General features: G+C 43.1%; 2 protein-coding genes and 1 long non-coding RNA gene across 4 annotated transcripts; 2 read left to right on the top strand and 1 right to left on the bottom strand.

The window, feature by feature from the left end:
- The first annotated feature begins 81,366 nt into the window (after positions 1-81,366).
- CLNK (cytokine dependent hematopoietic cell linker) lies at positions 81,367-241,480 on the top strand. The gene is made up of 19 exons (XM_078068388.1): positions 81,367-81,543; positions 94,827-94,879; positions 161,741-161,812; positions 171,070-171,098; positions 180,215-180,252; positions 184,538-184,682; positions 185,894-186,000; positions 191,647-191,692; positions 203,096-203,121; positions 203,335-203,354; positions 204,359-204,469; positions 209,927-209,954; positions 212,995-213,013; positions 214,843-214,924; positions 216,688-216,728; positions 223,637-223,770; positions 227,025-227,102; positions 231,279-231,434; positions 237,735-241,480. The coding sequence occupies exons 2-19, from the start codon at positions 94,869-94,871 to the stop codon at positions 237,879-237,881; spliced, it is 1,290 nt and encodes a 429-aa protein (XP_077924514.1). The 5' UTR covers positions 81,367-81,543; positions 94,827-94,868; the 3' UTR covers positions 237,882-241,480.
- Positions 223,472-246,923, bottom strand: LOC144381323 (uncharacterized). Its single transcript, XR_013446278.1, has 4 exons — positions 246,892-246,923; positions 246,353-246,425; positions 238,186-238,281; positions 223,472-223,587 (listed from the first exon to the last, which is right to left on the bottom strand). It is a non-coding gene; the product is annotated as an uncharacterized LOC144381323 (long non-coding RNA).
- A 17,106-nt stretch (positions 246,924-264,029) lies between these two features.
- On the top strand, positions 264,030-280,962 carry ZNF518B (zinc finger protein 518B). 2 transcript variants are annotated; one of them, XM_036110541.2, is made up of 2 exons: positions 264,030-264,164; positions 274,333-280,962. In XM_036110541.2, the coding sequence occupies exon 2, from the start codon at positions 274,536-274,538 to the stop codon at positions 277,776-277,778; it is 3,243 nt and encodes a 1,080-aa protein (XP_035966434.2). In that variant the 5' UTR covers positions 264,030-264,164; positions 274,333-274,535; the 3' UTR covers positions 277,779-280,962. The 2 variants fall into 2 exon arrangements, 1 of the variants encoding a protein (XP_035966434.2); XR_013446277.1 differs by lacking the exon at positions 274,333-280,962 and adding an exon at positions 264,723-264,869 and having other exon boundaries at positions 264,052-264,164.
- Positions 280,963-288,358: the final 7,396 nt, after the last annotated feature.

Below are 288,358 nucleotides of genomic sequence, written 5' to 3'. Positions count from 1 at the left end.
GTAGTACTGTTCTGTATCCTCCCCACCAGTCAGTACTGAGTAGTATTGTTTAGCCGTACTGTTCTGTATCCTCCCCATCAGGCAGTACGGAGTAGTATTCTTCAGTAGGACTGTTTGGTATCCCCCCCACCAGGTAGTACTGAGTAAGACTGTTCAGTAGTACTGTTCTATATCCCCCCACCAGGTAATACTAAGTAATATTATTCAGTAGTACTGTTCCGTATCCCCCTACCAGGCAGTACTGGGTAAGACTATTCAGTAGGACTGTTCTATATCCCCCCACCAGGTAATACTAAGTAATACTATTCAGTAGTACTGTTCTGTATCCCCACCAGGCAGTACTGGGTAAGACTATTCAGTAGGACTGTTCTATATGCCCCCACCAGGTAATACTAAGTAATACTGTTCAGTAGGACTGTTCTATATCCCCCCACAGGCAGTACTGAGTAGTATTCTTCAGTAGGACTCTTTGGTATCCCCCCAACCTGGTAGTACTGAGTAAGACTGTTCAGTAGTACTGTTCTATATCTACCCACCAGGTAATACTAAGTAATACTATTCAGTAGTACTGTTCTTTAACCCCCACCAGGCAGTACTGGGTAAGCCTGTTCAGTAGGACTGTTCTGTATTCCCCCACCAGGTAGTACTAAGTAATACTCTTCAGTAGGACTGTTTTGTATACCCCCCACCAGGCAGTACTGGGTAAGACTGTTCAGTAGGACTGTTCTGTATTCCCCCACCAGGTAGTACTAAGTAATACTCTTCAGTAGGACTGTTTTGTATACCCCCCACCAGGTAGTACTGAGTAAGACTCTTCAGTAGTACTGTTCTGTATCCCCCCACCAGGCTTAGTGTATGTCTCAAAAATAGTACTGGCTTAAAAAACCTGAACTCATCTCCCTACCCTACCTTTTTCAGGGGAAAGTGGTATAACTACACAATGAAAGTTGATTCTTACTTTTCACCTACCAAGTAGATTATACTTCCAGTTCGTCAACAGTGTGGGTTGAATGCCATCACAGGTGGGAGACTTACTTAGTGTAGTTATTAAGTGCCAACTGGAAAAAAAATGACAGAAAACTTTATCGATTTTATAGCTTGGAATTTACAATTTTCTATTTGAAGGAACACAATTGACATCAAGAAGTGAAACGAAATAACAATGATATGGTCTGATTAAACTGGGTGAGCAAAGTAGCCGAATTTTTTCTGCACTAGGAGCTTTCCTACTTTTTGTTGTGAGGGACTCAAAAGTGAGAAGCTTGATAAGGAGCAGAGCTCTACTGCTTGCTTTCTTCTTTGACTTCTGATCATACCTGGGCCCCAACCTGTGATGCATGGCAAGGACAGAGTGTATTTTAGAGAGAATGAGCAGGAGATTCAGAAGTCATAGTCTAAATGGCCTTTTTTTTTTAAGCTCAGAAATTTAACAAACATACCTAAAACTTCTGCAACAGTGAAATTCCCCAGAGAAGCCTCATAGTCATTTTTTGAAACCTAGGATTTTATAAAACATACTGTCAAAAAAAGTTCTGTAGACTCAGCAACATCTGTTTTATTTTCCCTATTCTCCATGTTATTTTGGGCATCAAGGGTGAAACACGTGTAACACACACACACATTGTGTGTCATACATGAGCTCCAGGATCTGATCATTAGCCAGCAGCTCTCTACATCATTTCCTCATATAAATCATGCAGTAGCCTGCAGCAAGCCCCTTGAGCAGGACCTGCCCGGTAGAAAATGGTTAAGAGAAGGGAGGTCCCTCCTCCTTACTCCCTCCCCCTCCCACTTCCTCCCTGGAAAGGGAGTAAAAGTACACATTCATGTTTAAGTTTTCCATTCTAAAGAATGCCGGGTTCTAACTTACCTTCTAATCTCCTATGAATTGAGAAACCAGATCTCCGAGTTTATTTGACTTATATGGAAGAAAAGAATAAATGGAGCTAATGAAAACAAAGGAAGAAAATGTCTAGAAATTTATTTTAAGATTTAAACCCAGAACAAGACAGGGGGTCAGTAGAGTAGTGGTGAGGTCACACTGAACAGATTTCATCTGATATAAATCAAACATTTATTCCACGAACCTTATTGCTTTTTCTACTGCATTCTGGTCAATGTACCAGGCTCAGTGGATTCAAAATAAATTAAAATGGAGGCACCCTCTCTGCAGTCCAAGAGCTAACAGTCAGTGTGAAGACAAAGACACCTAGTTTTGTAACCGTCTACTTTCCCACCACTGTAATAGAGCAGAAGTCCAGTCACAGAAGGGAGAGAGACAAAAGCCCAGGGTCCTGTCTCTCTCGGTTCTATTAGGGGACAGTGGGTGGCAGTTACCAGTTCAGCTGTTTTGCTGAACAGCACCTGGGGAGGGGTACTGTGATACAGAGTGGATCATGACCTGCAAGCTACAGAGAGTAATGAACAGGTTCTAGACTAGGAAGGGACTTGATGGCATGACCAGATATGTGTTCTGGAAGGGTGATATTCAGAAAGCTGACCCTCATGTTTTTATAAGATCTTCGGTATATAGATGGTCGAATTGCAATCTTCCTTAATTTGATGAGACAGTAACTTCTCATTATCTAAAAGTACCATAAGTGTAAGGGTGCCTGGGTGGCATGTCGGTTAAGCATCTGGGTCTTGGTTTTGGCTCAGGTAGTGATCTCAGGGTCCTGTGATCGAGTTCTGCATTGGGCTCTATGCTCAGCACAGAGTCTGCTTGGGATTCTCTCTCTCCCCTCCCCCACCCCCGCTTGCTCATTCTCACTTTCTCTCTTTCAAAGAAATAAATATATTTTTTTTAAAAGTACCACTAGTGTAGTGAAAAGTGTCACTCTGCAAGTTACCACAGTCCAGTGTCAGTAGGACTGCTTGGGGAAAGGGATCTTTTCTTGTCATGAGGACAGAAGGTGTCAGTGGGTGGTAGGAAACAAAATTGTGTGGGTAACTAAAATAAACAAGAAAACCCTGTTGCTTTTAGTTTTGTAGCAGAAAAGATTTCAAACCTATTTTTTTCCCAGTTTTCTGTGGCTTAAATAAAATTTTCTGAAAATAATTTCTTTGTCATGATTTATTGCTTTGCATGACTCCATTTGTCTGTTCATTCATTCGTTGGAAGGAAAAGTATCCCTTATTGTCTACTAAGTACCATACACAGTGCGAAGGCATTTTCACACACTTTAATTCATTTAATTTTCCCCAAATCCCTGTGGAGTAGATGTTGCCTTCTTCATGGTCTAGATAACGAGAGTGTGACTCAGAGTTGGCATTCTTTGCCAAAGCTCACAGGACTGGTCAGGCGCAGTTTCCAATCTCCATTCCTTCCAGGGCTACCATGTTGGTTCAAGTGGGTTGTGAATGGTATCCTGTGGATTATGCAGTGTGACAGCCCAATTATACCCCTATGTAAACCCCAAAGGCTGGTGAGAGGTGCTGCCCAGGATCCTGCCATGCCAAGGGCTATCTTTACACCAGTTCTCACTGTATTAATGTATGGTGCTGAAGGATTGGAGAAAGGACTCCATATACCAGAAAGTCAACAAACCCTGAGTAGTAATTCATCCATTGTGGAGATTTGTTATGTTCTCATAAAAATCCGTGTAGAAAAACAAGGCATAATAATTATTTCAAGGCTTTAGTTAATAAGATCCAATTATTTGGGTTTTCATTCCATAGTTCCAGCTCATTTACTTTACCCAAATCCCAAGCTCCCCAGAACAGCTAAGAACACAAGAAAAGGCCAGTAATGACCCCAGAGGCTCCAGAATGCCTTTCAGAAAGTCCATGCTCTCAAGCGAAGCAAATTATCCTTAGGACTGACTTACATCTTCTCTCCACTCTGTCCCTCATGTTCTCCTGAGAAACTACATGGTCTTCATTTGGAAAGGATTCTAACATGGCTGATTGTGGTTTGGTCAGCCCATAGCACAGGAAGTGACTGTGGAGATGAAGAGCAATGAGAAGGCAGAAAGAAACCAAAAGTGCTCATGACTATCTTTCCTGTGAGGGCAGGCATCCATCCAGACTTCGCAGGGCCCCTGAAGGATTCAGTCTAGAGGAGGATTCGACAAACCAAGCCCACAGGCCATATCCAAACGGCAGCCCGTTTTAGTAAGTAATGGTATAGAAACTGGATCCAAACAAACTCATTCTCCACGGCTGCTTGCATGCTGCAATGACAACATTGAGTAGTTGTGAAAGAGACCTGATGGCCCGTAAAGACTCAACTATTTATTTTATGGCTTTTTACAGCAGAGTAAGGCCCATTTTAGATTAATCAATGGTACAAGGATTTCTCCTGGCCATCAGGTTTCGTTCATTTCTGTGGGTCACCTCTAGGCAATAACTCTTTGGAGCAGCTGGAGAGTTAACGTCGTAACCATGGTACTCGCAAGGTATTCCGAGCATCATCCAGTGAGCAAATTCCCAGAAATATGGTTAAGTCCTTAAAACTGTATTGATATTTAAAATAGTAACCCTTTCTTACAAGAACATTTGCTTAAGTGACATTAGTGGGTCTTTCTGCCTGGAATATTCCCCCAGATATCTGTATGGCATGTACTTTTCATTTCATTCGGGGCTCTGTTCACATACCACCACCTCAAGGACCCCCGCCCTGACCTCTGACCTAAGTGACCACACTCTTTGTTGCCCATTGTCTATACTTTATTTTCCTTCAAAGAACTGAGTGCTCACTGGGGTGCCTGGGTGGCTCAGTCAGTTAAGCGTCTGCCTTCGGCTCAGGTCATGATCCCAGGGTCCTGGGATCGAGCCCCACATCGGGCTCCCTGCTCCACGGGAAGCCGGCTTCTCCCTCTGCCTCTCACCCCACTCATGCTCTCTCTCTCTCACTCTATCACTCTCTCAAATAAATAAAATATTTTTAAAAAGAAAGAAGGAAAGAACTGAGTGCTCCCCTGATTTGTAATATTGTAGAAGCATCTGTGACTTATTGGTTCTCTCTCACCAGCATTCAGCACCCATGGGGACAGGGCCTTGTTCACATTGTCACCACTTTAGCCACAGCCCCTGTGAAGGTCCCCTGCTTGCTCAGTGAACACCGGCTGAACGAACACACCAGTGGAGTCAGGCAACAGCACCAAGCAGATGAGACGTTTACCTTCCTCTTATTAATGTCAGAGGCTTAGAAAAGAAAAAAAACTCCCCTATTAAAACATGAACTATTTCTCTTTTTTTTAATTAATTAATTTATTTTTTAGAGAGAGAGAAAGAGCTGGAGGGAGAAGGAGAGAGAGTCTCAAGCAAACTCCACATTGAGCAAGTGCAGAGCTCAACACGGGGCTCAGTCCCACAACTGCAACATCATGACCTCAGCCGAAAACCAAGAATCAGCCTCTCAACTGACTGAGCCACCCAGGTGCCCCAAAACATGAACTATTTCTTTAACTCTATACTATACTAAGAAGTCTAATGAAATCATGGAAGAAATATTTCTTCTCTGGTGAGATGATGAGATAGAGTAACAAACGCACGGACTGGCATCAGTCTGGGTTCAAATTCCAGGTCTGCTTTTTTTTTTTTTTTGCATTTTTTTTTATTTTATTATGTTATGTTAATCACCATACATTACATCATCAGTTTTTGCCAGGTCAACTTTTTAATAATTGACCTTTTTATATATAAAATACTTCAATACATACATATGTATATATACATATTTGTATATATATTTATATTTTTTAATTTTTTATAAATATATATTTATATAGACACATAATACATATGTGTATATATTTGATTTTTATATGTAAAATATATATGCATATATGTAATATATACATGAATATATGTATAAGATATATACATATACAAAGTATATGTATATGCGTACATACATATATACATATATATGTAATGTGGTTATGATTAGTTACCACGAAGAGTTATTATGAATGAAAAGGATTTGACCTTTTTATACATAAAATACATAAATATATAAACATGCATATATGCATGTGAATATATTTGATATTCATATTTCATATGTGAAATGTGCAAATATTACGAGCATAAATGTGGTTGGAATTAGCTCCCACAAAGGGCTATTCCGAACCAGGAGGATGTAGCCTGAGGACTCAGTGGGAGCTTGGATCCTGCGGTGCGGGCTGGTTGGGTGGGCAGTGGAATGGGTCCAGCAGGACGGCAGCCTGCTCAAGACAAGGCACCACTGCTCAGACCTGCCTCCATGGCTCTTTAGTAAGCCCTCAGTTCCTCACTTTTCATTTTGAAAGTAAAAATAAGAAGCGAAAGTCATCTCCCAGGTGAACGCACTCCTTGGGTCACTGTCTCCTTGGCTGGGAGGGAAATTCAGCGTCTTTGGAAGAAGGCAGCAATGTGTTTACTGTTTTCTACGGTCTCGTTGGTCGTCAGAGCCTGACTTGAGGCAGCCCTAGGACCAGCCTCCTCATGAGAATAAAGCACACTTTATGCCTTCTGTGGCCAGCAGCCGGACATCTAAAAGGGGCTGCTGGCCACCCCCTGCCTGTGACCAGTGCTTGCAGTCAGAGGGGACAGGCCTCCAAATCAAGGGTGGGGACACGTTCCCCATTCTCGACCCACTGCCAAATAGTACAACCACTGTAGATGTTTTTGGAATAAATAAATAAATAATATATTTCAGCATAAAAGGCAAATTTTATGCTCTCATCAAAATAACTGCCAAGTTTTTTTAAAAAAATGCCACAGTTAAAAGGTGTTCTGTGAAAAGGGTGCTCTGGGAGAAGGAGCAAGAAGCGAAGGAATGTTCTCAGCCAGACACTACCTCACTGTGGTAAGAAAAACAGAATAAAATAAAATGAAATGAGAGATTTGCCTTTTGCTTTTTGAGAAGGAGTAGCCAGCTCAGCAAACAAAGACCCCTCTGAAATTTGAAGGACTTCTAATTACGACAAATAAGCTTGGCCTCAGGCTAATTGCCATCCCTAAGATTTACAACCTCCAGCTGCTTGGAGAATTTTAGTTCTTCAGTAGGATCCTTCCGGTGAATGGAGTCACTTCTTGTTTGTCTGCAACACTGAGGAAATGGGGGATTTTTAGTCTATTAATTCAGGTCTCAGTAATAACGAATAAAACCAGACATCGTTTCAAATCCCGGGTCTGTTACATCATGGCTGTGTGACCTTGGACAAGATCTTAACCTCTCTGAGCTCAATGTTACCATTTAAGATGTGCAAAATGTTGCCTAAATTTAAAGGCTGGTTGGGAAAGGTAAGATCCCATTTTCAAGGTGCCTAGAACAGTGTGCCTTGGAGTAATTCCATCTTATTCCTTGACCTCTGCATACCACACTTTAAGACAGTTGCAGGAAAATGGCTCAGGACCATAACCTGAAAACCTAAGACAAAGTGATGGAAAAAGAGATGCTTAGCATAGGGAAGAGAAGACTTAAGGGGACATGAGAGCCATCTTCAAACATGGGCTATGAGGTAGGAGAGGGATTGAACCTATATAGGTGACATGAAGGAAGAGAAAAAAAAAACAAGGATTAACAATTACAGGGGACATACTTCAGTTTAGAATTGAGCTAATAGGGGATATTAATTAAAAGTGGGGTATGAAGTCAGACAGATCTCAGTTCTTTTATGAGTTATATGACTTTGGGAACATACCTTGACTTCTTAGGGGTCAGGTTTGTTTCTGAAAAATGGAGCCAATCATAATCCTCATGACAAATTTAGGACCTAGATATTAAATGTTTAGTGACATAAAGCACTCTGTGCCTGGCTTATAAAAACATAATAAAATACAATGTAATGTAAAAATATTATAATAATAGAGCCATTATAGTTTCCTGACATACAAAGAGAGTGGTCAGAGAAGAAATAGTAATGATTCCTAGTTTTTGATGTGAGGCTAACACAGAGGTACCCATTTTCCAGGAGGGGATTTGAGCAAAGATCATTGCCCTAGAAGACTTGCAAGATTCATTCCAACCTCAGAAAGCTAGGATTCCAATGTTGACCTCAGGAAACTAGGATTCCAATGTTGCTGTTATCCAAAAAATGTTTTTTGTTGTTGTTGCTTTTCACTTTGTTGGTGCAGTTTTTTTTAATTTTATTTATTTTTTAAAAGATTTTATTTTTACTTACTTGAGAAAGAGAGAGAGAGCATAAGAGAGAGAGCGTGCACACGAGCAGGGGGGAGGAGCAGAGGCAGAGGGAGAAGTGGACTCCCCACTCAGTGGGGAGCCCAATGTGGGACTCGGTTCCAGGACCCTGGGATCATGACCTGGGATGAAGGCAAACGCTTAACCAACCAACTGAGCCACCCAGGCATCCCATGCAATTTTTTTTAAATAATAGCTGTATTGAGATATAAGTCACATATCATAAGATCCACCCTGTTAAAGTATACAGTTCAGTGGAGCTTAGTATCCCACAAAGTTGTGCAGCCATCACCATGATTGGGTCTGAGAACAGTTTCATCACCCCCTAAAAGCTCCCATACCCATTTGGGTCACTCCCCATCTCCCCCAACCCTTCTCCCTAAACAAACACCAATCTACTTTCTATCTCTCTGGTTTTGCCTCTTCTGGAGGCCTCTTCATATATGTAAGAAATCATTGGTCTTTTGGGACTAGATTCTTTCACTTAGCATGTTTTCCAGGTTCATCCATGTTGTAGCATGTATCAGTACGTTATTCCTTTTTATGACCAAATAATATTCCATTGTATGGATATACCACTTTTGTTTAGCCATTCATCTATTAATGGACACTTGAGTTTTTCCCACTTTTTGGTTATTTGAATAATGCTGCTATAAACATTTGTAAACAACTTCTTATATGGAAATACATTTTCATTTCTCTTGGGTATATACCTAGAATTGGAATTTCTAGTAAAGCTGTTTGGTATTTTCTCCATATCCTGGACAATCATATTTTTGTTGTCTTTTTTATTTTAGCCATCTTAGTGGGTATGAAGAGGTGGCTCATTGTAATTTTTTTAAATGATTTTTATTTATTTATTTATGTATTTATGTATTTATTTAAGAGAGAGAGAGTGCATGAGAGTGGGAGGAGGGACAAAGGAAAAGGGAGAGGGACAAGCAGACTCCAAGCTGAGTGCAGAGCCCAATACGGGGCTCAATCTCAGGACTCTGAGATCATGAACTGAGCTGAAACCATGAGTCTGATGCTCAACCAGCTGAGTCACCAAGGCACTCCTCATTGTGATTTTGATTTATATTTCCCTAATAATTAATGAGCATTATTTTATGTGTTTATTGGCAATTTGTATTTCTTCTTTGGAGAAATATTCTATATTTCTTTGGAGAAATGTTTATTCAAATCCTTTGCTCATTTTTTGGTTGGGTTATTTGTCTTTTTATTGTTGAATTATAAGATTTTTTGTGTATTCTGGATACAAATCCCTTATTAGACATATGATCTGCAAATATTTTCTCCCATTTTTTCATTTGGCTGCTCACATTCTTACTGATGTCTTTTGAACAGCCAACATTGTTAATTGTGATGAAGTGTATCTTTTCTATGTTTTTCTTTTGTTGCTTATGCATTTGATATCTAAGAAACAATTGCCTAACCCAAGGTTACAAAGATTTAACCTTATGTTTTCTTCCAAGAGTTTTATAGTCTCAGCTGTTCCATTTAGGTCTATAATCCATTTTGAATTAATTTCTATATATATTGTGTAGTGTAGGGAGTCCAACTTTATTTTTTTGCATGTGTATATTCAGTTGTCCTAGAACACTAATTGAAAAGATTATTCTTTATTGAATTACTCTGTAAAAAATCAATTGAGGGTTTATTTTTGTCCTCTTGATTCTATTCCATTGTTCTCTATGTTCATTCTTGTACCAGTGCCCCGCTATCTTGATTATTATAGATTTGTAGTGAGTTTTGAAATCAAGACACGTGAGTTCTCCAACTTTGTTGCTTTTTTTAAGGATTGTTTTGGCTAATCTGGGTCTCTTGCATTCCCATATAGATTTCATTATGACCTTATCAAGTTCTTCAAAAGAAATCTGCTGGGATGGGAGAGGGGGGAAAGATGGCAGAGGAGTAGGGGACCCTATTTCAACTGGTCCCCGGAATTGAGCTGGATATCTACCAGACCACTCTGAGCACCCACGAAACCAGCCTGAGATGTAAGAAGATCTGGATCTCTACAAACAGAATATCGCAGGCGGTTGGTTTTGAGGTACGAAGCGGGGAGCCGTGGTCCTGCGGGCAGATATCGGAGGATAAATGGCAGCGGGAGGGTGCCTGGCCGTGGGGATCCTACACCGCCGGTGAGTGACAGCCTCGTGCTCTGGGGACGGGGCACAGACTCGCAAATCCGTAGTGGAGGGGAAAGGACTTTAGGGCAGCCCCCGGGGTGGAGGACCAGACCGACGGGGTCGCGTGCACGCGAACCGCAGCCCCCCGGACAGAAACCCGGAGCGACGGTCGCGCGCACACGAACTGCAGCCTCTGAGACGGAAACCCGGTGCGCCGGGGTTCCACCGGTGAACTGCAACCCCCGGGGTGGAAACCCCGAGCAGCGGAGTCATGCACACATGAACTGCAGTCCACGGGACAGGACCCCAAGCGGCGGAGTCGCGCGCACGCTAACTGGGGGCAGCTGGCGGTTTTAGAAGCACAAAGGGCAGAGACGTGCCCCGACCTGGAGGCAGGACTGGGAGCGCTGCGGAGGGGCGCACAACCCAGGACGCTGCAGTTTATAGCAGCACAGACAGAAACGGAGATGGTGTGGCCTGGAGAGCTCACTGAAGAACAGACTGCGGTCTCTCTGCTCTGAGGCAGAGGGTTGGAAACGGTCTCTTCTGCTCTGACTCCCAGAAGAGACGCGGAAAACTGCCAGGGAAAGGCGCCAGAGAACAAAAGCCCCCAAAACTGATTCCCACTGAGCCCATCCCCCGCCACAGGGGCGCAGGGCAACTCCGCCCAAACAGGGTTGCCTGAGTAACAGCGCGGCAGGCCCCTCCCACAGAAGACAGGCTGGGAAAACAAGAGGCCAGCAACCCTAAGGTCCCAAGAAAACAGGTACATCTTGCTTGGGTTCTGGTCAATAATTTGGACTCAACACATTCCCTCAAACACCCATCAACAGAATGACTAGGAGGAGCCCCCAAAACAGAAAAGACTCAGAGATTACGACTTATGCCGCAGATTTACAAATGGATGCAGATATAACCAAGATGTCAGAGATGGAATTCAGGCTAGCAATTGTGAAGACAATGGCTAGAATGGAGAAATCAATTAATGGCAACATAGAGTCTCTAAGGGCAGAAATAAAAGGGGAATTGGCAGAACTTAAAAATGCTATCAATGAGATCCAATCCAATCTAGATAATCTAACAGCTAGGGTAACTGAGACAGAAGAGAGAATAAGCGATCTGGAAGACAGTATAATAGATAAAAAGGGAAAAGAGGAGGCCAGGGAAAAACAACTCAGAATCCATGAAAATAGAATCAGAGAAATAAGTGACACCATGAGGCGTTCCAATGTCAGAATCATTGGAATCCCGGAGGGAGTGGAGAGAGAGAGAAGGCTAGAAGACGTATTTGAGCAAATCGTAGCTGAGAACTTCCCTAATCTGGGGAATGAAACAAACATTCGAGTCCTAGAGGCAGAGAGGACCCCTCCTAAGATCAAGGAAAACAGGCCAACACCCCGGCATGTAATAGTAAAACTTGCAAATCTTAGAACCAAGGAAACCATCTTAAGGGCAGTTAGGGGGAAGAGATTCCTTACATACAGAGGGAGGAACATCAGAATAACGTCAGACCCATCCACAGAGACCTGGCAAGCCAGAAAGGCCTGGCAAGACATATTCACGGTACTAAATGAGAAGAACATGCAGCCAAGAATACTTTATCTGGCAAGGCTTTCATTTAGAATGGATGGAGAGATGCAGAGCTTCCACGACCGGCAGAAACTGAAAGAATATGTGACCACTAAGCCGGCCCTGCAAGAAATATTAAGGGGGTTCTATAAAAGGAGAAAGACCCCAAGAGTCATATACAACAGAAAGTTACAGGGACAATCTATAAAAACAACATCTTCACAGGCAACATGATGACAATTAATTCATATCTTTCAATAATCACTCTCAACGTGAATGGCCTAAACGCTCCCATAAAATGACACATGGTTGCAGATTGAATAAAAAGACAGGACCCATCCATATGCTGTCTACAAGAGACTCATTTTGAACCTAAAGATACATCCAGACTGAAAGTGAAGGGATGGAGATCTATCTTCCATGCCAGCGCACCTCAAAAGAAAGCTGGGGTAGCAATTCTTATATCAGACAAATTAGATTTTAAACTAAAGTCTGTAATAAGAGACACGGAAGGACACTATATCATTCTCAAAGGGTCTATTCAACAAGAAGATCTAACAATTGTAAATATCTATGCCCTCAACATGGGAGCAGCCATCTACATAAGCCAACTGTTAACCAAAATAAAGAGTCATATTGATAACAATACGTTAATTGTAGGAGACCTCAATACTCCACTCTCAGCAATGGACAGATCATCTAAGCAGAAAATCAACAAGGAAACAAGAGCTTTGAATGATACATTGGACCAGATGGACCTCATAGATATTTACAGACCATTCCACCCTAAAACAACAGAATATTCATTCTTCTCAAGTGCACATGGAACTTTCTCCAGAATAGACCATATACTGGGTCACAAATCAGGTCTCAACCAATACCAAAAGATTGAGATTATTCCCTGCATATTCTCAGACCACAATGCTTTAAAACTGGAACTCAATCACAAGAAAAAATTTGGCAGAAATTCAAACACTTGGAAGCTAAAGACCACTCTGCTCAAGAATGTTTGGGTCAACCAAGAAATCAAAGAAGAACTTAAACAATTCATGGAAATCAATGAGAACGAAAACACATCGGTCCAAAACCTATGGGATACTGCAAAGGCGGTCCTAAGGGGGAAATACATAGCCATCCAAGCCTCACTCAAAAAAATAGAAAAATCCCGAATTCACCAACTAACTCTACACCTTAAAGAACTAGAGAAAAAGCAACAAATGATGCCTAAGCCACGCATTAGAAGAGAAATAATTAAAATTAGAGCAGAAATCAATGAATTAGAAACCAGAAACACAGTAGATCAGATCAATGAAACTAGAAGTTGGTTCTTTGAAAGAATTAATAAGATTGATAAACCACTGGCCAGATTTATCCAAAAGAAGAGAGAAAGGACCCAAATTAATAAAATTATGAATGAAAGGGGAGAGATCACGACCAACACCAAGGAAATAGAAACAATTATTAGAAATTATTATCAACAACTATATGCCAATAAACTGAGAAATCTGGATGAAATGGAGGCCTTCTTGGAAACCTATAAGCTGCCAAGACTGAAACAGGAAGAAATTGACAACCTGAATAGGCCAATAACCAGTAACAAGATTGAAGCAGTGATCAAAAACCTCTCAAAAAACAAAAGTCCAGGGCCTGATGGATTCCCTGGGGAATTCTACCAAACATTCAAAGAAGAAATAATACCTATTCTACTGAAGCTGTTTCAAAAAATAGAAACAGAAGGAAAACTTCCAAACTCATTCTATGAGGCCAGCATTACCTTAATCCCCAAACCAGGCAAAGACCCCATCAAAAAGGAGAATTTCAGACCGATATCCCTGATGAATATGGATTCCAAAATCCTCAACAAAATCCTAGCTAATAGGATCCAACAATACATTAAAAGGATCATCCCCCATGACCAAGTGGGATTTATCCCCGGGATGCAAGGGTGGTTCAACATTCGCAAATCAGTCAATGTGATGAACACATTAATGAGAAGAGAGAGAAGAACCATATGGTCCTCTCAATCGATGCAGAGAAAGCATTTGACAGAATACAGCATCCTTTCCTGATTAAAACTCTTCAGAGTATAGGGATAGAGGGAACATTCCTCAAGCTCATAAAATCCATCTATGAAAAACCCACAGCGAATATCATCCTCAATGAGGAAAAGCTGAGAGCCTTTCCCTTAAGATCAGGAACACATCAAGGATGCCCACTCTCACCACTATTGTTCAACATAGTACTAGAAGTCCTAGCCTCAGCAATCAGACAACAAAAAGAAATAAGAGGTATTCAAATTGGCAAAGAAGAAGTCAAATTCTCTTTTTTCACAGACGACATGATACTTTATATGGAAAACCCAAAAGACTCCACCCCCAAATTACTAGAACTCATCCAGCAATTCAGTAACGTGGCAGGATACAAAATCAATGCAGAGAAATCAGTTGCTTTCTTATACACTAACAATGCAACTGTTGAAAGAGAAATTAAAGAAACGATTCCATTTACAATAGCACCAAAAACCATAAGATACCTCGGAATAAACCTAACCAAAGAGGTAAAGGATCTATACTCTAGAACTACAAAACACTCATGAAAGAAATTGAAGAAGACACAAAAAGATGGAAAAATATCCCATGCTCATGGGTCGGAAGAATAAACATTGTTAAAATGTCTTTGCTACCCAGAGCAATCTATACCTTCAATGCCATCCCTATCAAAATTCCAATGACATTTTTCAAAGTGATGGAACAAACAATCCTAAAATTTGTATGGAATCAGAAAAGACCCTGAATCACCAAGGAGATGTTGAAAAAGATAAACAAAGCGGGGGGCATCACGTTGCCCGATTTCAAGCTATATTACAAAGCAGTGATCACCAAGACAGCATGGTACTGGCACAAAAACAGACATACAGACCAATGGAACAGAATAGAGAACCCAGATATGGACCCTCAACTCTATGGTCAAATAATCTTTGACAAAGCAGGAAAAAACATGCAATGGAAAAAAGACAGTCTCTTCAATAAATGGTGCTGGGAAAATTGGACAGCCACATGCAGAAGAATGAAACTCAACCATTCTCTAACACCATTCACAAAGATAAACTCAAAGTGGATGAAAGACCTCAGTGTGAGACAGGAATCCATCAAAATCCTAGAGGAGAACATAGGCAGTAACCTCTTTGACATCGGCCACAGCAACTTCTTTCAAGATACATCTCCAAAAGCTAGTGAAACAAAAGCAAAAATGAACTTTTGGGACTTCATCAAGATAAAAGCCTTCTGCACAGCAAAGGAAACAGTCAACAAAACAAAGAGGCAACCCACAGAATGGGAGAAGATATTTGCAAATGACACTACAGATAAAGGGCTGGTATCCAAAATCTATAAAGAACTTCTCAAACTCAACACCCAAAAAACAAATAATCAAGTCAAAAAGTGGGCAGAAGACATGAACAGACACTTCTCTGAAGAAGACATACAAATGGCTAACAGACACATGAAAAAATGTTCATCATCATTAGCCATCAGGGAAATCCAAATCAAAACCACACTGAGATACCACCTTACACCAGTTAGAATGGCAAAAATGGACAGGGAAAGAAACAACAAATGTTGGAGAGGTTGTGGAGGAAGGGGAACCCTCTTACACTGTTGGTGGGAATGCAAGTTGGTACAGCCACTTTGGAAAACAGTGTGGAGGTTCCTCAAAAATTTAAAAATAGAGCTACCCTATGACCCAGCAATTGCACTACTGGGTATTTACCCCAAAGACACAGATGTAGTGAAAAGAAGGGCCATATGCACCCCAATGTTCATAGCAGCAGTGTCCGCAATAGCCAAACTGTGGAAAGAGCCTAGATGCCCTTCAACAGATGAATGGATAAAGAAGATGTGATCCATATATACAATGGAATATTACTCAGCCATCAGAAAAGACGAATACCCAACTTTTACATCAACATGGATGGGACTGGAGGAGATTATGCTAAGTGAAATAAGTCAAGCAGAGAAAGTCAATTATCATTATGGTTTCACTTATTTGTGGAACATAAGGAATAACATGGAGGACATTAAGAGAAGGAAGGGAAAAATGGGCAGGAGGAATTGGAGGGAGAGATGAACCATGAGAGACTATGGACCTGAGAAACAAACAGGGTTTTAGGCGGGGGGGGGGGGGGGGGGGGATTGGTTAGACCAGTGATGGGTATTAAGGAAGGCACGTACTGCATGGAGCGCTGGGTGTTATACGAAAACAATGGATCGTGGATCACTACATCAAAAACTAATGATGTATTGTATGGTGACTAACATAACAATAAAATTTTAAAAAAAAGAATTCTAATATTGTAAAAAAAAAAAGAAATCTGCTGGGATTTTGATAGGGTTATATGGAATCTGTAGATTAATCTGGGGAGCATTGCTATCTTGACAACATTAAGTCTTCTGGTATACGAACATAGAATATCTTCTCATTTATTTAGATCTTTCATTTCTTTCAACAATGTCATATAATTTTTAATTTTATTTCTTTTGTGAAATTTATTCTTAAATATTTTAATTTGTTTTTAAGATTTTATTTACTTATGAGAAAGAGAGAGAGTGAAAGAGCATGAGTGGGGGGAGAGGCTGAGGGAGGGAGAGAAGCAGAAGCTCTGCTGAGCAGGGAGCCCAAAGTAGGGCTCAATCCCAGGACCCCAGGATCATGATCTGAGCCGAAGGTGGACACCTAGCCAACTGAGCCACCCAGGTACACAAAAATTTCGATTTTTTGATGTTAGTATAAGTAGAATCGTTTTCTTGATTTCATTTTCAAAGTATTCACTTCCAGTGTATGGAAATACAATTGATTTTTGTATATTGGTCTTATATCAGTTTAAGCCTTTGGTGGGCACACCAGCCATACATGTACCATAGTAAATAGAAAACCGGAATTGTAATCTGGTGAACTCACAAGTAAAAGATGCTGACTTTTTCTTTTGTCTCCTAAAAACATTGGTTAGAATTATGTTTTAACCCTGTATTTATCAGAAAATTATTTTAATTGTGTTTTGTCTCTGAAAGACTTCATCAGAGGAGATAGAAATCTGAATGATGGGTAGGAACAGACAGGTGAACACAGCAGCACAGCTGAGGACCCAGAAGCAAGAAGGTGCTTAGCTCTGCATGGCTCTGCCAGCTACCTACGATTTTATGCTATCTTTACATTCTTGTAATAAGGGAGAATTGAGTACAGAAACACTTTTCTTCATTAACAATGTGCCAGAAAAAGAAGGGGAAAAATCTTAAGTCTTATTCAACATGTTGTCCTCAGGACAATGTTTTTAGATTATAGTGAAACCCAAAGAAATCAACGATTTTTGTTCAATCTGTGCTTCTTGTTTTACACAGTTTCAGTGTATTTTTCCCGGACTACTTCTGCTTTTGCTCCCCAGGGACCTTATTCCATTTTCAATTTTAACACCATTCTCATTTTCAAAATCACTCGTGCAGCACACAGAAATAGAAATGTAGGCTACCTGAATCAACCTGAAAAAGTAACTATCCAGTACTTCCCCATCCCTAAGTGACCCCTGAGACACTGCAACACTGCACACATCTCCCTTTCAGCCCTGCCCACATGGGTTACAGCTAGCAGTTCATACACCTGCCCCCACAAACCCTTTTAGAAAAAGAAGACTGCCCTTTGCATCACTGCATCCCTAAGCATCCATCACAATGTCTGGCCCATAGCAGATGCTTAGAAAATGTTTTCCAAGTGAGTGTGCAAGGGAACTTTCTTTTGAGAGTCTCAAAAGAAAGAGGCTTTACCTTTTCTGAGTCCCCAGACAGCTTTACAATCATAACTGCTTTGGCATAATTTTTCCAAGCATTTCTTCTGACATTTCTTCTGGGAAATAATTTTACCAAAAGTCAACAGAGTTATTGAGCACCTGCTGTGTGGAAGACTCTGCCATATGTCATGGGGCATACAAACAACGGAGCTTTTGAACTAACTGGGGACACAATTTGTTTAGGTGATAAAAATAAATGCCAGGGTTGACCAAGTACTTACTATGTGCCAGGCATGGCGCTTGATGAATGTTACTCATTTAATCCCTGCAGCAAACTCATGAAGTAGACACTGGCTTTGTCCTCTACCACAGGTGAGGGTGTTACACAGGTGAGCTGACTAGGTTGCACAAGGTCACCCAACTCATCAATGGCTGAGCCAGGATTTGATCCCGGGCAATCTGACTCCAGCACATATTCACTTAACTTAATGCACTACTACACACACAAGGCCCCAGATGACCACCAACAGGTAAATATTCTTTATTCCTCTAGTGATTTAGGGAAGCAGATGACTACTACCGGCTGGGATGTTTATTGAAGGACTCGAGAGATGGTAGATTTGAGTTGGCTATATAAAGCTGAGCCAAATTTAAAGACAAAGGCAGGAAACCCTAAGCAATGGGGAAGTATGGGCAACACTATGGAGGCAGGTGGGGGTTCCAGGTATTCGCAGATGATGGTTAATAGTGTCCACTGCACTATTCTGGGCAATGAAGATCAGATAAGATGCAGTTCATGCTCCTGGACATTATAGAATAAATGAATTCAAAATAAATAAGACTTATCCAGTGATGAAATGTGCTATTAAAAATAAAAGAGTTTAAGGGTATACAAAGGGACAATAGAGGTGTTGCTGTTTTATATAGTACATGAAGGAAACAGCCTCTCTGAGAAGGTGACATTTCACCAGACACCCAAAGAAAGAAGAGGGATTCACATGGAAAGCTAGGGATGAGGCATTTCCAGGAAAGAGGAACAGGAAATTCAAAGGCCAAATGCAGAGTGTTCTTATTGAATTTGAAGAAATTCAGGAGGCCAGTATGGCTGGAGTGGAGTGGGTGAAGAGGTGGGAGGTGAGACCCAACAGGTAGATGGGGCCAGGTTCTGTAGAGTTTTGTAGACATCACAAAGGCTTTGGCTTTTCTTCTGCTCTAGACTTCCAATGGCTTCCCTTCTGACTCAGAGAGGGAACAAATGTGTCTTTTGTTTGATAAAGACCACTCTAGTTGACTGTTCCTGGATCAAAGAGTAAATGAGCAGGTACCCAGGAATGTTGGAGGAGAAATCTTCTTAACATAAATGCTTATGTAGAGAAACAGTGAGAATTAATCAAGCTGGAGAAAGTAGATTAAGGGTGGTCTTGGTTGCCATGATGACAAATTTGGGCTTTAACCCTGTGGCAATCAAAGGGTTGGAGGAGGACTCTATACCAAATACATGATGCAATGCTCATATTCCCCATCTCAAATATCTTCCTGTTCTATGTATAACGTGAGCACTGATGGTTTTCAGATTTTTTTAAGTATATCCAATTAGGTGATCCTGGGACAGTTGAGATGTATTCCAGATGATTTTATTTTAATGATAGCAGATGTCTTCTGAGAATTTCCTATATGTGAGACATTTCCAGGTATTTCTCTGATGCATGCTTTCCTGGTATTATCTCATTGAATCTTTATAAGAATGCAAGTAATCCAGAGCATCTTGATTTCACAGATGTGGAACCTGAGACCAGGAGACGGTGGATAAGTTAGCAATGGTCATGCAGTTAAGAAGGTGAAGTCTGGGAGGATTTTCATTAATATTTTATAGTCCTTTTTTAATATCACGGTATACTAGTATAAATATTTACAGCCAAGTTACTTAACCCAGGGTTTATGAGCAATTCCCAGCAATTCCTAAGAAATTGTTCATAATGGATGAACTAATATATTCTCTATCACATATAAACTGAAAACCTGTGTTTAGAGTTAGGAGAAAAAGTGGATGCATTGACACACCAGAGGAGACATAGAAAAATGTAGGACTTGCATCCCTCCATCCAGTCTTAGTGATATTGGACCAAAATAATAATAATAATAATTGGTCATAAACTCAAAGTTTTTAAGATAAGATTAAACGTTTTAAATATATAGTTTCCTTTGTAAGATCCTTATAAATATCCAAATAATTACTCAGAAAGAAATTCAGTGAGGATTTAGTCCTTATTCTTCACTTCCCAGGAGCTAAAGATGACTTATCTAAGGTCTCACACCTGGTGAGCCTTCAGCTATGCTAACCTCAGGTACTCCTCTCCCATCCTGGGATTTTTTTAATTGCCCAACTGTGAGTTCCAGATCTGATTACTAGTGTAGCTACCATAAGAAGAAAGGTCAGATTTTGCATGTTAACTCTCCATCAAAAACCCACATTTCACTCCTGAAGAAAACATGACTTCCTTCTACCTCGGGGTGTTGTGTTCAACCTTGTGGGCTGGTGATTTTTCCTATTAAATGCGGCTACCCCAAATTTCTCCATGGAAGTCAGACATAAGAATCATGAGTTTCTCACATTAATGACACCGCATATAAACCAGGAACACGATGTCAGAGAACTTCCTCTTGACAACCTCTTTTGTCCATTAGTTTGATTCCATTTAGCAGAAGAGACATCAAGACAAGGGGGCAGCCAGTCCTTCTAGTCCTCCTGTGACTACAGGTGATTCCTGCAGATGCATCTGCTTTTGATTCTCCTGTTTGTATAGTGGATCGACTCCTACAGACTGAACACTCGATACCTGTCTCATCAGATACAATTGGCCAAAACACTGCTTTCCTATACTCCTTCAAAAGGATATTAAATCAGTTGTAGGGTGCCTGGGTGGCTCAGTCGTTAAGCGTCTGCCTTCGGCTCAGGTCATGATCCCAGGGTCCTGGGATCGAGTCCGACATCGGGCTCCCTGCTCAGCGGGAAGCCTGCTTCTCCCTCTCCCACTCCCGCTGCTTGTGTTCCTGCTCTCGCTGTCTCTGTCTCTGTCAAATAAATAAATAAAATCTTTAAAAAAAAAAAATCAGTTGTAGATGACTTTGAAAAATTAGGTACTGATTAAAAAAAAATGGTTTCCCTTCTACCTTTTCAGGCAAGGAGTAGAGAAGGAAATAGGCTAACTCAATATCAATAAGAGAAATGGCCCGTTAGGATTTCCCAAAGAACTGAATGGGAAGGTCATGAAGAATGAAAGCAATAAGAGAACACTGGCTTTGCATCCCTGCGTGACCTCCTCCGAACTCTATTATCTACCCATCATCTACCATCCATGTCTGTCTATAAACTGCTTATGTAGGTGGCTATCCATCCATTTTTAAACTTTCTTCATTTTATAGGCATACATGGTACTTGTGGCATAGTCTGTTCTTCTATTATATTAACAGGGACATCATAGTCAATAAAGACCCACTCTTAGCCTGCAGTGTTTGTGGAGAGAGACTAATGAGTGATTATAATGACAAGTGCATGGGATCAACACTGAGAAAAGGGTTAGCACAGGTTCTGTGGGGACTCAGAGGGGTGATGCCTAGGGAGACTCAGTAGATGGACAGGCATTAAACAGTCAAGGAAGGGAGAAGAAACAGTAGGCAGAGAACAGAATGCACCAAGATGTGGAGATAAAAGACAGAAGTCAAAACCTGGTCAATCAGGAAAGGCGGGTGCAGGACCAAGTTAAATCTCTGTTTCCACTTTGAAGTTGTTTTTCAACAAACGTCATGAATGTAATTGGAACCCTGCCCAGAACACCTGCAATCCAAATGTAAATACTGTGGTGTGCTTTAATTCATCTTCCCAGAAAGAGGTGAGCGCTGATGTCATGTAAAACGTTCCGACTGCCAACACAGACTTGAGTGTATTGTCAGTTTATATTATAAACATGACTGCTGGGGTGTCATTTGACACTATCTGGAAAACAAGTTACTGTTAAGCGAGGGTCTGGGGGGAAGAAAAAAAGGAAAGATAAAAGGGAAAAAGTCATTGCAGCACTAGATGTGCGCATTCTTGATCACCACTCGGACAGTTTGCTTTTCCATTGAATATGTTGCTGTCCCAGGTGAAAACAACAGAGAATTTCAGTTATTATCCAAGTAGGATTAAGAATCTGGTTTCTACATTGACGCGCAGATCTAACACACTCTCCTCTTTGGATTTGGTCTTTTAAACACAGCCTATTACAAGTTGCTTTAATTGGCATTTTGTTAGAAAGTTAATGCAAACTTACCAAAAATAGCTTGTGGGAGAGGCAGATAAGAACACAAAAGAAAAATACATTCTAATTGCATAACTTCTTTGCTTTCGTTCAAGCTTCTTTTCAAAGGCAGTTTTAAAAATAGTGGCTCAATAACTTAGCCTTCGGCACTCTGGTATCCCCATGCCTCCATTATTCCTGGAGGGATCTCACTCACTCCTGCTTCTATATTGTTGGTGAGAAGGCTTTCTTATTCATCCAACCAATATTGTTGATGATGCATTGCAGATCTCTCGTTGCTACGCACAATCTCAGTTTGTTTGACTCCTTTCTGTTTACCCCTTTTCCAAGAAACTACATTTTCATATCTGTCCTTTGAGAACTGCTTATAAATCCTGTGTCAGGGAGATTTCACTGCAGCAGATTTTTATTCCTTTTGCAAATGCAGAGTCACATTGCCTATCTTGTGCCAGGTAACATAGGTAAAATGTACACATAGTCCTCACCTCCAAAAAGTTCATTGTCTGATGGGCAAGACAGATGAGCAGAAAATTAGAGTAAAATTTAGTATGCAATGTGTTAAAGAGCTATACAGAGACAAAGAGAAAGACAAAGGAACATAGTAGCCCCGGGAGGAGGGCAAAGGGAAATTTCAATTCCCTCTACCCAAGACAGTAGGTCTTATATGCCATGAAGTGATATTAATCCCCTGGGTTACTGGACTTGTCCAAAGCCTCTCTGGTACTCTTCATTTGCATATTCTTTTTGCATAATAATTATATAATTACTTTCTTCCTGAAGCCACAAAGGAGCCATTGAATATTCAAATTAAAATCGACCAATTTGGCTACTGGCTCTTTCTCCCTGACTGGATTTCTTTTCCTGTTCTGACTTGCACTCTTCCTTTTACATGTACCTTGCTCTGCACAAACCCACACACCTGCTCACCTGTCTCTGTCTGGAGCAAGTGTGCTAGTAAGACTGGCAAGTATGACTCAGATTGCACAGTGGCCATCCTAGGCCGTGATCGCCATCACGGCCAACCTAGAGACCATCACATCTGTGGAGCACTTAGCAAAGATGTTCAGTGTGTATTATGCACATTTCACCAACACTCCTAAGGAAACCTCTTAATGACTCCATGAAGCTGGGATTATTCCCTTTGTTTTGCACATTTCAAGGAAGTAGGTGCTCAGGTCATTCAGCTGGGCGGTACCTGAGCCCTTCTTATGAGAACTGAGGCATAGGCTGAGAATGTGGGACGGACTCTCAGTTAATCAAAACTAGAGCAGAATCTGGCTCACAAGATTGGTGAGACTAGGAGTGGTTCTGGAACTGCTTAAATCCCTCCGTCCTTGGTCAATTCTAAGAGTCCTGGCTGGGGGATGGGGGGCAGGAAGCAGGCAGAACTGGTGAGACAACTCTGAGTTCCCACCCTGCAGCTAAGAGGACTGTTCCCCCATCTTTGCTAACCAGGCTCTACACTAATCTTATTTGACGCGTCAGGGCTGCTTAACCTCTAATGGAGGACCAGCTTTGTTCAAGACTCTGTAGAGACAAAGGGCCTGGCAGGGATTAAAAGCCAGGCTTCTGAAGTAGTGCAGCCTATGTCCTTTTGCTCAGCCAAGGCTGCAGGCAATACATTAGCCGAAAGTTCTGAGTGTCAGGTCAGCTTTGCTCTGGTCACATCTGACCTGCTGCCTCAGTTCTGGAAATAGAGTGTCCTTGTCATTCCCAAGGCCAACTGCTCACATGATGGCCCAGTACTGGTCCCAGGCCTTAGCCTCTTTTTCTCTCCCTGAACATCAAGATTGATAACTGGATTGCTACCCCAACCCCTGGGCCTAAGTCTCCATTAATTACCCATTACTTTCATTATCCCCAATATTTCAGAGACTAAATCCCAAACTTTCTCTTCCATGTCTTCTTCTCTGTTCTCAGACAGAAGCTTCTGCTAAAACCAAACATAAAGCCTGAGCCCAGCTCCTTGATGTAAGACCTAGCTGATGCTACTACCTTACCACCTACTAAATTCTAAGCACTTCCTGGCCTCATGTTCTTATTATTCTTTCTCTCAAGCTTTATTTTATTATCTTACACACTTTGACCCTGATGCTAAGTATAAGAGAAGATCAGGACCTGACACCCCACAACCTGCATAATAAAGTCTCAACCTCTTAATACACAGAGGGTGTCCATGATGACATGAACCCCAGCAACCTCTCCAATCTCCTTTCTTACCATCATCCACTACACCTGTGATGACCCAGGACCACCAAACTGTGTGGACTTCCCCGAGCACACCATTCTGTTCAACCCACCCCCATTTACATTTCTTGAGATGTTCTCTTTTCTACTTAGCAAACTCCTCTTCAAATCTAGAGCTTACATCACCTCTTTGATGAAGGAGAAATATACCTGTCCCTTGAGAGAAAGAGAGAGAATATGTGTGTTTTTCTACTATCTACTGATAGTTAATACAATCTCTGCTCTTTTTGTGAATTTCTATCATTCCATTCACTTGTCCCCAGAGTTCCATCCAATGGGTACATTGGTAGAAACCTGAATCGAAATCCATTTGATTACTGAGCTAACTTATTCCAGGGCTATAAAATAACAGCTCCAGGGGCCCTCATGGTTGTCCTTAATAGATCATGGTGCTCTTTCCTACTGAGCCTGCCCCGGGTCTCAGAACCCTTTGTAAAGTACTGCTCTAATCAATATGAAATGGAAGATGAACCTGTGTTCACCAAAAGATTCCATGAGAACAAACATCCTGGGAGAAGATATTTGAAATGTACGTAACAAATGATCAGCACCCAGAACTCATAGAATGCTGACAAATAAAGCAAGAAAAGGCACATTTGCTACCTTCACTCAAGGAAGGAAGATTCCTGGTTGGGGGAGGCAGGGTGGGAGAGACTTGAGTTCCCTAAGCTTAGCATTTATGAACATAAGAAAAGAGCACCACAGGAACATGCAACTGTTTGATGTCAACAGCAGGTGTGGATCAGGCTGTGGCTCCACCTTGGCTCTGTTCACCTGCTTTGTCCCAGAGCCAGCAGACTCCAGGCTCCTGCCAGCAATTTCGTGTACTTATGAGTAGCTAGCAAGGACTTCAGCTTGATTTGGTTCTCCTTGGCCACTACACCCGTCAAATAGACCAAGATCTTTACAGATCAAGATCCTTACAGGAGACCCAGAAAGGGATGACCTTTCTGAACAAGCACAGACACAAAACATTTTGACAGTGAAGAAAATCCGATGGTTCTGTCTATTATGGCAGCTGGGATTTGACCATAATATAGAAGACACATGGTGAATACAGTTGCAAGTCATCTAGCCATATTTCTTGCTAAATTGTTGTGCTTTCAATGGTGAGTCCATTAAACTTTTCTTTTATTAAGCTTCCTTCAACTATAAAAAGGACAAAATTGTCAACAGACTAGTCTCCTTAAAAGGGGACCTGAAAAAAGAGGGAAAGATTGGGCTGAGGGACGTCAGAATTCCCTCACCTGATGCTATAATGCTGTTGTTTTTGCTATAGTGTTCTGAGAGGTGATGAATGTTGGCTCAAAGACCGAATGGTGGAACTGTGAGATTATCAGTAGATTGATAACATTGCATGCAGCAAAAGGGTCGGGCTTTGGTGTCAGATGGATTCAGGCTCTGCAAGTCCCGGGACTGGGGGTAAGTCTCTTAATTTCTGTGATCTTTAGCTAACTCAGTTACAAAACCAGGTGAAGGATGTCTCTTCATAAGGCTGTTGCAGAGGGGAAAAATGAGATCCCACTGTAGTGTAGGCCCTTGGTAGGTGCTTCTTGTATCTGTCGCCTTTCCTTATTAGCACTCCTAAAAGAAAGTGAAAGAGTGCTAGTGCTGATCTAATGGGCCAGTAGTAAAAAACCATAGACTAACTTTAAAAATGCACTTTAAGGAAGTAAGCATTGGTAATGGTGCTTCCAGAACCAACTATTTAGGAGAATGGCATTAACGTATGGTGGGCATGCAGGAATGTCAGCTCTGTGGGGCCAGGGACCTCGCTATTCACTCTCTGTGGATCTCTAGCACTTAGCTCCACAGCAACACAATGCTAAAATTCTCTGAAAACTTATAAAAGCACCTCTGAACAAAATATAATGGGCATTGGGTAAATAGGTCCTATGAATCATGACCCCAGCAAGAGAACTTGGAAGACATGGTACCTGGTACATAGCAAGTACTCATAAGCAAATGAATGGTTTGATACACTCATTTCCTTGACACCTAACCTGGAAAGAAATGGGGAGTACTCTTATCCCCATTTTATAGATAAGAAAACTGAGACCCAGAGAGGTTCCCCAGCCTATCCAGTATCACATAACTAATACATAATGAAGCAGAAATTTGACTGTCTTCAAAGCCATTTTTCTTAAGGCTAACCCCAGCCAGGACTGACGGGGTCTGACTCTGAGTGGACAGTGAAGGGGAGAAGGGGGGCTGCTGTCAGGAGTGTCTGGGGTGGCAGGGTCCCAAAGGGTATGGTTGTGGCACAGGGTGGATGGGTGAACACAGGGGCTGTGTTAGCTTCAGGGCTCCTGCTGTGGGAGAGATTAGAGCAGACACTGGCAGAGACCCCGAGAGAGAGGCAGCTGGGGACTCAGAAAGCTGTGGCTAACCCAGAGGGCTGAGGGAGCCAGAGAAGACAATGCCGTAGCTCTTCATCGGTTTTCCTCCTCTTGGGTTGTGCTCTCTGAAATCTCTTACACAAGGAATTTCCTAAAATGAAACATCGCAGCATTTACTGTCCTATTCACTCCCGCCAAGAAGGAATGGCATAAATAACACGCATCGTCCTTTTTAGGATCATGTTGGCAAAAATATATTAGCAGATATAATTGTCTGACACTTCGACGAAGTGATGTTTCAAAAATAGGAACCCATGAAGAGGGAGAGAGAGAAAGAGAAAACACCTGACTCACTTTGCTTCCTGTGGCTATTTATTTTAAAGACAAGGCTTTTTTTTGTTGTTCCTGGCCTCAAGTTCCTGGCATAGTTATGTACCTACTTAGAGCGCACAAGATAGCATCTTGAGAACCTCTTCTATCTGTCCTCAAAAACTTCAGTTTCTTTCATTATCATGAAATTTCAGAGTTGAGGATAGTCATCCAGAACCTGAATCCTCTCCTTGTGCTTTTACCCAAATTCAACCAAAACTACTCAGTGACAACGGGAACCCCCCTCCTCCACAATAAGCCTTTCCCAAGTACAATCTGATCATTTCACCTCTGCTTATACATCTGCAGGGGCTTCGCCTGTTATCCGGATGAAGAGCAAAAAGCCTTAGAGAGCTGGCTAAGGTCCATCTCATTACAGGGGCCCTGCACTTACTGCACCTCTGCCCAGCCCCCGTGCCCATTTACACCCACTCCGTCAGTGTGCTCTGGATACAGCTCGCACGGCCTCACAGCACTGACGGTTACATTTTCAAGAACGCTATGTGCTGGTTGTTAAACAGAGCTTTTATTTTTAAATGAAATAAATTATATTAAAACAAAGGCAATAAATATTCAAAATATGTAATTTCCTGATTATTTTACTACATTGCCCTACTCCCTATGCTTTTTGTTCTCCAAGTTTATTAAGCTAAAAATTGACATATAATCTTGTGTATGTTCAAAGTCCACACATGCCGATTTGATGCACCTATACATTGCAAAATTATTGCCACCATAGTGTTCCCTAATATCTCGATCATATCACATAATTACCAGTTCTTTCTTTCTTGTGGTAAGAAACCTTAAGATCCACTCTTTTAGCAACTTTCAATGTGCCTGTGTATGTATATACACACACACTTATATATATAGAGAGAAACTTTATGTGTATATATATATATATATATATATATACACACACAATATTATGAAAAACTTTATATATGTATATATATATTCACAGTATTAACTATAATCACCATGCTATACATGATATGTACTGAACTTATTCATCTTATAACTGAAATATTGTACGTTTTTTTAAATTTTTTTATTGTTATGTTAATCCCCATACATTACATCATTAGTTTTAGATGTAGTGTTCCGTGATTCATTGTTTGTGCATAACACCCAGTGCTCCATACAGAACGTGCCCTCTTTAATGCCCATCACCAGGCTAACCCATCCTCCCACCCCGTCCCCTCTAGAACCCTCAGTTTCTTTTTCAGAATCCATCATCTCTCATGGTTCGTCTACCCCTCCGATTTCCCCCCCTTCATTCTTCCCCTCCTGCTATCTTCTTCTTTTTTTCTTTTCTTAACATATATTGCATTATTTGTTTCAGAGGTACAGATCTGAGATTCAACAGTCTTGCACAATTCACAGCACTTACCAGAACACATACCCTCCCCTGTGTCTATCACCCAGTCACTGCATCCCTCCCACCCCACCCCCCAATCCAGCAACCCTCAGTTTGTTTCTTGAGATTAAGAATTCCTCATATCAGTGAGGTCATATGATACATGTCTTTCTCTGTTTGACTTATTTCGCTCAGCGTAATACCCTCCAGTTCCATCCACGTTGTTGCAAATGGCAAGATCTCATTCATTTTGATGGCTGCATAATATTCCATTGTATATATATACCACTTCTTCTTTATCCATTCATCTGTCGATGGACGTCTTGGCGCTTTCCACAGTTTGGCTATTGTGGACATTGCTGCTATAAACATCGGGGTGCATGTACCCTTTCAGATCCCTACTTTTGTATCTTTGGGGTAAATACCCAGTAGTGCAATTGCTGGATCGTAGGGTAGCTCTATTTTCAACTTTTTGAAGAACCTCCATACTGTTTTCCAGAGTGGCTGCACCAGCTTGCATTCCCACCAACAGTGTAGGAGGGTTCCCCTTTCTCCGCATCCCCGCCATGATCTGTCATTTCCTGACTTGTTAATTTTAGCCATTCTGACTGGTGTGAGGTGGTAAGTCATTGAGGTTTTGATTTGGATTTCCCTGATGCCGAGCTACGCTGAGCACTTTTTCATGTGTCTGTTGGCCATTTGGATGTCTTCTTTGGAAAAATGTCTGTTCATGTCTTCTGCCCATTTCTTAATTGGATCATTTGTTCTTTGGGTGTTGAGTTTGATAAGTTCTTTATAGATTTTGGATACTAGCCCTTTATCTGATAAGTCATTTGCAAATATCTTCTCCCATTCTGTCAGTTGTCTTTTGGTTTTGTTGACTGTTTCCTTTGTTTTGCAAAAGCTTTTTATCTTGCTGAAGTCCCAATAGTTCATTTTTGCCCTTGCTTCCCTTGCCTTTGGCGATGTGTCTAGGAAGAAGTTGCTGCAGCTGAGGTCGAAGAGGTTACTGCCTGTGTTCTCCTTTAGGATGTTGATGGACTCCTGTCTCACATTCAGGTCTTTCATCCACTTTGAGTCGATTTTTGTGTGTGGTGTAAGGAAGTGGTCCAGTTTCATACTTCTCCATGTGGCTGTCCAATTTTCCCAACACCATTTGTTGAAGAGACTGTCTTTTTTCCATTGGACATTCTTTCCTGCTTTGTCACAGATTAGTTGACCATAGAGTTGAGGGTCCACTTATGGGCTCTCTATTCTGTTCCATTGATCTATGTGTCTGTTTTTGTGCCAGTACCATACTGTCTTGATGATGACAGCTTTGTAATAGAGCTGGAAGTCTGGAATTCTGATGCCGCCAGCTTTGCTTTTCTTTTTCAACATTCCTCTGGCTATTCGGGGTCTTTTCTGGTTCCATACAAATTTTAGGATTATTTGTTCCATTTCTTTGAAAAAAGTGGATGGTATTTTGATGGGGATTGCATTGAATGTGTAGATTGCTCTAGGTAGCATTGACATCTTCACAATATTTGTTCTTCCAATCCATAAGCATGGAACTTTTTCCATTTCTTTGTGTCTTCCTCAATTTCTTTCATGAGTATTTTATAGTTTTCTGAGTACAGATCCTTTGTCTCTTTGGTTAGATTTATTCCTAGGTATCTTATGGTTTTAGGTGCAATTGTAAATGGGATCGACTCCTTAATTTCTCTTTCTTCTGTCTTGTTGTTGATGTATAGGAATGCCACTGACTTCTGTGCATTGATTTTATATCCTGCCACTTTACTGAATTCCTGTATGAGTTCTAGCAGTTTTGGGGTGGAGTCTTTGGGGTTTTCCACATAAAGTATCATATCATCTGCAAAGAGTGAGAGTTTGACTTCTTCTTTGCCGATTTGGATGCCTTTGATTTCTTTTTGTTGTCTGATTGCTGTGGCTAGGACTTCTAGTACTATGTTGAATAGCAGCGGTGATAGTGGACATCCCTGCCACGTTCCTGACCTTAGGGGGAAAGCTCTCAGTTTTTCCCCATTGAGAATGATATTCGCTGTAGGTTTTTCATAGATGGCTTTTATGATATTGAGGTATGTACCCTCTGTGCCTATACTCTGAAGAGTTTTGATCAAGAAAGGATGCTGTACTTTGTCAAATGCTTTTTCTGCATCTATTGAGAGGATCATATGATTCTTGTTCTTTCTTTTGTTAATGTATTGTATCACATTGATTGATTTGCGGATGTTGAACCAACCTTGCAGCCCAGGGATAAATCCCACTTGGTCATGGTGAATAATCCTTTTAATGTACTGTTGGATCCTATTGGCTAGTATTTTGGTGAGAATTTTTGCATCCATGTTCATCAAGGATATTGGTCTGTAATTCTCCTTTTTGATGGGGTCTTTGTCTGGTTTTGGGATCAAGGTAATGGTGGCCTCATAAAATGAGTTTGGAAGTTTTCCTTCCATTTCTATTTTTTGGAACAGTTTCAGAACACTAGGTATTAATTCTTCTTGAAATGTTTGGTAGAATTCCCCTGGGAAGCCATCTGGCCCTGGGTTTTTGTTTGTTGGGAGATTTCTGATGACTGCTTCAATTTCCTTAGTGGTTATAGGTCTGTTCAGGTTTTCTATTTCTTCCTGGTTCAGTTTTGGTAGTTGATACATCTCTAGGAATGCATCCATTTCTTCCAGGTTATCTAATTTGCTGGCATAGAGTTGCTCATAATATGTTCTTATAATTGTTTGTATTTCTTTGGTGTTGGTTGTGATCTCTCCTCTTTCATTCATGATTTTGTTGATTTGGGTCATTTCTCTTTTCTTTTTGATAAGTCTGGCCAGGGGTTTATCAATCTTGTTAATTCTTTCAAAGAACCAGCTCCTAGTTTCGTTGATCTGTTCTACTGTTCTTTTAGTTTCTATTTCATTGATTTCTGCTCTGATCTTTATTATTTCTCTTCTTCTGCTGGGTTTAGGCTTTCTTTGCTGTTCTTTCTCCAGCTCCTTTAGGTGTAGGGTTAGGTTGTGTACTTGAGACCTTTCATGTTTCTTGAGAAAGGCTTGTATTGCTATATACTTTCCTCTTAGGACTGCCTTTGCTGCATCCCAAAGATTTTGAATAGTTGTGTTTTCATTTTCATTGGTTTCCATGAATTTTTTTCAATTCTTCTTTAATTTCCTGGTTGACCAATTCATTCTTTAGTAGGATGCTCTTTAGCCTCCATGTATTTGAGTTCTTTCTGACTTTCCTCTTGTGATTGGGTTCTAGTTTCAAAGCATTGTGGTCTGAAAATAGGCAGGAAATGATCCCAATCTTTTGGTACCGGTTGAGACCTGATTTATGACCTAGGATGTGATCGATTCTGGAGAATGTTCCATGGGCACTAGAGAAGAATGTGTATTCCGTTGCTTTGGGATGGAATGTTCTGAATAGATCTGTGAAGTCCATTTGGTCCAGTGTGTCATTTAAAGTCTTTATTTCCTTGTTGATCTTTTGCTTAGATGATCTGTCCATTTCAGTGAGGGGGTGTTCAAGTCCCCCACTATTATTGTATTGTTGTCGATGTGTTTCTTTGCTTTTGTTATTAATTGCCTTATATAATTGGCTGCTCCCATGTTAGGGGCATAGATATTTACAATTGTTAGATCTTCTTGTTGGATAGACCCTTTAAGTAGGATATACTGACCTTCCTCATCTCTTATTACAGTCTTTGGTTTAAAATCTAATTTGTCTGATATAAGGATTGCCACCCCAGTTTTCTTTTGGTGTCCATTAGCATGGTAAATGGTTTTCCACCCCCTCACTTTCAATCTGGGGGTGTCTTTGGGTCTAAAATGAGTCTCTTGCAGACAGCATATCGATGGGTCTTGTTTTTTATCCAATCTAATAGCCTGTGTCTTTTGATTGGGGCATTTAGCCCATTTACACTCAGGGTAACTATTGAAAGATATGAATTTAGTGTGATTGTATTGCCTGTAAGGTGACTGTTACTGTATATTGTCTGTGTTCCTTTCTGGTCTATGTTGCTTTTAGGCTCTCTCTTTTCTTAGAGGACCCTTTTCAATATTTCTTGTAGGGCTGGTTTCATGTTTGCAAATTCCTTTAGTTTTTGTTTGTCCTGGAAGCTTTTTGTCTCTCCTTCTATTTTCAATGACAGCCTAGCTGGATATAGTATTCTTGGCTGCATATTTTTCTCATTTAGTGCTCTGAATATATCCTGCCAGTCCTTTCTGGCCTGCCAGGTCTCTGTGGATAGGTCTGTTGCCAATCTAATGTTTCTACCATTGTAGGTTACAGATCTCTTCTCCCGAGCTGCTTTCAGGATTTTCTCTTTGTCTCTGAGACTCATAAGTTTTACTATTAGATGTCAGGGTGTTGACCTATTTTTATTGATTTTGAGAGGGGTTCTCTGTGCTTCCTGGATTTTGATGTCTGTTTCCTTTCCCAAATTAGGGAAGTTCTCTGCTATAATTTGCTCCATTATACCTTCTGCCCCCTCTCTCTTTCTTCTTATTCTGGGATCCCAATTATTCTAATGTTGTTTCGTCTTATGGTATCGCTTATCTCTCGAATTCTGCCCTCATGATCCAGTAGTTGTTTATCTCTCTTTATCTCAGCTTCTTTATTTTCCATCATTTGGTCTATATCACTGATTCTCTCTTCTGCCTCATTTATCCTAGCAGTTAGCTCCCCCATATTTGATTGCACCTCATTAATAGCCTTTTTGATTTCTACTTGGTTAGATTTTAGTTCTTTTACTTCTCCAGAAAGGGTTTCTCTAATAACTTCCATGCTTTTTTCAAGCCCAGCTAGTATCTTTAAAGTGATGATTCTGAACTCTAGATCTGACATCGTACTAATGTCTGTATTGAGTAGGTCCCTGGCAGTCGGTACTACCTCTTGTTCTTTTTGTTGAGACGATTTTTTCCATCTTGTCATTGTGTCCAGAGGAGAATAGATTAATGAGAGAACAAAATGCTAACAGGGTAACAACGTCCCCAGAAAATATACTCTAAACAAATCAGAAAAGACCTGAAGCAGTGGGAAAAGAAAGGGAAAGAGAGAAAAAAGAAAAAGAAAAAAAAAGAAAAAGAAAAAGATAAAGATAAAGATGGAAATTATAAAACATTTTATAAAAGGAATTGATAAGAAGTTGTTTGAAAAAAGAAAGAAGAGGATTTAAAAAAAAAGAAAAAAAATGGGAGAGAATGTGATCAGGCAGGGGAGTAGAAAAAAACCATACACTAGAGATTTAGGGTATATTTTGATCTGTTAGAAGAAACTATCTCAAAATTTTAAAGAGAGAACAACTTATATATATATGCCAAAAATACAGGTAACTACTATGAAGGGATAGGATATGACTCTAAAAATGAAAAATAAAAATGTTTTTTAAAAAAGGGATTGATAAGATGTTGGTTGAAAAAGGGAAAAAGAAAAATTAAAAAAAAAAAAAGGACAGTTAAAAAAAAATTAACTTTGAAGGACTACAGAATCATGGTAAAAAAGCCATGGATTCTATGTGCAGTATTCCCCTAGCACTGGAGTTCTGCCGTTCTCATTAATCGGTAAACCTGGTCTTGGCTGGCTGTTCTCGCTGATCTTCTGGGGGAGGGGCCTGTTGCCGTGGTTCCCAAATGTCTCTGCCGGAGGCGGAATTGCCCCGCCCTTGCCGGTCCGGGCTAAGTAATCTGCTCGGGTTTGCTCTCCGGAGCTTTTGTTCCCTGCAAGCTCTCCGTACAGCTTTGGAGGCGGAGAGTGAAAATGGCGGCCTCCCAATCTCCGCCCCGGAGGAGCCGAGAACTCGGGGTCCCGCTCCTCAGTGAGCCCCCAGAGAAAAGCAGTCAGTCACTCCCGTCTCCCCGGTCTCCGTCCACACTCCGCGCTCACCCGGCCTGTGACCGCGCCTTTCTATCTGGCACCCGACCCCGGGTGGAGTCTCCAAACCCAGCAGATCCCCGCGGTGCCCTCCCGCACCTCTCCTCCCGGGGGAAGAAGGTGAGTCTCCCCGGATCTGCCGCTTGTTGGGTCCCTGCTGGAGGAGCAGTGGCCCGACTGTGCCGCGGATCACGGTTTATGGCAACCCCGAGCTGAGAGCCCGCGCCTGGGCTCCGTCTCTGCAGCCGGCTTCCCCCCCCCCCATACCTGGGAGCTCTGCTGCACTCGGGCACCCCCGGTCTTTCTGTGACCCCGAGGGTCCCGAGACCACACTGTCCCACGAGGGTTCCACCCCCCGCTTAGCCACCGGAGTGACGTCCCTCAGCGGAGCCGACTTCTAAAAGTTCCGATTCTGTGCTCCGTGGTTCTATCACTTGCCAGAAGCGGCCGACGGAGGCCCCTCCCCCGCCATCTATCCTCCCGAATAACGCCTCGGATTCACTTCTCCGCACGTCCTACCTTCCAGAAAGTGGTCGCTTTTCTGTTCAGAGAGTTGTTGCTATTCTTTTCTTCGATCTCCTGTTGAGTTTGTAGGTGTTCAGAATGGTTTGATCCCTATCCAGCTGAATTCCTGAGACCAGACGAAATCCAGGTCTCCTGCTCCTCTGCCATCTTGCTCTGCCCCCTGAAATATTGTACCCTTTGACCAACATCTCCCCATTTCCTCCACCCGACCCCCAGCCCCTGGTAACTACCATTCAAGGCTCTGTTTCTATGAGTTCAGTCTTTTTAGATTCCACTTTATATATAAGTGATATCAACAGTATCTATGCTCATAAGGTCATTTCTGTGTGATAGAAGTGTTGTATAATGGTGGTTACTATACTTGTCTATACTCTGCTCTACTCTACTCTACTATACTATATAATTAATATACTATACACTCCACATTCAGACCTGCCACATTGATAGCCTGGAGCCAGACATAGAGAGAACATATACACCACGGAAATTGGCAAATGCTACACATCAGGGCCCGTCCCCTTTCCCACTCCCCCATAGAGCCAGTTGTTAAACCTTTAGTAGCACACCATTGCTTCAGAATCATCTCTATCCTCACTTCCTGTGGCTGCCTTCCCTGATCCCTAGTCTAGGTCAGATCCTCATGTGCCATGACTTTATAGGTTTGAATTCCTTCCTTGCAAACTCTTTTTTTTATTTTATTGTTATGTTAGTCACCATACAATACATCATTAGTTTTTGATGTAGTGATCCACAATCCATTGTTTTCATATAACACCCAGTGCTCCATGCAGTACGTGCCCTCTTTAATAGCCATCACCAGGCTAACCCATCCCCCCATCCCCCTCCTCTCTAACACCCTCAGTTTGTTTCTCAGAGTCCATAATCTCTCATGGTTCATCTCTTCCTCCAATATTCCCCCCTTCGTTTTTCCCTTCCTTCTCCTAATATCCTCCATGCTATTCCTTACGTTCCACAAATAAGTGAAGCCATATGATAACTGACTTTCTCTGCTTCACTTATTTCACTTAGCATAATCTCCCCCAGTCCCATCCATGTTGATGTAAAAGTTGGGTATTCATCCTTCCTTTTTTTTTCTTTTTTTTTTAATTATGTTATGTTAATCACCATACATTACATCATTAGTTTTTGATGTAGTGTTCCATGATTCATTGTTTGCATATAACACCCAGTGCTCCATTCAGTATGTGCCCTCTTTAATGCCCATCACCAGGCTAACCCATCGCCCCACCTCCTCCCCGCTAGAACCTTCAGTTTGTTTCTCAAGGTCCATAGTGTCTCATGGTTCATCTCCCCCTCCGATTCCCCCCCCTTCATTTTTCCCTTCCTGCTATCTTCTTCTTTTTTATTTTTAACGTTTAATGTATTATTTGTTTCAGAGGTACAGGTCTGTGATTCAACAGTCTTACACAATTCACAGCGCTTACCATAGCACACACCCTCCCCAATGTCCATCACCCAGCCACTCCATCCCTCCCACCCCCCACCACTCCAGCAACCCTCAGTTTGTTTCCTGAGATTAAGAATTCCTCATATCAGTGAGATCATATGATACATGTCTTTCTCTGATTGACTTATTTCGCTCAGCATAGGGTATTCACCCTTTCTGATGGCTGAGTAATATTCCATTGTATATATGGACCACATTTCCTTTATCCATTCATCTGTTGAAGGGCATCTAGGCTCTTTCCACAGTTTAGCTATTGCGGACGTTACTGCTATGAACATTGGGGTGCATATGGCCCTTCTTTTCACTACATCTGTGTCTTTGGGGTAAATACCCAGTAGTGCAATTGCTGGGTCATAGGGTAGCTCTATTTTTAATTTTTTGAGGCACCTCCACACTGTTTGCCAAAGTGGCTGTACCAACTTGCATTCCTACCAACAGTGTAAGAGGGTTCCCCTTTCCCCACAACCTCTCCAACATTTGTTGTTTCTTGCCTTGTCAATTTTTGCCATTCTAACTGCTGTAAGGTGGTATCTCAGTGTGGTTTTGATTTGAATTTCTCTGATGGCTAGTGATGATGAACATTTTTTCATGTGTCTATTAGCCATTTGTATGTCTCCTTTGAAGAAGTGTTTGTTCATGTCTTCTGCCCATTTTTTGACTTGCTTATTTGTTTTTTGGGTGTTGAGTTTGAGAAGTTCTTTATAGATCTTGGATACCAGCCCTTTATCTGTATTGTCATTTGCAAATATCTTCTCCAATTCTGTGGGTTGGCTCTTTGTTTTGTTGACTATTTCCTTTGCTGTGCAGAAGGCTTTTATCTTGATGAAGTCCCAAAAGTTCATTTTTGCTTTTGTTTCACTAGCTTTTGGAGATGTATCTTGAAAGAAGTTGCTGTGGCCGATGTCAAAGAGGTTACTGCCTATGTTCTCCTCTAGGATTTTGGTGGATTCCTGTCTCACATTGAGGTCTTTTATCCATTTTGAGTTTATCTTTGTGTATGGTGTTAGAGAATGGTTGAGTTTCATTCTTCTGTATATAGTTGTCTGATTTTCTCAGCACCATTTATTGAAGAGACTGTCTTTTTTCCATTGCATATTTCTCCCTCTTCATCAAAGATTATTTGACCATAGAGCTGAGGGTCCATATCTGGGCTCTTTATTCTGTTCCATTGATCTATATGTCTGTTTTTGTGCCAGTACCATGCTGTCTTGGTGATCACAGCTTTGTAATATAGCTTGAAATCGGGCAACGTGATGCCCCCAGCTTTGTTTTTCTTTTTCAACATTTCCTTGGCGATTCAGGGTCTTTTCCAATTATTAGAAATTATTATCAACAACTATATGCCAATAAATTGGGCAACCTGGATGAAATGGATGACTTCCTGGAAACCTATAAACTCCCAAGACTGAAACAGGAAGAAATTGACAACCTGAGTAGGCCAATAACCAGTAACAAAATTGAGGCAGTGATCAAAAATGTCCCAAAAAACAAAAGTCCAGGGCCTGATGGATTCCCTAGGGAATTCTACCAAACATGCAAAGAAGAAATAATACCTGTTCTCTTGAAGCTGTTTCAAGAAATAGAAACAGAAGGAAAGCTTCCAGAATGATTCTATGGGGCCAGCATCACCTTAATCCCCAAACCAGGCAAAGACCCCATCAAAAAGGAGAATTTCAGATGGATATCCCTGATGAATATGGATTCCAAAATCCTCAACAAAATTCTAGCTAATTGGATCCAATGATATTTTAAAAGGATCATCCACCATGACCTAGTGGGATTTATCCCCAGGATACAAGGGTGGTTCAACACTTGCAAATCAGTCAATGTGATAGAACACATTAATAAGAAGAGAGAGAAGAACCATATGGTCCTCTCAATCGATGCAGAGAAAGCATTTGACAAAATACAGCATCCTTTCCTGATTAAAACTCTTCACAGTATAGGGATAGAGGGAACATTCCTCAAGTTCATAAAATCCATCTATGAAAAACCCACAGCGAATATCATCCTCAATGGGGAAAAGCTGAGAGCCTTTCCCTTAAGATCAGGAACACGACAAGGATGCCCACTCTCGCCACTATTGTTCAGCATAGTACTAGAAGTCCTAGCAACAGCAATCAGACAACAAAAAGAAATAAAAGGTATTCAAATTGCAAAGAAGAAGTCAAACTCTCTCTTTTCACAGACGACATGATACTTTATGTGGAAAACCCAAAAGACTCCACCCCCAAATTACTAGAACCCATACAGCAATTCAGTAATGTGGCAGGATAAAAAATCAATGCAGAGAAATCAGTTGCTTTCTTATACACTAACAATGCAACTGTAGAAAGAGAAATTAGAGAAACAATTCCATTTACAATAGCCCAAGAATCATGAGATACCTCGGAATAAACCTAACCAAAGAGGTAAAGGATCTATACTCTAGAAACCACTGAACACTCATGAAAGAAATTGAAGAAGACACAAAAAGATGGAAAAACATTCCATGCTCATGGATTGGAAGAATAAACATTGTTAAAATGTCTATTCTACCCAGAGCAATCTATACCTTCAATGCCATCCCGATCAAAATTCCAATGACATTTTTCAAAGTGCTGGAACAAACAATCCTAAAATTTGTATGGAATCTTACCAAGTCTTCTCATTTTGTAATTACACATTAACAGTGAAAGGAACTATTAAATATGTAGAATCTATACTCTATAGGAGCAGAACTCCTGCTGGGTTTTGCACACTATTACAATGCCCCTGGCAAAAAAATGATGCCAAACTCTTAAGAAATTCTTAATAAATAACTGGAGGGTAATAACAAACATAAGATATTACAAATACTTAACTTGATTTGAAATCTTCATGCCCTTTTAAGGGAGAATAACAATTATCTTAACACTGAATGAGAATTCTTAGGAAGAAATTTTCTTCTTTTGGAGTAATACTGATAAGCTATTTGAAGTTAAAAGGAATGCCTCCTGAGGACTGGGTGTTAGCAGCAGCTAAGACACAAAGGATGTGGCTAAACCCCCTGCGTGAGAGAAGAGGAATGGGTAGCCTGATAGCATGAGACTGGAGGACTAAGGGCTGCGAACTCACCAGTGAGAAATCCCCTGTGGTTGGGTGGCCAGAGAAAGTTTAAGAAAAAGGATGTCTGGTATTTCATTGGAAGTTTTTGTTGACATGAGGTAACTCTTGGCTCTTGTCTTCCTCCCTAACCATGCACAAGATGCTGTGTGTGGGCACACAAGTGTAAATTAAAGGAAGGGCTACATTTCATGCTTGAACTGCTACTACAGTATGTGTTGGATGGCAAAATAATTCATAAACTGAAACGACTGAACATGTACAAGAGTTGAGAATTTGAGGTAGTCATAGTCAAGGAAGACCAGGAATTTAGGAAAACCTTTAGATTTGTAATTCATGAGGCATGTAAGATTTTAAGTTGTTTGTTGCCATTAAGATTGTTCCTCAGATCTTCAGGTGCTGGAAGACCGGTGGTGGTCCTATTTTTAAACCTAGAGCCCAGAAAATTACCTCTGTCTGAAAGTCCCCTTTGAGGAAAGGGAAAGCTTGGAGTCAGCCAGACCCATATTCAAATGCAAGATTAAAAATGTATGACCCCAGTTCAAGGTCATTATAATCATCCAACAAGAGCTACTGGAGGCTGAATTAAATGGGAGCAGGAAGAGAGGAGTGGCAGATTTTAAGATACATTTTGGACCTCGCGTCATCAGTAAGACTTGTTAATAGATTAATACTGAAAATGAAGAAAACAGAGTAGTTGTAAAATCACTCAGATTTCTGAGTATAGTTTCTGAGGGGATGGTGGTATCATTTAGTGAAATGGGGAAAACTGCGGGAGCACCATGGCATGGAAGGGAAATGTGTACAATGTCAGTTCAGTGGTGTACTGATGGCCCTTGTTAGAGCAAGGATGGCCAGAGTTGTTGGATGCAAACCTTTCACTTAGCAGGTGGATGCCCAGAAATACTCATGGTGAGGTGGCATGATTAGGATCACACAGCCACTGCCAATACACTCACTAGCTGTATCTGTTGACTTCTGCTCTTCAACTCACGTTGTGCTGATCGGCATCCTGTGGGTTAACTTGGATAAAGTTAGAGGTTTGAGTCATATGAATAAATGTTTATATTTCAAATCCATTTCTTTTTGAGAAGCAAATGGCAGTAAAAGTATCGGCTTGAGAATGCATATAAAAACTGTTCTGGGAAATTTCCAATATGCATCTTTTATGACTCATTTATTTAATCTTTCCTACTTGCCAGAATTATACATTAAACATTGAATGAAATGTGGTCAAGTAAATATTATAAAGGAAAAGGGGTAGAGGGGACAGGTAATTGTATATAAATTACCTTTTTCAAAACATGTAATATTGTTCTTGTAGTTCAAGTTTTAATGAACATCAAGCGTAAACCATGGCACCCGGAAAATGCAATTCAGACATGACTTCAAAGAGCTTGCAGTATCGAGAAGCCACAGAGACACCTATATTCAAAGTTACAAAGTGCCAAATGAGACATAAATAGACAAGTTCAGAAGACGGAGAAATCATTCTCACTTAGCAATGATCCAAAGATTTGAGTATGTGATAATAATGATGGTTATGTACTGTAAGGAAACCAACAGAAATCATTATATAATATGCATATGGATTGAGGCATATGGCAAAAAAAAAAAAAAAAAATGGCTCCACAGAATAATGAATCACTGTATGAAGTGGTTAAACTAGGATATGTTTGGGACATGGTAAATAGAGAATAATATCACAAATATAAACTGAAATTATGGGAAAGGATGCATCACAGACCAGGATGGAACCTGGACATCTTGCTGATTTAAGCATTAGGTCAGGTTATTTCCCAACATCAAGGTCATTATTACAAATGGAATGTAACTATACAAAACATGTGGTATGCACGCATTCTTCTAAACACAGTTTTGCAAATACTGACTTGGAGGAGACAAGAGAGGTTTTGTGTGGGAGATGTGTCAGGGTTTCCTGACGTCATCACTATTGACATTTAGGGCAGGACAGCTGCTGTGCAGGACTGTTCTGTGCATTGTAGGATGTGTAGCAGCATCCCTGTCCCCTACTCAGCTAAAGTCCAGAAGCCCTTCCTCAGTCATGGCAATCAAACAACTCTTCAGACATCATCAAATATCCACTGAGAGGCAAGAACTGTTGAGCTGAACCAGCAAGACATGAAGGATTTGAAAGGCTCCTATAAGATCCTAACCACATGATCTGGGGCGCATTTCCTGAGCTTTCTTACTTTAGTGGCCTCATTTCTGAAAAAAGCGTAATATGAGGTGTGTCACAGGGCTCCTGGGAGAAGCCGGTAAGGTGGTGCACATGACATTGAGAAGTGTGTCTGGCACAGGGAAGGACTTAATCAATGCTATGCTAGATGCTCAGTGTCTTTCCCACCTTGCCTATGTGTTTGTGCAGAATCTCAGGTACAGAAAATCGAGTGGAACCCGCTCTTCAGATCATGGGACAACATCAACATTTGTTTAAAGGGCCAAAGCTTCTTTCTTTCTTTCCCTTCATCACTCATTCCTTCTCATGTTTCTTTTCTCATATGGAGGAAACTCATTAGAATGGAGGTCTCTATTATCAAAAATTTTTGTGTGTATGTATGTTTTTAATTTAAATAAATTCCATCTAGCAAGAAACTTCCCTTCCTTCCTTCCTTCCTCCCTCCCCTCTTTTCTTTTTTCTTTCTTTCTTTTCTTTCTTTTTTCTTTCTTTCTTTTCTTTCTTTCTTTCTTTCTTTTTTCTTTCTTTCTTTCTTTCTCTTTCTTTCTTCTTTCATTTCTTTTCTTTTCTTTCTTTCTTACCTAAGACTAAGTTTTAATATTGATCCAAGATACCTCTACTTCAGTGTCTCCTGACTTCAAGCATACATTAAAATCTCAAGGATGTCTTGTTAAAACAGTTTGCTAGGTCCCACCCCAGATTTTCTGATTCATTAGATCTGGGATGGGGATCTGTTTCTAACAAATTCCCAGGTGATGCTTATGCACACAATTGGAGAGCCACTACTCCAGTCCATGTCTTCTGGTTGCTGCCTTAGTACTGTATTCATTCACTCTTCTAATGGTGGATGACCTGGCTGTCTCCACTTCTCTGACCCCACAAACAATGCTGAGGTCAGCATCATCCTTGTGCCTGTCCCCTCACACACTGGGTGTGACTTTCCCTAGTTCTGTACTAGGAATGGCATGGCTGGCCCATGAGATGCATGCATGCTTACTTCATTAAGTACTGCCTGATCACACTTTGGAATGGCTGAGCCTGGCTATGCTCCCACTAACTGTGCCTTAATAGCTTTATCCCCATTTAACTGAAGAGGAACTATGAATCAGGAAGTTAACTAAACTGACTCCTTCTGCTCTGACCATTAACACAGCTAATGAGTGAGGAGTCTTGGTGCAAACCCCAGTGACTCTACCCTGATGGTTGCTTTTAAGATGATCTTTCAGTGGTTTTGAGTTCCACCACAGAATTTTCCACAACTCTCAAACTGACCTTTATCATTCACCTCACCCTAAAGTGTGCATATTTACCCTCCCCGGACCTCACAATCTTATGCTGGAAAACAAGCATTATTTTGTTCCGAATTTTACCAGTTAAAAGAGTAAAGGCGCCTGGTCTTTGTGAGTTTCCCCAAAGTTGGATTGGATTGACCAGGCTGGTCAAATTCTAATTTTTGTATGGCATGAGTCAATACCTGTGACATATCCCCCATCTCTGCTCACGTGAGTCTTAGACTTTTGCCTTGATCTACACAGACAAGGTGCTGTGTCTAAGGAAAGAACTCCAGACTTAATGTGATATTCCGTAGATACCTATGGCATGTTGGCCTGTCACTTGCATTGTGATGTTAAAAAAATTACCCTTTACTCATATATGACTGTTAGAGTTGATAAAGCATCTTTATGGCCATGGTCCCATTTGACTTTTATCACCTCTGCTAGGCAATGCCAGGTAATGTCATATTCAAGTGGAGGATAGACGTCCCAGTCAATGATTCTAGGTCATGTGGTTTATAAGAGATGGGGCTAAAATTCTGAAATGGGCATGTCCTTCCCCTCCACCATACTCTGAAACATCTCTGGACTTCAACTTCCTTCTGCATAAAATGAGTTGGTTCAAGAAGTTGTTGGTTTTTAATCTTTAATAATTTTATAATTGAAATCTTAATTACACCATAGGTAGGCTGAATTGTCTCCCCCAAATTTATTTATTTATTTATTTATTTATTTATTTATTTATTTATTTATTTTTGTTATGTTCAGTTAGCCACTGTATAGTACATAATTAGTCCTTGACGTAGTGTTCAACGATTCATTAGTTAAGTATAACACCCAGTGATCATCACCACATATGCCCTCCTCAATACCCATCACCTGTTAACCCTACCCCCACTCCCCTCCCCTCTGAAACCCCCAGATTATTTCTCGGGGTCCATGGTCTCTCATGGTTCATCTCCCTCTCTGATGTTCCCCCCTTTCGATTTCCCTCCCTTCCCCTATGGTCCTCCGTGCTATTGCTTATGTTTCACATATGAGTGAAACCATATGATAATTTTCTTTCTCTGCTTTACTTATCTCACTTAGCATAATCCCCTCCAGTTCCATCCATGTCAATGCAAATGGTGGGTATTTATTGTTTCTGATGGCTGAATAATATCCCATTGTGTATATGTACCACATCTTTATCCATTCATCTCTTGAAGGGCATCTCGGCTCCTTCCACAGTTTGGTTATTGTGGACATTGTTGTTATGAACATTGGGGTGCAGGTGCCCCTTCAGATCACTACATTTGTATCTTTGGGGTAAATACCCAGTAGTGCAATTGCTGGGTTGTAGGGTAGCTCTATTATTAACATATTGAGGAACCTCCATACTATTTTCCAGAGTGGCTGTACCAACTTGCATTCCCAGCAACAGTGTAAGAGGGTTACCCTTTTTCCACATCCTCGCCAACATTTGTTGTTTCTTGTGTTTGTTTGTCTCCCAAATTTATAATCATAATCCCCATTATCTCAGGATGTGACCCTATTGGGAAATGTGATCTTTGCAGATGTAACTAGTTTGAATAAGGTCATATTGGAGCAGGGTGGGCCCCTACTCCGATATGACTGGTGTCCTTATAAAAGGAGGAAATTTGAACACAGGAATACACAGGATGATATAGCAGAAACCAGGAAATGGCACAGATAACCAGCAAACCACCATAAGCTGGAAAACAGGCCTACTCCTATAGCCCTCAGAAGGAATCAGCACTGCCAACACCTTGATTTCCAACTTCTGGTCTCCAGAAGCATATGAGAATAAATTTCTGTTGTTCTAAGCTCCCCAGTTTATGGTACTTTGTCCCGGCAGCCTTCGGAAACTAAGGCACACCCTAATATATTCAGTGGATCCCAGTTGACAGGTCTCTTCCTTTTCAAATCTGGTTCCTACATGTTACATAGAATGTCCCTTTAGCTGGGGAAGGGAGTAGTGAGGCAAATGAGGGTGGAGCTTTCTCTTTCTGCATCTGGGACCCATTTGTGGGGCTAGTCACTCCTCATCGCTGAGGACAAGTACAGATGTCTTGGCAGGTGGTGTCAAGCCAGGGACCGGAGAGAGGAGGGCACCCTCTTCTTCCCGTTCCCGAGACTGTCTTGCTCACCCATCTTCACCTTGAATTCACACTGCACCAAATGGAGGTTAGGACCCAGGCAAATGTGCCCTAAATTGATGTAAACCTGTGAGTCCCAGGTCTGGTATAAAGCCACAGAAAGTGGAGATTGTGTGCCTTGCTTAAGGCATTACAAATAAACAATCTTTTCAAAAAACATCTCACCCCACGGGTCACAGTTAATCACCCTTGGCTTAAGCAAAAGACATCTTTAGCAAAAGGACTCATTTGCCATCCCCAGTGTGTTACAGGAATCTAGAGGAGAATTATGCCCCTTGTCTAGGTTCTCTGGCTCTTCCATGTCACAAGGGAAATAGGCTGTAAGCTCAATGGATACAGGGTCAGGGACACACCCTCTTGCGCTCTGTCACCCCTCGGCTGACCCTTAGATATCACCCACAGGCCTCTCCCCTCTTCACCTCATTCTCCACAGCTGTACTGTCTCCACCCTCTTCCCCAGGATCCAGCAACACTTGCCTCCAAAATAATACACATAGTTTGCCTGCCCGTACCCTCTTGGGTCTTAGAATTTTTCAGTCTCAGACAATTACATTTGAGTGGCCTTTCTCTTATCCCCCATAACCAAGCTCCCCACCCCTCCACCCCAAGGGAAGCATGGGTTCTGGGCATGAGGTCTGCCGAGTCACCAGGAAAAGGAAGGCTCTCTTCCCACACAAGGGCTGAGGGTTTGGAAAAGAAATCATGGAGTCACGTGAGCCCTGGGTTGCATCTGCTCCTGTCTTGGAAGGTCTCCAAGCAAACCCATCTCTTCATCATTGGAGCCCTTTCTTTCCCAAAGCCTTATCTGATTAATTCTTTTATTTACCCAATATTAAGCACCTACCGTGTGCTGGGCAATACTCTAAGGACTTAGCACACAACAGTGAACAAAACAGATAAAGTTCCTTGTTCTAGTGAGGTTGATGTTTCAATGGGTGGGGGTGGGGAGCAGGAAGTAAACTGCAAATATAATAATAATCAAGTGAGGCATATATTCCAGGAGGTGATTTGAGTCATAAGAACAAGAAAAGAAGAGAAAGAAGTGGAATGGAGAGTGTGTGTTATAGAATTAAACAGGGTGGCAGGATGGATCTCTCCAAGAAGGCGACATTTGCACAAAGACTTGCAGGATGAGGTGAGGGAGTTATCCACATAGATATCTGGCAGAAGAGCATTCCAGGAGACAGAATAGTATTCCAGAAGACAGACCAAAGATGGGACCATGTTTGGCATGTTTAGGGAGCAGCAAGAAGCCTAGTGTGGCCGGAGCAAAGTGAGGGCAAGAGAGAGGCATCTATGTAACCGACACGAGGAATTCATATACATACTATATAAACTTTTAGACACTGCCTTTCCTAATAAGTAATTTTACTGAAAGCATCCCTCAACCCCTTGTATCCCTATTCTGAAATATCTCACAAAGTGAAATACACTGAAGTTTCTGGGCAAACTCATGTCCCCTCCACACACAAAAATAACCAAAGCCACATTGCTTTCCCTGCTCCCTCCCTCTCTCCCTGGCCCCTGAGGTATTCTCAGACCCTTCAGAGAGCACTAGAATTTCAGTAAACATAGATTAATGTGATATAACTGGAAGAGGCATGAGAAGTCCTGTGATTTGGTAATTTCCTAACCAGCTTTTTCAGCAACATTTATCTACTATGTACCAGTAAGTCATATATTGAATAGCAGACACAGTTATTATTAGCAACATTATTATTACTGTACAAGAGTCCAAAAGCTGGGAATACTAAAATGAAACAAGAAATAGCCCCTGCCTCAAATAAAAAAAAAAAAAGTGGATAGAAATGGAGAAAAAGATTTCCCATCATACGATAAGAGTGCTATACATATTCCAGACAGTTTTCTGAACATTTTCCATGTGTTATTCCTCTTGCATCCATCAAGTCATAAAGAGAAAGAGATACTGAGAGGTTAACAAGCTTCCCTCAGTTAAAACAATAAGTGTGTGGAAAAAGTGGAATTCCTTCTCTGTCTGATTCCTGAGGCTCCTAATGTACTCTGCTGGCATACAATTAGAACCAGAACAACACATACACTTAAGTGCTACAGAAAAAAGAGAGGAGCAGCCATTCATTCTCCATCTGTGGAGTAACAGGAAAGCCACCAAAAACTACAGTACAGTGATGTGTCAGGTTTACAAGTGGGGAAAGGGCATTCCTGTGAAGGAAACACATGCAGAGAACATGAAAAACATAAGGAGCCTAGCTGAGCTAGCAGGAGATGGGGTGGGAAAGGGAGTTTGAGGCCATGTTTTGAAAGCCTTGTGATCCTTGTTTAGGAGCTTGCGTTTTATAGTGGGTGTAATCAAATTCCATCCTGCTGAATGCACAATTTTACTCAACCCTATACAAAATTGGTGAATTACTCTCCTTTTCCATGTCATATCTACCTTATTTCCTGGGTTGTCAGAAGGCTAATAATTTGGCACCCACCTCTGAAAACATATTTCCTTTATGTAGTCAATGAGCAGTTATAAAATTAATGAAATATATGTTCATATTGTTATGCCAAGCAACCTGGCAAACCTTCGGGATAGAATAGGCACTTGTCAATATTGGATGGTTGATTGGTTTGTTGACTGATTGGTTGATTGGATTGGTAGTATACTTTGTTGATAGAATGTATAAATGAATTTCTATAAGATCCCTAAATTCAGAGCCTGTGTCCTGTTTATTCCTCCATTCCCCTCATGCTTATTACCATACCTAATATATAGTTGGTCTCACTAATTACTGTTTGAATGAAAGATAAGATGAACAAATGAATGAATATATTTATAAATGACTGTATGATCATATAAATGAGTGGACAAATTGAGTGCATGAACAAAGTGAATGAGTGAACAAATGTGTCAATGTTCCACCCAATCTGTCTTTCCCTACAGGGAGTAGAGACTTTTAACTGCACACAACACATTCTCTCTGTACTGTTTTCAACCTCTCTCCTCCAAAACACAACCCAGAAGTAGCCCATATTGCTGGGGAGAGGACCCAAAAACACAGAGACACTAGCACTGTCACTGTGGTTTTGTTAGTATTTAATTAAACTTTTAAAATGTGAGATGATTGTAGAGTCTCATGTAGTTATAAAACATAAAACAAAAAGCTCTAGAGTGCCCATTACTCAGTGGTAATATCTTGTAAAACTGTAGTAGAGTATCACAATCAGGATACGAACATTGAAAGAGACAAGATACAGAACATCTCCATCACTGCCAAGATCCCTCATGATGCCATTTTATAGCTACACTCCCTCCCCTGACCTTCCCTTCCCGGTATCCACACATTTCCTTCCCATCTTCCCAGTCCCTGATAAACATTTATCTCTTTTCCATTTCTAAAATTTTCTCATTTCAAGAATCTTAGATAAATGAAATCATACAATAAGTACCTTTTGGAATTGACTTCTTCCACTCAACATAATTCTCTGGAGATTCATCCAAGTTGTTGTGTGTATCAATAATTCATTCCTTTTTATCTCTGAGTAGTATTTGATCATATGGATGTACCTCAGATTATTTAATCATTCACCCATTGAAGGACATACGTGTTCTTTCCAGGTTTTTTTTTTTAGTACTATCAGTGATAAGCTGTATTTGTGTACACATTTTTGTGTGAACATAAATTTTCATTTCTCTGGGATAAATGACAGGGTGGGGGTGGAGAGGCATCTGTTAGACATTAGTGCTTTAAGAATCTGCAAAACTGTTCTCCAGAGTCCCTGTATCTTTGTACCTGAGTGACCTAGTGAGGATATGGAGATACGGGATCACTCACACATTGCTGCTGGAAATGTAAAGTGGTATAGGAACTCTGTACACCCACTTGGTTGTATGTCAGCCATTCTAATAGGTTACATATTGATATCTCATTGAGGTTTTAATTTGCATTTTTCTAATAGCTAATGATGTGGAACATCTTTTCATGTGCTTATTTGCCATCTGTGTATCCTCTTCTGTGAAATGTCTGCTCATGTCTTTAGCCCATTTTCTAATTGAATTTCTTCCTATTGAGTTTTGAGAGCCCTTTAAATAGTCTAGATATTAGTTCTTTGTCAGATATGTGGTTTGCAAATGTTTCCTTCTAGTCTATAGTTTGTCTTTTATCCTCTTAACAGCCCGTTACAGAGCAAAAGGTTTTCATTTTTATGAAGTCTGACTCATCCATTTTTTTCCCTTATGAATTATGCTTTTGGTGTCAAGTCTAAGAACTCTTTGCCTAGCCCTTGATTGGAAGATTTTGCCCATTTTTTTTTCTAAAAGTTTTATAGTTTTACATTTTATATTTAAGGCAATGATCCATCTTGAGTTAATATTTATATAAAGTGTGAGACTTAGATCGAGGTTCATTTTTTTCATTGCCTCTGGTTGTCCAATTACACCAGTCCCTTTTGTTGAATACACTATCTTTCTGCCATTGATTCACTTTTGCACTCTTGTCAAAAATGAGTTGGACACATCTGTGTGTCTGGATTCTCTGTTCTATTCCATTGCTCTGTGTGTCTATCTTTCTCCCAATACCACACCATCTTGATTACTGTAGCCATATAAGTCTTACAATTGGGTAAACTAATTCTTATATCTTTTTTTTCTTCAAAATTGTTTTGGCTATTCTGGTTCCTTTGCCTTTCCATATAAATTTTGGGACAATCTTATCTATAGCTATGAAACAAATCTTGTTGTGATTGCGATAGTAATTGTATTCAGCAAGTTCCCAGCATAAAACACACCAAAAAAATTAATTATATTCCATATACTAGCAATAATAAGTGGACACTGAAATTACAGTACCATTTATAATCATTACAAAGAATAAAAGGACACTTAGGCGTAAATCTAAGAAAACATGTACAGGATGTGCTAAAAGTCACAAAATGCTAATGAAAAAAATCAAAGGTGATCTAAATAAATGTAGAGATGTACTTTGTTCATGGATTGGAAGATTCAATATAGTGAAGACATCCATCTCTTCGATTTCCTTACTACTTACAGGTCAATTCAAATGATCTATTTCATACTGGGTGAATAGTAGTATTTTTTTTATTTTTTGAAGAATTAGTCTGTTTTATCTAGGTTGTCAAATCTATGTGTGTAGAGTTGTTCATATATCCCCTTATTATCCTTTTGATGTCATCGGGGTCTATAGTAATATCTCCTCTCCTTCCTGATAGTGGTAATTTCTGTCTTCTCTTTTTTTTCTTTGTCAATATATTTTTTTTTAAAGATTTTATTTATTTATTTGAGAGAGAGAGAGAGAGAGCAGGGGGAAGAAGCAGAGAGAAAGGCAGAAGCAGGCTCCATGCTGAGCAGAGAGCCCGACATGGGGCTCGATCCCAGGACCCTGGAATCATGACTTGAGCCAAATGCAAATGCTTAACCGATTGAGCCACCCAGGTGCCCCTCCTTGTCAATATTTCTAAAAGTTTGTAAATTTTATTGATCTTTTAAAAGCAACAGTTCTTTATTTCATTGATTTTTCTCTAAAGTTTTTCTGTTTTCAATTTCATTGATTTCTGTTATTATCTTTATTATTTCCTTCCTTCTGCTTCCTTTGGGTTTATTTTGTTCTTTTGTTTTTTCTTAGTTTCCTAAGGTGGGAACTAGATCATTGATTTGACATTTTATTTTCTCATATATGTAACTAGGACTACAAATTTCCATTGAGCATTGTTTTAGCTATATCCCACAAAATTTGTATATCACACTGTCATTTTCATTCAATTCAATGTTTTTTGTTCATTTCACTTAAGATATCTTCTCTGACTCATGAATTATTTGGAAGTGTGTTGTTGAATTTTCAAGTGTTGGGAGATTTTCCTGTCATCTTTATTAGTGATTTTCAGTTGGTTCCACATGGGTCAGAGAACATGTAACATAGGATTTGAAGTCATGAATTTGTTGAGGTTTGTTTTATCGCCCAAGATGTAGACTATCTTGATATATGTTTCATGGTCCTTAAAAAAAGGTGTATTGTGATACTGTTGGGTGCAGTGTTTTATAAATGTTGATTAGGTCCTCTTAATTGATAGCATGTCAAGTTCTTCTGTGTCCTTGATGATCTTCTGTCTGGTTGTTCTATTAATTGTTGAGAGAGAGGTGCTGATGTTTCCAACTGTAACTGTGGATTTGCCTATTTCTCCCTTCAGTCTTATCCATTTCCAGTTTCCATATTTTGCAGCTGTTTTTGATCCATATACATTTAGGATTGCTACATCTTCTTGGTGGATTGGTCCTTTTACCATATATGTTCCTTTTGTGATAATTTTTTCTCTGAAGTTTTCTTCGTCTGATATTAATATAGTCACTCCTACTTTCTTTTGATTAATATTTGCAAATTAATTAAAATTAAAATTAATATTTTTTTTATCCTTTTACTTTCAACCTACCTGTGTTATTATATTGGAAGTGAGTTTCTTGCAGACACAGTTGAACCATACTCATGATTTTTTATCCAGTCTGCTGATATATGTCCAGATTAAATGTGAATATGACCATTTACATTTAATGTAATTACTTACGTTAGGGCTTGAAACTGACATTTAGATTTTGGTTTATGTTTGTTCCTGCTATTTGCATTTCTGTCTTCTTTTTCCTACCTGCTGTGGACACTTTTTTTTTTATAATTACATTTTGATTTATCTATAGAGTATACGAGTATATCATTTTGAATGGCTTGCTCTAAGTATTAACATTATATATATAAAACTTAACATGGTCTACCGGTGGTGTCATTTTAGCAGTTCAAGTAAAGTGTAGAAACCCTACCACCCTCTACATCCCTCAACCCCTTCTCATTTATAATCAGCTTAAATATTTCCTCTACATACATCTAGAACCACACAGTGTTATAGTTTTCACTTCAACCATGAAACAACTTGGAAACTCAAAAGGAAGAGGAAAGTCTATTTGTCCATATTTCAGCATACTGTGTTTTTTTGTTCTTCCTGGTGTCCCAAGGTTCTTTTCTTTAACATTTCCTCTCTGTTTAGAGAACTTCTTTGAGCCATTTGTTAGGGTAGGTATGCTAGTGTCAAATTCTGTTTCTCTTCACCTATGTATGTCTTGATTTCCCCTGCATTCCTAAAACATATTTTTACTGTATATAGTATTCTGGCTTTATAGTTCTTTTTAATTTTTTTCAGCACTTGAAAAAATGTTGTGCCATTTTCTTCTGATCTGATAATTTCTGATGAGAAATCCACTCCCATTTGAATTGTTATTCCCCCAGGAAGTAAAGTACTAAATAATTTCTTGCTACTTCCAAGGTATTTTGTCTTTAGTTTTCAGAAATTTGACTATGATATATCTTGGTATGGATTTCTTTGGGCTTACCTTGTTTGGGTTCACTCAGCTTCTCAAACATGTAGGTTTATAAGTCTTTTACAAAATCAGGAATTCATCAGTAATTATCCCTTTGGGTATTTTTTTCAATTCCACCTTCTTTCTCCCCTCTTTGTGGGAACTTTCATGACACCAGTGTTAAATCTTTTGTTATAGACCCACACACCTCTAAGGCTCCCTTTGTTCATTTGTTTGTTTCAGCCCATTTTCTTTGTGTTCTTCAGATTGGATCATTTCTATTGTTTTCCTTCCAGTTCATTGATTCTTCTGTCCTCCCCTTTCCATCCTGCTACTGAGCCCACCCATTCAGGTTCTTGCTAGAGCAATTGTATTTTCACTTCTAAAATTTCCATTTGGTTCTTCTTTATGTCTTCTATTTCTTTGCTGAGAATTTTTATTTCTTTGCTAAGATTCTTATTTTTTCATTTGTCTCAAGCTGTTCTTCATGGTTCACTGAAGAATTTTTGTAATAGCTCTTTAAAATCTTTGTCAGAAAATTCTGGCATCTCTATCATCTCTGCTGGTATCTATTAATTGCCTTTCTTTCATCAACCAGAACTTGCTCATTCTTAGTATGATGAGCTATTTTAAATTGAAACTTTACAACTTGGGTTTTATGTTATAGGACTCTGATCTTATTTAAGCCTTACATTTTAACCGGCATGCTCTGACCCCACTCTGACAACGGAAGGGGTGGTACTGCCTCATTAGTTCCAGAGGCAGTTTGAGTTTGGAAGTCTAGGTTCTCCATGTGGCCTCCATAGTATCCAATGGGGTGTGCTCTTTGTTACTGGTAGGTGGAGGTGGGAGTTCTCCTCCTGACTCCCCCTTGTTTGGGAGGTGAGGGGTAGGAGTGCTCATTATAACTCTCACTAGGCCTCTTTTGACACATCCAATGTGTGGAAGGGTGGTGAACACCTCACAGCTACCCAGTGAGGAAACCCACATGGTCTCCACAGACACTGCAATGGGGAAGGGGCTCATTACTGCCTGGCAGGAATGAAAGTTCCAGCTCTCTCCTCAGCCTCCTCTGACACCACTCCAGCAGGAGGTTTGGGGCCTCTTGTGACAACCTGGGAGGAGAGAAGTCTAGCTCCCCACTCAGCCTTTGCTGGCTTGGGTGGACCACAGTTTTTTGTGGTGTTTGGGTATAATAAAGTGGTTGTTTTCTAGATGTTTTCTGTCTTGCTTGCCTGCCCCTTTCCTGTTCCTCTGGGTAGAGGTTAGACTTTTTTGAAGCTGTTTTTATCTGTGCCTTTTGGCATTTCTGAGTTGCTGGTTTCTTCAGCTCCAAGTCTGGGACATGTGAAGCAAAAAGAAAAGTCAGACTCACCACCTTGTTTCTTTTGGTGGTCTAGAAGTCTCCAGCCTGTCTACTAGCTCCCCACATTTCAGAGTTTCCATGTGCTTTTGTTAACATAACATCTAGGGTGTTTAGTTGTACTTAGTGGAAAAAACAGGTCAAAGTCCATCTCTTCCATCTTTCCAGAAGGATGAGTCTCAAGGCGTTTTTCAAGGTTTCTATGGAAATATTAAATTGCTCACACATTTGGCCTCAACTGAGACATTTATGTATTTCTTAAGAACCCATTTACTTGACTTTACCAGAATTCCAACTCTCAGAGCAAACAAAAAGCCAGCGGGAAGGGAGAGGACAAAGTCATAGAAGTTTTCCTGAGTCAGGAGACTGTTAGTGTTGCCACTTATAAAAAAGAAAACTCCTGAGAATTAATTCAGATAGAAACTGCTTATTTTTGATTTAATGTCGCTGAAACCTCGATTTGATGGCATTCACTCAGAAATCCCAATTTTAAAAATAATCTTGCATGCTCAACTTTTGGTTAGATATCATTAAAAAACTTCCCTACCTTTTCAAACAGTAGAGACTCAGGAAAGGAATTCACTTCTTGATGACTCAGATCCTAATTCTAAGCTTCTGGGGCAGCTTTGCTTTCTCTCTGCCAGGCAATTGCAAGCTCCCAATGCTCTTTTCACAGATGCCATTCCCACATCCCTAACCCCGGCTTATAACGTTCTGGGGGATTGGAAATGAGAATACCATGCTTGGCAGAGTTTGGGGTAGATCAAGAGCCAAATGCTTGAGTTGAGGACACAGGGTCTCTCCTACCATGAGACAGGCAGGGGATTTGACTCATGGTGGGTTTGATAATTTTAGTGTCACTAAATAATTTAAACAATTCAATATTCTTAGTTATACTAAGGATGGCTGAGATTGCCAAACAAGCAGAAGTTAAAGCAAAAAAAAAAAAAAAGGAAGAGAGAAAGAGAGATAGAAGAAAGAGAAATTAAGTGTTATTTTTACAATGGTGGGTTTACTGTTATCCTGTTGGCAGTAAGTTTGTGCACTGTTGGTATGAACCAGATAATACACCAGATCCATTACAGATGCTATTATTTTGAATACAGCCTAATTTGCAAAGTCATGGCAAAGTATATTATCCACATTTTTAAAATGAGAGAACCAGGTTTGAGAATCTAATTGAATTGCCTGAGGTCACACCCATTGCAAACAAAGTAGCTGGATTAAAACCAGTTCTGCTCTTATCTCTTCCAAGACAAAGGGGTGGGTGCCACAAAATCTAGTTAAGCACACAGGCAATAAATCCCATGCTCCGTGTAACATAGCTATCTAAAAGAGGGCGTCTCAAACTCTAATGGGCATAACAATTCCAACACAGCGGGTCTAAGACAGGCGGTTGTGGTATATATTTCTGACAAGCTCTCAGATTTTCCTGATGCTCCTTGTGCACTGGCTACATTTAAATAGCAAGGATCTAAAAGATCCACTTTGATAATATGTAAAGAGCAGGAATATGGGTTCGATCTTTAATTGAAGGTATTTCAGGCAATTCATTGTTTTGGTTGGGTTTTTTTTTTTTTTTCCTTTAAAAAATGCAACATAGTCATAAAAATTACATGGCTGTGTCATTACTGATACGGAAACTGAATAGGAATGTTGATTTAAGACAAGGAAAAAATCTTAGGGCATATAAATGAATTAAAAGAAAAATGTCTGAACATAAAAAAGAAAACTAATCCCTTACCTATTACCAGTAGTATTCAATATTCTTTAGCTGCATTGACCATAATTACTAAATCAAAAATCAGAATACATGATTTGATGATTCAACAAAAGATTAAAAAGTAAAATTCAGTAATTAGGGTGACTTCTCCATTGAGATCTGAAATATTTCACTGTTAAAGACATCAAATAAACATGAAAATAACCCCCCCCCCCCACACACACACACACACATACAAAGCCCACTATGAATGTGTTATCTAAAATACTTTAGATTAAAAGAGATCTAAGGGCCTAAGGATGTTTATATACCAGCTACTGTCCTGATTTTTGAATCTGCAATTTGTGTAAATCAAAATAATAACCCTCTGCATACTGATCTAAAAGAAAATATTTAGCCCTTTGAACAACATATATCTAAGTACGTTCCAGATGATTCTATTTTTCATGGCCCTGCCTCTAGTTTCTCTTAAGTAACACAGCACATTCTAGTCAGCTTAAGTCCCAAGTACAATCTTGTTTTGTTATTTAAAAAGTGTATTTCCAATTTAAAAGATGAAATTTCAGTGTTGATTTAGAGTCTCAGCTCCTCCCCCACCCCCAGTGGAGAGGCTGCACTCGAGAAAGGGCCTCTACATGGCATTTTCTCTTTCCCCTCCCTAGCACTTTCTCCTACCACTCCCCTCAGAGGCTATCCGTGTTGGTTTGAAGCACATGGAAAAAGAAGAAAAAGAGAGGTTGACAGGAAAGTTCTTGTTTGCTCAATAATGCTGTGAGCTGGTAGTCTGGGTTTGGCAGTTCTAACAAGGACCATGAGGTATCCAAAAGAAGGTCAACCTCTGAGACACCACTCACACTTGTGCCTGTTTTTAGCCATCTCTCCCTGCAGTTCTTCGATATGGATGATGTCCCCATCTTCCTCTGGCTTTTCTTCTATCTTCTGTCTTTTTACAGAAGTCATTCACCCTTCTGGGTGCCATCTTGGTCAGGAGCTAAGATGGCTCCACACCAGCTCTCTCTTGCTCATGACACTCATGTTGTCTAGGAATATACTCACTGACACATCTTTCTCACAGAGAGATTCTTGAAGTATAGGATATCCGGCACAGCCAACAACCCCCAGTTCATCCATTTGCAGCTAATCAGCTATGCTCTTACACTTCCGATTTGTCAAAGAAGACTCAGATTCCAGAACACTCTGACCACCCTCCCTCCCACTGCAGGGGACTTACACAAAACTCTCTGAGTGGTCCGCCAAAGACGACCCGCCACCAGGTGTGAGATGAGGAGCACCTACCTCCTCCCTTTCTTCTTTGTGAGGTGTAAGGGTCTAACAGCTCAGCAAAGTATTTTCCAAAAATACATATTCAAAAAATTTTTCTCACTCTCCACTCTACTACCCTTTTGATACCCTTATGTGGCGTGACATCCAACTAGCTTTTGATCATCTACCTTGAACTTTCTTCATATGATCTAGTACCTTCTTTGAAATGCAATATCCATTGTCTCCTGGTGCCTCAGCCAACATTCTGTTAAATATGCTAATGGACCTCTGGAATCCCCAAGAGTGTTTCTGAAACTTCTTCCAACTTCAAATCTTTTCATGGGACAGATCACAGAACTGGTTTGGAGCACTTTTTTGTAAACACTTCAGTAAGTGGCTGGCATTGGAAAGGACATTAGAAATAATCCTTCCTTTAGTATAGTAAAGATGATCTGGGGCTCAGAATGTGTATTGATGAAGTAGTCACCCAGGTTCTGAGCAGGAGAGCTGGAATGAGGCAGCTGCCCAACTGGTAGACTTCTCCACCATGCAAGGGCCAGAAAAGAGACAGAGGTCTCAATGTTTGAAATTTTATAAAACTGAAGGAGAATAAAAGTATCTTATCTTTTTTTAAATGGAATTAAACCAATCTTTCAAAACAAAAAGAGTTTGTGAAGAAAATATAAGCAGTATGTGTTTCCAAGACTCTCTGTTCCAGGATTTTCTGAGACACCTTGTTTTATGGATTAATATATACTTTTATATTTCAAAATTATTTGGCAGCTATTCTTTGGAGAGACTGTTTTGTGACTCAGCAGTATTAGACTAGAAGGTCTTCTATGATATGAAGGATCAGAGTCAGAGAGCACTTTTTTTTTTTTTTTTTTTTTTTTTGCTAAGAAACCAGTGGTTCTTGTGTTCATGTTGGAAACCAGGTCCTGCACTGCATTAAAGAAGCTCGGTACTCTCGCTGCCCCTAAAGCCCACAACATCAGTGTAACAAAGCAGTTAAGAGCAAGGATACTTTAGGGTTTCAGACATAGGTTTGACCATCAGCTCACACCTTTAGAGAAAGGAGAACATGTTGCCCACAAGTTCAGAATCTATTACATTGGTCTATAGAGTTTCCTCTTTACTAAGAGGCTAGGACCTTCACACCTTGAGCTGGAAACCACTCATGAGGCCAAGTCAGGCCTGTGGGCTCTAAACATCACTCATCCTATATTAATAGTCAAAGACCTCAAGCCCAGAAGGAAACATCCTTACAGAATCTGGTCTCACATTCAAGCAAATCAACTTTCCTACCCAACTACTCTATGATGATGCTCTCTCGTCAACTTATTCATTTGGCTTTTATCCATCAGGGAATATGTGAAGGGGACCATATAAAAAATTAATAAGACAGGTTGGGAGCTTGAGGAGGTGACAGTATAAAGGGAAGCAGCATGCCCCTCTATCATAGTACTTACCCTATGTGTCTGAGAGGAACCGAGTGGTTCGAGAGAAAAAGCACCCTGACTTTGGGGTTGAATATATCACAGCTCTGTTTCCAAGATACAGTGACTTCACTTCCTCAGTCAAGCTCCTTTATTTCCAAAACAGTAGTGTCTTCGGACATAAAATGGGGATAGGGCCGTGCCTGCCTCAAGGAGGTATTGGAAGGATGAACTACTGAGTTAATACCTTCAAATCAACTAGGACAGGGCCTGGCACAAATCAGTGCCCAGCACGCATTAGCTCTTGTCATTGGGAGGACTACACCAAGGAACACATGCCAAATAAACACACAGAAAAGCCTGGTGTCCCTTCACTTCTCTATGAGTGTTTCTGTAGCCCACAGTTTTCCCTCTGCATTGTCATTCTGATCAGCTTCACTTTCACCCTCTTCCCAGGAAGCTGGATGGCCACTCCAGCATGAGCCAGTCTTTCATACCTGTCCATCCTGATCACTCATCGCCCTCAGCCTGAGAAGCACAGAAAACCACCCACTCCCAATACCTCACACCTCTGCTCAGAAATCCAAGGGGCAGCTACTGCCCAGAACCTCAATCTCTGCACTTTCTTGACTTACAATTCCCAGGGAGAGGGAGACCTGGGGTAGCTCTCTTGCGCTTATTACATTTCAGAAATGATCCAGTCTAGATACTAAACCAAATGGTTATATCAGATATCAGTAATGCTTCGTAACAAACAAACTCCAACCCAAGGACTTAATAAACATTTATTGAGCTTGTGAGTTGTAGGGTTGGCCTTGGCTGGGCAGTTCTGGTCAAGTCCACACTGCACTGCTATGAGCTGGGGTCATGCCTGCATCTGTGACATCAGCAGGAATGTATGATGATGACTGACTGATCTAGAATGCCCTCACATGTCTACAGTGTCAGCTGGGGTGGCAGGGCTACTGGGCCTTGTGTCCCCCATCTTCCACAATTTAGGCTGGTGTTATTCACTTGGTGGTCATTATGGCCTGAATTTCTATGTTCCCCCAGAAATTCATATGTTGAAGCCCTAACCCCCAATATGATGTTATTAGGAGGTGGGACTCCATGATGGAACTAGTGTCCTTCTAAGAGGAGGAAGAGACCAGGCCCCCTCCCTCTACCCTGTGAGGACATCTGTCATCTGCAAGCCAGGACGAGGGCCCTCACTAAGAACCAAATCAGCCAACACCTTGATCTCAGACTTCCAGCCTCCAAAATGGTGAGAAATAAATGCCTGTTGTTTAAACCCCTGTCCTTGGTATTTTGTTATAGCAGCCTGAGCTGACTAAGCCAATGGGCTACCTGACAGGGTTCCATGAGACCTAAGGAATGTATGCAAGGTTTCTTGAGGCCTGAGTTTGAAACGAAAACATGCCTCTTCCACTTCATTCTACTGGCAGAATGAGTCTTGAGACAGCTTAGACTTGAGGGGCAAGGAAGTAGATTTCACCACTTGAGGGGAAGAGCAGGGAAATAATGTTGTAAGGGCCCAGCTGAAAAAAAAATGATGAGAATTATGGCCTCTTTTGCTATCAATCTACCAATGTCATCAAACTCAGAAATAAGAGTTTCAGAGTCAGAAAAATTCAGGTTTGAAATTAGTTGTGAGGTCTTGGGAAAATGATTTAATCTCCTGAAGATTCCCATTTCTTCACCTATAAAGTAGCAATAGTAATCACACCACCCTCACATGGCAGTTCTAATGATTAAACAAGAAAATTCCTATGAGTATGGTGTCTGGACATATTTAGCTATTAGGTCCTATAGTGGTACTCAATAAACATCGGCTTCATAGGTATTTTATGTAAAGTACCTTCCACTGAACAACATTTTTTGAGTCTCCCAAGGACTATATTTTACAAATGGGAATACAAAGTGAATATAAGTCTCATTCTCAAAACTCCTGATTCCTGTCTGGTACCATGCCACTATCCACGATTAAAGGAATCTTATTAATATGAAACTTATTTACTAAAGCTACTAAGTGACTATCCTTGCTTAGGTAGAGTATTTTAATGCCATTTCTTATGTTCATCCAAACTGATTTGTTAAGCCAGGATTTTCAGTAGACCTCTTCATTGCATAAAAAACTCTGGAAAGACATCTTTATAACATGATCATAGAAGTGGCGTCCATGGCATTTTAGCAGTCCCGAGTAGAATCTTGGTCTCTCCTCCTTTAACCTGTGACACTCTGACTTCTTTCTGTGACACCCTAAAGTCTAGGATCTCTTGATCTCTCTCAAAAAAACTTAAAATTTCCTCCAATATCCTGCAAAGACAATATTCTGTCTTATCCAGTCTAAGCCTTCCTGTATATGGCCACCAGAATGATCACCTTAAAATGAATATCTGCCAAGTCACGCCCACCCTTCCTTGAGCTCTCATAAGCAGAGCCCTTCATGATCGGGCCTCTGCCCACCTCCTCTGCTCAACAACACCCCCTCTGCCCTTCCAGGTGCTTATTGTATGTTGGTACTCTATATACATTATCTACACACACTGGTTACAAGCATGGCTGCATCTGAATTCTGACTCTTCTGATTAGCATGTAACCTTGAACAAGTTACTTATGTTTAGGTTCCTTATCTTAGAATGGAAAAATAGTAGTGCCCAAAAAAAAACTTGAGAAGAATTAATAGGTGTAAACCACTTAGACTCATGTCTGGAAATAATAAATATTATGCTAGCTATTCTTACTATTATCCAATATAATCATCCCAAAATGATACAGAATCATATTTCTCTACCAGATGTAAAATCCTTGTGCACAGAAAGATGGAACGGCAGCAAAAAGGAACACTGATGGGCTTTGAGTCCAGGTCTCTCTGACGTCAGCACCGACCACTATCCTTGGTGCCAGGCTCCCTCCTGCCACCCCCTCCTATCAGAGGGAACCACCTACTCTTCTCTGACAGTGCCAAGGCATCTCTCCCCTCTGTTCTACTGCCTGGAAATCCTGCATCCCATCTTGGTCCAGTGAAGGCCTACTTTGCCTCTGGTGTTCAAGTCAAGTATCATTTCCTCCCTGGGAAACAGCTAACCCTCTCCACACAGGCTCAGGCAACTTCCTCAGGTCTAAACACACCCTGCACTTTCTATCCTGGGGACCCATGCTGCACTGTACTGCCATCGCTTCTCTACCAATTTGCTATAAGACGCTTGAGGATGACAACCAGATCTCATTTCCTCCCCTATCCCCTGAACGAACGAGTGAAACTTAGCTATGTCCTAAGGAAGTCTGTGATCCTCAGCACTAGAAGCAACAGTTCAGAGACCTCAGAAAGGAGATGCATGGTGCCTTGGCCTGGTCAATGGCCAACTGGGTAATGTGGGCTTTACTTTTTTTACCTGTGCAAAGGCAATAACAAAACCCCTCCTATGTAATTTAAAGATTTGGAGGAGAGATCAAATGAGGAAATGAATGGATAGCCCATGACATCCAAAGGAGATATACACTGATGACATGCATTTTCTTCTCCCCCTCCGGTCCCCATAGCTGATCCCAGGCTCTGGTTATTTTCTGATGCCTCCAGAGGGATTGAAACGGAGTCTGACCCTCGCCCACTGAAACCTTAGTGTTTATGTTGGCATCCTGCTCATAAGCCAGGGAGTCCTGCCATGTGGCCCTTGGCTAAGAACTTCTGTGTGGAGTCAGCTCAACACAGAAACAAATCCTGGGATCGTTTCTAAGTGTCCCCAAGTGGGCCCCTTTGATCTTGAATTTACAGTAATAGAAGCACAACCCTTGGGAGGGTACTAGAGGTCCAAGAGTTCAGATTCTACATGACTCTTCTATGGAAGGCCCAGATGAGAAGCAGAAAGGGGGTGAACTGCCCCAAGACATACTTGGGCTAGAACTCTGAGATTTTGAGGCAAGAGGGGCATTCCATTATACTTGTTTCCCACATTCTTCCCTTTTGGCAGGTAATACCTGGAATATATTTAGAAATATGCAATCATGTTAACCTCTCTAGAGAATAGAGCAAGACATTATTACAGATCCACCCCATTCCTGCTTCCTCCTGCTTCCCACAGCAGACAGGGCTGCTGATCCACAGGTGAAGAAACAGGGAGCCATCCAAATAAATGGCTCACTGGCTCACACAGTTCATGAACAGTGACGCCAAAACCAGAACCTATGGCTTCTGAAACTAGTCCAGTGCCCCTCACCCAATGTAAACAGCCCATTTGATTTTGTGTGACAGTGCCAAAAGCAGCCATGCCCTCATTCCCAGCAACTGTAAATGTGTTTGTTGTGTTAGTGGCAAAGGGGAATTAAGGTTGCCCATGGAATGAGGCTGTTCATCAGTTGACCTTAGAATTGGGAGATTATCCTGGATTATATGGGTGGGCCCAATATAATGACAGAATCATTTAATGTGGAAGAGGGAGGTGGGAGAGAGGGTCAGAGGAATGCAAATTAAGAAAACTCAACCCCACACTGCTGAAGATGTGGGAGGGGCCACGTGCCAAGGAACCAGGGGCAGCCTCTAGAAGCTGATAAGGCTAGAACATAGAGTCTCCTGTAGAACCTCCAGAAGGAATGCAGCCCTGCCCTCACCTGAATTTTAGCCCAGTGAGACCCAGTTTGGACTTTTGACCTCCAGAACTATTAGATTAAAAAATTGCATTGTTTAAGCCACTAAGTTTTTGGCAATTTGTGATAGCAGCAAATAAAAAAGGAATACAGTGTCTAGGTGTAACTAGTACTTCCCAAGGTCTTACCAACTGAGGAAGGACAAATGGGTCCTAACATGTAAGCCTGTGTTGTGTTCAATTCTTTCTCTACACTTATGGTAGTTTCCGCCTTAAGACCCCATTCCTTCCACCCTGTTACTATTGGTGGTTCTTTGCTTCATGAAGGCACTTCCTCTGCACCCGCTTCCCACACTTGAGCCAAACCATCCTGTTCTCTCTACACTTAGATACCACACTTACCACCTTGGTCCCACTGAGGCACCAGAGCACTTGATGCCCCCAAGGAGAGTGCTATTCCACCAAGTCTTCCATTCACTAGAGTTCAGCCCCTCATCCCTAAGCCTCTCATCCATTCCCCCCACGGACTAATGTTCAAGAACAAACCTGCGTGGCAAATATCATCTGATTTAGGATGCCCTGATTTCTAACCCCAGAAGCATTTCTATTGATCAAGCATATATCCCTGACCCCGTGTTCATCTGGATAAGTTTACTAGGAGTTTCTTCCATTCTTCATGGGACTAAGGAGTCTCAAGTCCAGATGGACACCTTTAGGGATGAATTTAAGAAAGGTAGGAAAACCAGTAGGGAGTAGGTCTGTTGCAGTTTATATGCACTGCCAACCAACTGTGTGCCAGACATTTTACCAGACGCTTTATGTAACCATGTCATTTATTTTTCCCAGTTCAGGGCTCTGAGCTCCAGAGAGTTAACTCTTCCCCAGCCCTACAGCCAGGAAGTAGAGTGTCTAGAATGTCAGGTACAGGGAGGCTGGACCCCATGTATACGGAAACTCCATCTGCACCAGCTGCTCTGAGCAAATATGTCATAGCTGGAATGGGGAGTGGGTGTGCTGTCCTAGCAGCTTGTTCCTGTCCAACCTGGGGATGGACGTGGATCTCCTCCAGAGTATGGTTGGTCAAAGGAGGGAGGGAAGAGAGCTGAAGTCAGCACCATCCCCAGGGGCTCAGGGTAGGCAGCTGACATCAGCCGGCAAGGAAAAAAAATCCATTTTTAAAACAGCAGAAGAAAAATTAAACTTGCAACTCCATCATTTCATATAAAAAAATCAAGACTGAAAATAAGCTTGGTTCCAAGTTGTTTTATTCTGAATTTATTTTTAATGCCAATGACAACAAAATAGCTCTTTTATGAGTCATTTTACAAAACAGAAAACATGATTTCCTGAAATGGCATTCTACGGATGCTTAAAGGAAACTACTATTTGACATGAGAAATATGGAATGCAGCTAACTCTGTTCACCTGGGGGTCTTCTGCCACCTCTCTCCCTAGAATGCTCTCCCCTCTTTTTAGTTACCTCCCCCTTCTTCCTGCAAATCTCTTATGCTATAGTGGAATGCCCAACTTATGGTGTTATTTCCTCAGGGACTTCTCTGGTCACCCCTCATTTTTTTTTATTTTATTTAAATTCAGTTAATTAACATATAGTATAGTATTAGTTTCAGGGGTAGAGTTTAGTGATTCATCAGTTGCGTATAACACCCAGTGCTCATTACATCAAGTGCCTTCCTTAATGCCCATCACCCAATTACCCCATACCCCCACCCACCTCCCCTCCAGCAACCTTCAGTTTGTTCCCTAGAGTTAAGAGTCTCTTATCATTTGTCTTCCCCTCTGTCTCTATTTCATTTTTTCTTCCCTTCCCTTATACTCCTCTGTTTTGTTTCTTAAATTCCACATATGAGTGAAATCATATAATTGTCTTTCTCTGATTGACTTATTTCACTTAGCATAATACCCTCTAGTTCTATCCACATTGTTGCAAATGGCAAGATTTCATTTTTTTGATGGTTGAGTGATATTCCATTGTGTATATATGCCACATCTTCTTTATCCATTCATCTGTCAGAGGACATCTCTGCTCTTTCTATAGTTTGGGTATTGTGGACATTGCTGTTATGAACGTTGGTGGTCACCCCCTCATTTTAGATAAGGTCCCCCCATTACATGTTCTCAGAGAACACTACTATTTCATCATTGTATTTCCTGAAATTGTGATAATTGTTCTATATGGGTTTATGTGCCAGGCGCTTAGACATGTGGATGTGCAGACCCAGACAACCCTGCTCTCTTGGAGCTTACAGTCTAACTGGGAGAGAGGGATAGCTTCTGTGTCTCTCTCAATCAATTATACTAAGAAGTACAGAATTCCAGAAAACAAATGGACTTCAGGCAAGAACCATGAGAGCAGATAGCAGAGGACATAGCTAGTCATGCTTATGCATTAAACATACACATAAACATATGTCTCCTTTATGAGATGTTGTCTGTCCTGTTTGGCACATATTAGGTGCTCATTAAATGATTATTAAAATATTTAATGAAATGGAAAGTAGCCACTTACAACATGTGGGCTAGTGATGTACTTAATGCCCGTGGCTCCTCGTTCAAAGCTGAATGCAGCTGACCTACAAGATAAACATTTTGATTATTATCACTAATAATCCCACAAGGTACATGCCAACTCTCATCTTTGAGGTGGATTCCAAACCTAATAAGTCACTTGCTATCTTTAACTTAATTGTTCTGTCGCCTGGGTTCTGCCCTGTTGACACTATCTCCTTGAAGAAATGTGCTTGGTGTGACATGAGGTTTTGCTGATGTTCTTCTTAGTCTCTAGATGGTACTTCTAATAGTCTTCTTCAGTCCATTTCTAAGATGCTGGTCCTCCTCAGGCTTCTCTCTCTGTTTCCTGCCCAAGACTCAACAGGTACCGAGCAAGAAGAGAAAGCTCACCTGCCATCTAGATGGGAGTTAATTTACTTATTTTGCTGAATAGGCATTCATACAGCAAAGACTAAGTTCCAGGCACTATTCTAGATGTTTTGTTAAATAATAATTCAATTACAGTTAATAACTTTCACAACTCAAGAGTAAGACATGACTGGAAGCAGAATTCCAGATTCATATCCAAGAAATGGTGGTACAAATGGATGGTGTTAAGAGGACTTGGGTTGCCCCATATTTCTTGAGAAATAGCCAGTTGTCCATATCACTAAACACCACTGTGAGAAGCCCCTGGTCACTTCTACCCAGAGTGCCACCTTTCAGCTCCTCCTTCCAGGTGTTGGTCCCCACCATATTCATCCATAATGTGCACATATCATCCCAGGCATATGTCCCAAGCACCTCCAGCCCTCCAAAATAGTGTCATCTTCCTCCTTTCTGCTCCATTTTATATGTTCCTGTAGACCCATCCAACCTGGCCATAGTCCTCAGCATCTCCCTCTTCACCTGCCTAGCCTATTGGTCCCAAGCCGTCCAGTCCATCTTGGGCACTCTGCTCTTCCTGCCCACAACATCTTTCTGTCCCCTGGCACCTGGATGATTGTGAGAGTCTCCCCACTTGTCTCTGCTTTGGGTCCCCTCTCTCTTCTTTAAATATATACTTTCCTAGATACTAGGTACTCTAGATACTTTACTAGATGTTCTAGATACTCTCCTTCACACCTCCTCCAAATGACCTCATGGAAAATGGAAATCAGATCATGACACTCCTCTATGTAAAATTATTTGATAGCTTCTTGTTGTCTTCAGAATACAACAGGGAAGTCTTTATCTGGAAGGGGCAAGATAAATATGCTGACAAGTCTAGTCTTACCTTTGGCATATGTGTCTTCATACCTGTGTGCCACAGGCATCCCAAGCTGTAGGTCTCCATCCCTGCCTCGTCTTCCCAGTCCCTTCTGCCTCTGAATAGGCAATTCGGTCAACATAGAATCTGCTTCCCACTTCCTCTGACTGGTTAACCACTCCTTCTCCCCTGACCACCAGCTGAGATGGTAGAGGATGGCAGATAAGTATATGTGCCAGTCTACCTGGATTCAAATCTCAACCCCCATACCTGCAGGGTGACCTCATGCTACTACTTTTCTATGCCTCAGTTTCCCCATCTACAAAATAAGGATGATGGTAACCTACCTCACAGAGTTATTGTGAGGACCAAAAGAGCTAATATATGTAAACATGCGGTAGCCCATGTCAAGCATTATGTGAGTTTTTATTATGATCAACTGCTGCATATTACCAGCTTTCTCCACAAACCCCTTATGCATATCTTTTATTTGTTCATTCACCAAACAACTTGTCTGTTTATTTTCAGTTTCTCAACTCACTGCAAGTTCCTTGAGAGCAGGGGCTGGGTTTTATTCATCCTGCCAACATCTAGCACAGAACATGGCGAGGACCAGAAGCTCAGTGGAGATTTGCAGTCCTAGCAAATAATGCCAGTTTTCAGCTGTGCTCTCAAGCACACAACCTGGTATGGAGTGGCCAGGACATATCATTTAATGTAGGACATTCAACCATACTGGTATAAAAGAAGCAAGGGAAGGAGTAGTTTCAAGGAGAGGATTGTACTTTATGTCCACAGGCAATAGATACAACCGAGCCTGAAATAAACATCTGCTTGCAAAATCTATGGCATGATTTTAAGCATTTCCTTTTCAAAGTATTGACAAAAAAAATGAAAAATATATATCTTATTCATGTCCAGAAAACTTGGATGGTGATAACCCCATGGAATCTTCATTTAAAAAATGGAAGAATTCATTGAGGGCTTAGAGAAATTATGACCAGGCAAAGGGTAAAGCTGCTAAAACCTCGTACAGGTGCAAAATATGATCACCATAAGACACTCTTAACTATAGGGAACAAACTGAGGGTTGCTGGAGGTGAATTAGTGGGGGAGAATGGAGTAATTGGGTGAAGGGCATTAAGGAGGGCACTTGATGTAATGAGCACTGGGTGTTATATGCAACTGATGAATCACCAAACTCTACCCTGAAACTAATTATACACTATATGTTAACTAACTTGAATTTAAATTAAAAAAAAAAAAAGATGATCACCATTTTCCAGCAAGTTGGAATCATCACAATTTGCTGAAGGGTTTTAGGCAGTAAAACAGTTGAATGATACAATTTCTAAATGCAAATACTCTGTGTAATTATATATATACGCCATGCATATATTTTGCAATGACATTTACATATTCCTGTTTGCATTGTTTACACAAAAGCATGTTTCTTCTACTTTATGAAAGAAGGTGATTTTTCAAGTAATTGTCCCCTCTCATGCTTGTTGCCTCACCTGCTCCAATAAGAATCTAAACTCTTTTATTCACCTCTGAATAAGAGGCAATGCACATGGCTTTAGAGTCAGGAAGTCTGAGCTCCAGTATGGTCACAGCATTCAAGCTGCATGATTAACAGGTCTCTTCACTTGGCTGAGTCTCAAGCTTCCTTATCTGTAAAATAAAAAATAGTACCCACATCACAAGTCAGGTTCTGAGGTTTGAATAAGGTGATGAGTGCTAAATTTTTGGAGACTGTGAAACACTGTGGATGTATAATAGGAACCCACTTACAGCTTTTAGGCAAAATAATGGATAATTTCAAGGTCTCTGTAAAATCATAATGGACATTTCCTTGGCTTTGGAGTTGGACAGGCTTGGATTCCTTTCCAGATTTCCTAGATATCTTTAACCACAGTGACTTGTTTCCTGTAGAATGACCTTCAGTTTCCTGTAGAATAATCGTATCAGTCTCACAGCATTTACTGAGTATTTATGATGTTGGATGCATTACATAGATGATCTCATTTGATTATCATTGCAGTTCTTATCTTTTTTACCCCAATTTTTTTTTTTACCCAAAATTCAGCACCCTCACTTCCACCTCATTCCTTTAATTCCATAACTAGACATTTGTTCCTTTGCCAAACCTGTTTCTTTTCTAATTCCTATTGAAATGCAAATACTTTGTACATGAATGTATTAGTCAGAGTTCTCCAAAGACAGACAGACAGATGGATAATAAGAAATTGGCTCATGTGGTTACAGAGGCTAAAAAAAGTCCCAAGATGTGCTGTCAGCAAGACAGAGACCCAGGAGAGTGAAAGTGTAGTTCCAGACTGAATCCAAAGGCCTGAGAAGCAGGAAAGAATATGGCTTCAGTTCCAGTTTGAAAGCTGTCAGGCTCAAGACCCAAGAAGAGCCAATGTTTCAGTCCAAGTCCAAAGGCTGGAAAAGACCAATATCCCACCTCAAACAGTCAAGCAAAAAGAGTACCCTCTTACTCAGCCTTTCTGTTCTAATCAAGTCTTCAAATGATTAGATTAGGCCCAACCTCAGAAGCAGATTGCCCAGAAGAACAATCTGCTTTACTCAGTCTACTGATTCCCATGTTAACCTCATGCAGAAACACCCTCATAGATACACCCAGAATGATGTTTAGCCAAATGTCTGGCCACTCCATGCCTCAGTCAAATTGACATATAAAATAAACTATCCTGAGGGTCCATGAGAGTTCCATCACAACTTAAGTTGAATAATGCTCCCTGACCTTTCCTTGCAGATTCCAGTTAGCAGGTGGAAATATCTGAGAAATATGAGGATTTTGGAAGGTGCTCCATCAAGGGACAGTTGGGTCTAAGTGTGGGAGGAAAAAGCAGAGAATACCAAGTACCAAATTAGCTTCACAGATTTTCAGAAATATGACCAAACCTCTCTTATATATATTGTCAGATTTTATTTTTCCATTAGTCATCCATTCATATAATTACATATTCACTTTTCAACTAACATTTACTGAGGGCATAATATGGTCTAGGTATTACGTAAGTAAAAGGGCCAAACAAGCACCTAAAGTATGGAGTTTGCCCTCAAAGTACAGTGGAAGCTAAAACCATGTTTTCAAATTTCTTCTGAATGATATGCTCATGAATCCCTAGACCTATTGGTTTGGAATTTGCCTTAAGTCTTATGTAGTTCAAACCCACCACCAGTGACACCACCCTCTCCACCAGGGACTTCTGACTCCTAGTCCTATCTACGTAGACTGGGATCTCACAACCCACCATCTGAGTTAACATTCCTTTGTTTTTCAGTTTAATTCTGCGTGGAAAAAAATGCCTATTTCAGCTTTTATCCCCACAGTCCTATTTATATCATACAAATCAATACAAAACAGTCAATAATTCCATAGATGCATATCCTGTTACTGTCTTCTTAGCCCAGTTTGGTTACCATAATGATGAGATGACAATGACACTTAAAGACCATTTCTTAAATTCCTATTCCATTCTATGACCTTTTATAATTAGCCTCATGTTATTCTCACAACCTACAAAAGCTAAAACAAAGTGTCCATTGTCCAAATAAGTAGACCAAAATTTAGACACAATGAATAGTTTGCTCAATGTTCCCAAAATAGTGAAGAGCTAAGTTGGGTTTTGAAGCCATTTCTGTGTGACCCCTAGTTCATTCTTCACCTGCTACACTAGGTAGCTTTGCTGAAAAGGAGCCAGCAAAGAGAAAATTAAAAGCAAATATATCCTGTATATATCCAGTTGCCTTGCTCGCTACATGAAGAATGTGTTTGAGTGTGTGAAGCCATTCTTGTTGGACCCTTGAACTTAGGGAATTACTTGCGAGAAAGTAAGTAATAATACTTTTCTCCCTCACAAGTTCATTCATTGCTGAAATTTTGTTTTCACTACACAAATACTTACAAATACTATCATAGTTTCTTTTGTTCATGAAGAGAAATGATGGACTGAAATTTCTTGGCCACTCCAACCCTCATTCTGTAAGGACTTTCCTAATTAAGTCAGTTGTGCAGACTTTTAGAAGATTGTCCACATATCCATGTCTCCAGATTTTAGATGTTAAATAAATTATACTAAGGCTCAGCAATTCCTCATGGGTAACTTTGGGATGAAAGCAGGCATGGGACCAATCCCATGTCAATGAGATTACCACCCTGAATCTATGTGGTAGCCTCTGGTGACTTCAGGTACATAACTAACTTTTCTTGAATGGGCTTTAAGATTTCTTTTGCAATCACATGTGTCTGGAATCATTCACCTGTGGCAGGAAATGTATCATAGTTTGGGAGATGATAGGTGGGTTTGAAAGCCATAGCTAGACATTTCTTAGTTGTTCCAGGCAAATACGATGTTGAGGGCACATACCCTGCCCCTCTTCCTCAGTTTATCCTAGACTGTAACACTGGTTCTCAGACTCTGATATGCATGAGAATCACCAGGGGAGCTTGTTTAGAATACACAGAACTATACCTAAAACTCAGAGATTCTAATCATGGGATGGGTCCCTGGAATCTGCATTTTTAACAAGTGTCCCAGGTGATTCAGAGAAAATACTATAAAATCAACCATAGGGGAAACTTGTCTTAACATTGTTTCCCAGAAAACAGAGCTTAAAGCATTAATGGTTGGCTACTTCACTAGAAAATTTGATCCTAGGGAAGGTGGAATGAAGGCACATGGGAATGTGACAGGTTAGGAGGGAGACCCAATGTGATAAGATGGCACTGAGCTGGCTGAGCATTTCGTATCATGCCCAAGTAAGTGTTCCATCCCACTATCACATGGTGCTATCTTCCTAGGGTCCTCAAAAACTATTGAGTCCTAGACAATGCATTTTGGGGAAGGAAGGGGAAAAGCTTATCTGCCAGCTTATATTTTCTAATATTCCCTATGCATTTTAACTCCTTATACTTCCATTTGGGTTCTACATAGGTTTAAGTGAGTAATGCAGTACCTCATGCTTCAGTGGCAAGTGAGGTGCTCAGCATTGGAAGTGAGAGGCTCAAGTAGTGAATGCCAGGCTGGGTGCTGGTAGATTGTAAAGTATATGTGGAGTAGATGCAGCAGAGATGGCTGATGAAGCTCATGTAGAATATGACTGTAGCCAGAGCTAGGTCCTAACAGATGGCCAAAAGGACCTGTGGTGGCACATAAAAACCTTCTGATACAGAGTCCATGGTCAACTTCCTCTTTATTCCATCTACCTGGAGAAGAAAGTCTATGGCCCAGGACAAAATGGAGTCCTCAAAGACAACCAGGGGGACTAAACTCTGTGTGGGCTATTAAATGAAACTCGGAGCTGGAAACTCCCCTCTTCTCACCACATGCATCTCCATTTTGGACAAGAGGGACTGGAAGAACCACATGCCTGGAAAGTGGCCCTGAACCAGACTGGGAGGGAGAAAGAAGAGAGCCTTGAGGATGTCACTAGGCAGAAGGGCTTCATTCCCCCTTCTTATCTCTTACCTCTGTCACAATAAGATCTAGAAGGCCCTGCAGGGTCAGGAGGGGTATAAAGAGAAGCAGGCATGGGGCAGGACATGAAGTTTAGTCTGGGAGGGAAAGAGTAAGGAGAGGTTTCAAGTCAGCCAGGTGTGAGGTAGGTCAAGCCTGGATCCAGGGGCTGTCTAGTTTGATAATACTAAAACTCTCAGAGATTCAATCTCCTTCTTTTTAAATACGGATGATGCCCACCTTGAGAAGCTGCACCAGTGCTTACCCGAAACAACATACGCATGGTACCTGGGCATATACAGCTATCCAACCAGTGCGAGTGAACATACTCCTCACCTTCTTGTCCAAGGTGTAGTCTAGTGGTGTAAATGTAAGCTGAAGACCCACACTCGGTCCCACCTGGTTGGATAGAAATTAAATAGAATTTGGGAATCTTGCACAGTCAGCAAAAGAAGGTTTATTGCACTGTGTTTATGCTATTGGTGTTTATGCTGCTCAAAAGGCTGATGTGGCAATTGTAGGGTCCTGGAGGATAATTCAGGGATGGTTTTCCCACATCCCCCATAACCAAGAGCAAAGGCTGAAGGAGCTGGTACACCATGTGGAGCAGACAGGGCAGTATTTCTGTTGAAAGGCCTAGAATATTTGAATACATTGTCTCAAGTGCTAATTAAAGAGAAATTATAGCTGCTAGTCACAGGATCTTTGACCACCGGCATTTAAAGCCGTGGTCTCCCCACTACAACACACAAATGTGATCTATCATATTTGAATTCCTGAAAAACCTCAGATCATTTATTTAAAATCACATTATAAAAGCTTTGTTTCAGTGAAGATAAAAAGGGGTTCAGAAATGGTCTTGCAAGTTCTTGAAATAATGGTGTTTTAAAGTTATAAATGTATGTCTCTATGTTAGTTTCCTAGGGCTGCTATAACATATACCACAAACTAGGTGGCTTACAACCACAGAAATGTCTTCTCTTACAGTTCTGGAGGCCAGAAGTCTTCCATCAGGGTGTCAGTAGGACTTTGCTCCCTCCATAACCTATAGTATAGAATCCTTCCTTGCTTCTGCCAACTTCTACCAGCCCAGGCACTCCTTGGCTTGTGGCCACATCACTCGGATCTTTGCCTTCATCTTCATATGGTCATCTTGTCCCAGTGCATGGCTGAGTCTTTACATGGTATTCTCCTTTCTGTGTGTCTCTCGTCTTGTTACAAGAACACCAGTCATCTTGGCTAGGAACACCCAAAGGACCTCATCTTAAATTGGTTGCATCTACAAAGACCCCACTTCTAAAAAAGCTTTCATTCTGATGTACTTGGGTTATAATTACAACATATCTCTTTAGGGAGGACACAATTCAACCCATAGCTCACTCTAAAATCAAAATATCACTGAACAAATCCATTCTTTAATTATACCTAACTTTCACTCCTGAGTCTTTTCTCCCATCCACACCACCAGAATCACTATTATATTACTTCTTACACATTCTCATCCCTTTCACTCCCATTACTACAATAGACCAGGGTCAAGAAGAACCAAATAAAGCAGCAGTCTTGCAAACCCTAAAAGCTTCCCTGACACTCCAGAACTGGTTCTACTTCCCAACTGAAATTCTATTACATATACCCTCACAGGCCTATAATGAAGCCCTGTTCCTTAATTGATTGATTAGAATATATTCAATCCATATTGGACAATTGCTCAGTACAGGAGCCATGCCTTCATCTAAGACCTAGGACTAACCCTCTGGAGGCTTAGTATTCAAGTTATTTGGCATCAATTGAAAAACCTGTTTAACCCTTTATTTTCTCTTTTCCATTTGCTAACCTACAAGGCTGCAAAAGTACTGTTCCAGGTGCCAGAACATAGCATAAACAACACAGATCAAGTCTAGGCCGCATGGAGGCTATATAATTGAGTACCTACTCTGTGCCCAGGGATGCTCGCTATGGCAGATCCCAACAGGCACACGATGGTGGGAGCACCCTTCTTGTTCTCTCTCTAAAGTGCCATAGAATTCTTTCATTCTTACAATCTTCTTCTTAGGATAATAGTTGTGATGGACTGAATGTTTGTGTCCCCTCAAAATTCATACGTTGAAATCCTACCCCCCCCCAGTTCAGTGGTACAAGTAGATGGCACCTTTGGGATGTGATTAGGGCAAGATGAAGTCATGCAGGTGGGGGGCCCCAGGAATGAACCAGTGATCTTATAAGAGTCACTAGAGAGCTTGCTCCCTCTCTCTGCTGTGAGGATACAGCCAGAAGCTGGCACTCTACAACTGAAAGACGGCTCTCACCAGACCCTAACCATGCTTGGGCCCTGACCTAGGATTTCCAGCCTCACAAAATGTGAGGAATAAGTTTCTGTTGTTGATAATCACCCCCAGTCTATGGCACCTTTTTACAGCAGCCCAAACTAACAAAAACACTCATCTTCCACTGGCTGCTATAAAATACTTCTAGGATTTTTTTTTTTTTTAAAGATTTTATTTATTTGACAGAGAGAGACACAGCGAGAGAGGGAACACAAGCAGGGGGAGTGGGAGAGGGAGAAGCAGCCTTCCCGCCGAGCAGGGAGCCCGATGCGGGGCTCGATCCCAGGACCCTGGGATCATGACCCGAGCTGAAGGCAGACGCTTAAGGACTGAGCCACCCAGGCGCCCCACTTCTAGGATTTTTGATGTGTGATCATTAAGGAACCTTAATGTTCCTACTGTTTCTTAGAAAACCCCAGAGTCATAGAAGGTTCCAGGCACAGGGATGGCAATATGGACTGTATGAAGAACTCCAGCCTTAGAATCCAAGTCACAGGACTGCCAGCTTCACAACTGCTTACTGTGGACTCAGACCCTACTTTTCACTCCGTTGAGCCTCTGTGTCCCCCCTTTTAAAGAAAGACACATTATTGGCTGGGGCAAGAGGCCTGAGGGTTAGAGATCCAGGTTTGTCCTTGCCCGGTGGTTTCCCAGATGCGGGATCCAGGCAACACTTGTAACTTAACTGCTTTGAGTCTCAAAAATTATGCTGAGTGGTAGGTATATTACAGACTGAGATGCAAAAGAAGAAAAAGTTCAGGAAAAGTCGGGCGCCTGGGTGGCTCAGTCAATTAAGCATCCAACTCTTGATTTTGGCTCAGGTCATGATCTCAGGGACCTGGGATAGAGCCCTGCATGGGGTTCCACACTCAGCAGGGTGTCTTCTTGAAGATTCTCTCCCTCTGTCCCTTCCCTGCTCTCTCTTGCTCTCTCTAAAATAAATAAATTAATTTTAAAAAAGGGAAAAGAATCTAAAAATTGTAGTTACCCTACTTATACCAGCTATGGTTATTCCTATTTGCCTTAAAGACAAAAAAGCAATTTTAGTTTCCTTCTCCTTCCTTCTAGAAAAGAAAAAATTAAAAAAGGAAAAAGCAGAGAAAGAGAATGAGAAGCTAAAAGCCCTGTCTCCATTTAAAAGCCAAAGGCCCAACTCCATTTTTTATGTTAAACTTGGCCTCCTTCCTCTTTTCTATTCTAAGTCCTGCCTTGCTCCACTGTTTCTCCTAATGATGGTTCATCCCACATGCTAAGCAAAACCTATCAAGGATTCCTCTGTGCTGTTCGTGCTGTTTTCTTTTTTCTTAATCCAATTCTCGCTTTAAGACCTAAATTCAACCAATGTGAGGACAGATGGTGTAGGGCCCTTTGCCCTGCCAATTTAGGAACCCTGGCAATGATTCAACTCCTGCTTGGAGAGGGAGTGATTTTGCCCGCATGATTTAAAAATACCACAGTGTTTTAACCCCCGGCAAAAGTGTTTGGCAAACAACCCATAGCAGATTTGTGTGTGTGTGTGTGGATGATGTCACACTCCTTACCAGATTTGTCTAAACAAGGCTCTGCTCAAGATAAATGGCTAACTGTGGCTGCCATTTAAATGTAGAATCAGGAGACAAAGCTGTGCGAGGCTGGAAAGAGATTTAGCTGAGAAGTTGGACTTGTACCATGGTCTTTGTTCATCCCCCTGACTCACCTCAGTGGTCAGTCAGGTTTCCTCCACTTCCTCATTTGAAAATGAGAAGTGTAATCTACAGCCAATTCCATTCACCCAATTGCTGGGTGATACATGGTGGGTTCTTGATATTTCAAAGGATTCCAAGATGAGAAGCAACTACAGTCACCTTCAAGGAATTTATGATTTAATGAGACATATGAAGTTCATCCCCCAAAGCTCATCTCTTTCTCAACAACCTCTTATGGGGTTATCTCCACTCAGAAATCCCTTCCCTCCAGACCTGCATCTGGCTGAGTCTTTTTCCTCACTCAGGCCTCAGCTCAAATGTCATCCCTACAGAGATTCAACCTCACACTGCCTGATAGGAAGAAACTCTCTACCCCATACATTCCCAGCCACTCTCTGTCCTGTTATCCTGTATCATTCCTTCATTGAGCTGCACTTCTGCTTATGTATTTCTTTCTCACTGTCATTTCACCAGGTACAGTGGCCTCTGCTGCTACTGGTTCCCATGGCCTTGGTAGGGCAGAGACGCTAGTGTTCTGGAGCTCTCGTGATGCCAAAGCTGAAAGGGAACTTGTGGAGGCAGTGGGGATAGACGACTCTATCACCAGTGTGGTGACGCTGAGACTCCGCTCTTTCACATGGGTAATAATAATAATGATGCCAACATGGAGGCATTATTGTGATAATTAATTATGCATTTATGCAAAATGCCTAGAACAATGAGGTCTTACTTAATGTTAGCCCCATGAGGCTCTTCCAGGGAAAAGTAGCATCAACTAAGCACTGAATTTGTATTTAATGCATCTTCATTAGTTGATAAACAACCTAGCATTTCTGCGAATGAAGAATTAGAGGAGTCCAAGGAACCTCAGCAGAGATTTAAGGGAAAAGCTCTTTCTTTCTGCATTTACTTATCATTTCCACCCTGTGATTTCCAAAGAAGTTATGCATGAATGCAACAAAATTTGACTAGAAAATCAATCCAAAGATCAGAAACCTTGTTATGCTCAGAATGGCCCTTGAGCTCTGACCCGTGAGCTCTTACACTGAGCCCTGGGTCTACCTATGTTGGGGTTTGCCTTCCTGTAGGGTGTGTTAGGGTGGTTGGACCAGGAAGCCAGGGATGCCTGAAGGTCCTTTCTAGAGAGAGTGGACTTCTATGGGAACAACCCCCCCAGCTGTAACTCCCCAGACACCAGATGAGTTTGAGTATCAACTATGTTTATACGTTGAGGTTTTTCCTCAGAATCTACTTCTTGGCAGTCATGAAAATTGCCCAAATGGGGACATAAACCCAGTTGACATTGAGCCTCTGAAACATAGCACAGAACTCAACTCACACTCACACCAAGATTTTCCTTTCCAAAGTGCTCATGTGATGTGTGAGAGAGACCACAGCTAATGGAGAGAGGCTCATAATGTGCTTCCTGGAGGAGATAGGACATAAAATGAAAGGCAATTAGCATGAGGTGAGCCCCTCTCAGTGGCCCAGAGTCAAACTGCCCAAGGCCCAGACACAAACAGGTGCTAAGCTATAAAAAATCAGAAATGCTTATGTCAGCTAACCTAGGTTCTCATAGGAGCTCTCATATAAATCATAAAAAGTACATAGATTTTGATCCATTACAAGAGACAGTACCCTCAACTGGGAATTTATAAAACAAACACATATCTACTGTGATGGTGTTAAACAGTCTCTCTTGTGTTTTGGGGTTTACGGATGTATGTGCAAGCTTCATGGTCAACCCCAGGCCTTGACACCATCCTGAGACCAGCTATGTGACAGGAGCCTGAACTTGGCAATCACCACCCTCCAAAAGGAGGACGCCAAATACCACCCAGTATTAGGGTGCTGACCCAGGACCAGCAATTTTTTTAAATCACCTGAAGTTATTTTGTCCAAAAAATTTTAAAAGAAAACCAATGAGAGAGCAAAAACAGCAGGAAAGTGGTTAAGCCAGGCTTTATCATCTTTTTTTTATTTTTTATTTTTTTTGCTTTTCCAACACATTGTCTCAGCTTTAGAGAAAACTGAATACGTCTGTGTAGAATGTTTATTCATAAGAAATCAGTTTCTCCAGTGAAAAGTGGGTGACAGGTACTCCATGGGATCTCTCTATATGATTTTGGCAACTGCTTGTGAGTCTATAATTACTCCAAAATAAAAATTATTTAAATAAGACAATAATTTTTAAGTATAGATATGAATTTCAGTTTCTCCTTATGTGCGTTAAATTCAAGTTGAAAAAATATTTAGAGAACTCTTTGAATGGGCTCCAGGTTGTTGACGTGTGGTTACGCCTTTTCTTCTACCTACATTTACGAGGTAAATTTATCATTTTGTGCACTGGAAATGCTATGAGGTTAGTAGTGCCACACTCCTTTTTAAAGGTGAGAAATGAAAGAATCAGTTAAGTTAGATAACTTGCTAGAAGTCATTCAATTAGTGGAGCCAGAAGGGATATGAACAAAGCCAGAGTAATTCCAAGGCCCGACAGTCTTGCAGTTCTGTCTCCCAGAGCCAGGAAAAGCTTTATTTCCCTCCATCCCAGGAACTGTGGTCCTGCTTGAACATAATTAGGTCTTGAAAGTCCTGCTTTCTGGTTTTTTGTGTTTATTTGGTTTTTTGATTTTTTTTTTTCCTGTGATTCTTCCATACAATATACCCAAGGTCTTCATACCCTGAGTGGCCTAGCCAGAGAGTGAAATCTTGACAAACTCACTGTGTCAAGCGTTGACAGTAGTGTCCCTTTCAGACCCACAGGCATCTCATCCCATACACTGCATCCTTTGTTCACAGATGTGGTGGATCACTCATCCATCAGTAGTGTTTCTGGAGGCCTCATATTATGCTTTAGTGGTACTGCAAGAGGGCCCCAGGGAAAACTAAGGGAATAATATTAATTAGATGCCAGACACAGTACTAGACACTCTGCAGGAGGGAAGCAATGTAATCTTCACAGTAAACATTATCCTCCCCAATTTACATATGCAACAGAATGGTCAAGTCCTTGGCCCAAAGCCAGGTAGACTTTCAGTGACACATCTTGGGAAATTTGATCTGGCCGTTAAAACCCAAACTCCTCTGGATTTTCCCCATACTCCCCCAGTATTACTCAGGGTCCATGGACCCAATAAACTATGTAGGCAGGGTGTGGAGTGTGATGGGCAGGAGATAAGAACTCATGAAGGAATTAACACAAAATAAATTGTCACCCAAATCAAAGACAACTGTGAAGGAGTCCTCCTCTTGGGGGGATGTAAAGTGGACAGCAAGAAAGAGGGAGATGTGGATGGGAACCTGTGGGTGGCTGGTTCAGACTCAAAGAACACAGCCAGTCTTTCTAGCTGCTTCTGCACCATGCTCTCCCTGTTGTCTCTACCTTTCAGTCACCTTTGCTTTTTGAGGTTCCTCCAGTGAGCTACATATGCTGTCTCTTCCATCCTGGCATTTAGATATACAGTTGCTTTGGCCTGGAACATTCTGCCTGACCTTTACTCCCCCGCTTCTCCTCTCCCTCCTGCTCTTTTCCCTACTTTGTTCCATTCTCCCTCCCTCCCTTGCTCCCTCCCTTCCTTCCTTCTTTTTATCCTGCCTTCTTCCCCTCACATCCTCTCCCCTATCTTCTTTCCCCTCTTTTGGTCTAGCAAATTCCAACTCATCAACAAAGACCTCTAATATCACCCCGTCCCAAGGGGAGTCAGTCTTCCCTGAGCCCCCAGAGTAGAATAAATACCACCTACACTATTAACCACATTCTTGCTATACCAAACTATCTCCAATTCTTCTTTGGTAAAAAGCAGGGATTCTTCATATCATCAAGGTTTGAGTTCCCACTGTGGTCCAGCTACTAACTAGATCCCAACATGGGCATTAAATTATTTCCCAAAGAAGGCCACGGTAACTCCGTTCCCCAGATCTATCCCTTGAGTGATTTTCTCCCACATTCATTCTGGACTTGCCCTTGTGATTTGCTTTGGTTAAGGGGACCATAGCAAACAGGATGCAAGCAGAGACTTGAAGTCTTGAGCCTTGAGACTTTCCCTCTCTGCTGCATTCTCTGCTGTCCTGAGGCCACCACGTATTTGAGCCTGAGCTAGCCTGCTGGATGATAAGAAGCCAAGTGGAGAACTGAGGCACCTGGCTGACTTCCTGCCAACCAACAGAAACATGACTATAAGGGTCCATGTCCTCCAGCTACCTGCCAGCCCGCAGAGATTCATATGTTAAAATTCATATCTTAAAATCCTAACCTCTAGTGCCTCAGACAGTGTCTTCAAAAGGTAATCAAGTGAAAATGAGGTCATGAGGGTGGGCCCTACTCCCATGTGACTGGAATCCTTATAAGAAGGGGAAATGTGGACACAGGCACAGGAAGAATACCAAGTGAGGATGAAGACCACCATCTCCAAGGCAAAGACAGAGGCGTGGAACAGACCTGATCCTCACGGCCAGAAGGAACCAATCCTGCCAACACCTCGATTCAGACTGCTGGCTTCCAGAACTGGGAGAAAATGCATTTGTGTTGCTTTAGCGGCCCACTTTGTAGAACTTTGCTACGTCAGCCCCAGGAAACTAACACAGGCCCAGACCAAGTGAGCCACACCATAGTGAACTCAGGAAATTGGCTACTCTTTTAAGCGCCTGGTGAATCAAAAGCTAATTGATAAAGTGGGTGAATTATTTGAATTTCCCTAGGCTTCAGTTTCCACAATCACAAAAAGGGTTTAAATGTCTTTTCCTCACGTTATTATCAGTAAGATTTAGTAGGATAATGGCTGCAAACTGCTCAGCACAATTCCTGGCACATAATTAACATTTAATGAGTGCTTACTTTAACATTACCTTTGGGGTATCTGTCAAGTCAAAATGAGAATTATCTACCCAAGAAAAGATAAACTTCTACCTTTGAGTTTATCTTAAATGATGTTGGGATTTATTATGGAATTCAACGTCAATTTATATAAAACCAGAGGGTCAAGTGGCGAGTACTGGATTATAGAAGACACTTGCAAGAACTTACTGCCAGCTTAAATAAACCAGAGGTAAGGCAGAGAGAAATTAAATATGCTGAGCACCCAGTATGTGCCCCAAACCTTGCTACATGTCTTAATTTACATTATTTTGTTCATTTCTTGGAACAGCTCTAAAATACAGATATTATTATCCCTGGATCATAGACATGGAAGCTAGTTGAGAAATAGCAACTTGTCCAAGATCACACAACTAACAATTAGTACAGTAGGAGTAAGAGCTAGGCGTTTCTCTTGCCAGACCCCATGTTCTCTCCATCGCACCTGAGGGATCTGGTCCATGTGTCTTGTGTGATCTCAGGGAGCCATGGGCAACATCAAGTCATAAGATAAATAGCATTCAGTGCACATGTGAAACAAGACCAGCAAAACCCACCTTTGATGCTTGAGTGTTGCTCAGCAATCCATTTTAGTGTATTCTATAATTGTGAAGGGCCACTCAGGGATTCCATGTGTCTTTAAGGACACCCTTTGGGTTGGGAGACCTTAGCCTCCAATGGCTTCACATATAGCACTGCACTGAAGAGGAAGTCCTACCCACACACAGGTCCTACCACCCTAATCTGTGGTCACATTTCACAGGAAACCAAACTTAAAACGGACCTAGGAGGGGCTTTCTGCTAAAGGACACTGCTTAGCATTGAGAATCATTCACCCCACTGACTTACGGATTACTGGCTCCGGGAGTTTTCTGCAATGCTGCCACAGTGGCCCCTCACAGGAGACCAACATCTCAGCACGGGACCTTGTGCTCCTCCACGGCTCTTCAGGTAAACTAAGGAGGCAGCTCCATCTGAGTGGGCATCTCACTGGCATAAATGATCATTAGGAAAGAGCTGACACCAAGCAAAAAAGAATTTTATAACATTCAATGCTGGGCCTTCTATAAAGCATCGAACAGCATAAAGAAAGCCAGCTCCCTTAACTCAGTTTTTAAAGAAACCTTCATTCTGCTAGGAGAAAGAATCAAGATACGTAGCCATTAAAAATTAAATGACTAGATGTTTTCAATCTTCTCATCCTGGAGCTTGGACCCCCTGACTGTTTGCTACTAAAATCTAAAGGCCAGGCCGGTTGTTGGCTTTCTTGGCTGACCTTCATTAGGACAGCCCCCTAGAAAGGCAGCCTCAATTCAAAGTAGGTCACTGAAAGTAGAAGTTAAATCCTGGAGCCCCTGTGGATATATATATATATATATATATATATATATATATATATAAAATTTATATATATATATATAAAATTCTTTTTAATTTTCTAAATTGAAATAATTTCCTTTCTGGTTTGGTGTGATTTTGGAATCATGCCGACCATCCTTCCACTCACAGGGATGAGGAGCCCAAGAGTAAGAGTGAAGGTGGGTACAATGTTCACCCTCCAAGATGCCGGGAGACATCTCTGCCAAGTTTTTCTTGGAGAGAACAAACAAAACATAAATGAGTGAGACAGAAAAGAGAGTCAGTGTCCTCAAAGTCTGTCTGCTTTACAAGATAGTGACGTGGCTGCAATTTATCAATACCGATTTTTCTATTGTGTGCCAATGTTACTTATCTGATTATCCTCTTTGTCTCTATTGTAGCATAGACCCTCAATGATGTTGTTCCATTGGATTCCCAGGGGGGCCCTCAAACCACAGGAAATGGTTATTTCAAATCTCAGGAAGACAGCCATAGGTCAGGCCAATTGGAGGTCTGCCAGAGAAATGACAAAACTTCAGAAAGCCTCTGAGAAACTCAAGATAAAATATGCCCCAGAGAAGCAGGAAAGGCAACTGGCATTTACAACCCTGTCTCTTGCTGGCCAGTCTGTATGTATTAACTCACTTGATCTCCACACCCAACCTTGAGAGTTAGGTAGTATTTTCCCCATTTACAGAGGAACTTGAGTGATCCAAGTAGGTGTTCAAGGTTGTCCAGCCACTAATGTCATAAGAGAATTCAAAAGTACACTGATTGCACCTGAGCTGACCGATAAGAATGATGTTTCTTGGCAGCTTCCTAGGGTTCATCTTGAAGCTGTTCCTGGAGCGGTGTTAGAAATATCTAATGGCGGTATTTCTCTTTCTTCCCTCCAAGAAGCCCTCTCAGACGACTCCATGAACAAGACCATTCTAAAACCAAAGATTATACTTTTCTGTACCATCTTGCTAGCGCTGCCCTTAGCATCAGAGGACCCTAATTCTAGCTCACTTTGCCATGAGCCAGGTGCTCACTTTGCCATGAGTCAGGTGCTGTCCTGGAAAGACTGTGGGGTTTAACATCTGACAAGTTGGTCAAGATCCAAACTCTGCCACTTGGACCAGACATGTTACTTTATCTTCTCCAATCCTTGATTCCTGCATCTTTATAATAGACCAAGATCACATAACACTTGCACTGACAGCTATGTAGCCTCAATAATATACTATTTATATTAAATGAAATATGGTACATATTTAACACTTAGTAAGCACTCAATAAATGTCAGCTCTTACCCCAAATCAGTGTTGGCCTTATTCCTAAAACATGCCCATAATCACCATGGCATAATTAATACAGATAAATTTATGAATATTTGATTTTAATAATCTCATTAAACAATAGTAATATGCCACAGTTGCATAGCCTTGTACAAGCAGCCTTAACTAAGTAGACAGGGCGACATCAGGTCATTTTAGAGATGTTGCCATTGAGGCTCTGGGAAGTTGATGAGGTTGTACAGCATGGTGAAATAGGAAAAGAAGGAGCTTTGAAATCAGTCAACACTGTATGTGGATGTGACGTGTGACTTGTGTGTCTTTGGGTAAGTGACAACCTCTCTGAGCTTCAGTCAGCTGTTGTTGGTGTGTTGTAACACAAAACTGGGTAAAATAATACACTTTGTGAGTTGCTGTGAAGATGAGAGAAAATGTACGTATGGTGTCTGACACAGAAATGACATTTAGGAAATGGAAAAGTGGTAGCTGAACAGTGTCACTGCCAAGGTCACACAGTGAGTAGCAGAGTCCGCTCTAGAAGTGTCTTTTTATGAACACCACTATATAAAGCAGTTATGTTCATATGTCAATGATACTTCAATAATAATTTTTTAAAAGCAGTTATAGGCACCATTGCAGATAATTGCCAAGGTCTACCAGGACCTGAGTTCTGGAGAGTTCCTCCAGGCTATGCCTACCCGTTCTAGTGTGAGAAAGATACAGTGCTCAAAGAGGTTACATCATTAAATAGAGATAACTACTTGAATCTAAATTAGGTTGAAGATTTTTATTGATGGAAACAAAATGTCCAGTGATGTTACAAAGTGAATTATCAATAAGTCTGGAAAGATCTGGTTAAATAAGTTCAGTATCAGTAACTTAAGAAAGAAAAATTACCACGGAAAACAGAATTGTGGAAAAAAGTCATTATGGGAATATACTTTGTGGTTTTTGTTTCATTTGTTACTTTTGTTGATAGAATACATTGGAAATCATCATCATGGTTCACTCTCTTTTTTAGTAGGTATATTTATTCTTACTCTGTACAAGAGGATGCTGAGGTTCAGAGATATTCCCTATAATGTACACTTTACACAGTGAATAAGAGGGAAAGCCAGAAATGGGACCCAGGTCTACCTGAGTCCCAAGCTCCTGCTTTGTGCACAAGGTTTAATCAGTGCTCTGCTGGATGTTTTCAGGGTCATGATCATAGCATCACTTTCCTTCAAACTAAACAACAGCATTTTAGGACTCCCAGATAGACCACAAGCAATAGCAAAATCGGTGTATGAGTTTGGTTATTTTTTTTCATTGGTGATGCTAATTGAAAGACTATTTCTCAAACACTTAAGGATGAAAAATAGAAGTCCACCGTGCTGAAATGGCACTGTGCATAGCTATTTGCCATCTAAACCAAGAGGATTCAAAAGATCTGAACATGACATGGAAATTCTATATCCATGTGTTTGAAGACACCTTCCATTGTGGTGGGTTTTCTGTTGAATTTAGTGTGAGATAAATATGAGGGGTGCCTAATAACCCAGACCCAACCTCTGAGAGGATTAAGCCTTTGTGGGGTCCCAGTGGACCCATATTTCATCGTGGGTTTTGCAGATTTCATCCAAGGCATTCAAAGTTGATGGGACTCAGGGGTGTTGTCTATACTGGCATTCTGGCCCATACATCTATCTTCTGTGACTCTTTTCAAGTGTTAAAAGTGTACTTGGGTTGTAGGTTCCTTTCCAGTAGGCAAATCTATGCAGGAAACCAAATTAATGCAGGGACGTAGCTTCCTGAAAACAAAGTCAGAGCTGTGTCATTACAGTCACTCAACTCACCGAGCTATTGATGATCTGATGTCTTGATAGGCACCTGGGAGCCAGTCTGCCCCATGACTCCTCATGGATATTCAAAGATCAGGTCCCCCTTACTCCTGGGCATGTCCAGGGATCCCCTGACCAGCTCCACCTCTATGGGCATTCCCCGTAAGAACATTTCCCTGCCCCAAACTCCTCCTTCTGTTCCCAAGCTCTTCCTACTACATGGCTCCACCCACTCTTTGAGAAAGAAAGAACCTAGGTTTGTTACTTTCTAGCGGAATGATTTCAGGCAACTTATTTAACCTCTCAGAATCCCCGGTTATCCTTTATAAGATGGAATTGCAATACCCACATTCTGGACGTGTGGGGAGGAATGAGATGTGGTATATAAAAATTATGTATTATAGTACATGGCAATTATTAAGAGCAAAGTAAATTATAGTGGCTATATTATCATTTTTAGCACAATTATCATGAGTTTAATTTACATTCAGGCAAACTTTCATTAGATTCTTTGGCTTCTTTTCCCTCTTTAAGAGTTTTGACCTAAAGAAGTCCTATTTTAAGATGATTTCTCCAGAAAGCTAATCTCATCATTTTCGTACTTATTTTAATCATTCATCTATCAAAGCCTCAGTAGTATCTTACAACTCCCCAAATGTACCAATCCTCTGAAAATATTAAGACTTAATGAAAAATGATAGAAATTCCTTTAGAACACTTTCCTTGCCAATTTCAAATCCTCACTGTCCTTCACGGTACTGATAACTTTTAGAAATTGCTCAATAGTTACCTGTTGAACTAGACAGCATAACCATTTATAGTTGACAAGATACTTTCACTTCCATCATCCCACCTATGAGCAAAGGAGGGTGAGCATTTATATCCCCTCTTTTCAGGCTGGAGGAAGAGTTGAATTTGCACAGTGCTCTGTATAGTTAGGCACACCCGGGCTTAAAGACGTGCTTCCCATCTTGCCAGCTGAGTGATCCTGAATAAAAGGAGGGGGCAACGAAAGAGTTAGTTATATGGAGGAAGCTCAATTCAGGGGTTAAGTTCTAAATGCACTTGAAGTTTCAAAGGAAGCAGTGACCTCATCTGAATCCATACTGTGCATTTGTTCACTAGACATATTTGGCTCAAGAGGGCTCTTGCTGAACAAAATGACAGAATTGTTCAATATTGAAAAATCTGGGTCATTTGGATTGTTGCCGTAGGATGGAATCTCAAGTAAACAGGGTGTCCTACATAGGGTTCGGGTATTCAGCAGATGGCGTTATTGTTATTGTTGTTGTTGTTATTGATTACATTACTCTCAGTCCAGTGTCTATTAGATTACCTGGCTTTTCATGCCCTGTCTTTGGATTTAAAGATGCTCTCAAACTTCTTTGAGACCCACCTTACTGTGAAACAGATCCTCAGAAAATGACCAGCATATAGCAGGTGCTTAATAAATGACTATTTCAAGAAGACAGTGTTTTCACCATGGGCCTTTAGATGTCCATGGGGGAGGTAGGGTCCCTGGATCTGTCTCCACCCGAGGGCCAGCCTGTAAATTGTGTCAGATGATGGTAGATAGATGATGGATGGATGGATAGATAGATAGATGATAAATAGATGATAGATAGATAGATAGATAGATAGATAGATAGATAGATAGATAGACAGACAGACAGATAAGGGCCTGGCAGTACTAGCCCCAATCAGTGTGTTTCTGCCATGATTTTATGAGAGCCAAAAGCAAATGGGGTGAAGCAAACAGGTAAACCTTTAGAAAAATGATAAGGAAACATCTGATTAGGCTTGATGATCTATGTTTTATTTTTGCTACAGTCTAGTTTTATCTGAGCAGTAAAACCACTTCAATGATAAGAGAGCAGGAAGAGGGAAGGATGGGGAAGAAGGAGGAGAAGGAGGGGGGGAAAGAATGAAGGAAGGGAGGACAGAAGGAAGAGAGGGCTGTGAGAAAACAGCATGACTGAGTGAGAAAAAGGTAAAGCAAGAGGCTATTTACTACAAAATGGGGAAAAAGAGGGAAAGAGAAAAATCCTACCACGGAAGGAAGGGAACCCTTTCTGCAGAAGAGAGAAAGAGATGGCTTTTGAAAACAAAATGCACCAGGAGGGATATATTCCAAAATCTACAGATTGCATCAGATCATTAAGGGTGTTTTCAAAATCATTTAAAATTTAAAAAAAAAATGGATGCAGGTGCACATTGCCTTGAGATACCTAAAGGAAGTTACTTGTCACCAAGACAGTTGCAAAATCTTTTTTTTTTAAATATGTCCATACTTAATAGCAGAAAAACTAGGAAAGCAGTCTCCTATATTCCTCAAAAAAAAATCTATAATAACAATCCATTTTACTCCAAATGCCTCCATTCGTTGGAAATCCAATAAAATTAAATGTTATACTTAATTAAATGTAGCTGATTGCTCTGACCAGGGTACAGAAATAGAAATCCAATCAGCATATAGCTTCCTCTAAGTCTGAGCACATCTAAGATGTAACTTTCTCATTTTTTGTGTGAAAATAGAAGAAAATTGCATGTAATTGTGACCAAATTAATAAACATCTGCATCTGAGAAGTTAGATGTTTCAACACGTTTACTCGAAGCATATGCATGCGTGCACGCACAGACACACGTGTGCACGCACAGACACGTGTGCACACTCCCTGGCCCTCTTCCCCAAAATGTTCACACGGTAACCCCTCCCCTGCCTCAACGCCAAGTGACATCCATCATTCGGGATCTGTTGGATGTGACTACGTAGAGAACCAAATGTGTACTGTATGCACTTTATGCTGGGTTCTTTCTTGTTTTTGTGGTTTAATGAGAAAAAGCATCAAGCCTTAATTCTGACCCTCCCCTCCAGCCTTGACCCAGTTTTAGCTGCAGAGCTATATCGTACCTTATTTTCCTCGGCAGTTCATAGTCAGCTTTCAGCCGTTTCCTGTATCTGTTCAGGGACACTGTCATTACTAGCATGATGTTTCTTAAACTTTGAAATAAAGAGGCTAGCATTTTTATAAGTCTTATCTTCAAGGAATAAGTGAGAAATATTTGAGAGCAAAAAAAAAAAATCCTTCACTGTAAAAGCATTGTTTTTCCTTCATAAAATATTAATTTTGGATCAGGTGAAATGCAGCAGAAATATTTATGATGACATGTCTCTTTGCAAGCTTAGTTTGGTAGCACTGGTGAATTCCCAGTGGAGAACAAGAGTTCTCCAGGATAACAAGGAAATGTGATTTGTTGCTTTACATATTTCCAATTGTTTAAACTGCTTATGGTACCATAAGGGTATTAATTATTTTCAGATTAAGAGCCTCACCAAAATCCAATCCATTTATAAAACAAGTCTTTTCTTCCTAACATATTCACTGAGAACCCAGGCGGGTTTCAAGCTCAGAAGCCGCCATCCTGGTTTTAAAGCCCAAATCTAATGTACGTTCTTTGGAAATCTTAAGCAAACGCCTATCTATAGAAACTTGCTTTCTTTATTTTAATAGTTTTCTGAAATATTTATGTGCTTTAACCATCAAATCCATTATCTTCTTAAAAAAATGCTTTTCAACCTACAAAGTACTTAGCAAACTAATTGAATATAATAACTGGGACCATCCCCTCCAAAACTGTAGGGTTATTTGGCTAAAACAGATGTTTAGGGCAGGGACTCCGCTCCACTCCGGACCCAGCCATGCTGTGCACCTCTCTTTGATATGGTCCTCTTTATCCCTTGAGAGCAGTGGATTGAGTTTTAAGGGGAGGCAACATAGGGTAGAGCAGTGTTGCTCAAACTGGGCTTCATTTTGGACCCCAAATAGCTTCGGGGCCTTAGATGTCTGTAAATCCCATGAGAACTCTATCACTGAAATGAAAGCACAGATTTCTAAGCCAAAATTAAGAGTGTATTCTGTTGCTTCTGCCGAGGCTTTGGAACCTGGTCATAGTCAGGCAGCTATAGCAACCATGTGGCATTTAGGATGAGATGTGCATTGGCATCTAACGTTTAATACAGTTGATAGCTCTCCTTGTTGGAGAAATAAACAGTCATCACGAAAAGAGGTGGCCTCTCCCCACAGACTCCCCCAGGGCCCCAGGATCTCCTCCCCGGTCCCTCTCTGACTGTGGGCCCCCCAGGCAGAGTGTAGTCTCTTCTCAAGACCCCCAAGTGCTTCTGCCGGCAGCCCCACCACAGAGCCCACTCTGGACATATTAGTGCCATTTGCACCGAGGACCCTGCTGTGACTGACAGATGGCACCTGAGCATCACTTCTCTTTGATCACAAAAGCCATGCTTAGCCTCTGTTTCTGTGGCTAACTAAGAAGAGACCCTGAAAGAAATGCCCCAATTCCTGTAAAAAATAAATGTACAAACACATGAGATTTTCTCCCTGGCTGGACCTTACAGCCTGTCCGGGTTGCTGAGTGAAGGTAAGAAAAGCAAGCATCCAATGATGCTCTTTTATCCTGGACAGTCTCTATACCCTGAAGCCCCTCGATGGCCTGGGCTGCTCCACCTCCCTTCCATCATCATGCCCCAAGTAGGGGTAAGGGCGACTCATAAGGAGCAGTAGGGAAATGAGTAAGGAAATCTTCCACTGACCCCACAGGACCTGCGTGGACCCCTCTGGGCACGCCTTCCTCTGCATTCCAATACCACCGTATGTTCCTCTGTTATTTACAGATACATATTTAATTCCACTCTGTACAATCGCTTATAGCACCATGGAGAAAGCAAACGAGTGTTATAAGGCAGGGCCTTGTTCTGTGGTCTCTAATTCCTAATATCTAGATGGATGGTGCCCAGTGCATAGTAGAACCTCAATAAATGTTCACAGAATACATGAACAAATTCAACCCCAAATGACAGTTGTGGGAGCCTGTATTTAACTCACTCATTGCCTATAGCAAGACCTGACACAGGATTTGCTGCCTGGTGAGATTAGGAGCCTTCCCCCTCTAATCTATGGTGTGTCAGTGTTTGGACATGGTGGATTTGCTTTATGCATTTCACTGAAAATTAACTCAGAAATAACTCCAAGCATATAGAGGATTCTTTATGAGCAGTGGCATGACTGAATTTCCTTTTAGGATGAGCCTGGGACAGCGAGGTGGATGGAAGTGCCCTCCTTTGGTACTTCACTCAGGAATGAGAAAATGCCAGTGTGTGGTACCAGGCAGACAGAGCTGGGAAAGGAAGCTCTCACGTCCACTTCATTCTGCCGCCATGCCCACCAAAACGCATGGGGCCTTTAAAAAATATCAATACCTGGGCTCCACCCCAGGACAACTGGATCAAACTTTCTGCGGCGTCGGTATTTGTCAAAGTTCCCCAGGTAATTCTAAAGGGCAGACAGCTGTGAAAACCCATGCTTGCCCACCAGTGGTCATGAACAGCAGGGAAGGGCTTCTCATTTCTGAAGACTAAAACCTAAAAGTCATAGAGGACATTTAATCTTAAAGTTCCAGTTAACGTCAATCCCTATCTTTCCCATATCTTAGATAGCTTATGGTCCCATGTGATCCTCACAAGAGCCCTGCCATAGCTGTTGTGTTACCCCCATTACAGATAAGCAAACTGAGGCTCAGAGCAGGCAGATTGTTGTCCAACGTATTACCAAAAAGCATCAAGGGGAAGAGTTTGCAACACCAGCTTATTGTACGTGCAATGTAGGGCACGTTACTTAACTTCTGTGAATGTCAGCTTAGTTTTGTATAAAATAAGGATGATAATACAGATCATACGAGGTTACCGGGGCAGAGCAGGGACACATAACAGGCATTCGGTGTTCATTACATTCGCATGTCAGGAGGAGAAGGGCCTTGATAATATATCACCTTCATAAAGCCTATGGACACAAAAATCTTTCTGTCTGCCTCGCCACACCTCATTCTCACCACATCCTTTACAAAGAGACTGAGATCAGATAGAACTATAGCATTCTTGGGAGGGGCTTAGACGCTCTGAATATAGAAAAGAGCTGCTTATCTTGGAAAGTGCCACCCATTACGTCACGCTGATGCCACCACCTGGTTGGCTCATACTCTGTTGTGGGTCACTAAGACCCCAAATTTTGCTTTTTAAATGCTAGAAAGCTTAGGATCCTTTCATGACATTTTAAAATTCTTTTTATAATAGACCGTTCACATGTCTTGAAAGCTACTAGTTATATCTTCTCTGAACTCTTACTAAGATTTTAAGATTTTATTTATTTATTTGAGAGAGAGAGAGAGAGAGAGAGAGAGAAACATCATGAGAGGAGAAAGGGTCAGAGGGAGAAGCAGGCTCCCCACTGAGCCGGGAGCCCGATGTGGGACTCGATCCCAGGACTCCAGGACCATGACCTGAGCTGAAGGCAGTCGCTTAACCAACTGAGCCACCCAGGCACCCTTCTTACTAAGATTTTAAAATACGAGCTGTTACAGATCAAATAAATTGCAAAGGTTTAAGGACACGGCAAAAGTTAAGTGTTTCCTCCCCAGCTCCTACCTGTCCTTTCCTGAGGTCCTCCATGTGAGCACTTTGGCAAAGCCTTTGCGGTGTTGTTCTGCAGGAAGCTTGATTAGAGAAAACAATAAAATGAGAGAAACATAATAACGTACATCCAACTTTCTTGACGATTTTTTGTCACCAAATATGGAAAAATTATAGGGTTTTTTTAAGATTTTATTTATTTATTTGAGATAGCACAGAGGGAGAATGAGAGGGAGAAGCAGACTCCCCACTAAGCAAGGAGCCTGACGTGGGGCTCGATCCCAGGACCCTGGGACCATGACCTGAGCCGAAGGCAGACGCTTAACCGACTGAGTCACCCAGGCACCCCGGAATTATAGCTTTTTTTTTTTTTTAAGATTTTATTTATTTATTTAATTGACAGAGAGAGAGACAGCGAGAGAGGGAACACAAGCAGGGGGAGTGGGAGAGGGAGAAGCAGGCTTCCCACCGAGCAGGGAGCCCGATGCAGGGCTCGATCCCAGGACCCTGGGATCATGACCTGAGCTGAAGGCAGTCGCTTAACCGACTGAGCCACCCAGGCGACCCATAGCTTTTTTAAATAGAACTATTTTATAGAATCTTTGAGCTGGAAGAGACCTATTTGGCCCAACTGATCATTTTTCAGGTGAAAAACTGAGGCAGAGCGTTTCAGTCCTTTGTTCAAGGCTACACGGTAGATGCCAGGTGGGGCTGGAAAACAACTTCTTCCCTGGGGCCACCTCCCCAGGCCTCTGATCCCAGGCAGTAAGCCCTTGGAGGGGACTGTCCTGCACCCTGCAATTCCTTCACTCTGTACCTAAGAGCTGGCCAAGAGCCAGGCACAGAGGGGGCCCTCCATTAAAATTATCTTTCTGTACCCCATCTCAACACTGCTAACTGATGCACTCAAAGAAATGAAGTGAGTGTATAAGCAACATATTTAAGTGGTGGGTGATCCTAAAATGGGGAAGGGGGTGCAATTCTGTCCTGCATGACCATAATCAAGTAATTTAATTCCTCTAAATATTAATATCCAAAAATCAATGTCAATATAACCCTAGAAACCCAAATGTACCATAGCTGATGTTACAGCAACCTGAAGACTTTACTCTGTTATACAAGTAATTCCCAACCATCTTTCCATAAAGTTGTACCGTTTGCAAAACATTTTCAGATGCATCAACTAATTTCTTACTTAAAACAGCATGGTAAAAGAAAGATATGGGCATTAGCATTTATAAATGAGGAGACACGGACTGCTCCTACAAGGTCACACAGCCAGTTAATGACGGCGCTGGGACCCAGTAACATCCTTCAACGTCCAGTGCGTATCGTTTGTGTTATATGGATGAAGGTTCAAGCCCTGTTCCCCACCTCCATGGAGGAGACAACTTTCAAAGAGGCCAAGCACTAGACATTCCACATGACATCCAGAGACGACTGTCAGCAGATGAGAGCCTAGCAGCTGCCTCCCATTTCCCTGCTGCCACTCGCTAGAAGCAGAAGGTAGGGCATGCAGCTGTGAAGTCACACACGGAGCTTAGTCTGGTTCTTTAGAACTTTCCTGCCGTTACTGGTCCAGGATCACACAGCTCAAGTCCAAAGCCCATCCTTTGTCATGCATGATCCCTAACAATCAAAACCCAGTGGATCTTCCCAAGTTCCTTTCCATGTACTATCAACATCCAAGCTGCTGACCCCTGTGGTCCCACCAAGCTGGGCAAAGCCTCTCAGGAAAGTTGGGTATGCTAACATCTTCATATCTTTGTACATGGCGCTGCATTTGCCCAGCACACCTCCCCTAATTCTGAGCCAAGAAGAGGTAGACTTACTCTGCAAGACTCAGTTAAAGTACTCTCTCCTTTGTGAAGATTCCCCTCACCTCCAAGGCATAGAGGATTTGTTTTGTTTTATATATATCTGTTTTTACAAAGCACTTTGATAACAGCCATCATAGAAAGAGGCAGAATCTATACTATACTGAGTTTTAGGAGTGCCTTGAGGACAGAGGCTGTGTCTTATTGGGCACAATATTTGCACAAAGTAAGTTTTCAGTAAATGGCAGTTGGATAAATGGATGGATAAATGCCAACAGATGGATGGCAGAACGATCTAGAAGTGCCTAGAGCTCAGTGGGGTGGAATATGGTGACTGGCCAAGAAATGGCATTTTTGAGTCCTGTGCATTCGGACTTTTCTTGCAGATGGGTCATCTTGGGCACATAAGTTAACTTCCCTGAACCTCATTCTTTTTAACACTGAAGTCCACTCCCTACCCTGCTACACTAACTGGGATCCCCAGGAGGCTGATGGGTAGAAACCGCATCAACGCCTCTTCACCCTTGGCTTCCTGTTGAGTTTGGTCAATGGGAGACAGCAGCAGGAGATTCTGGCCAAGAGAAGTGTGAGATGGGGTTTTCTATGCACCCTCCACACTTTCTCCCTGTGTGTCCCTCATACTGTGGAAGCCACAGTTCCTTCCCACTAGCCCCATGTCTGGGTCCCAGTGACCCCTGGCTCCCCTGATCCCTCCAGGCCCAGGCATGGCCTAAGCACCCCCAGGCCCTTCACTTTCCTTTGTGGTTTCCCCATACCCTGTCCATACATTTTAAACCATCTCTTTATTAAACTTCTCAAATTACCAATTTGAGTGTGCTGTTTCTTGCTAGAACCCCAACTGACTCCATGGGCAATATCCTTCATACCCCCGGGGCCTTTGTGTAGATTAAATGTAATCATTGATGTAAAGCTCCTACTGAATACTCCCAGGGTCTCTGCAGCTAATTTATATGGTAAACGGAGTTAATAATCTCTATGTGGATGAATACAAGCCACAAATAAAATGTTGTGCCCTATGCGAAGCGCTATAGAAATGTAGCTTCCAATAAATATTTCATGGCAGGTCACGCTTGGAAAAGAGAAGCATCCCTTCTCCTGCACGTGCACGGGCGCCCAGAGGAGAACCCGCCGAGCAGGGGCTAACACATCCTGGGTGCCCAGGGGAAGTACACAATTGCACACTAGGGAAAACCAGGCTCAGGATGTGTGTGCTCAGCTCCCCGGGGCAGACGGGATGGATCCTGACAGAAAGAGGACAGCATGTCAGGGAAAAGTCCTCTCCCCCACCCCACTCCAGAAATAAACCAATTATCGACCTGGATTGATTCTCTCCCCATCACTTCCTCTAAGCAGGCACCTGTGTCGCATTTTAACAAGAAACGACAGTAGCGTGTTCACCAGAATTAAAACACAATGTGTCTGGCTCAGTAACGAGTTCACTTTTTATTTCAACAGGCTGAACTGAAGATCCCTCTTATTTGCGGGGTGCCAAGAACTATGAACAGACAGTAAGTACCATGACGTCACTATGAGTCCCAATCTCCCCTCTCCTGGTGGAGGAAGGAAGGGTGCCAATGTGCTCCCGTGGGAAGGGCATTTCCAGTTTCAGGGCCAAGCTGGAGAGGTTGGGGTCGAGGACGTGTGTGTTGGTGTTCACAGAGCATCTTTCCCATAGCGCCGGTGTTTTCTGTGGGCAGGCCTTTTGTTCTTGCCCAGCAAGGGTGTGTGGCCGGGACAGGGACAAGATACCCCAGCACCAGAGTGCCAGAAGGGCACCCCGAAATACCACCCATCGCGTCACACCCCCGTGCGTGAAGGTAGAACCAAAGGAACAGTGGTTGCCAAACTTGTTCCCACAGCAGAGAACTTGGAGTCCAACTATCTCTTTGTGGAGCACCCAGAGGGCTGATGTGGTCAGTTTAGGATATCCGAATGTGTATCTGAGTCTGCAAAAAATCCATCCTGTTCCTGATGTCCATCACTATAACATATAAATTAAAAAAAAAAAAAATAGCAGGCCTCCAAGTTGTAAGAAATATTTATAATGAAAAACACATACACAAAAACTTTTAAATTGAGAACATTTGGTGTACTAATTTTAAAATCAATCTACTTTGCTTTACTTTGCCAATCGGAAAGGTAGCACCGTTATTCTCACTGTCATTGTGTGAGACAGAGCATGAGTTTCAGAGTCAGGAAAACCGAGTGTAAATCCCTTGTTTTGCCCCATCATTTTATATCTGTATGATATTTGGGAAGTTACCTCACCTTCCCTCCAGAAAGCAGGGTCTGGCCTGGAGAAGGAGGACTGCCTGGTCTCTGGGTGGATTCCCGGCCCTGGAGGGAGCCTGGGGGACAGCCCACAGTAACCAGGTGATGCCTGGGTCTCCCAGGTGGGTGCTGGAGGCAGGGTTGGTGTCCAGCGTGACAGGGAGGCAGCAGCTCAGGTGTGGGCAGGCCACTGCTCACTTCAAAACCTCAAGGGAAGATGCCTTCTTACCACCACCACCACCATCCTTGTCCCTGGCTTCTGGTGGCCCCAGGTGCTCCTAGGTATGTGCCTGCATCACTCTGCTATCTATCTCCACCCTCACTGGCCTTTTTCTCTGTGTCTATGCCTTCTCTTCCTCTGCCTGTCTCAGATCTCCCTTGCCTTTCTCTTATAAGGACATTTGTCATTGGGTTTAGGGTCCCTCTAGATAATCCAGGATGATTTCATCTCAAAATCCTTAACCTACTTACATCGGCAAAGACCCTTCTTCTTCATAAGGTCATGTTCACAAGTGCCCAGGATTTGGGCATGGAAATATTTTAGGGCTGCCATTCAACTCACTAGGGCAAACTTTATTTTCAGACCCACCCCTTTCTTTGGGGGCACTGTGGGGTTATTTTGACAATCTCAGCGCCTCCCTTATAAAGATGAGTAAGATCTAATTCCTACCCTCAAACAGCATTAGCTGTATGCTGGGCAGATCATTTTAGTCTTGCGCAGCAGGTGATGGGAAAGTGTCACCAATGCTAAGGATTCTGGATGTCATGGTTCTAAATTGCTTCTGAAATTAGCAGGCTATTTCATATTTCCTCTCCCTGCAACAAAGCTTTCAGCTTCCTGAACAATCAATCAAAGTACCTAAGGCCGCACTCCTTGGAGCACATCGGTGCTGTTAGAGTACACAGACCTACTTACTCCATCGGGGCTGGATGAAGGGGTCTTGGGTTTGGTTCCAGGATCTCTCCATCATTCTGAACAGAACTGATAAGAACCTTGGTGCTACAGCTCTGAGTGTTTTGGAAGAGATGGAGGTCATGAGAGTGATTGCTTCTGGGCCCTTCCAGTAAGTGAACACCCTGCCCTGGCCAGGCTGCTTCAGGCACTCAAGAGGAAGACACACTCACGCATCCCAGACTGGAGACTGATGGGGGCAAGTGCCCCTGTACTGCCCACTTTGAAACGTGCTGAAAAGGTGTGACAGCCAACTAGCTTTGTTCACTTTTAAAATTATTCACAGTCCTCATGGAAATTTTAGAAAATATGCAAAAGTACAATGAAGGAAACAAAAGTCACCATTTATCCAAGCATCCAAAAATAACGACTATTTTCCTGCAGGTTTCTGAAGCCATTTTTCTGTATCCTTGTGTAATATTTTAAAATTTCAGCAAACCTACTTTTAAAACTTCTACTGTTTTCATTCATTCAATAATACCGTTTTGTGTTATGAGCACAGTCCAACATTATGGTCTTCTTCAAAATCAAAGTGTTTTAAGCCTAGTGCTTAAATAAGGTTCACAATCCTTTATCCATAATTCCAAAGCCAAAGCCTCCAAAATACTGAAAACTGTAACTAATTTGCAGCAAAATTTGACCTACAGTGAAATGAAGTTATGTATGTTCTTCATTTATCCTTCTTACTGGGACTATATCTACATGTTTCACAGCAGAAATATTAGTGTGTTTAATGACCAGGCATTACTCCAAAACTTACAGGTGAAATTACTAGTATCAGTACATGCACAATGTTACTTTCCTAAATTCCAAAATATTCTGAATCCCTAGCCCTAAGGAATTTGGATAAGGAATGGCGGACATGTATTTTATCCAGTGGTTTATTTTATCTTGACCTTGGCATTGGACATTTCAGTTGTTACCCATAAAGTTATATGAGGCAGTTTTATTGCCAAGATTAAACTTTACACTCTAGGAGTATTAGAGAAGGCTGTGTCACTATGGCCCCTAGCATGCAATGCTGTGTGTCCTATCACATGTAAAACAAATCGTGACAATCTATTATTACATAGGGACACAGGTTCAATCAAATTATCTGACAACAACCCACTTTTCCTCTCTTGCTTCAGGAAACTTGTCTGTCATATTCATTTATTTGGGCAAGAGTTGATGGTAAACAAAGCAAACCAACAAAATAGTCTGAGAGCTAGAGAGAGTCTTAGAGGTATGGAATTCAAGCTGCCACCCATGGCTGTAACCCCAGACTTGAGAGTCTTCTTGAATACTCACTACCTTCTGAGGCAGTGAGCTTAAAAATTGGAAGAAAGTTCCTCTTTGTTATCGACACCATCAAAGCCAACTTCAAAGCATTGTTATTCGTTGACCCTGTACGTTTCGCTAAGCAAATAACAATTCTCCTCTGCAATACTTCTCCCGCCAAAGTGCACAGTTTGGTGGTGCGAAAGGCAGGGTAAAGAGATAAACAGTACTACAAACCAGGAGTGCCTATGGGCCGGCACACCGCTAGCCATTTGCATGAGGATCTGTGAGGCTATTCAGCATGAAACCCCTCTCCCACGTCGCCACATAAGACCACCAGCCGGGGTAACAGGTTTCCCAATTCAGAGTCAGCTAAAGACACATGTCTTGGATTCCAAAATCCATGATCATTGTGCCATATTGAACGACTTCATGATGATTAAGAATATCATCTTTACATATTTCTCATCAGGGACACATCCCCAGATGGAACGACTGTTTTGCTTATGAGAGGCTTATTTTCTCTTTGAAACCTTGCATGATAAAAGCCACTCAGTTGCTGGGTGGGGATGTATATCAGCTCCTCTCCAAAGAGCCCAGCTCAGTGGCTGGTACACAGGAGATGGCCAATAAATGATACTTCCCTCCATATGTATGCATGATAAAACTCCCTGTAAACTCTAGGTCATTTTTTTCCTCCATGATATAGGTGAACAACCCCTGCCTTCGACCTCAGGGAACAACTTCGTTTGGGTTTGCAGGAATTCATAAGTGTAAATCCCACCGAATCTTGGGGAAACGAGAAGCCGCAATTTTGGCATCCCGAGATCAGTCTTGCACCCAGCAGAGTCGCCAGTGTGGCTGCCTTCCTAGTTCCCCAGAAGTAATTATGAACCAGCTCTCGGGCCAACCAGGCTCATTCGCTGGTGCTATCAGAGTCGCATCTCTAGCATTCAGCTTTGTGGTTGGCTGGTAATTAAAAAGCTGCAAGCTGTGAGAAACACAGCTGAGATCCAGGGCGAGAGCTTGCCAGAGGTTGCAGACATGGCCGGTGGTTCCTGTGCAGGAGCAGCAGGTGCGGCTGGCCCTGAGACTCATGGAGATGGGTCGGGATGGGCCAATGGAGCATTTCAAGATAGCTTCTTTCCCTCTTAATGGCAAAATTGCCAGCTGTGAAGGAACGACCTGACTTAACTCACCTGTCGCCACTCGGGAAACTTCCAGCTGACCAAACTTAGTCTTCTGCCGACTAGCCACAAGGTTGGACTTTTCATGCTTATGTCCTTTAAAAACATCACAAAGAATAGAGAAGACTGCGACTTATTTTAATATTGAGTTTACTGCTATCATACAAGTAATGTATATTCATTTTAGAAAATTTAAAAATACAAAGACTTACATACAAAGGAAAAATACTGTAATAGAACCGCTGAAAAGTGGTCAATATTATGGGCATTTTTTAAGGCTTTCTTATAAAACTATACATTCTATTTTGTTTTTTAATGTTAATATATCATAACTATTTTCCAATGTTACTAAAGTCATTTCTATAGCTTTACAATCTTCCATCATTTAGACACATCATATTTTATATTCTCCTACTGATAGAAAACAACACACCTCATGAACTAATTTGACAAGCTCTATTAATACCCCCCATGTCTTAAGATACTGTGTTTTATAACCTAGCAATAAGCAAAACCAACCACCCTGGGAAGTCCCATGAGCCAGGCCAGTGTTTGGAGAACCTGACCCACAATGACAGTTTATAATAATCTCATAGTATTTGATTGTGTAAATGTGCAGAGAAATTGAAAGTAAGGTCCAGCATTTCTGGTTGGGTCCTCCACGGAGTCCAAACCACTAGTCACCCACTTGTTCTAGTTTCCATATACCTAAGATTCCCCCACTAATAAGACACAGGAAGAGAGGAAAATCGACTTCATGAAAACCTTTGGTCATGTTCAAATGCACCTGATACCAAAAAGCTGAAAACCTTTTCAAAAGTCGTGGATGGACATGATTTGGGGCCAAAATCAGGAAGTCCTAGAAAAAGGTACTCATTAGAAAGAGCAAAAGGAATTTCCCAGAGGCCTGGCTGCCTGGAATTTCAGAATTCCTGGTGAAGAGAGACCAGGTCACAAACCAGAGCACAGGCCAAATATCAAGTAGAAAATTAGGAGGGCCCCCTGTGTGGTTCTGTTCTTGCTTTCCATTCTTTCTCATTACTTTTTTTGGAGGGAGGGGGGATATTTTTTCAGTGATTTTGTCTTCTTTTTTTAAACAAGTAGTTTTTTATTGAACTTTTTATTTTGAACTACTTTTAGACTTACATAAAAATTGCAAAATAGTACAGAGTTTCCATGTATCCTTACATATACACTCCCAATTTTTTTTTTTTGGTTTTTTTTATTATGTTCAGTTAGCCAACATATAGTACATCATTAGCTTTTGATGTAGTGTTCAACAATCCATTAGTTGTGTATAACACCCAGTGCGCATCACAGTACATGCCCTCCTTTTTTTTTAATATACGTATTTTAAGAGCTTAAAAATTATTCTGTTGAGTTAGTCAAAGAAACGAAGTATTACAGTCAAACGTTTATTTAGCGCTCACAATGAGGAGGCCAAATACTTCCATGATTAAGAGAGTGGGCTCTGGAGTGATCTACTGGGATTACCAGCTCTGCCACTTACTGACTGTGACATTTAAGGCAACTAATGAACCTCTCTGAACCTTGTTTTTTTAATCTATTAAATGGAAGTAATAGCTATCTCCAAGTGTTGTTGAGAAGGTCAAGTGACTTAATATATGCAGTATGGGGGCGCCTCGGTGGCTCATTCGGTTAAGCATCTGCCTTCAGCTCAGGTCATGATCTCAGGGTACTGGGATTGAGTCCCAAGTTGGGCCCCTGCTCAGCAGGGAGTCTGCTTCTCCCTCTTCCTCTCTCTCTGCTTCTCCCCTGCTGCTTGTGCTCTCTCTTGCTCTCTCACTCTCAAATAAATAAATAGAATCTTTAAAATATATATATATGCAATATGTTTAACACTGTGTCTGGCACAGAGGGTGGACTCCACAGATGTTGTAGCAGACTGTACTTTCTGAACATGGCCAGGTGCACTAGTGCAGTGTGACTGGATACTTCCCATTCAGAAGTGAATCTTTTTCTCCACCTTCGTTAACTTGTGTAGGCCTGTGACAGCACTGACCAATGGAATATGACAGAAGGGACAGTGTGCCAAGTCTGGGAAGAGGCCTTAACAGCCAGGCAGCTCTGCTTCCTGCCTTTGGAAGCTGCCTGCCACTGGTCATATGCTATGACCACCATGCTGTGAGCAGTATAAGCCACGTGGGAGAAGCCCCCATGGAGAGACAGGGAAGCTAAAGAGCACCAGGCACCAGGCATGAGAGTCGGAAGACCATCTTGGGCATTCAGCCTGGTCCAGCTCTGAGATAACCATCTGAATGCAACAGCAAGACAGAACCTCAGAGGAACCCTCCCAGCTGAGAGCCAGGAGAGATAAAAATAAATCCTCGTTTCCAAACCACTGCTTTGGAGTGATGAGTTATGCAACAATAGATGTCTAGAATAGATATTGTCTACTATTTTTATGATCACAATTATTACTAAATGCAAGACCCTTTGCTGTTGAATATTCAGGATATAATTTAAAGATTCCTATGACTTGATATTCCACCTTAAAGAACATCCATTCTAGATGAGAATGGCAATAAATAACTAATAGTGGGCAAGCAGAATGCTAATAAGGGGTTCTTTGCCCCAAGTGTGTGCAAAGTGCTAAAGGAACACAGGAGTTATTCTGTCTGGGAGCAAATCTTGGGAAAAGGGTGCAGTGGTTGGGAGAAGAGACATCCTCACAGAGGAGGTGACAATTGAGTTGAGCTTGGGGCTGATGGTACGTCACTGAGCAGCAAACAGAAGAGGGAGCAGGGATGGACTAACTACCACAGCTGGAAAAAATCTATAAGGATTTAATACAAAGGGGTAACATTAAATTGACTGATAATTTGAATTTTGTTCCTTAAAAACTGATTCTAAGTAATTGGAGAGAATTTCTTGGCGGCTTATGATGGATGGTAGACTTCTATTTCCCACACCGCTTTATTGGAAGGGAAAAGAAGGAGCCACAATCCATAATCAGAAGGAGGATAAAGGCCTGGGTTGGAATTGCAACATTTAAAAACTCCATGTTGATGGGGTGGATTTTGCTGCCCAAAAATGTTGCCTTTTGGACAGGCTGCAATTAGAGGCATTCGTGCGGCTATTTGTTCCCATTGTTGTTTGTTTGAACAAAAATTCTTTGAATAATGAAAATTCTACATCCAGATCTTCTTCTGTGGAATTTTCTGAGGATTCCACCAAAGATCCAAGAAATGTTGTGAAGAAGAAACATGAGAACTTTCTCTGCCATCGTCTGCAAGATCTTATTTTCTTCCTTTAGTTTCTTCAACTGCTTTAAATATTGATTAAAAACAAAAAGTAATCATAAGATATGCATAAGGTATAAAGAACAATAAAATAATTTTGCTATTTAAAGTTACCACTACTTTTGAAGTTTCATCCAATTTTCTGTGATCACAAATCCCCACCTCCACAGGGAACAACTGTCCTGAATTCTGTGTTCATCCTTCGCTTGCTTTTATGTTTCATTTTACCACGTGTATTTGTATCACTAAAAATAATTTGTTTGGTTTTACTTAGTTTTGAACCTTAGGCCCCCCAAAAATCATTCCACAGGGTACATCTTGCGCCCAGACTATATGGTTCTGTTTTTTTAATTATTATTATGTTATGTTAGTCACCATACATTATATCATTAGTTTTGATGTAGTGTTCCATGATTCATTGTTTGCATATAACACCCAGTGCTCCATTCACTATGTGCCCTCTTTAATACCCATCACCAGGCTAACACATCCCCCCACTCCCCTCCCCTCCAGAACCCTCAGTTTGTTTCTCAGAGTCCATAGTCTCTCATGGTTCGTCTCCCCCTCCGATATCCCCCCTTCATTTTTCCCTTCCTGCTGTTTCCTTTTTTTTTTTTTTAACATATAATATATTATTTGTTTCGGAAGTACAGGTTTGTGATTCAATAGTCTTACACAATTCACAGTGCTCACCATAGCACATACCCTCCCCAATGTCTATCACCCAGCCACCCCATCCCTCCCACCCCCACCACTCCAGCAACCCTCAGTTTGTTTCCTGAGATTAAGAATTCCTCATATCAGTGAGATCATATGATACATGTCTTTCTCTGATTGACTTATTTTGCTCAGCATAATACCCTCCAGTTCCACCCATGTCGTTGCAAATGGCAAGATTTCATTCCTTTTGATGGTTGCATAATACTCCATTGTATATATATACCACTTCTTCTTTATCCATTCATCTGTCGATGGACATCTTGGCTCTTTCCATAGTTTGGCTATTGTGGACAATGCTGCTATAAACATCGGGGTGCATGTACCCCTTCAGATCCCTACATTTGTATCTTTGGGGTAAATACCCAGTAGTGCAATTGCTGGGTCATATGGTAGCTCTATTTTCAACTTTTTGAGGAACCTCCATACTGTTTTCCAGAGTGGCTGCACCAGCTTGCATTCCCACCAACAGTGTAGGAGGGTTCCCCTTTCTCCGCATCCCCGCCAACATCTGTCGTTTCCTGACTTGTTAATTTTAGCCATTCTGACAGGTGTGAGGTGGTATCTCATTGAGGTTTTGATTTGGATTTCCCTGATGCCGAGTGATATTGAGCACTTTTTCATGTGTCTGTTGGCCATTTGGATGTCTTCTTTGCAGAAAGGTCTGTTCATGTCTTTTGCCCATTTCTTGAATGGATCATTTGTTCTTTGGGTGTTGAGTTTGATAAGTTCTTTATAGATTTTGGATACTAGCCCTTTATCTGATATGTCATTTGCAAATATCTTCTCCCACTGTGTCGGTTGTCTTTTGGTTTTGTTGACTGTTTCTTTGTCTGTGCAAAAGCTTTTTATCTTGATGAAGTCCAATAGTTCATTTTTGTCCTTGCTTCCCTTGCCTTTGGCGATGTTTCTAGGAAGAAGTTACTGTGCTGAGGTCAAAGAGGTTGCTGCCTGTGTTCTCCTTTAGGATTTTGATGGACTCCTGTCACATTTAGGTCTTTCAACCATTTTGAGTCTATTTTTGTGTGTGGTGTAAGGAAATAGTCCAGTTTCATTCTTCTGCATGTGGCTGTCCAATTTTCCCAACACCATTTGTTGAAGAGACTGTCTTTTTTCCATTGGGCATTCTTTCCTGCTTTGTCAAAGATGAGTTGACCATAGAGTTGAGGGTCCATTTCTAGGCTCTCTATTCTGTTCCATTGATCTATGTGTCTGTTTTTGTGCCAGTACCATACTGTCTTGATGATGACAGCTTTATAATAGAGATTGAAGTCCGGAATTCTGATGCCACCAGTTTTGCTTTTCTTTTTCAACATTCCTCTGGCTATGCGGGGTCTTTTCTGGTTCCATATAAATTTTAGGATTATTTGTTCCATTTCTTTGAAAAAAGTGGATGGTATTTTGATAGGGATTGCCTTAAACGTGTAGATTGCTCTATGTAGCATTGACATCTTCACAATATTTGTTCTTCCAATCCATGAGCATGGAACGTTTTTCCATTTCTTTATGTCTTCCTCAATTTCTTTCATGAGTATTTTATAGTTTTCTGAGTACAGATTCTTTGCCTCTTTGGTTAGATTTATTCCTGGTTATCTTACGGTTTTGGGTGCAATTGTAAATGGGATCAATTCCTTAATTTCTCTTTCTTCTGTCTTGTTGTTGATGTATAGGAATGCCACTGACTTCTGTGCATTGATTTTATATCCTGCCACTTGACTGAATTCCTGTATGAGTTCTAGCAGTTTTGGGGTGGAGTCTTTTGGGTTGTCCACATAAAGTATCATATCATCTGCAAAGAGTGAGAGTTTGACTTCTTCTTTGCCAATTTGGATGCCTTTTATTTCTTTTTGTTGTCTGATTGTTGTGGCTAGGATTTCTAATACTATGTTGAATAGCAGTGGTGATAGTAGACATCCCTGCCATGTTCCTGACCTTAGGGGGAAAGCTCTCAGTTTTTCCCCATTTAGAATGATATTCGCTGTGGGTTTTTCATAGATGTCTTTTATGATATTGAGGTATGTACCCTCTATCCCTATACTCTGAAGAGTTTTGATCAAGAAAGGATGCTGTACTTTGTCAAATACTTTTTCTGCATCTATTGAGAGGATCATATGACTCTTGTTCTTTCTTTTATTAATGTATTGTATCACATTGATTGATTTGCGGATGTTGAACCAAACTTGCAGCCCAGGGATAAATCACACTTGGTCGTGGTGAATAATCCTTTTAATGTACTGTTGGATCCTATTGGCTAGTATTTTGGCGAGAATTTTTGCATCCATGTTCATCAAGGATATTGGTCTGTAATTCTCCTTTTTGATGGGGTCTTTGTCTGGTTTTGGGATTAAGGTAATTGGTGGCTTCATGAAACGAATTTGGAAATTTTCCTTCCATTTCTATTTTTTGGAACAGTTTCAGAACACTAGGTATTAATTCTTCTTGAAATGTTTGGTAGAATTCCCCTGGGAAGCCATCTGGCCCTGGGCTTTTGTTTGTTGGGAGATTTTTGATGACTGCTTCAATTTCCTTAGTGGTTATAGGTCTGTTCAGGTTTTCTATTTCTTCCTGGTTCAGTTTAGGTAGTTGATACATCTCTAGGAATGCATCCATTTCTTCCAGATTATCTAGTTTGCTGGCATATAGTTACTCATAATATGTTCTTATAATTGTTTGTATTTCTTTGGTGTTGGTTGTGATCTCTCCTCTTTCATTCATGATTTTATTTACTTGGGTCATTTTTCTTTTCTTTTTGATAAGTCTGGCCAGGGGTTTATCAATCTTATTCTTTCAAAGAACCAGCTCCTAGTTTCGTTGATCTGTTCTACTGTTCTTTTGGTTTCTTTTTCATTGATTTCTGCTCTGATCTTTATTATTTCTCTTCTCCTGCTGGGTTTAGGCTTTATTTATTCTTCTTTCTCCAGCTCCTTTAGGTGTAGAGTTAGGTTGTGTATTTGAGACCTTTCTTGTTTCTTGAGAAAGGCTTGTATTGCTATATACTTACCTCTCAGGACTGTCTTTGCTGCATCCCAAAGATTTTGAATAGTTGTGTTTTCATTTTCATTGGTGTCCATGAATTTTTTTAATTCTTCTTTAATTTCCTGGTGGACCCATTCTTTCTTTAGTAGGATGCTCTTTAGCCTCCATGTATTTGAGTTCTTTCCAACTTTCCTGTTGTGTTTGAGTTCTAGTTTCAAAGCATTGTGGTCTGAAAATATGCAGGGAATGATCCCAATCTGTTGGTACCGGTTGAGACCTGATTTGTGACCTAGGATGTGATCGATTCTGGAGAATGTTCCATGGGCACTAGAGAAGAATGTGTATTCTGTTGCTTTGGGATGGAGTGTTCTGAATATATCTGTGAAGTCCATTTGGTCCAGTGTGTCATTTAAAGTCTTTGTTTCCTTGTTGATCTTTTGCTTAGATGATCTGTCCATTCAGTGAGGGGGGTGTTAAACTTCCCCACTATTATTGTATTGTTGTCGATGTGTTTCTTTGCTTTTGTTATTAATTGGCTTATATAATTGGCTGCTCCCATGTTAAGGGCATAGATAATTACAATTGTTAGATCTTGTTGGATAGACCCTTTAAATATGATACAGTGTCCTTCCTCATCTCTTATTATAGTCTTTGGTTTAAAATCTAATTTGTCTGATATAAGGATTGCCACCCTAGCTTTCTTTTGGTGTCTGTTAGCATGGTAAATAGTTTTCCACCCCCTCACTTTCAATCTGGGGGTGTCTTTGGGTCTAAAATGAGTCTCTTGCAGACAGTATATCAATGGGTCTTGTTTTTTTATCCAATCTGATAGCCTATGTCTTTTGATTGGGGCATTTAGCCCATTTACATTCAGGGTAACTATTGAAAGATATGAATTTACTGCCATTGTATTGCCTGTAAGGTGACTGTTACTGTATATTGTCTGTGTTCCTTCCTGGTCTATGTTGCTTTTAGGCTCTCTCTTTGCTTAGAGGACCCTTTTCAATATTTCTTGTAGGGCTGGTTTTGTGTTTGCAAATTCCTTTAGTTTTTGCTTGTCCTGGAAGCTTTTTATCTCTCCTTCTATTTTCAATGACAGCCTAGCTGGATATAGTATTCTTGGCTGCATGTTTTTCTCATTTAGTGTTCTGTATATATCATGCCAGTCCTTTCTGGCCTGCTAGGTCTCTGTGGATAGGTCTGTTGCCAGTCTAATGTTTCTACCATTGTAGGTTACAGATCTCTTCTCTTGCGCTGCTTTCAGGATTTTCTCTTTGTCTCTGAGACTCATAAGTTTTACTATTAGATGTCGGGGTGTTGACCTATTTTTATTGATTTTGAGAGGGGTTCTCTATGCCTCTTGGATTTTGATGCCTGTTTCCTTCCCCAAATTAGGGAAGTTCTCTGCTATAATTTGCTCCAGTATACCTTCTACCCCTCTCTCTCTTTCTTCTTCTTCTGGGATCCCAATTATTCTAATATTGTTTCATCTTATGGTATCACTTATCTCTCAAATTCTGCCCTCGTGATCCAGTAGTTGTTTATCTCTCTTTATCTCAGCTTCTTTATTTTCCAACATTTGGTCTTCTATATCACTAATTCTCTCTTCTGCCTCATTTATCCTAGCAGGTAGAGCCTCCATTTTTTATTGCACCTCATTAATAGCCTTTTTGATTTCAACTTGGCTAGATTTTAGTTCTTTTATTTCTCCGGAAAGGGTTTCTCTAATGTCTTCCATGGTTTTTTCAAGCCCCGCTAGTATCTTTAAAATCATCATTCTGAACTCTAATTCCAACATCTTACTGATGTCCACATTGATTAGTCCCTGGAAGTCAGTACTGCCTCTTGTTCTTTTTTTTGAGGTGATTTTTTCCATCTTGTCATTTGTCCAGAGGAGAATAGATGAATGAGAGAACACTAACAGGGTAACAATGACCCCAGAAAAATATATACTAAACAAATCAGAAGAGACCTGAAACCAGGGGAAAAGAAAGGGAAAGAAAGGAAAAAGAAAAAGATAAAAAACAAACAAACAAACAAACAAAAAAAACAGAATATGGTCAAATATGATCACGCTGGTGAATAGATCAGTCCCACATACTAGATTTTGGGTGTATTTTGGTCTGTTAGAAGAAAGTGCCTCCCAAAATTTTAAAGAAACAAAAACTTATATATGTACAAAAATAAGGGTAAATAGGATGAAGAAATGGAATATGATTGTAAAGATGAAAATTATAAAAGATTTTATAAAAGGAATTGATAACATAAGAAGTTGGTTGAAAAAAGAAAGAAGAGGATTTAAAAAAAAGGGGGGAGAGAATGTGATCAGACAGGAGACTAGAACAAAGCCATACACTAGAGATTTAGGGTATATTTTGGTCTGTTAGAAGAAACTGTATCCCAAAATTTTAAAGAGAGAACAACTTATATACATATATATACCAAAAATAAGGTTAAGTACTATGAAGGGATAGAATATGACTCTAAAAATGAAAAATAAAAAAGATTTTTTAAAAAAGGGATTGATAAGATGTTGGTTGAAAAGGGAAAAAGAAAAATTCAAAAAAAAAAAGAAAATTCAAAAAATTAACTTTGAAGGACTAAAGAATCTTGGGAAAAAGCCATGAATTCTATGTGCAGTATTTCCCTAGTGCAGGCGTTCTGCCGTCCTCATTGGTCGGTAAACTTGGTCTTGGCTGGCTGTTCTTGCTGATCTTCTGGGGGAGGGGCCTGTTGCCGTGGTTCCCAAATGTCTTTGCTGGAGGCGGAATTGCCCCACCCTTGCCGGGTCCAGGCTAAGTGCTCAGGTTTGCTCTTGGGAGCTTTTGTTCCCTGCAAGCTTTCCGTACAGCTTTGGAGGACGAGAGTGAAAATGGCGGCTCCCAATCTCCACCCTGGAGGAGCCAAGAACTCGGGGCCCCATTCCTCAGTGAGCCCCCAGAGAAAAGCAGTCAATCTCTCCTGTCTCCCTGGTCTCCGGCCGCACTCCGTGCTCGTCCAGCCTGTGACCGAGCATTTCTATCTCTGGCACACGACCCTGTTTGGAGTCTCCAAACCTAGCAGATTCCTGTGGTGCACTCCCGCACCGCTCCTGGGGGAGGAAGGGGAGTGTCCCCGGATCTGCCACTTGTTGGGTCCCTGCTGGAAGAGCAGTGACCCGACTGTGCCGCGGATCATGGTTTATGGCAACCCTGAGCTGAGAGCCTGTGCCTCGGCTCCATCTTTGCAGCTGGCTTCCCTGTTCTGATACCTGGGAGCTCCGCCACACTCAGGCACCCCAGTCTTCCTGTGACCCCAAGGGTCCTGAGACCACACTGTCCCAGTGAGGGTTCAACCCCCCGCGTAGCCACTGGAGCGACGTCCCTCAGCGGAGCTGTCTTCTAAAAGTTCCGATTTTGTGCTCTGCTGCTCTGTCACTTGCCCGTAGCTGGCTGACGGAGGCTCCCTCCCCCGCCGTCTATCTTCCCGAATATTACCTCGGATTCACTTCTCTGCACGTCCTCCATTCCAGAAAGTGGTCGCTTTTCTGTTCAGAGAGTTGCTGCTATTCTTTTCTTCAACCTCCTGTTGAGTTTGTAGGTGTTCAGAATGGTTTGATCCCTATCTAGCTGAATTCCTGGGACCAGACAAAATTTAGGTCTCCTACTGCTCCACCATCTTGCTCTTCCTCCTCCAGACTACCTGGTTTTTAACAGCTGGTTCCTCCAGTTATGGGCTGTGAGACCTTAAGCAAGTTAGTAAATGTCCCTGTGCCTCTTTTCTCAACTGCAAAATTGAAATAATAGTACCCACTTCCCATGAATAGGAGCTCATTTGTGTAAGACATTGAAAGTAGTGCCTGGAACACACAGTGTGGGCTCCATAAGTACTAGCTATTATTCCACAATCTGTTTTATAACTGCCCCAATTTACATTCCAAAAATAATCCATACTATCATGGAGAGCCATAAATCCTTTGATTTCATGGCTATATACTATTTCTTTATGTGCATAAAATACTATTTAATGATCCACTGTCTAGTCAATGGACATTGGGTTGTTCTCCAGATTTTGCTTACACCAGTGCTACTAAAAACATTCTAGTTTGTTGGAGCATATATTCTAGCCTTGGGGGCACATATTCTAGAGTTATCTGTATATAGGGGTATATGATCAGGATTAACATTGCTGGGGCACAGAGAAGGCATATCTTCAACTTTACTAGACAAAGTCATAGTTTCCAAAGTCACCCAGCCATTGTACATGCCCACAAGTGTGTGTAAGTGACCCGGCTGCTTTAGAACCTCATCCACCCTCTATACTAGCAGTTTTTATCTCTACCCAACTCGGGGGTGATTTTAATTTACCTTTGTTGATGACAGATGCAGTTAAGCATCTTTTCAAATACTTGTTAGCAGGGCGCCTGGGTAGCCCAGTCAGTTAGGTGCCCAGCTCTTGATTTCAGCTTGGGTCACGATCTTAGGGTCCTGAGATCGAGCCCCACATCTGACTCTGTGCTCAGCAGGGAGCCTGCTTGAGGATTCTCTCTTCCACTGCCTCTGCCCCTCCCACCCACTCACTTGCTCACTCTCTCTCTAAAATTAATAAATAAATCTTTTTTAAAAACCCAAATATTTGTTAGCTATTGTTTTTCTCGTATGCATACAGTACTTGCTTAAATCTTTTGCCCACCTTTCTATCAGACATTTTGCCTTTTTCATGTTGATTGGTATGAGTTATTTTTTTATTCTGTACATTTTTCCCAGTTTGGGACTTAAGTTTTCATTCCTCTAGGATGTTTTCTTTCAGTGACCATGATTTTGAAGCAGTGGAGCAGACCAAACTTTTCTTTGTGATTTTTTGAGTTTGTGTATTGTTTAAAGAAACTTTCCTTCATTAGGTTACCTTCCTCTACTGAATTCCAAACATCATAATATTTGTCTTTTTCTTTTGGGCCTTTCATCAGCCTGGAGTTGGTTAATTTATGCATGATAGGGAGTAAGGGGGATCAATTTTTTTTCACTCAGGTGCACAATTTTCTCATTACCATATATGAGAAAGTCAATCCCTTACACAATGGTCCACAGTGCCAGCTCTGTCATACACAGGGGGATTTTTTTCTGGGCTTTCCCTTCTTGTATCATGAATAAAGTAGCTACCCTATGTCAATTACAGAAGTCTTAATTAGTATAACTTTATAGTAATTCATGATATCTTGGAATTTATGTCCCTCGTGTGAACTTCATCAGTGAATTGGCTCTTAAATGTTTACTTTTTAACTTAAATGTTAGGATCAATTTGTCAGTACACACACACACACACCCCTTTTGGGATTTTAATTGGAATTACATTGAATCTATCAATAACTTTGAAGAGAAACAGCATCTTTATGACACTGAGTTTCCAACTCATGAGTATATTATATGTCTCCAGAGAGAGAGAGGCAGAGACAGAGACAGAGAGAAAATTTCCTCAACATACTTCCATAATGTTTTATAATTTTGTTCCCAAACACTGTAATTTACCATCTTTTGAAAGATTTGTTTTGGGGCATTTCACATATTTTAATATTGTTAATGTTAAGATACCGAAATTCCTGGGGTGCCTGGGTGGTGCAGTTGGTTAAGTGACCAACTCTTGGTTTCAGCTCAGGTCATGATCTCAGGGTCGAGAGATCGAGCCCCCTGTCAGGCTCTGTGCTCAGTGGGAAGTCTACTTGAGATTCTCTCTCCCTCTTCCTCTCCCTCTGCCCCCCATCAACCCCCCATGCTCGCTCGCTCTCTCTCTCAAAAAAATAATAAATCAAGATATCAAAATTCCATGTTTTTGTGTTTGTCATTGGCAATACATTTTTAGAGATGATATATATACAGCTGGCCTACTTATGCTTTATAATTCTATTTGTCAGTTTATTCTTCAGGTTTTGCTATGTAGATGACAATATCATCTGCAAATAATTGAATTTTATTTCTTCCTTTTCGTTTTTTATTCTTTTTTATTCTTGCCTGACGGCACTGGTTAGAACATCCAAAACAAGGATAAATTAAAGTAGTTATAGGAAGCACCCTTGTTCTTAATCTTCAAGGGAATACTTTCAGTGTTTCAGCACAAAGCATGAGAGCTTCTTTCCAGATTTTGGTAGGCTTCAAATGCCAGATTAAAGATATTAGGTCGCCAGGAAGCTGTTTATTTTTATTACAAATAAATATTAAATTTAATCATTTGTTTGTGATAATTAGGTATATTTTCTTTTCCCCTTCTCTTAGTGTAGTGATTTGTATCAGTAGATTTTCTAGTGCTCAACAAAACTAGAATTTCTAGGATAAACACAACTCGGTCATGACATATTTTTATTTCAAGCATATTGGTCCAATGAGTCATTAATGGGCTTTAGTGACAATGGCCTATAATCTTCTTTTCTCTTACTCTCCTTGCTGGACTTTGGCATCAGGTTTGTGCTAGCTTCATCAAATGGGTTAGAGTATTTACCAATTTTTCTATTCTTGACAAGAGTGTGTAGTAGGGAATAATTTGTTCCTTTAGCAATAAAACTCTTGGACAGGTATTTCCTTGGGGGAAGATTTTCAACTATTGATTCAGTATCATTGTCAGTTATAAAAAGTATCATTTTTGGTTAATAGTCCTTCATGGGTAATTTTTGTTGTTATATATATTTTTCTAAATACATGTTTGTCACTAATATTCCTTTAGCATTTTAACCTGTTGTAGCCCTAGTTATGTCTCATTTTTCATTTCTAATTTTGCCTTCCCTTTTATTTCTGATCAAGCTTGCCACAGGGCATAAATTTTATTAGTCCTCTCGGTTGTAATTCCATGCTCTATTTTGGTAACTTCTGCTCTTTGCTACTTCTTTCTGTCTGCGTTCTTGGCATTGTGGTTTTGTTATATAACAGATCTACAAAGTTACTGCATCAGTGATTAAATTTTAGCTTTTCTCCTTTTCTAATATAACTATTTCACTTCTATATTTCTACATTATTGTTCTGCCTTAAATCTTTTTATTCCCATTATCATTTATTCTTTGACTCATGGCTTGCTAGTTTCCAAATAAGTTTGGATTTTTTTAATTGTATTTTTTGTCACTGATTTCTAACCTCATAGTGTGGTGGTCATAGGAAATAATCCCCATGATATTATTCTGTGAATTTTTTAGAGAATTTGCATTGCATTCAATTTAGGGCAATTAATTTTCTGTATGAAGAATACAATTTGGAATTTTTTTTTAGTGTCAAGGCTTATTGTAAGAAAACACTTGTTGGTGCCAAAAAAAAGTCTTTATTTTGTCCTCATTCTTTTTTTAATTTAATTTTATTTTATTATGTTATGTTAGTCACCATACAATACATCATTAGTTTTTGATGTAGTGATCCACACTTCATTGTTTTCATATAACAGCCAGTGCTTCATACAGTACATGCCCTCCTTAATACCCATCACCAGGCTAACCCATCCCCCAACCCCCTCCCCTCTAAAACCCTCAGTTTGTTTCTCAGAGTCCATAGTCTCTCATGGTTCATCTCTCCCTCCAATTTCCACCCCCCCTTCATTTTGCCCTTCCTTCTCCTAATGTTCTCCATGCTATTCCTTATGTTCCACAAATGAGTGAAACCATATGATAATTGATTTTCTCTGCTTGACTTATTTCACTTAGCATAATCTCCTCCAGTCCCATCCATGTTGATGTAAAAGTTAAGTATTCATCTTTTCTGATGGCTGAGTAATATTCCATTGTATATATGGACCACATCTTCTTTATCCATTCATCTGTTGAAGGGCATCCAGGCTCTTTCCACAGTTTGGCTATTGCGGACACTGCTGCTATGAACATTGGGGTGCATATGGCCCTTCTTTTCTCTACATCTGTGTCTTTGGGGTAAATACCCAATAGTGCAATTGCTGGGTCATAGGGTAGCTCTATTTTTAACTTTTTGAGGCACCTTCACACTGTTTTCCAAAGTGGCTGTACCAACTTGCATTCCCACCAACAGTGTAAGAGGGTTCCCCTTCCTCCACAACCTCTCCAACATTTGTTGTTTCTTGCCTTGTCCATTTTTGCCATTCTAACTGGTGTAAGGTGGTATCTCAATGTGGTTTTGATTTGAATTTCCCTGATGGCTAATGATGATGAACATTTTTTCATGTGTCTATTAGCCATTTGTATGTCTTCTTTGGAGAAGTGTCTGTTCATGTCTTCTGCCTATTTTTTGACTTGATTATTTGTTTTTTGGGTGTTGAGTTTGAGAAGTTCTTTATAGATCTTGGATACCAGCCTTTTATCTGTAGTGTCATTTGCAAATATCTTCTCCCATTCTGTGGGTTGCCTCTTTGTTTTGTTGACTGTTTTCTTTGCTGTGCAAAAGCTTTTTATCTTGATGAAGTCCCAAAAGTTCATTTTTGCTTTTGTTTCGCTAGCCTTTGGCAACGTATCTAGAAAGAAGTTGCTGTGGGCGATGTCAAAGAGGTTACTGCCTATGTTCCTCATCTAGGATTTTGATGGATTCCTGTCTCACATTGAGGTCTTTCATCCATTTTGAGTTTATCTTTGTGTATGGTATTAGAGCAATCTATACCTTCAACACCATCCCAATCAAAATTCCAATGACTTTTTTCAAAGTGCTAAAACAAACAATCCTAAAATTTGTATGGAATCAGAAAAGACCCCGAATCGCCAAGGAAATGTTGAAAAATAAAATCAAAGCTGGGGGCATCATGTTGCGTAATTTCAAGCTTTATTACAAAGCAGTGATCACCAAGACAGCATGGTACTGGCACAAAAACAGACATATAGACCAATGGAACAGAATAGAGAACCCAGATATGGACCCTCAACTCTATGGTCAAATAATCTTTGACAAAGCAGGAAAAAATATGCAATGGAAAAAAGACAGTCTCTTCAATAAATGGTGCTGGGAAAATCGGACAGCTATATACAGAAGAATGAAACTCGACCATTTTGCCCTCATTCTTAAAATGATATCTTTATTGGACATTTAATTCCAGGTTGACAGTTCAAACCACGACATTATTTTTCTACACTCTTTTCTAACCACTACTGTTATTAGCTGTTGCTGAAAAATCAACTATCAATATAATTGCCATTCTTTTGAAGGTGATATTTCTTTTCCCACTGGATGCCTGTAGGTTCCTCTCTTTGTCTTTGGTTTTCTACAGTTTCATTATGCTGTATCTAGGTGTGAACTTCTTCTTATTTATCCTGCTTTGGATACATTGGAATCCTGATTCTCTGTTTTGATGTTTTTCACCATTTCTGAGAAAAATTTCTTATATTGAAGCCTCTTCTTTTTTATTTAAATATGAGATACATACTTGGTGTATATTCTTTGTCTGATAAGTTTAAAATCTAAAGACTGAGTAGCTGATTTTGTTGTCTAGTGTTTCTTCCATCTTACTTTGGTGCTTTGTTATTTTAAGGGTTTTCTGATTTTGTGTGCATGCTCATTTTTCTTAGAAATTAATTTGTGGGAATTCATTGAGGCCTGGGTTGAAGGTAAGCTCCTCTAGACAGGATTTGTGTTTGCTTTTGTCAAATTCTTGAAGGAACTGCAAAAACAGAGCTTAGTTACTCTACCTTCTCAACTTAAGGTTTTTAGACATTCTAGGCTAAAAACCCATGTGTATTTATGAATTCTCATGGGGAAACACTGTCCTCTTTACTCTGCACCAATGTTAGAGAGCAGAAAAGGTGGGCTTCTCTCCAGTTCATTCTTAAACTGAGGCTCTAACCCTTTAGACTCCCATTTATAAGGGGGTCTGGACTCTCCAGAGTGTAGACAATCTGAGCCCTATTTCAAGTCCACTGCATTCTGTGACGCCATGAAAATCAAAGACAATTTTCCCCTGTAGTAGCAATTCCAGCAAGGAGACAGCTAGCTTCTTCGTTCTGCTTCCATCTCTGGGTTCTCATCTTCATTCAAATATTAGGCTCTCTCTGGGAAGTCCTTACTTTTCCCAGGAATTGATTGCAAAGTAAGTTGTTTTTTTAAAACTGTTTTCTGTGGAAGATTCAGTCAGGTATCTAGTTCATTATGCTATAAGAAATCAAAGACATTCTCTCATTCTTGATATGGAATTCAATTTTTTTAATTGTGTTTTGACAAAAATTTAATTAAAAATAGAATAAAAGATAACTTCCATGTTTTCAGTTTTATCAACGATGTTTTTATTTTTATATGAAGAAAAGTAACACATCACTTGGATTGGTGTGTTCTTTGCTTGATGTGATTCATCAAGGTTTTGCAAATGCTCATTCAATGATTATGAATTAAGCTCTTCCTACATGCCAGACTTTGTGCTATTCATATTTGAATACATTATTTCATTAGATTTAATCTTCAGAAATAAAGGATTCAGGGGCTACCCTATCCATTAAAGTGGGAAAACAGTATCAGACAGCATTCTGTGCAAAGTTGGTATTGCTTGCCATGTGCCCAGCAGTATTAATAGGTTTGTGTGTATATGAAAAATTAATCTATATATGCATAAATGAACAAACAAATAAACACATCAATAAATAAATCTAAAATACATTAACAGCCCTATATGCTGTTATGGAAGGATTAAGGAGTTTGGCTCTTACATGGGCTATGCCAGTCGTTAAGACAAGAAGACTGGATTACTAATGTCACCTCTCTGTGCTACAATTTCCTGGATCAGTGGGAGATAATAATAATCCACCTCATGGAATAAAAATAAGGATCAAATAGGTAATGTATATGAAAAACACCAGTGTTAGCTCCCCCCCCCCTTAATCAGTCAGATTATGTTTGGTGACTTCTCAGCTGTGTGACCTAAAACAAATTATTACACCTATATGTACCCCAATTTCTTCTTCTATACAGTGTAAGTAATAATAACTAATCTCATTAAGTTGTCCTTAAATGACTTAATACACGTAGAATGCTTTGAACTTTATCTTAAACATAGTAATCCTTTATAGAGTTTTAGCTCTTCTCAGCAGCTATTATTATCTCTATTTAATGCCTAAAAGGTACTAGGTTTGTTTAATATAAGAAATAAGATTTTTATTTTTTTTAAGATTTTATTTATCTGAGAGAGAGAGAGAGCACAAGCTGGAGGGAGGGGCAGAGGGAGAAGGAGAAGCAGACTCCTGGCTGAGCAGGGAGCCCAACATGGGGCTCAATCCCAGGACCCTAAGATCATGACCTGAGCCAAAGGCAGATGCTTAACTGACTGAGCCATCCAGGTGCCCCAAGAAATAAGATTTTTAAAGAAACTTTGTGTTTTCTGATTGTAAAATAGGAGTACATTCATGTGAAATACAAAGATAAGTCACAGAGGTATAGGGAAAAAGGTAAAACAGCTAAAAATGGCCATGTCAAAGATCACTGTGCCATTCTAGGTACAGAAAAGTCTAAAAGGGTACACACTAAAATGTTAACAGTGATCTCTGCATGTAGGATCAGGAAGATTTTTATATGGGCACATAATGTTGATGTTGATAAACATAGATATGAATATAGGGCTATTCAAGCTATATATGCATATGTAGATATATCCAGCTCTCTGTCTCTTTATAATTCAGTCATTGAAATAGGATCAGTTAATGTCTAAATTAAGCCTTCAGTTGAATCAATCCTTTATTATCTTCTTTATCTATATATTAATCCAATCCAGTGTCTGTTCATTTGTGCATCCATTCATCCATTTATTTCCTATGTACAAAGCCCCATGCTGGCTGCTAGGGGCAAATAGATGGAGACATCTCAGTCCCAAATTTAACAATCCAGTAGAGCCAGTACAGTGATGAACCAGTAAGCAAGGAGTTTCTAAGCAATAATATGTATTAAGTACCAGCAGAAAGTGAAGGGTAAGACAGGAGCACAGAAGTAAGGGCACCTATACCTACTCAGGTAGGAAGGACAGGTGAGAAGTATTATATTGAAGACAAGTAGGAGCTTGCCAGGTATATACATGGAAGGAAAATTCTTTCTTAGCCTGAGAATGCTTTGTAAGGTCTGAAAAACATGCTTCCTTCTGTGCCAGGGAAGACCACTGGTTCTTTCTTCCCAGGAAAAGCAGACCTCCCTTCTCTCAGGGATGAAAATAAGTGTATTATCTGAGCATTTAGAAGGTTACTAGTAAATAAAATCTAGCTACTTTGTTTTCTTAAGCTTCAGGCATTAAGGTGGAGGAGTCTAGGATAATAGGGCAACCAACGACTTGAAACCAGAAAGCCTATCCTTATCTTCTCTCTGCCATTCACAGGTTCTTTGAACCCATATAAGATCTTTGTGAGTCTTGGAATCCCTTATCTGAAAAAGGAATATAATAGCACCGATTTTCTCCACCATCTTTCATATGTCAGATACTCGAAATGGCAGCATGTTTGATCATGAAGATAGATGATTATGGTCTCTCTGAAAGAAGATTATGTGAAAAGAGATTAAGCCTTAAAATCAACCAGACCACAGTTGCAATCTTTCCTCCTTCACTTTCTAGATAAGGGTTACACGAATATAATGTACGTAGGGTACATGGGAAATGCCTAGCATCAGGTGCCTCTTAGTTGTTGGTTCTTTGAACTTGGAGTCATAGATGGTAACAGCTCCAAAATTTAGTTGACATTTGAGACTCAGATAAATTCTCCAGGTACCTCATTTATAAAGCAGAGATGTCTCAAGATGGAGGTCCTCTGATGTCACTTGAGATAATACATGGAGAAAGTCTTAATTGGTTCAGTGGAACCAAAACAATGTAACGTGTCATTACATGATAATTTGTACGATGAGATGTTTTGCTGAGAAGATCAGTAACAGGGTGAGGAGCCTGTCCTATAACACCAGGATGCAAGTGAAATACAAAACACAATGATGTATCCCAGTTTCTGACCTAAAAAAAAGGGAAACTGCCAGGAGCTCATGTCCAGAGAGAGGTCACAGCAGAACAAGTGAATTTGGCATGATTAGAGGTAGTGAAATGAGCACTGACCTAGTGCTCTTTCTGTGCAAAATCTCACCCGTGCTCGCCTTTTGAGGATCAGAGCAAAAATGTCTATGGGCTTTAGGACAGCTAAGGTGTCAGTGTTCTTTACTTTTGTATCGCTTCACCGAGAATAATGTGTTCTATAAGTCAGCTGAAGGCTGTAATGAAGCATTTTTTTAGTTAACTCCCTGCTCTGTGAAATGCTGATTATAATACTTATCTCTCAGAATTATGGAGACAGACAGAAAAGGCCTCACCTAGGACATGGTAGGTGCTTGGTGTAGAGCCAGTTCTGGGCTCACTTCTGTGTTGCAGATGGATTTAATATGGCCTTTTCCTATGAGTCCCACCAGAACGCTCAGTGGAATGTCCATAAACTAAGTGCTCTTCCAACTTTCAAAAGTTTCTGTCTTAAATTGCCCCTGCCTTCACTGGGGTAAATGATAACAGTTTCTGCTAATAATACTCAAGGTCCAAAGGTGACAGATGTCTAGCTATTTCCCAATCCTAAAGAAAACTCAAATTCATAATCCACAAGCTCAAATGTCTCACATAAAATACAGTTGATCCTTGACCAACATGGGTTTGAACTGCGTGGCTTCACTTATAGGTGGATTTTTTTTGATAGCTACAGTACATACTATAAATGTATTTTCTCTCCCTTATTTCTTAATAACATTTTCTTTTCTCTAGCTTACTTTATTGTAATAATACAGTATATAACACATATAACATATGAAATACATTAATCGACTTTTTATGTGATCAATAAGGCTTCCGGTCAACAGTGGGTTACTGGCAGTTAAGTTTTGGGGGAGTCAAAGTCAGGTGTGGATTTTGACTGAGAGGGGGTTGGTGCCCCTCATTCCCACATTGTTCAAAGTCCAACTGTTGTCAGATAAAGAAAGGAGTGGAAGACCTTGACCTTCCCCCAACAAGCCTGAGACTGTATCTGCACTTGCCAAGTCCCCACTTTTCACCAGTCACAAAAGGAAACAGTTGACAGAAGGAATAATCTCTTGATGGACAAGTTTTGGTGGTAAATTCAAGACCAGGCTAGGATAAGCCATGTCTCCTGTGCATTGCAGAACCTGGACCCACCCATTAAGTATGGACAAGTAAGTCCCAGCTCCTGCCCTGGGGCGTGGACAGTCTAGGGCAAGACTGAGAGGTCCCCCTAGGGAATGTTGGGATTGAGGTGCACACAGTGTTCAGTGATGGCAATACAAGAGTGTGGAAGAATCTGCTTGAGGGTAGGGAGGAAGGTCCAGGAAGGACGCCTTGAAAATATTTTCTTTGAAAGAAAGAGAGAGAAATAAAAGAAAGAGAAGAAAAAGAAAGAGAAAGAAGAAAGAAAAGAAAGAAGAAAGAAAGAAAGAAGAAAAAAAGAAAGAAAGAAGAAAAGAAAGAAAGAGAGAAAGAAAGAGAAAGAAAGAAAAGAAAGAAAGAGAAAGAAAGAAAGAAAAAATATCTTCTTCAGTGTACTTTAGATAACAAGAATCTTAGTTTGGCAATTTTTTCTTGTTGCTAAATCCCTGGCCTTGAAAATAATGCTGGGATCAACCCCGTTCCTATAGAAACATATGCATCAAGTCCATCCTGGTGGGCAATGAATAGTTAGAAGTAATGGTTTGAATGCTGGCTGCTTAAGCTTCTGTGAGTCAAAGAGTTTCATTTGCCCATGAGAACACTCAGAGCTTTATCTATAAAAAAGCAAGAAGCAGGTAGGAGGAGACAGCTTTCCTCCACCACACCAACATGGCCTGGAGGAGACAGGCTTCCCAAGCTTGACTACAGTAGTGTGGCTAGGAAGTCATGCTCCCTGCCAAGAGGCATAGAGCCTGGTGGCTGGCTTCTGTCTCCTACTTCTATCTTCCTTGGCCCAGGTTCACTGACAGTGAGGAATTTCTTCTTGACAAAACAGATTTGCTGGGGCACATCTGCTCCAAAGCTGATAGCTTGTCCTGAAAACCCATTATTGGATCATTTCACTCAATACCTCAAGGCTTGGGTCTATTTCACCAGCTGACACATAAGGACCATAGAGTCTCTTCTTCCAAAGCTCTCTGGGTTTGAAAATAAACCTTCACCTTCCACAGTTCAGCCTCTAATTTGCTTTTGATTGTGTTGTATTTAAGTGAAGCATTAAAGTTAAAAAAATGCAATTAGAATTTGAAAATTTCCAAAGAGATCTCTGTACATAAAACTGTAATGTGTGTGTATGTGTGCACATGTGCGCCATTTTAAAAATACCCAATATGTACCTGGTACATGCATTATGTCATAAAATCATCCTAAGGATTAAGTAAGGATTATATGTATTACTGTCTCCAAAGTTACATAGTTAAGTATGTAAACTCAAGTGTATCTGACTTAAGCACTTAAGTCACTTCTACTTAACTCTGCTGATTTGTAAGGCTCTCACCCTGAGAAAGGGAAGGGATTGATATTTCAAGAGGCATGTAGAATCTTAGCACAACAGGGTTAAAAGTCCCCCCAAGCACATTTACTCCCTTTGCAAGCGTGAAGTGAACCCTGTTTCAGGCTGGGCACTGACGAGACGCTGGGACACCAACAGGAGCACATTGTCCATTTTGAGAGGCAACAAGGGCTGGGTGCTTGGCATCGTAGAGAGGGCTGCCCGCCACCTCTGGCTGAAGCCGGAGCCCGAGCTCAGACAGGAGGGGATCAAGGAAGGTCTTTCAAAGGAAATTTTCATCCTTCATTGCACTCCTTCTTGTGGCCCAAGTTCTCACAGCACTATTCGCACTGGCCAAGATGGGGGAACAACCTAGATGTCCATCAGGGGAAGGATGGATAAAGAAGGTGGGGTCTATCTGACCACAGAATACTATTCGGCCCTAAAAGAGAACTTTTTGCCAGATGCCACAACACAGATGAACCATGGGACGTTATACTAAATGAGATAAGCCAGTCACAGAAAGACACACGACATGATTCCACATACATGAGGTATCTAAAACAGTCAAATTCATAGAATCAATGAGTAGAAAGGTGAAGGGCTGGGGGGAGGGTGGTAAATGGGAAGTTATTGATCAATAGGTACAGTTTCAGTTGAGCAAGATGAGTAAATTCTAGAGGTCTGCTGCACAGCATTGTACCTATAGTGAACAATACTGTCTTGTGCACTTAAAAATTTAAGAGAAGTGTAGATCTCATGCTGTTACCACAATCAAATGATTTTTTTTTAAGAAGAGATTCAATTTGAGCACTACAAGCAGAACAAACAGTAGGTGTAAATGCACTAGACATGGGGCAGTTATCCTGCCATCAGCTGGGACCTTCTAACCCTTGAGACCTAGCAAGGATTGGCACGAAGACCCTTCTCATGCTTTAGCAGAAGTTTAAGCCTTACCTAAGAATTTTATGAATCTCAGCATAAATAACTTCTCAGAGCTATCTCTGGTTCAGAGTGGAGGACAAGTCAGGAAAATCTGACTCCCCTTAGTATTGCACTGAGCCATATTTGTAGCCAGTGGGAAAAAGAAAATCAGTAATACTCACATGGTCTTTATTTTGAAATTTGATTTTTTTTCATAATGGATTTTTTGCATTAATTTTGATTTTTTAAAAATATTGCTGTCTAGGTTGAGTGTCTGCCTTCAGCTCAGGTCATGAGCTCGATCCCAGGACGCATCAGGCTCCCTGCTGAGCAGAGAGTCTGCTTCTCCCTCTCTCTCTGCCTCTGCTCCTTACCCCGCTTGTGCTCTCTCTCTCAGATAATTAAGTAAAATCTTAAAAAAAAAAAAAAAAAGATTGCTGTCTAACCGTATTCAGCTTGGTTACTACTGAGTTTTTTGGTGCCCCCTTAAATTTTGTTCCCAAAGTGAATGCCTCTGGAAACCTGCCTCACCCTGGTCTCCCCCCTGAGTCTCTACCATGTTCTGGGCTGCAGGGTATAGGCTGTCTGAGCCTAACCCTGGGATCTGCCTTCTACTAGGGGGGAGACCATACCAAAGATTAAACCTCACTGTGCCTCAGTTTCCTCATCTGTAAAATGAAGATATCAGCACAACAGTTGTGAGGTGTAACTGAGTCAGTACATGGGATGTGATAGAGGAGGCCCTGACATCTAGTAAACACAATGTTAAGTTATTATGAGGTCACATAAGTAAATGTGAGCAATCATCATCCTGAGACTGTCCCCACTTCTCACTGTAGCAACAGCCAGGGTAAGCCTGGTCCGTGAAGCAAAGCCTGGAAATGTAGGGGTGAAGAGGCATGGAGACATCATACTTGCCACCACCCACAATTTGGCGATCACCATGGACAGACTTCCATCCCTGGGGCCACATTTCCCTGCTGCTCTAACCCTTGCCCCCCTCCGCCCCCCAGTGCTCAGCTTCCCAACATCCCCCTGGCTCCTCCCTCTTCCCACCACCGTGTATGAACCCTTCTCGCCTCCCTACTCCTGTGCCACCCAAATTCCACTCTATGTGATGCAGAACACTTTACCTTCCCCAGTCCCTTCTTCCAAACTGTGTTGGATATCCTGGGGCTCATGTGCTAAATTAAGAATATGCAGATTATGACCCGCTGGCTGAGGAGGCACAAGCCACCACAGGGTGGGCAGGTAGTTCCCTTGGCTTCTCAGGTCCCACTTTGGGGAAGTGAAAAGCCCAGGGCCATTTTGATTAGAGGTGCAGTTTCAATACACTCACACAAAGGAGATAAAGTCACAAGGTTTATTAGGTACAGATCTCAGGATAGGGACTCAATGAACCAGGGGTGGGAGCAGTCCTCTGTCCCTGGTCATGAGTGCAGGAGAGAAAGAGCAGGGTCACAACTACTACTTATAAGGCGGTTGGGGCAGAGGTCACTAACTTTTCAAGGGCTAACTCTATGTGGTTATTTGAAAAGTGCCCCCGGAGAAAAGCAAAGCAGGAATTGGTGGCAGGCATCCTAAATTCAAGTGCTTATCTCAATGTCCAGACTCTGGGTGCAAGCAGGTTGTCACACTGTAAAATGCCTGGGCAGAAACGTAGGATGGCTGTTTCTTCAACACACAAACCAAGCATCAGGCCTGCTGCACATAGCCAAGCTCATTGGGGTTGACAACAGAAAAAGGGATTTCCATGTACCATGATTCAGGGACCTAGAGTTATAAACAACATAGGAGATCAAAGAGCTGAGGAACCGTGAGATATTTGGTGTGGTTGATGCCCAGAGAAGTCATGGTGGGATTTCTCTCTGGGACATCTAGACATTGCTTTGGGACACTGAAAGTTTACAATTGTGTTGTTACTGTGGATTGTCATGACCTAATTTTGAATGTTTGTTAGGGGTATATTAGAAATGAGAGGAAGTTTGAGGTTGTGGGGATGCTGGTACACACCTCCACCCTGTGACCATCCTATGACCATACGCCTGCATGTGGCACTGTCTCTTTTCCTGGTGTGTTGTCTTTGGTCACTTGTGGCACCGATCCTGGTGGCAGCAGGAAATTCTGAGCTGGTAGTGATAGGTAAGAGAAAGGAAATCAGTCCCTAAAGACAACCATGATAGGCTCTTTTCTGGCTTCAGGACAGCAGGCACCGTAGGGCAAAGACTATGTCTCTCTGGTCACCTGTGTCACCAGTACATAGCACAGAGCCTAGCACAAAGTAGGTGTTCAGTAGGCAATTGTTGATGGGGTTATTGCTAGAACAATTGATTGAAAGGTGAAGGGAACCTAAAGATGGGATCTCGTTGACTGTGAAGTCATAGGAGTTCCTCCTCCTGCAGCCATCCCAGGGAGAAAAAACTATGAAGAGATATCTGCTCCTATCAGGAGGATCCATGCTTCTCCAGGTGACATGAGTCAGAAATACAATCAACAAAGAGAACCATGAGGACAGGATCACATAATAGCCAAGATCCAGGACATTTACATCTGACAGGTGGACCAGACACTTTTAAGCATCATTTCTGTGAGTCTGCCTGTGTGTGTGCGCATGTAGTTGGGTTTTGTGTTAGATAGATCCGCCAGCTATCCTTCAATATGGACTTACAGAGACCCACTAAAATAAAAAGTTTTAAATAGTGACTCACAGCTTCCCAACACTTAATATTTTAAGTGACCTTCAGGTTTTACTTAGCCTTCCCTACAGCTCTGTAAGAATATCAGGGCAAATAGATGGATTCCCACTTGGGAGTTGACCAAGAATTCATGAAGGTGACTGTCCCAGGGCCACCCCAGATATGAAATCACAGTGCAGCCCAGTGAGATGGGGGTGGGTCATTCTTTTTTGCATTTTTTTTAATTTCCTTTTCCCCTTTATGTTAAATTGGCGGGGAAACAGAAGCTCAAACATTCCAAGCTTTTGCAAATTCATACAGGTCCCATTGGTGGCAGTGCCAGGACTCACACTAGCAAAGTCAGAAGGCCTGGGTTTTCTTTCTAAAGCCCATCTCCCTCCTCATTGTTACCTCCCTGCCCTTGCCCAGTAGCTTACTCTGCCTGGAATGACTGTCCTCCCCAGCAAGTCCACCTCCCAGATGTAAATCAAATGACTCTCCTGCAAAATGGTATCCTTCATTCTCCCAGGCCTCCCTGGACGTCCTCTCCATACCCAGTCACCCTCACTTTGCTTGTGCTCACGTTGCCTCTGCATCTCAATCAGCAGCTCCCTGAGGGCAAGTGCAAGGTCTTGGCCAGTTGCATGGGGCAGCTACCTGGCGGGAGGCACTGGGCGTGAAGTCAGAACGCATATGCCACAGTAAGCTGAAAATAGTAAAGGGCTTTGCATGTGTTAGATTTGCTTATTTGTTTTTACCCTCTTATCCTCTTTTCCAAAATTGACTTAAAAATATTTATGTCTCATGTGTTAGTTACTATAGGCATATTCTTGAGAATGCCAAATTAATGGATGATGTATTTGAAGGATGCACTTCTGTCTTTCATTCCTTCATCCACTTCCTCACTCAGATGAAGAGGTCCAACTGTTGTCTAGAAGCAGCCTGCCCAGCAGCTGGGGGAATACATCCCTCAAGCCCCCAGGGGATAGGGTACATCAGAGTATCCATTACAGAGAGCCTCAGCATGGTATGGACTCTATCCTGAGGGCAGTCAGAGATCCATTGAAGTGAGAATGGTGTCTGGAGTTGACCCTCCACTCCATGTAAACTCTTATTTTCTGCTGAGGTCATGCTGGGCTCTTAGTGCAGACCCAGATTTAAGACTGGGTCTTTTGGAACCACCTGGTTACCTCTGCCTCCCCTGAGTCTTCTGCTCCAAGCAGCATAACTTTTGCAATGGACTGAAACGACCCGTGCCTCCATGCCAGTCCTCAGTCCCGGGGAGCCTGCAGAACCCCACTCAGCACCCTGCACACCCCCCCCCAGCAAAGCGACCAGGTTCTCCCCTGAGCTGTCCCTCAAGGGGCCAATCCCTCTCTACGTAGGGGTCCACATCAGACTTGAAAGCACAATCTTATTCCCCTACAGTTTTGAGACACCCGCAACAAAACTCATTCTGATCGAATACTTGATTATCGTTTCACATGAAAGATGGCCCCGACACGCTCAGAGGTTAGCGGGGTGGGCAAGCTTCCAGAGGTAGCTGCCAGGAGCCCCCTTGACTGTGGCTTCACCTCCCGCTGGAGCAAAGTTCTGCCTCTGAAGTTGGAAGCACAGGCTCCCAGGTGAGCTCTTCCCGCTGGTTTCAAGCATCTGCTTTTCATCTGCCTGCAAGTCAGTTTCACGTTGCTGTTTATGGTTGTCATGAGGAGGACAGTTGTTGGGCAGGAAAGCAGAAGCCTGCAGCGCTTGGGAGAGGCAATCGCATGATGATGGAAGAGTGAGACCCATTGTAGCAGCTCAAGCGTGCAGCCTGCATCTCACGTGTCCGTATGGGTGCTGCAGCCTGGCAATAGGATCCTATGTTATAAGCAAGCGGGAGTGAGGGATTTTTATGCTGCTAGTTTAAGGTTGCTCAGTAGTTAGCAACAGAGGAAGAATTATGAGACAGGATGGGTGTGTGTGTGTGTGTGTGTGTGTCTGTGTCTGTGTGTGCGTGACAAGGTGAGACAGAGACAAAAATTTTAGTCCAGCATCCTGCCCAGCAGCCACGCCCCGGATAACACCCTGGCAGAGATTCGAGAGCCAGAAGCTTCCTCACTGCCTCGCAAGTTAGATTCCCGGGTTGTTGATGTTAAGGACTGAAGAAAAATAGTCCATTCAGCTTTAGGTCGGAGGTAGTGTGGGGTAATGAAACAGAACCCAGACTTTAGAAACTGGACCGTTCTGGAGTTGGGTCTCGGCTGTTCAACTTCATATGTGACATGGAAGAAGAGCTTAAGTGGTGATAGTGTCCTTCAGGAGGGAAGATCTGGAAAGTACCCAGAGTGGCGCCGTCCAGCAGGACTTTCTGTAGTGGTGGAAATATCCCAAATCAGGACTAGCCAATACGGTGGCCATTCGCCACATATGTGGATGTCAAGAACTTAAAATGTGTCTCGGGCAACTGAGGAACTGAAGTTTTAATTTTTATTTGCTATTAAGTGTAAATTAAGCAGCCACATGAGCATGTGGTTGCTATATTGGGCAGTACAAAAATAGAAGCAACAAATTTATGGGCTCATGTGTTCTCCATGACAACTTTGTGAGTTACGTGGTGCAGAAAGTCCGTTCTCGTTTTATTGACAAAGAAACTGAGTCTCAAAGGCGATCCCACTAAGACCTCATGTGGGCATCTCATGCCATCAGCTGGCTCGTGAGTTAGGGAACCATAGGCAGCCCCCTCCCACTCAGTCCAGCAGAGCACATGCCAGCCCTGAGGTCAGTCAGGCACTGTCTGAGCAGAGAAAGCCCTTTGCACAATGAGCCAAAGCCACTGACAAAATATTATCCAATGTGTCAGTGCTAAGGCATTCTGTCTAAACCATTTCCCATCACCAGCGGGAGAGGACTGGTTGGGTAAGATGCTCAGAGTTGTTCAATCAATCTCACGGAGGCTCACTCAGCAGTGCCGGAAAGGGCTTTGCACTGGCCAGAAACATCTCCAACTCACCATATCAAGACTATTTTTGAAATTCCTTCAGTACAATGGGTTTTGGCCCTGAACTACACCAGCACTTCTGGGGATGGGGAAGGCATCTATTGTGAGCTGAATTGTGCCCCCATCCCCACCCCACCAAAATCGTATGCTGAAAGTCCTAATCCTCGGCACCTTAGAACAGCACTGTATTTGGAGAAAAGGACTTTAAAGAATTAATGAAGGTAAAGATGAGGTCATTAGGGTGGGTCCTGATCTAATATGACTGGTGTCCTTATAAAAAAGGGGAAATAGAGACATAGATGCACAGAGGGACAACCATGTGAAAACACAGGGAGTTGAAGATGGCCATCTACCAGCCTGGGAGGGAGGCCTCAGGGATAGAATCCTGCCCACACCTTGGCCTCAGACTCCTAGCCTCTGAAACTGTGAGAAAATAAATTTCTGCTGTTTAAGCCATGCGCTCTGCAGTTGCCGGTTACAGCAGCCCCAGCAAACTAAGACATTTATTTATTTCTATTTGATAAATCTTCCCAGATGATTCCAGCAAGCAGCACAGGTAAAGAACCCCGGCTTTAATTCACTAAAGCATGACAGTCATTAACAACACCAATGTCAACATCAAGGATGATGATGATAAATTAAAGCATTATAGCTTTTCACAGTGAATACACCACTTTCACATACATTTTCACCAAGTCGTTGTGAGGATTTGTCATTCTTCCCCCTCTACAGATAAGTGACTGGAGCCTTGGGAAGCAGAGTTTGTTCAAATTCACAGAGTCCCTGATTAATGCAGCCAGGTCACATACCCTAGGTCCTGGACTCCTCAATCAGATTAGCTGTTTTTCACCAAAACCACCTCTGAGCAGGGTGGGGGGGGGGTGTCCCGATTTGCCCAAGACAGTCCAAGTTCACACTGTTTCCCGAGAGCCATTAGGAACAGTGTTCCCTTTCTCTCTCAAAAGCATCTGGGTTTTTGCAATTTATAACAGGATCACCTTACAGACAAGCCACATCGATAGTAAAAGTCCCCCCGGGAGGTTACACGTCCTCAGGAGACTGCAGCAGCTATCTGTATGGAAAGGGAATGTCCTCGTGCAATCGGTGGCCCCATGGCCATGGCTAGTGGTGTGGACACAGGCTAGATGACAGGTGTAGTGTGAAGAACAAGGCGGGCTTGAGTACTCGATGCAGGACGCCGGGGCTTTGCCTTGACCTGCCGCGGGCTTGCCGTGGGAGCTTAGGTCAGATGAGGGATCCATCTAGACAACCCTGAGCTCATCCCAGCTATAATTCTCTGGTTAATTTGATAAGTGCTCAATATGTTTAAGGGGCTGTGAGCAGGAGTCCGCAGTAAAAGAGGAATGATCCACATGGCCCGGGGTCTTTTGGGGAGGTGGGACATGCGTGTAATTCTGGTATTCTGTCTCCAAACATCTGGAATACCTATTGCTGGTTTGGCACAGTAACAAACAAACCCCAGAAAGATCAGTTGCTTCAGGCACGAAGGTTTATTGTTTCGTTCACACACGGTTTGCTGTGAGTCAGGCAGCTCCCCTGGACAGATCCCTTCATGCAGTCGTGCAGGGATGCAAGCCGGCATCTGAGCTTCACCACCTGGACCAGGTGTCCGAGGCTGGGGGAGAGAGAACTAGGGGGTGATGACAACTTCCCTTCTGCTCACACCTCACTGTGCAGAACAGTTGCATGCCCACCCACCCCTCCCCCCGGCTGCAAGGTTACCCTGATCATGCCCACCCTTCAAAATACCGTCCCAATCCAGCACTTCAGCCTCATAACCTGCAACCCCCTGCCTGCCTACCCAAGCTCCAGACTCGCTCCCAGTGCATGATAGGGAAGCTGCCTCCCCTCCCTGGCATGCAGTCGTCCCCTCCTGCCATACCTCCTCCCCTCTGCCCAGCACCACCCAGGCCCCAAGGTCCGTGCAGGTGGTTCCCACTTGTATGAATTTCCTAGGGCTGCTGTAACAAATTACCACAAATTTGGTTGGTTTAAAGCAGCAGAAATTTATTCTCTTCTGGTTCTGTAGGACAGAAGTCTGAAATCAAGGCCCTTGGAAGGGCCATGCTCTCTCTCTTAACTTCTGGTGGTTGCTGATGGTTCTTGACATTCCTTGGCTTGCCACTGCATTACTCCCATTTCTGCCCCCATCCTCACGTGGATTTCTGCCCTCTGTGTCTGTGTCTTCACGTGGTGTTCTCCTCTGTGTGTGTGTGTCTGTCTCTGTGTCTCTTCTCTCCTTATCAAGACACCAGTCCTATTGGATTTAGGGCCCACCCTACCCCAGTATGACCTCAGCTTAAAGCTTCATTATATCTGCAAAGACCCTATTTCCAAACAAGGGCATATTCACAGCTACCAGGGGTTAGGACTTCAATGTATGGGTTTGTTTTTTTTTTTTAAGATTTTATTTATTTATTTGTCAGGGAGAGAGAGAGAGCACAATCAGGGGGAACATCGGGAAGAGGGAGAAGCAGGCTCCCCGCTGAGCAAGGAGCCTGATGTGGGGCTCGATCCCAGGACCCTGAGATCATGACCTGACCTGAAGGTAGATGCTTAACTGACTGAGCCACCCAGGCACCCCTCAATGTATGCTTTGGAGGACACAAGGCATCCCATATGGCTGCCGAGAAGTCTCCCCAGGCGCCCATGAGCAGAATTGCTGCCCCACCTCTGCATTCTCCTGGGTCGCGTGCCACATATCTGAGTATGGCATCGGTGCCAGTTTGGAAGGCAGTGGTTTGCACACCTCTCCGTCCAACTTTGTGAGCAGGGACGAGGCCTTGTGTGGACTGTGCCTTTGGCAGCATCTTCCAATGCCTGACGCTGTCCAGAGCAGCCTGGTCTAGAAGAACACTGACTTTCCAGAGAGATTAATTCCAACTCCAATTCTGCCACCTCCTAACCATGTGATTTGGGGCAAGGTATTTAACCTATAAGATTTTCAGTTTCTTCATCTTTAAGATGGGAGTAATAACCCAACCAAACCAGCTTAAGACACAAAAGGAATTTATTCTTCCTTGAAGACGACCCAGCCCAGCAGCACACTTTACAAAAATTCCTTTCAGCAGTTATGTTCTCGGATCTTTCCTCATCCCTAATGACTTTCACTAATCTGAATCAACCTGAAGGGAAAAGTCAAATTGTTCTCCTGAGCTCTGCCCCAGAAGGAAGCAAAAAATCTTCAGAAGGCTGAACAGTGACAGGAGTTTCAAAAACCCAAAGTCGGATTGGGAAAGCTGGAAACACAGAGGTGCCTCTGAGAAGCAATAGGGCAACCGAAGTACTTAAATTAATTAGCGCGAAAAATGCGCAGTCTTTCGGAGAGCGGCGTAAGCCCAGTAAGCACAATCCAGGCTGCAGAGATATTTTCTCTTCCGTTAGATCAAACATGGGGAGGTGGAAGGCGTGAAGCTTGAGGAAATGACAGGCAAATGCAGTAAATAGAACTAATTAACTTCAGCTTCATTCCCCAGGTTACAAAGGGCGGAGCAAGCACAGCAAGCCGGCAGGGAAGCTGCGGGGTCTCTGGGCCCGCCTGTGACAGGGGATAACTTGTAAGATGCCACCCAGGTGTTCTCCTTGGTCCGAAGTAGCTGGGGGCTACTTTTGCAGGGCAAATATTCAGTCTTCCTCCCTCTGTCTCTCCTCAGTGTCCCCTCTTTTCTCAGAGGCCTTCCCTGCAGACCCTAGTGACCTCCATCCCCCTTCTCTGAGCTCCGGCACCTTCCAGAAGCAAGCGCCGCCCAGGGTCAGGGAGTACCACGCAAGGATTCAGGACAGGGTGCAGGGCGCAGGGCGCAACTGTCGGTCTAAAGCCAGCTGACCTGTGTGATTTTGGAAGAGTAATTCCCCTGCCCCCCGTGACTCATTTTCCTTGTCTATAAGATGGGAGTCCTAATTCTAACCTCACTGGTGGTCCTAAAGGCTAATGGGAATATGTAAACCCAACACAGAGCTCTCATCTTCATGTGAAAGAGCGCCCAACATTGTTTACCCTGTCCCATTACCACCAACCTCACGGGGCGGACACAGAAAGCAAGTGAAATAGTGTATGTGACATCACTCAGCAAGGCCCCGCACCTCTCACGCTGCAAATGCCCATCCTATCGGCACCGCTGGGGTGGATTCTGTCTGCTTCTTGCATATGAATCTCTCAACCCAGTGACATCCCTGCCTTTGGGAAGGGTGTGGAGCACTTATAAAAGCACAGAGTGGGAAGATGGCAGCACTCCTGGTCCTCAGAGAACTTGCAAGCACCCAAGAGGGCATCATGGTCCAGAGGAAAGAGCTCCAGTTGTAGGGTCAGACGCTCCCTGCTTGGGCGTACCACCCTCCACCAAGCTGCTCATCTCATGTCCCTCCCCTGCAAGCCTCAATCACACAGGGAGTAAAAATCAAATGAAAGAGTGTGGGTGACAGGTGCACGTATCACCCAGCCCATCCGTAGGTCCTCAGGAAAGGCTGGCTTCCATCAGATCCCGAGAAAACCCCAACCCTGTAGCAAAGATGGTGAGGATGGTAACCATAGTGAACAGACCTCGCTCTCAACCTGAGGACATGTGGGCCTCAACAACATTCTAGAAACGGAGTTCCAGATTTCTGTTGGGAGTGGCCTGGCCAAATTTGTTTCTTTGAGCCTAAGTTTGACATATTTTAAAAATACTATTCAGTTCATATGTGATGGGTGCAAAAGTGGCAAGAGTGTTGAAAGTGGTAGAAATAAAAATGGAGACTTTTTATGTGAAAAGTGAGTAAAAATGTTACATGTCACAATGGTTCATGTGGCCTGACTCTTTTTTTTTTTTTTTTTTTTTTAAAGATTTTATTTATTTATCTGACAGAGAGAGAGACACAGCGAGAGAGAGAACACAAGCAGGGGGAGTGGGAAAGGGAGAAGCAGGCTTTCCACTGAGCAGGGAGCCCGATGCGGGGCTCGATCCCAGGACTCTGGGATCATGACCTGAGCCGAAGGCAGACGCTTAACGACTGAGCCACCCAGGCGCCCCAGTGGCCTGACTCTTTTAATACTAGGAACATTCTGGAATACAAACAGTGAATCTGTTGTGTTTGAGAAGTGTGGCCAAAGCACACCAGCAATGCTTACCAAGAGACAAGGAAAGCAATCGTGGGACCCTGGACTAGACTTGGAGAGCCGCTCTTCCTGGCATGACAATGTGGTGGAGGAAGCAGATAACCCACAAATAGGCACACAAAGGTCAGACATTCTGGATGAAGGTTGTATGATGCAATATGTGTGAAGTGCTGTGCAGATTGCCAGGACGAAATCAGAAGTCCCCATCTTCCTCTTTGGTGTTCCTTCACACGGAGGCCCCATAAGGGCTGGGCATGTCATCTGCACCCTTCATGGACCGGGGGACAGGCAAAGGTGAAGGTGGGTGTGGTGGAGGTCAGCTGGAGAGCAGTGAACAGACTCAAGAGGTACTTTGGAGGGAAAATCTCCAAGATCGGGTAACAGATAGTAGCAGGTGACTCCTGGACTCCTCTACTGCACAACGGGGTGAGAGAAAGTGCCGTTTACAGAACCAAAGAAGCCTGCAGAGATGGACATTTGAAAGATGTGACTTAAATATTGGATGTTTTAATCGTTAGATGCCTGTCAAGCATCCAATAGGAAACATCAGGTGGCCACCCTCTTCAGGGACTGTTCATGCCTTCAACCACATCTAATACTGCAACTCAACTCGATCTGCAAATCAGGTGCCCACACACTGAGTGAGCCCTCGATTCAGTAAAAGCTAAGGGTTCGAACAAAAAGGCCTCAGAAGCAGGCATATATGTATCCCTACTCCATTGTCCATTAGCTGGGCGACATCTGAAGGACAGTTGGGAAAATCCTTTGGCTATTTGAGCTTCACTAAAAAGTAGAAATAATCCCTCTATTACAGAGCAGCTTCGAGAATGAAAGGAGATCGAAAACTTTCTAATTGCCAGATGTTGTCATTGCACTAATTCTTCTTTTGCTTCATTTCCCTCTTTTTCCTCTATTGCCCTGTTACTTGGTGATGAGGCTGAAGGGAATTAATGTTAGACATGTAATTAAAGATCGTTGAAATAGTTATGTAATGTTGAAGGGTGTTTTTTTTTTTTTTTTTTTTGGCTTTACCCCAAGTTCCTATCTCGCATAGATAGACCAATCAATCAATAGATGGATACAGACACAGAGAAAGGGAGATGATAGATAGAAAGATAGTAATAGATGGGCTCTATCTATATAGATCTATCTATTTAGATACAGATACGTAAACAACAGAGACATACACCAAGTGTTCTCATCTTACTGTCAGACAACATGGTGATCTGAAAAGCTTCTACCTCCCTGTAATTGTGATTGTTCCTCTCTGGCTGGCCATTGCATCTCCTGTTCCTCTGTCTGAGCACCTGCAGCCGTGGGGATGTCTGTCTGCCCTCCACCTGCCTCTAGTTTCCAGCCTCTGTTTTACCACAGAACACAATTACATGACTTCCCATGGAAGGCAGCTCAAGCGCTCAGCCTTTGTGAGAGAGGAGGCCTCCCTTACACAGCTCAGAAATGCGTTTCCATCAATGTGCTCTGGGCAGGGATCACTCAGACAGTGCTTATGTCCTGCGGGGTTGGTCAGGAGCTGACCTCATCACGTTGACCCCAAGATGACCAGACACCAGGAGGAGCAGGAGGGAAATGAATGGAAGGCCAGGAGAGAAGGCTTTCATTATGCCACGATGGGGAGTGATGGTGGATTGGGAAATGCTGATTCCCTAAAGCAGCTCTGGCATCTGATGAGACACGGTAGAGGGAAAAGAGCCTCTTTGCTTGTGCTTCTCTCTTTACTTTCTGTAATACCTTCATTACCCTTATTCACATGCCCATCCATTTATTCATTCACTCAGCAAATGTGCCTGGAGTTAATTGTCCACCCTCCATCCTCTTGCCTGTTTAAGGGGCTATCCACAATGGCATACATAGGACGATAGTGCCTGCCTGGTTTGCAGTAGGTGCCACATAAATAATGAGTTATTGCTCTAATTGCTAAAGAAATGTATGAATCTGTGATTGAATGATCGGATGGACAGATTAAAGAATGAATGAGAAGGAGGGATGCTCAGCCCAGCCTATGAGATCATGGATCGTGTGGGTAGGAAATGGGAATGAGGCGTGATGGCGAAAGGAAGATCAACCTTCCCGCTCCTGCTGTGTCTATTTGGAGAGTGAGAGTATCTCCATAATTTCTGAATCTACAACCCGAAGCGCAGGGCTCAGCATAGAGTGAGAAGAAAGGAAGAGCAGCGCTGGTGAGGTAGGCGCGGGATCGATCCCAGCTCCAGCACGGCTACCTGTGAGAGCTCGAGCCTCCCAGAGCCCTGGGATCTCCATTGTGTCCTCCGTAAATGAGGGCCATGAAGGCCTCTCTCTGCCTCTCTCTCAGAGCGGTCACAGAGTCCAGATGGACAAATATGTGTCATACTAAGTTGTCAACCATCAAGCAAACTTGTTCAGAGGAAGTTTGTTGCTTGTTCTGTCAGCTGACAGGAGGAAAATGCATAGGAAACAAACCAAATCCAACTCAGATGCACAATGTTTTTTTTTTTTTTTTTAAAGATTTTATTTATTTATTTGAGAGAGAATGAGAGAGAGAGAGAGAGCACATGAGAGGGGGAGGGTCAGAGGGAGAAGCAGACTCCCTGCTGAGCAGGGAGCCCGATGCGGGACTCGATCCCAGGATCCTGGGATCATGACCTGAGCCGAAGGCAGTCGCTTAACCAACTGAGCCACCCAGGCGCCCCAGATGCACAATGTTTAATCGGCATCCACAAGGCTGAGGAATTTTCACAGAAAATAACCCCACTCCTGGAGTGGGAGCATAGTGAGACTATTCCAGTGTATCTCTTAATTATTGTCCATCTTTTCCATTCAGGACCCCCGGCCCTCGGAGGTCTTCCCATCCTCTGCTTCTCAAACACTTTGCACGGCCTGGGGTTGGCTGGCAGCATCAGAAGATGGGGCGGGAATTTCTATTTTCAAATGTTTTATGAAATATTTCTGAAGCGTTGAAAACTGAGTTCCTGGGTCTCCCTCGTGGAGGCTCTAATTCTGATGTCTTGAGATAGACAGGGACTGTCTGTTTATACAGGCCTTCCCAGTGGGCAAGCCAGGGCTGGGGACCACTGACCCACGCACCACCATGTTCCTCATCCTTTCCGGCTCTACAGTTTGGAAGATGTTGCCTTAAAGCCTACTTGGGCTTGTGAGACACTGGCTTGGGGTGGGGGTGAGGGGTCTCCTCATGGATAAAGAGGAAAACTCCCTGAGGTTGGCTCTAACTGTGAACCTTGAATTGAGGTTTTCTAGACCTAAGCGTCCCCTCTCATGGCCTTGAGAGATGGTAGAGCCTCCTCCCTCTTGCTGGGTCTGGGCCCACTTCCAGTTCCTGGACACATGAAACCGCAGGGCGCCTCCCAAATGAACACTCTGTCGCTCTGTGCCTTGGCTGTCAGATAGCCTGTATGTCCTGGGAAGGTGAGACCAGCTCATCTCTCCTGCTTAGAGCCCAGGCCAGGTGAGCTCTAGCTATCACCGCTATTATTGAGGAAGGCCCTTCGTGCAAGCCTGTGAGGCAGGCAGGCACTGTTGTCTCTGCTGAAGAATGAGGAGACGGGGGCCCACACCACACAGTTTGTCCCAAACAGCTAGGAGCTGGGCCCATCCTCACCTGCCTCCAAAACTCCTCTGCCCCTCAGGGGTTCACCCACTGCTCCACTCTGCAATGTCCTGGGCATCTTTCTATAGGTTGTCCTATCCTGTGAGCAACTGAGAAACAGACCCTGCCTTTTAGAAACTTAACATGAACTCAGAGAGAGGGAAAAAGAAGTGAATAATCTCGCAAATCGATATTCGCAAACCATGATAAGTCTAGGGATGACTTATAATTAGATGAGAAATGAGAAATAGTGAGAGCTAGCTCTCTGGAAGAAACATAGAACAGAGCTCTCCCTATGATGCAGATAAAGAAACTGAGGCACAGAAGTCAAGCAGACTGCTCAAAAAATACATGGGCCGTGAGTGGCAGAACTAGGATTCAAGCCCAGACATGCCATTAAGGTATAAATCTGTAACCATGAATGCAGGAAATTGTTAAAATACAGTATAAGAGCCATATTATGATATGTTATGCAGCCTTCAGGTATGATTTCATGGAGGTATATTATGCACATATTTTTACCAAAAAAAAAAAAAATAACATTTACTTGTGTGTATGCTACAAGCCAGAATATGGCAAGATCCTTATTGTATGATTTTTATTTTCTTGTTTTTCCTTGTATTTATTTTCTCAATTTTCTACAACGGCCATGCATTGTTTCTTTAAGATTTTATTTATTTATTTGAGAGAGAGAGCATGAGCAGGGGGAGCAGCAGAGGGAGTGGGAGAAGCAGACTGCTCAGCAGGGGGCCCAATGCAGGACTTGATCCTAGGACCCCAGGATCATGACCTGAGCCGGAGGCAGATGCTTAACCGACTGAGCCACCCAGGCGCCCCAATGCATTATTTTTGTAATTAAAATGTTAATGTAAATAAAAACGTAAAAACCAAATTTAAAAAAAGAAGGCAAGAAGAGGGAGAAGAGTAAGGGGCTGATGCTCCAGCTGTTGGAGAAAAAAAGAACTTCATGTGAATAAACTAAAAGCCACTCAAGAGAATCAGAGGGATTAAAGATGGGCTGATGCTGGTCAGTGAAGCAGAAACAAGAGCAAAAAGGAGAGAATGAGAAACAGAAAGGTGGAGGCAGGAACTTGCTATCCAAAATCTGTTCTTCTTAGAGATAAAAATCATCATCATCATCCTACCATTGCCCTCAGAGAAATCTTCATTTCATGAATGTAGAAATTGAGGTCTGGGGCTCTGAGGCAACTTCCCCAAGACTCGGAAGGGAACAAGGCAGAGCTGGCCCCGAGAACCACAGTGGAAAAGACATGCATTCTGGCAGAAACACCTGTTTGTGAGGCTGGCACCACCCCCTGCTAGCTGGACTGGACAGACAAATCAAGGATGAGAACTTGGATGGGAGAATAATCAATCCAGTGCCCAAAGATCCCCACAAAGCGTCAATTCAATGAGCAGCTGAAATGAATGTGCCTGGTACAGAGCAGGTCACAAGTGTGGCTTCCTTTCCTAGTCTAGATGACCCCTTCTCCCCTCCTGACAGGAAACCTCCCCCAAACCACATTAGCCCTCAGCTATGTCACTGGGAGTTTGACCGGTCGCACAACGAAAGAAGGCTTGGTTTGGGTGCCTCTCTCTCTGACTCTGTCTCTCTGTCTGTCTGTCTGTCTCTCTCTCTCTCTGCCTCTGTCCCTCTCTCTGTCACACAGGCATAGCCCCCTCACACACACACACTCTTAGTACAATAAATGCCTGGCATTCTTCATTTCCAAAGTTCATAAACGATCTCGCTGGATCTAAAGGGAACAATCAATTGGGAAGAGGGAATGCGCCGGAAGAGCCAAGCTTAGTGTGGAAGCAGTGAGAAAAGGAAACACAAATTGTTCAAATAACCTTACTGTGGTGTCAGCCTGGTGTGTTTGCCTCCACCCTCCTCTTTTAAACACAGACCACCTCCCCTCCAGGGCAGAGGACAGCTGTGCTTTCGATTACGTCGGTTAATGTTTCAGCAAGTCTCAAATCCTATCAGACACACCCGGAGGTGGGTTGACTGGTCTGCTCAAAGTCGTGGGTGGTTTTACAACTCCTTCTGCAGGAGACCTTCATGTCAAGGCATCGTGGAGCCGTGTTCTTGGTGTGCCTGGGGCTTCAGGGATGAAAGCTCGTTCACATTCACAATATTATGATGGTTATCATTCTCCTGCCCAGGAAAACTACTGCAATTCATTCTTCTTGGAAACCACCAAGAAAGACAGTGCGGACTCTTTGCCCTATAGTCAGCAAAGTTGAATCAAGGAAGATTTGAGGCCCGCCTGGGTTTGCCACCAGCGGGGTTGGACATATGGGGCTGGTCACTCTCCCTCCATAGGGCAGATCCCCCAGCCCACACAAGGAGTTTGGATGGAGTCACCATTTCCCAAAGTGTGTTCCTCCAAGCACCAGTCACCAAGATTCTTCAGAAGAATAAAATGGGTTGTTTCTTAACCACGTAATATGGGAAGCAGGAGAAACCCTCTCTCTTGCTTATTAGCACTTTAAAGTTGCTGAGAAGTCCTGCTGGAATGATGCTATGTTTACCACCCAATGGGCTAAACCAAACCACTCAACACTAGGTTGCTTCACCTCATGCAAAGTCTATTATTTAATGTGTCTTGATATTAGGGTCCAGCATTACACATTAGTGCTTCCCTGTCCTAGCATTGAACGATGTCCCTCCCAAGTCTAACACTCTGAACTGTTTGAATGATATAAACCTAAACTATACATGCTATTTACTTTTCTACCTACGGATGGGGAGGAACGAAAGCAATCCAAAATGCTGGGCTATGGCACTCACTGGGACATGCACATCTCCACGCTTCAGGTTAAACACGTCTTTCTCAGTGTGACATCTAACCTGTTTCTACCCCTCTTCACTGTCTACCTTGTTACACTGTAAGTCTGGACATCAGCATCCTGACTGGGGGTCCCACTTGGGCTCGGGGTCCCCTCTGGTGGCAGCTGCAGCTCCCCGTGGCAGCATTCCGTGGAGTTGGAATTCCTTGTCTCTTGGCCATTTCCAACACTAAAGTCAGAGTCACTAGAGGTCAGGGTACCAAGTTTGTAAGTATTGTATCACTACATGCCTGACACTTAGAAATATCCAAAATCAGTTGAGGCGCCATCTTGTTTAGTCCTTTCAAGTATCCAGTGAAGTAAATGCGGGTACCACCTCTGATGCACAGACTGGGAAGCCGGGGCTCAGCAATGTGCACTGACCTTTCCTAGGTCCACACGGCTACAAGGTTCGAGGCTAAAATTTGAACCCAGGCTATCCGACCCCGGAACTCTTGCTCTCACTACCGTATTATGCTGCCCAGAGGCACTGATGAGATGTTCAACGAATACGTATTGAAAGGAGAAAACAGCAAATCTTTATTCAAGGAATTTTCTGTAAGGGGGTGCTTTTCTGATTCTGTGCCCTCGGGATCTTGGGGCTAATAATCTGTTAACCCTCTCCAACCCAGGAATTAATCTCTAAAATCCATAGAGCGACTTGTTAAGTCAGGGGCTCATTAAACCAAAGTTAATTGAGTTAAGGAGGATCCATTCTGGATTCCCTAGAATGAGAATTGCATATAGTATGTACCTTTTAATCCATTATCTTTGTTTAGTATGTATCTTTTAAATAATATTTTAACAACTCTGTTAAGGTGTAACAGACATAAAAATCATTGAATTGTACATTTAAAATAGATGAATGTCATAGAGACATAGAGATTTTTTATGCATTTGTACTGAGGCTTCCTCCACCAAACCATGACAAGGGGTTTTGATACCAAAGTCATGCTCTTTCTCAATAAAGAACCGGCAGTGTGGTGGGGACATCTTTGCTGTAGTGTGAAGGCCCCTTTTTGCCCCACACCTTTTTGACCGAGGATGATAGGAAGTCCCCCTTCATGGGGTCATGGCCCTCACACCTATTACAGTTAGCCACGAGCTGTTGTGAATTGTGAGCTCTCAGAGGAGGACAAGAGGAGCCCAAGAATGAACAAAATAACATAAATGTCTGGAGAAGGGGCTTGCAATCAGGTGACCCAAGTTTGCTTTCCAGCATCAGCCCTTTTGAGCTGGGTGACTACGAGCCTCAGCTTCCTGGGTTGAGCTAGGTTCCAGGCTGGCTCTGTGCCTTACAACCTCTATGGCATTTTCCAAATAAAGGGGTAGCGCTCACAGACATTTAAGTATCTTCAATTCCTGGAAATCTTTTCAACGCCGAAAATGTCAGGACTCAAATTTCCAAGCAAAACCTTTTTTCTTTCTTTCTTTCTTTTTCTTTCTTTTTTTTTTTTTTTGTCTAGCCTCTAAGCAACTATTGTTCCCAAACCACTTGCTTTTATGATCTAGACTGCAAATACCAAGTCCCAAGTCCTATTTTGCCCAGACGAAAGAGTGATTGGAGAACCATTTAAAGGTGTACATTTTCTCAGCATCTCAATCACAGAAATACCTGGGATAGATGGCTCAGTGCTGATCCGCTGTGAAAACTTTTTGAAGTGTTCAATTACCCTTACAATTGTTCATCTCTTACCTGTGGAGCCCCAGTGTTAAGTCATGGGACAATGGGCTGCCATTGGGAATTTTTTTTTTTTCTGCTGCACACAAAAGAAGTTCATGGAGAAGCCATGGGCCCCAGACCCCACCTGGAAAGTGAGCTGTCCTTTGCTTTTCAAAACGTGCATCATCCTTTTCTTGACATTTTGTTCTTAATATCTCCCTGGAGAGGACAGAATAACAACAGTGAATCTGACATTGGCTTATGGAATCTGAGGATAGAATGAATTCAAGGGCTAGAGATTCCAGTGGCTAAGTTTGTGGGTCTACTGGGTGTTGTTCACATCAGACACGTGGCACGTTTCTGGCAGCAACTCGCCCTGGCAAGGATTACGCCTTCGACTCACCCTAAACTGGAAAGGCCCCAGTGACACTTAGCTTTCTCACATTCAGTTATAGACTTATTTATCCATTCCTTATTCCACAAATGTTTCATAAATATCAATTATCTGCCAGTAGCAGTGTTTGGGGCTAGGAATTAGAAGCCGCACAAGATAGGCCCCCGCCCTCAGAATCTCCCTGTCTCGAGATGTGTTGTTACTGTTCTGACCTCCCCAGGATGCTTCTACACTGTCTCGAGGGACCGACAGGCAAGCAAGCCGATAGTTACAGCGCACTATGGTCACCATGATGAGAGCAATGCTCGCAGAGCATCATGAGAACCAGGCGACGGGCCACCTAACGGGGGGGTGGGCAAGACATGCTCGGGGAGGCAGAAGGGGATGTCGGTTTTGAAATGCAAGTAAGAGTTCTAGCTGAGGAAGTGTGGGCGAGCAGCCTAGGAGCTCCAGATATAATCAATGACAATTCTTTGGCAGTTAAGTCAGTGCCTAAGTGAGGAGACTTTATGAGAGCTGTTAACCTAGACACTCCAGGTACCAAAAACTCGCTGAAGAGGATAAAGCAATTGGTCCCCCCAGAAAGGCACAGACTCCTAGTAAAATGGTGCATCTCAGGAACAGAGGTATCTCTGGCTCTGCCTGGCTGTGGGGCTTGGGTACATGGCTCTCTGTTTCTGGACTTCAAGTCTCTCCTTCGCACATGAGGAGCTGGGAGCTCTAAGGTTCTGAGACGAGGGGGGCGGTATAAGAAGATGGGGTGCGTGCTCAGTGCTCGTTCTGTACCCAATACGCAGCATCTCCCACTCGAGTGTGACGACCAAGGGGGAAGGAGTATCCAGGCCACAGATTTCTCACATTCTCGTGTAAGAAGAAAACCAGGGCTAGTTGTTTAGCAACCCCCCTTCTTGTACCATTTAGTATCCATGAGTGACTATTAGGACGGGGTGTTGTGGACGGAATCCTGGGCTTTGGCCCAAACGGGAATAAGTTTGGTTGGTGGTTCCTACTTATGGGGCTCAACCCCCCTAGTAGTTCCCACTTACGTCATTCAACCCCCTTAGCCTCTATTTCTTTATCTGCAAAATGGGGATAAGAACACCAGTAGTCTGAGAGGGTTCCCTGAGACTCTATACGTAAAGCACAGAGCACCTGCTGCATTTAAACACCTTTCTATTTGTTTGTGTTTCGATGTTTGTTTTTTGAGGGCCATGGAAATCTATCCCAATCCATTTGTAATGCTGAACATCCTCTGTCCTTTTTCTATTTCCTTTTCTTTCTTTTCTATCCTGGTCACAGTCTACTCCCAAACCCCTACACACACACATACACACCTGTGTTTCCTACAGAAATAAAGCTAATTCTACCAACCAGTTAGTGAGGTCATTGTCACACGGAGAGCAGCCAAGGTGCTCTGAGAAGGATGGTAGCTCATAACATTTAATTTTATTTCCAACAAGGTATTGACCACATTGTTATTACCCAAACAGAGTCTCAAAGACTCCATCTGTCTCCTACTGATGTCTATTCCTGGTCTGCTGGCAACAGCTCAGGAGTCTGGCCAGTTTAAAAACACAAAGTTCCTAAAACCAGAGCCAGTTTATTTTTCTAACGGGTGATTAGTGCGCTTGATTCTAATTTAGCGTGAAAAGGCTCCGGCAATCACCTTTGGGGAGAGCTGGGTGGTGGTAGAGTGAATTGCAGCGCTTGGTCCACAGGTGCGGGCCCACCTGCAGGCACAGCTCCAAGAGGACTAACCCCTTCTGGAAGCTCAGCCCAGGTGAGTGGTGGCCTAGAGCACAGAGCTCCTCGCGCCTGTTCTGTGGACAAGGACGCCAAAGCCTGGGACGTGCACTGATGATGGATCAAAGCTAAAGGATGCTGCCAATATGTAATTTTCTCCTGAACCTTCTTCTAAGTAAACTTATTTAGCCATACATTACATGTCACCCATTTCAAGTATACAATTCAATTTTCTTTTTTTAGTAAATTTAGCAAGTTGTGTAACGCTCACCATAAATCAGTTTTAGAACATTTCCTTCATCTCAGTTAGATCTCTCATGCCCTTTCACTGTATTCCCAGTCCCCAGCTCCCACCCTCTGCCCCAGGCAGCCACCAATCTACTCTCTTGCGGGCTAGATTTGCCTCTTCTGGGTATGTCCATCATATACTAGGTGGACTCCTAGGCCTGGCTTCTTCTACTTCACATGTTTTTGAAGTTTGTCCAGGTCGTGGCATCTGTAATAGTTCACTCCTTTTTATTGCTAAATAGTATCCCATTGCATGAATAATACCGCATGTCATCTACCCACTGAATCCACCAGCGGACACTGAGGTTGTTCTCTGTTCTGGCTGCTAATGAATAACACTGCTAAAATCATCCCTGTGCAAGTCTTTGTGTGGCTCTGTGTCTTCACTTCTCTTGGGTAGATACCTAAGTGTGGAATTGCAAGGTCATATGGTACCTTGGTGTTTACGTTTTTAGGAAAATGCCTCCAGAATCTTGATTCTTTTGTGTAAGCTCATTTGCTCTTCCCTTCACAACTAAAAGGCCAGTGATTCTAACACAAGGACCATACCCTACTCACCCAATTTCCCTACCTCCTTACAGCCCAGGATGAAAAACAAAAAACAAGCAAAAAGAAAAACCAAAGCTGTTCTTTCTTTCCTGGTTACACGCATAGTGGAAGAGATGAGAATGGTTCAGACCCAAAGGGAGCCTGTCAGAGGAGTAAGAAAGTTATTTTTCTCTCTCCCATTCTCTTTTCTGTATGGTACAGGGCAGACAGAGGTTACTGGGAAATCGAGCCCTGTTTCAGACGGTAGTCTTGGCTCATAAATCACTAAAGTCTTTATCTCTAATGTTCTGGGCAAACGTTAACTATTATCTAATTAGAATTTAATTTACTGGAGAGTTTGGGTACCTACTAAGTGCCTAGCACAGAAAAAGAAGCGAGTAGGGAAGTAATTTCGACTGAGGAGTACCCTCTGTCCTTCCTCAGTTTGCAGCGCCAGTGATGAGAAGCCCATCATTATAATCACTCATCACGTTGTAGTTCAGGAGGGGGTTGTGGATCTGCTCTCCTCTTTCGCTCACATCAATCCTGTTGACAAAGAATTCCTTTCCAGGGGGTAAAAGAGAAGGGGATATTTAAACTTGGAACTGCCCCAGGCTTATCGCTCCTCCAGCTACAAAGGAGAGATGCTGGAGTTGATCCTGGATACAGGGAGACAAGTAGTGAAGTCACCAGCATATTTGGGAGGGGATAAGGAGGCCCACTGATTTACATACACTCTGGGACTTGGGACAGGAGGGGAGGAAGGCAGGACAGTTCTGTGGGATTTTGTTCCTTTTGTGTTCCTATACTTGAAAGGAGAATAGAATTAACTTTTACTGGGCTCCCAGCCTCACATCACACCTACTAAGGCATTACTATTGTTGCCACTTTAGAGATAAGAAATATGTGGCCCAGAGCAGTCTAATCATCGCCCCGGGCCAGAAACCCAGAGTCTAATCACAGCTGTGCTGCTGCTGGCACCGAAGCTGAGCTCATTCTGCCGTAGGACACTGTAAACGGTTATCCTTCTGGTAAACTTCAGTAAACATTTAACAAACAGCTCCTGAGTTGGGGTGGGGGGGGATGCATATAAATGCACACAATTTGCTATAAATGTTACTGATATGTAGGATATATAGGATGCAATTCACAAATAATAATGAAATACACAGCACTCTTCCTTGTAAATTTCTGTAGTGCCCATTGTTTCTCACAGAATGATTTCACTGACTTTTGTTGAACTCTTATATCCCTAACCAACCTATGGCTGCAACTGACAAATGAGTACAGTTCTAACATCAATATTGACTGAAGTCTTCCTTTATGTGAATGAGTAAAACAGAAGGGAAACAACAAAGAAATCTTCCAGAACTTGGCTTGTCAGTGATGTGAGCAACTTCTTTGCTGTATTGGAAAACAGTTTTGAATACTGGAATATCTCCTCAATTTCAGTGTATTCACAATATTCCAGCTATAGACATGACACACTTTTTTTTAAGATTTTATTTATTTATTTGAGAAAGAGAGACAACATGAGTGGGGGGAGGGGCAGAGGGAGAAGGACAAGCAGGCTCCCTGCTGAGTGCAAAGCCTGCCCGCAGGGCTGGATCCCAGGATCCTGAGATCATGACCTGAGCTTAATGGACCCAGCCACCCAGGCATTCCCCCAACATGACACACTTTTAAATTAAACCTGCTTCATTAACATTTCCCCATCATTTTCTTGAGTTAGTCTATCAACAAAGCCGTAAGCAAACCCTGACTTGGAGCATGTGCCAAGTTCTGTGGTATAAATACTCCCACGGTGGCCAAAGTCAAAACCAACCTGAGGTCACTAAATGCAGAATTGGGAAGAATGCACATGTTTCCACTGCACGGATCCAATAGACGTGAATAGCATCAAACCACAGGTGATAGCAAATGTAGCAAAATAATTAGGAAGGGATGTGTTTTTGAGTATTTATTACCTTTGTTTTTACTATAACTTATCCAATTGTAATTGTATACAATTTAATTTTTAACAAGTCATTTACCAACTGGCTCTCAAATTCCTGCCATGGTTAATAATCGGCCCTGCTGTATAGTGTGAATACACTCCAGGACACCACCGATAGCCCCTGGTAGCCCCCCCCCACCGCACCTTCCCCCACCCCATGTGGGTCTGACGTGGAAGGTCTCCTCCATTCCTGACATCTTACAGCTGGAGAAATAAGGTCTGGAGATAGCAAGCACACTGTGAGGCAGAGGCTGACTGTGAACCACTAGCATTTCCTCTCTTCTCCAGCCAGTGTGGTGGTCACCACTGAGAGTTCCCCGGGGCGCCCAAGACTCTCTGCTTCCTCTGGAATCCTAAGCACAACTTGCTCTGTGTTCCAGGTGGGACAGAATTATCTCCAGCAGGCCGTCGAAGACGAAGCCAAGTGGTTAGAACAACAATGCAAAATGGAATAGGGAAAAACATGAAATGCTAAGACACTTGTTTTTTGAATGGTTTCCAGGAAAACCAGCATTAAGGAGAGATTAACTCTGGATGGGGTTGGGAGAGGCGATGTGGGAGAATGCCACCCTGTGACCTGCCCACATGCATCTTTCTACTGGTTGTGATTGCTTACCTTCTCTTTCCCCAAGACAGAGAGCCTTTTGTGCCTTGTTCTATGGGAGATAGGAATTTTAGCTTTGTTCACTGACATATCCCAAGCATGAGAGCAATTCTTGGCCCATAATGTGCACTAAAAGAGTATTATTGGATTAATTCTGATAAAGACTTCCAGCTCAAATATTTATTGAGGACGTATTCCATTCCAAGCCCTGTTGCAAGCATTTTGCATGCATTATCTCATTTAATTTTCACAGCGTACTCCAACCAGCCCCACACAGGGACAGGCCAATGGCTCATGATGGCCATTAGGATGCAAAGCAGAAGCCGCAGAGAGCTAGCTGTGGGAAGTGTCAGGGAGACCATGGAAGGCCTGTGTTCCACATCTGGGTCATGGACCATAAGCACAGTGAGAGGCCTGGCCACAACATGGCAGGTGGATGGGGGGAAGCGAGATAGGGTGGGACTGGAGGGAAACATTGCTGGCAACGGTGCTGCAAATTCCCACAGGAGGGAGGGTGGAGCCCAGCCCAGGAGCTGGCATCTTCTAGAATCTTCCCTTTTCCCTCTTATTTCCCTTTCCTGTCTTGATTTCCCTTCCGTTCTTCGGACCTTCTGGAGTCAGAACTTGTTGGGCCGGGAAATGGAGGAAAGCATATTATCTTGAGGGACCACATGCTCTAAAAGCCCCTCCTGTCCTGTAAGCTGGAGGCCCCTCCCTGGCATCCCTGCAGACACAGAAGGTCAGTTATGTCCCCTTTTACTCTTGAGTTTTCATTGGGTGTATACTAACCAGGCAGAAATCAAGCATTTGTTTTGAGGGATTTTCTAAAAATACACATATTGCTTTTTTCAAGTCATTTTCTAGCCACATCCAAAATCTTTCAGGCATGCCCATCTATAAATTAAATTTCACTATGAATACATCTTTGGATATATAAAAGGGGTAATTCACTGTTGTTATTGTATTTGCTCATTACATAACCTGATGGTCTATTAGAAGCTACGTCCCCTGACAGTCAAGACTGAAGAAAAAAAGAGAGAGAAAGAGAAAGCATTTGAAAAGCTGATCTCCAAGACTTCGGTTTTTCTTGGTTCATTTGTTTCCTTTTGCTGAATCAAAATTTAAACAAAAAAAGCAAATGGGAATAAGGTTTTGTGGGTTTTCTTGAAAACTGGACATAAAGGATTCAGGATTACTTTCTTATGTTCTAAATTAGATTATCTTTCTTTTGTCTTTCTTTATTTCCTCAAGAAGATTAAAAAGAAAATGAGGAGAAATTATTTACAAGACACACAAAGAGGTTTAATTAGAAGGACAAGCGCTGGGGAAGCAAAGGCCAAATAAAAGGGACCTTGAGCACCAGAGGCGGAGCTGGGAGTTGAGCCGGAACCTTTGCGGTCAGCATCTGGCTAACTTGAGCAGGTCATTCCACTTCTCTGGGTCCAACTTCCCCCATTTATAAGATTAGCAGGTTTAAGGAGATGATATCTATCTTTCCATTCAGCCTCATGCTCTGAAAACCTTCGAGGCTAAAACTCTGGAAAAGGAAGGAGTAAATTCAGACAGCACCCTCCACTCTGCATGTGCAAACCATAAACAGAGCTGGTCTCTTCTGGAATATTCTAAGTCCATTTTCTGCCTTAATAAACAAGAATGAGTAATTCCCTCAAGAGAGTCCTGTTTCTGTCTATTGATCTTCTCATGAACAAATATTTCCTCTGCTGCTATTCTGTGTGAGGAGGGGGTGAAAAGAACTCAGGAGTTTGGGTGGGAGATGTGCCAACAGTGATGACCATGCAGGTGGTAATCCCTGAAAATCCAAGCCTGGTCCATTTCAATGGAGAACCCAGAGCCTCTCTCTGAGTGAGGGGAAGCTAGAGGAGGGAGGATAGCCCAAGTGGATCCCAGGAGCCTGAAGAAGGTTCAGAAAGGGGCTACCTCCTGGCCAGGTATAAATCCAGCAGTCAGTAGTCAAAGCTGTGAGCAAAAGAAAAATCAGGTCAGAACCAGGTGGACTGTCTTGAAATTATGTAGCCATTCAAATCAGGAGTAAACAAAGATAAGAAGCCATGGATAAAAGAAAGGCAGAGGGATGAGCTCCTCGCTCACCAGCTTGGTTCCCATGCATGTGGCTGCCACCTTCATGAGGGTAGGACCTTCTGTGTCTTGTCCACCTGTGCCCTCAGGCCTAATACAATGCCCAGCACATAGTAGTTACTCAATAAATATTTGACTTGCGGAATGCACCAGGGTCCACTTCCCAATTTCAATTCAGTTCAGTAAAGGATTTAAGTCTGAGGGGACTTTGTTCCCATGACTATGAGACAGAGCCTCTCAGAAGCTCTCAATGAGGATGCAGGAGGAGAGGGCTTAGGTTCAGAACAGGGGTGGAGGCTTAAGAAATATGGCTGTCATCCACTAAGGCAGAGAGCAAGAACCATTCTAACTCACAGAGGGACATGGGACATCTTCCTAGACACATTTTTTAAAAACGTATGTATTTATTTGAGAGAGAGAGAGTGCGTGTACGCAAGAGTGGGGTGAGTGGCAGAGGGAGAGAATCTTCAAGCTGACTCCCCACTGAGCGTGGAGCCCTACATGGGGCTCAACCTCACTACCCATGAGATCATGACCTGAGCTGAAACCAAGAGCCAGATGCTTAACTGACTGAGCCACCCAGGCGCCCCTTCCTAGACACATTTTCAAAAGATGATTGGAAAAGATGGCATCTGTGCTCGCCCAGAAGAACAAGGAATGCTGAAGTTGTGCACGTGCAGAAGGAGAAGAGGAAGAGAGAGAAATGAATCACAAGTGGAGGAGACCACATGAACAAAGAGAATCTCAAAAGAGTTCTATTTCAGCCCAGCAGGAGGTTCAGTTTGCCTGAAATGTAGGTTTGTAAAACAAAACTGCAGAGTTGAAATGATAGCCGAGACAAAATTATAGGGGCTCCTTGTGGAGAAAAGGGTTGATGTCAAGGAGATCAATTAAGGAGCTCTTGTAGGGGGGCTTCAGTGAGCACAGGACCCATGAGTCAAGTCATCCTGCTAAGCCATGGAAAGCATGGTGCATATGCACACCCCACTTATGACATGGTTTTTAAAATTCTGCCACTAGACTTCCAGCTGCTTGTGAATCAGGACTCTGATTCACCACTGCTTAACGCAGAGACAAGAAAATGCTCAGGACACGTTTAGTGAAGGTGCATCATGGACACACCAACCAGTCCTACCCTGATTTTATGCCTACACCATGTAACCATTGTGGGCCCAGGGTGGTTAAGTCGTGTAGGTGAGACAACACGATGAGGCAGTAAAGTAGTTGGGCTCAAACCCTAACTCTAACCCTGAAGTTATGCAGCCAAACTCTCCTTCCCCTCCAGCTGGCTGGTCCAGAATCACTGTCCAGGACTGTAGCTATAAACACAACAGTTAGGAGACATTGGACCAGACAGACAGAACCCTCCGGGCAATTCCCTTTGTTCCCATGACTATGAGACAGAGCCTCTCAGAAGCTCTCAATGAGGATGCAGGAGGAGAGGCCTTAGGTTCAGGACAGGGGTGGAGGCTTAAGAAATATGGTTGTCATCCACTAAGGCAGAGAGCAAGAACCATTCTAATTCACAGAGGGACATGGGACATCTTCCTAGACACATTTTCTAGGAAGCTGAAACTGCTTCAGAATGTAAGTCTCTCCTATATCTGGGCCATTTCCCTCACTTTCTGCTACACATGTAGTGTCAGGCAAGGCAGGAACAGCCTCCAAAGTCCTTGGATTGTGATCTCCTGGTGTCCGGAGACTCAGGGAGTACCTTGTTGCATTCTTGCCTCTGAGCAGGGGCTGAAATCATGCCTCATCAGTGGTGTTTGCCTCCCAGCAAATGTAGCTTCCGATGGGCTATCTAGGCATAGGTTCACTGCAACAATCCAGGTCGGCGATGAGGCCATGTCCCATAGACAAGGGCTCCCATCGTGTCCTCACTGGCCGCTCAAACTCCAGTGTGACTCGGGCACAGTGGGAAAAAGAACATCCCACAGTGGGGGCCATGGCAATCAGAGAGGATCTTCTCCCATGGCCCCACTCCTAGGTCTCCTCAGCAGAAACCAGCTCAAAGCCTTGATGAGCCCTAGAAGGATCCTTCAGGACAAAAATTCTCCTGTGTGCATATCTTTCCTCTGTTCATCAGACACTTGCTGTGGCATATAGTGGAGTCTATTACACATGGAGTCCATTCAGTGAAGGAACAGGTTTTACACCAAGATTTGTCTAACTATGGAAGCTCATTGACTGGAGCCCTGAGTCTTTGTTTCGTCATCTGTAAAATGAGGACAACATGAATTGCCCTCATCTAATCTGAAGGTCTGTGGTGAGGATTAGATTAGCTCACCTACAGCAGTACCTGGCACATGGTAGACACCTACTACCTGTTACTTACATGTTCTTTCTTCCCTCTGTGTTGAGCAGCAGTTCCCAATGACTAAATGTTTGAGAAGTATATTTGTCAGGGTTCTCCAGGGAATAGAACCAAAAGAATACATACCTACATACAAAGAGAGATTTATTTTAAGATCTTGGCCCACACAATTTTGGGAGCTGGCAAGTCTGAAATCTATACGGCAGTCCAGCAGGCTGGAAACTCATATAAGAGTTGTGTTGCAATCTTGGATCCAAATTCTGCAGGACAGAGGCTGGAAACTCAGGCATGGTTCCCATGCTGCTGTCTTTTTTTTTTTTTTTTTTTTTTAAAGATTTTATTTATTTATTTATTTGAGAGAGAGAGAGGGAAACAGCATGAGAGGGGATAGGGTCAGAGGGAGAAGCAGGCTCCCCGCCGAGCTGGGAGCCCGATGTGGGACTCGATCCCAGGACTCCGGGATCATGACCTGAGCCGAAGGCAGTCGCTTAACCAACTGAGCCACCCAGGCGCCCCCCATGCTGCTGTCTTGAGACAGAATTCCTTCTTCTTCAGAAAACCTCGGCCTTGGCTCTTAAGGCCTTCAACTGATTGGGTGAGGTCCACCCACACTATGGAAGCTCATCTGCTTTACTCAAAGTCCACTGACTTAAAAGTTAATCACATTTGGAGTACCTGGGTATCTCAATTGGTTAAGTGTCCCAACTCTTGGTTTTGACTCAGGTCATGATCTCAGGATTGTGAGATCCAGCCCATGTCTTAAGATTCTCTCTTTCCCTCTCCGTCTGCCCCCCCCCCAGTAGTGCGTGCACTCTCTCTTTCTCTGTCTGTATCTAAATATAAATAAATAAGCAAATAAATAAATAAACAAATGTTAATCACAACTAAGAATACCTTCTCAACAACATCTAGACTATTGTTTGACCAGACAACTGGGCATCATAACCTAGCCAAGTTGACACATAAAATTAACCATTATAAAGGTGTGAATACGTGAGGGATAGCAATTAAAACATCTCTTTACAGTCAACTGATTACTGAGTGGGCTTCCCTCTCAAATTCCTCTGGAAACGGTCACCAGCTCAAATCTTCAGGGGCTAGTCAGCATATAGGAAAGTGTAAGATAGTCAGGATGAATGGTGGGCTTCATGAGCTTGAGGGTATAGGCCCTATGTATATATATTCAAGTTCAAAATTTTTTTTAAAAGTGTGGCAGAAAAGTTGTGCATGCCCTTCAGCTTTTCTGGGTTCAGCAGTGAAACACATAATGATATCCAGCATCTAGGCTATGGCACATCAAGTTCCCAAGAAACAGAGCTTTTCCAGATGCTCAGGGAAAGAATTTCCTAGGTTTAGAAAAAACTGTGTACAGGAATATACCACTTGAAGGAAGTTTGCACATACCACCCACACAGCTTAGGGACCAAGTGGAAGAAATAAAATGGGCATTGCTCACTTGGAAAAGTTGTGACAACTGATGTGGTGACTATTTTAAGGGCGTTAGAAGCACCTCATCCCGCTACAAAAAAAATTATTGCAATGGCCTCTCATGCGCAAAAGAGTTGGAGAACCAGTTTATTCTCGTCTTGGCTGGAGCTTTCTGTAATTAGCTGAAAAACCTTCAAAAATTGGCCTGACATTTTCAGAGGTCATAGAAAGTTATAAAATAAGCTGCAGAAAGATTTGAGCTGATTTGGTTTTTAGGCTCACAAAAAACCCTTCTAGATGTTACTAAAGTGTCATCTGTAGTCATGTTTCCACATTGAGTAGACAATATGTGTGGCAGACAGACACTAAAATGTGCCCCCCCCAATTATCTATCTCCTGGTACTCATGTTCCTCCCTGTGTAATCCCCTCCCCTGAAGTATGAACAAGGCCTGTGGTTCAAGGAAATGGGTTGTCATTTCTGTGATTATGTTACCTAAGATTGCAACTTCCTCTTGTCTTCTTGGTTGGCATGCTTTGATGAGGCAAGTGGCATGTTAGGGAGGTCCACATGGCAAGGAAATGAGGGTAGCCTCCAGCCAACAGACACCAAGGACCTGAGGCCCTCAGCCCAACAGGCCACAAGAAACTGACTCCTGCCAGCAATCACATGTACTTAGGAGCAATGGAGCTTTCCAACCCTGGCTGATACCTTGACTGAAGCCTCAAAAAGACCCTAAAACAAAGGACCCAGCAAAGCCATGCCTACATTCCTGATCCCCAAAACTGTAAAATAATAAACATGTGTTGATAAAGCTGCTAAGTTTGTGATAGTATTGATACACAACAATAGATAACTAATACATTATGGCACATTTTTTAAGATGGAAACAAAAGGTGATGTAACATCTCTAAAGATACTAAAATAGCAGGTGCATTCTCATCCTTCTGAGGGCATGATAACAGAAACTAAGAGAACAGAACTGATAATCATAGAAGAACTGATAAATTGTGTAGGAGAGAAAACAATTCTGTGGATTTATAAGGAGGAAAAAAAATCCCATGGATTTTATAAGGAGTAGAAAGTCTCATGGATTGTGTGAAAGAGAAGGAAATCTCATGGATGCACAAATTAAAGTCCATGGTGATGCTGGTACAAAGTGGGAGTAACACATAGCATGGTGGAGTTCATGGTTCTTGAAGGACTGTGCAAATGAATATGAGGTCATGTTGGTTGGGCTGGACTCAAACTGGGATCCCAGGAGACCCTATAAAACAGCTGGTGCCACCACCCTTTCTAGATCAACTCCTCCAGTCATTGAAGACCCATGTATAGTGTTCATCTCTCAGAGGCTGAGAAAAAAAAACAACACAGTGCTATTTCTATGGAAGTGTTCCAAGGCTCTACAGCCAACCTGATGATGATATAGGGAAAACAGTAGGTTATGGTGTCAATATTTTCAAAGTCCTCATGAGGAACAAATGTCTTATGCTTGCAGGTGGAGTGGCAGAAACTGACTTAGCTAAAGAGATCATATCACATGAACAGACATGACCTGCTCTTAAACAATATGCTCTGCAGAACTTCACTGGAGCATTCAAAACCATTCACCAGACACAGCAAGAAAATTCTAGAGTTAAGTCCAGTGATATAACCTCTAATGCCTATGAAGTACTAGATTAGATAATGAAGTTGAATTTCCTGCTTAAAAGAAAAAAGGACATGTTGGAAGCTAATATTCTATTTACCTGGGAAAATATTGGGCAATTAACTCGCTGCCAAGGAAGAAGTTGCTGCATTTAAATTAGACCAGGTCCCTCATGGATGACCACCCAGTACACCCAAGCACCCAAAACAAATAGCTGGGAAAAAGACCAAAATTATTGAACAGCTTAATTTTACTTCATGTAAAGTCCCTGTCAGCAGTAGGTCTCCACTTTTTCTAGCTGATGCTTCTCACTCTCCTGAAGTTAAGGAGAGTTCTATGTTGGTATCCTCAGCTATATGAGATAATAATCACATGCTGGTTGTTCTCAAAAGAAAAATCAGAAAGCAAAAAAGAAACAACCTAAACCAACAAATTAGGTAATATTTAATGCTAGGACTTTGTATCTCTCTAATCAAGTAACCCACACTTTTGACCTGGGTGAAATGGTTTAATTATCAACTACCCTTCTCAATGCTACTGGTTGTCCACCTCTGGTAATCTTTAGTCATTCTGAGTGAGAATCAGGTCCTAGATAAGAAAAATGACCACTAACATGCAGTCGATAGGTTCTCTCCTACTGAAAAATAGAGACAAGGCCCATTTTGACTTTGAGAACTCAGATTTGCTAAAGAGTCAGAATCAGTGTGATTTTGTACTAGACTTTGTGAGTCTCCACCTAGGTCCCCCTCAAACTTCTTTGGGAATTGCCTTGGTTGGATTTGCCTTCCCTGGGACAGCCCACATCCACTGACTGGTCCACCAGGGGCACAAAAGCCCAGCCCTCCTGCCACAGCTCGGGACAATGGCGAAGGGCCATCATGACAGCATCAGAGCACAGCCCACATCCTCCCTCTGCCAATCTTGCTCCTTTTCTTTCCTTCCTTGGGGGCTGATTCCAGGAGCTCACCCTAATGCACTTCCTGCGTGATTCCATTTCAGGGCCTATTTCCTCAGGATCCCAACATGCATCAATTCCTGAGGAGATAGAGCATGCGTTAAACACAAGAGGAAGAAATCCAATAGAGCTGGGGATAGAGTGGGACCAGTCTCACAGGGTGCTGTGAGGATTCCATGGATTAATATGTGTGAAATGCGAAACAATAGCCAGGAAGCTGTAAATCCCATGTAAGTTTTGAGTTGTCATTATCATCATTACATAGTATTATACATTATTACCACTCGTGATCTTGGAGTCAACAATGCAGCTGCACAAGTCACTGAAGGAGAGTTACGGCTTAAGAGCAATTTGTGTGATTTCTCAGGAGTCTGCCAGATCCCTGTGAATGTATAGAATGGGAAGCTCCTGAAAAAGCTGCTCTTGATCTGAAAGTTCATGAAGAGAAGTGTAATTTCACAGCAGAAGAAACGGTAGTGCTCTTTCTGTGCCTGTCAGACTGCACCCACCATATTGGGTGTAGCGGGGAGTACAGGAGCCGGTGAGGAAATGTGAGGGGAATGACCAGGACAGATTGAAGCAGGTATTTTTGGCTCTCAAAATAGGTTGCCCCACATTCCTCTCCACCTCCCAGCTCACTCTGTCATCTGTCTGGCAAATACCAATAGGCCCTCATTCATCATTTTGGGGAAGCCGCCCCTGACTATCTCCTCACTTAAAGATTTAACCAGTTTCTTCCTTCTTTTTCCTTCTAGATCATATAGGTTTTTCTTGTTGTTGTTATTTGTTTGTTTTATCATTGCACTTATAGTTTTGCCTTAATTTGGATTTGGATCTAATTTACTTTCTGTCCTTGGGACATGTTAGATGTTCCTGTTTAGTTTCCTAGGGCTGCCATCACAAATTACCATAAAAAGGTGGCTTAAAACAACATAAGCTTATTCTCCCACAGTTCTGGAGCCCAGAAGTCTAAAATCAAGGTGTCAGCTGGGCTGTGCTCCCTCTGAAGACTCTAGATGAGAATCCTTCCTCACCTCTTCCAGCCTTGGGTGGCTCCATGGCCCCATGGCTCCAGTCTCTGCCTCCATCTTCATGTGGGTCTTCACACAGCCTTCCTCCGTGTTCTCTTCTCTCTTCTCTGACATTGGTTTTAGGGCCCGCCCTACTCCGGGATGATCTCATCTCAAGATCCTTAGCAGGATTACATTCTCAAAGAAACTTTTTCCAAATGTAGTCCCATTCACAGGTCCCAGACACACATATCTCTTGGTAGACACCCCTCAACCCACTACAGCAAGTATAAATTGATTCCACCACGGAACTAGACCACCAGTTCTAAACTATCAGGTAGGTTAGGTCTACTCAAAAAGCAATGGGAATCACAGAAGGTATACAGAAAAAGGAGGGAACAAGAAAACAAACCTGTGAAGGGATACCAGATGGCTTTTGTTAACTGACCATGCAGGAGGGAGGTGGAGAAGAGAAGAAAATCAAAGATGGCCAGAAAGTGTTGAACCTCAAGTGCCAGGAGGATAATCAAGAAGAGAGGCTGGATGGTGTGGGGTGATGTGTTCTTGCTCTTTTTCGGCAGGATGTGAGTTGTTTGGAAGAACAATTCATTGGCTCACCCCCGCTGGCTCTCTGTGCCTCAGTTTCCCCACAAGTCAGTGGCACCTCTTACTTTTCCAGGATGTGCTGAGTTCTCTGAGCAATAAATTAACTTGTATTGCTTCCCTGGTGGGCACTTGAGTAGGATCAATGACAAGTAAGAAAGCAGCAGTTTAAAACTGCTGATGTGATTCATTTTACAATGTGGGTGGGACAGGCTGAGCGGCCCACAGGAAGGACAGCTGGTCCCAAATGTTTGAGGCCTTATAAAATGATGAGTATCTACTTACCCTGCTGTAGTAAACAGAACTGTCATTCCCAGGCTCACAGAGGCAATGGGCAACTTGGGAACGCTGGACCTTCCAGGGTCAGATCTCAATTTAATGCAAAGCAAATAATATTGACCCATGATGATTAACATTCTTAATCACATTTTCTGTGACTGAAACTTTATGATTCTTTCAACATTGTACATTAAAAAAAATGTGTCTCTAAAAACTGGAACCCTAAAGAATGATTTAAAATAGAGAAATCTAGTAGGGGGTAAAACCGCGGAGCTGGACATTTCAGTTTTCCTTGAGATTAGCGAACAAAATTCAAAGCCAAATAACTGAGAGGGAGCAGGAAACAGGGAGGGAACCACTTTGATTTCTAGTCTCTGCTCTTTCCATGCATTTCCAAAGCAAATAGACTTTAACTACTTACTATCCAGGTAAATGGCTATTTATTGGCCAGTTTCGTTAATATTTTCCTTACATAATCCGTTGTGGGAGGAGTTCAGACCCATTTTCTCTCTGTTCCTCAGTGGTTTGCAGAGGGGCCTGGCTCTGAGCTTCTGGAAATCACTGGCTCCTGGTTCCCCTAAAGCACATCTGACATGCACCTGGCCGGAAGTCAGAGCCCTGGCCTGCAACAAGCCTGGTCACTCTAGCCAAACCCCCTCTGCTCACAGGGCCCCTGTGTCCTCATCTGTATCTTGGAGCTGAGAAGGAGACTAGCCCATCTACTGCTGAGGGTTGTTGTAACATCAAATAGAAAAAAACTTTGAATTCAACTCTCTTTTCTTAAAGTTAAAAAGTCAAAAGCAAATTATCTAGAAAAGTAAAGGTAGCTTCCGGATGTTGGGTTCTTAAGGTATCTAAAAAGAGGTTGAGGAAATTCTCAGAATCTTTCCCATTCTCCTACAATGGGACTAGTTAAAGCCATTTAGGCAAACGTTACGTGGGCTGTCAGAGAACACAAATGTTCTGACATGATACCGAGGGCTTCCTTCTCTGTGCAGGGACAGGTCAGAATTTCCCTGGTAGCAGAGAGACCCACAGGATTCGGCACACGAAGGGCACAGTGAGCTTCTGTGGGTGAGCCCAAATGGGCAGGCCCTTTTGTCAATTCTTTATTGATGCATCTATTCATATCTTACAAACATTCCTGAGGTCAGGTAGCCAATGTGCTGGGAGAGAAACAATTCCCAGGATATGGCTATACTGTCAAGCCGCTAGTCCAGGGGGACATGACCACATGAACAGGCACATACAAGACACTATGATTTAAAAAAAAAAAAAAAAGATTGTTTACTTGTTTATGGCCTATCTCCCCAACAGCAGTAAGATTCATGAGGCAGACTCCATTCATCTTCTTTAACAACTGCATCCCGCTGCGTGGCATCCAGCCTGGTACAGAGTAGATCTGATATCTGTTCGTTGAGTTAATGAATGAACAGATCCATGAACAAATAACGAACATTAAAACAGAGATATACCAAAAGTCCTAAAGAGGAAGCAGGACAGAACTCGCAGGAAAGTAGCATTGGAACTAGACCTGGAAGAATGGAAAGGTTTTTGGCAGATGGAGAGGAGGCCAAAGAAAAATCTAATCAGTGATGTGGGAACATGCAAAGGTAGGGCCCAGAGAGAGGACAGTGTGGGGCCCTGGTGGGGGGACAGGATGGGAGGGAACAGAGACACAGACAACAGAAATTGTGTTCAAGGCCACTGAGGCATCTCGGCTACCATGGGAATGAGTTTGGATTTTGTCCCCCAGAAGGGGCAAGTGGTGTGGATTTTCAAGCAGGGAGGTGACTTGATAATATCCTGCTAATTAGAAGTTACCCCAAAGATACAAATGTAGGGATCTGAAGGGGCACATGCACCCCAATGTTTATAGCAGCAATGTCCACAATAGCCAAACCGTGGAAGGAGCCTAGATGTCCATCAACAGATGAATGGATAAAGAAGAGGTGGTGTATATACACAATGGAATATTATGCAGCCATCAGAAGGAATGAGATCTTGCCATTTGCAACGGCGTGGATGGAACTAGAGCGTATTATGCTAAGTGAAATAAGTCAATCAGAGAAAGACAAGTATCATATGATCTCACTGATATGAGGATCTTGAGAAACAAGACAGAGGATCATAGGGGAAGTGAGGGAAAAATGAAACAAGATGAAACCAGAGAGGGAGACAAACCATAAGAGACTCAGGAAACAAACTGAGGGTTGCTGGGGCGGGGGGGGGGGGGGGCAGTTCGGAGGGATGAGGTGGCTGGGTGATGGACATTGGGGAAGTTATGTACTATGGTGAGCGCTGTGAATTGTGTAAGACTGATGAATCACAGACCTGTACCCCTGAAACAAATAATACATCATATGTTAATTAAAAAAATTTTAAAAATAAAATAAAACACACAATAGAAAAGGTCAAAAAAAAGAAAGAAAGGTCACTCCAGTGGCATTTTGGTGGGTGGACTGGAGCCCAGGAGGCCAGGAAAGCAGGTAAGGGGTTGATGCTGGGGGTTAGACCTCAGATAAAGAGAGCAGAACGAAGACAGAATAGAGCAAGAAAGAAGGGGCAAGAGAGGAGACATCCGGGGATCTGCCAACAGAGCATGGAGTTGTTGGTGATGGGGGCGGGAAAGAGGAGACTCAAGGTTAGTGCCCAGGCTGCTGGTTTGGAAACTATATGAGCAATGGAGCCACTCACTGGGAAAGGGCCTGTGTCTGCTGGAGAATAACCAAGCAGAAAGGTCCAGGAAAGAGATGCCCACGTCAAGAACTTAGAAGTCAGGGTGCCGATGTAGGCATGAATCAAGCTTTACCCAGATAAACAGAAAATAATGAAATAATACAATAATTAAATAATTTTTGAAGTCATGAAATGATGAAAAAATCAAATGAAAAATAACAAAATAACACCATCATCTTTCTTTGTGTCAATTTACACGATGAACAATATCCAAATGACTCACTAAATATTTTAATTTTATTTTAATTTTTTTTTATTTTTAAAGATTTATTTATTTATTTGAGAGAAAGAGCACGAGCAGGGGAAGGAGCAGAGGAAGAGGGAGAAAGATCCTTAAAATAGACTCCCCGCTGAGCACGAAACCCAACCTGGGGCTGGATCCCAGGACCCCGAGATCATGACCTGAGCTGAAACCAAGACTTGGATGCTTAACCGACTGAGCCACCCAGGCACCCCACACTAATTTTTTAAAAATATTTATTTATTTGAGAGAGAGAGAGAGAGAGAGCAGGGGGAGGGGCAAATGAAGAGGGAGAGAGAAGTAGAGGGGGAGAGAGAATCTTAAGCAGGCTCTACACCCAGCGTGGAGCCCGACGCAGGGCTCCACCCCACGACTCTGAGATCATGATCTGAGCCTAGATGCTTAAACAACTAAGCCACCGAGGCGCCCCTCACTGAATTTTCTTATTTATCACATCACAGCCTATAGGCTGCACACAAAATCCTAGATGGACAATCTCCGGTCACTGATAGACATTTCCCAGGGTCCTTGACTCCTGCGTGCACAGGCATTCCTACTGAGGGCCCGCTGCAGACCAGGCGCTCTCCCCCACCCTACGGATGCACAGCCTCTCTGCCCTCGAGGGCATGGTCGTTGAGCTAGCTTAGCAGACCTGATCACAAGCTACAAGTTAAGACAAAAGGAAAATTACAACTCAGACACACACTGTGAAGGAGCCAGTCTTAGAGGGCGGGGAAGGTTCTTCTGAGGACCTGACACCTGTGCTGAGCTCAGAAGCAGAAGAGACAGAAGGGAGACAATAAACAGTATCTGAAAGAGGCCGGGGGTGGGGGTAGAGAAAGTCCAAGGACCAAGAAGAGCAAGTTTGCCCCACATGGTGGGAACCAGGAGGACAAGGAGGTCAGCCGAGCTAACGAGGTAGCTGTCGAGGAGCATTTGCGGACGAAACTGTTATCAATAAATGTCTGCTAAAGGTCATGAGATACCTGCAAAAGAAATGGAAGTATATTAAATGTGGCTAATTAAATGAACGAGGGATGCATAATAGTGATGGTTTATGATAGTGTGAGCAAATTAACTCAATTTAAAATAATTTAATCTTTTCACAGTAAAGGCCATAGCAAAGTATCTAAATTATATAGAATTCCAATAAATATAATTTGAATCTGAATTGCTATTGCTAAGTAATCTGCCTTCTTACCCTGGATGATGTCTGCTAGCCTGGGGTCAAATTCGACTAACATAGGAAGCATCTAGAACATTCCTTGGCCCACAGGCACTGTCCTTCTTTGAGAGCCTCCCATCAACCACTGGTGAAGGTCTGATGCTCTTCATTTTACAGAACAATGTCACAGAGACAGGGAGGGTGTGGCGGTGAGCCTGCTGATGTGGGACAGCAGGCCACATTTTCATCCTGACTGGGGTGCTTCTTCACCCCACACTACTGCCCCTTATAAAAGAAAGCTCTTATATTAAAATATATATATATATATATATTTTAAAGTGATTAAATTACTTGAAACACATATTTTTTTAACCCCAGTGGAAATGCAAAGAGAGATTTGGAATTATTTGTGAGATGTTCATTACTTAAATCTGACTGGGTGGTTGATTATATGAATGAATGCACTTAATTAATTTTTTCCCCTAGCTTCTTGCTATTTCCTGACTGTAATCTATTTTCTTTCATCCCAGGGGCAACAGAAGGACAACAAAAGAAGGATCCAGTGATTTGAAATTCCAGAACCTCTGTCTGCCGAAAAATAGGTCAGAATATTTACTTGTTTATTCATAGAGGAGTGAAAATTTTGAGTCTGTGGCAAATCAGCTGACCACCACACACACACACACACACACACACACACACACACACACACACACACACACACACACACACACCAGGTTAATGTGATAGAATTTTATTGCTGCCAGTGGTCTTAGAGGTCACATGGAGACCAAGGTTCAGAAGGAAAAGAAACTCACGTGGGTTGAAGTACCAGCACGCATGCAATGCAGGGAAAGGTTGAGAAGCCCCAAGGCATCCCCAGCATTTCTGACGAGAACTACTTCCACCACCCACCAGGGGTCCAAACAGCCCAGGAGACAGCCACGAAGACGGAAACTTCCATTCTCAGCTTGTGAATGACTTAAATGATGGATCACAGATGCCATCAGGCCACGAGCCCACCACCAGCTCTCACAAGCGAGGAGAACAGAGGAAGCCATGTGCCTATGTGGTTTCTTCTCTTTGTCCTTCAGCTGAGCAAACATTTACTAAGCAGTCATGACATTAGGACTTGCACAGGCTAGGGAACATGCAGAGATAAAAGACAAAGTCCTACCACCAAGGGGCTCAGAGCCTGAAAGCTCAGAATGGGGACTAACTTGGTGAAATGACAAGATCCCAATCCTGAAGCCCAATCCAGCTCTGTCATTGCCCAGCAGCCAGACCCTGGGCAACACCCTGATGCCCAGAGGGGGTTGCAGGTCTCCTTGTACCCTGCCAGAGCTCCCTCACTGAGCCCTGCCCGAGCAGTCTCTCCGCCCAGAGGCCCGCGAGGGTCTCAGCATGTTATACCACAACTTGCAACCCAGCACACTTCAATTCAGGTCAACCACCAAACACCCATTCAGTTCCTACTATGTGCCAGGCCCTGGGGCTTTATTAGCATCCTAAGATTTACTTGAAGAACTATTTTCCCTAAGAAGAGTAAATGAATGCCTGTAAAACAGAATATTTGAAATATTGTCAAAACCACATTAAGCAAAGGAAAAATTGTGGCTGTTCTCAGACTTGTTCAATGTTTACATTAAATACATTTGAATAATGCATTTTAAGTCAGTTTTTCTTATTTCTTGACAATAGCAAGAGATGGGAGCTGGAAGGGTTAGAAGACTTCCTTCAAATGAAGATGGTTGCAGCAATCACATACATCAAAGTAATATTTACAGCTACATTTGAGAAAGAGAGAGAGAAAGAACAGTGCTTTTTTCCACAGCAAATTATTTCAGGATGTGTCATAGCATGCTCAAGATATATTAAAAAGAGCAACAGACGAGGTTTCTGCAACCTGTTCCAAACCATTTATAAACCCAAATTTAAAAAAAAATCCCATATGCATACAAATCTCTGTACCACTGCGTATTTTATAATGAAAGTATTATATGAGTTATAAATTAGTATTTGAGATGTACAAATTAAATCAAAATGTCTGAAAACTACATATTTGGGTCTACTGTCTTAGTTCAAGAACTATTAAACCCATGAACTCATTCTCCGTACAAATTACAATTATCAGCACTTGGCGGCGAGGAGAGAAGGAGGATGCTGCGGGCAGGCGGGGCTGCGCAGAGAACCAGCCCGGGGCGCCGGGTCTCAGTGTCACCCGACGCGCTCACTCACGGAGCGACCTCACTCTGACAAGCCCATTTCCCATCTCAGCGCCTCATAGGCTTTAGAAATGGTATTTGAAAGCAAATGAGTAGGCTGCCTTGTCCCCCACTGACCCCTGTATGTAAAGCAGTGCACGTGTGTGGGAAATAAATGGGTGACCCCTGTAGCGCGCCTGGAACATAGTAGGTTCTCAATAAATAACTGGCTAATGATCACTGAGTGGTCATGTGACCATCATGTGACCATACACTGGGCACCGTTTTAAGAGTTTAATAGGTGGTGTCTCCCTGGATCCCCACAGTTCCAGTCTTACCAGTCTCCTTTTTATAGGAGAGAAGAAGGCATGCCCAGGATCAATAACTTCCCCAAGGCTGATGAGCCGGGTGTGGTATGGTAAACTTTAGACTTTTCCATATCGTTACTGGTATCTAAAACAGCCCTGGCACTCCATGCGGCTCCCCTTGATACCGCCAGCCCTTAGTTAGGTGAGGGGTCAGCTCCCCCGACAGGTGCAGAGGGCTGTCCCCGGCCACCCCCACACACACACTCAAACAGGCATGCGCCTCCGGGCCACACAAGATGCACGCACAGATGCTGAGTGCTGGGGCCCCACCCAGCTGATGCGGTCCAGGAGATGATCCAAGAAAAGCACAGGACCACATCCACATCCATGACACGTCCACACTACTGATACGAACGCACCCAAAACTCCCCATGGAATTCACTGGGCTGAATCCCCAATATCCACTCCTATCCTGTGCCGCGTCCCCACACGTGTAGAAAACGGAAACACACTGATAGATGTTTTCCAATCGAGTCCAAACTCAAATCCGTAGTTAAGTGCCTGACATGCACCAGCCACCACGAAAGGAATTTTGGCATTTAATCCTCACAATACTGCTCTGAAGTAGTTATTCTAATTCCCATTCTATAGACGAGAAAAGAGTCTGAGAGAGGTTCCATTTGTGGTCAGTCACAAGCTAGTCCCTGGTGACAGCTGGATTTGGATTCAGAGTCTAACCTCAAGTCGAGTGTCAATCCTGGGTTCTAAGTGACCACAACTTTCTGCTGTGTCGGCATGGTCGTGTGGATTTCATTTTCTGTTCCTGTGAGTCTCCAGTCTGCTCGTGTCAAGACTGCAATGAAGAAGGGGCATGTGCAGTGTGCTCCTGAGAAGAACAAACACATTCTTACAGAGCCTCACGGTGGCACGTCCTGGAGCGTGGCCTCTGGACCAGCATCCATCAGCACCACCTGGGAACTTCTTAGAAATGCAGATTCTCAGGCCCTGACCTCTGGAATCAGAAGCTCGGGTGTGGACCCTGGGCACCGGTGTTTAGACAAGGCCTCCAGGTGATTCCAGTGCCCACTCAAGTTTGAGAACCTCCACTTCAGCATGGTTACTGAGCGTGCAAGCTTCGGAGCTGGAGTAGGAGGCCTCTGGGCCCAGCACTTACTCTGCCCTTAACCACTACCTCCAGGAAACGGGAAGGAGTGAAGAAGACGCAAGACGGGGGCCCAGAGGGTAGGAGGAAGTGGGGACAGGCCAGTGCGTTGGGGACAGGGAAATTCAGAGACGAAGACACAGCCCTTGCCATCACGATGCTCAGTCTATGGTCGGGGGAAAGTGAAGACTGGTATTGCAGATCACAAGACCCTGTGCCACGTGCACTGATAGGAGCAGACGCAGGCCCCCGGGGGGCACTAAGGGTCGGTGAGGCTAAGGGCTTGCCCACGAGGTTCCCAGCCATGCCTTCACACTCCGAGTGAGTCTCTTTTCCCATTCCTGACGACAGCACTACGGTTAACACTGTCACTCACGTCCCACACTCCAATGCTCCCAATCTTCACCTCATTGACTGTCCATTTGTCCCCTTTTGCCACTAACACCTGCAGCGATAGTTAATTCCCGGGAGGGAGGTGGGGGGCAAGGTACAGGTGGGTTTAATTCCTCAGGGCCCAGGAGAGCCAGTCCTTACCCTTCAGATGTAGGAGCCCTGTTCCTGTGCTAGGAGGCCCCCTGCTGGACCCTCCCAGCAGGCAGCCCTCACCCAGGAGACAGACCTGGTGGGGGGGGAGTGGAGGAGGGGGGAGGCTGCTGCTTGTTGCTCTTGACCTCTCTGGTTTCACCCTCCCCGCCTCCAGGGGCCCTGAGCATCCATGGCACTGACAGATGCATAAGAATACTGCTCCTTCTGGCCCTCCTCAATGGGCAGAAAGGGGAGTATCTTTCTGAAAGGTGTGGCCGGCTGAGAGCTTTCCAGAGGGCCACAAGTGCTTTCACGGAGGGTATGTGGACTACAGTGTGGTGCCCCATCCCTTTCCTGGGCTCGCCCACAAGGAGCTCCCCATGTAGATGCTCAGGAAGCATTACTGAAGGGTTGGGAGGAAGAAGGGCTGGAAGGACCCACCAGGATGCCGTGGGCTTGTACGATGCCCTGTTGCCTGGCACATACTAGATACTTAAATAGGTGGTAGAAGGAACTTTTAGCAGCAGGAAAGGGTGGAGAGACGCAGAGAGAAGACAGAACAAGTCAGGGAGGGCAGGGGAGAGGGTGGAGGCCGTGGGCTTGGGAGCCGTTCACCGGCTGGAGGGGCGCTAGATTCAAACTGGGAGCGCAGGGCACCCAGGCCACCGCCCTGCTCCTCTGCGGTGTAACCCATCCCAGTGCCAGATACGGTGATTTTCCTCCTTCAGTATTTGTCAGGGACATGGAGAGCCCATATTTGAAAGGGATCAGAGTCACAAGACATGCGTTCTGTCCTCCGAGAACTTAAAATCTAGTTGAGGAAAGAAAAAAACACAAGGTTTAACAAAGTAAGAAATTCATAACTCCACGCTGCCTTTTGACTCTCCTAGTGTGTTAGGAGAGCAAGCAGTACTGCAGTGCTCAGAGGTGGGGAAGCCCACAGGCCCCCGGGGGACCCTGCGGGGATAGACAGGGGCTCCCCCAGCCCTGAGGGTCCTGGGAGGTGCAAGCATTCACACTTCCAGAGTTTTCCCTAGGATCCCTTCGGGGAGCTGCATGCCCCACAAATGTGTTTTGTTTTGTAAAAATAAAATAGAAAAGAGGAGGATTCTTGAAACTAATCAAGGATTCCTTTAACAAAGAATGAGCCCATTCTTTCACTAATTAAATATGAGCATTGACTTAATTCCACCCTGGTGTGAGTTTCATCTGCTTCAAAGTAATGTGGGTGTTGGGAGATGTTCTCCAGTCTGGGATCTGTAACGAAAACGACAGCCTGTTCTAGAGGGGTCCATGTGGGACGCGTGCACATGTGCGGAGCAGGTTCCTCCCGCATAGTGGACACTCTGCCAGGCCTTGCTGGGGCAGGTGGGTCCACGTAGAGACCCAGACTTGGTTGGCCATGGGTCTCTAAGCTGCTCTACTCTTGGGACGCCCCTCTTATCTCCGTTTCCCTGTGCACCTGTGCCCTGCATTCATTCCCTCGTCCCTGCACTCACTCATGCTTACTTGGCCACACATTTGTGAGTCCAGGCCATGTTCCAGGCATGTTCTGTATTTGGTGCCTGGTTTCCCTTTTAGGGGCTGGGGGCCTGGTGGAGGGAGTTTGAGAAATCGAGTTGTACTCTGTTCTGCTTATGAGAGTGTGAGTTCTGTTGGATAAGTGCCACATGAGCAGAGGAGGGCTGTGGTGGCCCCATAGGAACCTATGTCCTTCCCTCTCCAGGAGATCCAATGCACACCGGCATGGCCTTTCTGAGATGCAGCTCTGAGCAGGCTTTACCTAGTGCCTCACCCAGTTCCACCTGCCTCCAGGACCATGCACGCCTTCTAGCTCACCCCTGCTGGTTCCTCATTCTCTGAGCATGAGCACAACATGCCTTTCCAGACCTCAGCTCCCACAGCTCCCTGATACAAACCTGCACCTCCCTCCAGTGCTGGAGGGGAAGGAGGGTGCACCCCACCTGCAGACTGGCTGCATGGGAACCGTGGCACCCCCAACTCCCCTCGCAGGGTAACCTGGGCCTCAGTCCACACAGCCACAAAACGAAAGGGCCAGTTCTGGTAATTAGCCCTAACATTGAGATAAAGATTCCTGTCCACCAAGAGTTGCCAGGAGATTTGCTGAAATGATTTATAAAAGGCTCACACTTAACCAGCACAGAGCAGGCATCCAGAGGGAAGAAGACAATGAATTTAGAACTTCAGAGTCACCTTCATTTCTCTCTAGATTGCATTTAAAAATGAGTTTAGCAACTCTTATCAATTGTCTGACAAAAATTAGAATTTTAGCTCTTAATGTCAGAAGCAGGCAGTTTCTTAAGGGGAGACGTGGAGCCGAACCAGTCAATCTTGGAGGTTTGGGACGGGGAGTGGGCTGGCAGGTGAAATCACCCTGACCATCTCCCAAGGGGCTTGCTGTGCATTCTCTCCAGCAGTGGGGTGCCTGGGGAGACCCAGAGGGGACCACACATGTCACACTCCAGGGGGCGATGAAGAATTATCTCCACGCCAGGAGCTTGAGCCTGGAGACAAGACCCAATGTTGTCTCTATGGGACAGGAAAAACACACCATCCAAACTATGTTCCCATGGATAAGTAAGACGCAAGTGCACCCTGCCTACACAATCAGATCCAGTTCTCCCAGGGAGCAAGGGGGTGGGGGAAGGGAGGGATGGGTTTAATTTAGTGCCCGTTCAGGATTAAAAATTATTAAGCTTATTAAATTATTAAGAAGTATTAAAATTAAAAATAATTCAGAAATTAAAAATCCTTATTTGTAATAAGGCTTAAATATTGAAAACCACAAACGGCTGGAGGTCAGTCTTGTTCATTTCATATTCCGTGAACTCCCCCCACCACGACGTGGACACCTGCCTGCATGAGCCAGAGATGCAGAGGAAGGCCTGCTGCCCTCAGGCCCAGAGGTGGAAGGAGCAGGGGGTGGGAACAGTAGAGGGGTGGCTGCCAAGCCAGCCCACCATCCAGCCGAGGCCCGTTCTCATGTGGCCGTGTTATGGATGCCACTGATGCAAAGGAGCCAAGGAGCATCCTTGTAGTTCCCTGGCAAGAGGCAGCTTGCTAACGAGCACATGGGGCTTGCTTGAGCATAAAGAACACATCAGATCTCCATGAAGTTTGCTAGCAGCTTCTTTTGCTAATCACCCTGGGCTGTCAGACTGCAAAGAGCATTAACACAACAGCCTTTTCAGGTACCTTGTCAGCTGCTGGTCTGCACTCCAACCAGACATAACTGTGGAGTCCAGGTCCCCTCCGGGGCCCCCTCCTTCCCAGGCCCTCAGAGGCAGGTTCCAGCCTTCTTCCCCTCCCTCCCCCCTTTCCGGGCTCAGCTGGAGTAACAGTGCTGCTCCCGGCTCTGCTGAGGCTTCCTCTGCTAATTCATTTGGCTTGCACTGACGCACAGAGAGCCCTGGGGTGCAGAATCCCAGAAGACATGACATATGAATGAGCGCCATCGCTTTGGGACCCCACCGAGAGGCAGAGTGGATCTGATAAGCCACTTTCAGACAGCCTGGACCATCGGGAGGAAGCTCCCAGGCACAGAGAGCTGGGCGGTCTACGTCGCTGCTGTAGGCTTGGAAATAATAAGAGTAGTGGGACAATTCCTGGCTCCACCGATCGATCGCTTGCTGGGCCACTTCAGGCAAGTCACTTACCTCTTCTGAACTTGAGCGGCACCTGCAAAGCAGGGAAAGCCTGCCCACCGGAGTGGAGCCTCGCTCAGGGCGGGACAGACTCCATCTTCACAGGTGTCAGACGACCCACGTCTGCCTTGGAGGGTCCGAAACTTGGAACAACAAATTGGACAACATTGCCTCCGATGAGCTTGTTAGCATTAACGGTTTTTGATTCTAAAAGCCAGGTGAAGCCAAGGTCAGAAGAAGGACAGAATCCTAGCTTAAAAGCCAAAGTTCTTGCTAGGCTCCCCGGGGAGAGTGGGCATCCTCTTCCTCACCCCTGGGCTCGGGCTTACACACTTCGCTGCCTCCAGGCAAGGGTCGCCATTCACAATCGCGAGAACATATTTACATTTCACGTGTCACGAGTGACAGGTCTGGGGAGCCTTTGGAGGCCTTAATCAAAGCCGAAGATGTCAGGGAAGAGGCCCTGTGTTCAAAGTGTCAAGAGAGAGCTCTCAGGCCCCAGATAAATGATCTGCTCCTTCCTGGCTGATTTACTAATTTCTGCAGAATCCCGGGCAGCTTGAAAGGACGCCAAGAGCGAACCACAAGGGCTCTGAGACCACAGCTGCACACTGCTTCCCGACTCACCACCGCCCGCAGGCAGGGCCGGGGAGGCGGCGAGGACCGGGGGATCCGACAGGCTGGTGTCAGGTCCCTCGCTCTCTGTGGGGCTGGGCAAGCTGAAGAGCTCTCTGAACCTCCCATTTCCTCGTCTGTAAACTTGGGACAGTGTTAACCACCCCACAGGGCCAGTCTGAGTATTAAAACGGCAGAGGACAAAGGGTGAGCAGGAAGCCAGACTCAAGGGCCGTGGCCTCCTGGTTACTCACAGCTCCCAGCTTAACTGTTGGGGGCCCGATGTCCCAGCCACCAGCCAGGCCTCATAAATATTTACACCCGGCGTGTGTTGCGATGCTCAATTAATTGCTCCTATGACGTACTTTGAGAGCCTCGGAGGATAGGCGCCGTGTGAGGCCCAGGATTATTAAAGGCACAAACAAGTTGGCTCACAGAAGCAGCATCCTCCAGAGCCTTCCACCGCCCCAGAGCTTTTCTGATCTTTGCCCAAAATCTAATCAAAAAGTGTTTCCAAAAGCACACTGTCCAATGTGAATGTGCTGGCCAGGCAAAGACCCTACTAGAAAATGGACAAACACACATACAGACAACTCACAACAGAAAAAATCCAAGTGGCCTAAAACCACTTGGAAAATAATAATAATAATTCAGGCTCACTAGGCATCAGGGAATTAAAACAGGTAAAATAAGGAATCAGGTGCCAAGTAGAATAATTTTAAAGGATGGATTTAAGGGTGGTGAGATGCAGCGAGATGGTCACTTCCTGCTCTGTGGATTAGCACCTAAATTGACCCAACCGACCTGGAAGGTACCTGAGTGATCTACAGTGAGGGGTTTGGAAGACCCCCATTGCCTGACCCCTTCACTGCACTTGGTGGAGTCTCTCCATGGAAATATTTGGATATTAGATGAAAAATGCAAGCACGGATGCTCCCTGCAACATTATTCACAATAATAAAGACTAGCAAGAATCTAAATGTCCCCTCTAAAAATCACAGCCAATAATATCATGTCTTTGAATAATAGCTAGAGATATATAGTGCATTTTTAACGTCAGCAGCCCATACATTCTTGTGCTATTTTTATGCAGCTATATGTTTAGATGTATGCATACACCCCATCATAAACACATGCACATATGTATGGCAGATTTGCCAAAATATTACCTGGGGCAGAGTTGTTTTCTTCTCTGTGCATTTTTCTATTTTCCGGATTCTCTGTAATGAGATGTTGTTTTAGATCTAGAACAATATGAACACGAGGAAATCATTCCATAGGCTGATCTGGGAAATGCATGTGATGGCTGCACACTCCTCTGGGGAAGGTATGTGACCCACATGCCATGGACACTGACCTTGGTTCTCTTTTCTGCCCTAGGTCATGGCCTCAAATCAACAGCACCGCAGGTAAGTCAGGGGCCCTCTGTCGCCTGAGCGGTGGGAGTGTCAGCATGGGACTGTTAGTCTTCCTTCCATTCTCTTCTGCTTTTCCTTTGATAAAACTATCAGCCTGTTCCAACTGGCATTAGCCACTGACGGTCTCTCCCTCTGGCTGCTCCTGGGGTGCAGCCTGGTCTGTGACTTCCAAAAGCTTTGGAAGCTGGTAGGCTGATGGGGAACCCTGGCTCCCCACTTCTTAGCTGTGAAGCCTGGGACGAAGCACAGATCCCTCCAGGCCCGAGTTCCTTCATCTGTAAAATGGGTGAAAGTCTGCCTAAATGTCAGCGTTGTGGCCACTCGGTAGGGCTCGTTCAACTGAACTCTATATAATGGCTTTCCCCCAAAATATGTGTTAAGCAGATGACTGATTAATTTTATGTTTCTGTTGCATCTTTTTTAGAGCCTAGTTCTGAATCCCATTAAAGTTTGAGTAAAAGTATGTACTATTCATCTTGGAGCATCATTATTTCAGGGAAAGTCCAATAGAACGTCCCTAGAAAGCTGGTGGCCATAAATGATGGCTGCAAAGAGACAGAATAAAGTGAGAAATAGACAAGAAGTGTGCAAAGAAGGGATAGAATCATAGGGAGTGATGCAATCTGCAAATGAACTCCAAGGTTCATAATGGTGCATGTTGGAGCATGTAGCCAGCACTAAGCATGTCCCAAAGAGCCATGAGAAGTGGAGAAAAGCAAAATCAAAACTGCAAGTATGAATATAAATAAGAAACAAGCACCCAGCTCTAATCCCTCTTACAGAAAATGCTTTTAGTAAGCTTCCCAGTCCTTTGCTAACAAAGGTTACATTCTGTCAAGGTAGATACTTCCAGACTGTACTGGGGTCTTTGATCCCAAATATACCTCCCTCCACTGGCTTGCTACCTCTCATCCCTTCCCACTACCCACTTAGAGTCTTGGGTGTACTCTAGACACTTCCAAAGGGGATGGTGCCTGGAAAGGAAATTGCCAATCTGATGCGGTGGCTGGCAAGTTATAAACCCCTCTCCCTTCACCCGCTTTCCACATTCCTGAAGATAAAGAAAAACTGACAGGTGGGTATTCCATTTCATTAACAACATTCAAGAGAGAGAAGCAGGGGGGAAAAAACAAAAACAAATCAAAACCCCAAGAGAGCTGATTGAGATAAAGCTGCCCAGGCCTGCCCGTACACACTGGAATCTATATTCTGCCAAAAATATTAACAGCAAATCACACCACCCCAGCCTATGCATGTTTATGAACCATGGCGAGTATCTATTAAAATAGAACAGAACTGATATAATTAAAGATACACATGATTCACATAACAGGTTGTTTGCCACAATATTTGTAACATTTCTAGATATTTTTAAGTTGTTTGCAATTCTTTACCATGGGCTTAATTGAAAATATGGTGGGGCATCCATAGGAGAGAATGCTATATAGCCATTAAAAAAGATGACATTGAAGCATATTTATCGACATGGATGTGTTATAGTATGCTATTATATGACGGAGCAAGCGAGAAAACAGTGTGCTCAGACCTACATAGGCTCTATCATGTGTGCATGTATGTGTGTGAGTGATCAGGCTACAATCAAGTATTTTTAGTGGTCATCTTGTTATGGGGACTTTATAGTAATTTTTATTCCCTTCTTTTTGCTTATCTGTACCTTATAAATTTTCTACAGTAGCATATATTTTTGTATGCTGAAAACAATATATATATATATATATTCCAGGCCTGGAAAAGACAGACCCATATCCAAACTTGGACAATCTATTAATACCAATATCTTCTGTAAGGCTGATTTATAGAGAACAGTGCCATGTTTTTTCCATAAAATAAACTCAGGAGTTTCTCTCCTTCCACTGATTAAAGAAGGAAATTAAAGAAGATAGCCCGATTTAGAAAGTGGTCCTTCGCTCTTAAGGTACCGTACACAGTAAGAACCTTGATAAAGATACACATTGGCTGTTTCAATTAAATGGACAAGAAGTTTCATTTGTCCAGGGGCACTTGTTTTGTTTTTGTTTTTGTTTTGTTTTGTTTTGTTTTTTCCTAAGGAAAGCAGTCTTGAAAGTTGGTTTCCCCCACTTTTAAAAGAAAAATTAATAAGGATTTTTAGAAGTAGGTGGAGGAAAGGCAAGAATGGGATACGTGAGCATCCAATGCCCCCTGCTGGCCCATTTCTAGACATTGCAATACTTGTATTAATTTGGCAGAGGCTGGTTCTCCCCCCAAGATGTTGGCAAAATGGGTGGACAGAAACAGTGTGAAAGGTTGATGGTTGAATTGCTGGGAAAAGGTGTTCCCCGAGGTCTCCTAAGCACAAGCCAGGATTTCAAGTCGTCCACAATTGGTAAACACAGGAATTCAGAGTTGTCTTTAAAATGTGTGTCAGGGGCGCCTGGGTGGCTCAATCGTTGAGCGTCTGCCTTTGGCTCAGGTCATGGTCCCAGGGTCCTGGGATCGAGCCCCGCATTGGGCTCCCTGCACGGCGGGAAGCCTGCTTCTCCCTCTCCCACTGCCCCCTGCTTGTGTTCCCTCTCTCGCTGTGTCTCTCTCTGTCAAATAAGTAAATAAAATCTTTAAAAAATAAAATAAAATAAAATAAAATAAAATAAAATGTGTATCAGAATCACTATAGTCACAAATGTGTATTCTCAAGCCCACTCCAGGGTCTGTGCTTTCACAGGTCTGTACCAAGACCAGCGAGTCCTTGCCCTTCCCAAGATAATGCCAGCTCACGTAGTGCTAGGACTGTCTTTGGAAAATCACCGGTTGAAGCAACAATAAATAAAAAGGAAACTATCAAGACTGTCTCCACCAAGAAGCTGCTGTCAATTCTTGGGACAACAACTGTCTCAGAATATTTTATTTGAATTTCAGGAGAAACCTTGCGGTTCCTAAAAGACAAACACTGATGAAAGCAGCACAGGTAGAGAAAAGAACCCGGGGCCATAGGTCTGGAGCCCAGAATTGGAAAACTCCTTCTCCCATGACATCAGCGAGACCTAGGCCCCGTGAATGAGAGAAAATGGAAAGAAACTAACATACATAATGAGTCCCTAGTTTGTGCCAGGCATTTTACAGACGTCTTTAATTTAGCTGTCGGGTGCTGATAATACACTATAGATTAGGCAAACTGAGCCCAAGGGAAGCTAGATCCCTGGGAAGAAGTCAGCAGCGTAGAACTCAGATCTGCCCCAGTGCTCTTGTTCATGCTGGGGCAAGCAGTGTTTTCATCTTTAAACTGAGGCTGTCAACCAACCCTGTCACTGAATCCCTGAGCCTCACAGCCGGACAGGGCGCCGGCTTGACGGACCACTGGGGAGACTTGACAGAGCCACGTCAACGGAGTTGAATGTTGAAAAAGGCATTGCTTTTGTTTTAAAATAAGAGCTCAGTAATGAACAAGCTCCTAATATGGATCTGAAAGCAGAGGACTCACAATCTGGACTGAGTGGAAAAGATTTGGTCATGAAGTTGAACTTGAAACGCGAAACACAGGTGTTCACTGGGGGGACACACAGCCAGGGGGTTATTTTTTCAAACTTCTCAGCTGCTGCTTAGGGCGGACACTACTCTTCTCGTTCTACAAGCTGATAGTTAGCTGAGGCTTACGGGCTTGTCTTAGGTCACGTGGCCAGAATCGGGCCAGGTTTTAAACCTAGAACTTCTAACTTCATCATTCAGCTCCCATGAGATATGCGTTCATGCCTTTCATCAGAGGCTCCGCTACGTTTTTGGTGAATTCCAAAGCTGACCTCTGAAAAGAGATAAAACAGTAAAGGCTGAAAGACATGTTCAGAAAGAAATCACGGGGGCTTAAATGTGACATGTTTATTTTCTTCTACGTAAGTCAAGTCCGGAGGTAAGCCGTGCAAGGCTATTTGGCAGCTCTGCTCCCCCAGGTCCTCAGAGATGCTGCTTCCTCCCTGGTATTGGCCTCAATCCAGTTGCCTAAAAGACTGATAGCCGTGTTCCAGGCAGCAGGAGGGAGGAAGGGAAGAAAAAGAAGAAATCAACAGTGCCCAACAATTGCTCTTCTGAAAGTTTACTGAAAATTGTGAGTTGATTCTCTGCCTCTTCCATTTACCAAAACAGAGTCATGGGCACACATGACCACGAGGAAGACTGGGATGTGTAGCAAGTACTTGGTCTAGTTGCCCATGTACGCAGCTGACGGCCACGGCTTCCAGGACGGACGGGGAAAGTGGACGTGGGGAGACACACAGCCATCTCCTCTTCAGAGTTCCTAGTGACGGGTCCTTGGGACCCGCTGGCCTCTCCCTTGTCACCACGTGTTGATGAGCAAGCCCAGGGGCAGCCTCTGGAGCCGGAGCCCACGCTCACCTTCACCACACCTCTCCCCGCCCCCCGCCCTCCAAAATCTTGTGACTGCCATGAACACAGAAGCTGCATCTGCTTGGGGAACCTGGCTGGTTTGGGAATGCCATCATCTGCAAAGCTCGGTGACTCCACTTCCCAGAGAAACAGGAACTTCTAAAGCGCTGCAGGCTCCCTACTCTCACTTCCCTTCTCCCACCAGAGAAGTAGATTCTCTTGATGGCACCTGCTGGGAGCTGTTTCAGCCGGTGACTGCCTTTGAAGGCGACCATCCCATGGAGCCAGCCCTTGGGGGTGCATCCAGCACCCCTGCCCAGTAAAGGCGCTAAAACGCACCAGCCTTGCGCTTCCAGGGGCTTCCGTTCAAGGACGTGTTTACGAGTGCAGATAGCCTGAGCTTCTCTCTAGCTGTATCTGACTTGCATGGCCCGTCTCCCATGGGAAGGAGTTGGAGCTTCTAAGCCAGCGGTCTACAACATCGTGTGAGCAGATGTCACCACAGAAGCTTGCGCAGAAAGTAACTGCTTTGCACTGGGGGCCTGGTTTTGCTTTCTTTCCTCTCTCTCTTTTTTTTTTTTTTTTGGAAGCACCCAAGATGCAAGTGGTCGGGGGACCTTAACTGGATGTCCATTGGCCAGAGGCCTTTTTCATACTTCTATGGTCCTGAGAAGAGGTGTCCAAGCTGATAGCCAAGGGCTGGGGTCATCGGGAAACCTCCGGAGACGACACATATTCATCTTCACTTCCCTTCTAAAAATAACTTTCCAGGGAATGTTGTCTTCTGTAAAGAGATGTTGTTTCCTTGAGAGGAACGCAAGAGTCCGTTGTTCTCCAGAGCAGTCTGGTGTCAGGGGCTGATGAATGACCCTCCGCAGACACATGAGCGTAACTCTTCCAGGATGATGTGAAAAGCTGCTGGGTAAACTTCCTTCGTCTTTTTAGAAAATGGCTCTCTGGGAGGAGCCAGCCTATCCTTCGGCCCCAGGAAGACTCAAAGACCTGGAAGGGTTTGGGGTGCGTCTGTGGTGGGGGTCTGGGGCCCGCGGGAGGGAGTGTCAAGCTCACTCAGCCAGGGAGGAGATCGGGTTCTCCTTGCTTTTCTATCGCTGGTTCTCGATGCTGGAGTGTTTCCACACTGTGCATTCGCTGCGCGCCTGCCATAGACCGGGTTACAGGAGTGATCAAGGGCCTGAATCTCAGCACCGCCTTGGGGGAGGCAGGCACCAGAGTCTATAACTACAGAGCATATTTATTGGCTTGCTTTGCTCCTGTATGCTATGCGGAAACCAAAAAAGAGTGTATTAATCAGGAAGGGCTAACATCTGTAATGCATGAACTACAAATGTTAGTAGTTTAATAAAACAAAGATTTATTTCTTGTTCACATCACAATCCGATGTGGATCGAAGGAAGTCTTTTCCCCAAACGCTCATTCGGGATTCACTCTCCTTTTACCCATTATCCCTGAGGACCTCGGGGTCTTTTATCTCTAGCCAGCCACTGAGGCAAGATGAGCGTCGAGAGGGTCAAGAGAAGGAGAGGGTCAAGTGGGTCACCCAGGAGTGGTGCACATGCACCCACCTTGTCCCAGTGGCTAGAGCACCATGCCATGGCCACCCGGTGCAAGGCACACTGGGAAATGTGTGCCAGCCAAGGAAATGGGGCTCGGTGCACATCCTCACAGCATCCTCAAAGCCGTGTGAGGTGCTTGAGGTAGTGAGGACCGGGGCTGGAGAGGTGCTCCTTCATTTTTACCTAAGATTGGTGGTCAGGGAGGGTCCTCCCAGGAAGATGACATTTAAGACATGATCTGATGGATGAAAAGGACCCAGACATAGGCAGAGCTGAGGAAAGAATGTTCTGGACTGTGGCCCAGTGCGTGCAGATCTCTGTGGTGCAAGGAGCTTGGCATACTGGAGAGACTTGAAAAGAAGCTGATGTAGATAATTTCAGAGGCGAGGAAGAAACTAGAAAGAGATGCGATCAGAGAGGGGGCAGGAACCAGCCTGTGCTGGGAGGCTGGGGGCCACGGCAGAGAATCTGGATTCCATGGGGCATTCCACGGACCATGAGTGACATGCACTGATTTACAGTTTTAAAACTATGCTTTTAAAATTACATTTCTAAACTGCATTGTTAGTAACATACGTACTGCAGCAGATAAAGACAACTCCTGCCCTAAAGAAGAGCCAAGTACAGGGGCACCTGCGTGGCCCAGTTGGTTGAGCGTCCGACTCTCGATTTGGGCTCAGGTCATGATCTCGGGGTCGTGAGATCGAGCCCCATGTCAGACTCCATGCTTCGTGCAGAGTCTGCTTGAGATTCTCCCTCTCTCCCTCTGCCCCTGCCCCGACTCAGGTGATCTCTAAATAAATAAAATCTTTAAAAAGGGGGGGGGGGCGAGTACATGCTGCCTATTTTTATTTAGGTGTCACAGTGAGTGAGACAGAAAGTAACTGTCCTGACAATTCCGTGATATTAAAGTTACCTAGTGGGGTCAGAAAGGGAAGGCCCAGGAGGATCTCAAAGGGCACCGAGCCTTGTGGAAAGCAACACAGAGGAGGTAGGGACTCCAGGTGGAAAAAACCCAAGCAAAGACTCAGAAGTGGCAGGAAACATATTTGGGGGATCCAGGAGAGTCTCAGGCTGCAAGCTCGTGAAGGAAGAGACCCCACAGCTCTCTGTGGTGATGTCGGTATAATGACCACATCCGATGAGGCCAATTTCCTCAAATGAAGTTGTATCAAACTCTGAATCAGACAGCGGAGCTGCTTTCCTAGATCCTGTGGGCCAGAGCAGATCCCCACAATTTCAGTGCTCATTTGCTCCTTCCAGGCCAGCTGGTCCTTAAGGGTGACCTTATTAATTTAACTCAATTCAAGAGAGAGTACAGATTGTTACTGTGAAAGGCTGGAAAACCTGTGGGTTTCTCCACCACGGCTCTAGGTAGGGGTGTAATTGTATTGGGTCAGGAAGGTGTCATCGGTGCCCCAGGACAGCAGTAGCTGCAAGTCCTACCACCGGGATGGGCTGGGACCTGGCGGCAGGTGCAGACAGACTTCTGTTCCTGCCTACTCATTATCTCAAGGAAATTAGCTTTGGCTAATTAACACTTCCCTATGCACTGGTCCTAAGCAAATTCCAGAGAGCTGTGTTTCCACTGAGCCAAACTTTCATTAATTTACACGTTACACTCTACACAAGGTTTGGGCATGCTAACACAAATCCCCAGCTATTAACTGCATATTTTGGTATGGTAAGAGAATTCGGAGTGGAGGGGCAAAAGTATAAGAACATGATGAAGCCAGAGCAAGATGTAGAAATACACATCATCCTGTGGTCTTCTGCGTGACTTGGACACAGGCCAGAAATTTGCCCTGAGATTCTTAACAGCCAAAGGAGGAAGGAAAATGCAATCTCTTATAAAATTGGTGTTTCCCATTAAATCAAAGCAAACTAATCGTTGAGAAGCATGCAGCTCCTGAGACCCGCTTGAAACTTCTCACATATGTGCTAATAAAGAGGATGTGATAAGAATGTTTTCTGCTTATGGTGTTCCTCAGTGTGGACTAACAGCATGACACTATAATGCAATTTAGGAAAATTAAGTTAGAGGAAGCAAAAAACCCCGCAGATCATGTGAGCAGTTCTATGGTGGCTCTGCATCATCTGAGGGTAAAGTTTAAAGCAGAGCATTGATCGAGTGCACTAGACAACCTCCAGGCAATCTTCCATAAAACATGTCCAAGTCAAGCATTGGCAAAACTCACATGAATAATACTTACTCAACAAACACCTGTCAAGAACTCGTTTGTCCAGGGGGCGACTGGGTGGCTCAGTAGGTTAAGTGTCTGACTCTTGATTTTGACTGGGGTCCTGATCTCTGGGTCCTGGGATCAGCCCGATGTTGGGCTCTGTGCTCAGCATGGAGTCTGCTTGTCTTTCTCTCCCTCTGCTCCCGTCCTGACCTCTCTTTCTCTGTCTCTCTCAAATGAATAAATAAAATCTTAAAAAAAAAAAAAAAAAAAGAATTCATGCGTTCAATGTTGGGCCCTGTGCCTGGAGCTGGGGACAGATGAGTGAGTAGACCTATCCCCCCCTGCCCGTGAAATACTTCCAATGTGTTCCAGGAGACAGACGTATGGCAGATTACAGCAAATGCAATGTGTGGGCCAGAGGGTGGGGGAGGGGCAAGCAAACCTCTCCACGGGCCCAGACGCCCTCGGAGTCATGACTGGGTGCATCTGGGGCGGGGGGGGAAGGCGGGGGGGGGGGTCCTTCTAACCTGATGCTGACCCTGCATAGAAGAAGCAAGCCTTCCTAGTTTGGATTTAATTGTCCAGCCTCCTTTCTCATCGCCCTGCTTTGCAAGAACAGCAGATAGGAGAGGTACGGACATACATACTGCATTTTAGGCAACGGCCATCAAGAGAAATTAATGGCAATGAGCACAGAATTTTCAGAGAAACACAAGGGCCACTCTTTTCGAAGTGTTTTTTTTTTTTTTTTTTAAGATTTATTTATTTATTTTAGAGAGCGAGAGAGAGCACGAGCCAGAGGGGGCAGAGGGAGAAAGAATCCCAAGCAGACTCTATGCAGAATGCAGGGCTGGACACAGGGCTCGATCCCACGACCTCTGAGATCACGACCTGAGTGGAAACCGAGAGTCAGTGACCTAACCGGCTGTACCCCCTAGGCGCCCCCACTCTTCTCCACGTTTCGCAGTAACGTTTTGTCTACTTCTGTTGGCAGGCCAGTCCTGGGCTATCGACGAGCCTCTTCTCGAATGTGTAAGTCAGCCGCTTCCTTTCCCTACTTGTCTGTCTTTGACATGACAAAGTGAGTGGCTCTTTTCAAGGTACTTGATGAATTTAAAGAAAACAACAACAACAACGACGACAACAAACTTTTCCAAATGGCATGATTTCCTAGCAGAGAAACCTGCATTTCAGTTCTTGGGTATAAACTGTCTTCCCACAATATACATTGTAAATCAAACCATCACACTGTGCGCCTTAAACATACACAGTGATGTATCTCAATTATTTCTTAATTAAATTGGAAAAAATAAGTGGATAATAAGGCATTAATAGACAGAGAGGCAAAAAAAAAAAAAAACTGCCTTCCAACTCCTCAGCTATGAAATGCAGATAAAAATTAACTCACATGGCCACTGCGAAGATGAAATAAGATGAAAATGTCACCACATGGTGTTGGCAAGGGTGTGACGAGAAAAGCACTTCCTAAGGCTCATGGTGAAATATTAAATTGGAACTAACTTTCTGGAAAGCCGTTTCATAATAACCAATCAACCTAAAAAATGTCCACTTTCTTTGGCCCAATAATCCTATGGTTGGGAATTTAAACTAAGAAACTAATCTGAAATTTGGATTAATATGTAAACATACTCATTTATATTTTATAAAAATATAGTTAAACAGAAACACTGAAATCATTCCAGATATTCAATAAGAGAAAAAAACATTGATTAGATTATGATGTATTCATATGATGAAGCCATTAAGAGTACTGACAAGAATTTTAATGACTAAAGAAAATTTGTAATTTATAACATGAACTCAGCTACCTAATGTTATAAGTTTATTGTTAAACTGTACGTAATTTAAATAGTTTTAACTAGCATGTCTATAGATGATATATGGAATAGGTAGATGAGAGGGAGAGAGAGAATCTGCCTGTAAAATCATTAGTTCTTTATTATTTGAAAGACTTCTTTAAGAATCAAACTAAAGCTATGGATCCTCCCCCTAGGACACACACACATAATCAATCAATCAACAAATCAATCAATCACAAAATATTTTATAAAGTAGGAGACTTATGGACAGAAAATACTGAGTTTTTAGTTAAGAATCCCTGCTATTGATAGTAGGTAGGTAATAGATTATTAGATAAATAGATGCACCTCGTTATATTCAAAATAAAATTCTGTCTCTTTCTCAATCTGGAAAGAGATAAGCCAAAATATTAATATTTGGTCCTGGGGGCAAGATTCTCAGTGTCTGGTGTGTAGATTCTCTACAGACCTGGGGTGGTGGTTGCTGTCCCTCCTGGTGTCCCTCTGTGTCCTGACCCCACAAAGTCTAGCAAGGGGACTAGACTAAAGATGGGCTCTGTCTCAGATTCTTCCAGCAGGTCCAAGATTTTCCAAAGAGATTGTGCTCTGCAGAGTCTTGGTAGTTGCCATAATAGTACATTAATGATGCTCTTGCAACAAATATCCATCTGTCAAATCCCAAAAGGAGTTGGTCCAGGTCAGAACTTACTTCTTTGTGCAGTTCTGATGGAGAACAGCCCGACCACCTTCCCCCCTTTGCCAGGTTAATTGTGAAAACCCCTGGAGTTCCCTTCCTGGCAGCCTTGCTTTGCTCTGGGCACTCAGCTCTACCAAAACCCAGTATATTAACTAGAGAGAAGGGATCTACCATGTCCTGAGCTCCTGTCATGGGCAGGTGTCAAAGTAGAACCCTTATGGACAGCATTTAATCTCTGACTACAACCAAATAAAGCAGATTTAACCATCCCCAATTTACAGACTGAGCATGTGAGTCAGAGGGGTTAAGTAACCTCCCCAAGGTAATAAAGTGGAACCCACAGTTTAGATCTAGGAGTGGGTGACTCCATCCTGAATCCATGCTGCCCCCAAGTAGACTGATCCTACCTGGTTTCCCGCCCAAGAACTCCTGTCTGAGCCCTGCTTGACTCCTAAGACCAGACCAAGAAGGCAGGGTTTCATAGCCACAATGCCTGGCTGGTAGGGGCACAGTATCCATGCAACATTTCCAGTGGTCCCACTCCAACTCTGTGTTCAGGGACCTAACCTCTTTCCTTTGGGTCATCAAGCTCTCCCTTTCTATTCTGTTCCTACCGCTGGGTCACTGCGTTGGTCCCTGTTCTCTTAGACTTGAGCCCCTAGAATTTTATAACCTCGTAACTTGCCTAAGCCCTCAGTTCTTACAGGACTTGAGCCTCGCTTTCCTTTAGGAGCACTCAGATAGGAATCAAGGGCAGCACACTGAAAGCCAAACCTGTAGTCTTCAGGGAGCCCACCTCCTTTATGCTGTCCCAGGGCGAACACCGACTTACTCTTGCATCAAATGAGCAGAGTTACTTAGAGCCCAAGGAAAGCCTAAAAGGCCTTCCAGACAGGCTGGTGAGTCCCCACGGCACTCCTGCTGGCCTGGAAATCAGGCCCAGTACGGACGGTGTCTTTACTTGTACCAAACGGCTTTGACAGAGCAATGATGGAAAAAGTTATACACCTGGATGCTTGGGGCTGGTAAGCAACTTGCTCACATACCCTAGAGAACTGGAACCATGCAGAGCTGGAATTTAAACACAAGCCTCTAATTCCAAGTCCCTCCACTATAATAAAACCACCTCCTAGATTGTTGTGTTTATACAACGAAATAAAGTACATAAAGCATCTAGCACATATAAAGTCCTTAACAAACGTTAGAAGGGCTTTAAGAGGAGGATTGGTGACCTTGCTTTATCTCTGAATTTCCACAATTGTCTTTAGTATAGCTGCCACAGTAATATTTATAGCTACTATTTATTGAGTGCCGACCATCAGGCATTTTGCTCAAAATTTTACATGCATTGTCTCATTTAAATTTGGTTGCCAACATCACTCTTAACTCTGAGTGATTGTATTAGTGCATGTGTATATCATCTAATTCAAAAATAAATTTGAAGTGGCCTCCAATAAAGATATCTCTAACTGGAGAAATTACAGTATAAATGAAAAATTTTAAATCATACTCGTCATTACACTGTAAATCTAGTTAAAATCTATTATTTTATGTACTTCATTTAACAAGCATATATTAAGAATCTACTATGGGAAAAAAAAAACAGATATAGTTAAGGCTATAATGCAGTAACTTTGACTTTAAGTCTTCAGTCTTTGACTATAAAATAATTGGGAGTCCAAAGAAAGAGTTAGTGGGCTGCCCAATTCCCGTAGTGTGACTAGGATTGGCTGGGAAGAAGTGAAATGCTCTCTGCAGAATAACAAAGGAGCTTAAAAACTCAGGCTCTGAGCCCAGCTCACACAGTTTGCCGTTGCACTCTCTGGTTAGAAGTCAAAATTATGGATGTTGCAACACAAGGAATGCCCTAGACTCTTCGCTCTTCATCTTAGGTTCAGAACAATTTTAATACCTGGCGCTGGATTCTAGTATGGATGTGGCAGAAGACCTGGTTCTGCCCATCAATGGCACCTATTGCCTGTGTGGCTTTCAGAAGTCACCATTCCCAGGTTCTATATTTGTAAAAGAAAGATATAAGTTCTTAATCATGATGGCCAAACTGGGGGATGTGCATGAAAATCTCTTGTAACTGGACTTGTTATTCATAGCCATGGCCATTTGGAGTCTTAGCGGAAACTTTAAGAGAGACAAGGGATCTTTCTGTATGAAAGACCACTGAGATTAGTATCCGGGCTGAAACACGGCACAATGCTGAATCCAAATCCCAACACATAGGTGAAGATTCCAGAATTTCTGTGATGATGATTACATCTCTTGCTGAGTGGTACCCAATCCTGCCAGCCCCAGTGTTCAGACTTGGAGCTCATTAGTGGTATATAGAAATACAACTGAAATTTGTGTATTGACCACGTATCCTGACACCTTGCTGAAATGTTTATTAGTTCTGGTAATTTTTAGTGGGTTCCTTGGAATGTTCTACATACAAGATCCCATCATCTGCAAATAGATCTCCTTTCTGCTTTGAAAGGCTCATGTGATTACATTGGACCACTCAGGTGATCCAGGATAATATCCCTATTTTAAGGACAGCTGATGAGTAATCTTAAGTACATCCTCAATGTCCCTTCATAGCAGCACCCAGATTCTTATTTGATCGAATAACCAAGAATGGGAATATTTGAGGACATCTTTAGGATTCTGCCTACCACAAGAATTTAACTGCCCAGATCCCAGATTCTTAAATGTTTCCAGCTAAGAGAATCTATACCACTCCCCTAGCTAGCACTTTTGTCATGACTGTACCTTCCCTTGACTCACTCAACCATTCCCTCCTGCTTAGGAAAGGAACTTTGCTGCGGCAGTTCTGGATGGAGTGAAAGACTACAAGGATGGCGACTATGAAGACCCTGAGCTTCACGTGGTACAGGCGTGGAAATCGGTACAAATTTTACCAGCCAGGCCTATAAAGGAATCGGAATATGCAGGTAACATCTGGGGTCTAAAATCTGGGAATGCACGTCCACGATGCAATACTGCACAGCAATTAAAGCTGCAGATTCCGAATTAAACAACTCTAGGCTAAAATCCTGCCTCCATGGCTTACTAGCTGTGTGGCCTTAAGCAAGCCTAAAAAATTCATTTCCTCTACCTGAAAATGGTGTTCATAATAACAGAACTTACCCCCTGAGAGTTCTTTCAAGTTCTCACCAGGGGACTTGGCACAGTGTCAGAGCTCTGTAACTACAGGTTGTTGCTATCAGGATGCTCTTCCTGAGTCCTAGGAACAACTGGTGAGCATGGCAGAGGGTGCACAGGCAGGGCTGTGGGCAGCATGGGAATTTAAGACAGAGTCTGCATAATGGAGAGTAGCATGAAAGGGAAGAATTTTCAACTTGGCTGACTTGTTTTATAGGTAGCCAGCATATATGTAGCCCCAGGACATGGCAGCAAAGCCAAGCTTTTTAAGAGTAGGGAAGATATAATTTCACATCCACCCTGCCTCTTTCCAACTGGGGCACACGGGGCAGCCTCAGCAAGTTCTCTGAATTGTAGATACAGAACAGGGCTGTAAGGGAAAAGAGAAGGAAGCACTTGTGATTTCTGAGGACCTGACCAACTGAGACGAGTCTACAGAAGTTTCTTTGGAAAGAATCACCTTGTAAATAATGATGAAACACCTTCATTCATTCACTCAGCAAGCAATTACTGAGTATCTGCTGTGTGCAGTTATGGTGTTAGGACTGATCAAGTGACACAAAGATAAACAAAGCATGAACCCCATTCTCAGGAAGGTCACAATCCAGTGGCAGGTGCAAAAAGATCAACAGATAAATAGGATAGGCTATATTAGGCGTGTAATATAGAAAGAAGAACGAGGGGTGGGTGTTGATGGGTGGGATCTAGAAAGATTTGCAAAGAGCGTGACACAGCACAAGGCTTGAAGGATGAGCAAGAGTTCCCAGGGCTGAGAGAGTGAAGGATTCTCAAGTCCAGACTCTGGTATTTACACATACGGACTGGGAGGAATACATGTCCTCCTCCTTGGGCTTCATCTCCTAATCTGTCCAAAGTACAACTGCTTGCCTCATACCTACATTGTGACGATTCAATGAGTTGGTATATATGCACATATTTTGTAAACTGTAATGTGCTGAGTCCACATAAGGTAAGACTTTGAATTTTTCTCTTTTCACAGATACACGCTATTTCAAGGGTGTGATGGACACTCCCCATCCCTTAGACACCAAGACCTCTGTCCCCACAGAGCACCATCCCTGGCACACACAGATGGGGCTGGAAAAAGTGAGTACAGATTTGGCCATGTGAACCAAACATGGGCAGGGCCATTCTTAGCAGCTGAGAGCTTCCCCACCTCTCAGTCCCAAGGCATCTTGCTGGTGGTGAGCACGCAGAGTTCAGCGAGGCGCAGGGGAACTGGCTTGTGTAACTGCTGACATCTTGGTCCTGGGGAAGGAGCACCAAGAAGGGAAGAGAACTAGCATTTGGGAAGGTTTTCTGTGAGGAGTCAGGGTGGGGACTCTTCACAAGCATCACACCTGAGGCTTGCCTCCTTTACCAGAAGCAGAATTTGGACTCAGATCTGGTTGATAATAACGTATCATTTTGCCCAGATTGTAGGCCCAATGCTGGCAGCTGGTAACTGGGTGGTAAGAAGTAAGTCAAGCAACCTCTCTGAGCCCCATTGTAACCCCATCTGTAAAACAGGACTAAAAATCCCTCCCGTGTTTTACTTTGAAAGGCCATTTGAACACTACGTTACAAGAGACCTATGAAAATATCCTGTAAATACAAATGCTCTAAACATATATATAGAATTTCATTTTTAATAACACTTTTGCTAATGTTTTTATTTCCTTCATGCAGAAATACAAATGAATCACCCCTGGAGATTCAGGGTTTACCAGGCATGATGCTATGTGACGTTTTGTGTCCGTATTCTCTGTGCAGACATATTTCATGCAAGAGAGTCCTGGTGTCACATACTGTTTTTTTTTTTCTTTTCTTATTAAGTTCTGCTTATAAAATGATTTCCCACATGATAAACAAGCATTAATGGCATAATCTTTATAGATCTATCATACCCCATTATGGGATTTTTAATTAATTTACTTAACCATTGAGTGAAAACATTTTAAAAAGCTTTGGTACATATTGTGAAATTTCTTCCCTGAAAAATTGCTTCAATTTACCCTCCCAGAAGCCCTGTATGAGAATGTGCGCCTCCCAGGACTCTCACCAAAACTGGCTATTACTTTACTAATCACATTTTTAAAGGGATTTCACTGTCCTTTTTTTTAAATTTGTACCACATTTATTAGTGAGCATGAACATGCTTTTAAATATTTATAGTGCATTCTTCCTTGTGCATTATTTGTTCGCATTGTCTATCTATTTAACTTGAGGGCTTCTGTTAATATTGATAAGCAAAGGAAACTACAAATATTACCAAGCAATGTCATTTACCCAGAACACATCCAAGAGAGTTTGGGAGAACAGGATGAGGGATGAAATATTGAACACTTCAGCTTTACACAGGCACCAAGCTAAACTTCAGTCATTCATTCAACAAATGCATTCAAGAAATATGTGTTGAGTGCCTGCCATGGACCAGACACAGTGATAAGCTCCCACATGCATTGGTAAATAACAAAGGCCCTATGCTCATGAAACTTACATACTGGTGGGAAGAGACTGGAAATAAATAAATAAGCAAACAAATAAATAAATCATAGAAATATGTTAAGTGATAAATACTTTGAAAAAAAAAATCATTAAAGCAGGGTAAGAGTAGTCAAGCAAGGTCTTCCTGAGTAGAGATGGGAATGAATGAATAAATGAATGAATGAATGACATTTAATCCTTAAAATACCCTTGCAAGATGAGCATTATAATCCCCATTTTAACAGCTCCAATTTTTTTTTAAGATTTTATTTATTTATTTGACAGAGAGAGAGAGAGGTGGGGGGAGCACAAGGAGGGGGAGTGGCAGGCAGAGGGAGAGGGAGAAGCAGGCTCCCCACTGAGCAGGGAACCTGACGCGGGGCTCGATCCCAGGACCTTGGGATCATGACCTGAGCCGAAGGCAGATGCTTAAGTGACTGAGCCACCCAGGCGCCCCAACAGCTCCAACTTTTATGAGCTCTTTGAGCCAGCTACTTATCCTCTCTGAGCCTTTATTATCTTAGCTATTAAATCTCATCACTGTTAATGATAATAATACAGAGCACGGTGCCTACCATGAAGCGGTCAATAGAGGACCTCTCCTTGAGAACAGGGACCATTTTAGCCCCAGCACTTGGCACAGTACCTTTATGTAAGAGGCTCTCAGGAGATATTGGTTAGATGGAGGAAAATGAACAAACTCTCAATCATTTGAACTGAATCTTGAAATATGAGTAGCTGTTTAATAGGAAAAGAGATCCAGGCTCGACTGACTTCTGTCCACCTGGAACCCCTTTTCAGCCTGGTCTTCAAAGTTCTCAGGTGAATATTTGCTACTGTCAGCAAGATCTGCCGCTGGGGCAGCACCCCCAGGGCTTGTGGGACAGGGAGGAGGGCGCTTTAGGGCACTCATCTCAGGAGCATAAAGCATGTTCAGGAAACAGTAAGAATTGCAGAGCAACTGGGCCAGTGGCTAAAGATACAAGTTCTGGCCTGGTTATGAAAGAATAGAGAATGTTCACCTAAAAACTTGAGCTTCCCTTTCCCCCAGAACTCACCGATTCATTCCCCTTTACATGTAAGCATCCCTTTATGAGAAAAATTTTTTTAAAGATAATTCTCGTTGGAGTTTTTAAAACAACTATGCCAGAATTTAAGCCTCCATTCTTAATTCTTTATATTTCCTTCATAATATCTTTGTAGCTTTCTGTTACAATACAGATTTCTTCCTTCGGCTAGATCACTTTGCAAGTGGAACTATAATCTCAGCATATCAAGTCAAGTGAAATCATGTGAGAAAGAGGATATGGGAGACTCAGCACAGTTTTGGCCAGGGGGCAGGGTGGGGGGAGGTTGGATTATTAATTAAGGACTTGGCCTCAATTCAGATAAGGAGGCAGTTTTACTCTTTTGACCAATGTTTGAATAATCACATTTTTATGAGAAGCAGATTCTATTTTTCATTATAGCCTCATTCTCAGGAGTTAATTCTTACTGGTTCTGCATTCTCTGTAATCTCTGTTGAGATTCAACTAGCTATGAAAGGCATCTTCACTAATCCTGACAAGAGGCCAGTTCCAACCTAGACTCCTTAGGTTGGTTACAACTGTCTTCAACCACTAAGCCTCTGCCCATTTTCCATTTATTGAGCATTTGCTATGTGCCAAGCACTGTCCTCAACGATGGGGATGAAAAATGAGCCAGTGCCCACGGTCTAGTGGAAGAGGCAGTGGCCCCAACCGGCAGTTCCAATGTAATGCGAAGTGCTAAGACAGAGGCGAGCATGCTTCACAGAAGCTGCATCACTTAGCCCCCCCCAGCTAGAGGCTTTTGAGAAGCCTTCTGGAGGAAGCAGTGCAAAGCGGTCTTTGACATATCATGGCATGGTCATCAGTGGTTCTCATCAGTGGTCCTCATCAGGGGCCATTTTGCCCCTAGGGGATGGTTGGCAATGTCCAGAGACAGGCTGGTTGTCGGGACCGGGGGTGGTACTACCGACATCTAAGGGTGGAGGACGGAGTAGTACTACCGACGTCTAAGGGTGGAGGACGGAGTAGTACTACCGACGTCTAAGGGTGGAGGACGGAGTAGTACTACCGACGTCTAAGGGTGGAGGACGGACATGCTGCTAAGATTACTACAATACTCAGGGCAGCCCCCACAGCAAGGAATTATCCAGCCCCAGCTCTTAATGCTGCTGAGGTTGAGAAATCTGTGTTACAATGTGTTATAATATGTTGTGAGCTCAGACTTGTGTGCACGTCTGAGCCCTTTAGAATCCAAGCTCTTACTCTTCTTTTTCCCTCATAATCCAGCATTGATACATGCTTACAGTAGCCACGAATAAATATTTATCTGACCGAAAATGGGAGTAGCCCCCTTGAAAGGGTCAGAAAATATTCCCAGCCCTGGGATCCTATACTAACACCATCCAAGGGCACTTACTCCTGGGGAAGGTGCAGGGCAAAGAAGCTCTCACACACAAAAGGGCCAAATGGATCCAAATGTCCAAAGACACCAAATTAATTTGGCCACCAAAGGGGAAAAGTGCAGGAATGCTGAGGAAGCCCCATCTCTGAGATTCCAAGCACACAAGGCCTACCTAAGACAGAAGGAGAGAACCTCTACTGCACCTGTGACCAGGCTAGCAGTGGGAGGTGGGCATAAGCATTGAGAGACCCCATCCATAAGGCAGGCACACAGAGAAGGCTGAAAGCTGAGGGTGCAACAGAATGTTGAAAAACCCATCCAGCACCCCAGCCTCCACAGAGTAACCTGAAGGAACTGGAAGCTCTGAAGGAGGCCATAGCAATAACAACATCCAAAGGACACTCAACTCTTGCTAGACTGATGGACCAGCAGAAGAGCCACACACATTCCAGGCATATACTATGGTTCAGTGTTCCACAGAGGAAAAGAACTAGACATTGAACATCACAGGGTAAGAAGTAACAGGGGATTCAATGATCCTTCTCCCTCCCCCCATCCACCTTGTCTACCTCAACTTGATGCCAATAAAGAGTGACATTACAAGCTGTATTAGTCAGGGTTAGAACCATGGGAGATAGATGATACAGATGATAGATGATAGATGATAGATACTTAGATAGATGATAAATAGACATCTAGACAGACTAGCCCTAAGTTCTAGTCTGAATCCAAAAGGTCTGAGAACCAAGAGAACAAATGATGTAAATTTCAGTCTAGGGCAGGAAAAGACCAATATCGCAGCTCAACACTCACATACAGAAACAAAAGTCTCCTTTCCTTTGCCTTTTTTATGCTACTCAGGCCCCAACGAATTAACTGATGCCCACCCACACTGGGGAGGGCAATCTGCCTCCCTTGGTCTACTGACTCAAATGCCAATCTCATCTGGAAACACCTTCACAGACATACCCAGAAATAGTGTTTAACCAATTATCTGGACATTCTGTGGCCCTGTCAAGTGGACACATAAAATTAACCATCAGAGACCCCACTGCTGACCTAGGCTTAAAGGCTTTCAAAAACCCTGGGCATCATCATGATATCTTCATTTTCTTCTTCACCCTCTTGCCTAGCCCTTGTAGACCCCTTAATGGTTGGCCAATGCCTTTAGTAATATTAATAATGAAGGCTAACAACTCTTAAGCTTTATTGGTGCCATTCTCTGTTCTGGGCACCTTGCATGGTGTGTCTTATGTAATCGCCCCATCCTCTTGACGTATCAGTACTTTTGTTACCTTAATTTCACAAGTGAGGAAACTGAAGCTCAGAAGGTTAAGCGACTTGCCATGTTCTCACAGCCGGCCCGTGATGAAGGTGAAATCCCAAATGGGTATCCACACATGGCCACACTCTCATCTGCCTGCTTGATCACTCTCACATCCTTGACCATGTATATTGGTCTTCATAATAACTCAAGGATCTGAACTGACTAATTTCCCTATTAAAAGGATTAAAAATTTAAGGCTTATAATATGACAAATGCCTTCCCAAAGTCTCACGGCAATAAGAGGCAGGATTGGATCTCAAACACAAGTATTTTTATGCCAAACACCATCAGAGGTCACTACACTGGTCGCTGGCATGGTGGTTCACATATTTGCATTTATTCACATGTATTGACTGACTGCCGACTACACACATATGGTGATTCTCTAAGAATGATGAGTCCAGGGACTTATGCCTTGACCCTGGGGAGTAACCATACAGAGTGGCAACATATTCGATGGTATCATAGTCATAACTGAAGAGGTAATGGTGCCACATTGTCTTCCACAGGTGGACAAACCCATCTTCAAGGATTCCAGAAGCCAACATGTTAAAGGTAAAGTCAAGTTACAAAGTTTGAAATGCAAGGATATTTTCTTTGCTTCCAAGAACTTTGTTGGTGGTCACAGGTTATCTTTGTTGGTGGTCACAGGTTATCGTAAACAAGACGATCTATTGGACTATACTTCATGAAATAACTACTTTTGGAAAGGCTCTCCCACATCTTAAGCCTTTTTATCACCTTACCTTATTGATGAAGAAATTGATTGTGAAAATTTGTATTCCATGGCTGTGCGATTTCAGAAAGGAATTGCTTTGAAACATATGGGTTGCATTAAATATATAACTAAGTTATTTCTCCAAGCATATCCCCAGTAAAATCACAAGATAGAAATCTAATTTTAAAACGTTGATTAATTCATATGAAAACAGATTTTTAAAGCTTTAGGCAAAGCAACTCAATTTAGAGATGAAGATACAGGTAGAAAGCTGAAAGGAAATAATCAATTTCGGGAGTGCTGGAAGCACAAATGGAGGACAGCCAAAGCAATTTAATTGGATCATACACATTATAGCTCCTCTCATCATCTCCCCCATACTCCATCTTCTCTCACAATGTCCAGCTGGAAAAGATGGCAATGACTTACACTTCCCAGTACTTGAAACATATCGACTTCATCCTTTATGGGTCTAATGCTATATTCTATAACATATTATTAACATCACATTTTCTTTCATGGGAAGCTGTAACAGTTAGGGTCCTAGGAGGAGACAGAGGGTGCACCCAAATTAGGATGACTTAAGGAAACTTATTTACAAAGGAACTTATTTACAAAAGTGTGTGGGGTGTAGGGATGATGTGGGAACTGGGGCTAAGAGCAGTTGTGCTGTCACCACCCCTAGCCCAAAGGGATGAGGGGACAGTTACAGAAAACCAGAAGCACACCACCTTGAGGGGAGGGACACCACCAGCACCAGTGAGCTTCATAGAGGGGAAGCCAAAGGAACGCACGCCCACCAACTTCCCTTTCCAACCTGCCTCTGAATTCCTGCAGGGACTGAACCCAACCAGAAACCAGAGGGCAGGGCAGTCAATATGTGGTCCATGCTGGTTGGTACCCCAGGGATGGAGAGGCAGATGGAGATGGTAAAGAATGGAGGGGCATCCTGGGGCACACAGAATATCCCCACAACAGGAAGCATGGTGGAAGGAGCAACCAGAGTAGCCAAAACACAGGTTCTGCCCCTCCCTGGCTGTGTGACCTTAAGTAAGGCACCTAACCTTTCTGGGTCTTACTTTCCTCCTCTTTAAAGTGTGAAGTGGGCAGGGTTTTTATGACTATTCAATTCAGGAGCATTCACAGAGGCAGGAAAATCTAGCTGTTCTCAAGTCCTTACTCCTCTCAGTCCTTCACAGCCTGACAGACCCGTCTGTCTCCCTTCCATACCACCCCTAAAACTCCCCCAAAATAGGAGCTTCCAAATCAGTGCCTCTTTAGTCCTTAAAATGTCAGTACCTTCAATGTACACAGCACTTGATTCAGAGCTCTTCTCCACGAACTCATGTATTTTAGTCCGTAGAAACCAGGTGAATTATGTAAACAAAGTATTTTCACACCTCTTGACAGAGAAAGGGACCAGAAGCACCGAGGAATCCCAGATCAGACCATAATCGTTTGATACACAAATGCTGCACATCATTCTAGAACCTTCACAGGCACTCGTTGAGAAATGAGAGCAGACAAGAAATGGACCTCACAAGTCCTTCCTTTTTTATAGTTCACCATAGACATCCAACTTCACTTCTTTGATTGCAGAAGCTTCTTTGACCATTATTCTACGTATCAACATGTCTGTTGGCCTATTTAGACGCTTCTAATCCCCATTCCAACGTGCATGTTGGGGGAGCACTTCTCCCCACACCCCCAAGCAGTCCTTGGGCACCAGCTGGGTCTACAACTCAACCCAATCCTGATACTATCCACCCAGAGGCAGCGTCAGATTCCAAGTTGAGGGCTCAGTCCTACAAGACTGTCCCCACTTCAGATGCCAGTCAAAAGCTCAGATTGTCACCTGTGCTTCCGATAGACTGGCGATAGATTAGAGGTGAACCCCCCCTTCTTAGGTTCCACTAATTTGCTAGAGAGTCTCACAGAACTCAGAGCAACATTCTACTCACTAGATTACAGTTTATAATAAAGGGATATAAGTCAGAAAGAGCCAGACGGGAGAGATGCACAGGATAAGGTATGTGGGAAAGGGTGTGCCCCCCCCTTGCTTCCTTTATCTCCAACCCAAAAGGTCTCCAAACTCTGACCTTTTTGGTTTTTATGGAGGCTTCATTACATTGGCATAATTGATGAAATCACTGGGCATTGGCAAGTGAACTCAATCTCAATCTTCTCTCCACTCCCTGGGGTGAGTGTGGGAGGTACAGAAAGTTCCAACTCTCTAGTCACACTGTGGGCTCCCCCATCCCCCCACAACCATCCTCAGGTGCAGTCCAAATGTCACCTCCTTAACATAAGAAAAGACACCTTTATAGTTCTCATCACTTAGGAAATTCCAAGGGATTTATGAGCTCTGTGGCAGAATCCTGGAGATTAGGACCAAATATATATTTCTTATTATAAATCACAGTATCACAACTATCCATGCATAGATTTATCTATACTTTGCCTGAGCTCACAAAGATATTGGGGTAGTTAACAAAAACTTACATAGTAAAATAGAAGAAAATAAAAATAAAATCCTACTGTAAATCTAGGTAGACTATAACATTAAGGCAAAGATAAAATTCAGGATCCTCGGGTACACATCACTACATTCTATTAAAATTAAACTACTGACTCGCCTCCTCAGCTTTCTGGTAGTTTAAGCAAACAGGGGATCATGCTTCTTTATGTGATATTAATTGCCCATAATAGAAAAGCAAACTAATTCCTAAGAAAGCACAACAAGGGCATATCTTTCAGAGTTATGTCAATGCTGTCAATTTTGCAGCAAATGTAGGCTAGTGTACAGGGACCACGGCTGCAAAAATATGACTGTTTTTGAAAAGGAGCCCCCCATGTAGACCGCATACAGGACATCAGTGAAAGCAGAGCTCCCAGAATTGAGGCTTGTAGGGAGTAGGGCGAGGTTGCATGGAAAACTTCTCCGGTAAGAGTTATTCTCTTTACACCCTCTCTTCCTTCACTTCCCTAATTGATGGTTCTCCATCACCACCCAGAGCTCTAAGGAACCACACAGAGAAGGAAGCTCAAAGGGTCAAAATTAATATGAATACCCCCATTTTTAGGATCAGGCATCTTGCTGGAGAATGCTTGAATGATTTATGTGTTTATTACAAAATTCTGTATTTTTGATGCAAACACATTCTCAGATAATTTATTCATCCTCACAAAATGTCATGGAAAAAAACATATTGGGTGGTTCAGCAATGACAGAATTTTATGGTGATATTTTTCATCAAGTTGAGCAGTTATAGATTTATGTTAATGTACATTTCATGTCATTTTTCTTGCAATCGTATTCTGACATTATCTGGAAACTGTCAGATTTCAAGACCTTATCTTCCCTGAAGCTTGGATTTTTTTTTCATTTCTAAAAATGGGTGAAAGTTTATTTGGGGGCAAAGTATTTCTATATAATATAGTAGTATAGCTTGTGTATGATGAGCCCATTAGCACTCACTACAAATCCAGAAGAAACTGTCTTCTTTTCAGAGAAGGATAGCTATAATGTCCAAATATAGTGCGGCTTAGCTTCTTAATGCTGAGAATAAAGGACGTTAAAGTGAATTTCTCTTTGCCTCAGATGTGAACCAAGCACAGACTGTGAACCAATTTTCTTTGAGGTGACAAGCATACCATATGCGAGAATGAATTTATAACGAAATACAATAAACTATCCAAGAAACGAAAGAGAATTATGCACAGGTGACTGAACATGTATATCCAGAAACATGAGCTTGGTTGAAAAGAAGCAAAATAGAATTCCACATAATGCCATCAAAAGGCCTTTCTTCTAGTTTGCTTTTAGAGGAATTTGGATGCCAACAAAATTAGAATTAGAGATGAGTTTGAGTTAATCTGATTTAACTCCCTCATTTTGTGCAAGGAAATCTAGCAAGAGAAGTGGCTCGCTCAAGGTCACAGAGACCAGAGCCTAGACCAGAACCCAGGGTTTTGGCAATGTTTTCCAACGTTTTGCTGGAAAATCCATTCTGCAAACTCCCCCTCCTGTTCTGCTATGCCACGCATCCAAACTCTGCAAGGTTTAGTGCTGGACATGAATTGATGGGCGATACTGTCCCCCAGTGGCAGAATAGGGCAACACAAAACATCACAAAAATGATGGAATTTGGCATCCTTTGGATTGTATTCTAGAGAAAAATAACAAGCCTTGAGACACAGAGATGATTAGAAATAAATTTAAGATTATTCTCCTATCATTTTAGATTTAAATTTATTTCAGACACAACCCATGACTCAAAAGCAACAGAAGAATTGGTAACAATATTCAGTTCAAAGTTAATGTTATAAATTTATTATAAATGTTATAAATGTTATAAAAACCCCTCAGTAAGGGGACTACAGGAAAGCATTTTGTCTCCCCCTCACATACACAGAAAATAATAAAGCTCAGAGAAAAGGAAGGGCATCTGATAAAACTGCTCATTTTAACAAATACGGCTTTCTGAAAGAGAAATACAAAGTAGCCACAAATAAAGGAATTAAAAACAAGGGAGTTAGCACACTGGGTGATAACTTCCCGGGTAACAGGGCATTTTGTTTAAAATTACTTGTTCCAGGCATTGAATAGCATAAGACCTTAGACCATGAGGAGCCCACAATCTGGTCCAGTCAACACAAAGTGTTCTGGAAACTCAACAAAGTGCGTACTTCATTCTGCCTGGGAGGAGAATTGTGTCTCCAGGGAAGGCTTCACAGAGCAAGAGACATTGGACCGAGATGGGAGACAATGACCTCACGGGAAGTGAAACTTGATTTCTGATGCTCAGAAGCAGCTAAAATGTGGTTGCATGAATGTGAGACCTGTGGACACGGAGCCCTGGGTTCACACCCAGCACCACTGTTTTGCAAATAAGAAAACTCCAAGGATCATAACCTCTCCACGTTAGTCTCCACTTGTCTAGAATGGAGGCGATACCAGCGATATCATACAATGTCTGTCAGTTTGAAAGGTGACAACCAGTGAAAACCTATAGCACCGTCACTGACACATGGTGGACCTTCCACGGAGGGCTACTGAACTGACCAGACTCGCAGGGTTCTGGGCTCCCTCTGGCCCTTGTCTTTCTCCCAGCACTCGAGCACCTTCCTGACTCTCTCTCTAAACTAAAACCATTTCATGCTCTACCCAGTCTGGTGTTCAGCATACAAAATAAGTCTTGTAGATTAATATGAAAAACAAGCTAGCCTCCTCAATCACAAGGATCAACGTTTATTGAACATTATTTTCCCTACAGCAAACACAGAGCACTGTGCTAGCAGCACACATAGGGGATGCATAGTAAATATTTATTCAATTAAGTCTAAAATTTAGCCCATTTTAAAAGCGTATTCAATCAGCATTTCCAGGTGTCACTGGACCACCTAGAGACCAGCCTGTGACCCTCAGTCATGCACCCCCACTAGGTGGGGGCCTGTGGAGGAGCAAGTCAAGAGGCCTGGGTTGCTTGCTTCTGGTCCCATCTCTTTCTCTGTTTCCAAATCTAGGCAGATGATATTCCCTCACTGGGCCTTAATATCCCATCTGTAGAAAGAGAGTAGAACACAATGGTCTCTAGCATTTTGTGAATCCAGACACACAAACCCACCCACCCCACTGCCCAAGTCACCCCCTGAAGTCTTAGTCCTTCACGTGCCCTACCTGACCTCCCTCCCTCCATTCCCTGAGACACCCAGGTCAGCGGAGAAGACCTTCCCCAGCTTTGTTTGGGGAAGATGCTTCTATCCCACATCCATCACTAACCCCAGCACGCAGCTGTACATGGTCAAGTGCATGTTGATGTACACGCTCCTGAGACTATACTTTCTGATCCGATTTGAGCAGTTGCTAAAGAAGGTATGTCCCTCTCAAATCCGTGGCTTGGCCTAACTTACTCTCTCCCTGCCCAACCCAAAGAAGGGTGTCAGCAACTTATTGTTGGAATTAATTTCTGAACGCTTCAATAGACTTGGAGAGGTTTCTCAAAGGAGCCTTGTCAGATCTACATTAGCCACTTGGATCCTAAGTTGCTTCTTAAGCTCTTTCATAATTAATCATCAGGACATGCAGTCCTAATGATTCACGTCCATATATCATAAAACTCTTAGACATGATGAATACTGTAACTGAGCCCAGATTTTATCCATTTTTGCCCAGAGTCTATTTCTCTAATTACAGAACGTTACACTGATGGTCCATTTCTGAAGTGTTGATCTTCATGATCATATTTCATAGATAAAGGGTATGGCATATATTTAACATAAATCAAATGGCAGCTAAGTGAAAAACAAGTATTATTTTATTTAATTCTAACCACATCCAAAGAACTATGCTTCTTGATCTGCATTCTGCAGACATGGAACCCAAAGCCCACAGCGTTTGCATGATTTGCCCACTGTCACTCAGTAAGTGACAGAGGAGGGATTCGAACCCCATGTGAGTGATTTCAAAGATCCCATTTGTTGCCACCCTGTTGTGTCTTGTCCCTTCTATCAAGAAACACATTCTTGGATCCTACATATCTTTGTCCCCCCGTTTAAGTCACAGATGAGGATACCGAAGCCCAGAAAGGCCAATCAATCTGTATTAAATCACTCAGCTCATTAGTAGTGGTGCCAACACCAGATCACAAGCAGTGGTAAATGTCTGAAAACAGATCTCTGGGGAAAAAAAAGTATGAGAACAAATTTGGAGCGCTGACACTATCCTACTTCCAGACGTACTATAAAGGCCCAGTAATCAGGACAGTGCAGTATTGGCTAAAGAACAGACAAATGCATCAGTGGAGCAGAATGGAGAGCCCAGAAATCAACCCACATTTGGTCAACTGATCTCTGATAAGGCAGCAGAGGCAATCCGATGGAGCAAAGATTGTCTTTCCAAAAAATGGTGCTAGAACAACAGGACATCCTCTTCTTAAAAAAAAGGAAATTAATCTAAACACAGGCCTTAGGTCCTTTACAAAAATTAACTCAAAATGGATCAGAGACCTAAATTAAAAATCAAAACTATAAAACTCCTAGAAGATAACAGAGTAGAAAACCTTGACGACCTTGGGGGTGGTGATGCCTTTCCAGACAAAACACCAAAGGCACGATCCATGAAAGAAATCATTGATGAGCTGGGCTTCCTGAGAACTACAAACTTCTGCTCTGGGAAGGACAATGTCAAGAGAATAAGAAGACAAGTCACAGACCTGTAGAGAATATCTGCAAAAGACATATCCGATAAAGGGCTGTTGTCCAAAATATCCGAAGAGTTCGTAAAACTCAACAATAAAAAAACCAACAGTTCAATTAAAAAGGGGGCCAAAGACCTCAATAGCCACGTCACCAAATAAGCATATGGAAAGATGTTCCACATCCTACGTCAACAGGGAAGTACAAATTAAAGCAATAATGAGATACCACTAAACACCTCGAAGAATGGCCAAAATCCAGAGGACGGACAACACCAAATGCTGGTGAAGATGTGGAGCAAGAGGAACTCTCACGCATTGCCGGTGGGAATGCAAAACAGCACAGCCACTTGGAAGACAGTTCGGCAGTCTCTGATATAACTGAAGTGTACATGAAATAGTTTATTTTTTAATAATGGCTGTGTTTAACAACCGCATTGCAAAATTCCTAAAATTTAACAGCAAGCTTTGTACGCTGGACAAGCTGCTCCAACAGAACCACAAACAGGTCTTGTGATACTTTCTTCCCCAGGATGCTTTGCTTTAACTTCACAGAACCCTGTAAGGTTGACGATCTCTTTGTGATTTCTCCCTAATAAGTTGTGGAGGTAACAGTCCAGCCCCATCCATCAGATTCTACAGCCATGCTGTGCTCACCGCACCATATTATGGCGGAAGCAGCAATAAATGTTGTAGCGGAAGTGAAATCAATCTTGTTGCAGAACGAAGAGCAAATGAGGACACGCTGTTGGCAGATGGTGCTAATTACCCAGATGGCCACCAGATGGCGAGCATGCAAGCCTCCTCCTCGCGAAACCCACTTTATTGAATTTCAAGGGAAGGAGGACCTCAGAGAACAAACATTTGGGTTTTCTTATGTGACAGAGTGGAAAGTTTTCCTAGCATTTGAGAATATTTGTGTGTACTTCACAAGGAAAGTAAATTGTCATTCCCCCTCTAATTTTTCATCACACAATAATGCTAATAACTGGGCGTGCATTAACAAGCCACGTACTTGAAGTCCATTAACCCGTGTATTCCATGCATGAATTCCAGTGAAGTGTGAATAACCATTTCTCACTTTTCCAGATGAGAAAACTCAGCTGTCCTTCAATCCATTTGCTTATTTCATAAATATTTATTGAGCACCTGCTATGATCCTGCCTATAGTAAGTAGCAGAATCAAGATTCAAACTCCAGAAACTCCACTCCGTATCTCATCTTCTTCCATTATCCCAAATACCTGAGCTGTTATTACTTTATTAAACACTCCCCCTCCAAAGCAAAGCTGGTTGGATTTTATGAATTATCACAGCATGGCATGGTACTTTGCCTATTTGATCCAGTTTTCTCGCTTGTAGGATTCTTGAAATTCACTCTTACCCGCTAGTCTGTAGGATTTCAATTATCTAAGCAACAAACAAGTGAAGCTCGACAGCATAAATGATTACTAACAGACATATCTGATACAGCCGAAATCCCCACTGCTGTTGCTAATGATATCATATACAAAACTGTTTTAATTGGCGGGGGTGGGGAACTAAGTCTAAGTGATGCCAGAGAAAATGCCATATTATAATGAAGACACAGGACACATGAACAGTGTATCAAAAGATGCAACGTGTTTAAAACAAAGCTCTTCCCACAGCCTACAAGACGGCAGGTGATCTGGGGATGTCCCTAACTCTGCAACCACTGCTCAAGCGGTACCTCCCTCTTATTCATCTCACCTCAGGGCCTTTGCACTTGTTCTTCCCTCTGTCACGAAACTCCTGCCCACAAAGTCACATGATTCCCTCACTTTCCTTGGGTCTCTGTTCTCATTAACTAACCAGAGAGGCTTTCTGGGATCTGCCTAAAAAATGGTCACCCCATTCCCCATCTCTCTTGCGTGACAGATGGAGAACTCTTCCTGCTCTGGCTCTCTCCATGGCCCTGCTTTCTCCCTCACTCTGTCGCATTTTTCTTGGGAGCACTTGTCCTCACCTGTCCTTGTCATTGTATACTTTTATTTGTTTTCTACGTCCTGCCACTGAAATACAAGTTACATGGGAATAGCAACTTTTGTTTGGGTATTACATTCCCCAACAGCTGCATCAATAAATATATTACAAATGAACCCAGGCCTGACATAGACTACATGCGCAATAACAAGCCAATGAATAAAAGGAAGAGAGATGTCCTTTTCTGAGCTCAGTCACTGAAGCAATCGGGATAGATATCTCTGAAACGATAAATGGAATGTGCCTACTGAATCCCAGATACTCAGTCTCTTTATTGAATTTTTTTTCCAGTAAATTAAATTGATCCCCCATAGATATAGTGGTAGCTATGAAGAAAGGCCTCTTAGAAAGCCAGCATCTAGCTTCACAGGGAAAGGCATCATTATGAACAGCGAGACAGTCCACTGGGGAGCTCTGCGGGTCAAGCCAATGCACAGCAAAGTGAGACGAACTTAATCTTACGTTTTCTGACCTGGTGCCTTAAGAGGACATCACGTGGTCTAAGCTCTTTGGAAATACCGTTGAAATAGCCAGAGATCTCACATTAACTAGATCGCTACTGTTGTTGAAATCCATCCCGGATCCTATTTGGTTTTTACAATGCCAAGAACATCTACGATTCCTGTTTGCCATTAGTGTTTGAATGTATGCTGAGAAATCTAGTCTATCCATTTAAAAAGTGTTTTCCAAAAACAAAATACGGAGAATGGTAATTTTGCTCACTCAAGTAATTATTTTAGACCCGGAAGAGCCCTTGAAATCATCCAGACAAGTGTTTGTTGTGTTGTGCTTTTCTGGGCCAGCTGGACTTTTCCCCAAAAGAAATCTGGAAGCAGATGGAATGGAGCCTCCTGTGACATGCGACAATGAGCCAGAAACCAGTCCCCTAACCCTCCCACCCCTTACAAGTCCCCAAGGGAGCCCAGGGCGCCCTTCAGAGCTCAGTTAAAAACCACTGAGCCCGTCCGGCCTCACTGCTTCACACACAAGGAAACGAAGCACGTGGAGACCAGTAATCAGCCCAGGGCGAAGTCACCTCCGACCGGAGCCACGTTTTCCCATTGGCTCCTCCCACAGCCATATAAAACACCATTTACAACACCACATCCGCTCTTACAGATCAGTGAATGCTGCTTTCTCAAGGAGGCTTTTTCTGACACCCCAGACTAACTTAAATGTCCTGCGTATCCCTTTAATACCATGACCTTCTCTCTCAAATTCTCAGAGATTTAATAGTGTTTTCAATGCACATCTGTGCTCCTAGGTATAAACCCTATGGCGACAGGGACAGTGTCTCACCCTCCTCACTGCGTCCCCAGAACCCAGACCTTTGCGTGGAAACCGAACAACCATAAGCACCTTGAGGGGAAGGCCATGTTGTCTTTGTATCCTGGTGCCTGGTTCTGTGCTTAGCTCAGAGTAGCAACCCAATAACTGTCTTTGAGTTGAATCCAATTGTGGAAATAAAACTACCTGAGAGTCAGGAAAAGCCCTCCTGACCTTCATTCAGGCTTTTCTAGGGTTGGGTGGTCTTGAGCAATTGTCCTACCTAGTTTGTCCTTACTTTGGTCTAAAATAAAAGTTGGATTTGAGAGTCTTAGAAAACCCTCCCATCGGGAAATTACTGTGATGCTATTTTCTTCTGCTCAGAAATGTCCACTGAAGGTGTGTGGCAGGAATTTGAAATAATGAGATAACTATAGAGATATATAAAAATGTTAATTCTAATCAAGAGTTAGTGGTTAAGAGGGGGACCTTGGGAGTCATACCGCATGCAATGAAGTCTCCGTTCTACCATTTACGGGGTGACTGGAGAGTAACTTCCCCATACTTCACTCTTCATTTCCAGAACAAAGGCCAGGATCGAATGAGATCACATAACTAGTATAATTAGGTCCTGGGTACCTGATAAGATCTCAACAAACCTTAATTGACATTATCATCAAGATTATTCAAATGGGAATGATTTCCATTCAAACATATGTAAAACTAGCTTGATGACATTTTCCATAAACTCACTGCTCTCCCTCTTATGTTTCAGGAGACAGACCCACAAAGGGAAACAAGGTAAGAGAAATCATTAAAATGTGTTTGTTACCCACTCTTTATTTTGGAAGCATGGGGATGTGGACAATGTAAAGGCTTAGATATCACTTGAAAAATATAACCCAGGCGTTTGGTTGGGATTTGTCATTTCTATTTGTAAACCCCAAAATTGTTAAGCATTACTTCTGCTCAGAGAATAATAAATTTAATTTCTGATTCTCTTTCCTTCTGCAGACTCCTTTACCACCTCCTCGGTAAGACACCTAAAATAGAAATTGTATTTTGCTACGCACTTAAATGATTAGTTCCAGAATTTGAAAAGCTCCAGAATTTAAAAAAGAAAAACACGAACAGTTGATAGTTGAGAAACTAAGATGAGCTTGCCAGTGAACAAGGTCGAACAAGTCAGCCGCTCCACGTACCTTCACTCATCAGTCCGTGATGTGTACCTTGCTCCCCATCCTTTCCCCGTTTCTTCCCTCCATTTAGTACAGAAACCCCCCAGACAGTACTGGCCCTAGGAAATGCCTTCAGGAACTTACAAGGTATAGGCCTATATTTATATATGCACACAGATTTTCCTATCTAGTATATATAGAAATATTACTATTATTCTATTATACATACACGTGAGAGTCACAGCCTTGACTTCTCAGGTTCTGGGTGAGGCACTCTGCTGTCCCTCTCGGGACCCCAAGAGGACCTCCATCACAGCGCGAACCACCCTTGCTGGTAACCTCTCATGGCTTCTCTCTCTGCCACTCTGGAGGGAAGTGTCTAGAGCATGGACTGTGTCTTTGCTCTCTGCATCTCCAGCCTCCATCAATAGTGCCCGATATGCTTTGTAAATGAGTGAATGTGAGAATAAATGGGTGAGTGAGACATTCATTGACTCTCCAACATGTTCCTAATTCTTTGGGGGCATTTAAAGAGCTCACATCTTCCAGTCTTCCTCAATCTCAGATAGGTGGCATATTGAGAAATCTATGATGCCCTGCAGAAAATGACATCCCACCCTTTGGAAAACAGAACCAGACGAAAGGGCACGTTGCAGGGAGGGAGCTTTAGGCTCAGCAGGAGAATGACTACAGTATTCGGATAATCGCAGCTACCTGAAATGGATCAGACTGCCCCGTCAAGGAGCCAGCACCCCAAAATGGACTTCCCACCCAAAGCTGGGGACACAGAGGACAGGGCTGGTTGAGGAGCCACCTGCACAGCGAACCTTCTCAGACTCTCACTGTGACTCTTCCCACAGGCCACCTGTCACTCTTCCAAAGAAGTACCAGCCCTTGCCCCCCCAGCCGGAGAGCCGCCGGTCACCCCTCCCTCAGAGGATCAGCTTCCCCGACGTCCAGAAAGGGCCCAGGTGACAGGTTTGGTGTTGTTGCTGGTGAGATGCCCAGGGAGGTTGGTGGGCTCGGGAGGGTGAGGGCAACCAGCCATCTCGGGAAACAGTCTTCCTACTGTGCTGGGAAGAGCCAATGATGCATGGAGGGACAAGACTCTTAGAAAACTGCACTTGGATTCTTTAACAGAAAATATACCTTCTTGGGGCGCCTGGGTGGCTCAGTCATTAAGCGTCTGCCTTCAGCTCAGGTCGTGATCCCAGGGTCCTGGGATGGGGTCCCACTTCGGGCTCCCTGCTCAGCGGGGAGCCTGCTTCTCCCTCGGCCTCTGCCTGCCGCTCCCCCTGCTTGTGCTCGCTCTCTCTGACAAATAAATAAAACCGTTTAAAAAAAAAAAAAGAAAGAAAAAATTACACCTTCTTTGTAATAAAATTGAAACAAAGGCTCACTTGAGACCTGAATTGTTACAGAAGGAAATGTTAAGTGCCAGAAAGGAATCAGGACTTTTTATGTAAAAACTAAAAGGGGGTTCAGGCTATTTGTGGACCAATACTGCCCCCCGGCTTCTCACCACCCCGGCTGTGGGAATACAACCGCGTGTGAAAACCCATTTGTCAAAAACGTTATTGCCATTTTGACAAATAATTAAAAAGCCAACTCTATGTCATTAAGCTGACGACAAAGTCCCATTCCCAAACGTGTGGGTCATCTGGCAGCCAACAACAATCACAAAATGTAACAAATGCGAATAGGCACTTTTTTTCCCCCCAAGAGAGTTTGAATTTCCAGAATTTCCTCATTTTAGAAGTCAGAACAGAGATTAACATTTCTCTCTTGTTCCTGCATGGAATGAATGACGCTTTCTTATGGAAAGCTTGAATCAGCAGGTTGGAGCACAAGGCATTAGTCAGTCAGCATTTTTCATAGATAAATTCAAAATATCAGGCACATTTTGAGCTTCTATGGAAAACCCAGTCATCACTGGTTCTGCTGGGGAACGCTGAAGAGCCTAAAAGGCCATTTCCCCCTTATTTTTCTGGTGAATGTCTCTTCATCTGCTCATCCTTGGCAGCCCCACGCAAACATACCTCTGACAGGCAGAACCCCCTCCTCTCCCCGGTGCCATTTCCCCTCGTCTGCCGGCTTCTCCACTGGCCTTGCAGTGTGGGGAGGGATGCAAGCTCTCAGGTGTCGATTCCAACTGCCCCAATTGAAATTTAGGTGCTCCTTCTTATGAACTGGCAGGTTGGGTTGGAGGTGCCTTTGCCCTCGGAGAAATTAGCAGTGTCCAGAGACACATTTTGTTGTGATGAGTCGGGTGGTGGGAATTCTCCTGGCATCTGGTGGGTGGAGGCCAGGGATGCCGCTAAACAGTGTACGGGACCTGCAGTGTACGGGACCTGCAGTGTACGGGACCGCCCTGTGACAAAGAATAATGAGCCCTCAAAGGTCAATGGTGCAGAGCTTGAGAAAGTGCTTTAGAGCAAATGACTAAACTTCACCCAGCCCTCATCCTTCTGGGCAGTAAAGTGAGGATAACAGTAATACCTACCACCTACCTCATGGGCTAATGTGAGAATTACACAAGATGAATCATGCCAAGCGCTCCACACTTCCTGCCCAGCACATAGTTGTGACCTTGAGCCGTTTCCTGTTGGCACCCTTGCCCATCCCTTACCCCATATAATTATTCGGATACAGTTCTGTCTGTTCCACCCCAAAAGGGGGGACTGACTCATTTCAGTGTGCGTAGTTCCTAGCGCAATGTCTGCCTGGCACATAGTACACCTTCGATAAATCTGTATTTCCTTCTGCCGTTTCCAGAGGGTCCTAGCCAGACTGGGAGTCACCAAGTTTACTCAGTTTTGATTTCTAGTTTCAAATCGAGAGAAACAGGGAGGGGACAACAGCCAACAATTGACCATGAAACCCATAAAGTGATGTCATCAGAATTGGAAACGTAAAATGTATCATCCCTGACGCTACTGACCAAATAGTCTAATATGTTCAGAACTGGTCGAAACTCAGAGAAGTAAGGAGGTAGAACATAGGATGAATAAAATATCAGAGCTGATGAGGTTGTTCAGTGTGGAGAAAAAGAGAGGATCTTCTCTTCCTTCTGTTTCTTCATGCTGGAAAGCACAGGTGTTGGGACCCAGCAGAACTGGGTTTGGATCCCAGCTGAGTCACTTCTGGCTACATCATCTCATAAAGCTCTCAAACGGTTCTGAGTTTCCGTGTTTGTGAAGACAGCAGAAAGGTCCCCATGTGACAGAGTGGTAAGGATTTCTCTAGAGTGCCTAGGAGAATATCTGTCACGGCACAGAAAAGAAAGAAAAACACCTGAACATCATCTCCCATCTGTACCCAAAAGAATTAGGCACCCATAACCCTATTTTTCTCTTGAAATACAGGCTATATATTCTAGTGCAATGTTTCTCATTCTGGCTTTACATTAAAATAATTAGGAACGCTTTTTTAAAAGTATTATTCCCCAGTATGTGCTTTAATCACTCTGAGAGGTAAGAAGAACCCATCATGTTTTTTAAAGCTCCGCTGGGTGAATCTGATGTGCAGGCAGAGCTAAGGACCCAGAGGGAACCAGGTTCCAAGAATCTGTCAGTAAAGCTTTGATGGTCTTTAGGCCGTTCCTACATATGTTCCAGCTTCCAGTGTCTAAAATAATACTCCCTTGATCTGCAAATGAGTTCCTCTGCAGTCTGGATCACTCCAGCCTATCGTGCAGCCAACACCATGGTGTTGGAATCCTTACAAGTTTGCATTTTGCATCCTTTTGGGTTTCTGCAGCCATAGTTAAATTTGTTTAATCACTTTTAGAAGTGACGAGAACCTGGCTGGGTCTCTTCACTATCAACCCCTCCAGAGTGTCATGACATCCCATCTTACTGTATGCTTCCAGCAGCCCTCTAAAGTACGGTTTTCGAAGGCTCAGCGGCTGGTTCGTAGTAGGTGCCTGGTAAAAATCACTTCCCTACCCATTGGGCACAGAGGGTCACTAAGATTCACAGAGGTTAGGTGACTTGGTCAAAGTTATAGGGCTGGCGTAGGACTGTTGAAAGGGTCAAAAACCTATGTGAGACACCAGGAAGGTCACCATGAATAAGAAAGAGTTTTGCTGTAGGAGGAGAGCTTCCAAATTCATTTTGAGTTGGGCGCCATATTGGTAGTCAGATGGCCATTACTAATGATCCACATGTGGCCTGTCCACAACCACAGGAGGCTGTGGCTAGGTTCACTTTCTCTGAAAACAGAAGGGACTTTGGAGAGCTGAGCTGCTTCAGCCCATGCAGGAAGGCTAATGCCCACTCCCCTCCTACCAGCTGCTCCGTGGGCGCTTGGGGATGGATGGCGCTCCATCGGGGAGGCTGTGATTCACATGGGGTAATCCATGGCGGCCACTGAAGGCAGCCGACAGCTGCAGCCCTTTACAACGGGCTCTGCTCTCCCGATGGTGAATGTGGCTCTGCACATTGCTGCAGCCATTTGTCTCCACCTGCTCAGCCAGTCTCTGTTTGAAAGCTAGGTCTTGGCTTCACAAAACCATTGCTGAATCGAAGCACTTCAGTTCATGAACACACCACTTAAATCCTTCACCGACAACTGAAAGCTGGAAGAGAACTTTGAAGTCAGGGGAATGTTCGCTGGGCATTCTCAACCATTGATGTACCATTGTTATGATTTTTATCATATCCGTGTACTTAATATTTTTGGCTCAGCTCATTTTTTAAAGTAAGGAAATGTACTTAAAAGGGGAACATCATTAGCATAACTACAACACAGTTTCAGACCCAAACTTTGAGCCAGTGGCATTTCCTCTTTCTTAAAAGGGAGGACAATTAAAATGCAAGAGCAATATTTGGATAAAGTCATCACCACATGGAGACTCTCTCTTTGACATAATTAGAAAGAGATGAAAAAGGGAATAACTCCCTTGTATTTTTAATACCATGACATATGCACCAAATAAAAGCATCCTGAGTAATCATCAGAGGAAACGACATTTGCTGAGCTCTGATTAAATACAATGGGTCCACTCTGGGGTCTTTCGGATGCTTTACATCATGTAGTCCCACAACCACATTGTGCAGAGAGCAAGATCACAATCTCCAGTTTACTGAGAGGGACACAGAAATGCAGAGCGGTCACGAGCCACGACGTCTCCCTGCAGCTTCAGCAAACTCCAACCCCATGCTTCAGGGTTAAGCCAAAATGTCATTTACAGAAGGTACCTGCTATTTAAACAACAAAACTATGGTTTTTCCCTTTGCAACTAGCAAAGCCAGCACCACGTCAGTAGTCCTAAAATGCCAGAGTCTCTTAAACATTAAAAAGAGAAATTAGCCTCAATTTAACCCAAATAATTAATACTATGGGGTTCAACTTTATTACTTCCGATCATATCTCATTATCTTCCCACTTGCCCCATTAAGAGTGGGAGGCAGGGGGGCAGACGTACCATCTCTGATGGGCTGATGAGCTGGTTACAAAATACGGCCCTCAGTCCATTTCCCTACTACTTGGTGGTCTAAGAGCAGGATGCAGCATCTGAGCGCTGTGTGCTCCTGGGCTCATCTCCATCACCCTAGATCAACAGTCACCTTCTGAGGCTGGTGTTGCTGTCTCAACCTCCCCACATTCCCCAGGACCAGTCTCTCTCCGGCAGACCCAGGCAGACAGAATGTGCCTGTCACCCCCACGCCTTCATCACTCTTCATCTGACTTTGACCACATCCCAACAGCAGTGCCCACTGAGTGCCCCATATTGTCATCCTTATCACTAGCAATCCTCACAGTAACCCCCCAAGATGAATGCTCTTGTGGCCATTTCACAGATGAGAAAGACGAGGTTCAGAGGGGCAAAGTGATTGAATTGACAGTATCCACGAAAGGCTTGCTGGCTCTTCTGAGACCTGCCCAGGGCGCACGTCAGCACACTGTGTGTTGAGTTCTTACCCCATCATTCATTCCATGGTCTGTCTCAGTCTCCCTTCATGGAAGCATCCTTCCTCTGACACACGGCTTCCTGGGATCCCGCCGTACCCTACAACTTCACACGTGAGACCCTTTATGCTTCCTCAAAGCAAAACACGAAGAACTTTGCAATCAAGCTAATAATAGCAGGTCTGACTGTGCTAATGAAACCCAACACGGAAAACCAAATGTCAGGAGAAATGAAGACGTTATTGAAATTCTCCAAAAATGAGAAGCTAGTTTATTCATGTCCTTTCTGTCACCACCTTTCATATTGCCTCGTAACTTCTTCTGTTGCTTAGAAAATTATTATGAGAAAAATAACCTGGCTTTTGCTTTATAGTGCAGTGATGAAAATCACACTGGACCATGGCTGTTAATTTGGCAATGAAAATGCAGTCAAAGGTTTTTAAGGGCTCAGAGTGATTTTATCTTGATCATTATGAACTGTATTTTATGTAACACCGTATTTATTTTCCTTACAGGCAAATAAGCTTAAAGGACTTAAGTGAGGTAAGTGGAAATTTTGTCCTCGGAAACAAAGAAGGGATTTCTGTGCATTAGCATCTGTGATGGGCAAGACACTATTTGATTCAGAGACTTTATCACACTTAATTTTCATAATAGCTATGCTCAAATGTATTATTATCTCTACTTTAAAGATGAGAAAACTAAAGCAAAACATGTCAAGATCCAGATCTTAGACCAAGGTCTTATTTTGCCACCTGAATATACTCAGGAGTTCACCGGTCCAATGAAGAGCATCCCAGTTTCCATGGAAGACATAAAGCCTCCACCAATGGCGTCCAGTCTTCAGCTTTACAGAAATAGGATGTTGGAAATTGTACTATACCTTGACATTTGGTCTTCACAAGAAAGACAAGCTGGCTCAGTACAAAAAATTTGAGATACAGACCCACACAGACCTGGGTTTGAATATACACACAACCCCACCCCTCCTTCTGTTTTCTTGGCCATAAAATAGAGATAGATATACTTCTTTGCAAAGTTGTTGTGAAAAAGTTAAAGTAAATTAAAGCAAGTGCATAATGACCAGCGGAGCAGTAGAAGCTCAATAAAGAGCATGAAAGTCAAGTATCATGGAGCTGCCTTAGAGCCCCTCCACACTCAGCTCCCTAACCCCCAATGAGCAAGTTCCCTAAGAAGTGGTGGGTCCGCTGTGACTGATGAAAAGTCACTGTCCAACAACCAGAGTGGCCTCACCTCATTCCCACTGGCTTCCTAAGGGACTTGGTTCTTGTCTTAGTATTTCAACTATGCTCTTATATCTAGATGGCAGGGGTTAATCTATTTTCTTTCTTTCTTTTGTTCTGTCTGTCCGTCTGTCCTTTCTTATTTGGCTTTACGAGAATGCCAAAATCAAAAGTCACACTTCTCACTTGTCACTCAGCAAGACACTACCTCTCATCCATCAGATAATCATGGCAAGGAGGACAGCACATAACTGCTGAATGAGAAAGTGAGCCCTGGTTCCAATCAGGACCTCACCTGGCTCTCCCTCTTCTGGGAGTTGTTGGATTTTCCAAGTGCACCCCCGCCCCGGGAAGGAGAAAGGTGGGTGTGGCACTCTGCTACTGGGCACTCTCTGACTCCACCCCCTTGTTCCTGTGGGTCAAATTTATGTGTCCCTGGTTGCAGATAGCTGCCACCCGAGAGGATGTGTAGTCCACAACTCCTGGGTCAGCCTGCAAGGACAACAGGCCTTCCAATCAGTAAGGAGCAAGAAGGAAGTAGCAAGGTCAGCCTCAGACAGCGGGGGTCATGCAGGACAGTTTGTTTTCTTTGGGACTTTGGCTGGCATTCTAGAAGTAGATATCATCTAAAGAACAACACCGCCTACTGGAAAAACACATTCTTCCTCCTTATCTTTGGCCAAGACACTTCCCCATTGTTTGTCTGGGCCCAGAGTCAAGGCCATTTCTCCACTACAAAAGCCCATCTCATAGGGCAAATACTATGCTTGGGTGTGAAGTGCTCACTCACATTATATCTTGGGAACCAGAACCCATTCCCAGCAGCAATGGTGTGCTGCCCACCCCAACTCAACTTCACACAGCACATTAGAGTTGTCAGAGAGACTCAATTGTCTCATTTAATTCTCACAAAACCCTAAGAGAAAAAGAAGCCTCAGGGGGGTAGAAGACTTTCCAGAGCCCCCACAGTTGGCAGAGCACAGGGCCAGCCCCTGAAAATCCAGGTCCACTCCCCACACTGTGACTCTCTGCCTCAGGAAACACAGAGACACCTCCGAGCTAAAGTAGCTTGAAAGAAAAAAAAAAGGAGGAGAAGGAGGAGGAGGAAAGAAGGAAAGAAGGAGGCATTACTATTTAACTTGAATGTTTATTTTCTAACAACAAAAAAAAGTAAAGTAGATAAACTGAAGAGATTTTACCCCACTTTTCTAATTGCATTCCATTTTAAATTCAGAGCCCTTAAGCACGAAGTGGGCTGGATCTCAATTAAACAAAACACCTGCTCTCCCAGACAGATGGCTTCTTAGCCCTATTTCCAGCTCTGCTCCCCCAACTCCTTGAACAAGCCTGAGATTGTCTTCGACAAAGCTGTCTCCACAACAGCCTCTGACTGGTCACTTTGAACTGCCAGGTCCGAAGTCCTGGGCAAGACTCAGTGGGGAGACTTTCAAACCACTCATTAGGATGGATTCATTACCCTTTTTACTTAGCCTATAGATTTGCCTGATTTGCTGTCCATGATGAAATGTATGGCCTCTTTCCCAGAACCCAACTCTTTGACACCGAGGTTTTCAAAACAAAGGGGCCTGCCTGTTGGCTAGCTTCAGACAAGAGGTTCAATGCCTCTCTGAGCGATTTGTTGCTAAAGGTTTCTTGTCTGTGGAGCCAAGGTGAGTCAGGAGACCTGGGCTCCAGGGGTCAGTACACTCCCCCCCAACACACACACACCCCTGCATATAAAAAACATCATAAGTCCAGTTTGTAGCCGGAACTTTTCATGTAACATTGAGACATATTGTAGTATACTCCTATTTCATACTCTGCATAAATACTTGCAATGCATTTATAATATTCCCATAAGTCAGTACAGCACCAAAATTTACTTAACTGTTCTCACTTAGATGGGCATGTAGATTGTTTCCAGGGTTTGACACCATAAGTAATGATGTACTGGACGTCTTTGTGCATGGAACTGGGTCCAGATTTCAGGTGTTTTCTTAGGAAAAAAAGTCTCATCGATGGAATTATCGGGACGAGGATAGGAGCAATCCTAAGGTTCTTGACAGCTATGATTCAACTGTTTTCAGAAGAGTCAAAGTAATTTATAGCCCCATCAGCAGACTGCATATTTTCCTGTTGCCTCACACAGAGAGTAGAACATTTCGATTTTGCTTAGTCTTTTGGAGAATTATTTGTAGGTTTTAAAAAATCTATACTAACAAAAATGTTGCGCAAATTCTACTAACCAATTGCTCCAAGAAAAACATGGTTTAATGTAAAATTCTCTATCACCAAGATTCACTCAACGTTATGCTTTTGTTGTTGTTAATTCAATGCAGGTCCTTGGAACAGAGAGAGGTAAGCTGTTTACATTTGTTTTCATACACTGATACTATTAGGTTAAGTTCCATTTCCAGATTTATAGCATTAGTCATTTTTACAAAGGATTGTTTCAGGGCCTGGCATATAAGAGCACCTGCGTGTGTGCATGATGATGTGATCCAGGTGGGCCCGGGGCCTCCTAGTCTACTCAAGAGCCCCCTGGTTGAAACAAAGTGATTAAAATTGAGGCTCAGGTGGAGGTCTTTCTTCCACCATAGGCAATGACAAGAAGAAGGCATGCTGTCAGCCCCTGCCACTTTAGAAAGACGTGCTTGGCCCACTGCTCCAGGGAAGCTCTTGGTCTTTCTGGCTTTGATGGTACCCATGCACACACACACACCCTCATGTGATCGTGCACACACACATATGCATGTATGCACATTGTTGGTAGATGCTAAGCAGCAGCAAGTTCATGCCCACCTTTGAAATACCATTCACCTGATTCACTTACGATGACGAGTTATGTCAAAGTCCAAGGATCTGAGCCATGACCCAGAGACTTAACACAGGCTGCAGAGTCCCACAAAGCAATATCGGTTAGGATTTCAGAGGCTGCCACCAACTCAGTTTGGTTTTGGCCACGTTGTATTGCCTCTGTGGGTCTCAAGTCTGCTCTTCTTTATACGGAGGGAGTTAGGCTTGAGTGGGCCTAACCAGGGTTTGTAGATTCTCAAGGGTCCCTTATGGAGAAGTGGGGGTCAGTTGGCAATTCTAAATAACTTTAAAACCTAAAGTAAACTGTGCCCTTTTCCACACTGAAACTCAACATCCTCACTAAAATTTTAGTTCAGATGTTGTCGTCTTGGACTTCTGGGATTATCGGTGCAATGATGTCACGTTGCTCAGCGCATGAGGGGCAGAGGCTCTGGATGGCTGCTGATGACATTAAATGATTTTACGGGATGGGTGACTAGTGGACCAGGCATTGACCCCAATCACATTGCAAGTAATCACAGCCCCTCAATCAGAGGTGTCCAGTCTGTGACCCACCTTGGACAGAGAAAGAGCACAGAGCAACAACCAGAATTAAGACATGTCAATGTCGATTCGCTTCCTTAACTTTACTTCTAAGGACAGCAACTGGGAGAGTGTTTTATGGCATTTCATATCATAGTATGATTACATCACTTGGTGATTTGGATGGCAGATTATTCATGATGAAAAGGAAATAAATAGTGGTCACATCCATGGCATATGTAATTACTAAATAACTCCAGTTCATATGGTTGGCAGATCTTTTCAAAACTTAAAGATCAAAGGGGGAAAATTGAGAAAATGTATGCCTGCTGGTAAGCAGGTAGGCACGGCTGGTCTACATCAGAATCCTGGGAGCTCTCCAGCCCTGTCGCAGAAGAGATAAGAGACTTCAGGAGAGCGGGGGCCAGCACTGGGCAACCCCCTGCCCAGAGCAGTTCTCAAGTTTCACTGTTTTATTTATGTTCCTATGTAAGTTTTCATTTGAATGCAGAATTCAACTTTGGTTCACTTCCACACCAAGCCCTTCCAATACCAAATACCTTCCGATGTGATATTCTGTATTTCAGGAAGCTCAATGATGAATTCCAGATTCAGTATTCTTGATCCTATTGAATATTCACGATTCGAAAGAGTTTTTATAGCCTCAGGGAAAAGCCGCCCACAGGAGCCAGGGGAGTTGTAGAATATGTAGGTTACGGTTTCTGCTGACCACCAACAGCCCTCTCCTACTAATCAGAGATCACTCAGATGAAATCACAGAAGTTCCATTAGGTCCCCAATCATTTTCTTTTTACAACCTGACCAAATTATGCGACTCCTTTATGCAGTTCCTCATTACCAGATGAAGCCTGAATCAATTCACCTGTCACAAAATCAAAGCACTCCAGAGATTCCTCTTGCCATTGCCAGGTAAGGAGACAGGAATGCCTTGCTGGGCGGCAGCCTGGGGGTCAGGCCATGTGTCGTCCTGGATAATGACGCACGAAGGCTTCCTGAGAAATGGGAAGTCTTTGGTCTTTGATAATGAAGCCCAATGATGAGGCCCAAGGGAAATGTGTGAGTCACAGTTGTTAGGGAAGGTAATGGCCTTGTTCTTCCTGTAATTTACTAGTGATTGCTTGTTAGAGAAGTTTGGGAGATCTGAAGGCTTGGATATGAACTAGACAGGTTTAACTGGAATGGATGCAAACCAATCTGGGGGAAAAATTGGCTATTTCTAATTATTCTCAGTTGGTAACTTGTAAGTTACCATACGCAAACTGACAGCTAATTTTGAACAAAACTTTATAGATGGTTGGAGGTTGAAAATGCCATTATCTGATTTAACACTTGCCTGATGGGGTTATTGTGACCACTGCTGTCCCAACTGAAGATTCGAGGAAGCAGAGGCTCAGACCAGTGATTCACTGACCAAGGTCACTATAAATTAGCGGTGGCTTCCTTACAACAAAATCCAGGGCCTCCAAAATTAGTGCTTCTAAGGTCCCCATGACCCCTGGCTGGCCAGTGGCTCCAGCCTCAGTTCATGCCACTTTCCCACTGTCTCAATCCCTGTTGTCACATAATGCAGGACATTTGCACATGCTCTTCCTCTGTCTATACCACCTCCCCCCATATTTCCCTCTTTCCACCCTCTCCCTACTTGGAAAAACCCCTCTTCAGCCATCAGACCCCAGCTTAAAGCCACACTGAATTTAGGAGATAGTTTTGACCCACTCCCCAGAGGGAATAAATGAGGCCCAGAGAGGTGGAGTTCCTTACTACTGAAGTCAAGTCCAACTTCGAAGCCCAAACGGTAGCCCATGCTGCCAATAATGGCTTGATTCTGAAAATGCATGAATGCTGACTTTCCCTGGTGCCCTGCCCACAGTTAAGATGCTATCTTTTATTTATTCAATAAGTACAGGGAATGTACCTTGTCTATGGTAGAACAGAGAAGTGGTCAGGAGACATTCACCAGAATCGGACTGCCCACCTCATCACTAGCAAACCACATCCTTGGGCAACACTGCTCGTCCTACAGTAGACGCTGAGAGCAGAGCCAGGCCTATTGCCAGTGCCCAATAAATGTCAGCTCTCACCGCCATGCCAGGCCTGCACATCAAGGGCATGATCTCCATCCCCCATTACCTCCCTTTCCCTCGCTTGCGTGTTGTTGTTTAAAGAGTCTTTTATTATATTTTTATAATCCTTTTTCTCTTACGGATTTCCTTATAATAATCCAGTTTTCTCACTTAGCTCACATTTCAAGAAGGAACAAAATAATTTCTGTGCTCCTCTTGCTTGCTATGGCTCGCTCTCCTTCAACTGGTAAACAATTTCTATAGAATATTAGCCCCAACCCGCCACCTATCTATAGTGACTGTAGTTACGAGGCAAGTCTGAATTCATGGTTTCCAAAAGCAAAGAATCATGATATGTGCTCACTGAAATATGATGGGAAGAACTTGTATGGGTCAATTTGTTCCATATCTGTTTGCCTGCCTTGAGAAAAGAGAGAAAGAACCACCCGCCTATTGCCTTACAAAACAGAAATCCTCATAGCACAACCAGTGAAATATAAAGTGCTTTGTAAATGGGACTTAGTCCACTATGACTGACGTCGCCTTTGAGTGGAATTTTACGTACTATGGGAAATACCAACATTCTGTCAATTCTAACATTCCCTTTAGTTCGCCATTCATGACCAGGAACCACAGTGTACAAAACAGAGGTAAGAGCACCATATGTAAGAATTATAAAACAAACAGGTAAGCCATCACACTATGACATCCCTGCACTGTGACTTAGCTTTTGTGAGCCTCCACGCCGTTGAGCTGATGCGTGTAGGTGTAATTAGCTTGTTTTCATTCATAGATAGTATTCCATTATGTTAATATCCCAATTTTTATCCATAATTCAATATGATCACTTAGGTGGTTTCCAGAGTTTTCTTCTTATGAACATGATGATGTTATGAACAATACTGTAGAAGTCGTCCCATGTACACAACACGGTAACTTCTCTAAGAGTGAAATTTCTGGGTCGGAGTCTATGCCTCTCTTCAATTGTACTAGATGCATCCTCCAAAGCAGACATGTTAGTGTCACCAACAGCTTATGAGTCCTACTCATTCCCCATTATCTCCAGTAGTTGTTCTTGACAAACTTTTAGTTTTTGCCAATCCTTTGGATGTAAAATAGATTTATTTTAAATATGTCAAATGAAGAAAATCAAATTGACTCCTCTTACTAATTGACTGTAAAGATAAATATAGGATACCTGTCTGCAGAGATGTCTACAGCAACATATAAATATAGCGTTATATTACTATTGGTGGTGGGTTTTGATTAGTATTATTTTGTTCAAACAAATCTATCGTGTACTTTTGCATTTCTTTCTTCACTCCATATGCTATGGAGATTCTGTGTCCAGGTCTAATCCTGCAATCTCTTTCTGTTGAGCCTCAAGAGGGCTTAGAGCTGGAGGAAGCAGACCCCATGGGATATAGTGGAATGACTGAGGGTTCTACTGACCTGAGTCCCAGTGCTGCCTCCTTCCCTGCAATAGGGTCATCTTGAGCAAGTTCACTCTTGGATCCTCACCCTCCCTCCATCCATAAAATCCAAATGATAATATTAACTCACAGGGTTACACACACACACACACACACACACACACACACTATCGTGTGATACATCGTAGGCAACTGACACATTTTAATAAATATCCTTCCTTCTCCAGAGATTCCCAACCCAACTGACCCATTAGACCTAAGAGTTTTCTGCCTCCCCTCCATCTTGTCCTTATTCCTCTTCTGCCCTACACTATCTATGCCTTAGATTGAAAAACCAATTTGGAAAGCTTATTTCCCATGATGTGTGCCTCATTGCTAGTAAGAGTTTCCCAAGAGGGGCGCCTTGGTGGCTCAGTCGGTTAAGCGACTGCCTTCGGCTCAGGTCATGATCTCAGAGCCCCAGGATCAAGTCCCACATCTGGCTCCCCGCTCAGTGGGGAGTCTGCTTCTCCCTCTGACCCTCCCCTCTCTCGTGCTCTCTCTCTCACTCTCTCTCTCTCAAATAAATAAAATCTTTAATAAAAAAAAGGCGTTTCCCAAGAGAGGACTTCCTTTTTTGAAGGAAGGCAGTCAAAAGGAGCTGTGATTAATGGGATGGGCTCAATCCCTAAGAATCAAATGGCAGAAACAGTAGTCCTGGAGGCCAGACTAGGTGTACGAAGATAAAAAGACTTGCAGCATCCAGGGGCGAAAGTCTAGGAGCTGAGCGAGGGTTGTGAGAATATGCTTCAGGGAAGCAGAATCCGCATAGAGAGAATTCCAAAGTCTTAATTTGAAAGACGAAACCATGCACAAGTGAAAAATGAAGAGCAATTCAAGACTGGAATAGCCGTGTTAGTGAAGTGGATGGCCTTCACAGACATGAGTCCAGCCAAGCACCCCAGGACCAGCAGTATATCATCTGTACTGAGCTCTTGCAGACTGTTCTCCGCTCGTGTCCGAGAAACGGTTGATGAAGGAAGCAGCCCAGAATGGACAGGGGAAATGTTTCCAGAGCCTTCAAACACCACTGATTCATTCCTCTTTCAGTCATCAAACATCCACAAAGCACATGGGTTGTACACAGAATCAGGCTGGGCCCTAAGAATACAGAACAGAGACAGCCCTGCCCTTCAGCTAATCAGTGCTTTCACACCTGCCTCGCTCCACCATCGGCTTACTGAGCAGGTGTTCATTCTACTAGGTGAAAATTCATTTCTGGATCACCAGGGCATGGCAGAAACTAGATACACAGAAAACCACACAATCCCAGCACTCAGTTTTCAGTCTAGCAGACTCTCTAAGGCTTACTGGTTTTAATTTGAATGCCTGAGCAGGAGTCAGCACTCTTCATGTAGAATAGTGAAATCTACACCTCTGTCAATGGGGATATTATCATCCTTATTCTACAAATGAGAAAGGAATTTGGGAAATGCTTATTTTTGATAGTTCAGCTACTACTTGATAAACAGACTTGCCTCAATTCCCTGATTAATGAATTCAAGCTAAGCTATTAGGAGTCTGAGAATTCTGTACCCAACAATTCCAAAGGCCGGGGGGGGGGGGTGTCCACACCACCAGGCAATTCTTGACACCAGCTTGGCGACCTACAGTTCAACTCTATTCTGACACTACATGAATTCATTAGATCCCACAGGTAAAGTGTTCGATCCCACAAGATTGTGCCCCACCAGCCCACGCCAGATGCCAAGCATATGTCACTTGGGCTTCTGATCAACCAGCTATAGATCCAAGGTTCCAACAAACCCCTCCCTAGATTCAATTAATTTGCCAGAGTGGCTCACAGAACTCATAGAAACATTTTTCTTGCTGGATTAGCATTTGATTGTAAAAGAATACAACTCAGCCACAGCCAGATGGAAAGGATTCATAGGGCAAGGTCCTGAACAAAGGGGCTTCTGTCCTCATGGAGTTTGGGGCCCTGTATAATGGCATGTGGAAGCATTCTGGTTCACCAACTTAGAAGCTCTCTGAACCCCATCCTTTGGGGTTTTGGAGAGGCTTCATTACATAAGCATGATTGGTGAAATCACTGGTCACTGGTGACTGATTCAACCTCCAGCCCCTCTCCTCTTCCCTAGGTCAAGGGGGTGGGACTAAAAGTTCCAACACTCCAGGCACATGGCTGATTTACCTGTCAACCATCCTTAGGCACTTTCGGAAAGCCACCTCATTAATCTACTCAGGTGTGGTTGCAAGGGGCTTGTTATAAATATTAAAGTACCTGTATCATTCTTATCACTTAGGAAATTCCAAAGGTTTTTGTTGTTGTTGTTGTTGTTCTGATAAGACCATGTTTTAATTGCCTATGACAATTCCAAAGGTTTTGGAGCGGCTGTTAACTGACTACAACCAATACATGTTTCATCACCACATCACAGAGCCTAAGCAAATGGGTATCAGGACCAAAAAATAAATTGTTTTGATATATTGGAAGATGGTCCAGAAAGGTTTGGCTCTACTCCAAAATTATAACATTGATCTCTAAGCTTGGGATTGTAGATGATCTATGTTCTTTTTTGCCTTAAATTTTTTTCTGACATTTTCTTTTTCTATCAGCATTTTATAAATATTCTTTAAAAGATATGGCTCTTATCTTATAAAATTAATTTTTAAATTGTGTGTAAGAGTAAATTAAAATTTACCAATAAATATATATGGATACCTGCTGAAAATAAAATGCTTTTATATAACTTACAAAAGAAAAGTCTAAAACTGTGTTTCTCTTATAATATTAACAACATAAGCAGTGGTGTTTTTTGAGTGATCAGTACAGGTCAAACACCACGCTAACAGCTTTATATATGGAAGAATTTTGAAATATTAGTAATTATTGATATCAATATGATTCTACAACCCATGCCTTTTTTATTAGGCTGCCCTGCCTCAAATTTTATTGACCACCTACACAGCGTCCTCCCCACAATGTTCTTCTACTTACTCTGTGTCAATCTCTTCATTAATGTGGCCCTCTGTTCTCCAAGTAGGAGAGCCCTATTTCATCGGGTTATAAAACTAAAATGCAGTTTCATGTAAAATATATATATATATGTATGTATATATATATTTATATATGTATATATGTGTATGTGTATACATATAAATGGGTGTATATATAATATATATTTAATATTATAATATGTAATATATATATATAATTTCCAAAGATCAGCTGCCATTATTCTAGAACAAAATCAGTTAAATATTTGTAGCGGATTATATGCTCAGAATTTCATTCACTCATTAAACAAAGATCCAAAGGGCCTTCAGGGGAAAACAGCACAGCAAAGTTGTTCTGTTTGTTGTTTTGTTCTATCTAACTCATTCTCTACATAGACTACAAATGCATATAGCTCTTCCCAAATGCTCTTTTTCAAGTCAGACTCTTGAAGTATTCAAGCAAGGCACTCAGAGTTGAAATATAATAAATCAGTTGCCACAATATAATGAAAAATTCATAATCACTGAACACTATTATGTAAACTACACAAACCAAGTGATAGACAATGCTGATAATGGTTATTTTCTTTTCTCAAGGACACTCTTACAGCTTCGATCCATGTTGAAAAGATAGCGATGGCCATTTCCGTAATAAGTCTCTATGTACCACTTCACTATAATTTAAAATAAAGTTTTTGAAGTATTTTTGGAAATACTACAAGAGCTCTTTTAGCTTTTTGGTTAGGATTTGCCTAGTATATAGTCTCCATCCTCCCATTAGTGATCACTTTGTCATTATATTTAGGTGTCATCATACTTGCACATAACTGGGACTTTTAAACTAGTCTGCACCTAATTTTTCAATGCTTAGCTTAAACTTTTGACATTTATTGTGATTACTAATATTTTAGATCAGTTTTTATATTACTCTGTGACTCCTATCTGCCCTACTTTTTTGGACTATTTCTTTTCCTGCCAGATAGTGGGTTCATCTCCTAACTCCCCTTTCTTTCTCCCCCTTGGAAGTTATACATTCCAATCCTATTCACCCATTCATGACCTTTAACATTTAAATAAAAGCATGCTTGAATTTTAAGAATCTGAGGTTCGTATCCTCTTCCCAAGCAATAGAAGAAACTCAGAATGCCCTAATTCTGATGGTATGGATTCTGCACTATTTGAAAATTGAGCTCCTTTACTTATAAAATTTGAAAATCAGAGATGTCTTTAGCATAATTCCTATTTTTAAGGTCATAAATTGGTGGGTGAAATTAACTTACTATGATGAATGTGATTTAAACTTCAAGCAAACAAACATTTTTCAACAAACGTTTTCGTACACGTAATTCCCTATAACAAACATTCTTAGGCTCCACATTAAAAGCCACAATCCTTGGAACCATTAAAATAGAATGTAAAATGTTTCAGGAGTACTCTGTGCGTCTTAGTAAACTTAAAGAAGAATTCAACTTTTTTATGACAAGCAGCAGAATAAAAACATAAAACCTAAATGCTACAGTAACTAGCATGTAAGTATTTGCTATCAGTATTGTGTTTCAAAGTATACTGTCACAAGTATCCCACTCTTTCAAAGTTCTTATTCAGCTACTAACTAGGACTATAATTTTAGTTATATTTTTAGACTGAATTAAGACTCTATAGCTTAAAATTCTGGCTTTATACTAATCACCTTTCTTCCATGTTATATTATTACTGTCCAGTATTCTCCTTTGATATTGTTTTCATACTCTCAAGGCTTTATGATTTTTATACAGTTAATCCTTGCTTAAAATTACTATCATATTTATAAATATCTTTGCTTAGTATTTCTCTTAACACTTCACTCCTTCCTTGTGGCCTTGATTTCATCCTTTATTAGTGTTTATGAGAATGGCATGCAGTGGAAATATGCTATTTTCATTGAATATAAAGAGAAAACACCATGTCAAAACTTGACAAGTGGTAGTATCTTAAAGTTTAGGTTCCACGTGAACACTAAACCCTTTCAATGAACTTTTTGTATTCTGTTACCTTAAAGTCCATTGGTCTATCTTGTTCTTTTAAAAAATCTTCTAACCAGGCATGATTTTGTAATTTCATGCATTGGTCACTTGGAATATTATTCACAGACCTGAGCAGATCTTTCCAATGTAACACATTTTATAATATTTTTTTAATTACATTTGCAAATAACACCACCAGTCTCATCAGAAAAGTGTGTTGTTATGTAACGGTGGTAGATAAAAGTTTTTCCAAATTCTAGTTTGCACTAGAAAAATCTAATTTTATAACTGGCAACAAATACTGCCAGTTGTTTTCCATAAAGTGACAGGCTTACTTGGTTCATTTTTAATAAAATATCTGCCAACTGCCCAAGTCTGAATAACCATAATTTATCTGTTAGTCATTCTTTTAGGTTAAAAAAAGTGATATTCCATTAAAACAAAAAGTTATTCTTTCAAGTTAAAAAAGTAGTGTGTTCTGGGGCGCCTGGGTGGCTCAGTTGGTTAAGCGACTGCCTTCGGCTCAGGTCATGATCCTGGAGTCCCGGGATCGGTCCCGCATCGGGCTCCCTGCTCAGCAGGGAGTCTGCTTCTCCCTCTGACCCTCCCCCCTCTCATGCTCTATCTCATTCTCTCTCTCAAATAAATAAATAAAATCTTTAAAAAAAAAAAAAAGTAGTGTGTTCTGAGTTGAGAACAGGCTTGGCTTGTTTAAGAAACTGAACAGAGTTCATTATGACCAGAACAGAGCAGACGATGTGGGATGGATGGATGGATGGATAGATAGATAAAATTATTCCAGGCCTTATTGACAGAAGTAAAACATTTGGATTTTCTTTCAGGTGTAAAGGAAATCATGGAAGGATTTTTACCAGGTGGAATAACAAAGTCAGAATTACATTTTGTTAAGATTACTCCAGATGCCCTAGAGAGAAAGGGGCAAAAGCTGAAGCAAGAGAACAATCCAGAGGAGATTGCTGTCCAGAATGAGAGCACAATAGTGTAGACCAAGAAGGTTGCCCCAGACACAGGAAGGAGTGATGAGTTCCAGCTCCTTGTTGGAGGGAGATAATCTGAAACAGTAACAAAATCATATTTATATGTGAATTTCCTTTTCCCCAGATCATAAAGAAAGCATGCAGTTTCATCCTCCTCAGAGATGTCAGTCTCCAGCCCGCTTCAGCCCTCAGGAAAATTTGCTTCACTATAAAAACACAAGCTGGAGAAAACCTTTCCCTACGAGGTCTGATGCAAAGGTAAAACAAATGCTTCTCTTCAGTGTCTTTCTGGATGAACTTAGCATCGACAGAGAGCTTTACTGAACAATGCTTAGAAGGAGATCATCATGATTGGCTTTGTTTTTTCCCCTCCTGGCTATATATTACTGGTTTTTAATATACTTTACAGTGTTTTGCTATATCTTGTATAGGTATTTTACCAGTCTTTTATCAGTCTTTAATTTGCATATTCTCAGATTCTCCAAGTGGCATTAATTAATCAAAAAAATAGAGATATCAAGGCCTGTGTTTTATATTCACTAGCTGTTCAATAATCTTTCAGGACTAACAAGGATTTATATATTGCAATTCTTTTGCCAATAAAAGATCCACCTATCACATACTCATTTCATTTGAACAGTCCAACAGCTATTTATTGAGCACTTATTATATGCCACAAAACATGCTAGAGGATATGGTCTCTGCCCCAGAGGAGACATAGAGCAGGGAGAGATGCTAATGGATAACAGATGTACTCTTGTTTGTCCTTCATCTATTTCCTGGTCTCTTTCTAAAATATTCACCATCCCTATGATCTTCTTGGATCATGTTGCACTTACATTTACTATGGGGGAGGGTGGGTGTCAAAACTTTCTTTGTAATTTCGATGCCCTTCCCTCCATTACCTTATAACATTGCTTATTAAAGTCTTTCACTATAAGGCACAGAGGCATATGCTTCTTCTGGGTCTCCATTCCATATCCTCATATGCGTGGGGTCCTGCTGTAGAGTTTGCAAAGCGTTTTAAGTAGAAGCAGAGCATATAAGATATCTCTGGTCCAGTCCTATAATCCCTGCCGTATCCTAAAAGTCTTTTGCTGTCCTTATATTAATTTCTACCTTAATTCTAAAAGAGGTCACATACTCTTAAGTTAGACTTTGGGAAACTTTTGCACATACTTCTGTTATTGTTCCTTTTTGTGTACCTGGATTCCTTTCCCTCTGTCATCTTCATGAGCACAGAAATCCCTGAGTTCTAACCAGGTGTCTCTCCAAAATCACGCCCCTCCCAGAGCCTGGATCCCTCACAGGCATGGGAGAAGCTTGCACTAGATCAGGAGTTCCCTGATGTCAACAATTTCAGTGCACCTTACGATCTGTGACCTACCCATGTACTATCAATAATAATGTTTACTTATTAATATTCTTGACTCTTTTTTTTTCACTTTGTACCACTGTTATAAAGAGAAAGCCAGTATTACATGCCATAGATAGGAAGTAACCTTAAAACTAATTGCAACAATCCACTTCTGAGCATATATGCCCCAAGGAATTGAAGGCAGGGACTCAGACAGGTATTTGTACACCCATGTTCATAGCAGCATTTCTCACAATAAGGCCAAGATGTGGAAACAATCCAAATGCTCATGCAGGGATTTTATATATATAATTTCAGTTTGGGATGATGACAAAGTTTTGCAGATGGACAGTGGTGATGGTTGCAAAACCATGAAAATGCACTCAACGTCACTGCATTATACACTTAAAATGGCTTAAATGGTAAATCTTATGTTGTGTCTATTTTACCACATTTTTAAGTTGCTTAAGCTCAGACAAAACAAGGCCATTAAACTGTGGCAAGATCCCACCAGTCACTAATGGCTTTCAGCATAAGGATGGCAGGAGAGATTAAAAATGCCAGAGAGTTATTAGGAACACACTAGAACAAAAATGAAACATTCCTCTTGAATTATTCAAAGGGCTAGACAGAGAACTGAAAGGGAGCTATTTCTCCCCCAAGTAATTCAGAGTTATTTAATGCTGTATCTGAGTGCCACCTAAACTCACCTGCCGGCACTCATGACCACACCTGGAGAAACACAGGACTATAAAATCTCTAAGCGTCTTCCAGTTTGAACAAGTAAATAAAGTCAGAATAGCTGAAATGCACCATGACTGAGCCCGGCCAAGCCCCTAGACTATCTGAGAGACCCTCCAGAAGCAGCAGATCACTCTGAGCTCTGAGAGCTCCCACTTCTGAGGGGGATGGGTTCTAAGGCCCCTTTGTTTCTGGAGCCTGTTCCATGGCTTTGCAGGAATAGAGCAGAGCCAGTCCTGTCTCTGGACCTTCCCAAGGGGTTATGGACTAGGTAGAGGAATTTATTCCAAAGGGGGTGTTAAATAAGAGATGACTTTGATCCCCAATTGGATGGAAGATAGTAGCAGAGCCAGGCGGAAGGAAAGGGTGGAGTGTGAGGGTGTTTCTAGGCAGCAGAGCTAGCTCATGCCAAGCCCTGAAGCTATGCACGTCCAGAGAACAGCAAGCACATCTGGCTGGCCGGACCCATGTCCTCAGACTGCAGCCAGTGAGGTTGCAGACTTAGGCTGGCGCTAGCTCATGCCTCTCCCAATGGCACTCACATATGCTTGGTGGTGTACCCATTGCTAGAAGGATCAGGTATGTGCTGGGAAGACCAGAGACTCAGATGGAGAGAACAAAGACCTGCTGTCCCATACCTAGCTCTTGCCAGTCACGTGACAGATGCTAACTCCTGAGCCTGCACTGTCCTGACATGCCAACCTCACAGGATTATTATGGGGGTGGACTGGATAATGAATGAAGAATGGCCTTGGAGAGGTTGGACTCATGCAAGGGATTGTTTAATGTTATCATCCTTGGAATCCAGTAAAGGAATTGTAGATTCATGGTACATCTCCCTGACTGCCCTTTCTTCTGCTATGGTGGATTTTATCATCAAAATAAATCAATTGGTATAACAGGGTATCAGGGAGAAAGCCAGACAGACCAGGGTTCGAATCCCAGTTCCACCACATGTGACTTCACGCAAGAGCTATAAAGATGCTCTTGATCTGCACCTCTTCCTCCCCTGCTGGTTTTGCAAGGACTAGGGCCACACTGGCTTCACAAACAATACACCTCCCACCTTAGCTTCAGTGGGTGCAGATTCAGAAAGCACTGGTAGATAGAAGGTTTATTATCCATTTTGAGTGTGGTGCCAAAGGGCCTTTCTCAACAGATGGGAGTGAAATTTCTGGTTACTTTCAATGACAGATGGACTCTGTCATGCCAGTTTCCTATAATCCCTAAGCTGCAGTTGCTTTTCCTGTGTCCATTTCCAGATCCAGGGATGGAATTTTTATACTGCGTATTTGCTATAAATCAAACTGTGGTGTGACCCCTAGTAGAACAAAAGCACGCTTTCGTTAATTAATTGATTAAAGTTAGTACTTCTTTTTGACCCTAAAATATTCATCATTTACCTGCACCGCAGGATGTTCAGCAGAATGACTGGTACATTGGAGAACACAGCCGCAAGGCAGTAGAAGAGGCATTAAGGAAGGAGAACAAGGTAACGCCTTCTAGAGGGCCCATCTCACCTAGTCTGCAGCCGTCTTACGGTTTTCTGCCCGTAGGTCCCCTGGCACGTACCAAGCAGTGTGCTTTGACGCGCCAGCCTGCATCTCTCAGTGCTAGTGCTCAGGAGGTAGTCATTAAAAGGGGGACTTGGCCGTGTCACTATGAATCATGTGACTTGCTCTTTCCAAAATATCTTTAAGGAGGGCATGTGTCGTGATGAGCACTGGGTATTATATGCAACTGATGAATTACTGAACCCTACATCTGAAACTAATGATGGTTAATTGAATTAAAAAAATATCTTTAAGTTTAGGTTTCTTTATTGATTAAATGAAAACAGTAAAATCAACCCTAAGGAACTATTTTGGAGATCAGATGTGGAAGCTGAGGTCTGAATGGAGGTCACCATGGAAGATGCCTTCCTTCTGCTTTCTTCCAAGGTCATCTCATTACTAAAGGTCTGCCCACAGTACAGGCAGGTCTTCATGTCTCCTGTCTTCAGGAAAGGTGCAGGGATCATGAATGCTGTCATAGTCAGGGTATGATAGGTTTCTGTAGTAACTACCCCAAGATCTCAGTTGCTTAGCATAGCAAAACTTTCTTGCTTGAGCTCCATGGGCTAGAAAGGTTTGGGTGCTCGTGGAGACCGCGTCTCCGTGTGTGCTCACCTCCAGTCACACACTGGCTCTTACCACATGCTCTCAAAAGTAACACTCATCTCTGCTCACACTTCATTGGCCAAAGTGATTCACATGGCCAGGCCTAACTCCCAAGGGGGTGGGGAAGGACAAACCTACCATATGACCAAAAGGAGAAAAGAAGTGAAATACTTGGGATCAGATCAAATGACTACTAGAACCACCATAACAAATAGCAAATAGTTATTAAATAACTATTCTACCATGAGCAGAGAGCTCTAGTAGGCTGTGAGAAATCTCTCAGAAGTGATAGAACGGTTCTCAAGACTGTTGGAGCATCAAAACCGCTCCTCAACTAACCAGTGCAATGTTTATTGTTGAATGAAGAGATACAAAAATGGATGAGTGAGTTAATTAGTAAATGGGTGGATAAATGATAGGTCCCCAATAAATTTTAATAAAATGTAGCTCTCAGAATTGATATTGTGAAATTAAATAAGATAAATTATATGTAAGTTTCTAGGGTAAATTGAATTAACGCCCCCTGACAAGAAACCCACATCCTAATCCCCAGACCTTGTAAATATACCACCTTACTTGGAAAAAGGGCTTTGCATATGTGATTACATTAAGAATCTTGAGATGGGGACAGTATCTTGTATTATCTGAGTGGATTCAATGTAATCACAAGAATCCTTATAAGAGGAAGGCAGGAATATCAGTCAGACATGGGGGCCATAAGTCAAGGACTGCTGGCGGCCTCTAGAAGCCAAAAAAGGCAAGGAAATGCATTCTTCTCAAGGGCCTCCAGAAGGAACCCAGCCCTGTGACCCCTTGATTTTAGCCCAGTCAAACCCATATCAGAACTCAGTCTCCAGAACCACAGGAGAATAAATCTGCGTTTTAGTCCACGAAGTTCATGGTGGTTTGTCCCAGCAGCAGTAGGAAATTAATACAGTTGCTAACAAAGTATCTTGAACATATTAGAAGTCAATGGAACGATCTCATTCTCTAGATGAGGAACCTGAGGCTAAATCAAGGTCTTGGTCATCAAGAGAAAAAAGTGGAAAAAGTGGCAGAACGTATATTCAAGATCAGGGCTCTTTTTACAAAACCACAACTGCCTCTAGTAGCCATCACAGTTCTTGACATTCCAGCGGGGAGCCATACGTGGCTAGCTGATGCCTTGCCGACAGGACCCTTCCTGCCCCCTCCCCAGGGAATCCCACCCGAGCTGACCTCTCCACGTAGATGGGGGAGCACGGTACCAGCTCCAACCTTGCCTCCTACTCCTGGTTAATCAGTACCCAATGTGCCACTGTGCTCTCTGAGCCCATTTGCTAACACAGAAATTACTCTTAGCAGACCTGCTTCCCAGAGCCGCTGTGGGGATGGTGCTAGAATTCTAGAGCAATGTATATATCCCATAACGTCCTTCCAGCAACATTTGGGCACTCAGTCAAGGCTCCTTTTGCCACCGCTCTGTGTGCCTGTTTCTGTCTCCTCCCACAAAAGCACTGAGAAAACAGCATCTCAGTGGCATGACTTCATCTTTTCCTATTCTGTTTGTCTCAGTTTTGTCAAAACATGTTTCCAATTAAGGAAATATAATTTCATTTAAATTGCAGGATCGCCCAGATTCGTGATGACAAACTCACTGCAGAGGTTAAGATGATAAATCCAAAAATTGGTTCCATGTCTTGGCGTCCTCTCCCTTTCTGATCTCGGGCAATGTTCTGTGCCTGAATCTTAAGGCTTCAATTATGGCTAAATGTTTTAGGTAGAACAAGTTCCAGAAAATTCCTCAATCCCACTTTATGTACTCAGAGGCTGATATATTTAAAGGGCAAGAACTTGGGCTTGACTTTTAGGTAATCTACTAACTAGCTGTGTTGTGTTAGTGGATTCACTTAAGCAATCAGACCCTACTTCCCGTACCTGTGAAATGGGGATAAAATAATTTCTCAAATTTTATGTAAACATCACATGAAATAATGTGTGTAAAATGCTTAGCATCTTTTTTTAAAGATTGTATTTATTTGAGATAGAGAGCACAAGCAGGAGGGACAGAAGGGGGGGAAGCATACTCCCCATTCAGCAGGGAGCCTAATGAGGGGTTCGATCCCAAGACCCTGAGATCATGACCTGAGCCAAAGGCAAACGCTTAACCAAGTGAGCCACCCAGGTGCCTCTAAAATGCTTAGCGTCTTGAGAGCAAGTCTCAATAAACCTTAGCTACCAGAATTATCACATCACTACAGTTTCTTAGTATTATTTATAAACATAATATATTTATAGTATTATTGTATTATAACCATTATTATCTATATCTGTAACTGTAAATATTAGTTATGCATAATAGTTGTATAGATACATAGATATAAAATATAGTATATATGGAGATAATTATATGTAACAATTAATTATAAATTATTATATATAATATCGATCTATAAAAAATAGTAAGTCCTGCACACATCTAATTAGATCTATTCTAATAGATCATTTATAACCATCTATACAAGAATCTATGCAATTACAGTTACAGATTTTTCAGTATTTTTCATCATATAAAAGACACAATGTAGCCACACAACCATCCTTGCAGGTGTGTTTCTATTTAGGAGAATCCAGGAGTATCGCTCCATTTCCTAGCCGTTTATGACCAGACCTCCAGCGAGCTATTCCCCAGGGTGGGCCTGATGCCTGCAGTCGGCCTCTTCACAGCCCTCAAGCCATCTCACACTGTTGAAACCCTCCATCTCCTCCCTTGGCTCCCGTCACACTGACGCTTCTGGGTTTCCTTCTTAATCCCTCTTCTGTCTCCTCTTTCTTCCCCTGCACCTGCCTTCCCCTCACCGGAGGCTATGTTAGCCCCTCCCCCCATGTCTGCTCATGCTGCTATCAATGACTGAAGCCCCATGTTTTTTGGGGGGACCCTAGCCCTATATTAACATCTCCCCACTCAGAGTCTCCGTGTATTATGCTAAAAGCCTCTCCTGCTAAAGCCTGCAGTGGCTCCCACTGTCTCTAGAATAACACCCGAGCACCAGGCAGAATAGGATATATGGGAACACGGGCAGGTGGAGGTAGCACCCCCAGGAGGGAGGTGGAGGGCTACTCCCCACAGATGGGGTGGCCTGTGTGAAGCCTGAGAGCCCAGAAGCAAGACGGTGGGAAATAGTGGCTTGGCTGGAGACAGGAGGGAAACAAAACCCCAAGACAGGCTGGAGCATTTATCCACGAACATCATGCTGTGGTTGTAGGCATGACATTGAGGCCAGTGGGGGATGGTGGAAGATTTGGAAGAAGGGGTGTCCTGATCTGACTGGTACACTCTTCAGAAATTAACTAGGGCCCTTACAAATGCTGACCCTCAAATACTCACTGAATTAAACTGCACGAAGAACTGGTGTGCCAAAGAGCAAGCCATGTGGGAACGTGGCACACACAAGTGTCACTGAGACCCACGTCGGCAGGGTTGGGATGCTGGCATGCCTGAGAGATGACCATTCTTCCTTCTGCTTCAGGACGGCACTTTCTTGGTCCGAGACTGTTCCACGAAATCCAGGGCAGAACCCTACGTGCTGGTGGTATTTTACGGGAACAAAGTCTACAATGTGAAAATCCGTTTCCTGGAGAAGAATCAGCAGTTTGCCCTGGGGACAGGACTGAGGGGAGATGAGGTGGGTATAACCTGACAGCTTCCCTTTTCCAGACCAAAGACAACAAGGGGAGATGTTGCGGGGGCGGAGGGGAATGCTGGCCAAGTTATCTGTCATATCCCCATGACTGCTGGGGGAGGAGAAAAGAGCGCCGCCCTGGAGGTGGAGACTGATTCCCTTCCAGCCCCTTCTACAAGCATCCCTGCCCACCTCACGCTTCAGCTCATGAGCCCCAGCCAATCCTGACCATTCCGTGCACCCTCCACACGGCTCTGCCCATTAAAGGAAAGTCATTCTGCGGGACACATCAAAGTTCTGCCTCCCAGGAGGTCTCCCCTGAAGCCCCAGTTAGTGTTAACACCACATTCCTTCCCTGCCCCCACGCCAAACTCCCACGGCAGGCATTCCTCACCACACCTGCTGGCATTAGGAACCCTTAGGTTTGTGTCTCCAAATTGAATGTGAGCTCAAGCACAGCATTCAGTGCCATGTTGAGCATGCCCATCCTCAGTACAGACCTGCTGATAGGCAGCTAGGTGAGAGAATCCATCAATTAAGGCATTCATGAACTGCATAAAGACAAAGGAGGAAGGAGACTGATTTTCACTGAATGTGCTTATGGTAGGCCTGGTCTCTCTGCATCACCGCACATGAACCCTCAATGACTCCTTCACATAACAATTGCTCCAACCTTAGATATAGGGAAACTGAGGCTCAGAAAGTTATGTAAATGGCTAGAGACACACGAGTAGAAAGTGAGAGGGTGAGGAGAAGCTACTCCTTCAACTCTTCTTGAAAGGAAAGTAGGAAGGCGGGTTGGAAGGGAAGGGTAGGGGTTAAGTTCTGCATCACCATTTACTAAGTATGTGAGCTCAGGTCAGTCACTTAACATCTCTGGGCTTTAATTTCTTCAAATGTAATGTTCTTTTCTTGTCTGGACTTCTCTAATTCAGTAATTCTCATTTAGCATCTCCAGACCTCAATGTTCTTCAGTAGAGATTACAATGAAGAACATGGCCAGGGCTGCCAAAGCGCATTGGGTACGTGCGTATGTGAGAATCCCGACAGCTGCTGCATGGAGACTCCAGCTTAAACCCAGTGTCTGACCCCGAGCACTTTCGGAGAATCGCTCATGGCTGGAGAGGTGTGGTCGGCACCGGCCTTTGCGAGAGCCTGGGAAAGTCTGGGCATAAATGAGAGCATGACTGGATAGATAGATTAATACATAAATCTGCTAAATGCAGCCATACCAAGAGAGGATGATAGCAAAGCTAGAGGGAAGTAGCCAATTTTCCTTTTTGTGATGAGGATTAGTGATGTAACAGACGTAACGCACTCCGAGCCAGGCTGAGACTTAGCAAGCTCATGTTAAATATGAGTTATTATATTTTCATTCTTATTCCCGAGTCACTGTAATAACGGGTACAGTTCCATCCCAGTCCCCCTCTATCCTTTCTAACTTCTTCCCGCTCATGTTCTTAAAAAAAGCTGTATATGACTTCTAAATGCTCAGGATACACAGCAAGTGGAAATCATGCACCCTGACACACGGAGCTTCTGCGAAATGCTGTGTCATTTGCTCCCTTACCTGGACCTCAAAAAACCTCAGGGAAGGATGCATTACTGAGCCCCTTTTACCAGCAAGGACACAGCCCTAAAGAGGTCACAGCTTTTCCCCCCCTGCATGCCACACTTTGGTCTTCTCACAAAAGAGGAGACAGCGACTCTTACTCTGGGATGACATCCCAATAGCATTTAATCAGATTGTCAGCCAGTTCCCCGCCTCAGGAGGGAAGCACTTGCCATCTGTGACAGCCCAGATTAGACCATCAGCTTCCAGGTGAGCTGCTCTAATTATCGTCACCAAGGACCCCTTAAGGATTCAAATGCCTATTTTAAGAAAACCCTTTCTGGATATTCCGGAGTTTTCTCCTCCCATGCTTTATCCCCCCAAGCAAGTCTCCTTTTTCCTATTTACCACTTGCATGTTTGCTGTGCACAGGACCTACCCTGCACAGTTAACAATTACTAATTAACTTGATCAATTTCATCCTTCCTAGCAACCCTGCAGCATCGGTTCCACCAACATCTCCAACTAACAGTGACACTGAGACACAAATGTTAAGTACCAGGACCCCAGTAACATCAGGTACAGAGCAAGGCTGGGCTTCATTTTTCACTCTGCAGAAATACTCATATGGTCTCGGATAACATCATGACCAAATGCAAATAATCGCCAGCCTGCTTGAAAACCGTCCAGAATGGGGGTGAAAGAGAGTTAACACTTTCGTGAAGCTTACTATGCACCAGGCACTGGGTGAGAAATTACACTTTACATCTGTATATTTTCCTGCCTTACGCGCCAGGCGCTGGTGCACGGCTGGGACAGCGTAGCTTGCTCTCAGCTCCCTCCTGCCCCTCACCAGGCATGCGAGCACCTGCTTGGCTAGGGAAGATGCTCCCAGCTTTACAAAAGGGAGAGAGAATGTGATACAGTAAGGCTCCGCTGAGTGCAAGCCAGCACCAGCTACTTCATCTGGGGCTTAAATAAAGAAATAGCGTCTTAGTTTGACCCTGCAGGAGAAAGGTAATGAGACACAAGGATAATTGTGATTTTGTGGGGCTTTTTGGCTGCCTTGCAAACTTGAGAATTTAACCACACATCCAACGCAGAGACACCTATCAGATGAGGTGATGTAAATACAGTCACAGAGGCTCAGACACACAGAGGCAGGTGCTTAGTGAGGATGGGTTTCCACCGGAAATGATTCCCGAGAGCCTCTGCACTGAGTTTGTGCACCCAGGCACAAGTGAGGGGCAGCTACTCCAGGACATGGGGGTGGCAGGGGATGCCTGGATGAGGCCCCCGGAAGGCGAGCACGCCAACACCTCCCCAAGCACAGAAGGCGAGCAAACCCACCCACGTCTGCCACGAATAAGCCTGGGAAGGTCCGTTTTGCTGCGTTTTTAGGTATTTGGGTCATCCTTTTAGCCACGTGGCTAGAAACTCATGTCTGAATTCAGATTTAGGAAAGACCCAGTGTCCTCATTCCCTGGGGCCTATAACAAAGAACCACAAACTCGGTGGCTTCAAACATCAGAAATGTCTTTGGCCAAGTTATTGGTCAAGCATTCATTTTATGCCTACACTATGTTAGACTTCATGCTCTATTCTGAGGACACAGAGTCCCTGCCGTCCAGGGACTACCATGCTCATCTGTGCCTATCGATGCATGCACCTAAGCAGGGGTGAGACTGGAAATATTTAGCAGCTGCTAGAACACCAGCCCTGGCACGAGAAGCACCTGCCATTAGTAACCCGCAGAGATTCACCTGCTGCCAGGCATTAACCTGCGTCCGAGTTCAGAAACCACATGTGTCAACGTTTCTGTGAAAGCTCATAGAAAGGAGCAATTTCCATCATCAGACCTTTCCTTGTCCTGCAAATGGTTATGATGTGACTGAAAATTATGATAAACATTTACTTGATAAACGTTAAAGACTAGTAAGCAGAGACAAACAATGAACCCACGAGCTCACAGCTTCTCATTTCCCCTGCCCGCTTCTCTCTTTTCTTCTTTCACTCCTATGCATGCACCCAAACAGATTTCTTTACCCTTCTGGCAAGTAAGTCATTGCCTACCATTGGTATGTAGAGCAAACACAAAAGCTTTAAAGAAATTTTAAGATCTAATATTCAGATGACATTTGCTGCCCTCCTGGAAAAATCATTTAATATGAAAATAAGAGCTTCATTATAATATTTTTTAAAAGTCTCTTTGGGGTAATTATATATCATTTGTGGGCCTATCACTAGAAGGGCATAATCAGAAATGACAGTAATGATTTATCGCTCCTGCCTCGCTTGCTTCCTACCACTTATTAAGATTACAATTTCCTGTAAAATGGCATCCACGCAGTAGGTTATTAAAACAGTTAATATTAAACCCATTACTTCGAGACCATCCTGAAGATAACAGGAATGAGAAGAGGAACCATGCATTTTCCTTCTGAAGATGAAGATCACTGAAGAGGCTTTCCTCTGTGCCACGTGGGTTAGCCAATTTTGCAGAAGAGTTCCACGTGAGAAGTTTCTTTTCATTACTTTTAGTTTTGTCAAATATCGAAAAAGAGAAAGAAAACTCTGTTCCTAGTTTATAACTGGAAATGAAATACAAAAAAAAAAAGCCTTCCTGAAGGTATACAATGATCATCTGTAAACTTCTCCAGTGATTTCATTGCTCTTTGTTCTTGGCAAAGCCAAAAGGGATGAGGTCATGGTAATGAGACATTTATTTATTGAGCACTCATTGTATAACAAGCTGTCTTCTAAATGCTGAATATGTGTCAATTCAATTAATCCTCACAAGGGCCCTCAGAGGTGGGTCCTGATATTACTTACCATCATGTTCATAGATAGAGAAACTGAAACAGAGAGTGTGAGAAACCTGCCCGAGGTCACACAGCTAGTGAGTGGGAGAGCCTAGTTCGGAACTCAGGCACTTGGTCCCCAAAAGCCCTTCACATACGACTTCTCTAACAAAACACTTGCTTTCCCCATGGCACAAAAGGGAAACCACCATACCTTAGCATCAGGTAGGAACTAGTATTTATCGTATCCCTATTAGGGGTGGACAGATAGGTTATGTCCTTGAAACCAGATCTAGTAACAGGTGCAGAGGGGCAAGTCACAAATTCAAGCAGGTCTTAGTGCAAAAAGACAGAACCCGTGTCAGAAGAGCTTGGGTGGGAACGATGGGGAAGCTTGTGGACTCAGTCTTCAGGATGGACAGGAATGGAGTGGATCCAGGGACTGGTCCATGTCAGGAGATTAGTCATTCCCTGACTCTTTCCCAGAGTCTTTCCCCCAGTGTGGTGCCTCTTTGTCTTCACACCCTCCTCCAGTGGCCTCTTTGTCTTCATACCCTCCACCATGGCGGTTACAGGTCTCTAGCTTTTCAACTCAGTGCTCCCCCGAGGAAAAGGAGTTCCCTCCCAGTAGCCACATGCAGCCCCAAGGGAAGGTCCGTGGGTAGCCTGGTGATGTTCTTGAGTTCCAAGTTAATTAATTTCAGAGCACGTTATCCCTAAATGAAATTACCTCCTTGTATAGGAAGTTATTTTCCGTCTGTCCCAACCAGAATGTAATCTGCATGAGGACAGGCACCATGACAATTCCATTCCCTGTTGGATATCCTGAAGGCCTGCAAATACGTCTGTGCTGGGATGCACTGGGCAGAGGGAGGATTCACACTAGAGCAGCATCAAAGGCTTCCCTGCCGGGGCTCCCTCCCTTCAGGCTTTGTCCTCTCTCCTAGTCTGTTGGAACCCAGGGTCACAAGCTGTAGGCACTGTAGAAGGGCAAGAGCAGAGGACTCCTGTCCAGAAAAACCAGGTTGCACTTCCTGGTTGTGGCCCCCTGGCTGTGTGACCTCCAAGCAGGTCAGGCCATGTCTGTGAGCTGCAGTTTCCATAGCTCTTCCATGAAGGCCACTCCCCCTGCCCTGCTCACCTCCCAGGGCTGAGGCCGAGGAGGATCAACATTGTCTTAAGGTGTGCAAGGCAAGCTGAGTGAACTCTTCCTACTCACCCTCCAGGATTTCCTTTGAGGACACATCCAAACTCAGCTCATCAGGATCACCGTCTGGACCCTCGTGTCCTCAACACCTGCCTTTGTTCATGCTTTTAGAATCCTTAAACCCTCTTGTCCCTTTATCTAGAATCACCCAGAAGGTATAGCTCATTTTGAGTCTGCATCTTCAGCAAAGCATGTCCTGATTCCCCAAACTTGAAATAATCTCACTGTCCATTCAATCGCCACAGCCCTTCATCTGTGCATCTCCAGAAACATAAAAGTAAAGATCTGCTGTCACCTCATTATTTCACAAGAAACCCAGAGAAGGAAGTGACATTGGCTAAGAACTGCCAGCACCTTGTGGCCGGCTCTGTTCCTTCTGATTACCCCAGGACTCCCTGGAACACAGGGGTTTCCAGGAGGGGAGCTCACTGCAGGCCTTCCCACCAATTCACTCAGTGAAGGTCGAGCCCTGACCTGCTCACTTTTGGTCTCCCCAACCACCTTACTCTCCCATGTTAACTTAATATTTTTATCACTCATCCTTCAAGAGCTGGCTTTCCACTTTCTTTTTTTAAAATCACTTTCTGACACACCTTCAGAATTCAAAAAAAAAAAAAAAAAAAAAACCAATGTTAAGTGAGTTAACTTCTTCCCTAAGGAAAATGAAGCATCTTATTCTGTGCTTTAACCCACTGACACAAAAGATATTTAAATTTTCATTAACTTTCTTTTCTGTGTTTCAGAAGTTTAATTCAGTGGAAGACATCATTGAACACTACAAGTATTTCCCCATCGTACTAATTGACGGGAAAGACAAAACCGGAATCCACAGGGAGCAATGCTACCTGACTCAGCCCCTCCCCCTTAGCAGGTGCTTCTCACCTTGGTAGGAGGGAGTTTTGTTTTCTCTGCAGTTCACTGGATCCAAGACCTCTACCCACTTTTCATTTATTTCAAAGACGATTTTTCTGTGGCTTCGAGGGATCACTTCTTTGACTTCGGAGAAAAGGAAAACATTCTATAATGGGAATTGGAAAATCGATCTCGGTTTTGAAAGTTCAAACCACAGAAGAAATATTGGTAAGAAGCAAAAATAAAAGCGGGCTTTTAAAAAATATCTTCGAAAGAGAAAACCATAAACGTGGTCGCCATGCTTCCAGGTGAGAAATAAAGGTGAGGAGAAGCTGTGCTCACGTGTTTGCAGCTAGCATGGCACGAATCTACGCGAGACTCCCGGATCTATGCTCGTCATAGGACCTGGTCCTGCCTTTATTTCAGAAGTGGTAGGACCTGTGAAGGTACAATGTTTTTGAGATTCCTTATGCTGAAGACGTTGGTGAATGTAAGTTCTATCTTATTTGTAATCCTGGAAACTCAACTGTAGAGAAGGAATGTAGCAGAAAAGGAGAGTGTTTGCAAATATCACCTGTAAGACAGAAATCAGAAACGCTTTTACTCCAGGGGTGAAAGGGCCACGGGCCCAGTCTCCAGGACTCTGTTTGGAGTGGCTTTAAGACAAACGGAATTAGCAGATTCGTAGTAAGGGAGTAAGCCTAAGTCTGAGTGAAAGTAACTTTTTTTTTAATTCCAATTATGGACTTCCCTTCAAAGGAAGAGAAGTGTCCTCAGATTAGTGCTACTTTGAAGGAACATTGCACGCCTCCTGATACGGTCCCCTCCTAAAGCTAAGAGGATATTATTTTATTACTATTTTACAATACAAATGAGGAATAAGAGATTCAAAGAGGTTACTGGTCTCACTCAATGTAAGAAGGGAGCCCCCATCTTTACGCATTTTGCCTGGCTCCGTCCAAGCACACCTTCCCAGGTACATTTCCCTGTGGAATTTTACCATCAGGTTGAAAAGCTGAATTAAAGAGAGAGACACCATTTGAAAATAGATTTACCCGCACTGAAATATATAAATAAATAAACTCTTTAGTGGAGTAAGTTTAAAAAAGAGAGAGAGAGAGTTCTGGTTGAAATCAATCTATAAAATGACTTCAAATGTTACCAAAGCCTATACATGAAATTTATGGAATATTTACGCAAGAGTAGCTTTAAGGCAGAAGTAAAATCAAAATAGAATTAGAAGGGAAGAGATGACTATGGGAACCTTGCTCAGGATTATCTCATCTAAAATAGCAGCCAAGGAGTGCTCTGAGAGGAGCTCTGAGAGACTACCTACCAACCGGACAACCGTCCAGGCTCAGCTTTCCCAAGGTCCGTGGGAAATTATGCCTCTAAGTCAGGTCAGGAGCCTTTGATGAAGAAGCTCTTTGTCAGTGAGAGCTCCAGATACCCCACTGAGCCTCCCTTCCAGTGCACCTGCATGGGCCAACATAGGGACCAAGAGGCGAGCGTGTCTAAACTGCGGCTTGGCTACTAAGGAGTGTACCGCTCAGAGCTGAAGGCAGTGTGGTTGCTGGTCACTCTCAGCTGGACTTGGGCAGACCCAGGCCGGCGTGGAAAAAGACTGCAGAGGCCCCAGCTCTAGCGAAGGAAGAATCTGAGCCTCCCTCTACAAAGCTATTGGGAGATGCCTGGGACCTCTGATTCAATTGTTCGCACTATTCAACACCGTGTGCTCAAGAAATGTCTGAGTCTCCTCAAGCACTAGCGTTGTTAAAACAGATGAGCATCAGCTGGTGGCTAGCATTTATGAGGCTTGTTTTTCAAAATGTTTTATTCATAAATGCCTGATATGATGGGAAGAGGAAAAGGAGGCAGAAATCAACCATCTTAAAATAAAAAGCCCACCATGCTTATCCATAATGAAAATCTCTGGAAAGGAAGATACAATTCAAAATATTGATGGGGTTGTTTTTTAGACGATTAGGGTTTGAGGGACCATGTTAGCTGGGTCTTCTGGAACTCCGATGCCAAGACAGGAGTTAGAAGTGCAAACATTTGTTATAGGTAATGCTTGAGAAAGATAAGGGGTGAAGGGAAGCAATAAGACTAGGCAGGGAGAGCCTTCAGGCTGTGACATGGTTCCCTATGAGAGGAGAGAGAGAAGGAGGGAGATGGGGGTAAGAAAACCATCCAGCTGAGATGCAGCTCTGGGAGAGTCCTGGCCAGCTCGCTGGTACGATCCAGAGCAAAGATTGCTCATAGAGAATAGAGTCCCATGTGAGGCAGAAATGACTAGGTCTTCGTACACACAACACCATGTAAGCCATTCCCAGAGGCTTCCCAGGGAAAACACAACCTTCAGATGCTGGGGGAGATCCAGAAGCTGCTGCAAAGGAAGGCTGTCAGATAACCCACTCATCAGCAAGTTCCTCTTTCAAGGGAGAGCCAAGTGGCCCACCACCATGCCTGCCACAGAGACTCTTGTTTTCAGTGTTGATTGTAATAAGGACATACTGCTTACAAATATTACTGAAGAATAAGGATATATATATACATAACTGTACTTGATTGTACAACAGTTGTACAATATATATACATATACATAATTGTACTTGATTCTCACAACAGTTCTGTAAAAAGGCAGGACAGGTCTTCTGAACCCACTGTATGATTGAGGACACTGTATCTCCTTGGCCCAAATCTTATGGTGACATAGTCATGGCTGAACCAATGTCTGCAGACACAATTCTATTCAGTGTCTAGTTGCTTATTGGATCTGTAATTGAGAAAGTTCAGTGATTTGGGTTTGGCTTGCCCAACTTCCAAAGGGGCTTAATCCCTCTTCAACTAGTATTTCATTTTCACTGTAAAAATGTCACTTGATCCCTAGCTGCCAGAATAGTGGAATCTTAGCGTTATCTGATTATAGCATCTATGCATTCGAGACATTTCTTGTTGACTAAATAACTATCATTCTGGATCAATTTATATCTTCCTCATCTTTAATAATACCTTGCTATGAGCACTTGCTTCTGTATGCATATGCATTCATTGCTAGGCACTCTTGAGGATGCTGGAATTACAGTGATAAATTAAGTGGGAGAAACAGACAATGAAAAAGTACCCAATAAATAAGATAATCTCTTTTATCACTGAGTGCTTGTCAGTGAGGTCAATATTAGACATTTTGATGAAGCTTATTTGAGATGGTTTTTAAAAGCTCTGTACCAGAAAATTTTAAATTTTTCCAAATTTACCTAATGGAAAATTCCCTCGCTTGGGTATATGTGTGGGGGAGAGGATGTGGGTGCATGGGGGTGTTTGACACAATGTAGCTGAAATCAGTTAAATTTTCTGTGCTAATGACCAGAGAGGAACCAAATTTTATCCCATTATCAAACTTAGCCCATTGCCATGTGTATGTACACATAAACACATTTTTTTAAGATGGTCTGTATCATAGAAGACTAGCATATTTGTGCATCCATTTTTTGTATACTAATATTTGTTCTAACTAACATTCACTTTCTTTTGAACATTCATGATTTATAGCTGTGCTAAAAAAATGAAATCAAGTATGTAATTGAATGCCATAATATCTCTGTAACTGAGTATTAAAGAAAGGAATTCAAAATATAGTTTAATTTTGTTCATTTCATGCCCTATTAGCCTTAAAGTCCTTCTGAAATCATAGTTAGGATAAACTTATGATAAAATTTCTGGAAAAATTTTTGACATATGAGCATTAGCCCATGCTAGATTTGGGGAATAAAGATGAAAAGACCTAATCCTTGTGATTGAGGGTTAAGCGTCTGGCAAGCGAGATACACATGCAATTAAAATCATGCAACACAATAATAGATATGCTAATTCTCTCCCTTGTGCCACCATTGCATTGGTAGGCAGAAATGGTTGCGTGGGGAGGATGCAGTGAGGGAGACCTGCCCAGGGGAGATGTTCAAGCAAAGAGTTGAAGCATACCCCTAGAACCCAAGCTTTAGAGGTACAAATATTTTGTCAGTCTATTTCTGAACGCTCTTATCTTTGGGCTCTATTCTCAGCCATTCTTGTCACCAGTCAAGCAATGACTCCCTAGTGAATGGGTATGTGAACACAACAGAAGTGGCATCCGTGGGAAAGGACAGATGATTAGTCAAGTGGTTCTGGGGAAACTGGCTCACCATATGGAAAAGACATACAATTATGTCCCTACGTCAAATCATACACAAAAATAAATTCACCATGGATCCAATAGCTAAAAGTGAAAAGAAAACTTTAAGTTGAATCTTATGTTTTCTTCTAATAATTTCTATGATTTGGGAGTAGGAAAAGAGTTCCTAAACCACATGAAAACATGAATTTTGTATTTTGTCCTTAAAGTCCTTCTGAAATCATAGTTAGGATAAACTTCTGACAAAATTTCTGGAACAATTTTTGACATATGAGCATTAGCCCATGCTAGATTTGGGGAATAAAGATGAAAAGACCTAATCCTTGTGATTGAAAGTTAAGCGTCTGGCAAGCAAGATACGCATGCAATTAAAATCATGCAACACAGAATAATGAATCTTGGGTCACTACTTCAAAAACTAATGATGTATTGTATGGTGACTAACATAACATAATAAAATTAAATTAAATTAAAAAAAGAAGAAAAAAGAAACACGAATTATAAAGGGAAAGAAAGACTAAAAGATTCATTACACCAAAGTTTAAAATGTTTGCAAAAGTTAGATGAAGTCCAAAGGCATTTAAACAACTTCATAGAAGTATGAGCAAAGAATATAAACAAGCAATTCACACACAAAAAGAAACCTCTTAGCCCTGCAAGGTGTCCAGCCCTGCTCTCATAACTGGACAATGATGGAACTGACATAGGGTGTCAAGAGCCACTGTCATGGAATGGAGTTATCCTCAAAGGCAAACGACATGGAGCCTAATGGAGCAGAGCAGGAGATGGAAACGTGGCTCCTCTGGTCCCCATCCCCACAGCTGGACAATGGACCCACATGAGGGAGATCTTAGCGAGAATGTTTAAAGAGAGACCAGACGCTTAAAGAGTAGGCAACCCCCATGAGAATGGCAAGTGGGCTTCCTCTCTGCCCACGGATGGAAGCAAAATGGGCAAATGAAAGCTAGACCCTTCCTCCGTGCTCACCGATGGGCTTGCTGAAGCCAAAGGGAGTTAGTTACCCAGGAGCCTCCCCCAGCATGCCCGGGCTTCATGATCATCTGACAGCTACTTCCACAATAGTAGCTGGAGAAACGTTAATTAAAATAACAATTACGTAGCACTTTGCACCCAACAGATTGGTCAAAATTAAAGATTTCAGAAAATATCCAAAGCTGCTGAGGATCTAAAGAAGTAAAAATTCTCAACTACCAGCTGGAATCTGAATCAGTACAGCACCATGGAAAGCAATTTAAAAATAGTAAAATATAAAATGCATGACCCACTGCAATAAGAATTCCAATTAAAACATGGCTAAATATGAACTTAACCTTGATCTCTCTGGAAACTCCAGTATAATGACAACAGAGGAATTGAAAAGTCGAGAATATATGATAAAGGGAGTAGAAGAAGATAGGGCAGGAGAAGAGAGACATCAACAAAATTCAGGGTGAGGGAAATTAAAAGGACAAATAGTAAGTGAGTTAAAAAATAGAAAAAGCTAAAATGTAAGCCAGCTGGGAGGAAAATTCAACAAGAAAGAAGCTGGTTCCCCTTACAAAAATCTGGAAAGCCTCAGAAATTGGAGTCATTAGTTACCCTTACATACTGGTAAAGGGTCTGGGGCAAAAGGGGATCCACTGACGGCCATTATAAGAATCGGTTATAATCAACACCCCTCCCCTGGGAATCAGCAGCTTACACAGCCAGACTCCCTCACCCTCGTGACCATCCGGAGAGTACACTTCCAGAAAATATTTGGACTTAGGATGTAAGATCCTGCTGAAAATGGGAAGTGTATGCTGTCCCAAAAAACAGGGTTTAAGTTAAAGTTTCATTCCCAATGTTAAAAACCACAACCCCTCTTTTTTTCTAAGATGTATTTATTTGAGAGAAGAGAGAGCAGGGGGAGGGGCAGAGGGAGAGGGAGAGAGAGAATTTCAAGCAGACTCCCCGTTGAGCACAGAGCCAGACCGGGGCCTCAGTCCCAGGACCCTGAGATCATGGCCTGAGCTAAAATCAAGAGTTGGATGCTCAACCGCCGGAGACAGCCGGGCGCCCCAGAACCACAACCCCTCTTAAACACTTGGTTCCCAGGAGGAGCAGATAGAACCACAGCCCTAAATCAGAGAGCGGAGTAATCCTGCTACCAACAGTAGGGTGTGCTGGTCCCCAACAAAGAGCCAGACCCCTGCTCCACCATGCTACACTGAGGCCCCTTCAGTGTGCAAACAAGTCCCAACTAGCACTTCCATGCCTCAGTCTTACGTATAAGCAGTCAAGACCTTGGAGAAGAGCTTCTAATGGGAAAGACATTAGACAAAATCCACAAACCAGAAAAAGGCGGGGGGGGGGGGGACATCAAGGGAAAGATATGAAGTGGGATGCTGAAGAAAACTACAAAAAGAAATTATGAATAAGACCAGAGAGATAAAAACCTGAATCCATGAAATGTGAATAGAATGCTATGGAAAGAAATATTCAGAAGTAAAAACTGAGAACACTAAAAGGAAGAAATAAGCAAAAGCACAATGATTGTGGGAAATTTTAATACACACCTCTCAGAAACTGATTAAGTGAGCAAATATTAATAAAGCTACAAAAATTTAAGAACATCATCAACCAACTAGACCTTATTGTCATTTACAGACTATTTCACAAAACAAATATAGAGTACCCATTATTTTCTAGTCCACAAAGAACATTCACCAGGAAGGACCATCTCTGGGACCTAAAACAAGTCTAAATAAATTTCAAAGGACTGGAAAAATATAGTATATTTTCTGAGCCCACCCCCCTCAAAGAATTAAATTGGAAATAAATAAGATGTCTAGCAAAATCTCCAAATATATGGAAATTTAGCAACACATTTCTTTCTTTTTAAGATTTTATTTATTTATTTGACAGAAAGACACAGCGAGAGAGGGAACACAAGCAGGGGGAGAGGCAGAGGGAGAAGCAGGCTTCCCGCTGAGCAGGGATCCCGATGCAGGGCTCCATCCCAGGACCCCGGGATCATGACCCAAGCCAAAGGCAGACGCTTAACGACTGAGCCACCCAGGTGCCCCTTCCCAGCCCTTTCTATAAGGCTGGCACAAACCCAGCCCATAAAGAAATAAACACATAAACCAATCAGCCCGACACAGACCATATAAAGAAATAAGTTTACAGATTAATATGCCTCACAAACATAGATACAAAAATCCTTAACAAAATATTGGCAAATCAGTGGGGAGAAAAGATGCTGACCTAAATAACTCTGGAACAGAGCGGACACTATAAGACCAAAGACAAAAGGATGACACACAGCATTTGCACTCCAGCTGATAAAGGCGTTTCTTGTCCTGGAACAGGTATATGTATACAGTGGGACTGAACACATCAGCATACAGGTGCTAGGTGGTAGGAGCCAAGTTTCTCCCTGTTAGAGTGGAAGATGACAGATAAGCAGGGGGCTAAGGTCAGAATGAGCCATGTGACACTGCATTATAGTTGGAGACATCAGTATGAATTCATGTTTTGCTTAATATAGATACCTATGGATAAACACAGAAATAATTACAGATATGTGCATAAGCCCTGGTATAACACATACATTTCCGAGCTCTGTCCATTTAGAGGGCCTAGAAGGAATGACACTGTTCTCTCTCAATAACTGTGCCTAAGGAACTAGAAGCAATGAAACTCCAGTGGCAATTCACACACCCAATGGCCAGAACTTGATTTCTAATACCAATATCCAAGAAAGGAAGTGGGGCTCCCTGGAGAAATGGCTGATTCTGGGGCTGGGACAGGGAATACATATGATGAGCCTGGAGCATCTGGTCGTGCCAGAAATTAAGGAGGTACCCAAAATCCACTGCGCAATGATGGAGGTAAGTCAAAGGACACAGAAGCCAACAACATAAATAACATGGTATTGGATTAAAACCAAAGGTATACAGTAAATATTGAGGAGTCCACAATGATATAAATAAATGGCAGACAATGGAAATAATTCACATACAGAAGAATTCCACATAATTTATGTAGATACTACACCGTCAGGGAGGAGGACCGTAACTCCCCACTCCCTAAGTGTAGGCTGTGCACAGAGACTTTCTCCCAAAGACTACTATATGGAAAGAAGGGAAAAATGACTAACCTTACAGTGGAGACAGATGATCCAGCTTAACATTATCAGTGATAACTAGTGCTCATTGTAGGTGCCCTTGATATGATGTGATGACGATGGCCCTTTACCTCAGTGGTCTTCCTCTCAAAATCCTATAATCACAATCTCATCATGAGAAAAATATCAGACAAACCCAAACTGAGGAACATTCCACAAAATACCTGTCCAGTATCCAAAACTGCCAAGGTCATCAAAAACAAGGAAAGTCTGAGAAACTGTTCCATCTCGAGGAGCCTAAGGAGACAAGTCAAATAAATGCAGTAAGGAATCCTAGATGAAATCCAGGGACAGAAAAATTACAATAGATAAAAACTAAAGAAATCCAAATGAGGTACAGACTTCAGTTAGTAATAATGTAGCAATATTGTCTCATTAATTGTAACAAATATATGTGCAAGATGTAAATCTTACTGATGTAAGTTTTTAGCAACAGGAGAAATTTAGAAAATTGAGAAAATATCTGGAGACAAATGAAAGCAAAAAAACAACATACAAAAACTAATGGGAGGAAGCAGAAGCAGTACTAAGAGGAAAGTTTACAGCAATAAACAATTACATTTAAAAAGGAGAAAGATCTCAAATCAACAATCTAACTTTACATCTAAAAGCACTGGAAAGAAAACAAACGGAACTAAAAGTTAGCAGAAGACACTATCAGGAGAACTAGAAGATAAGCCACAGCCTGGGAGAAAATACTTACAAAATATACATTTGATAAAGAACAGTTGTCCAAAATATACAAAGAACTCTTAAAACTCAACAGTAAGAAAGTAAAAAACCCAACTAAAAAATGGGCCAAAGACCCTAACGGACACTTCCCCAAATAATATTTCATATATAGATGATAACCAAACATATGAAAAGATGTTTCACATTAAGTATCATCAGAGAAATGCAAATTAAAACAAGATACCACTACACACCTAGGAGAATGGCCAAAATCTGGAACAGGGCAATGCCCAATGTTGGCGAGGATACAGAGCAATGGGAACTCCTCATATATTGCTGGTGGGAATGCAAAACAGTACAGGCACTTTGGAAGACAGTTTTGCAGATGCGTACTCTTACCGTATGATCCAGCAATCACACTTCTTGGTGTTTACCCTACAGAGATGAAAACTTATACCTGCATAAAATCCTGCACACAGATGTTTATAGCAGCTTTATTCATTACTACAAAAACTTGGAAGCTACCAAGATGCCTGTCAATAGGTAAACTGATAAATGAACTGTGGTACATCCAGACAATGGAATATTATTCGGTGCTAAAAAGAAATGAGCGACCAAGCTGTGAAAAGACATGGATGAATCTCAAAGGCATATTACAAAGTGAAGGAAGCCAATCTGCAAAGGCAACCTACTGTATGATTCCAACTGTATGACATTCTGGAAAAGGCAAACTATCTTAATTAAAAAAAAAACAAAAAACAGTGGTTAAGGGGTAGGGAGAAGAGAAAGATGAATAGGCAGAGCACAGAGAATTTTTAGGGCAGTGAAAATATTCCGTATGCTATTACAATAATGGATAAACGTCATACATTTTTCCAAGCCCACAGAATGCGTAACACCTAGAGTGAACCCTCAGGTAAACTATGGACTTTGAACGATTACGTTGTGTCAGTGCAAGTTCATCAATGGTAACAAATGTCCCTTCCTAGTGGTGGTGCTGAGAACAAGGAAGGCTCTGCACATGTGGGAAATCTCTGTACCTTCTTCTCGATTTTATTGTAAACTTAAAACTGCTCTTAAAAATCAAAGTGCTTCTTAAAAATACGCAAAAAAGTTAAAAGAAGGAAAATAATAAAGATTACAGGAGAGATAAACAAAGAATAGAAAAACAAAAGGAAAAAAATCAGTGAAAAAGGTTGACAAACTCTTAGCAAATAGACAAAAAAAAAGAGAGAGAAGTTCCAAATAACTAAAATTAGAAATTAAAGAGGGGACATTATAACTGATACCACAGAAATAAAAAGGATTGTAAAAAACGACAATGAACAATTATACATCAATAAACTGAATAACCTAGAAGAAATGGATAAATTCCTAGAAACATACACAACCTCCGAAGACCGAACCATGAAGAAATACAAAATCTGAATGGAACTAGCTAGTAAGGAAATTAAAGCAGTGATCAAAAACCTCTTAACAGGGGCACCTGGGTGGCTCAGTCGTTAAGCGTCTACCTTCAGCTCAGGTCATGGTCCCAGGGTCCTGGGATCAAGCCCTGCAGCGGGCTCCCTGCTCAGCAGGAAGCCTGCTTCTCCCTCTCCCACTCCCCCTGCTGTGTTCCCTCTCTTGCTGTGTCTCTCTCTGTCAAATAAATAAATAAAATCTTTAAAAAAACAAAAAACAAAAACAAAAAAAAAAACCTCTCAACAAAGAAAAGTCCAGGACCAGATGTCTTCACTGGAGAATTCTACCAAACTTCTAAAGAATAATTAATCCCAATCTTCCTCAAAATCTTCCAAAGAATTGAAGAGCTGGGCACATTTCCAAACTTATCCATGAGGCCAGAATTACTCTTATATCAAAATTGTAAGAGACTGAAAGCTTTCCCTCTAAGATCAGAAACAAGGCAAGGATGCCCACTCTTGTTCAACATAGTACTGGAATTTCTACACAGAGCATCAACCAAACTAGAAAGGAAGAAGGATATTATCTCTGCTCTCAGATGACATGATCTAATGTCTAGAAAACTCTAAAGATTTCACAGAATCAACATGCAAAAATCAGTTGTGTTTCTATACACTGACAAGGAAACATTTGAAAAGGAAATTTAAAAACAATCCCAATCACGATAGTATCAAAAAGAATAAAATACTTAGGAAAAAACTTAACCAGGGAGCTGAAAGACTTGTACATTAAAAACTACAAAATACTGCTAAAAGAAATCAAAGAAGATACAAATAAATGGAAAGACATCCTGTGTTCATGAATTAGAAGACTTAATATTTGTTCAAATGTCCATACTACCCAAAGCAATCTACAGATTCAATGTAATCAGAAATCCATCCTAAAATTCATATAAAAAATAGTCAAAGAAATCTTGAAAAAGATAAAGTTGGAGGCCCCACGCTTCATGATCTCAAAACATACTACAAAGCAACAGTAATTAAGATGGTGTAAGTACAGGGCGCCTGGGTGGCTCAGTTGGTTAAGCGACTGCCTTTGGCTCAGGTCATGATCCTGGAGTCCCTGGATCGAGTCCCGCATCGGGCTCCCTGCTCAGCGGGGAGTCTGCTTCTCCCTCTGACCCTCCCCCCTCTCATGCTCTCTCTCTCTATCTCATTCTCTCTCTCAAATAAATAAATAAAAAATCTTTACAAAAAAAAAAAAAAGATGGTGTAAGTACAGGCATAGAGACAGATATATAGACCAGTGGAACAGATAGAGAGCCCAGAAATAAAGCCTTGCGTCTATGACCAAATGATCTTTGGCAACGGCGCCAAAGCTACACACTGGTGCAAGGACAGTTTCTTCAACAAACGGTGTTTGCAAAAGGGATGAAGATGGACTCTAACTTAGACCACATACAAAAATTAACTCAAAGTGGATTACAGACCTAAACAGAAGATCTAAAATTATAAACCTCCTGTAAGGAAATATAGGGGGAAATCTTCAGGACATTGCATTTGACAATGACTTCTTGGATATGACATCAAAAGCACAGGCAACGAAAACAAAAATTGACAAATGGGACTACATTAAACTTAAAAACTTCTGAGCAGCAAAGTAAGAACAACAGAGTGATAGGCAACCTATGGAAGGGGAGAAAATATTTGCAGACAATATATATCTGAAAAGGGGTAAATATCCAGATTATATAATGGACTCCCTACAACTCAAGACAACAACAAACAAATAACCTGATTAAAAAATGGGTAAACGACTTAAAAAGACATTTCTCCAGAGAAGATATACAAATGAGGCACATGAAAAGACGCTCAACATCACTAATCATCAGGGAGATTCAAATCAAAACCTCACACTCATTAGTATGCTCATTATCAAAAAAATAAAAACAAAAGCAACCAACAAACAACAGCAAAAAAAAAAAAAAAAAAAAAACAAGTCCCAGAGAGGATATGGAGAAATTGGAACCCTGTGCACTGTTTGTGGGACTGTAAAATGGTTCAGCTGCTGTGAAAAACAGTATGGAGTTTCTCCAAAAATATTAAAAACATAATTACCATATGATCCAGCAATCCCACTTCTTGGTACGTACCCAGAAGAACTGAAAACAGCATCTCAAAGAGATATTTGCACACCCATGTTCATTGCAGCATTATTCACAATAGTCAAGAGGTGGAAGCAATCTAAGTGTCCATCAACAGATGAATGGATAAAGACAATGTGATATTACTGAGATATTATTGAGCTTTAAAAAGGAAGAAAATTCTATCATACTGTACAACATGGATGAACCTTGAGGACATTAAGTGAAACATGCCAGTCATAAAAACACAAATACTGCATGAGATTCCACTTATATGAGGTACCTAAACTAGTCAAACTCATGGAAACAGAAAGTAGAATGTGGTTACCAAGGGCTGAGGGGGAGGAGAAAATGGGGAGTTGATGTTTAGTGAGTAGAAAGTTTCAGTCTTGCAAGATGAAAAAGTTCTAAACATCTGTTGCACAAGAATGTGCAAATAGTTAACACCATTGCACTGTGGACTTGAAACTGGTTAAGATGCTAAATTTTATGTCACGTGCATTTACCAATTTAAAAAAATATAAATAAGCAACTGACAAAATGGGTATGTGTGTCTCTGTGTGTCTCCAGCAACGTGTATATAAAGGTAAGTATCTCATGATGAAATAGGACTTATCCTAAGAATGATATGTTGGTTTAACATTTGAAAATCAATGTAATTTTCCACATTAACAGACTAAATGAGAAAAACTATTTGATCATCCCAACAAATGCAGAGAAAGCATTAGAAAATAATTTACCATTAATTTATAATAAAACTTCCAGCAAACTAGGAATAGAAGAAAATTTACTCAGTCTGATTAAGGAGGTCTACAAAAACCTTCAGCTAACATGATACTTACTGGTGAAATAGTGAATATTGAAAAGGAAAGAATTAAATGGCATCTTTAATCCATTCTTCCCTGTTATCTGGGAAAAGCCCCTGGAAAAGATAGAAGACAGGTGATCTGATTCAATTTCCTCATAAACATGAAATGGCAAACCTCTTGGCAAAGAAGCTAATGGTACTTGCTAGCAGGAGAATCATTACCTATGGAGTACATTCTGAAGGATGGACAGGCTTGCTTATAGTAAACAAACCTGGAGCCTATGGATTTATGGAGCATTGCTCCCTGGAAAATGTTATATAACTATGGAAGTATAAAACAGAGATGCATTCATGACTTAAATGGCTCACTTACATGTAAATAATGTGAACTGCACTCATCATTTATAAAAGGCAACAGAGCGTATCTGATGTCACAATAATGGACTTGAAGAGCTCTGTCAATGGTTCTGAACCTGTTCCTGCCTCATCTGTGTAATTTGACTGCTTTCACATCTCTGATTTGGGTTAGTCTGCTTTGATAATCTGATCCTTGTTTTATCACAAATATGTTCACCCTAAAATCAGAAATAGGCAAAGATGTTTGATTCATCATTGTGCTAGAGGTTCTAGCTAGTGCAATAAGGCAAGAAAAATAACAAATAGAAGGCATAAATATAAGAAAAGATAAGGTAAAACTGTCTTTATTCAAAGACGTACTTTAAAAGACCATAAGAAATCTATAAAATAAATGATTAAACTAGTAAGTTTAGCAAAGTCATAGAATAGAAAGTTAATATACAAAAAATAATCATATTTCTGTATCTTAGAAATTATCAATTGGAAAACAATTTTCAATTCCATTTTGAATATCATTAATATAGTTAGGAATAAACTGGATGAAGAAAACGTACAGTATCTTTCAACCAAAAGCTAGAAGCATTGCCAAGAAAAGTTAAAGGAGACCTCAATAAATGGAGAAGCGCCATATTCGTGAACTGAATGAAACACTATATCGTTAACATGTCACTTCTTTCCACATCTATCTAAGAATCCTAGCAGACTTTTGTAGAACTTGAAGAGGTGATTATGAAATTTATATGAAATTGCAAAGGAGGTAAATCTAGCCAAAACAATCTTGAAAAATGAAGACCAAAGTTTGTATGAAGATGAATAAATACATCAATGAACTGAGTCTAGAATCCAGAAATAGTCTCACACAGGTATCATCAATTGATTTTTGGCAAAAACATCAAAGTGATTCAGTGGAGAAAGGATAGTTTTTTCCATAAATGCTGCTGGAAAAACTAGATATCCTATGGACAAAAAAAATGAACTCAATTTCACACCATATAAAACAAAACAAAAATTCAGAAATGGGTCATAGATACAAATGCACAACCCAAAATTATAAAACTGCTAAAAGAAAACAAGAGTATACTTTCGACCTTGGGTAGGCAATTTGTTATGACACCAAAAGCAAACAACCATAAAGGAAAAAATAATAAATTAGATTTCACCACAAAAATAATAAGTTGCTTTTCATCAAAATTTAAACTTTCTGTTCCTCAAAAGAGACTATTAGGAAAGTCAGAGGCAAGCCCCAGGTTGGGAGAAAATATTCTACATACATTTGAGATATATTTCATATCTAGAAAATATAGAGAACTACAGATCAAGTTATAAAAGACCTGAAAAATCACTTCACAAAATAAGATATAAAAATGGTCAATAAATATATGAAAAGATGTTCACATCTTGAGCCCTCAGAGACATGAAAACAGTTGAATAAGGCTGCCTCTGGAGAGCCTAAATAGATAAAGGACATGGGAAAGAAGGCAGGTGACTTCTGTTTTCCATCATGAACTTTTTTGCGCTATTTGACTTCCCAAAACTAGGGGGTAGGGTGTGTATGTTAAAGCAAAAATTAAGTTCTAAAAATGAGCATGTCCTGGGGTGCCTGGGTGGCTCAATCAATTAAGTGTCTCACTTACACTCAGGCCATGATCTCAGGGTCCTAGGACTGAGCCCCGTGTCCAGCTCCCCACTCAGGGGCGGGAGTCTGCTTGTCCCTCTTCCCCTCCCCCACTCATGCACTCAAGCTCTCTCTCAAATAAATAAATCAGTAAATAATGAGCATGTCCTATGAAGCCAATGTGTCCATCTGGTCCTGGTAGAAAACAGTTTATCCCAAATGTTCCAATGAAGAGCTCTCTATGAGGGAGGAATAGGCAGGGTGAAAGAGACAGCGGATGGTGACGGACCCAGAAACCTGCAATGGTCGGAACCTGTCACCTTGCTCAGGGCTCACTGGACAAAGAGAGGACACAGAGCCCAGGTTGCAAACCTGGAACAGGGGAAGGAAGGACAGATGGAAGGACAGATCTGCTGCCAGACACAAAGCACTGGAACAAAGAGGGAGGTCAGGGAAAAGTACCCAGAGCCCTCCTTCCTGCCCTCTAGTCTCCTGCGCCTCCACTGGCCAAACCCAACGGGAAGGCAGTGGACAGTGCAGTCTCCAGGAAACAGCATCCCAGGCCTGATCAGTCCAGTAAGGATGCAGAATGGAGGGGAGAGGACAAATGGAGAACAGCCAGCAAACCCAGCAACCCCACTTTTTTGATACCTCCTTGAGAAACTCTTGCAGGTTTGGGATGAGATGTGCACAAAAAGAACCTGCGCCAAGGTGTTCCCTCTAGTATTGCTTGTACCAGTGAGACGTTATGTTCCCTGGGTGGAGAACCACACAGCCATGAAGAGGAAAGAGCTAGATTATGTATTTCAACATAAACGGGTCTCAAAAACACATGCATAATACTGCGGCAGTAAATTTTGAGAGCACATAAAACAATACCATGTGTTGTTCATGGGTACATACGAGAGATAAAAAGTATGAATCCTGAGCTGCATGTGTGCACATTACATACATGATGTGGAACTGGGACTGGGACCACAAACAACAGTAATAAACTACATTAAAAAAAAAAAACAGGGGCGCCTGGGTGGCTCAGTCGTTAAGCGTCTGCCTTCGGCTCAGGTCATGATCCCAGGGTCCTGGGATCGAGCCCCACATTGGGCTCCCTGCGCTGCGGGAAGCCTGCTTCTCCTTCTCCCACTCCCCCTGCTTCTGTTCCTTCTCTCGCCATCTCTCTCTGTCAAATAAATAAATCTTTAAAAAAAAAAACAAAAAAACAAACCCAACTACATTTCAAGAACTCTAATGTGTGCTAAGTACTGTTTTAAGCACTTCAGATGAATGGTTTTTGGGTTTTTTTTTTTTTTTAAGATTTATTTATTTATGGGGGGGGGCGCAAGGGAGAGGGAGAGAGAAGCCCAAGCAGACTCCTTGCTTTGTTCAGAGCCTGATGCAGGGCTCGAGAGCCCACCACACTGAGATCATGACCTGAGCTGAAATCAAGAGTGGGCTGCTTAACTGACTGAGCCACCCAGACGCCCCGATGTATTGTGGTTTTTTTAAAGATTTTATTTTTAAGTAATCTCTACATTCAACGCAGGGCTTGAACTCATAACCCCAAGATCAAGAGTCGCATGCTCCACTGACTGAACCAGCCAGGCACCCCTAAATGTATTGTTTCATTAGACCTTTTCACGGAGCCTATCAGTTAGTGGCCATTATACTCCTTCACTTCTAGAAGATGGAAAGGAAGCACGGAAAGGCCAATAACCTTCTCAGTGTTCTTCATTTTCACTCATCCTTTCTTTTATCCAGAAAATATTTCCGGAGTTCCATTCTGTGCCAGGCACTGTTCTGGGCACTCAGATGACAGTAGGGTGAGAACCATGCCCTCCTCCGGCTCTCACTGTACGGAGGGCTGAGAGAGAGACAACAGACAGAAATTATAAAGTCTAGACATTATAAAATTCAAAGTCTGTTAGAGAAAATTAAGAGTCACAAAGAAGTGAATAGGGCAGGGGAGATAGTAAGTGCCAGATGCATGGCAATCCTAAATAGGGCAGTCAGGGAAGGCTTTGCTAGGAGGTGACATTTGAAGAGAAACGTGAAGAAGGTGAAGACATAAGGCATGTGGATTTCTGGGACAAGGGCAGTCCAGGCAGGGACACAGCTAGTGTTCAGGTCTGAGGCACCCACGTGCCCCCAAGTTCATGGAACAGTCAAGAGACTAGTCCCTCCTCTCTCACACACGTTTGTCCACTGAGTGTCCCAAGCGTCTATAACAGTGTGTGGCACAGAAGTCGGCACTCAATCTATATTTGATGAATGAATGAATGAATGAACGAATGACTGAGAGGCAGAGTAATCGGAGCGAGGTCAGAAAGGCGACAGGAGCTGATCATGTGGAACCCTGCTGCCCTTGGGGAGACCGGCTTTGACTCTGAATGGGGTGGGAGCGCCCTGGCCAGACTCAGACCCTACCCAAGACTTCAGTTTGAAAGGATCACTCTGGCTGCAGAGCAGAGAACAGTGAAGGCCGGTGAGGGCAGGAGCAAGGAAGGCAATTAGGAGACCACGGTCCCACAAGCAGTTGACACTGCTGTCCCAGGCTGAGAGGCAGCTAGAGAAGTGGTCACCTATTTTGAAAGTGCAGAGATCCAGGAAGAGAGGTGCTCAGAAAGCCAAAGGCGGAGCTGGATTCAATGCAGGGGATCTGCGGCCCCGCCAGCCTGGTGCTGCAAACAAGCTGTTTTCTGAGGGATAGCAAAGCACTAGGTGAGCACGTGGGGGGTGGGGGGGGCGCAGCTTTAACTAGGGTGGGCCCTCCATTCCCCGGCAGTTCCACCCCTGGAGGCCCGCTGCTAATGTGGGGCTTTTGTGTGAATTACGAGGCACCCTTCAGAATAAAAAGGACCCATTTGAGACCAGAACACCAGCGGCATTTCACCCTACACCCCCACACACACACCCCAGCCCCAGCAGCTTCCTCCGCCTGGACCCCCGCAGCAAACAAGTACCCCAGTGGTCACTTTCTGGGCGTATGGGAAGGGCAAGCCAGTCATCAAAGAGGATGCTTGATCAAACCAGTCCAATTCCGTACCCCTTAGGACCAGCATACAAGGTGAAAACAAACAAACAACAACCAACAAAACCCTTATTATCTCACGTGGAGGATAAATGTCAAAGGATACCTAAGAAAACTCTAATGAAAAGAAAAAATACACAGAGGAGAAGGGGTAAGGAGGCAATCTTGCCTTACCAGATTTTTTTTTCTTTAACAGAAAGCCACCCTAATTGAGACATACTAGAAATTCACAAGTAGAAACCCTAAGGAGTGGCCAAGGTGGTATTATAAGTCAGCGGGAGAAGGGTGGTTCCTTTAAATACAGATTGCTGCATCCAAAACTGCCTGTCAAACAGGGAGGAAAAGGCAGACTCTTCCTTTTATCTACAGAAAAAAATAATTTTCAGGAGAATGAAATCTTTAAAGATAAAAATATATATAACAATAACTAGGAAAAAATCTATGAAAATATGTGTATGCTCTTGGCATTTGTGGCACTGTGTGTCTGGGGGATTTCTTAAGCAAGACAGGACAATCAAAAAAAAAAAGGAAAAGGAAACATTTGACTATGTAAGTATTCAAAATATGACAAAAAGACAATAAGCAAAGTCAGAAAGAATAGACTGGGAAAAATCTTTGAAGCATGTATGTCAGATAAAAGATCCTTATATTATGCTACTTCAGTAACTCCCATAAATTAGTAATATAAGGGCAAAAAAGTCCAGTTGAAAAATAATCAAAGGATAAAAATAGCCATTTGATAGAAGGGGGAAATCCTGATGCTCATAGACAAATGAAAAGGAGCTCAACTTGACAATTATCAGGGAAATGCCAATTAAAGTAACAATGAGTTAACATGTTTTTCACCCAACAGGTGGCAAAAAGTTCAGAAGAATGTTACACTCAGTCCTAGTAGGGGGTTGAGGGGACCCAAAGCCAAGCAGAGGTTCTATAAATTGTTACTAACAATGGGCACTGAAATTACTGCAGGGTTTAGGAAATTAACCTGTCAAGCTCTGTTAAAAAAGATTATGAGAGAGAGAGAGATATCTTTCTACTCAGCAATTCTAATTCTAGAAATCCATCCTATAGAATTAAAAGGAGAGTAGTTCATTATGTTCTAAAAATCAAGTATCATGTTTTGGTTCGAGAATAAAATTTGTTCAAAATATAGATGACAATGCAATGTACATTCTGCACCACTGGCAATACAGTATTCATGACCGGCTACCTATAATTTTCACATTTTTAGTTATAAATGATAAGGAAGATTTTCAGACAGGTTATTTGCAAGCACTTGTCTGCAAATAACACATCCCCAGTATAGGAAGGGTCTTTATTTCCAATAAATGTAAAACCAAATTGGATATTATGATACAGGATATAATTTTCTTTTTATTATTTTTAATTACTTGAAGAATCTTGAAACTGATCGCCATCCTGCTGGGAAGAATGACATGCCAGCTGAGTACCTGATTCTGAATACACACATCTAACCTTCAGGAACCATGAAAGGCACACAGAGCTCTCAAAGAAGTCTATTTAAAGAAAGAAGAGAAGACACATCGCCCTTCACTCTGAGATTCCAATAAAAATAGCAAGAGCCTCCTACTTATAGCAGGAGATGCAGTGGCCCTCACTTTCTATCTAGGGGCTTTTAAAGGGGTTGGGATGGAGACTACTTGTATTTCTTCTGCAGACTTCTCACTCTGAGCTGTTGCTTCTGTTGATTTGACTTTGTAGATCATCCAACACATACTGTTCATTTTTCATATCATGTTGGCTCATGCTTTGCCCATTCCCATCCTTTACTGCCCCAAACAATGGACTGGTTCATATGAGGTTTTTCTGTGAGTGACAGCAAATCCAAAACAGCATTTTATTTCCCTTTTAAAATTAAGTCAGGGGTTTGGCAGTAGACGGTAGGTATGGCAGCTCTGTGATTATCAGGGGCCCAGGTTCATTCTTCTACCTTGTTGCTCCACTATCCTCAGCAAGTTATACTCACTACCTAATCCCTAGTGGCTGTGCAAGCCTCAGTTGTTACTTCTTCACCCCTTTATTTAAGCCAGCAGAGGGAAGAAGGGGCAAAGAATTGCATGCCCCTTCTTTGAGAACACTTCTGGATGTTATGCATACTCTAGGTCTGTTTACTTCCCATGGACTAGAACCCAGTGACATGATCAGACCTGGCTACAAGCAAGACTTGAAAATTTAGTCTTTCCTTCTGAGAGCTTCTCACTGGAAGTTGTGAGAATTAAGCCAAGCTCTCCTTTTTGCCTTGGCAACATCAGTTGGTGGCTGCTTTATCAGCCTGGCTGATGTCAAGGAGCCAAGTTCTTGGCAATCTATGGTGGACATATGGCATAAATCAAAAATAAACCTATGTCTTTTTAAACCACTGAAATTTGGGGGCTGTTTATGGCTACAATGTAACCTAGCCCATCCAAACTGATGCAATAGCTAAATCACCTAGGGCTCTCAAGCTGAGCACCTCTTTCGGTCTTCCACAAAGTTAACTCATCTCAGTGTCAGATACTATTATTATCCCCATCATTTCCCAGATGAGAAGATTTAGAGATGAACGAGTAGAGGAAGCGTTAAGTGTCAATATTCGGACCTGAGGGTTCCAAGTCTGCTTTCAGCTCAGGACACTCACACCAAGAGAGTAGGCACTCAATTATCTTAGGTGTCTGTTGAGTGTCAGGCCCTCTCCTTAAGTGAACAAGACACACCAATAACTTATTTCGTTGTGTAGGAGAATGAGAAGACCCAAGTAAACAAATAATAAATGATTTCAGTTTGTTATAAAGAACATAAACACAAGGATGTGCTAGAGTGCGGGGAGGTGATGGCTATGGGAGATTAAACCGTTAGAAAGACCTCTAAGAAGGGGGTTTCTGAGTTGAGAGGAGACATGTCCCAGACAGAGGAACACGTGCTAGGGTCCTGGGACAAGAGAAGCCCTGTGCATCAGCCCTGCAGAGGGAGCCAGCGTGGAGGAGCACAGGAATGAGAAGTGAGGAAGGGGTGCTGTGGGAGGTCAGGTCGTATAGGACTGGAGGGTCCTGCAAGGACTCTTCAGCTGGGGAGTGACTCCATCCCATTTGCTTTGTGGAAGGAGCACTCTGGATGCTTCAGCATGGATGAGAGTGGAAGCGGGGAGGTGAGGCGGAAGGCTATCATCGCAGCCTAGAACTATCTGCCTCGAAGGACCAGGTGTTCCCCCCGCCCCCATCCCTTCTCAACACACAGGCGTCCACTGCATGCGGCGAGACCGCAGCCAGAGCCACCAGGGACCTGAGTTGGAGTACACCCCACCCGAATTCCCCTACCTTGTTCCGCGGATCCCGCGCTGGGATGCCGAAGCTGTGTCCGATTTCGAGGAACGTTCTAAACGCTCTTCTCCCTTTTTTGCACTCTCTTTTGTACCTCCCTCGGGAACCTCTTCAGGGACGGCCCTGTCCTATTCAGGCTTTGGCTACCCCGGGTCCAAGCAAGCGACGCTGGCGGCTCAGGCCAGCCTGGTCCTGGAAGCCGGGTCTGTTCCGGGCCTGGCATATGCTAACCCTGGCGCGTCAGCGATGAACAAAATAGCCGTGACACGGACACGGGCGCTGGTGGAACTTACAGCCCAGAGGCGGGGACGCACATTTACTTGTCAGTCTAAGAAAATGTGAAGAGTGGGAGGCTGTGAATCATCAGGAGCCACTTTGACCCCACTCTTCTGGATCCCCAGGTAGGCATCTGCCTTTGGTTAAATACCAACTTTGCAAACGCCGCTTGCGAGAGCGCACGCGGCTGGGCCGGGAGTCTCGCCAGCGGGACGCGTCCAGCCCCCGCCGCTCCCGCGGCCTAGGAGAAACAAAAACAAAGCAGCACATCTCGAAGAAGCGAGTCGGGGGGGGGGGGGCGCGCCGCGGGCTGGGGGTGCCCAGGTTGCTGTGCCAGCCGCCAGGTGAGCGCAGAACTGCCCGCGCCGGGTAGAGCTCTACAAGCGCTGAAGCCGCAGGGCCGGCCGCGCAGCGACGCCACAGGCCTCCCGCGGTACTACAGCCCCCGCGCTCGCGGCGGAGGGGGGTGTGCGGGGACGCGTAGAGGCTGCCCCGAGTGGCTCTACCGGCCGCGCATGCCCGGTGCGCTGCTCCCGGCTCCGGCTGCCCTACCGCGCGCTCCCGCGCGGCTCCAGAGGCGGCTGAGCAGGGCGGGTGCTCCCCGCAGCGCTGGGGAAAAACGCAGCGCCGCCAGGTGGCACAGCGTGTCCGGAACCCGAGCCTAGTCTCAGGCGCGCTCCTCCGCCCCCTTTTGAGTCGATAAAAGCATCTCAGAGACCGGCAGTAACTTGCCCAAGGCCACACAGCCCGTACCAAAGAGTAACGGGATTGGGATTCGGACTCTGCAGCCTCCACCCCCTGCGTTCCAGGAATGGGAGGAGCACTGAATTTGAGTAGTTTGGTAGTCTTATACGACCTTGGGGAACCTGAACAAAGAGGCCTTTTCCCCCTCTTTCACAGGTGAGCAAACAAAAGCTCAAAGAAGTTACTAGACATTCCTGAAATATTTTTAACAAACAAACAAAAAAAGCCACTTCCTAGGGTCTCCTGTTTATGCAGTCTTGAAATGCCTGAGATTTACATGTCTTTGCCCGCCTCCGTTTCCCCCCACCCCCCACTCCCGCAACTAGCCCAAAGATCCAGACCTGGTTGTTAGAGACCTGGCCCTTTTCTGAGGCACACTGAGGTCAAGTCCCTTCCTCCGCGAGCCACAGGGTCCTCACTGGCAGATTCGCCATAAATGACTCCCTAAGATCACAATGTGTTAAGTGCCCAGGATGATCCAGAGCTGCAGCCCTTCCTTCTCTCCTTCAAACATGCGCAACTCTGCGCATCTCAGGGTCTTTGCACATGCTCTTTGTGTGAAGCTCTCTTCCACCTTCCCATGCTGAATCCTACTCATGGCTTAGAGCTCATCTTCAAAGTCCCCTTCACTGAGCCTTTTTGATCATCCTTTCTCTTGCTTTGCACTCCCTTCCACGCCACACTACCCAGTTTTTCCTCTCTGACCTCTAGCCTTCCCTAATATTAATTATATATTCCATTAATTGCCTGAGGTCCACCACCCCCAACAACAAGAATGCTCTCTGAAGGAGCCTGATTTTGTTCCTCGAGTACTCTATCCTCAGCACCTAGCTTGCTTGTGTCTGCACTAAATAGGTACTCAGTAAATGTTTGTTGAATGAATAAGTAAATGAATGGACATCTCCCAACCCTTATACTCAATGACTGGTTTGGTTCACATGTCTTCCCGCCTCTCTCCTATTCATTAGGCAATCATATCTGGCAGCGTGTATTAGTTTCTTAGGGCTGCTGTAACAAACAGAAATTTATTGTCTCACAGTTCTGGAGGCTAGAAGTGTAAAAATCAAGGTGTCAGCAGGGTCATCCTCCCTGGGAATGCTATAGGGAGAGATTCTTGCCTTTCCCAGTTCCTGACAGCCCCAGGTGTTCCTTTGCTTGTGGCAACATAACCCCACATTAGCCTTGTCTTTGCATGGCCTTTTCTCCCTGTGTTTCTCTGTGTCTTCACATGGCATTCGCCTCTCTGAATTTCTTCTTTTTTAAGGACACCAATCACATTGGATTAGGGCCCACCTAATGTCCTCATTTTAACTATGTCTGCAAAGACCCTATTTCCAGATAAGGTCACATCCACAGGTGTGAATTTGCATTTACATTCACTGGGGATTAGGACTTTAACATATCTTTTGTAGGGACATAATTCAACCTATAACAGAGATGATCTATGGAACACTGAAAAAGGATTTAGGCAAACTAATCAGGATGGGGAAGAAGACACAAGGGCAGCCGTAAATGTTGGACATGTGCCCTGGTTGAAGGTCCAGGTGAACTCTCCCTGCTTAAAGAGGGCACAATATGTCAACTTTAAGGGTTTCAGTGGGAGTGGTCTCTATTCCTTCTTGGCCCTTTTCCAAGCTGGAAACACCCCCACTTCCGGACCCTCCACAAAGCATTTTATCTGACTGAATGTGGGCTTCTGAGAAATGTAAATCTGTCGGGGACTGCGCTAAGCCTTGACCTGCTTTCTCTTGTTTAATGTAGACAGTTGTGACCTGTGAGCTAGGTCCTATTGTTTGATGAATTTTACATGAGAAGCTGAGGTTCAGACAGGTTAGGGAGCAGGCTCACAGCTTCTTCGTGCCTGAGCTGGGATTTATAACCGGCTCTATCGAACTCCAGAAAAATTGCCAGGAAAGCCAGAGGTACTCTTCCATCAATTCTGTGTGACTCAAGAGGGCAGAATTGCAATGCATGAGTGGAAGTTACAATGAGAGGCAACGATTCAGCTACATTTTAGGAAAAATACTCTAATGCTTAGACTTCTGATTCTCCAGTACTTAGAATTAACAGTTTTTCCTGATTTAGCTGCTTCTGCTACTAGCGATTTCTAGGCAGGGCCCAGTTTAGATTCTCAGTGTCCTTCCCAAGCCCACCCCACTTTTGAGGGAGATGGAACTCTTTGTACCTAAATGGGTTTTTCTGAGAATAGGTCCACTAGATTTTCTGAGCTGTAGGAGATAGAGGACTAAGCGGAGGCTCCCTTATGAGGAATGAAGGTCGGGCCTTGCAGCAAAGAGCAGGAGAAAGAAACTGCTGCTGGTGGTCGGTCCCTGGGCTGACCTTCTCTCTGCCCAGCTCTTGCTATTTCAGTGGTGGGCATTTCTGCCTCCCTGCTGGCCCTGTGGCTGACAGTCTTCCTGAACTCCACGTCTCCGTGTTGAAGACCTTCCCTCAGCTCTGCATCTACCTCCCTGCTTCTGGCCAATGTCCACGCACCCTGACCTCTGGCCTCCTACAGGAAGGTGTTGGAAACTAGCCGTGCTCCTTCCGGAGATTTGAAATAAACTTTCAGCTGTTATTCCTGGAGAAACTGCGCGTCCGGGTGACGCTGCTCCCTGCCATAGTCTGCCGTTCCTAGGGAGCACTTTAATTTTTTGGGAGCAGCATCTGAGTCACTGATTATTGGGACTGGCCCCCTTCTCTACTCAGAGAAGGGTCTATTCTAGGTACACTTTCTTTCCGGAAGGTCAAAAGCGCGCGTATGTTGGGAGTGCAGCGAAGTTCCCAGAAAATGGTATTGGAGTCCGAGTAGCAGGAACAAACACTGGCATTAAATGAGCTCACACCATCTCCAGACTCTCCCAACAATCATTGTTTCGCCTGGTCCTCAACAACCACCTACGGGATAGATGAGACTCTGGGCTTCAAGTATGGTCTTCCCCACCTTTAGTAATGGCAAGGAACTCCGAGCCTCAGAGAGGTCAGGCCATCAGCGGACTTCTTCGCCCAAGGTCCTGAAGCTAGCATGCAAAAAAAGAGTCCGGGAGAGTCGGGATTCGAACCCGACTCTAGGCCATGTCATTCACTGCCGCTTTCAAAAGAGGAAGAATTTGGAGGCTGAAGAGCTGAGCTCCTTCCCTCACTCGCTGCTGGACTTCAACCTCCACGCGGGCAGGGAGCTACTGCGCCCTAGGCTTGCACCCAGCACTGGCACACAGCGCGCTCACGAACGGTCCTCCCGGGAGACAATGGAAGGAGATCGGTGCCCCTTTTGCAGGAGACTCCTCAGCTTGCGGGCACCCCGGCGGAGCAGGGCCACTGCATGCAGTGGGTGTGGACGAGTTGGATCGAGCTCGGAGCCCAGCAGCCGGACCGAGACGCGTCTCGGGCTCCCGGGGGCGCGAAGACCCGGCGGGAGCGGGGGCAGCCTTGGGGACTACCGGCGCCGGCCGCGCCGCAGCCGAGCCTCCGCGCCGCACTGCGCACGCGCGGCGCCGGCCCGACTCCGCCCCCCCGAGTAGGGACCTACAGCGGGCGCGGCGGCGGCGGCGGAGGCGGTGGCCTGCGGCCGGCGGTGTAGACGCCCCTTCCCGGGAGCCGGGATCCGCCGGCCGGGTGAGTGGCTGAGCCGGAGGGCGAGGGCCCCGGGTTCGCGAGCGGGACAGGCGGGCCGGGACGCCGAGGGGGCTGCGGGGGCCGCGCGGAGCGGCGGGGGGCCTGACGAGGCCGCGCCGGGGCGGGACGGGGTGGGCAGTCCGGGGCCGGGTCGTGCGGGCCGTGGCCCCGCGTGCCGCGCGGCCGGCCAAAGGGCCGGCGTCGTGCGGCGAAGGCCCCGAGGGGGGCCGGGGGCGGGGCGGGGGCTTCGGGCCGGGGGTGGCCCAGACCCCCGGGCCGGGGCGGCGGCGGGGTGCGGGCCCTTTGTGCCGCCGCGACCCCGCAGGCTCGTCCCCCGCGCGCCGGTCGCGACCCGCGGCGGCGGCGTGCGGGCTGCGGGGCCGCCGGTGTGGAGCCGCCGAGCCGGCCTCCTCCGCCCGCCCCCGGCGTTTTAAATGATGCATCTCCTGCGAGGATTTCTACCGGTCGGCTCCGAGCAGGAAGTGTCGTCAGGAGGCCATTTTTAAAGCCTCCTGCGGGCCTCGGAGGTAAGCGTTGACGTGGTGTGACTCTCCGTAGTTAGAGGAGACCCGCGGCCCCGGCGGACCACGCAGTAAGCCCCGCGCCCGCGCCTCCCGGCCTCGCACCACCTTGTTAGATGTGGACTCGCCTTGGATACCGTGTACCATCGGTGTGAGAGTGCCGACAATAAACTTGAAAACCGGACTGGCATTGTCTTTCCTTGGGAGTTTCGCGGCGTGTGCCCCGGGAAGGGCTTGTCCACGGAGGACCTGTGCATCTTTTGTGGGAGAGGGGAGTCAGGGGAGGGTGGACGGTGAAGGTTTGACTTGCTCCGATGCAGATGGCAGCCTCTGTGGGACCTCCCCATCCCAGCTGCCCTTTCTGTCTTGCGATCTGGGGTTGTTGGGCAGTTTCAGGCAGGGTGCAAAAAAGTGAGTATTTCTTCACCGGAAAGGGAAACCAAAGGAGAGAAAGAAAGAGAACACTTAAGTCCCTCTCTGTAATGTACCGCATTAAAATAACGCTGACTTAAAAACTAGGATAATGAACAATTAGCCTAACGTTAAACAAGTTAAAAAGTGAAATAGCACTTTGTCCTGTTTTTGAAAGTGTACACGGCTAAACTGTAATGTTGTGTTACAGCCTTTAAGGATTAATATCTAAGTTTAGAATTGAAGCCACCAAGAGTAAGACAGCCGTGGTCTCCAGGAGCTTGCAGGGCTTTCCTAGAGGAAAGGAGAGAGAATAGGAATGCATGTCTTAACCTTTCTCTGAGTCGTGGATGCAAAGTTCAGCCCAGCCAGTGATGTGTGTACACAGCGGGAGATACTGTGCAGGGTTCTGGGAGCCCAGCAAATAGTTGTTCAGAAACCAGTATCATATGGTCTCTGCAGAATGCAAGGAGAATGGTAGGCGGTTTTAATTGTTTGATATCCATGTTCTCTTTCACCTAGGACGCACTCTTTAAAATTATTTTTTATCCTAGATGTAACGTAGCCTTGAAAAATAACCCTTTTGTATGTATCCGGTTTTGTTATGCTGATAACATTCATTAGAAATGCATTTTGGAAAACAGACAAAGGAGGGCATTATTTTACTGAGCCTCCTCCCTGATACTATGTCAAACTAATGTCGATTTTTTAAAAATTCATTGATACCAATGTGAAAAAAAACAATGCCGTGATCTCCCCTGGTGTATTTGTCTTTAAGTAAGGGGATCCAGGTCAGTTTTTTGGGCAAGAGGAAGAACAAAGAACATTTCTATGGTTGTTGCCATGAAGGCTGACATTTCATTCGTTCACTCATTTATTCATTCATTCCTTCAAGCAATATGTACTGAGTGCCCCCTGGGCCAAGTCCTGTCCTGTTGACTGATAAACAGGGCCCTCACAGTGAGGCTTCCCAGTCCTGATTGTTCTCAGGCTGCCTGGGGTAGACTGCATTTTCTTTGTTCACGAATGCCAACCCAGCCAATTGCAATTTCCAGAATCCATCCTTGGAATGAAGGGTCCAGAGACTGTGTAATCCAGATGTTCTCATCATGGAGTGGGGGTGGCGAGGCAGCAGAATCACCTGGGAAGAATTGTAAACCACATGCCCCAGCCCATCTCAGGAAAAGGGCAATCTGATTTATTAGGTCACCTGAGTCCTAGGAAACCTTTTCTTCTGTTTTATTTTAAGCTCCTGTGTTACCTTGCCACACATCCTTGCTTGAGAAGTATCTTGGGGCTCATTCTCCTTATTTTCTAGAAGAAAATTCCTGGGGCGACCTAGGCTGCACGGACCCAGGACTTATAGCCAAGTGCCTGGCTTCTGCAGGGCATTTTGTGCAGTGCCCGGCAGCCTCGCAGGGCCCTGAATGTAGACGCCTATGCCTGGGTCTGCAGGTGTGAGGCCAGATGGGGCTTGGTGCCTGAGAAGACAAGGCCCAAAATAAGGAAGAGCCCTGGAACTTGCCACGCTTTTGACTCATCTGCAGCTCGACAGCACCGGGCAGGAAGTAAAAACAGTACTTGAATGACAGTAGATGCTGTGACTTCAGTTCACAGTCTTGCACAGCCCGCTAGCAGAAAGCAAAAGAATTTAGGTTAGACGTCAGCTGACCAGTTCCATGACCTGGGAAAAGACACAGCCTCTCCAGCTCTGTCACCTTAGAAGCAGCAGATAATTGAAGGCGCACTTTGAGGACTATTGAGGTAACGTATGAATGTGCCTCGGCACCCCGTCCACCTGACTTCAGTCACGACGGTCCAGGATTGCCAAACCCAGCCAGCCACGGAGAGCATCCTGATCAGGCCACTGGTACGGCAGTGCTCACTCACTGCTTCACTGAGACCACCCATTTATGACTGCTCTCCATCTCCCATTCCACTCCTGAAAGACTGCCTGTGGGAGGTGTGGGGGTAAAACAGTCCTGGTTTATGCTCATTGTACTCGCACCCTGCCAGGCACCGTGCCTGGAACATTTTACGTTTCCAAGAATCTGTAAAGTGTTACTGCCCTTATACACTACGGAGAGTATCAGTGATGACATTTCCAAGGTCAAATGCCTAAGCAAGGGTCAGACCCAGAGTCCGCTTGCCCAGTCACCCCACTACCCTCCAAGCAATGGCCTTGCCCCCCTCTCCAGCACCCTTGCCTGGGATGGGTATATAAAAGATTGCACAACAATGTTCATAATATTCTTGCCATTCCCACACATTCCTCTGCACTTATAACGTCAGGGAGTGGTTCTTAACCTTGGCTGTACATTAGATTTACCTGGAAAGCTTTTAACACTCCCACAGCCACCCCCACACACAGTGGGGCCCAGGCATCTTTATTTTTAAAGCTCTCCAAGAAATCCTAGTGTGCAGTAAGGTGAACATCCCAGCGACCTCCTTCAAAACTAAGTTTAACATCCTGGGTGTATTATGACAAGTTGGTCACCCTAATGCAGCCAAGGTTAATAACCACTGGTGTAGTGGGAGGTATTTCTTCTGTGTTTGATTATACTTTTTATTAAACCGTTAATCCATTTCATCTGCAAAATTTGGTTTTTCTTTAAATCAAAAGGTGGGGAGGAAATACAAAAATATATGTGTCCTTCATTTTTGTCACCTTTAGAGACCTGAAGTCCCTAGGTGTGTGTTCAGTAATACACAATTTTGTAATGTTGCTTGTAATACTCCCTTGTTTTTTACCTTGTATTTTTTTAATGCTAACAAAAGTATAATTTCCCCTATGTAATAACTTACTTTGTTTTCTGATATAGTCTCAGTTAAAGAGCTTCACAGTGTCAAGTCTGTCTCCAAATAACTCCTTTGTAGATGGGGCTGTGGAGGAGATCCTGGCCTCCAGCCCCCTGAGGACCTCCTGCTGCGAGTCCTTTATCTCATCTGGCTGATTTGTTAAGCTAAGAGTTTCTGCTTCTCAGGAGTTTCTGCGGATTCTTCTACATTCAAAGGAGTCTTACAAAAACAGGTTGATTTATTTCTTAACGGAACATGTAATGTTTGCCAAGCATAAGGTTACCTGCTGTCTGCGTATACCTCTTCCTCACACCAGCATGGAAATTAGGCGTTATCATTCCCACTTTACAAGTGAGAAAACTCAGGCTCAGGGGAGGTTAACAGATCCAGAATTATACAGCTATTGTGTCCAAAACCTAGGTTTTAAACCTTGTTCTTGATCTCCCAAGGTCATTGTCTTTTCTACTCTTATACTTTTCCCCTAGAAAGCAAAGGAATCAGAACAGAGGCTTTCTTGTCCAGCCTTCTTGCCCCATTCTGTGGCCCAAGTGTTACATTTGGTTTCAGAAGGAAATCTAGAATCCCAAAAGCGGTATATTTGTCAGCAACATTTGGAAGTATTTTTTGTCATTCAGGGGCCACCAATTTGCACTTCAGTTATTTAGAAGTGCAAGGTCATTTGGCAAAAAGAAAATAATACTTAGTTGGTGTTTTTCTTCCTGTAGAACTATGTACCCGTTCAGTTCAGTTCTGATTCTTTGTAATGGTCTGAAAGTTCTTGCTGAGTGACCTACCAGCTTCTTCCTAAATACCATTTTACCTGGGCAGTGATAGCACTTTACAGGCCTAATGTTACCTTTTTTTTTTTTTTTTTTTTTCCTGATCAGGTATTATTTGTCTACATGCTGCTGGGCACTTTGAGGCAGAATGCTTTAAAATTTTGCTTGCTGGGAAACATTTCTTAGACCAGTGTTTGCTGTAACTGGACAAAAGGAACAGAAAAAAAATCTTGGAGCACCTGTGCCGCGGGCTGAGTGCTTTGCATATGTTCTCTTGTTTGGCTCTCCTCATGACCTTTTAAGTCTGACAATCCTAAAGCCGGTTTCCTTGCCTGACAATGAGCAGAGGGAATCACTTGCCTAAGGACCCAACAAATAGGGACAGAATCAGTTTGAACTGCAAACCTTCCAGCTCCATTCCCTTCGCTCTTCATGGGTACTGCAGCTGCAGCCCCCCCGTCCTGGCAGTGGATGTGGCAGAAGCCACATGGAAGGATTTCTGGAGAGAGCACTGGAATCTGCTTCTCCATCCAAAAATGATGATGCAGTCAGTCAACTACTACTGACTTGGTGGGCATCTCTCACAAACAAAAACTAGGTGATGATGCATGTAGAGTGCATGTGATGCAATAGGCTGGCCACTTCTCACATTAACATCCAGCTTGTAAATGTTCATTCACTTACAGGGATATTTCACAATTCAGCTGGGCTTGGAGAGGAGCAAGGAATTCAGTAACTAGCTCCTACATAAACCTAGGTTGTAGGGGATACTCTTGTATGTGGTTCAAGTGTCTTTTCATGTTAGTCAGTTGGCCACTGCGGTTAGGTGATGGTCTTGACCCCAGAGGTAAATTGTGTTTTAGGCTTTACAACCCAGTAACTGCAACTGAAATCATGACGTGAGATTCAGTGTATATTCTGGAAAGAGCAGTTGCTAGGCAGTGAAGAAGCATGTATTTTAGCCCCTTTGACTATTCATGTGATTGGCATGATTTCTTTCCCTATTTTCTTTTTTTAGTAGTTCACGATGTGTAACTTACCTAAGCACTCTACGTCACATTGTCACGTGATCTTCATGACATGCCTGTGACGTAGGTACTGTTAACTGTATGTTTTACCAGTGAGGATGCAGACAGTTGGCCCCAGCTCACACACCTAGAAAGGTATGGCCCTGGGATTTCAACCCCTGTAATACGATTCCGGAGTCTGTAGCTTTAAATCGTGTTACTACTTATTTCTCTTCTAATCTTGTTGAGCATTTGACGTTTTCAGTATTTAGAAATCCGATGCTTCCATCTTCTTTTTTTTTTAATTTTTATTATGTTATGTTAGTCACCATACGATACATCATTAGTTTTTGATGTGGTGATCCACGATCCATTGTTTTCGTGTAACACCCAGTGCTCCATGCAGCACGTGCCCTCCTTTAATAGAAGTTGTGCAGCCCTCATGGTTTTATGGGCCCCAGTGTCACCGACCTGCTGTCTGACAGACTTAGTCCTTTTCTCGATCTGTCCACATAATAAAAAGAAGAAACCAGGGCAAGTGGCTCAAAGTCAAAAGGAAAAGCCAGCAGCAGGGCATGCTGCATGGCCTTTCCCGAGGAAGAGACAAGACTCAGGAAGCACATTTGTGACACACCATGCACTTTTCTTCGGGGTGTGTCAGTCATCTTTGGCTGATCCCGTAGATAATTCTGCATTAAAAAGCTCATTGCACGCTGTGAAAAAACAGACAACTGAATATTCATTGGACACTTTATTTCTTGTGTCCAGGGTTAATGATACTAAGTATTTTCTGTGCTTTTGAGAACACTCCTAAGTTATCTTTTTAAAAATGTAAGTTTCTAGTCCTGGGAGGTGCAATGCAGAGGTTTTGGAATAGAGGCATGAGTTTGAAAGGTAGGTCAACACCGAAACTGATGTTCACAGCAGTTTACTGAGTGCCCTTCCAGTGTCAGGCACCACCTTTTATCACCTCACATGAGCCTAGGTCAGTTATCAGACCCCTGGGCAGCGGTTTGCCAAGAGGACCCAGCTTCCCAGCTGGTTGGACCGTATGTGAGCCAGACAGAGCAAGTTGCACGGAGGGAGTGGGCTCCGGAGCCGGTCACTCGGGTGCACCCGCAGCGGTCTCAGGTGGGCTCACCTGCGGCACCAGGAGCAGGGGACCTTAGTTCTTCCCTGCCGTTCACCGCGTCCGTTCACTCTTGTCATGGGGCCTGCTCAGGTCTTTTCCCCCCTACAATTAGCCACACACGTTACAAAGGCCAAAGAGAACATTACTTGTTTTGAAGAAGCCTGACATCTTTGTCACCTGGACTGAGGAAGTGCTGGTGTAGAAGCACTGCATTATCTTGAGAATGGTTTAGAACCCAGGAAGACAGTTGGAAACAGGTGACCGTAATTCGAACGTGGCCTAGATGCCTTGCCTCCCATTAAACATATTTGCTGATCACAGCTTCGCACTTCATACTGGCACTTGCTCCTAAGGAATCTTAATTCAGAATAACTGGCGAGATAGTTTTATGGAAACACCTCTGAGCGGACAGCACTCCTTCGCCGCTGTAGCTGGCTTGATTCATTCCCTGGGGACTTTCCTCCATCAGGATGCTCTCCACTTCTTGCCAAATATGTGATCTTACCGTCCAGTCTCTCTGGGATTTCAAGTTTTCAGTTTTAGGAGGAATGACGCCTCCAAGTTTTAAGAGGACTTGGAAAGAAAATGGCAAAACTGCTTTATATAAATTCTGAAGAATCCTGGAGGCTGGGAAAGGTGCTGGAAAACTAAAAATGCACAGTTGGAATCCTGGTTTGGGTGAGTCTTCAAATGGAGGAATCTCATCACAAGATTCTTGAGAATTTCTTAGGATTAACATTTAAGATATTGAAGCAGTTGGTAAGCATATTGTGCCAGGCAAGTGAGTTACTTTCTTCTTTCCTCTCCTCTCTGCCCTCCCTTCTTCCTCCTGTCTTTTTGCCCCCCTCCCTCTGTAGTTAGCGCGATTATGGGGCTGATAGATAGCAGATGTGGGATCAACTGGTATGCAGATCTTTGGAATTGAGAACCGAGGACTAAATGAGAGAAAAGGTGTGCAGGTTTATAATGGGTCTATCAAGAGGGATGAGGATGTTTGTAGACCCATTCGCATCTGCTTGAGATTACCTGAGTAATAGCTTAGTAATAGTAATAGTTTCTGCTCTCTACACCCTCCTGAGTGTACGGACTGATACTGGGTTTTGCTCACTGCCCCGCAGCACTCAGTGCCTGACACGTAATAGACGCTCAGTAAGATGTTGAAGGAATCAGTATTTGTCCACCTAATATTGCCGGTGTATTACTGACTTCTTATATTTGTGAAAGCAGACGGAGTGAATGAGAGCTGGGAATCCAAGCTAATCTCGCTTGAGGTTACCTGAGAGTAATAGCAGAAGTTCTGCTTCTGTAAGTTCTGGTACTAGTAGTGTCCCTGGGGTCTCCCTTCACAAATCCAGTTTACAACTCTGGAAAATGAAATGCATGTGAGCTATGAGTGACTCCTGAAACTTCCACCTGTTGTGTGTACGAGGAGTGCAGTGGGAAATGGAAGTCCTTGTCTTTGCCCATGCTTACCAGTTTACATGTCCTGCCCTCTTCACAGTCCCCTTGCATAGGTATGTGTTCGAACACTAAGGGCAGAGGGAGCACCTTGTGACCCCAGGGGCCTCTGCCCACTTGCTGCGAGTCTGATCGAGTCCTAGATGCCACCAGGGTTCAGCTGCTTTTGAGAGGAGGCAGCTATCTTTTGCAAAAGCAAAACAGGGAAAGACAACACTGCCAAAGAAAACAAAGCCTGTTGTCAAACATGGTATGTTCTTATGGTCCTTTCAAAAAATGCTTGTAAAGAGCAGGTTTTATGCTGGACCTGAATATGCAATAATTACTTCTCTTGACCCTATGGTAGGACCTTCTGCTTCCCCAAGTTGGCCCTTCAGACTGACTTTGCATGGCTCTTGGCCTGTGAGCAGTGCTAGAACGAAGCTGCCAATTCCCCCTCACATTGCTGCTCATCATCGAACAGACGCTCACTGGGTACCTCTGTCTGCCCCTTGACGCTTAGAAGCACCGTAAAACTTCAGAAGTGCTCTCTCACACTCTCGAGTGTTTTAGTCATCATGGCAGCGCTGTGGGAGAGGTTGGATAAGTGTCCTTCATTCTAATTGCCAGATGAAAACACTGAGGCTCAGAAGGCTTCAGTGGTTTTTAGAAGGTCATAAAATAAAGCCTTTTTAGCAGATCCCCAACTAGAATTTTGTCTGGCTGCTAGTTCTTGTATGTTCTGGGGAAAAGAGCGTGTACTTAGAAGTAACTATTTAAAAAAACAGGTAACTATTTTTATCGAAGGTGTCATCATCGTTACCCATATTGTGGCACTTGCTGTAGGGACATTCACGCCTCTGCCACCGCCTCTCAGCTCAGCCCCCGCCTCTCAGCTCAGCCCCCGCGCTGCCATTCACACTCACAGGCGCTTGTCTCTGTGGCAGCCGGGGGCTCTGTCAGGATATAAGTCACCGCAGGCCACGTCACTGCCCCGTCTCCGCCTCAGGTGCGGGAAAAGCCACATCCTTACGACTCTGTGCTAGAACTTTCCTTGGCCAGCGCCCCCGCTGCCTCTGACCATACCACCCTCCCCTTCCTCTCCCCCCTCTCCTTGCTCGGTCCCCTCCATTCTCCGCCTCCTCGGGTGCCGCGGGCCCACGTCCCACAGCCCTGTGCCTTCCTCTGCCTGAAACTCCCTTCTCCCCGACAGCCGCAGTACCTGCTCCCTGGCTGCCCCAGGGCTCTGCTCAGACGGCAGCTGCACGGGGGGCCTGCCTGACTCCACGCCTGCACGTGCCAGCCCTGCAGCCGCATCACATACTTACTCCCTGTCCCCCTGGCCTTGCTGTATGGTATATCTTTATCAATTACTTATCACCACCCAAGAAATAAATATATTGCCTGTTGCCCCTCTCTACACCCTCCTGAGTGTACGGACTGATACTGGGTTTTGCGCACTGCCCGGCAGCACTCAGCGCCTGACACGTAATAGACGCTCAGTAAGATGTTGAAGGAATCCGTATTTGTCTGCCTAATATTGCCGGTGTATTACTGACTTCTTACATTTGTGAAAGCAGATGGAGTGAATGAGAGCTGGGAATCCAAGCTGCTAATTAGCTATCATGTGGAAACAAATGGGTACCTGAGCCGAAGCCCTGGCCCTCTCCACCACCTGATAATTTGTGTGTTTAAAAACTGAAATAGCATCCTCCTGCACGAAGTTTTATTTAGGCTAATATGAAATTGTACCTGTGAAGTTGCTGGGATGCTCTCTGTGACACCTAAAAATAACTCTCATGTATCAAGGGCTGTTCTGAATGACAGCTGGTTTATGGTTGGTCTAAAGTGATGAGTTTTAGGGGGCTGAATTTAAAAATGTCTTCCATTTAGGCTTCTTATTTGCCATTTCTGTTGTATTATGTTTTACTGGCAATTTGTGTTTAAGAAAATATGTCAAGATTTCACATAAAATTCAAAGGTCATTGAAATATAGGAGAAGTTTGGAAATAGATTAACTAAACCTTAGGTTCACATTTTAACCATGCTTTATGATGTCTTTTCTTTTTTTTTCCCCTTTAGTGTTGCCCGGAATATCAGAGAATTGGGAACAATCCTATTTCGGGATTGTCCACCTACTGTGGTGGTTTATAAACAAGGATAACTGACTATGCCCCCCAGGAAGTCACTGGTTCTCCGCCAATCATGAAGTTAAATGAAGGATGGCCCCTAAGGATTTTATCATGTGAAGTCTTCCTGGATTTTCTGGCTTTCTCTTTTTAGAAATGCAAATAAAGAAGATGAAGGATATTGGACAGCAGTTATATACCACCCAAGGGAATGACGGACATAATTCCTTGACCATGTCACCCAAACAACCGAATGCTAATAGAGCGACTCGACCAGATAGACAAGAAGCACAAGCTCTTTTGTGTCAAGGGTCAGAGGCCGAGGCTGCCATGATGACCATTGCTACGTGTGCGAAGTGCAAAAGTGTTCACAAAATCCCACTTCAAGATTTGAAAAAGGGTACTGGGCCAAGCCAAAAGGAAGACAAATACGTTTGCTTCAAATGCAACCTCGGTGTGGCTACTCCCCATTTTCATTTTGTGAACAGTAATCCCAGTGCTACTCCTGTAGGAAATAAAGCTGAAGCCATCGCCGGTTCCGTCAATAACAAATTTAAGGTGAGGAACTTTAAGCCAGGCAAATACTACTGTGATAAATGTCGGTTTTCCACAAAGGACCCTCTGCAGTACAAAAAGCACACGCTTCAACATGAAGAGATTAAATTCATCTGTTCTCACTGCAGCTACATTTCCTACACAAAAGGGGAGTTCCAGAGGCACCTGGTGAAGCACACAGGCATATTCCCGTACCAATGTGAGTACTGCGACTATGGTGCTATTAGGAATGACTACATTGTCAAACACAGGCGGAGAGTCCACGAGAGGGCCGGGGGCAGGCGGCCGCCCAAAACTGTTGCCAAGCTGGAGCCAAAAAGAACCAGCACGTCGAAACAAAACACAGAGCTCTTAAAACCTCCCAATCCAAGGACTGCATTTCAAAATAAGTTGTCCGATCAACTCTCGAGGTTCTCCCTCCATACAAATAAAGACAAAATGCACAATATTATGTTGTTGCCTGAATCAAAGGAATACCAAAAAGATGTAGTGTGTATTCCGAATAAAGTGACCCTGTCGGAGCCCAATGAGGGCAGTGTGTTTGAGAACCAAAGCGTGGAGGTAGAAGTGTTGTCCCCGGCGAAAGAGCCGGTGCAGCCGGGAATGCCGTTAACAGTGGTGGCACCAGCAGAACTCGTCGTCCCTGCCAACTGCTTAGCCCAGTTGATGGATGTGAAGGTCGTCAACGGGACCCAGCAGCTTGTCCTGAAACTGTTTCCTCTGGAAGAAAGTAACCGCCCTGAAGCTGCTGGGGGTGAAGGGGGTGATTCTGAGCGTATGACTAAAGAGAAGGGTTTGGCCGGACCAGGAAAAATGGTTTCTGCAAGCCAGATGAAGTCCCTGGCGATGGAAGGGCATGTTGGGAAACTGACAGGCATTGATAATCTTCAGTCGTCAGTTCAGAAACAACTTAAAAATGTGAAGTGGGTCAGGTCTTACGATTTTTTCATGACAAATTCTAGTGCGCACAACCGTGGAGAATCCCTCCTCAACCCGGACACAGTTGAGGATTTCCAGAAAAAAAGTGTGTATCCACATAGACCGGCTCTTCCTTCTCTCTCCTTGAAAGGTCATTCTCCAGCATCTGGAGCAAAAAACAGTGTTTTCCACAGTCTCGGCCCTGCGTCCAGCCCTTTCCCTTATAAAGCTGCTGTTTCTGTGGCTGAAGATGGAAGGAACTCGCACGGTGACTTGCAGCAGTTACTTCCCCGGGCTGTGTCGCCTGCAACCATGTCCTTCTCTGGAGAAAAGCGCTTGTTGCCTCTAAGTCCCCATAGCTTGGAATCCAGAAAGGAGATCAGTATTCCTGTAAAAATGGTTCCCTCTCATAGGAAGTCGAAAGACAAGCAGATGGAGGAACCCAAGGCAGTTTCAGATACAGGCCAGATTTCCTCTCAACCTAAAAGCGAGTATTTACACATAAATATATCAGAAGACAGAATCAGGTCTCAGCCGCCCAGGGAGGAGCCTTTGGAATTAAAGAATCCTGAAAGGACTAAGGACTCTTTCGATGGTCCAGTCATCTCATCAGTATTTTCTCTGAGCTCTGGGTCTGAAAACGTCCCTGAGGGTGTTAAGTGGAATAGCTCAACATCCAAAATAAAGTCAATTGAACTCTTGCGCAGAAAGATAGCTCAGTTAATCGAATCCTGTGGCAAGCCGTCGTCTTTGTCTGCAAATAACGCACATCGCCGTTCTGTAGGGCAGGCGTCGAAGGGAACTTCGAAAGCTGCTCCTGAAGGTATTCACGAAATTAACGTGTCATTTTCTGGCCCTGGCTATTCCACAGGCACGCTCCCAAAACCTCAGGATGATGGTGGTCTTAGTGGGCCACTCACCCAACAGCAAATCTATCCACAGTTTATAGAAGGCAGCACTGGGAAAACTGAAAGCAGAGTAACCAGGAACGCCCATGTTGCTACTCCAGTGTTGATCCCCAAAGGGGCTGTGTTGAGGGTTCTTAATTCTTCTGAAGACGCCCACATTATAGAGGCAACGTGTGAAGCACCCGTCAGCATACCTTGCAGTGAGACCCAGTTAATAAAACCCATTCCGTTCTGCCCAGTGAGCCAGACAGACGCAGACTTACAGTCTTTGACAAGTGAAAGCGGGCCAATAGACATGTCCCAAAATCTTGATATACCTCTTCGGCCAAAACCAAGAAAAGAGAGTGCTATTTGTGGGACCACGCCTAAAAAAACTGGCCCCTGGCATGGGCAACCAGGAAGCAGTGAACTGAGTAAACAAGGCAAACTGCTTTCCAGAAGTCTTCCTATAAGTAAAAATAAAACCAAACAAGTGAACTCATCCAAGAAGAAAAGCAAAATCCAGGCTGATCCCAGCCACTATCTCAAGGATCCTTCAATTTTTCAGGTTGCAAGACAGCTTCGACTGATCGCCGCTAAACCAGACCAGTTGATTAAATGCCCCCGTAGGAACCAGCCCGTCATTGTGTTAAACCATCCTGATGTTGACTCTCCAGAAGTCTCCAATGTGATGAAGGTAATCAACAAGTACAAAGGCAATGTCCTCAAAGTCGTCTTATCGGAGAGGACTAGGTGTCAGTTAGGCATCAGACGGCATCATGTTCGCCTGACCTACCGGAACGTGGAGGAGGCCAATCAGATAAAAAGGCAGATGATGTTGAAAATGAAACTTAAAAAAGTGCATAAAAACAACTACCAGGTGGTGGATTCCTTGCCTGATGACTCCTCACAGTGTCTATTTAAGTGCTGGTTTTGTGGGCGGCTGTATGAAGACCAGGAGGAGTGGATGAGTCATGGCCAACGGCATTTGATAGAGGCAACCAGAGATTGGGATGTTCTTTCTTCCAAGGGCAAATAAGTAAAAAACGGTCTTTGAAGCAAATTGTTTTTCTTACTTTTAGTTTATTCTAGTTTGTTTGTTCCCCCTCTCCCCGACTCAGTAGGAGAAATACAGATTGTAGGAATGAGAGGACCGTTCATTCTTCAGAAACCTTGTAGGAATGTTGAGAGCCAGGAGTCTTAACCTGAGATAAGAGACTGGACCTTGGAAGGTATTTGAAGCCCCTGAAATAGTATGCACAAATCTGTACACGCATTTTTCTGGAGAGAAGTGAAACTTCCAGATCTCCAGTGGGATCTGAGACTTTTCTTTGTTTAGCACCCCTTTTTTCTGAGTAGGTACAAATTTTCTGTGATCTATTCAGAGGGGCAAGTTTAGAGTGTTTTACACATTGCATACAAAATGCTACTGTGGAATTAAACCTTATCTTGGTGTGCACATCCGTTGTTTTCTGCATTAACTCATGTGCTGCATATTTGGTACATAATGGAAATTACACTTTCTACTTTGTTATCTTAAATTTGGTTCTAGAAAAGTGGCTATTCTTTGAAATTCCTCACCCACTCGGCAGTACTCAGAAGTGTTGTCTTTAGCACAGAGCCTTGTGCTTTTGTTGGCCACTTTAAGGAATGATTCCAAGGGTTTGCCTGAGCAGTAGATGTTAGGGGAGGAAAGAAACATTTTTAAACCTTTGCTTTCTTTTTGAATGTCCTGATTTATGACAGTTGGGGAGGGAATGTGCCTTTAAAAAAAAAAAAGGCATGGTCACGGAAAATATCTAAAAGTAAGGCTCCTGTTTGTCCCTACCACCCTCACAAACATAAAGTAACCAATTTAAAATGTGAATGAACAGGCTTCTTAAAACAGATAAAACTGGGGAAGACAGTTCAAGGTAGGATTGTGAAGAGACTTATGACTTTAATGTGACCATTAGTTTTCATTTGAGAACTCAGGCACAGACCGGGGGCGAAGGCTGAGCGCACTCTCTCCACCACTTAGGATTTCGGACACTGCCCCCCAGCCCATAGCCTGCTGTCCCTCCGGCAGTTCTCTGAACCGGCTCTCCTGCGGAGTGACACGCTTCCCTGCTCACCTCCTGTCCCCTTCCTTTTGTGCCTTTGAGACCCCTTAAGGCTTTCCCTCATGAAAATACAAAAAACAGGCAGGAATCCACAAAACAGAAACATCCCACCATCTTTGTGGAGGTTATAGAAACACGATTCCTGGTTTTCACCGGTAGTCACAGTCTGCTTCTGATTTATCTTCTCCAGTCTTGTTCTCCCTCTCGCTCACCTTTCCTAGGTAGTAACTCTCGAGAACACCTGCTTCCTTCTCCACCAGCAGATGCCAGGACCACGGCTGGCCCACACAGCACCTTTGTGTGCATTAGGAAACACTCCCTCTGGCTGAGGGAGCTCGGGCTGGATTTCATCTTCGCTTGCCCACTCCACCAGGAAGCGACCACCACGCTGAACACACCCGCAGGGCGGCCCCAGCTCTGTTGTCCTCACTTTAAGACTGCTCCTTCCTTAGGGAATTCGATAGTGCAGTGAATGAAACTGGGGGCCGTTATATCTGAAAAAGACTTGAGTGAGATTTCCATTTTGTTGGTTAGTTGGAACTTCCTGTGTTTTTTTTTTACACGTGTGAAAGTCTTAGACTATCTTCTGATAGGTGGGATTGTAATTCTTTGTAGTTCGTTCTCATTACAGATAATCAACATTTCTTATGTCTAATTGAATACATAATCATTAAGTTGGCTAATTGGTTAATTTTTATTGAAATTTAAAACTTGGGTTTTTTATATGTGTATATATGCGTGTGTGTACACATATAAATATTTTTTACCATATGAAAACTGCAGTAGCTAATTTTCTGATTTCCTATTTTATAATGAAATTATGTGGGCTGGAAAAATATAAGACATTTTATATTCTAGAAATTATTTTGGAAGCACATTTTTATAATGGTGTGATCTCATTTTTAGAAAATGAAAGCACAAGTAAGTGATGAGTCTGATTTATATGAACAAACAAGAGTAGAAACTCCTGAGGATCATTTCGTTGCAGTATTTCATCCCCGTGCATTTCTAGTTGGTGCTTTTTGGGAAATGGATCCTGTGTACCACTTCATCACATAGAGGAGAGCGCCCTGAAGCGTGAGCCGCGTGTAGACGTGTATCCTGCCAGCCTGATGGAAGGCTCCCAAGACACTGAGAAGAAAAGGCTGTGATTTTTTTTTTTCTTCCTCCTTCTATACCTCACTGCTTGGTAGCATCTTTCTCGAGAGGCTAGAGCATGACCTTTCAGGAAAGATGACCATGAATCAGGTCAGAGTGTTAAGTGTCAACATGAAATATTTATACTTTGCAGCATCAGCCGCTTTTTCAAGTATTACCTAAAAGCTTATGTAACTCATATGGAGCTCAATTTTATAAGTAGACTACGTAAGTTTTTTGGGGATTTCCAGAGCTACAGTATTTTTTTGAGGCACTAAGAAGGCTCCTGAAAGTCATAAAAAATGAGAAAGCAAAACATGTCTGTCCTCCCTATATGAAGAACTTTAGGAAATAGCTTGTTAACATGTAGGTAAATGTCATGAAACATTTCTAACAAAATTGGACAAGGTAGGGGTAGAACTGTGTTGAGTACTTACATACCCCTATCTTGATTTTGAAGGACCTGTACTCACTAAATTTTTTATTAATAGTACTTACTAAGAAAATTTTAAACTTATTAAGAGTTTCTTACTTTTGGGGGTCAGAAATGAGACCATCTTGTTACAGTTATGACAGTGAAAATTTTTAAAAAATGACTCATAGTCTCATAGATCATATTTTACCCAAATTTTTGTCCCCTGCCCAAAACATTTTGTGAGCCCTACCATGGGCCAAATGCTGTTTGTTAAACTAAACTGAACACAGTATATTAACCCTCAAGAGCTCCATCCCTCTTTCTTCACAACCTACTAAGTAAATCATCCCAGGAAACAAAGATGTGACGTTGCTCGGCCTTTGGAATAATTTTTGAATCTGTAAATGTCTATATGAGCAGAAAACAAAACATTGCATAACGTGTTTTAAGCATTATTGTAAGTCCTGTGTTAACAGTTGGTGTGTTTGCTGCTCTGGTTTTGAAACACGTTTGTATATGGATATAGAAGTTGGCGTAAATTTTGTTAAATAAAGCAACTGTAAAATGTTCTCTGCCCTTTGATTTCAGTGTTCGGGGGGCTATTTATTGCGTAGCCTCTCTGGGGGATGCGTCTCTGAAACATGGAAAGGCGTCCTTCTGTTCAGCACAGGTGCCTTGAGTTCCAGCGGGGCGTATTTTGGAGTCGATGCACGGCTGGTTAACCACGCATACCCTGGAATGACACCAGGTCCCTTTTTTGTTTTGCTTTGCCTTAAATTCACAAGAGGTGCTGGTTTGGGCAGCAGTAACAGTTTTCATCCCATGGTCTGTGGCCTCATCAGAGATGGTATGTGGCCACTGCACCCGCCCTCGGTGTCTGGCCGCTCAGCTGGGAGGGGCCTGGGGAGGGAGAGTTGCCAAGCGGTTGACGAGCCTGCTGGACCACGTGGGCAGCTACACTGTGACGCCGTCCGTCCAGACATCCTCACCTCTGGCTCCACACGTACCTGGGAGGAAAGAGGATGAGGATATTCAGTGGGGGCTTGGTTCCCTCATCTCATCCCAAGGAGACAAAAAGGAGAAACGGACTTGAGTTTTCGCAGACCCTGAAGAAAACGTGACCTAAAATCAGCAATTTGCTGTTCTCATTTGTTAGCTGAGAGGAGTTGTCATCCTCCATCCCATAGATCTAGTCTAGTAAATTGTCGCCTTTGGTTATTTAGGGGGGGATGGAAATCAAATAAGGCCGTGGAAGCCTCAAGGGGTTTGAATTGCGTGTGGACGACCGGGGTAGCTGCGGTGTGAACAGAGTAGGGGCCTGGGCAGAAGCTGATGTCCAGGCCAGAAAGTGAGGGAGTGGCAGTCGCTAAGCCACATTTTGTTGTGAAGAAAACGTCAGTTCAAGAAAGATGAACGTTCACATGAAGATGAGCGAAGTAACGCGCAAGCTGGTGTTCTGGCAGGAAACTCCTGGCATCTGTAAAGCTCTTCGCAACATGGAGAGCCTTTTGCCGCCACAGGTTACACTCAGTATGAATCGACTTCTTAAGGTTCTAGCAGGGATCAGACACCTTGGATGGGATGAGAGAGCATTCTGAGGAACGTGCACTTGGTCTAGAGCAGTGCTGTCCGGTAGGAACATGATGCGGGCCCCATGTGTAATCTGAACTCTCTAGTAGCCACATTTAGGAGAGTAAAAAGCAGGTGAAGTTAAATGTTTTATTTGACCCAATACATCTAAAATACCAAAACATTTTCAATAAACGTAAAATTGCTTGAGATATTTTGTGTATATAAACACACACGCATACAAAGTGTATATATACACTGTTTAAAACAAAATCTTTAGAAACCTGGTATGTATTTTCAACTTACAGAAGGTTTAAATTTTAATGCTAAATTTTCATTTATAATGAGACACAGTCTTATCAAGACACTTAAGCTGTGTTGAGTGGCAAGATTTTAACTGCTTCCGTTTTTCAATTTAAATAAATTCAGTTCTTCAGGAAACCTAGCGACACTTCAGATGTTCATTACCCACATGTATCTAGTGTTTACCGCGCTGAACCACCTAAGACAAGGTAAAACATAACTGTGTTTTAAATATTAGCTTGCTTGTCTGAGTTCCTTGATAGGAAGAAGTGGATTTTACTTATCTACGTATCTCTAAAACTAGGGTAGGCCAGGCGAGGTTTCACTAACTCTCACATTTAGGAAATGCCAATTGCGTGCCAGATTCCGCATCCATGCCCTGCAGTTCTATTTCTAGACCTACACCTTACAAAAATGGTTGCACTTGTGTCATTTTTTATTTTGCAATCCTAATTAATCAACCAAATAAGTGTTTATTTCTCATTGACACTGCACCCACGGTGCCAGGGACCTGTCTGACGGAAGCGGTCCCATCTTGTAGCTGCGCCATCTGAACCACTTGGGCTCCTTCCTCGGTGTGACAGCAAGAGGAGAGGGATCTTGCACAGGTGGGAAACAACACACAGAACTTCCACTCGCGACCCACCCCCCCAGAAGTGGTCACACAACCTCCGCAAGGGGCTATACCGTCCCACCACCTCTGTGTGCAGATCGGTGGACCGACCACTAGTGACATCTAACACAGCAGATCACAGGCTGCATGCCGCAGGAGGGTTATGCATGGCAATCGTCCTGTGTGGAAAGCAACTTGTCAACCTGATAGTTGTGAAATGTTAACAGTCTGCTGAGACGTGGTGAAGATGTGGAGAAATAGGAACTTCCATGTGGTATTTGGCAATGTCTAAACTTGAAGCAATGTATTGTTTTCATTTGCCTTGCCCTGATTCCTAGTGAGACAGTATATTTTGTAAGTGTTTATTGGACTCTATCGTATTCTGTGCATAGACTGCTGGTATTCCTTGTCCATTTTTGCTATTGAATTATTTTTAAAAGAAAAGATAGACCCTATTAAAAATCCATAAAGAAAAAATTTTCCTTTAGAAATCTCTCCCCAGCTTGAAGTCAAAAAGATAGCCTTTTGTAGCATTGAATTTACAGATGCATTTCCATCAGTGGGAACATGTTATTACCATTTAGTCTGCTAATTGATTTGAAAATGTAATGGAAATAAAGTTGTGCTGGACCAATAATGTTTTATAATTTATTCCCTTTTTGCAGGGAGAAAGATTTCATTCATAGTAACAATAAAAACTATAGGTTGCATAATCAGTTAAAACCATGAGGAAGGAAGAAAGAGAATTTTAGACCATCATATCACTTGCAATAAGAGTAGCAAAATTGCCAAGTACAAATTCAATATTTTAAAAATCAGTGAAATTCCTACACATCGGCATGGAAATAGCTCTCATAGGAATGCTCCTATCACCTCTGCTATTCAACAGTTTAAGAAATGTCCTAACCAATGTGATATGAAATTATAAATTAAAATGGGCCTCTTTGTATTTTCTATGTAAGCAAAGATTAGAGCTTGAAAGAGAAATATTGGAAGAGAGAAAAGTTTCCTTACAGTTTCACTATAATTTTACAGTTTCAGCATAATTTTTCCATAGGTTCTTGGAAGATATATTTTATCAGCTTAAGGTAATTCCCTTCTATCCATAAGTTGCTTAGGTATTTTTTTTCCACAACTACATTTGTTAAATTTATATAACATATTTGAGTACTTTTTCTCTCTTAAAATTCTAACATAGTGTATTACTTGAATACATTTTTCTTATGTTAAACCTTCCTTATATTCCTGGGATAAACCGTACTTTATCATAATCTACTCATGTGTATATACTGCTGAGTTTCCAGATCTAATGCTAGAATTTATGTAAATGGTACTGGTCTGTAATTTCCTCTTTTAGTACTGTCCTTATACGATTTTATCAAAATATACTACTCTTCCAGAATGGGTGGGTCTCTTCCTGTACTCCATTTGATGCAAAGTATTTCAGAGAATAGAGATCGGTTGGTCCTTGGAGAGTTAATCCTTCAGCAAAAACATCCTGACCAGGCATCTTTAACAGAAAAGGAGAAACATGGATGGAGGGAGGGGAAGGTTGGAAAGTCTCAAATACTGATTTGATTTCTACAATGATTATCTATTTTTTTAGGTTATCTATTTTTTTATTAAGTCATTGGTTCCTCTAGTCCACTCAATTCCATACACCTAGAAAAACAGAAACAATAGTCCTGTCTTTTTGATGTTTACATGTGAGTAGGATGATGCATCTTCTATTTTTTGTGGGACATACAAGTCCATATGCCATCATGTAGAAAAACTACATCCCATCTAACCAAGTCAACAGAAGTCATAAAGTCAATCACTTGAAAAGGTGTGCGTTCATAATGTTCCAAAAATAAGATTTCGTTCAGCTCATGAACGCAGCCCATAAAACCTCTGAAAGCAAGGTTCACCTCATGCCAAGCACGCTTGAAGACATGCCTCCATATGGTTAAAGAACAGCTAGACAGCAAGTGGTGCCTGGCAGAGAAAGAGCCTTCGCCAATTGCAGAGAACGGTCACCGAGCTGTTGTCACAAAAGCTTTTGTTTTCAGACGTTTCTCAGGGCACTTGTCATTTATTTCTCACAGCCCCAGCGCCTAGCATCTGGGTTTCCCCCATTGGCAGGACTGAGATATGCCTCATCTGGGGGTAAGCTCCCCTTTAGAGGACTTAGGATACCAGACAAAAAGCCCTTTATGCAAAGAGCTGTCTGATGGCAACACTGAGCCCATACTAGTTAGAATAATATGATAACAAAACTCAAATTTGTAGTGGTTCAAATTCAGCTAAGATTTATGTATCCTTGTGTGTAGTCCACTGGAGGCTGGGTAGCATTCCTGTTCATCTTACCTTGGGGGCCATATATTTCAGATTGCAGAGTACAAAACAGACAAGAAAGGGGTGGAGGAGGAAAGAGGGCTGGCTCTTAATTGCTTCAGCTAGGAGGTGACACATGCCATGTCACTGACATCCATTGGTTAGAATTAGTTCAACAGCTTCAACTAACTGCACGGGAGATTAGGAAATGTAAGGCAGCACAAGGAATAGCTGGTAAACAGCAATTTGCTACATTAACTGTGTGACTTTGAGCAAGTGGCTCAACCTCTCTGTGCCTCAATGCATGTTGTATTAGTATTAGCCCTGATTTTGGAGCCAAAGCGAACATATTTTATATCTTGCAACTTAAGAGAATTCAAGCAGCCAGGTGGTATCTCAGATATTAAGTATTTAATTCAGTAACTATTTATTCACTAATCTATTAAACACCTTTTCTGGGGCAGACACACATGATCTGGATATTGCAGTGGATAGAACACTAAGATCCTCGCCTTCACATTGCTTGGAACTTTCTTCTTAAAGTGTGGTCTGTGGGCCAGTAGCATTGGGATCACCTGTTACCTTGTGAGAACTACGGACTGTCCAGTCCCATCCCTGACCTCCTGAATCAGAATATCAACAAATCCCCGGGTGACTTGTATGCACATGACTGTTCGAGAAGCACTGGCCTAGAATACTGATCCTTCACTTCTGGCTTCATCTGGCTAATTCTTTGTTTCCTTTCTCAAGAACACCTGCTCTGATTCTCTCAACCCCACCCCCCATCTCGAGGTTAGGGATTAGACGTTGCCATGGTACTGCTATTGCTCTTAGAAAATGAAAGGGGAGAAAGTACTCATGGTCCAGTGGGGAAGCCAGCATACTTTGTGTTATCAGAACAAGCAGCATATGCAGAGCCACAGGCTATAATTAATGGTAATATGAACCAGGGGGACAGGGTGGGGGCAGCAAGCAGGAAGGAAGACAGTAGGGAACTGAAGGACAGTGCCTTGGGCTGGACAAGCTGGGCCCTGAGTTACAGGGAGGAACCCAGGGCTGAAAGAAGTGAACCAAGATGCTGTTGCGGCCAAGTGGTTAATTAAGAGCTTGCTCAGGACTCATCTCTTAAACTCACCTCCTACAAGCTGACCTCCTGCTTTCTCGGTGCCTGTCATTTTATGGCCCCCGGTTTACAAGGGAGCTGGGGCTGAGGGCAAGACCTCTCAGGGCCTCGTGCATAGTAAGCTTGTGAGTTAAATTCAAGTTTGAGAAGCATTGCTTTACGGTGCATACAAATCACAAAGGATCTCATTAAAATACAGATTCCAGCTCAGCCTGTCTGATGATGCCGATGTTCTAGGGACTACGCACTGAAATCTTAAAGTTTTCTTTTATAAAAGCAGAACAAACAACAGCTGTGGGGGAAATCAGTTTGGAGCCTGTTCAAATACTCTTATTTCTATGAACTGATTCTTTGCAACTTGCCTTTCTGAGCTCAATACATGCAACCGTAAATTCCTCAATCTTATCTCAAAAACTAAAGGGCAAATAGGGAATCAGACTATGGAGTAGCCAGCTGCCTGCCATCTCAGCAACTCAAATGAGGCTGATCCTAAGTACCTCGCTCTGAATCCCTCCCCTTGGATGTCAAACCTGAAAATTTTGATCCTGAAGGTTCCTAATAAGGTAATTTGAAGCGTGGGTGTGTATGCTTCACCCAGGCATTTTGAATAATGGTTTATAATGAACTCCTAGAACTGTCCATTATATGGGTGAGCCTCTGGAAATCCTGGAGCTGGTCTCATGGCTTTAAAAATCACTGGGGTGGGGCGCCTGGGTGGTTCAGTCAGTTGAGTGGCCAACTCTTGGTTTTGATCTCAGGGTCCTGGGATCGAACCCCACGTTGGGCTCCTTGCTCAGCAGGGAGTCTGCTCGTGGATTCTCTCTCCCTCTGCCTCTCACCCAGCTCGTGTTCTCTCTCTCTCTCTCAAATAAATGAATAAATATTTTTTTAAAAAAGTCACTGGCAAGTCTGGGCAGGTGCCTCAAGACCAAACAGATGGCACTAAAGTCTCATCCCCCACCCACACACCAGTCAGAACCTGTTCCCCTTGTCACTATTGTTGTTGCATTTAATTGACTCCAAACTTTTTTGAGGAACAGAAGCAACTTGACCCTTTGAAAAACTAATTTATCCTTTACCCTTTGTTTGAGAAATCATAAACCTGGCAAGTCACTTCATTTCTTCCAGCCTCAACATTATGCAAATCCCTATCTTTTAAAGGGTTGTGTATTCTATTTAGAGGGAAAAGGGTGTTCCTCTTTCTATTCTCTATTCATTTTGGCAGATATTTCACTAAGAAATCCATAAAAGAAAATTATGATTTAGAACGCAGAAGTTTCTCAAATAAAATGAAAGATCACTGTTGGCAGTTATGTTTGTAATTCACACAAATACCCTCTAAAACCTGGAAGTTCTCTGCGTGTAAATACTGCTAGAATTGAGATTTGAAGGGAAGCTAAAAATAATAAAAACTAAGCCACAATAAATATTTTAATGGAACATTTAAGAGCAAAATACATTTTAACCGGTAAAATGTGGGGGTTGGACTAGATCATAATAACCATGCTATTTATTATTATGTTACTATTACTCCCATCGGGTAGAGCTGGAAGGGACTTCCTTCCAGTAAAGCCAACACTATGCCCCAAGGAGCTTCCTGACGCGGCAGACACGCTCCCGTTCCCTGGCAAGGTTGGCGACGTGCTGACGTCAGGGCCCAGGAGCACGCGGGACACGCCCCCCTGCGGGCAGGCAGGTGGGCAGCGCTGAAAGAGAACGCCGAAGGTACTGGTCCCTCTATCCTTTCAATTGCTTACGTCATTCTTCTTCCAGGGGGGCGGAGCGAGTGGGGGTGGGCGCAGGTGGAAGGGGTCCTGCGCAAGACCCTTCCTGGCAACGTGAGGTTTCCCCTTGTGCTGGAAGTGTCCTGTTTGCCCCTTTGCCACTCTGTCCCCAGAGAGGCTGACGTCTATGGATTAAAATTATTGTGCCCCCTCACCCTCTGGCTTCACTTTGGGCCGCAGGATAAAGAGGTCAGCTCTCATTGGCCAGTTCCCCTTTAGAAGTGCCACAGACAGGGGCAGAACTAGCTTTGCGGGGT

This window comes from Halichoerus grypus, chromosome 3, assembly GCF_964656455.1.
Source record: "Halichoerus grypus chromosome 3, mHalGry1.hap1.1, whole genome shotgun sequence".
Lineage (NCBI taxonomy): Eukaryota > Metazoa > Chordata > Mammalia > Carnivora > Phocidae > Halichoerus > Halichoerus grypus.
The sequence above is the reverse complement of the archived record's forward strand: the minus strand, read 5'-3'. Positions and strand labels throughout refer to the sequence as shown.

What these genes read in the sequence shown, in the direction of transcription:
- ZNF518B (XM_036110541.2), top strand. Translation starts at nt 274,536, where the DNA reads ATGCAAATAAAGAAGATGAAGGATATTGGACAGCAGTTATATACCACC.
- CLNK (XM_078068388.1), top strand. An exon ending in TCAAATCAACAGCACCGCAG is followed by an intron (nt 171,099 to 180,214) that starts GTAAGTCAGGGG and finishes TTCTGTTGGCAG; the next exon opens with GCCAGTCCTGGGCTATCGAC. An exon ending in CCACAGTGTACAAAACAGAG is followed by an intron (nt 216,729 to 223,636) that starts GTAAGAGCACCA and finishes CCTTTTCCCCAG; the next exon opens with ATCATAAAGAAAGCATGCAG.